General features: G+C 41.1%; 4 protein-coding genes across 8 annotated transcripts in view; 2 read left to right on the top strand and 2 right to left on the bottom strand.

Moving 5' to 3' along the window:
* OTOF (otoferlin) overlaps positions 1–107,007 on the top strand; it is a 182,055-nt gene extending 75,048 nt beyond the window's left edge. Inside the window, exons 4-47 of one of the 5 annotated variants that reach the window (XM_087717421.1) lie at positions 9,367–9,466; positions 12,423–12,604; positions 35,733–35,809; positions 37,076–37,202; positions 37,637–37,691; positions 39,200–39,331; positions 41,750–41,812; positions 42,973–43,057; positions 43,598–43,757; positions 44,558–44,744; positions 45,727–45,913; positions 47,698–47,921; positions 48,598–48,706; positions 51,670–51,853; positions 53,330–53,450; positions 54,205–54,305; positions 55,710–55,800; positions 56,992–57,108; positions 58,404–58,556; positions 59,790–59,979; positions 60,923–61,047; positions 63,961–64,095; positions 64,904–65,065; positions 67,294–67,413; positions 69,880–70,041; positions 73,946–74,108; positions 75,265–75,335; positions 80,531–80,560; positions 82,217–82,345; positions 83,361–83,424; positions 85,725–85,882; positions 87,972–88,106; positions 88,972–89,109; positions 91,125–91,252; positions 91,621–91,791; positions 93,076–93,236; positions 93,902–94,044; positions 95,438–95,526; positions 96,902–97,000; positions 100,418–100,659; positions 101,075–101,253; positions 102,537–102,637; positions 102,887–103,090; positions 104,202–104,323. In XM_087717421.1, coding sequence (XP_087573547.1) covers positions 9,367–9,466; positions 12,423–12,604; positions 35,733–35,809; positions 37,076–37,202; positions 37,637–37,691; positions 39,200–39,331; positions 41,750–41,812; positions 42,973–43,057; positions 43,598–43,757; positions 44,558–44,744; positions 45,727–45,913; positions 47,698–47,921; positions 48,598–48,706; positions 51,670–51,853; positions 53,330–53,450; positions 54,205–54,305; positions 55,710–55,800; positions 56,992–57,108; positions 58,404–58,556; positions 59,790–59,979; positions 60,923–61,047; positions 63,961–64,095; positions 64,904–65,065; positions 67,294–67,413; positions 69,880–70,041; positions 73,946–74,108; positions 75,265–75,335; positions 80,531–80,560; positions 82,217–82,345; positions 83,361–83,424; positions 85,725–85,882; positions 87,972–88,106; positions 88,972–89,109; positions 91,125–91,252; positions 91,621–91,791; positions 93,076–93,236; positions 93,902–94,044; positions 95,438–95,526; positions 96,902–97,000; positions 100,418–100,659; positions 101,075–101,253; positions 102,537–102,637; positions 102,887–103,067 — 5,731 coding nt within the window. In that variant the 3' untranslated portion in view covers positions 103,068–103,090; positions 104,202–104,323. Of the gene's footprint in view, positions 1–9,366; positions 9,467–12,422; positions 12,605–35,732; positions 35,810–37,075; positions 37,203–37,636; positions 37,692–39,199; positions 39,332–41,749; positions 41,813–42,972; positions 43,058–43,597; positions 43,758–44,557; positions 44,745–45,726; positions 45,914–47,697; positions 47,922–48,597; positions 48,707–51,669; positions 51,854–53,329; positions 53,451–54,204; positions 54,306–55,709; positions 55,801–56,991; positions 57,109–58,403; positions 58,557–59,789; positions 59,980–60,922; positions 61,048–63,960; positions 64,096–64,903; positions 65,066–67,293; positions 67,414–69,879; positions 70,042–73,945; positions 74,109–75,204; positions 75,336–80,530; positions 80,561–82,216; positions 82,346–83,360; positions 83,425–85,724; positions 85,883–87,971; positions 88,107–88,971; positions 89,110–91,124; positions 91,253–91,620; positions 91,792–93,075; positions 93,237–93,901; positions 94,045–95,437; positions 95,527–96,901; positions 97,001–100,417; positions 100,660–101,074; positions 101,254–102,536; positions 102,638–102,886; positions 103,091–104,201 lie in introns of those variants that run through there. The other 4 variants (XM_087717419.1, XM_087717423.1, XM_087717420.1 and 1 more) reach the window with 4 other exon arrangements.
* Positions 107,008–107,746: 739 nt separating this feature from the next.
* Positions 107,747–129,170, bottom strand: DRC1 (dynein regulatory complex subunit 1). The gene is made up of 17 exons (XM_087717418.1): positions 128,953–129,170; positions 128,006–128,093; positions 127,297–127,409; positions 126,365–126,548; positions 124,267–124,404; positions 124,081–124,167; positions 122,540–122,662; positions 121,560–121,699; positions 119,122–119,256; positions 116,503–116,738; positions 115,223–115,401; positions 114,951–115,040; positions 114,031–114,117; positions 113,356–113,570; positions 112,235–112,378; positions 111,328–111,430; positions 107,747–108,337 (listed from the first exon to the last, which is right to left on the bottom strand). The coding sequence occupies exons 1-17, from the start codon at positions 129,147–129,149 to the stop codon at positions 108,275–108,277; spliced, it is 2,322 nt and encodes a 773-aa protein (XP_087573544.1). The 5' UTR covers positions 129,150–129,170; the 3' UTR covers positions 107,747–108,274.
* A 5,047-nt stretch (positions 129,171–134,217) lies between these two features.
* Positions 134,218–146,437, top strand: LOC106551855 (uncharacterized). Its single transcript, XM_087719098.1, has 8 exons — positions 134,218–134,407; positions 138,064–138,149; positions 139,143–139,170; positions 140,556–140,597; positions 141,721–141,748; positions 143,194–143,221; positions 143,320–143,398; positions 145,866–146,437. The coding sequence occupies exons 1-8, from the start codon at positions 134,243–134,245 to the stop codon at positions 146,358–146,360; spliced, it is 951 nt and encodes a 316-aa protein (XP_087575224.1). The 5' UTR covers positions 134,218–134,242; the 3' UTR covers positions 146,361–146,437.
* Positions 146,438–150,600: 4,163 nt separating this feature from the next.
* SCARA5 (scavenger receptor class A member 5) lies at positions 150,601–275,002 on the bottom strand. The gene is made up of 9 exons (XM_087717417.1): positions 274,615–275,002; positions 262,279–262,391; positions 241,194–241,322; positions 203,539–204,216; positions 197,417–197,497; positions 193,467–193,556; positions 176,788–176,844; positions 164,606–164,803; positions 150,601–151,832 (listed from the first exon to the last, which is right to left on the bottom strand). Exons 2-9 carry the CDS (start codon positions 262,388–262,390, stop codon positions 151,696–151,698), a joined length of 1,482 nt encoding a protein of 493 aa, XP_087573543.1. The 5' UTR covers position 262,391; positions 274,615–275,002; the 3' UTR covers positions 150,601–151,695.
* Positions 275,003–275,219: the final 217 nt, after the last annotated feature.

The raw sequence follows: 275,219 nt of genomic DNA, 5'->3' as shown, positions 1-275,219 counted from the left end.
TCTGGTGGCACTGATAATGTTTCCTAGATTGGTAATGAAATGTCTGCAAGAGAACCACCAAGCTCACAGACCACCAAGGACCCTACATATCTAGCATGGTCAAGAGTCAGCAGGGCAGAGCAACAAGGGTTTGACTGAGATCCAGAAACCAGATTTGTGGCTTCCAATGTGATCTTGGAGCTTCCTAGAGAACCTTTCTCCACTCATGATTTCTTAGCCTAACCTACTTTACAGGGTTGTTGTTGCAAGGATAAAATGGGAAGAGCCCTGCCTGTACATTCCCTAAACTCCTAGAGAAAAAGTAGGTTATACATATTAACAATACACTTTTAAAGAATTAAAATTATTTCCAAAATCAAAGGCAGAATGCCACTGAGTACCATTTACCACGGAACATGAATAGGAGGCAATTATTGTAATTATGTTGTGCTTGGAGGCTTCCCAGGGGCATTGTTAAACAAAGAGACACTGGACTAGATGGCCTTTTGGTCTGTTCTATCCTTCCATATAAATGTTCTTCTTTACGGTTTATGGGCAAGTTAAATCGCTATCTGTTTTCAACTTGAGTACCTCTGCTAATAAAGTATGCTTTGTTTTTCCTTTTTCAGCTAAGGACAGAAATTGCAAGTTGGCCATTTCTGTAAATTTAATTTTCTAATTTGCAAAGTGGGATAGCAATTCAAGGAATCCAAATTACTTGATTGTTGGTTTGTTTTTTAAACGGGGGAAGTGGGGCCTGGGGTGACTGTTGTTCTGCTATGTGTAGGGAAACTTTGTGCCCTCACCTCGGTCCATTGTGCCTAGTTTGCAGAGCAAGTACAATACAATAGCAGGGTTGGAAGGGACCTTGGAAGTCTTCTAGTCCAACCCCCTGCCTAGGCAGGAAACCAGGGGTGGGTTTCAACCGGTTCGCGGCGGTCCCCGCGAACCAGTTGGTCGGCGAACCTGGAAGTAAGTAACTTTCGGGAACGGCAAAGGGCCCACCCGCTCGCTCGCGCTCCTTACCGGTCTTTAAAGGCTTCTGCGCTTCCACGCAGGCGCATGGCACATACAGCGCCTGCGCGATTCTCCACAAGCAGCTGGATGGCACATACAGCACCTGCGTGAGTCTCCGCGAGCATCGCGCAGGCTCTAAGACGCATGCGTGAACTGCATGCGTGCACGAGGACGCCGCTGGCCCCGTTCCAACCGAACCGGTTGGAACGGGATTAGCAACCCACCCCTGCAGGAAACCCTATACCGTTTCAGACAAATGGCTACCCAACATCTTCTTAAGGACTTCCAGTGTTGGGGCATTCACAACTTCTGGAGGCAAGCTGTTCCACTGATTAATTGTTCTAACTGTCAGGAAATTTCTCTTCAGTTCTAAGTTGCTTCTCTCCTTGATTAGTTTCCACCCATCACTTCTTTTTCTACCCTCAGGTGCCTTGGAGAATAGTTTGACTCCTTCTTCTTCTGAGATATTGGAACACTGCTATCATGCCTTCCCTAGTCCTTCTTTCTATTAAACTAGACATACCCAGTAGCAATCCTACATCTCCTATCATTTTTTTTAATGAGTTAACACAATGTTATATAAAAAACTGAAAACAAATAAGTGTTCGTATGCAAAGATCAGCAACCAAGAAAGAATACAAACAGGTGGAAAGCCAGCATTTAGGATGAACTTTGATGAAAGTCACTGATAGGAATAAAAGGGTTTCTTGAAGTATGTTCAGAACAAAACAAAAAAAAAAGAATCAGTGTAGCACCTGCTCAGTGAAGTTTGAAAAAACGCTAACAAAAAAAGCAGGGAGAGTTACATTATTCAGTTCTTTTTTTCTTTCAGAATTCCCCAGGACAAAAAGATGTGCTTCACCATGAAATTGTGATGAGGAAGGTGAACAAGTAGAATAAAGCTTGCAATTGATAGAAACATAGCGAGGAAATACCTCTTTACTTTGAATAAGTTTAAAGGCTTATATGGGCTGCATCCTAGGGGACAGAAGGATAATCTCGGGGAATCCATATGCATCATCTTTGATAAAACCCAGATAATTGCAAGATGACTGGAAAATGGCAAATAGACTCTTGTCTTCAAGAAGAGGAAAAAGAAAGTTCCAGTCTGACTTTGCTAAGCATCTGAATAAATCATAAAGAGTTTGATTTGTAAGCATGCTGAAAATAATATGGTAGCTATTAGATATTATCTCCAATTTGTCAAGAACAAATCTTGACAAATCTCATTTGTCCCGAGGTGGCGCAGTGGTTAAATGCAGCACTGCAGGCTACTTCAGCTGACTGCAGTTCTGCAGTTCGGCTGTTCAAATCTCACCGGCTCAGGGTTGACTCAGCCTTCCATCCTTCCGAGGTGGGTAAAATGAGGACCTGGATTGTTGTTGGGGGCAATATGCTGACTCTGTAAATCGCTTAGAGAGGGCTGAAAACCCTATGAAGTGGTATATAAGTCTAACTGCTATTGCTATTGCTATTGCTATCTCATTTATCTCATTTTTTTAAAAATCAGAAAATTCCTTAATAGATTGGCATAATATATTTTCACTTCAGCAAAGTCTTCTCTCAGGTAACCCTGACTACACAGATAAACCTCCAGGGGGCCTCAACTACTCTATAAAAGAATGGAAATGACCAGCTGTCTGCAAGGAGTATAAATCCTTTCATTCCCTACCATCCAATCAGAGCTGAGGAAGCTTCTTGGATGAGAAGTGAAATGTCTTCAAAGAAAAACAAGGAAGTCCAGTTGCCTCTTGAAAAAGCAGTTTTGGGACAACCATGACCTGGATGACTGAGAATCTCCATAGACATTTGTCCAATAAAGTAATGGTTAAGTTTAACTATGTGAAACATGATTTAGGGGAAAGATGATAGCCTTCTTCAAATACCTAAAAGAATGTCACACAGGAAGTCAAGGCTTATTCTTTCTTTTTATTTTGGAGTGAGGTCTCATCAAAGTACTAATAGTTATGTATCTTTGCCTCAATGATGATTGCACTGGCATGCTGGAGAGACTTTGACTTAATGTTTAGGCTCTGTTGGGGTCTGAGTCAACAGCAGTAACTTTAAGAGAGATCTAGGAGTCCTGATGGACAATCACTTAAGTATGAGTCAGCAGTGTGCAATGCAATCTTAGGTTTCATTAACAGAGGAAAAGAATAAAGATAACATGAAATGTTATTACTGCTATATACTGCCTTGGTAAGACCACACTTGGAATACTGCACTCAGTTCACAATATAAAAATATGTCGAGACTCTAGAAATAGCAATAGCAATAGCAATAGCAGTAGACTTATATACCGCTTCATAGGCCTTTCAGGCCTCTCTAAGCGGTTTACAGAGAGTCAGCATATTGCCCCCAACAATCTGGGTCCTCATTTTACCCACCTCGGAAGGATGGAAGGCTGAGTCAACCCTGAGCCGGTGAGATTTGAACCGCTGACCTGCTGATCTAGCAGTAGCCTGCAGTGCTGCATTTAACCACTGCGCCACCTTGGCTCTTAATTGTTAAGAAAGAGAGCAGAGTAGAGCAACAAGGATTATAAGGTGCCTGAAGGCTAAAATATACGATGAACAGATGCAGGAGCTGGGCGTATCTAGTCTAGTGAAGAGAAGGACGTGACATGATAGCTGTCTTCCAATATTTGAGAGGCTGTCAGAAAAAGGGAATCAACCTAATTCTCCAAAGCCTCTGAGGGTAGGACAAGAAGCAATGGATGGACTCTTAGCAAAGAGTGGTCCAACGTAGAACTAAGGAGAAATTGTCTGACAGCAACAACAATTAATCAGTGGAATGCTTTGCCTTCAGAAGTTGTGGATGTTCCATCACTGGAGGTTTTTAAAGAAGAGATTGGACAGCAATTTGTCAGGAATGGAACAGGTCTCCTGCTTGGCAGGTGATTGGACTAGAAGACCCCAAAGTCCCTTCCAATCTGTTATTCTGTATTCTGTTATTATTAAAATATAGCAGTTCACTTATTGGCTGGTGAAAAGCAACCAGAGGTACAAACATCTGCACTATGGGCATTGGATTGGCTTCCAATAGTTTTTCAGATGCAATCCAAAGTGCTGATTTTAAGCCATAAAGTTCTTTATAGCTCTACTAATTGTGCTGTCTGTTGTGTTCTTAACAGCCAAGAGTCTTCTTGATTACTGAGGTTACAAAAGGGAGAAATAAATAAAGCACTTTAGTTTCAGAAAAGCAGAATCCAATTAAAAACCTTCCTAACAGTAAGAATATTTGACAGCAGATCCAATCATTCAGGTTGCTAATATGCTGTTGTTCACTGAATAGGTTCGAGCAGGAGCTACATAGTAATATTACTGGAGGCTTTCATTTAAATTCTTGGTCTTGGTCTAAATTGGTTCCGTCTCTGGGACCAACTACTTTGTGAGCTGCTGAAGCCCCTCCGTTGGCTGCATTCAAGCAGAGGCAGAACGATGATTAGTCAGGGATGCTTCAGTTTAGATTTCTGTACTAAACAGAGTGTTGGATTTGATGGTCAGATACGTCCTTCTAACATCTTGTTTCTGTAATTCTCCAGTAAGCTTAGAATGCTTCTTTTTGATCTTGTCACTCTGGTGGCCTTAAGTAACCATCAAATTTCAGCTGCAGGAAACAGTGAAAAAGAAAGACAGGTGTTTATCAAAATTTAGTATAAGCTGATATAGGCAGTACCTTAAAACCCAGAAACAGGCCAGTCTACTTGCAAGACAATAGGGACCACAATGTATGCATTATTCATAGTACTGCTGGTGAAATGAAACTAGCAAACATGAGCTGTTCATTTTTTAATAGGCTACATGTTACTTTATCTGTCTACAAGCAGAACAAATGCTGTCACCTGTCAGTTTCCCCAATACAAATGATAGATGAATGAACTTCTGCAGAGGACATGATGATGATGATGATGATGATGATGATGATGATGATGATGATGACGACAATGATAGTTTTTTCCCCATTTCTTGAAAGTAGTAGCAACTGCATATCCTCCCCTATTGTTTCATCAAAAATTTTAAGCTGTTATTTTTTTTTAATTCCCCACTCTTCTACTCCCCATCCCTGGAATTCTGCTCCAGAATATTGCTATCCCTCCTGCTTTCTATCCAATTCTTAAAACCAGGTTCCCCCCCTTCTTTTTAATCTTTTTACCCTCTTATCCCTGTTTCTCAAGAGAATATGAAACTTGAGTATCCTTACCTGTCAATCGTTCCTTTCTTGACTTTTATTTTCATTGCCCTTCCTATTTTCTGTTGGTTTCCCCGCATAATTTTTGACTATGTGCTTTTTAAGGCTACAGAATGGCCTGATTTGGCATTTTAAAGCAATATCTAATGTGGAGTGGTAGAAGGGTGGATAAGATGGAATCATTGCACTTAACTGATTTTTAAATAAGCCCATCAAATATAGATAGATTCAGGGGACCTCACTGAAACTCTATGCTCAATGGCAATGCACGTATAGTTTTCAGCACTAGACTTTGGAATACAAATGGGAGTCAGATTGATAGATGCTTTGAAGATCATTATGTAATCTGACTAACCATTTTTCAGACCTGGAAGCCATCTTTTACATTTGGGCCTTCATACCCCAGAAGGAACCATTAAATCAGATTGGTTGGGTTCACCCAATAGGCTGAATGGGCTTGAACAGCCTGTGGTTCAACAAGTCTTCACATCTTGCATAACGTGTCATTGTGTTAAAGTGTAATATCATTTATTTGCTTGCAGATAGAATACTTTGGAAACATAACAATGGGTGTTTATTTAACCTAGTTCAATTTTAAACAATTGACTGAAGCTACCAACTGTGGGGATCAAGCAGTGCATCAAAACAAATACCTAGACATCTTCAGTTGTGCTGCAATTCATAGCATCAAATGTAGTAGCTTGATCATCAACCAATTTCGTTGTATTTAAGTACAATGACAATAAAGATTATACTTATACTTATTTCTCAGTTGGGCTTGGTAGTGCTTTAAGAACAATGGTGGGTTCTGGATCCCGTTCCATCTGGTACGGTTGGAATGGGCCTGGCGTCGCCCACATGGACACACATGCTACACGCATTATTGTACCTGCATGCGATGCCTCCGCAAGCCTCCGCAATACTCCAGCTACTTGGCGGAGCATAGTGCAGGCACCTTAGGCACCATGCACATGTGTGGAAGCACCAAAGGCTTAAAGGACAGATAAGGAGCTCGGGAGGGCTCCTCTGGAGCACCAAACAGGAACGGTACCCGGTGCTTCGGGCAGGCTCTAGTACGCCCGTACCGGAGCGTACCTCCTGCAACCTACCACTGTTTAAGAACTACTCTGCAGCGCCACTCAATGACTTCCCTTACAAATGGCTGTCCCTTACACTCTCCAATAGACAGGGGTGGGCTTCAAAATTTTTAGCAAGTGGTTCTCTGCCCAGTTGCTGGGTGGATGTGGCCATGGTGGGCCTGACCTATTTGGCATCTTGAACCACTGGGGGAGGCGTTTTGGCCCCCTGGAGGCCAGAAACACCTATTTCCCGTTTCTGACCCTCCCAAACTTTCAGTAGGCCCATTTTTAACCCCCCCCCCCGAGCCTCTGTGCATGCCCTGCACCTACCTGCATCCAAAACAGACCACATGAAGACTCCTGGGAGGGGCAGGGTGGGTGGGGCCAGCCAGAAGTGGGTTTTGGGGGTTCTCCAAACTGCACAGAATCTTAGCTAGAGGTTCTTCTGAACTCCTGCGAACTCCCAGCCGTCTACCCCTGCAACAGAGTGACTCAAGAAGGTGTCACCAGGTGATCTGGATGGGCTCCAAGGCTGGTGCAGCAGGATGGAGAAAGAGAGACACAGATGTTTAATTAGGGTATGTCATTATAATTAATGGTATAATTTCTTCTGACTTTAGCTTTGGTGGAAAGGGCAAAATCATATCTGGCACCATGTCCAAATATTGATATTGCAGTCAGAAGCTGGCAAGATAGCAACATGGTACTATTAGTCACAGGGAAGTCTGGAGAAGTGGGACATGTTTTGTAAATGCAATCTGTAGCTTCCCTGAGGCAGACTGCACTTAAGCACTTTTGCACAACAGCTAGCTGAGGGTTCCCGAATGTGCATATGGGATAAAAGGAAGGATTGCTATTGTATTGTAGCTGGTGAATCTCTCTCTGCTGCTGGAATTGCTTATATGAATAATCCCTCATTTCACCTTCTGTGACTATCCCAGATAACTTTCTGTAAGAACAACCAAAAGGGACGCGGTGGCTCAGTGGCTAAGATGCTGAGCTTGTTGATTAGAAAGGTCGGCAGTTCGGTGGTTCTAATCCTTAGTGCAGCGTAACGGAGTGAGCTCCCATTACTCTTCCCAGCTTCTGCCAACCTAGCAGTTCAGAAGCATGTAAAAATGCAAGTAGAAAAATAGGAACCACCTTTGGTGGGAAGGTAACAGCGTTCCGTGCCCCTGCAGCATTTAGTCATGCCGATCACATGGCCACGGAGACGTCTTTGGACAGCGCTGGTTCTTTAGCTTTGAAACAGAGATGAGCCCGCCCCCTAGAGTCAGGAACAACTAGCACACATGTGCGAGGGGAAACTTTACCTTTAGGAACAACCACATGAGAGGATTTATTTAAAAAGAGGCAGGATCAAGTAAAGCTTCCTCCCAAAACCCTTCCCCCTGAGCTGTTTTTCACTTCAAATATTATTTGAGGGATCATTTATCTGTATTTGCATATTATATACCATTAGTTTCTCTCTCTCTATTTTTGTGCTGTTCTGATCTTGTCACTGTTCTCCTCTAATGCTTGCTTCCTGCTGTGTTTAAGTTTCTAGTCCTTAAAGGCATAAGGGCGATATGTCAGTGGAAAGAGGATCCACTATGCACACTGTTGTTATCATTCCAGCAATTCACACAGGGAAATAATTCCTGCCTGCAACCTTTAGAAACTGCTGGCAACAAGAATAGAAAATTAATCATTCTTTGGATATATGGACAGGGCAAAGCTCATTGGGAGAGTATCTGTATCATTTTCAAAAGGTCCTGCTTTCAATCTTCAGTATTTCCAATTAAAGGGGAGCTGGGGATGGGAAATAACTTTCTTTGCCAGAAATCCTGGAGCGTAACTGTCTGTCAAAGCTGACAATGTAGGCTAGCGGAATCAAAGTCTTTCCTGAGTGAAGTCAGCTACCTGTGTCCCTAATCACTTACAGTTATGTACCAGTCTATCTTCAAAATGCTTGCCCTTCAACTGGATTTGCACAATACACCAGACTAGGCTAAAATGAGCTTTGATAGCAATAGCAATAGCAGTAGACTTATATACCACTTCATAGGCCTTTCAGCCCTCTCTAAGCGGTTTACAGAGAGTCAGCATATTGCCCCCAACAATCTGGGTCCTCATTTTACCCACCTCGGAAGGATGGAAGGCTGAGTCAACCCTGAGCCGGTGAGATTTGAACCGCTGAACTGCTGATCTAGCAGTAGCCTGCAGTGCTGCATTTAACCACTGCGCCACCTTGGCTCTTGATAATTTGGTTTAGTGTGTGGTGTGAACCTGATGGTTGTGTAAAGTCATAATCTAGTTTATTTGCATATGTCACCTTCTCTGAACAAAGCAATTGTACTTTGGTAATCCAACTTTATTATTTTCCTGCGCTCCAAGATCACTGCAGAATGGGATTGTAGCCAAGAAATTAAAACACGCTTGCTCCTGGGGAGGAAAGCTATGGCAATTCTAGACAGCATACAAAAAAGCAGAGACATCACCCTGCCAACAAAAGTGTGTATAGTCAGGGTTATGGTTTTCCCAGTTGCAGTGTATGGCTGTGAAAGTTGGACCATAAGACAGGCTGAGCACTAAAGAATTGAGGCCTTTGAACTATGGTGCTGGGGAAGATTCCTGTGAGTCCCTTGGACTGCAAGGTGATCAAACTGATCAATCCTAGAGGAGATCACCCCTAACTGCTCTTTAGAAGGCCAAACCCTGAAGATGAAACTCAAATACTTTGGCCACCTAATGAGAAGGAAAGACTCACTGGAGAAGAGCCTAATGCTGGGAACAATTAAGGGCAAAAGAAGAAGGGGACAACAGAGAATGAGGTAGCTGTGTGGAGTCCCTGAAGCAGTCGGCGTGAGCTTAAATCGACTCCAGAGGATGATAGAGGACAGGAAGGCTTGGAGGAATGTTGTCCATGGGATGGCGATGGATCAAATACAATGTTGCAACTAACAACAATAACAAATCCAACTTTAGAGTTTAAGAAATCACACAAATGCAAGTTTATGCTGTCTCTCCCCTTCTTGCTATTTTTTTTCCCTACAGGAACCTAATAATGCAGAAGATTTGTTTTCTAAGAATCTCACTATCTTTTCTGCTTGCTTTCTAGACTCATTGGTATATTCCAGATGGTCCTGCAGAAAGTGGTGGAAGAAGGACAATTGAATGTGACGGACACCTTGATCGATGACAACAATGTGTCAATTCAAGTAAATATTGTAGCTTTGCCCAAGAGGAGGTGGCACCATTTGTATTCTGTCCATGGTCTTCTGAGATGATTGATTGGGTTTTTTTCTTTTACTCCAACGATGGTGTTTCCATAATACTTAGATAAGCAGTTGTGCATCCAGATCAAAATCCAACCTTTTGCATAGCTTTTTTCACTGCCTATGGATGGAGATGATAGACACTTGTCCTGAGATTGCATTGTTCATGGGAAAGGGGTAAGGAACAATTTAATAGCAATAGAAATAGCTTTAGATTTATATACCACCCCATAACTCGGGTTACTTTTTTAAGCATTATTTCCATATTGCCCTCAACAATCTTAGTCCTCATTTTATTGACCACGTAAGGATTGAAGGCTCAGTCAACCTTAAGCCCCATCAGGATCAAACTCCAGGCTGTGGGCAGAGTGAACCTGAAATATTGAATTCTACCACAGCACCTCTGTTGATTTGAAAATCAGGTGCTACAATATAAACCTACCTTTGTTGCTTATTTCTCAGTTTGATCTGGTCTTTATGCATTCATGTTATATTGAACCTATAGTAGAGTCACCGTTTGCTGACACAAACCTTTCCCCAATGAAATCAAGTCACAGGTTGCATACAGTTGACTTTAGGCAACTATGAAAATAATTGGGGATTTCAAATCAGTCCTTGTGGATATTTGTAAGCCCCTTGCTAAAGTCTTTGCCCAACTCCAGTTCATATGAATGTCAAGTTCATGTTTAAACCTCCTCCTTACATCATGAAGAAATGTTTAAAAAGGTCATAGATCTTTTTTTTAAAAAAACAACTATAGAATCATGTTCTGACTGTATAGTCCAGGGGTCAGCAATCTGCAGCTCTGGAGCCACATGTGGCTTTTTCATCCCTTTGCTGCAGTTCCCTGTTGTTGGTTAGCTCCACAATTGATAGGGCTTTTAGTTAGGACAGATAGAGGAAAAAGAATGCCGTGCTAAGAGATGACTCTATGGTGGGGGAATTGGACTTCCGGTTGGCTCCAGAATTGAACAGGGGGCTTCTGGTTAGGGCCTTTGTGGCTCTTTGAGTGTTTAAAGTTGCCTACCCCTGGTATAGTCCATAGAGTTCCATTACACAAACGTCCCAGCTGTTCAAGGGTGCAACTTAATGGGTTTATTGAAGAACATGAAGGACCAGCATTTGAAAATAGTTGGATTTTTTAAAAACAGTGCAAGGTTCTCTCTCTCCCCCCTCTCTCTTTTTCTCTCTCTCTCTCTCAAATCAATATTTAATTTCTTTTTCAGTAAGTATACACAACAGGATGTATAGTAATATAAAAATCTGCTACTTTCTAAATTGTGTTTTAAAGTTTGCTTCTGCCTCCAAGTTTTTTTGTTTTCGTTTTGGTCACACTTTGTTTTCAAACATTGCTTTTACCATGACCTTACATTCACCCAATTTTAGCAATCAGAGCTCTTTAACCCCTGGCTAAAATCACCCAATGTTCTATGTCAGTATAGAAATGTTTGGGTAAGGCATGTAATTTACTACCTTATTCAGTAACCATGGGAGCCACACATAGAAAAGGAAAGCAAGTTAGGAACCTCCCTTCTATTCTCCCCCCCCCCCATTTCTGTTGTAGTTCAGCAGACCTGTGTGTGGATTAGCCGGACAAAGAGTCTGGAAAGTCATTTTGCAAAAATAGTTAATCAGTTTTACTGATTTGAAAGAGACTAGGGAGAGGTTGCAAAGCTGTGGATTTTGCTTTACTTTGTTTTCCATTGGAAAAGGATTTTTAATAAACGTTAAAAATTAAAATTAGACATAATCTGTTTGCAAGAAATTCACAAAAAAACCATATGAAAGTACTGGAATATCCCAAAATTGGGAAGTTATATACTTTACCACAACAAAAGAAGAGGGGAATAGCCCTATATGTAAAAGAGACAATAAATGCTAAACAAATTTTTAGGGATGCAGAAGGGACACTTTTGATGGTGGAGCTAACAATGAATAATAAACCGATAGCAATCTATGTACCAAATTCTACTCAAGAGGACTTTTATGGAAAACTCCATAAAAAAAAATAACAGAATTGGAATGTGAAAATATATGTATTTTGGGAGACTTCAATGCAATTACAGATGTGGAAATGGACTATAAAACTAGAAAGGTAAATAAAAAACAAGGAAGACACTCCCTAAGGTCTTTTTTAGAATGGCAGAAGAACTAGTTATCCAAGCCCATGGCAAGAGATACACCCCAAAGAAAATCAATATTCATTTTATTCAAATAGACACATGTCTTGGTCAAGAATAGATGTGATATGGATGACAGCGGAACTAAAAGCTAATGTACAAAACATAAGTATAGAAATAAGTAATTGGGTGGATTATAATCCATTTTCCATTGCTTTCTGTCACTGAACATATCACCCCCGTCATTGGTGTATCTCTGGGGAGGAATTGCAATGGAGGTTGCAATTTTAAGCTTTTATCTTGACGGCAGCGGAAGCTTTTGGCGCTTTTGCTGACATGACCCCAGAGCAACTAAGAGATCATGATCCCAAATCACCCATTAAAATACTGCTTGCTCCATAGAGAGTAAAGCTTGTGAATAAGAAATATATGACACCAATGAACCTCTATTTAGATTAACCCATTCTGCAATAGGCAGGCTGACATCAGTGATGATCGTCAGTGCAAAGCATAGATGAGGACCAATTTGACTTCCATTCAGAAGTGCTGCCATCACTTGGTAAATTTAAATTTGACATAGGGTACTCTGTTTGTCAAGGAAAATATCCACTTAGTAATACTTTCTGAGTTTCAGTCCATGAAATTCTGCAGGACAGCGATGTTTTACCTGCTTTTTTGGAATACTATAGGGATGGGACTATCCTTGCCCCAGGGGAAAATATGTTTGCAAAGGACAAGGAGGTTCATAACTGTGTGCCTGTGATTTGTTTTTCTTTCAGACCAGTGTTTCCATTGAGATTCGGTACCAGGCCATGGACGGCAGTGTTGGGGCTTGGAATGATGATGAATTCTTGGAGAGTCCCAGGGTCCATCCAGATGGTGATCCCTATGAAACCGATATCCTGCTTCCCAGCCACAGGCAGTCAAGCAAGACCAGCACTGCAGAGAAAGCCTTCCGGAGGTAAGGCTGTCTAACCATTTTCATGGTGGCGCAGTGGTTAGAGTGCAGTACTACAGGCTATTTCTGCTGACTGCAGGCTGCCTACAATTTGGCAGATCGAATCTCATCAGGCTCAAGGTTGACTCAGCCTTCCATCCTTCCAAGATGGGTAAAATGAGGGCCCAGATTATTGGGCGCAATAGGCTGACTCTGTAAACCGCTTAGAGAGGGCTGTAAAACACTTTGAAGTGGTATATGAGTCTAAGTGCTATTGCTATTTGCTAATGTCAAACGTACAATAGAAATGCTCTTGTGGAGTCCTTGGTGCTCTCTGAGCTTGGTAGTTTGCTTGAAGACATTTTGTTACCTACTTGGGTAATGAAATGTCTGCAAGCCAACAGCCAAACTCAGAGAACACCCAGGACTCCACAGTACAACCCTGAGCTACAGTTATTCTGTTCCGTTGAAAGATGCACATCCCAGAACTGTGTCCTGTATCTGCTAATCCTGCCAATGGATTTACTAACTTACCTGATTTCAGATTGTCTGTTGAAAAAAAAGTCAGACTAACTGCTCTCCAAAACTGAATCACTGGGGATATAGCATGAAAATATATTGCTTCAGCAAAGACTCGCCTGCATCTGAACAGCTTAGATGTTGATGTTCCTGGTGATGGTCCCAAGGAAATAATTGATCTTGGAATCTTAGTACAAATTCAGGGTGAAATTAATTCCCCTTCCCTACTGGTTCGTAAATGTGAGCGCAGATTTAGAAAGCATGAGAATGTTTCCAAAGAAACTTCTAGCAAAATGAGCTGCAGTGGCGCAGTACTTTTAATGCAGTATTGCAGACTACCTCTGCTGCCTGCAATTTGGCAGTTCAAATCCCACTAGGCTCAAGGTTGACTCAGCCATCCATCCTTCTGAGGTGGGTAAAATGAGGGCACAAATTGTAGGGGGCAATAGGCTGACTGTAAACTGCTTAGAGAGGGCTGTGCACGCACTGTGAAGTGGTATAGAAGTCTAAGTGCTATTGTTATTGCTATAATCTTTGTGTCTTAGAGCATCTAACCTAAATGTTGTAACTGCATTCATGAAAGAGGCCTAAAATTTGAGATTCAGCATCATTGCATTTTGGATTCACCCTTTTGCAGTTTCCCCAGGATATCTGTTGCCAGTATGTTTCAATCTGTCCCAAGTTCAATACAACTGTGTCCAACCCGAAATATCCTTCTTAGCTATTTATCCGTTCGATGTACCTTTGGTGTATAGCCGTGCTGGCTCATATGACCCTGGAAATTATCTTTCAGATAATGCTGTCTCCCTCAACCAAGAAACAGAGATAAACGCTGTGCCCTAGAGTCGGGCACGACTAATAGGGAAACCTGGTATAAGTGTTGCCAGTTTTCAATTCTTTTAGGTGTATTCTCTCCATCTGTTTTGCAAATAGGAGCAGCTTACACAGTACAGCAAAGATCTCTCTTGGGCCAGGCAAAATATAGAAAAAGCCAATTTGCTGTATGAAATGGCTTTGAACTGTCTAATTGGAGCTGTAGATCAACTACCTAGATCAATATGTAAGCGTTTTGTTGCTGGGCAGAAACACGATGCTTAGTGTTAACAAGCATAATGCGCCCCTGTGTGTGTGTTAACAGCCTCATTTAGGAGATCCAAATATATGTTTGATTCCTTCCAAAGCCTGACAAGAAAAAACTGGGAGTATGAAGAAAAAGCAGCATTCATCATGTTCAAACTTTACTAAGCTACTTAAAGAGAAACTACAGAGTAACTGAGCAATTTTAAATGCAAGAGAAGGCATACGATAAATAGCTCAGAAGGTAATTGCACATTGCTTGGAAACCATTTCTCAGAATGGTCTGTCACAGGGGTGGGTTTCAACCGGTTCGCGGCGGTCCCCGCGAACCGGTTGGTTGGCGAACCCGGAATTAAGTAACTTCTGGGAACGGCGAAGGGCCCACCCACCCGCCCGCGTTCCTTACCCGGTTTTGATGAGTTCTGCGCTTCCACGCATGCGCAGGACGCATACAGCACCTGCGCGATCCTCCAGGAGCAGCTGGAGCATCGCACAGATGCTAGTATGCATGCGTGCGCTGCGCGCGTGCACGAGGACGCCGCCGCCCCGTTCCAACCGAACCGGTTGGAACGGGGCGAGAAACCCACCCCTGGTCTGTCAGATAATGGGCATCAGTATGAATTTGCTCCATCTATGTCTGTTTTGTAGTTATATGGGTGACATTTACCACGTGCCAGCTGAATACAAATTTTGAGCTTTTCATTAGCTGCCAAGAAGTGACGGGTCAGGCAGCATAAGAAATCAGGAGTTGTTCCTGCAGCCAAAATAGCTCACTAAAATCGTAGAGACTGTCAGAAGTAACAAGCCCAGGGAGAAGAATAATCAAATATGTGGTTTTAGGCCCCCAACTCAATTGGTAGAAAATACTTCTTATTTCTTTGTTATCGCAATATGCATTTTTTTGTTACCATTTATTTTAAAAATCCTTTCGATTGTAGAGAAATGAAGTTTTATGTAATTATAAAGCATTTCACTGTTAGAAATGATAGAAATTGAGTTGACCTTGTGCAGGCGTCCCCAACCCCTGGACTGCGACCACTGCTGGGCCATGGCCTATTTGCAACCAGGCCATGGGAGCGGTGGGCCAGTGTGCATGCGCTGTGCAGGTGTGCACACACATGCCAGCTTGCTGGTTGCGCAAGTTGAGCTGCACACGGCCGTGCATGCCAGCCTGTCACTCTCGTGATCTAGTTCTCCTCTCCCCATACTCTCTTCTGCTGGGCCATCAAGTTGCAAGGTTGGTGACTGCTGACCTAGGGGTTACATTTGACTAGTAAAAACATAAAATATCCAAATGAAATTTCAGGATTGGACATGATTCAAAGGAACAAGTTTATTGGGTTTTTTTTGTTTTTTTTAAATGATGTTCCAAATTCCAAAATGTAGGATTTGAACATCATAACATTTCTAACAATCTGAGTGAAAAATGTTTTCTTTAAAAAATAAATAAGGGAAAAGAGTCTACTAATGTAATATTGTTTGTTTTTCAAGAAATGACCAGTTAGTGAGAAGTTGAACTTTCGAAGCTCAGATCTTCCCTCTTGTTCTTGATGTTTCTGAATCTTTGAAGCAAAACACACAGAACCTCCTACAGACCATGAAAAGTGTCATGAAAAGCTCTATTATTTTAGACAATAAATGAAACAACTATTTAGCCATTCTCCAAATAATCTCTCACGTTTATAGCAAACATATGCATTTCTTGACAAACCAATATTGGAAGATTTTCTCCTCATCCCCTCACCCCCAGGGTGCGTGCGCACACACATTTTAATTTTTTTATTTCTTATTCATTGATTGAAAATATATTTGTCAATTTTGGCTAGCTGCATTAAGGGTTTCTCCAGATGTTAGCTATTGATTGTGCAGCTAGAGTGAATCTATAACGAAGTTGATGCCCTCTAGTGTCCATGTGACATAAAACAAGGGACCGATCTGTTTAAGAAAGAGCTGTAAACTGCATTCCTGTAAGAAAAGTAGTAAGAAGATAAAATCACTGGATAGAAAAGTCTTAAGCATCTCGTTCATCTGTGTAGGTGAGTTTACACATGCGTACAATAACACACATGCAGTATTCTGCAGCATACACTGGAAATGCATCTGAGTGCTCTATTGATGAGACATTAATTATAGTTTGTTCAGAGGGGGCACTCAATGTATCAGTGATGCATCATTAACTTACACTATGCCTTCTCACCCTTAACCCATTCATGGGGAATTTGCCAAGCCGTGCTATTCATCTATCCAATTCATTTATCATTTATCCTAGAATTGCTATTCCTGCTCTCAGCATCAATCCTTGGTGCCTTTAAAAAAATCCATAATATAGAAACAGTTCTTGTATTGACCCTCATTATTCTAGGCAAGAAGATGATGAATTGTATTACCATAGTGATGATGAACTGCTGCGTGAGGGAGATACCATCAGCCAAGGGTCTTTGAATGCCAGGTAGGAAGCTCAGCTATGCCTGGGAGTGACTCAAGTGTGGAGTGTTGTGCTGAAGAAAGATTTCTTAGGGGCAAGGTGCCCCCCCCCCCAAGAAAACTCCAGTAATCTTATATCCTTTGCAATTTGCATTAAGTATTCGTTTAAGCCATTCTCTGGATTTTTATTGTGTAAACCTACGGTAGCCAGGGAATTCTCATAAATTCCCCTACTGGTTGAAACAACCCCAACTTGCTTTGTTCTGTATTGTATTTTGGTTGCTTATTATATTGTGAGATGCTCAAGAGTTAATTTGGAGTGGGGCCACGCCTGAACTGAAATCAATCGATCTCAGAAACAAACAAACCAAAAAGCAACTGGCAGTGTGGCACCAGTTTTCTTTCCTAAATGCATCTCTTTGTTTGTTTATTTATGAGTTTGTCAAACATGTACAAGATAGCAGGTATACATATGAACATGGACATGAATGAAGGAAATGAATACAAATAAACGGGGACAGTAGGACAGGGACAGTAGGCAGGCTGGTGCGCTTATGCACTCCCGTGAATGGCTGACTATTTAGGAGAACATGGAATAATTGCAGAAATTTTCAGGTGTGCTTTTGCTGAGCTTTATGTAAACCTTTCCCAAGAGCATGCACGGTGCAATATGATGTCATGGTAAGTAGATGTGGTATAATTTAATCTGAATTCCCAGCAGGGAGGGATTGCATTCCAGAAGAGCAAAAAAACCAGAGAGGTTTAGAAAGTTTGGGGAGAAAAGAGTCAGACCAGCTCCTCTTTAGGAATTCTCAGACTATGTGTTGAATAGTGTAAGTATTTGCTTTAGTTTGACAAGATTAGATTAGATTAGATTTAATAAATTCATAGGCCGCCCAATCCTGAAGGACTCCGGGCGGCTTACAACAATACATTTAAAAAATAGAAAGTTAAAAACACAGAAACATGGATTTAAAAAGCCACAGCATACACCCAGTCTAATCGGGGCTAGACCTCAGTCATGAGGTCAACAGCCCGGGGCCTGCCGGAATAGCCAGGTTTTAATAGCCTTTCGGAAGGCCATGAGAGTGGGTAGGGTCCGGATCTCTGGGGGCAGTTTATTCCAAAGGGTCAGAGCGGCTACAGAGAAGGCCCTCCCCCGGGTGGTTGCCAGCCGACATTGTCTGGCTGACAGCACCCGGAGAAGGCCCACCCTGTGCGATCTTATCGGTCGTTGGGAGGTATGTGGCAGAAGACGGTCTCGCAGATATCCGGGTCCTAGGCCATGTAGGGCTTTAAAGATAATGACCAGCACCTTGAATTGTGCTCAGAGACCAATAGGAAGCCAGTGCAGCTCGCGGAGGATAGGTGTGATGTGGGTGTACCTTGGTACACCCAATATCGCTCGTGCGGCTGCATTCTGGACTAGTTGTAGTCTCCGAACACTTTTCAGGGGCAGCCCCATGTAGGCAGAGATTTCTGCCTATGGAGAAGAAATAATATAGGAAAATCCTTAGAAAAACCTCAGTGTGTCTTTTCTTGGCTTTTGGAGCCTGACAGTAGGCGAGGCTTGCTCTGGTACCTCTTGATGATAGAGATTAGGTAAGAAACTAGTAGGTAGTAATCCACTAGGAAAGAATGATGACAGATTTTATGTGGTTCCATCAAAGAGCACTAGGTTTTGGTGGGGTGAGTTACAGGCAAACCAGAACAATATTCGTGCAAGAAGTGAACTGTTCAGTTTAGGTCCAGGCTCAAGAGAAGTACTACCAGGCACATAACGGAAAGCCTAAGGGCAACAAAGCCTAAACTGGGAAATCAGAGAAGGTTTTCAGTTCATTCATTGGAGATAACACAGGAAATAAACTTACAGAAGCTAAACAAAAATATAAAGAAAAACACTATTATGTCCCTTCCAAACAAAACATTACATTCCCAGCTTTTGTTTAACCTTTTGCAGATGATGTTTATTTGTTTCTGGAGTCGAAGGCAAATGTCTATACAATTCTGATTTAAGAACAGACAACCTCACCCTTAGGGTCTCTTTCCCATCATTTTCCCATGATGAAACTGTTGTTTGTGTACTTAGAGAGATGGTTCAGAAAGGGCAGACTGAACCAACTTCTATTCCCCTTGTGGATGGCTGCGGACAGAGTTCCTTGAAACTATGTAAATTCTTAAGGATTCCTTCTCCCATCCCATTCCAGTCTTTCCCACCAAATAAACAAGGCTAAAAAGAATTCTGATAGGGTTTTTTTTTTAAAGGAAGTTTGCCATCTTAAGGTCAGGGATGGAACGAATAGAAGGGAGAAACAATAAGAGAGCAAAATTGCACAGACGCCAGGCTTCACTCAAAGGCGGCTGGATACAATGCTTCCTAGCTATGAGAATTGTTTTAGAATTCATCTATGTTCCAAATGGGAACTAAGCACATGCCAGGCATGTCCTCCTGCAGAATGACTGCATTCCCATAACGTACTTAATAAGGCCCGTTTTAATCTGGTGGCTTCACTTGTGCAACTTCTGACCAGCAAAATCAACTGCAGTGATTCACGTAACAACCTTGGCCCAAAACAACAACAACAACCACAACCCCTCGCAAAATCTCATGCAACTCACTTAACCACCTTGCTGAAATCCTACTCTCTCCCTCCCTCCCCATCTTTTAATTGTAATTTGTATTTTTATTTGTAACAGAAATATTTATTTTGATAGTTTTATTACCTTTAATGTTTTAAGACACCACGAGTCACCTTGTACTGGGAGGGGATGGGTGGGCAATCAGATCAAATCAAATCAATAAATAGCAATCATAAGTCAATGGCTTCCTTTTATTTAGCTTTTTAGGACCTTTTTTCTAGATAAAAATCCTTTGATAATAGATTGCAGTACAAGAATCCACCCCCCAACTCTAAAGCCTCACAACAAAATAAGAAACACCAACCCATGAATTCAGAATAACGTAACATAAGTAATGGTTGAAAGGTAAATGGGTAGCAGGTAACATATATAATTATAGCTTAGCTAAAAGTTTAAAGAAATCTCAAATCCAGCAGCCTCACAAACTCACAGAAAAGTTGGTTTTGATTAGGGTGGGAACCATCTATGACCAGGTCCCATATTAAATTGGATTGTCTTGGACTTGAGCTTGTTTAACTTGCTTACTGAGATTGGTAACTGGGGTTCACATAAGACATTAAACAACAAGTAAGTGAGATTTGTACCACATTCAGAGCCACAAAAATCTAACTAAGTTATTATTAACTCATTATTATTAAGTACGTTGTGTGAATGCATCTTCTAATTCTTTAACTGATCTGATAATTGTGTTAATCGTGTTTGCAGCTTAACAAGACAAAACTCAACAAAATAACCTGGGCTGAACTAGCACCCACAATAAGGTTTCTATATGCAAAGAATGGGTGAAAAATGCTTGCTTTCAAACGCCTAAGCTTAAGTCTACACAATAATTGCCATTTTACAAGATTGGTACTCTGCCATTTTCTCCAAGGAATCCTAGAAGCAATATATTCTTGGGCTAAATTATTTCATAAATGTGAAAAGTTATTATTCAGAGGAATACTCCCCCATCTTGAATGCTTCCTACCTATGGAAAAATAACATATCAAGGGAAGGATTTTATCATGGAATATAGAAATTCATTCAAATCTTCCAATTACGTTCTGTTCTTGTTTGGTGTACATAATTATTTTTCTGTTGTGCACTATTCAGACAACATCTGTTACAAAAATCTTCTTTCTACTTGCTTAGCCTTATTTTGCCATTGTAATGAGGCCAGTGACAAATGCTGTTCCTAGTATTTTAATGTGGGACAAGTTAAGAAAAGCTACTGATGGATTCCCCCAGCTTCGTTTCTCCTTCTGTCTCCTTCCATCATGGCCTGTAGATGAGACCAAAGCAACCTCATTAGGATACAGCATACAGACATTGTTACTGGATTGTGGTCATGATCATGGCTATGATGTGAATAGGGAAACATGAGAATCAGCCCTTGGTGAATGGTGTAAACTCATCCCTTTGGGCTAACCTATTGTTCAAGAGACTGTGTGAACCCATATCATAATTCAGTAATCAAGTTGAGCATATTGCATGGATGCAGCTAAAATAAGGTGGGCCTTTTTCATGGGTAATGACAGCATGTTGGTGTGATGATCCATCTGTCTCAGTGTGGCTCTTTTTCGTATGTAAGCAATTAAATATTTTCTTTTTTTTTAACCAAATGAGCAATTTGTTTTAATTGCATGTATTCTGTATAGCTTGGATGAAGATGCAGATGATTGTGAAGGGTAAATATGACGTGTGCAGCAATGCATGGAATTTGAGAAAAAGACAACTAGATATGTTTTCTTGACTGTTGATGAAGCAGCTCTCTTTAGCAGAAGTCCAGCACTGTACATTTTTCTAATCTTTATCTTCTTGAAAGAACACCCTCAGAAATAAAACAAACAAATCTGTTTTACAGATAATTATAACATGCAAAATAAAAACATTGGGCTGCATGTTGTACAATCACTTGTTTCATCTCCCATTCCTGTTTTGGAGATGAGATATAGTTATCATCACTACCATCCAATAATAACCTAATTTTAATACATTTCTCTTTTAAAGTTGTTCAAGCTGATGGTCATTAGCATTTTAATTATGGAGCTGATGAAGAATAAATTTCCTTTTTCATCTGTTCAAAAAAAAATCTCACACCATTTGGCTATTTTGAGTGATCCTTGGTAATAATTTTATGATGAAAGAATATCTACCAGGCAGTAATAGGGAAAATGAGCCCAAATTCTAGTAAGAAGAAAATGAATAAACTCTATTTGTGAGAGCTCATAGAGAAAATTATTGGAATTTAGAATTCATACATTTACTGGCTTGGGGCAAGAGGGTTATAATATGAATAATATATTTAATAAATTTTATATTGAAACTTAGGTGGAATCAGACATTATGAAGAATCTTTGAATGTCTGTTTCCCTGAGTATAAATGCCATCGTCTCAGACTTGGATTTTCAGCTTGTTAAAATATTGTGGTTCTGTATAATAGTTTATTTAATAAAGAATAAAGACATAATGAAGAAATTTAATAAATATCCTTTCACATTTTAATATTTTGTGACATTTTATTATTTTGTAATAATTTGTGACTTTACAGGGAGGACTGTATTTAAGCGTGATGTGATGGCTCAGTGGCTAAGACGCCGAGCTTAGCGATCAGAAAGATCGGCAGTTTGAATCCCTAGTGCTGCGTAACAGAGTGAGCTCCCCTTACTTGTCCCTCCTTCTGCCAACCTAGCAGTTCAAAAGCAGGTAAAAATGCAAGTAGAAAAATAGGGACCACCTTTGGTGGGAAGGTAACAGCGTTCCGTGTACCTTCAGCATTTAGTCATGCCAGCCACATAACCACGGAGAGGTCTTCGGACACCGCTGGCTCTTTGGCTTTGAAACAGAGATGAGCACCATCCCCTAGAGTCAGGAACAACTAGAACATATGTATGAGAGGAATCTTTACTTTAAATATTATCTTTCAGTGGCCCAAATCACCCATTATCTTCTTTGATGATATATCTGGGTAGAACTTTATACTTAAAGCTAAAGAAAATATGAGTCTCTTTCTGAGAAGATGCACATTTTATCCATAAACCCCAAAGGAGGTAGAATTTACTGAACTTTCCTTCGATTAATCTTTTTTCAATAGAAACCTGGGTTGTCGTGGGCAGGGAAATCCCCTAGCAGCCAATTTGTGTTCAAATTGGCCTCCTTGTGTTTAAGCCTACTTGACATGGGGCTAGGCTTGCAATGGGGCCAGCATGTCTTCTATATTAATATTTTGAGATCAACTTTGCTGCCTGACCGCCAATATTCCACTATTTGCTTACCATGTCTGGCCTCTTTTATGTTTTAGGACAGTAAAATGTCAGCAGCAGGGCATGATACCTGATCTATGTTTATTTTTAAAAATTAATAGGTAGGATGTAGCTCTGGAGCATAAAACAATCTGGCCCAATTGAATAATTCATGTTTCCTTTCCTTGGGCAAGTTTATAATGCAGCCGTCACTTGGTGCGCATTTGGTGCTTGCCCATCTCTTATCTTCTGAAGCTCTGTCCATGGTGCTGAATTTAATCAAAGATGCCCCATAGGAGGCAAACAAGAGGATAAGCAGAAGACACACAAAATAGCCCCTGACTTAAAATATTTCTTTTTCCAAGGCTTGGGAATCATACCTTGGTTGTTATTATTCATGGCTTCTGTGTTCGAGATGGCTGCTTTCAGTTTAATACTGATTTTAATATATTTCCTTTTTTGTGTACTTCTATTTCTCCGTGCATGGTGTTTACGCCATGAAGTGGTTTGATAAAAAAATAAAATTATATGTGAAAACCTTCCTTTATTAGCACAGAAACAATCATGAATGGTGAAATTAGCTTATTTCACTCCCACCATTTTCCTAGTTAAAATCAGGAATCTGCCCTCTTTCTCCTATAACTCAAAATAAAGGCAAAAACAAAACAAAAAAATCAGAGCACATAAAGTGATCTGCACAGTTCTCTCCTCCAATTGATCATTCTTGACCCTCTCAGAACTATCTCTGGAAGACATGCTGGTTTATTTTTTGTAATTCAGGGTGCAATTAATCAGTGAAGAGGATTCTGAGCATTTTTTAAAATCAATTTACTTTGTTTTCATGCATTGGCAAAAGATTGAAGAACCTCACATTGTCCTTCTAGGCTAAACCTACTTGTAATAAGCCTTATAGAAATAATGAGTAAATGAAAGGGAAGGGGAAAGTTTAATCCTTCCTTCCTTGTGATTTACATATTTTTTATACCACATCCCATGGCACATAGCAAAGATTTTCGCTTTCACTAATTAGGACCCAAAAGGCAAAATTTGAATGGAGGAAAACATCCAGGGAAAATATATTTGCCAGGGATAATCAAGAATTTTCCAGGGATAGTAGTAATATAAAGAAAAAGTTAAAGACATCTCCACTCCATTGATTCTCTCCTATACAGCCTCTTATCTTAGCAATTATTAATTTGGGAGGTAAGTGAATGACTACCAAGGCAATGTATAGGCCTGTCCCTTTGTTCTTTTCATTTGGCTTTTTAATTTGCTTAAGCTACCAGAAATAATGAGGAAATTATACACAGATACAATTGTTTATTCTAAGGGTGATAAACATCCTCCTTACTCTTTTAAGTCCTGGGGTGTGATGGATTTGCATCATTGTGTGCATGGTTGTGATAAGAAAAACATCAATTCAAATCATTAACTTAGGTTGTTATAACTGATCTCGATCAGTTTTCATAAAATCGAATGTATTTTCAACTGTAATAATTATACTATCCAAGTAATATTCTGTGTCTTATATTTATATGGAATTTTCTAGAAGTGCCCATCAGGAAAGGCATTCTTCCAGTGGGAGGTTCTGAGTGGCCATGAAAAGCTCTTTTTCTGCTATTTGTTTTTTCTTATCAATTTGAACAGAATATGTGGGTTTTCTGTGAGTTTTCTATGATCATGGAAGTTGGTATGTTCCCAAATGAATCTTGGCTGAAAGTTATAGCCGTGATAGCAAACATATGGCACACGTGCCACAGATGGTACACAGAGCCATCTGTGAGGGCACGCGAGCAGTTGCAGCTATCAGCACACCAGCCAGCTGATTCTTGGCCTTCAAAGGGCCTCTGGAGGGCTGGGGGAGGCCATTTTCACCCTTCCCAGGCTTCAATAAAGCCTCCAAAGCTTGGGGAGGGTGAAAAACATGCCTACTGGAAGTTTGGAAATGGGCTGTTTCCTGCTTCTGGAGGGCCTCTGGAGGGCCGGGGGAGGTTGTTTTCGCCCACCCCAGGCTTCAGGAAGGTGGCGGTGTGTGTGTGTCGTGCACGCATGCGTGGGGGGGGGTACACAGGGGGGAATGAATTATGGGTGTGGTCACGGGCTTGCATGCTATCGTACTTATGCACACTTTTGGCGCCCGAGCCAAAAAAGGTTACCCATCACTGAGTTATAGCAAGCAAAAGTGTTTGCCCATTTTGCATGCAAAATGGTCTCGTGATTATTGTTGCCAATTTCATTTATCCTAATTGTTTTTTCCCCCCTTTTTCTTCCGTGCCCTGTTCCAGCAAACTGTCAGGATTCCAGAAAAAGAGCCATAATGGGTACAAATCTGTAGCCAGGTATATTAAGAATCAATATGATGCTTTGGAAAGAGGTTTTATTCAGGCCAGTCTCAATTCCAGAATTGATCAAAAATGTTGCAGGTTTGTTCCTGTATTCCTAAAACCACAGCAGAGATTAGGGCTTTTCTGAACATATCAATACAGGAATAACCAGAAAATTATAAGTAACTCCATATGGGTAACCATACAAGAGCAATAAAAGACTCTGTGATTCTGAAAAGCCTCTTATGTGTACAGAAAGTGATGATTGCACTTCAAGGTCTTATTTTAGAGGCCAGCTTTAGAGCTTTTGAGGATTGCCACCTGGGTCCTGTCCATTGGGCAAGAGGGTGACTGGATTTCCCCCCCCCCTGCCCTTAGTTCACACTGTTGAAGTGTCTATCAAGTGTTCCTGCTATAAGACGTACGCAGGAAGATGTACCTTTGAATCACCAAGGAAGTGGTTCCTGGTAGATAGAAAATAGCCTGTTGCAAATTAACACTTAACTCTCTTGACTTTGATGTCTCCCCACCCACTCCCCCGGCTTTCTTCTCTGATGCAACAGGGATGACCACAAAAACTCCAGGTACATGTTGGCCCTTCAACTTGTAATTCCTTTCTTTCTTTTTTTTTAGTATGTGCGTTCTCTGTGTGTGTGCATGCGTCTGTGCTCCTCCTCTGCTCCTCCTCCAATGAGATCTAAAATCAAACAGGCTCTGGAGACAGTAAATTCAATTCAATGCAAACCTTTATTGTCAGAGTGCAACATGTGTCCAATGAGATTGGCTGAGCTCCCCATCCTGCAAACACACCCCCAACACAATACAACTCACAGTGAAAGACAAAATAATCCCTAGTTCAGTGAATCCTACTAACAAACACCCAAGTCCTAATGCACCATGTGAACTTATTACACGTTGCGCCGGCCCCACAAGTCATTCATACTATGTTGTTGTAGAGTTACTTTTCATTCAGGAGTTTGATGGATAAAAACTGTTCTTCAACCTGTTGGTGGGCTGCCTATACTTCTATATCTCCTTCCAGATGATAAGAGAATAAAGAAAGGCTGACCAGGGTGTGAGTCGTCCCTGAGGATTTTCCTCACTCTTCTAAGGCAGCGAGCCCTAGCGATGTCATCTAATGATATCAGGGGACAGCCCACGATGTTTCGTGCTGTACTCACCACTCTCTGTAGTGTCTTTCTATTCGCGGCTGTCCAACCAGCATACCACACCATAATGCAATGAATGCATTTGGAAATTTTCCTGTTTTTCCTTCCCCGCTGAAGGTGTGTTGAGATCTACTCTCATTCACAGGGGTAAATTGGAATATATTTCAACGACCCCATTAGTTGCTATCTGAATTTCAGTTCTATCATGAATTTCTGACTATCTTAAGGGGCAGCAAGAGCCATTTCTCTGCTTTCTTGAAACCTTGGGTATCCAAAAGCGGAAGACAGTATATTTTGTATGATTTGCATGTTAGATAGAGCTGAAACAAGCTGTGAATAGAGCTGGAGCAAAAGTGAATTGGGATATACCTTCTTTCTGTGACACACCAATTTTCTATCCAGAAACCTTCTTTTTCATTCTCATATAATTTCTGATATCCAAGGTTGCAGGGAAGGAGAGAAATTGCTCTTGTCAAAGGCCTGAGTTAATGTTTTGTAATGGATGTTGAAAATAGATGGCCATAGAATTATAAGTGACTGTCCCAGATGAAATGTTTCTAATCCTAACCTTAACCTTATCCTAACCTAACCTTAACCCTTTTTGATATCAAAAAGGGTTAAGGTTAGGATTAGTCAGATGTAAATAATTCTCCACATTTTCATTGTTTTAACTAATACCTATCCTTGCATGTTTGTTTTTCTCTTTCTATCTCCCATGTGTGCATTTGCTGTGGTTTTCCAAGAAAAATGTTTTTTTTTTTTTGGCAAGCAATAGAAAGAAGCTGGATTATAAAGCTTTGTTTTCAAAAGTTTCATACAGGAAGGTTTTTTTCCCTTGTTGCATTCAAGCAAATTGCTTCTTAATCACTTGATTGTTTCTGAATCGTATTTGTACTTTCAGAGATAAAATTAAAGGAAAAGAGAAAAAACATCACCATTTGCCATTCAGGTAGCTTAATACTTTCTATTCTTTTCTTCTAATAATTCCTAGTTTAAATACCTAATCCTCAGCCACAATGCTATAGTTTCATAGTGAACTCCATAGACAGAGGATTTCATTTTTCAGGTTGATTAATGTCAGTGAGTGATTTGATAAAAGAAAAGCCAAGCCTTTCAAATCAATCACGTCAGGAAATATGTATGTATGGATATTATTGGCTTCTAGGCTTTGCAGTTAGTTCAAGGCCCATCCCTATTTGGGACACTTTGTTTACTATGGGACAACGTGAAAGTTCTGTTAATGCTCATCAAGGTGGTGGTGACAGTTGTGGTGTACATCTTGAGTTGGGTTGTGCAAAATGTTTCTAATTTGGAACATCTCAGTCACAAGGTGGTCCTTTTTAAATTTGAAACAGATTGTTCTGATCTTAGTGGAAGCATTCTGACTCTGTTCCCACCATTCTGGATGTATTCTGAGTTTGTGAGATAGCTCTGTTGTGAGTTCAAAACAAATCCTTGGCACACTGTCATTAGAGTTGGTAGTTTTTGAAAGTTTTGTTGTGGTTTCAGATTACAATTGGGTGACAATTTTAGAGATACTCAGAAACGTCATAACCAATTGGTGATGAAATGCATGTCCTTGTCTCTAGTGTTGAACACCCTTGTTTACAGTTCCTGTACAATATTTGAAAAAAATGATTACTCTGGCATAGTTAATATTATTACTAAATTCTTAGAACCTCCATAGGATTTGCACTCTCCCAGTTAATGGATCAATGAGCTTTCCTCCAAATTTTCAAAAAGTTGTCTCTGCAACTCCATTTGATGGATAATGAGCTGCCTCAATTTTTCTTCCCCAACCTTCACATTCTCTAAAGTAGATTCTATACTTGGACAACATAATAAGGAATGCATACTTCATGTGTTATACTCATCAAATTCAAAAATCATATTTTTAAAACAAAAAGAAATAAAAACTTCAAAGGTAGCCCACTGTAGAAGTCATTATGTGGTTAGAATCCCTCTCCAGAATTCATTATTATGGCTTCTAGACCAGAATTCATCTTTCATTATCATTTTTAGTATGGAGGTTTCTGTGCTTTTGTAATATCACAGATTATTCAAGCAAGGTACTATGGGTTCACTGAGATTTACAGTATTTCTAGGGAAGTAGATTAAAAACAAAACTACAACGTCGTATCATTTTCAGGAGTGTAGCAAGAAAATGTATATTGCCATTCTCACCTCAGCATAACTCTCTGGAAAGAGGACTATGGCTTTCAGAGCTGAGCTGCAGAAATAGACATGGTCAAAAACTGGAGGCAACGAGACACCCCCAAACTTTCCCATGATCTACAGCCATCAGGATTTTCATAATTCATATCCTGTAGGCTTAGATAGGGATGCAGTGGCTCAGTGGCTAAGACGCTGAGCTTGTTGATCAGAAAGGTCGGCAGTTCAGTGGTTCAAATCCCTAGCGACGCGTAACAGAGTGAGCTCCCATTACTTGTCCCAGTTTCTGCCAACCTAGCAGTTCGAAAGCATGTAAAAATGCAAGTAGAAAAATAGGGACCACCTTTGGTGGGAAGGTAACAGTGTTCTTTGTGCCTTTGGTGTTTAGTTATGCTGGCCACATGACCACGGAGTTGTCTTCGGATAGCGTTGGCTCTTCGGCTTAGAAATGGAGATGAGCACCGCCTCCTAGAATTGGGAACAACTAGCACATATGTGCCAGGAGAACCTTTACCTTTAGGCTTAGATAAGATGTTGGGGTTACAATATATAATCATTCTTTTTCCTCAACTTTATCTCCTTTGCTTATTGGGAGAATAATGTGTACATTCCTGAAGAAAGAATGGGATTTAAATGTATATAGCTTGTGGCTGTTCTATTGATATTATCTTATGAAAAATCCTCCTAGCTTTTTATTAACTTTTTCATTTAATTTTTGGCTTTTTGCTTCCTGACTGGCTCTGCTCACCCATTTCAGCAAGAACAAGGACAAAAAGTAGGTTTCTTTTGTCATAATCTCTGCCTATCTTTCATCTAAACTCTGATCTGCAGCTTCTTCTGTCATTAATTAATGGTCAGAAATGGGGACAGCATCTTACAATAGAATTCTGTGACCTTCGTCACTATCAACACAAAAGAAGATGAGACCTCACTTCCCATATTTTTAAGGACAAAGAGGCAGAGCCTAGGTCAGTGTTGGCGAACCTTTTCGACACTGAGTGCCAAAATGGGAGCACGCTCATGGGGGATCACCGGAAATCAGAAGAGCAGCTCCTTGGTGTGCATGCACGGGAGTGCCAGAAACAGGAAGAACAGTTCTCTGATGTGCAGGTGTGTGCCAGGGAGCTGTTCTTCTAGTTTCCTGTGCTCCCACATATGTGAAGACCAGCTTGCCATCGCACATGTGTGCACCGGAACCCAGAAGAGCAACGGGCGACGTCTGGCATGCCTGGAGAGATGGCTCTGCATGTCACTTTCAGCACGCGTGCCATAGGTTCACCTTCACGTGCCGAGGTGTAAGGCTGGTATATGTCCAGTATGTTTCATTTCACTTATTCTTTATTTATTAATCAAATTTATATAGTTGCCGATCTCACCAAAGGCAACAAACTCTTGGCAGTGACCAAAAATCAATAAGAACAATAAATAGAAAACCAAAAATGTGCAATATAAAAAAACCTTATTAATAAATAACATAAAAGCAAAAACATAAATGTCAGGAGATGGAGGGTAAAAATGCCCATCTCAACAATGAAGCTGTTAAACCAGGTCCTTGATCACCTGGGAGCCCCAGATCTGACAACATAGTTAAGATATGAGGGCTTTTTGGAATACCAACACCATATTTCATTTGGATAACAAACTTTCATATTTATAATGCACAATAAAAAGACAAGGCATGATTTGATGATCATATACGTCCTCTCAATCGAAAGGCCGGCAGTTTGGTGTTCGAATCTCTAGCACTACGTAACGGAGTGAGCTCCCGTTAGATCCCGTTACTTGTCCCAGCTTCTGACAACCTAGCAGTTCGAAAGCATGTAAAAATGCAAGTAGAAAAATAGGAACCATCTCTGGTAGGAAAGTAACAGCCTTCTGTGCACCTTCGGCATTTAGTCATGCCAGCCACAACACCACCGAGACGTCTTCGGACAGCGCTGGCTCTTCAGCTTTGAAACGGAGTTGAGCACTGCCCCCTAGAGTTGGGAAAGACTAGCACATATGTGCAAGAGGAACATTTACCTTTACCTATAGGTCCTTTTTTTTTAACACAATGAATGTGTGAGCTCTAAATTGAAATTATTCAAGTGTGATTGAGCCTGCTAACTGACCATGTCACGAAAAGTACCGCTTTGTTTTCAAAATCCGCTCTCTGAAATTCTGATGTTTGCTTTAATTTGTTCCAATTGTCAAAATTTTCTTTATCTGATTCTCTATTCAACTTGTCAATTGCCCGAATTACTGTCTGCCTGTCTACATTTCTACCTATCTACTTACCTATCTAATTTATATATGGACACATTGCATAACAAATGGATGCTGTTGTTTTTTCCCCAAAATTTGCATAATACAGTAGCAGAGTCACTTTCCGTTGATGGACTGGTTGAATACCCGATCCTTCTAAATGCCTTTCTATTCCCAGTAATATCACACTAGATCAAATAACTCTTTTTTCTAAAATTTGACCTAGGTGGTCAAGATAGGACAACGTGATTATAGCAATAACAAAGAACCTAGACTTATATACTGACCCATAGTACTTTACAACACTCTCTGAGTATTTGACTAATGTCGGCATATTGCCCCCAACAATTTGGCTTCTCATTTTATTAACCTTAGAAAGATGTAAGGCTGAGTCAACCTTGAGCCAGTCAGAAATGAACTCCAGGCTTTGGGCAGAATTTGCCTGCAATGCTGAAATTTTAACCACTGCGCCACCAGGACTCCTTTTTGACTGGTCCCTTCTACATCTTGGCAAGAGATGATCTGGTATTTCCCAAGCATTTTTCCCAGAGAAAACCCCCATGTATACAAGGGAATGGCCCTCTGTGTCTTTAAGTTTAATATGGATAGACTACAGTGGGTAAACATTTTCTATTCCCAAGGTTACCATAAGACAAGCATTTTACATCCAAAGAAGGTTCAAGATAAAATATATTTCCATCTAATCGTACACTGTTTATTCTAACTGGCAATGGCTTTCCAAGAACAATTTCTTTCCAACCACCTTAATCTTCACTGAATTTGAGCATTTCTTCCACCCCAAGTAGTGGCTGATTCACAAACTATCCAGAAGCGAATGAGTTATTTAGCTTAGAAACCTATGAACCAACCCTAAATTTTAATCTCTCCTTCATCTCTGACCACAAGATAGATGATCTTTGTAGGATAATTTCTTCACTTCAAAACATTTCTTGATGTTAGAAAGGCTGATTTAACTGTGAATAATTCATTTCCAAGCCATAATCAGACCCATGCTTAGAATTTATATGGAATTAGGGAAGAAGCCATAGTTGGCAGCCTTACGGCTCTTTTTTCACCAAGCATGAATCCTCAGCTCAGATTAAATTTTTTACAAAAATGTAGCCTGTACATTCCCGAACATCTATTTAGGAATAATGGAGCAAACTGATAACAGCCCAGAGACCTAAAAAGCAATGGCTCCCAAACAGTGGTGGGATTCAAATAATTTAACAACCAATTCTCTGCCCTAATGACCAGCTGGGTAGGTGAGGCTCGGTGGTCTTGTGACTGGGTGGGCGTTGACACTAAACATCATTCACATCGATGGGCACTTTGCCTTAGCAGTTACAATGGTATAAGGGTTAACTGGAGAGGTAGTTTATGTAAGCAGGACAATAAAGATTAGGCTAGAAACAACACCAGAATGTTTCCTTCTGCCTTGCTTACAGGATTAGCCCTGTAACGTGGAGAAAAAAAATAAGATTTCTTCCAACAACCAGTTCTCTGAACTGCCTAGAAAGGTTCTCCCGAATAGGTGCGAACTGGCTGAATCCCACCACTGCTCTCAAACTAAGGTACTAAATCATGGAAACCTCTTCTAAGGACATGATTTTGGGCCCTGTGAGGAGAAAAAAAACGTTGCTGGGAATCTGGAATGGCTGCTATTCAGCCTTTGCCAAGCTGTCTCAGGTGTTGTCATCCAATATTCATGAAGGGGATGGTATCAATTCTCTGCTAACACAGCTGGCTTCCTAACTACGCCATTCCTTCCCCTCCGTGCTGTTATTTTTTGGTGGTGTCCGAAAATGGAGGGCAACTGGGCCTGAGTTTAATGACGCAATTGTCCCAAAATGGTGTAGGAGCAGGAAATGGACCAGGAACTCTTTTCACCATCTCAGTAACTTCCTGTTCCTTTCAAACTACCCCCCTCTTTTTGTGATTGTAATTGTGAGATACAAGTAAAGAAGTCTGATTCTACCTTACCTGGAACAGGTAAGTAGTTGCTTTGATTTCTTAATCTGTGAAAGGTTTGTAGGAGTGTTTTTTGCTATGAATGGGTTGGAGAGTATCTATTGACATATTTGAGATGTCATCCTAGAACAAGATCATAAGCAAGCATACTTGCATGGGGGGAAATGTATATTTTACATTTTTAAAAACAGGGGGGATACAAAGAGTATGTCCAAGGCACTAATTAAAGAGAATGATTTCCTTGGCAATGCTTAGATATCCTGCTGTTCCAAAGAATGTTGCATGCTATTCCGAGATATATGATGCTAGATATATATTTTATCTTCAGTAAAGCCCATCACTCTGGGGAAAAAATGACTCTGATGGCCACTTGGCTGGTACACTCTCTGATGCACAAAGTGGTTGTTTTGCCCTCCTTTTTTTCATGCTCCCTCTGCGTAGAAGATAACGTCTTTGTCAAACAATGTCGAACCATCAGATAATGCCAAACAAATCTTAGAACATGGTCTTAATAAGGACCAGTGTAATACAGGAGTTTTCCAAGTTTAGTTCATATCTGTGTAACGATTCCAGGAGCAGACTGTAACTATAGTCTGTCAGTTAGCTATCACTGTCTCCATTTAGCTCGTGGGAATTGAATAAGACATCCCCAGTGTGTGTATATGTAAGAGAGGAGTTTCGCTATTGCTTTTAATAGATGTTGTCCGATAACCTGAGATTCAATCTACCTGACTCAGGTGACAATCTGCCTTCCACCAATTGCTTTGCCTCTGGAATCCCCTTGTATCTTCCCATCCTTCCATTTCTTTGCTGCTCACCCAGCAATGTCCCCCACCCATCACTTCCATTGCATTCAGGCAGATGGTCCCCTTCCGTGTTCTCATGTTTCAAAGGAATGTCAATAATTAATTAATTAATTAATTGGCTAGCGTTTCATTGTGCACCAGCTGGCTGCCTTAGGAAAGATCTTGAAAATTGCTAAATATACTACAGTAATAGGATCCCTGAAAACCAGTTCATTTCTTCCTGGTTATCCCTTATGTTAAGTTTTAGAAGACATACAGTACTTGATGTCATTTTTTATCCTACGAAACCTTTGGTTTAATTCCAGATGGCACATTTCCTTATGAAAGGCCCATCAGGTTTACTAGGTTTTCCAGAGCTGGGGAGGCCATTTCCACCCTCCCGGAGGCTCGTCCAATGCCCCCGGAGTCCAGGGAAGGCAAAAACATCCCCCTCCCCGGTGATGCAGGAGACTGACTAGGCCACACCCACCATGGTCAGACCCAGCCAGCAACCAGACAGAGAATCCCTTGCTAAAATTTTGGAAGCCCACCCCTGGTTACAAGCACGTGTAGCCTGCCAATCCTTGGTATAAACAGGCGTTTCTTTTCATAGAATCCTACAAGTAAGGAAAGGAAGAGCCTAGGAAATCAATTAGTCAAATCCGTTACATAATGCCATAGTCTACTATTATAGCATCCTCAACAGATTCAGCTTCTGTCTGAACACTCTAGAGAAGGGGAGTATATTTCTTTCCAAAGCAGTCTGTTCCACTGTTGAATCCATTCGGTTAAGATTTTTTTTCCCAATTGTGCAACCAAAATCTACATCCTTGTAATTTAAAACTGTTGTTCATGTCCACTTTCTTTCTCAGCAAAATTGCCATGCATTATGTATGCTATGGCCAACATAGAAGGCAGCAGACTGAAGAAACTTGATTTAAAATAATACTGCCTCCCTCCCTCCCTCCCTCCTCTCTTTCCAGCCAATTGCACAGCTTTCCTAATTAGTTTGTCTGTTTTCCAAAAGCATTAGCCCTGTTAATTAATTAATAAGGCTAAAAAAGTCTACTCTTTTTTTTTTTTTGCATTTTTGGAGTTGGAAGAGTTTAAAGAATAAATCAAGTAGCTCTAGCCTTAATTCATCCTCAAATAAGTTTGAATCCCAGCTTCTTCCCACCTTTGGACTATGGTTAGAGGGAGGATAATGGGTGATAGCTTTATAGCTTTTGTGGATCCCTATATATTTCAAGAGGTCAAGATGCAGATGATGCGGAACTGGAAAATAATGTCTAAAGGTCCAGTAGAAGATAATATAAATAACTTAAGACTGAACTTAAGTCCTTGGTGCTCTTGGAACTTGGTTGTTTTGTTTGTAGACATTTAGGAAACACCATCAATGCCATTTTAAATAGGGTTTGCTTCTTGTTTATGTAGTTAACTAACAAGGAGAAAACTGGTTCACCCACAAAACTGCGCTCGACTAAACCGCGCCCGACTAAACCGCGTCACTGATGTCATCAACAGGGCAACAACAGCACGGAGACAGAAGCACACTGTAAACCCTAAACCTAAAATTAACCCCTAAACCTAAACCTAACCCCCCTAAACCTAATCCTAAACCTAACCCTAAACCTAACCCTTAACCTAACCCTAAACCTAACCCTAAACCTAACCCTTAACCTAACCCTAAACCTAATCCTAACCCTTAACCTAACCCTAAACCTAACCCTAACCCTAACCCTTAACCTAACCCTAAACCTAATCCTAACCCTTAACCTAACCCTAACCCTAACCCTAAACCTAACCCTAACCCTTAACCTAACCCTAAACCTAAACCTAACCCTAACCCTTAACCTAACCCTAAACCTAACCCTAAACCTAACCCTTACCTTAAGTTGAATCGGCTTGCTTTCAAAGCGCTATTTAAAGCGCCCTTCTTTCTCCGCGCTGGCTGTTGTCGCCCTGTTGATGACGTCAGCGATGCGGTTTAATCGGGCGCGATTTAGTTGAGCACGGTTTTGATGGGTCACGGAGAAAACTACACCCCCACCAACGCAGACAGGGCAAATTACTGTATATAAACAGAGAACAAACCCCACACTCACTATCATGGAAGATATTACCTATTTGTGTAACATCTGCACACAAAAAACTAATTCAGAGAACACCAAGGATTCCACAAGGGCTAAAGGGCAGGGAAATTCATGCGAATACAATATGAATAATGGCAATCCATTTGAAGCTCTGGGTATGGACATAGCATATGCATGAAATACCTACTAGTTCCAATAAATATATTTCATCCTTGGAAAACAGCTGTTGTGTGTCTTGTAAAATTGGTTGGATGAAAACTTCTCAATCAGAATCAAATATGTTTATATTTTCTTGAGACAACTTTTCAGGCGTTTATTCCAAACTACAACAAGTTCTAAGAAAGAGTAATGCATTTACTCATATTTTTCTCTTGTTTCCTTTCCCTCACTATTTCCTTTATTTGTCTTTCTCTTCGTTTCTCTCTCAAATGCTTCTCGGAGAAGGGATCTCCCTTTTTGCCTTATGTTCTGAGATGACATAATGGTGTTCATGATGTATTACTTTGCTTACAGAGCTGGAAGAGGAGTCTTTTCAGCCATGAAGTTGGGCAAAACACGTCCCTCAAAAGATGACCATCATCGAAAGCAAGGTGTGCATGTGCTTACCAATCAAACCAGTGGACTACTACAATCTTGTTATACCCTGAGACTGCAAATTTGCAGTTTCAGACTAGGTGCAAGAGATGGGTACTCCTTTGGATTCAAATAACTCTTTGCTCATTTCATTTTAGGAAAGCCTATTTCCCATATTTACTTATTTACAAATTGATTGGTTGGTTGGTTGGTTGATTGATTGATTTACAACATGTATGCAGCCTGTTCCAACCAAAAGGGACTTTGGATAGGGGACAATGGAGTCCTATATAAACAAGAAAAAAAATGCAACATTTGATTATCAAACTCCCCAGTAAACAATCAAAAACTTTATAGGTGCTCAATATTTTAACCTGTCCTAAGAGTCAAAACACTGCTTTGGTTAGTTCAAAGAATACCAATAGGATAGAGACCATTTGTTCTTCCAGCAAAGAGTGTTCGGTAGAATTGGATTTTTACTGAGAAGGTCAGTTGCCTGGCCGAGACGCATGTACCTTTTGACTATTCCATGTATGTATCAAAACTGTCATTCATGATTGCATATCATGCTGCCTCTACACTTCTCGGAGAATACGGTGCAAATAGCTTTTAAACAAAGCAATCTAGATCAATTCACCCTAACTTTGAATCCTCTAGAACAGTGATGGTTGTACAGAAACATTGAGCCCACGCTCATCGGTGCCACACTATGGAAAGCTGAACTTCCGGGTTCTAGCATCCATGCGCGTCTGATGATCAGATGGCCAGCGCGCAAGCACAGGCCACTTTTTGGAAATGTCGTGTGTGCAAAGAGATCAAGTTCTGGAAAAGCCAAACTTCTGGGTTCTGGTGCACAGGTGCACCCAACAATCAGCTGGACGGCGCGCATGCACACACCAGTTTTCAGCACTGCTGCAAGCGTAAAGGACAGCTGATCATCGCATTCACATGCATGCCAGAAACCTGGAAGACAAACAGGCAAGGCTGCGCGTGCAAGGCAACATGGCTTCATATGCCGCTTTAGGCATGCTTGCCATAGGTTCGCCATCACGGCTCTAGAAACATGAATTTTCACCTGTTGTCTTGCTAGCTTGTGCATTCTGAGAGTTGAGATTCATCTACCTGGAAGTTTGGAGAATGCTCATCCTAGATTATATCATGACTGGATCACAGCTCACCATACTTTCTCAGGTTTCTCTCACCCTTCTTGAAAGGATGCTCATTGTTAAAGTTTTGTGGTAGCCAATCAAATGTTTTAACTATGACTTGTCTTTCCTGGGCAGATCAACCAGCTATCTTGGAAACAGAAGATCTGGACCGTAAAGCAATACGGCTCGGAGGTGGCCTGGATCCAGATACCATCTCCCTGGCATCTGTCACAGCTGTGACCACCAATGTGTCTAATAAGAGGTGAGTACAAGACAACTCAGAAAGTGGAGATCAGAACTACACGTCAGAATGTAAAAAGGGTATGAGAAAAAAATGAGAAATGTGGCACTTAACATTAGAGGCAAAATATTAACCTATCAAAACATTTTATTTATTTCTATTCCGCCTTTATTAACGAATAACTACATTTTATAACCTTTTGCTAAAGTTCAAAGGGTCTCGTCAAATTTATTAGTCCTTCTGTATGGTGTTAGGAGTTTTGCCTGGTTTATTCATAAGGCTAAACTATAAGCCACCATTTGCATGTCACGGATAGATAGATTTATATGCTGTGCTAACCCACAATGAAGCCAACCACACATTGTATCAAATATACACAAAGGGCTAAATATTATATTGTTATTTATTATGTCATTGTTATTATTATCTTTCACTATTATCATGGTCTTTTAAAGATCCAAGCCAGATATTAAAATGGAGCCCAGTGCAGGAAGACCAATGGACTACCAGGTAAGATGGTTCCAGTCTCTCATTTGGGTTATGGGAGTAATATGGGAGTCCAAAATCTCCACTACCACAATCCTTCTTCAATTAAACATCAGCATGAATAATCTATTCATCCTTATTGCTATCTTTTACAAATTGGTACGTTTCATGGCATCTTCCATGTCCCAAAGAAGGAATTGTTGAAGGCACATCAGGTGGGGGAAAGTGATAGTAGTGCAATTAGTACAACTCAGAAGCATGCTTAAGCCATGCTTAGTAGATCTGTGCTTGATTGAATCAATGCAATAGCTTTGGTTCACACAAGGTATAGAATCAACATCACGTGAAGTGTTAATACCACTTTATAATGCCTTGGTAAGGCCACACTTGGAATACTGCATCCAGTTCTGGTTGCCATAATGTAAAAAAGATATGGAGATTCTAGAAAGAGAGCAGAGAAGAGCAACAAAGAAGATTAGGGGACTGGAGACTAAAACATATGAAGAACGGTTGCAGTAACTGGGTACATCTAGTTTAATGAAAAGAAGGACTAGGGATGACATGATAGCAGCGTTCCGATATCTCAGAGGCTGCCCCAAAGAAGAGGGAGTCAAGCTATTCTCCAAAGCACCTGAGGACAGGACATGAAGCAATGGGTGGAAACTAATCAAGGAGAGAAGCAACTTAGAACTAATGAGAAATTTCCTGACAATTAGAACAATTAATCAATGAAACAACTTGCCTTCAGAGGTTGTGAATGCTCCAACACTGGATGATTTTAAGAAGATGTTGGATATCCATTTGTCTGAAGGGGTATTCCTGCCTAAGCAGGGGGTTGGACTAGAAGATCTTCAAGGTCCCTTCCAACTCTATTCTATTCTATAAGAATATTCTGAATCATAAACTTGTCACCACAAATTAACATAGTATGAGGGTGTAATAAATAGTATTTAGTATTTAGGTTAACATAGTATATGGCAATAGCATATATACTGCTTCATAGTGTTTTACAAAAGTTTACAGAGTCAGCATATTGCCCCCAACAATCTTGGTCCTCATTTTTCTTACCTTGGAAGGATGGAAGGCTGAGTCAACCTTGAGCTGGTAAGATTCAAACTGTCAAACTGCAGGCAGCCAGTGATCAGCAGAAGTAGCTTGCAGTACTCTAACCACTGTGCTTCCACGGCTCTTATTATATTATGTGAAGCAGCTATATTCCCCATTCTGCTGCTAGATAACCTTTAATAACAGAATAGAGCTGAAAGGGACTTTAGAGGTCTTCTAGTCCAACTCCTGCTCAAGCAGGAGACCCTTTACCATTTCAGACCGATGGGTGTCCAGTCTTTTCTTAAAAACCTCCAGTGGTGAAGCACCTACAACCTCTGAAAGCTTTCAAGATGCTGCAGATTGACAGGCCTTTCTGGTTTTAGGAACTCCTTTTAGGAAAAAAATGAGTAGAGAGAAATTAGAAGGAAGATGATGGATCCTTGGGAATGAATCTAACAATATGTTTCTTTTTCTTTTCTCCCCAGGTCAGCATCACAGTAATTGAAGCACGGCAGCTGGTGGGGCTCAACATGGATCCTGTAGTGTGTGTGGAGGTGGGAGATGAGAAGAAATACACCTCCATGAAGGAATCAACTAATTGTCCCTACTATAATGAGGTTAGCTCACTACCTGTAACAACTGACCTGTCATTTCCTTCTTCATGGATATTTAAGTTAGAGGATGGGCTTCAAAAATTTCAGCAATGGGTTCTCTGCTCAGTGGCTGGGTGGGCGGGGCCGTGGTGGACAGGGCCTAGTCAGCCTCCTGCATGAGGGCCGGGGGTGAGGGGGGTTTCACCTTCCCCAGGTTCCGAAGGCTTTCCTTGAGCCACTGGAAGGGCAAAAACTGCCCCCAGGCTCTGGAGGTCTTCCAGAAGGCCCGTTTTTTGCCCCTTCCCCAAGCCTCTGCACTTACCTCACATCCAAAATGGGCCACGTGGAGACTCCTGGCAGGGACATAGTGGGGTGGCAGGAATGGGGCGTGGTGGGCCGGGCCAGCCAGGCGTGGGATTTGGAGGTTCTCCAAACCAGCCATAACATTAGCTACAGGTTCTCCTGAACTTGGGCAAATGCGTAGCAGCTCGCCCCTGGGAAAAACCCAACAAATACAGAAAAAGAGGTTCCTCTTAGCAATCAGTGAGGCTTGGAAACTGATTTTTGAAGGAGGGCTGAAAGGTTGCCTATCTTTATAGGCAGTGGTAATACTAAACACCAAGACCACAAAATACTGGAAAGAAGTGAACTGAAGCATCTTAGTCAGTACTTGGGGGGGGAAATCCAGATATAAGTCTGTTTATGACTTTAGGTCAACAAGCTGATTGGTGGAAAGGGAGATCAGGGTCACTGGGTATGATAATAGCTAAATGTGTACATCATTTGAGCAATGCAAAAGCTTCTGCTCTTCCTACTTATTACAAGTGGCAGATTAGGCCAGTGCTGGATTTTTGTCTTCATCCACCCCTCAGGGATGCTACCTTTGTACTTACATTAGCAATTTTCGGTTCAAAATGTAAGAACTATATGGCACTAGGCAGGAGTGAAATCCTCCCAGTTTGGCCCAGTTTGGCTAAACTGGTAGGGACGATTGCCACTGGTTCTGCGAACCAGTAGTAAAAAAAAAGCTTCAAAAGATTTTGATGAGCCACACGATTGTCAGAAGCTTCCCCCCCCCCACTCCTACTTTTTAAAGCCAAAGGCACCTCTCTCTAAGCATTCTTAGAGAATAAAAATATGGGGAGGACGGAGGGGGATTGGACTGCAACCATTTGGAAATATGCTCATCTGCCTAGAGAAAATGTTGAGATAGCAAATTTGAGAGAAACTCATTAGTTTTCCCTCTGGTGAGTTATTATATTCCCTTAAACCAATCATTTATGCCCATGACATGCTTACAAAATTTTGAACGGACCCACTGGTTGAGAAATGCTTGGATTTGTAGTATAATAATAATTTTAGGGGTTACAATTCACAAAATAAAGTATTACAATTCCATTAACCAAAATTGTCTTCCTTTAATTTTGATTCTCGGGTTATGATTACATGAACATGCTTTTTCATTGCTTAGAAGTACCACAAACATTTATTTAGCCGTATCATTTTTTCCCCAGCCTCAAAGGCGGTTTTTCAAAAGGCAATTGGATTGTTGTTGTTTTTTGTTTTTTGAGGAAAAAGTAGTAAACATTTCGCCTCTCCAAAAGGCTTCATCAGTTCTGATGGCGGGGGATGGAAGGATAGGTACTAACTATTGAGACTGGATGGTGGGGGATGGAAGGATAGGTTCTGTTAGGAATATAATCTAACAGTTGGGTTGGCAATATATAAATCATATAACAATGCTGTACCTGTTTCTTTAAATCATGCTGTAAATGTGATTGGTTGCTGTTTCCTCAAGCGGCCATAAGATGGAGCCAGAATCACAGATGCTGATCTGATCTGAGTATTTGGAAGCTGGCTGTTAGAAGTGCCGAAACTGAAAGACGTTGATGACTGACTGTCTTAACCGTGTATGACTTGGACTATTTGATGGACCCTGATACCTCTATTTCCACGAAAGTAAAAGCCTATTTAAACTGCAGTGTCTCTGTATGCTGGTTTGTGTGTTCTCCAACACAACTCTCACAATGCTTCTCTGAACGCACTCACTCTCCCAACGGGGAGCTTACCTTACAGGTTCTGTTGAAAAAGGAGAAAAACAGTCCAGTTGCCTTTTGAAAAACCATCTTTGAGGCAACTATGACCTGGAGGACTGAGAATCATCACTGACATTTTGTGAGAAAAACTCTGAGGCTGCCTTAACAGGGAATATTTATGTCTGTCTCAAATTAGCATCCTTAGATTTGTTCTACCACTGCTTCTAGTCTGCGTAAATGCCAAACTAAATATCCAATGGTCATATATTTTTTAAACAATGAAATATATCTGGAGAGAACAAAATGACTTATTATTTTCATTTGATTCTTTATTACTGATCTTTTTACTACCAAGGATCTTGGTGACCCTTTTAACTCTCTCTCTCTCTTTCTTTTTCTATTTCAGTATTTTGTCTTTGACTTTCATGTTCCCCCGGATGTCATGTTTGATAAAATCATCAAATTATCGGTGAGCAATGTTTACCTCTCAAGTTGGAATAGTTTCTGAAGCATGACTGAAAGTATTCCTACTTTGAAAGATGGCATCCAGAGATGCAGCTAGAGTAGATATGGATAAATAATGGGGAAGGTACCTCTCCTTTGAACTGAGGTTGTAACCTAATGACTTCATATTGAGCCCTGGAAGTGCAGTGGTGAGAATGCAATTGTCAGGGTTCTAAGTAACACCCCCAATGAAAGAAGACTCTGAGGCTTGAGGTTCCTCAAAGTTCCATTTTATTAGAGATGTCATATTGACGCACCTGGGAAAACCCGAATCTGAATGTTTCCAGGTTTCCCCCACCCAAATGAAAGTTCAAGTCCCTGCCCAGCATCCTCATGTCTATTACATGGTCCAACCAGGCACCGTCCCAACTGGAGATGCCTCCCAGTCACACCACTTCAGGTGCAGGGCGAGACGTCCTTGACTTTCTGAGAAAGGAATGTTATTTTGACTATATCTATCCCACTCCATATAATCCCCCCTCACAATTTCCCACAGCATTAAATGTGGCAGGTCTGAAGGCCCAATGCAAAAGATGGCTTCCAGGCCCGACAGCAGTATTGCAGGCTAACTCTGCCGACTGCCAGGAATTCAATCCTCGGTTGACCCAGCTTTTCATCTTTCCCAAGTCAGTAAAAATGAGGACTCGGATTCTTGGGGGCAATATGCTGACTGTAAACCACTCAGAAAATGCTGTAAAGCACTATGGAGCAGTATATGAGTCTAAATGCTATTGCTATTCATCCCACTTTGTGGGCATCAATACAATATAGTTTGCCATTGCCTTTTATTGGTATTGCCTTTCAATTTACATTAATGTTCAACTATCAGAAGAAGCCGGGCTTCAGTTGTATGGTTGTGGCTGCCATCTTGACTTTTTTGGGGGCACAGATAGTCTGTAGACACTCCTGGGAGAATGGCTGAAGGTGTTATTTATTCCATTGAAGAAATACTCAGAAAAATAAGAAAGGTCTTTACTTTACACTGATGGGGGCCTGGGGGTGGAGGTAGAGAAATCTCCCTGTGGAGAACATTCCACAGGAGGTGGTTTCTAACTCCAAGGCAGGTTTTTGGGCAATCCTGTGGTCCTCTGTGCCTGAGATTACCTCTGTTTTGTGAACCTGCAGGTGATTCACTCCAAGAACATCCTGCGCAGCGGAACCTTGGTGGGTTCTTTCAAAATGGACGTTGGAACTGTCTACACCCAGCCAGGTGTGTAATGCAATATATATAGAAAGAGTTGTGTAAGAGAAATCCTCTTGCTTTTTCTGGTCTTGGAAATTTTGCTTGGGAGGCACTTCATGTCAAGAACTCATTTCTATGCAGTTGCCCAGGCCGGTACTCCCAGGAGATATTAAACATCCCAGTGTCTGCTGACAGTATTACTAGATCCATCTGCTGCTAATGTAGCCTTTCATCAATGCCCCATCTGGCTATGTGACCACAGCAAAAGTGCAATTCTCGTGGCCTCCCTTCTCTTCCATCATGGCCATGGGACTCTCAGAAGCATTGCTTTCCACCTGTTAAATGTTTATTCTAGTTTATTCATCCAAACACAATAGACTACATTGAACTAGTCAATAGTTTTGGAGGAAATCACATTCATATGATGGAATATAAAACTAGATTTTTTTAAAAAATTGTTATTCTGCAAATGATGCTGTCCTCTGTAGTTCCATTCAGACATGGGGCGTTAGTCTTGTCAAGAGAGCTCTAACTCATTCATGGTTCTTTCTTCTCCTTTCCTTGCAGAGCATCAGTTCTACCACAAGTGGGCCATCATGTCTGACCCAGAGGACATCACAGCTGGGCTAAAAGGCTACGTAAAGGTTGACATTGCAGTGGTGGGCAAAGGAGATAATATAAAGACACCACACAAAGCTAATGAGACAGATGAGGATGATATTGAAGGGTGAGAAGTAGGAGATGCTGGGCAGGGTTGGTTTCACCTCCATGTTATCAAATAGCCATAAATTCTTCCAGGGCAACTTTGGATTGGTCCTGCATCTAGGCTACATAAACAGAGGGGTAGAATCAAGATCACATGAAGTGTTATAATGTCTTGGTAGGGCCACACTTGGAATACTGCATTCAGTTTTGGTCGCCACAATGTAAAAAAGATGTGGAGACTCTAGAAAGAGTGCAGAGAAGAGCAACAAAGATGATTAAGAGACTGGAGGCTAAAACATATGAAGAACGGTTGCAGGAACTGGGTATGTCTAGTTTAATGAAAAGAAGGACTAGGGGAGACATGATAGCTCTGTTCCAATATCTCAGGGGTTGCCAGAAAGAAGAGGGAGTCAAGCTATTCTCTAAAGCACCTGAGGGTAGAACAAGAAGCAATGGGTGGAAACTAATCAAGGAGAGAAGCAACTTAGAACTGAGGAGAAATTTCCTGACAGAACAATTAATCAATGGAACAGCTTGCCTCCAGAAGTTGTGAATTCCCCAACACTGCAAGTCTTTAAGAAGATGTTGGATACCCATCTGTCTGAAATGGTATAGGGTTTCCTGCCTAGGCAGGAGGTTGGACTAGAAGACCTCCAAGGTCCCTTCCAACTCTGCTATTATATTGTATCTGTTTGCTATTTGAGAACTTAAGGAAAAATGTTCACCTTGTCTCTCCTCAAAATCATCCCCTACTGATTTATTGCCATCATCTTTTATTAAATTAGTAGTCTTCATTCATCCCTGGTTTACTGGTTTTTGCAGGAACCTACTGCTTCCAGATGGAGTTCCTTCAGAAAGGCAATGGGCTCGCTTCTACATTAAGATTTATCGGGCAGAGGGCCTTCCACGCATGAACACTAGCATCATGGCCAACGTGAAGAAAGCCCTCATTGGGGAAAACAAAGACCTGGTGGATCCTTACGTCCAGGTGTTTTTTGCAGGACAGAAGGTGTGTGATATCCAGTGAGATCTTGATGGATCAGGTCTGACATCCATTCATGTTTATTTTGTATAAATTTGATAAATAAATAAAAATAGATAAATTTGATAGATAAATAAGTAAATAAATAAATACGTTTATGTTATCCTAGCATAGGAACTGGCATTTTTAGTAAGAACCAGAATGTAACTGATAATTAGTCAGGAGTTTCATTCAGTCCGAGTGTCAACTCCCAAAGCATCCCTGGCCTGCTCTTGAGTTGCCATAGGAAAGGGGCATGGGAAACTGATGAAACGGCACGGCAGCAAAAGACAGATACACATTCCAGATTTATCTCTCTCAAGGCTGTATCCCAGGGTTACTTACAGTAGTGGGAGGGGAGTGGTCTCTATAACACACAAAATTGCCCCTTTAGCGAATGTGATTGACGACACACCCTGGGGGAGAGAGGGGAAACAGGGTCATCGATTGGGGCCATAAATTACTTGGGGTCAGAGCTGGCTTCACTTGGGTACGTGCCAACATGAAGCTCCTAATAAATGGCTGGATTTTTTTTTTGAAGCTTGGCTCAAGGCTCATGATTTAGTTAGGGCATCCGTCAGAACCTTGACACCGAGGACCTTAGAGCAGCCTTTCCCAACCTGATGCTCTCCAGATATATTTAACAGAGATCATGCTGGCTGGGGTATTATGCGAATTGACCTGAAACAATGACACCATTGTGGAAAGCAGATATAAATTTTGTCAGCATTTGAATATGTGAAATAATTTGCCTCTAAGCTATTAGCAGAATACAAGGGTATCTACATGTGGAAATCTGTTTCATTTGCCCAAGGAATAGCAATGATAATCATATAGAGCCTTCTTGTTCAGAGACATCATAATCTCTTCATACCAATCTTGAAAGAGCAGCAGTAGGAGAAGGTTAAGAATATGGACACCTTAACCCATCAAGTTCCTAAATTCTTTCAATCTTATATCCATCGCCCAGGGGAAAACGTCTGTTCAGAAGAGCAGCTATGAACCTGTTTGGAATGAACAGATAGTTTTTGCAGAGATGTTTCCCCCTCTCTGCAAAAGGATCAAGGTCCAGATCCGTGATTCTGACAAGGTCAACGATGTGGCTATTGGAACCCATTTCATTGATCTGAGAAAGATCTCCAATGAAGGAGACAAAGGTAAGGAGGATGCAGAAATTCAGGCACCTCTATTTTTTGCCTACTTAATGTTTTTGTTCCTGTTCTTCATTTTCTGGTGAGTTGTCTCTAAATCTTGTTATATTTTTCTATTTACAACAAAGGTTCATAAATGTCTTATAATAGAATGCATTTTAAAAAGATTTAAAACGTCAGTGGGTTTGGCCACCATGGCTTACTTACCTGTCAATGCAACATGTCTCTTCTGACAACTTCTTTCCTTGTCCAGCTGCACTGCCTTCAACAAGATCACATGAAGTGTTAATATGACTTTATAATACCTTGGCAGCAGTGTGGATTACGACCAGTACGCCCCGGTACGGGTGTACTGGTGCCTGCCAGGAGCACCGGGTACCGTTCTGGTACAGTGCTCTGGTGGGCCCACCCACCTGCATGCCTTACCGGTATTTGAGGTTTTGGGGGCTTCCGCACATGGAGCATACGGCGCCTGCGCGACACTCCACCTAGCAGCTGGAGCGTCGTAGAGGCGTCGCAGAGCATCACGGAGTGTTCGCGGGCAGTAAGTACGATGCAAGTGCGCTGTGCACGTTCATGTGGTGGATGCCCAGCCCCGTTGCACTGTACCGGTTGGACTATTGCATTCGGTTTTGGTTGCCACAATCTAAAAAGATGTGGAGACTGCAGCCTCATCTCAAACCTATTGGCATCCTCCGCAATCAGCAGTGAAAAAGAAATGAAACTACTAGACTTAAAACCTTTGGATGTAAATAGTAAATGATAGCTGTGAGCCAGGGGTGGGTTCCGGCTGGCTTTAGATCCGGTATGCTCGGGCCGTTTTTTGCTCATGTACGCACGCAGGATGTGCACTGCGTGCGTGTACACGGTTCAATTAAAATTGCTTTGCGCATGTGTAGAACTTAAAAACAAGATGGTGCTGCCGACCGGAGAACCAGTTCGGGGGCGTAGCAGGCCTGGGTTGCAGTGGTGGGTTTCAAAAATTGTTCGAACCTACTCTGTGGGTGTGGCCTCCTTTGTGGGAGTGGCTTGCCACCCATGTGACCGGATGGGAGTGGTTTGTCGCCCATGTGACCAGATATGAAGATGCTGACGACACTTGTCAGAACCACCTTAAATTACCTCAGACACAGCACTGGCATGCATAAGAATATGATGTAAACTTGTTTTTTAAAAGGCATCTTTGGTTTGCGTTAAAACAACTTCAACACACGCAATGTTCTGATTGCACCACAAACGCAGTAGTCATCCTTACCTTTCACGGAGGCACTGAGTTTTATAAATTTGAGCATGATAGCGTAGAATAATCATATCCAAGAACCAGTGGTGGGTTTCAAAAAATTTTGGAACCTCTTCTGTAGGTGTGACCTGCTTTGTGGGTCCACTGGTGGAACCTCTTCTAACCAGTTTGATAGATTTGACGAACCGGTTCTACCAAATAGGTGCGAACTGGTAGGGTTGCTTCTGGTTCCAGCAACCCACACTGCCATACCACTACCGGCTTGGCCAAACTGGGCTGAACCAGTAGGAACCCACCTTTGGTGTGAGCACACAGCAACAGAAATTACTAGATCAACTCCTTTCTTGAAACCCAAAAGAAGAAAAGATAGCAAAGGCTAGAGGAAGCAATAGTGGTGGAGGATAGCTTGCTTGAAGATCTACTAGACATTACTGTCTTCTTTTAATGCCAGTACTAGAACATTTATGGCCATATGTGTTGCAAATGAAGCAACTGAATTGTTAAAAGCTCTTTCGGTAGGAACATTTATCCAATTTTGCTTCTCTTCCAGGTTTCTTGCCCACCTTTGGCCCTGCCTGGGTAAACATGTATGGGTCCACCCGCAACTATACCCTGATGGATGAGCACCAGGACTTGAATGAAGGGCTGGGTGAAGGGGTCTCCTTCCGAGCCCGCCTGCTTCTTGGCCTAGCAGTAGAGATCTTGGATACCAGCAACCCTGAAATCACCAGTTCCACAGAAGTTCAAGTTGAATTAGCAACTCCTGTCACTGATGTATGTTTCCCATGTTGTAATAACTAAAATATCTTATGTTCTCAGGATATCACACCATCCCATTTAGTGGGGAAGCCTCCCTTCAATGGACTTCAGTCCATTCTTTATTGCAAATAGCTCTGTTTTCCAATGTGAACCAAGACCTATCTTGATGAAGATCTAAGAAAATAACAGAGCTACGTTTCAGCAATATCACCAAGAGATGCCGTATGTCTGGGGTTCCAGGTTTGATTCCTCTGAATGTACAAACCTAAACTCAATTTCCAGTTAGTCATAGTTTATTGGTTTTTTTAAAAAAAAAAACCAAAATAATTCACTGTTAAAGTGCATGTTTTGTGTATACAAACTCTCTGGTACGTTCCTATGCCACCAAATAAGAAAAGAGCTTACTAGGTATGGTAATCTTTTGGAGTTGGTGAACTCCTTTAAAATGCTGAGAATTGTTATGGATACTCTTATAAAATCCCTGCTTAGGAGGAACTTGTTTCTGCATAATATGTCTCCTATGGTGGACTGCCTGTTTCAATTAGTGGGCATCAAAGGGATTATTTGCAGACATATTGCTGCCCCTGATTCCATGTTTCCTACCTATGATATTGACCAATGATCTAAATAAATACATTTCATGGGTTGAAGTCCTTAAACTGCTGTGTTTATATCCCACCCTGCCCCACAGAGCTGCACAGGCAAGATGGAGGAATTTTTTCTCTTTGGATCCTTCCTGGAGGCTACCATGGTTGACAGAAAGAATGGAGACAAACCAATTAATTTTGAGGTTACAATAGGTATGTGAAGGAATTTGGTTAAGCATTGGGTATGGGTTGTTTTAAGCAGAAGTGAAAGTATCAATTGGCTTTTCCGGATGTCTGAACAAAAAGAATGAACTTCCATAATTGCTCTCGTCTGGGAAATGCTATTTCACTATTATTGATGAATGATTACTCATTATTGTAGATGTTCTGTTCTAGCACATAATGTTTATCAAAATACAAAGCATGTAACACCTATGGTTGCATTTGTTATTATCAAATGGGTTTAGTGGATTAATAATGAATCCTAGAAAGCATTCTATTGACATTTCTAAAAATGATACTTAGAAGAATTAAATCGAAATGATCATAGGAAAATTCCTGAATCCCTAAACCCCTTAAAAAGATTGCTGGTTTATTCTTAGATTTCATTTTGTAGATATTCTAAAATTCTGAAAATAGAATTGACTAAAGATGTCTAAGTTCAGTATATTGAACAACACAAAATTGTATCTTTCTATTTAACCTTCATTAGACAAAACTAGGTACACATACTTCTACTGTATGTGTACTTTTTTCCCAACAGGTAAAGGTAAAGGTTCCCTTCACACATACATAGTAGTCATTCCCAACTCTAGGGGGCAGTGCTCATCTTCGTTTCAAAGCTGAAGAGCCAGCGCTGTCTGAAGATGTCTCCATGGTCATGTGGCCAGCATGACCAAATGCCAGAGGCGCACGGAACGCTGTTACCTTCCCACCAAGGTGGCCCTATTTTTCTACTTGCATTTTTACATGCTTTCAAACTGTTAGGTTTGGCAGAAGCTGGGACAAGTAACGGGAGCTCACTCTGAAAAACAGTACTAGGGATTCAAACCTCTGAACTGCCAACTTTCTGATCGACAAGCTCAGCGTCTTAGCCACTGAGCCACCATGTCCCCCTTTTTCCCCCAATAGTAATGCCTTAATAAGAATTGCTATCTACCTGGAGTCCCAAAGGTGCTTTTTCAAGAGGCAACTGGAAGGTTCTTGGATGGGAAATGAAACGTCTTCAATGCCCCCCACCCCCCTCCAGGAAGTCCAGTTTTTTCTGAAAAACACCTTTGGGACAATCATGACCTGGATGACTGAGAATCTCCATAGAATTTATCTATAAAGAAGGATGCTTAGGACAGATATTGTATTCCTTTTACATTTTAAACTTTACATTCATTATATTTCTAGTATGTTGAATATCCATAACTATGTTTAATTTGCTATACTATTTTTATTTTTTTCAATATTGTTTCAATGTTTATGTTTTCTGCCCACAAATATATTTCTGGATGAAACTGTGTTTTATAACATATGTAAAATGATAAATTCTCACTGATCCCCTTATTTGTCAAGCTTTACTTCAACTTTAGTTAGTCATTTTTTCAAACATTAAAGCCGGAGAATGAATAGTAGGGAGATATATTTGACTGAAATATGCATATTGGCATAAATGATTTTAAAATGACATACTAAGATGCCAGTGTTTCAGATAAGAATTTGTGACACATGATTTGAGTAATATTGCTTCAGGATGGCTTGTGGTGGTGATGAAGATGGTTCTTGATATAGGATACAAACAAGCTAATTCTGATGTGTGATGAATTATGTAGGTGATTTTGAAACTTGTCATCACCGTGATTGTTCACATTACTTTTAGCCTTAATTTTTGTGATTTATATTTCAATCCTTTTGATGCAGCTTGATATAAAAGCTCCCCAGATGTGGAGCATAATAAAATACGGATCACTTTCAGGATTGAATAATGTCAGGGGAGCATGATCATGAAAATTTCATATTCTTGAGAATGATTTATGTAATATCAGTCTTATTCAAATTTTAGATTCTATGTTTCTTTCATTTCCAATCTGCAGGCACTATACATAACACTAATCCATTAAAGTATAACTATGAAATCTCACTCGACAATGTTATCCCAGATTCCCATTCCTTGGGTTTGGTTATGGTTATTCTCATCATGCCTAAAAGTTTAATTCAGCCTCTGGGTAGATCCAAGATACTATGGTATGATTAGGCAAGGCTCAGTAGCTCTTGTTGTTGTTGTTGTTGTTGTTGTTAGTTGCGAAGTCGTGTCTGACCCCTTGCAATCCCATGGACAACATTCCTCCGAGCCTTTCTGTCCTCTTCCATCCTCTGGAGCCCATTTAAACTCACGCCAACTGCTTCAGTGACTCCATCCAGCCACTTCATTCTCTGTTGTCCCCTTCTTCTTTTGCCATCAAACTTTCCCAGCATTAGGCTCTTCTCCAGTGAGTTCTTCCTTCTCATTAGGTGGCTAAAGCATTTGAGTTTCATCTTCAGGATCTGGCCTTCTAAAGAGCAGTCAGGGTTGATCTCCTCTAGGACTGACCAGTTTGATCTTGCAGTCCAAGGGACTCACAGGGATCTTCTCCAGCACCATAATTCAAAGGCCTCAATTGTTTGGCGCTCAGCCTTTCTTGTGGTCTAACTTCCACAGCCATTCATTGCAACTGGGAAAACCATAGCCTTGACTATACGTACATTTGTTGGCAGGGTGATGTCTCTGCTTTTTAGTATGCTGTCTAGATTTGCCATAGCTTTCCTCCCCAGGAGCAAGCGTCTTTCAATTTCTTGGCTGCAGTCCCCGTCTGCAGTGATTTTGGAGCCCAGGAAAATAAAATCTGTCACTACCTCCATTTATTCCCCATCTATTTGCCATGAATTGAGAGGGCCGGAAGCCGTGATCTTAGTTTTCTTAATGTTGAGTTTCAAGCCAACTTTTGCACTCTCCTCCTTCACCCGCATCAAGAGGCTCTTTAGTTCCTCTTCCATTTCTGCCATTAGAGTGGTATCATCTGCATATCAGGTGGTTGATATTTCTCCCGGCAATGTTAATTCCAACTTAATTCCAACAGTAGCTCTAATAAATGGTATAATCTTTCCATTCTTCATCCTACAGAGTCTGATTCCTTTTTCTTTTTCCCAAGGCAATTATGGCAATGAAATTGATGGCATGTCCAGGCCCACCATCAAGAAGAAGAGAGATGGTGGGGATGGCAATGAGGAGGAATCTGAGCTGCTACAGAATGACAGTGATGAGGAGGCCAATATTGACGGGGAATTTATCTCAGTCTCTACTTCTCCAGCCTTGAAACCATTGATTACTGACAGGCAAGTGATATTGGACAGTCTTGTTAATATGAGAGGATGTTTACTGGAAAAGAGGAAGATTGTAGGATCTTTGGTTGGGTGTTAAGCTGTACACTCATGGGTTTTCTTTTCTTTGATTTGGAGATGGGGCAAAATGATACTGCTTTTCCACATCTTCAGTTCCATGTAGGAGGGACAGCAAAACCCAAAAGACTTTTGTGCTAAGTCTTTGTCACTATTGCATTTCCATTTCCATCAGTAAAAGACCAGATCTGGAAATTTTTTGTCCCAGTTTCATATCGCTCAAGAGCCACAGTGACGCAGTGGTTAGAGTACAGTACTGCAGGTTACTTCTGCTGACTGCCGGCTGCCTGCAATTTGGCAGTTCAAATCTCACCAGGTTCAAGGTTGACTCAGCCTTCCATCCTTCGGGAGGTCGGTAAAATGAAGACCCAGATTATTTGGGGCAATATGATTGTTGGGGGTAAACTGCTTAGAGAGGGCTGAAAAGCACTGTGAAGCGGTAAATAAGTCTAAGTGCTATTGCTATAATAAGTCTTTGTCTGTGACTTACAACCACAACTGAGCCCCAAATTTTTGTGGCTAAGTGAGACATTTGTTAAGTGAGTTTTGCCCCTTTTTACGACCTTTCTTGCTAGAGGTGTTTAGTGAATCAGAGCAGTTGTTAAGTTGGCAGCACGGTTGTTAAGTGAATCTGGCTTCCCCATTCACTTTGCTTGTCAGAAGGTCACAAAGGTTTTATCACGTGACCTTGGGGCACTGCAACCATCATAAATATGAGTTCAGGGGCAAGCATCTGAATTTTGGCCATGTGGCCATCAGGATGCTACAAGTGTGAAAAATAGTCATAAGGCACTTTTTTTTAGTAGTGTAACTCTGAACAGTCTCTAAATGAAAGTTGAGGACTACCAGTATTAGAGAAAAATACTAACAAAGGGGGTGGGTGGGTGGGAAGCAGGGGTGGGTTCCTGCCAGTTCTAACCTCTTCTATAGAAGAGGTTCCAGGAATCTACAGTGCCATTTAGAACTGGTTCCAGCTTCCTCCCCCCGCCCATCCGCACATCATCAAGATGAAGAGCAAGAGGAGGAATTCTGGGAGTTGAAATCCACAAGTCTTGAAGCTGTCAAGATTGAACACCCCTGGGGTTTTTTTCTAAAGGGTTAGGGGTGCAAGGGTCTTGAAACTTGACAGCTTTAAGACTTGCGTGCTTCAAATGCCAGAGTTTCTGAGCCAACATTTTGGTTGCTAAACAAGAGCGTTGTTAAGTGAGTTTCACCACATTTTACAAGTAGGCCATGCCCACCCAGTCACATGACTGCCAAGCCACTCCCACTCAGTCACATGGCTGGCAAGCCACTCCCACAAAGGAGGCCACACCTACAGAAGAAGTTCTAAAAAACTTTGAAACCCACCACCGGTGGGAAGCTATTCTTTTACTGAATGAAAGTATGTCACTCTTTCTCCTGCTATTATAGGAACTATTTTCACTTACCATATTTTGACAAGAAGCCTTGTATTTATATCAAGAGTTGGTGGCAGGACCAGAGGCGACGTCTGTACAATTCAAATATCATTGATAAGATTGCAGACAAGCTGGTGAGTTACTGCAATGGAAATAGGAGGATGAGAGGAAGAGGGGGTTACGTTGGAATGTAAAGTCTCTGGAATCGTCATCATCATCTCCTTTTAATGATCCCATAATCTCGTGATGGCGAACCTATGGCATGAGTGCCCGAAGTGGCACATGGAGCCATGTTGCCTGGCATGGGCGGCATCAGCCATTCCTCTTCTGGGTTTCTGGCATGCCTGTGCACACACTGATCAGCTGGCCTTTGTGCATGCAGCAGTACAGGACACTGGAAGAAGCTGGTCTTCTGTTTTCCAGCGTGAGCATGTGCTTCCAGCTAGCTAACTGGAAGACTTGCCAGCTGGAAATCAGAAGTACATTTTTGGGGGGCCCTTGCATGCCCCTTGGGCAACTCCTCTTCCTAGTCGTGGTCTAGAGCGCACAAAGTACTCCCTTTTCGGCATTTGGTGCCACAACCCACGCGTTCGCCATCACTGCCATAATCCCTTCTGGGGTGGAGTCTGGCCAAATGAATGGAGCTGAATGTTTACTGGGCGGATGCCCTTCCTGTCATCAATGCGGAATTTTGTTCAGCAGATATATTCCCATTGTGCCCAGAGAGAGAAATATCTGCCTCTACCTAGGATCAAACTCACAGTCTCCTTATGGTGAGGCAAAAGCTCCACCTCTAGGCCACCGCACCACTCAAAATGCCTCTGGAATGACGGGTGCAAATCTCCCATTGTAGCTCTGCCTACTGAGAAATCACTTCTGCTCCTTTAGGAAGAAGGCCTCAATGATGTGCATGAGATGATCAAGACTGAAAAAACGTACCCAGAGCGCCGTCTCCGAGGAGTGCTGGAAGAGCTGAGTAGTGGATGTCTGTAAGTAGGAAAGGGGTTTAGGGATGCTGATGAAGCTACCTTTCTTTCCAAGGGATTAGGCCTCTTGAGGCTCTTGATTCGAATAATTGGTGAGGTTTATCTCCAAGATGGCTCAGCGGTTAAAGACATTGAGCCTGTCAGCTGGCAGCCCGGGTTCAAGACCCAAGCGCCACACAACAGCGTGAGCTCCCATTACTTATCTCAGCTCCTGCCCACCCAGCAGTTTGAAAGCCTGCAAATGCAAGTAGATAAATAGGTACCACTTTGGTAGGAAGGTAACAGCATTCGGCGTATAATCGTGCTGGTCACATAACCATGGAAATTGCCTTTGGACAATGCTGGCTTCCTCAGCTAAGAAATGGAGATGATAAATGCTGCTTAGAATCAGATATGACTGGACAAGGGATTTTTTTTCCTTGACATAAAAAAATGCCGTAAAATCCTTGTGTATTGTCTAGATTGGTCTTGTTTTGATGGATTCAAACAATGAACTGACTTTGAATTTTAGTTCATCTTCTCCAAATCATTCCTTCTTATGAAGGTCTGAGTAAAGTAAGGGAGGTCAGCCACTTTGCAGAGGCTGTTTTTGCAGAGACTGATCAATTTCCATCCATCTATCCATGCATCTACCCATCTATACATTAATGTTAAAATAGTCAAAAGGCTTTTGGCAAATACATAGAATTGTTAGTCAATTAGCCGTATTGGCTTCTAAAACAAAAAAAAACCTGCCAATACTCTGTACATTGTTGCTTTTCATCTGGAAATTCTAGAATATTAATTAATTGTGCACAGATCTAAAATTTATTTGCAAAGTCTCTAAGAAGGAAAGATACTTAGTACATCTTTCACGTGTTTCTTGTAACAGTGGCTTGTCATTTTGGTTCTTTAGAGAAATTTAATCTCTCCTTTCTCTTTTTTCTCTCTCCAGTTTTAGCTTTTAGTACCAAACTCTGAAATTTTGAAAGTATTGTACCATTTCAGAATTAATTTTATTTGAAATACCCTCTTTTATAAAATACAAAAACTGTTGTCTAATTAAACCCTAATTAAGTATGTTTATCTTATGGGATATAAAATATTGTCAATGGTTTCTCAGAAATTGATGCTATCTTGGTACATAATAGCTACAGCCTGGCATTTGGGAAAACAGGGAAATTTCAAGGAAGAAAAAAGAGCATAAAGGAAGATATATGTGTCCCATTTCACAACTGTTTTTTTTTTTTGTTTGTTTCTATCTACTAGTCATGCACTCCCTTACTTCGCCCCCTCATTTTCTATCACCAGTAAATTTGGTGAGAGTCCCCTTTTCTATTCAGTAATCAAATATTAAAGGATAAAAGTTAGAGGACTGAATTTTGTGGTCAGAATTCTCTCTTTTTTCACAATATCCTCTTTCCACAGGAGATTTGTGTCTCTCTCCAACAAAGATCACAACCATTCCTCCCGCACACGTCTGGACCGAGAAAGGCTGAAATCCTGCATGCGGGAACTGGTGAGCTAGCTTGCTTGCTTGCTTGCTTGCTTGCTTGCTTGCTTGCTTGCTTGCTTGCTTGCTTGCTTGCTGCTTCCTTCCTTCCTTCCTTCCTTCTTTCCTCTCTCCCTTTCTTTCTTTCTTTCTTTCTTTCTTCTTTCTTTCTGTCTATCTGTCTTTATTTTGTTTTTCTTTCTTTGTAATGCACAAAACATTTCATAGTGCATTGTCAAGACACTGGGTTTGAGATTCTACTAAATGATTCATTTGAATCATGGTGTTTTATAACAACTGGGCATCATCCACATAGTGTATATATGGTACCTTACCTATAATCATTGGATAGTTGAATAAAATAGGCCAGAAGGTCAAGCATTCTACATTGTAGGGCCTGAGAATTACTCTCTCCTCCCTCATAATAGAGCCTTTATTGTCATTGTACATGATGTACACAACGAAATTGGTTTTAGTCTCACTGGTGCAATCCATGACAAAAAATACAAACAACATAAATAGCATAAAGAATAATCCCTATGCAAGTAATTAGAAAAAAAGAAAAACTAGTAGTACATTTCCATGTGTCCGTGGAGTGATTATGATTGTGTTTAAGAGTCTAATGGTGACTCAAAGTTGCTTACAGAAATATAAAAATCTCATATATAAAATAATAAAACTAATAAAAGAGAATAATCTTATCATAAATTAATAAATAAAATAACGCCTTACCTTGGTGAGAACACATCGCACAAGCCATTTAATGAGCTCCATCCCGCTCTGTGTTTCCCAGACCCGCTGGCAGAACCAGGTCTTCAGCACCTTCTGGAAGAGTGTTATGAGTGGGGGGCATTGTAATCTCTTGGGGAATGATGTTCCAGAGAGAGGGAGCCACCATGGAGAAGGCCCTTCTTCTGGGTCCCACCGGGTGTATCTCCCTAGGGGATGGGACCCACAACATTCCTTGTCTCCCCACTCTGGTGGGTTCGGTAGATGTGACTGGCAAGGGACATCTCTCAGATAATCTGGTCCCAAGCCATGAAGGGTTTTAAAGGTGACAACCAGCACCTTGGATTGCACCTGGAAGCAGATCGGCAACCAGTGCAGCTCCCGCAGGAGAGGTGTGCACAAAACCATGTGGACCACTGCCTTTTGCAGCCTTTTTTTCTTGTCTTTCAATCTCCTTTCTTTTTCTCTGCTTCTTCTTTCACTGTACAGGAAACGATGGGCCAGCAAGCTAAGACCATGAGATCTCAGGTGAAGAAGACCACTATCAGGGACAAGTTGAAGCAATCCCAAAACTTCCTACAAAAGCTGCGGTTCCTTGCAGATGAGGTGAGATGAAATTTCATTCATTCATAACTTTATCTCCCTTTATATGTACACCTTAACTTAACCCTGGGTGTCAAGAATGACTTAAGTCCACAGTGCATAGAGAGGCCTGTTCCTTGCAGTATTATTTTCATTTCAAGGAAGGAAGGAAGGAAATAGCTGCAGATTTGATGGTGCAACATCTGTGTTATGGGGACAGCTGCACCAACACTTTTAACCATCTGTCCTGAATAGGAAGGATGATCTGAGTGTCTATGGAGATTCTTGGGCATCCAGGTCATGGTTATCCTGAAAGTGCTTTTCCAAAGTCAGTTGGATTTTGTTTGTTTTTTTCCTTGAAGGCATTTTACTTCTCCTCCAAGCAATTTCTTCAGTTCTGACCTAATGTTTTGTTGTATAAGAAGAAGCAGCTGGTAGAGTGACCATTTGGGGCATTTTAGGTTGTGAGCTGAGGCAAAGCAATGACTCCATTTACACATGAAAGAAGCCCAACGGATGATTTGGGTGACTGAGTGGGAAATCCACCTTAGAACAAGGAAAGTAGCAATTCCCAAATGTTTTTGATCTCTAGCAGAGTCCCATATTCACAGTTGAAATAAAGAAATGGATTCGATCAGAGATGGGTTGCTAATTCTTTTACTTGTCAGCCTCTGCTTTGCTGCTGCTTTGGCTGCCATTGAAATGGGGAGGGGGGGCATGGTATTTGGTGGGGGGGTTACTAATTGTGCTGGAGGAAGGTTCTGGAGTTCTGCTGCCTGTCGGACTGCACATGCGGAGGAGGTTCCCGCCAAGGCCAACGGCACCGACATTGCATCTCGGTGATGCCTTTCGAAGTTATCTCACAACTGACACTTGGGAGAATTATGATTGGACTGCAACTGGGATGCCAAGGGGTGGGGAATGGGTTATTTTATATATCACTCGCTTTCATGCCTAAATAATCAGTCTTCACTTTGCTACGCTTCTAATCATTTATAATTAGTAAAAGTACACTTGATTTCTATCAATGGAGTCTTGTGGTCTTCTTTCCTAATTACTCAATGAAGAGGTGCTGACATTACTACTGGTTCGAGGGCGCTCCTGTGCTCGTTCCCCCCCCCACGCGACACTTATGTGCATGCACAGAAGCTTCTGTGCATGCACAGAAGCATCTGGGTTGGTGGGCGGAGCCTCCCACCGCTGCTACTACCAGTTCAGCGAACTGGCAGCAACCCACCTCTGAATTCAGTGAAGGGTAGGTTCTTGGTTCATCATGCCCAACAATCCCTGTCTTTCTCCTCTCTGCTTATCATTTTCAGCCTCAGCACAGCATTCCTGAGATCTTCATCTGGATGATGAGCAACGGCAAGCGCATAGCCTATGCCCGCATCCCCTCCAAGGACATCCTCTACTCCATTGTTGATGAGGAAACAGGCAAAGACTGTGGAAAACTGAAGACGGTTTTCCTCAAGGTGACTTAGCGTGTCTTTCTCTAGCTGACTAACATTTTTCTGCGGTAGCTGGGGAAAGAAGAAGCATGATATGAGAAGCATGTGTGGAAAAAAAAAGAATGGGGGGAATATAAATTTTCCAGGATATCATGATCCTCCTTATCTACAGATCCCCCTTGTCTGTAGTCTGAAGACAACAAGGGCGGAAGTGGCCCTGTGCTTTCAACGCAGTTGTATGAAACAGAATTTCAGCTGAAGCTTTTCACAACCCAGAATTGTTTTAGAGCTTCATCGTGTAATATGTTAGGAACATGAGAAAAACATCAAAGAAAGAAAAAAAGAAGAAAGAAAGAAAGAAAGAAAGAAAGAAAGAAAGAAAGAAAGAAAGAAAGAAAACTGGCAATTTTCCATAGACCAGGGGCGTCAAACTCAAGGCCCAGGAGCCACCTTGGAAACAGCAAAGGACCGGCCCTGTGGTACCTCTGCCAGCAAAAACAGAGCACAGGAGGGTCGCCCGTGGCTCTCACAAGCTCCGTTTTCACTGGAACAGGGGTCCAAGTGGCCGTCGCAGCCGAAATGGAGCTCAGCAGCCCATTTTCACTGGCAGAGCATTTGGGCCTCCACAGGCACCCCTGACATGACTGACATTGAACTGGCCCTGTCCCCCCTGGCCGCACTCACACACACACACAAAGTCATACACAACTCTGATGTGGCCCTCAATGAAATTGAGTTTGACACCTCTGCCATAGACTTCACAGTTTGTTTCTGCAATTCAGAAGAAAGGATCCAAGTTATTTCTGCTACAACAGGCTGGCATTCAGCATTCAGCAGGGAAGGCAAAGCCTGATCCATATATTGAAAAAAGGAATGTTTTGAAATTGGATATTTGTGTTTTTCCAAATCCAGAACATTTTAACCATTGAAACAATATATAAATTTGATAAACCCAAAATGTTAAACCCTGTTTAATTGTGTAGTTTACTTTTGAGCATTTAAACATATAAGAAGGCTTTTTTTTTGAAAGAAAAAAGAAATCAACCCAGTGTTCTTGGATTACAGCTCCAATCATTTCCAGCCAGTTGCAGATTTAATGGTTTGCTAGTATATTTTTTTTTAGTTTTGGATTAAATAATAGTGTTTTTGATAACTTCATGAGTTTTAGAACTCAAAAATAGGAATAAATGGGAATGATTCTAATAGAATGATGGAAACACCAACCTGTTTCTCTTCTTTGACTCATCTTTTCTTCAGTTACCTGGGAAACGGGGATTTGGACCAGCTGGCTGGACTGTACAAGCCAAAATGGAAGTTTATTTATGGCTAGGACTCAACAAACAGAGAAAGGATTTCCTCAGTGGTCTACCTTGTGGTTTTGAGGAGAAGAAACTTCCTGCAGGACAAAATCTCCTAACTTTCCCACCCATCACCCTCCTCTATACTAGTAAGAAAATATCCCCTTTGTTTTTGGTGGGACGGGGAGTACAGACACAAGGCACAGGATTTCTTCTCTCACACCATGGGGAAGAAGATCTGTCAGAAGACATTGTCTGAGATAAAATGATGTCTGTCCCCCCAACAGTTCCAGACTCAGAGGTCCCTGGGATGGATCTTATTTTGGCATTAGCTGCTTCAATGTTACTTGAATGGCAGGCTAGATTAAGTGAATGTGGGACGGTGTTTTTGGCCACTTCACAGCTCCCTCTTCCAATGTTCTGCTGCATTTCTTCCATAATTTGTACTCTGTTTAATATTGTAATGAGGTTACATCTGAGAATAGATAATCATAGCCTGATTTTTCTAGGTGTTAATTTTGAAAATGGGACCCAGGTTCAAAGCAAAGGCCTATTGAAAAATTTGATTTGATTTGATTTGATTATATTTATATGCTGCCCTTTCCCCCCGAAGGGGACTCAGGGCGGCTCACAATTCAAATCAGGGAAGGGGGGGGGGGTACAGACAGAAAATGAAAGACGAACCATAACAATACATAATTTAAAAACACACAACAGTCATACCATTCAAGACAGGGGCAACAGTTCTTTAGCCCCAGGCCTGTCAGAACAGCCAGGTTTTAAGGGCTTTGTGGAAGGCCTGGAGGGTGGTGAGGGTTCGAATCTCCACGGGGAGTTCATTCCAGAGGGTTGGAGCAGCCACAGAGAAGGCTCTCCTCCGGGTAGTCACCAGTTGGCACTGGCCGGCGGATGGAATTCGGAGGAGGCCTAATCTGTGGGATCTAATCGGTCTAGTGCAGGTGATTGGCAGCAGGCGGTCTCTCAAGTACCCAGGTCCAATACCATGAAGGGAAAATTATTTCATTCTTTCTCCCCCCCCCCCAAATCTAATTCTGCATCTGTCTTCCTTAATCTTCATTCTTTCCATCACAGAGAAACAAGTCTTCCAGCTCCGAGCCCACATGTACCAGGCCAGGAGTTTGTTTGCCGCAGACAGCAGTGGCCTTTCTGACCCTTTTGCCCGGGTTTTCTTTATCACTCAGAGTCAATGCACCGAGGTAAGATGGCAGCTGCCTGACTCGAGAAGTGTTGTTGCAGGTCAGCCTTTTCCACTCCTTGTCCTCCGGGTATGCTGGGTTACAATTCCTATATACCATATGTTTTGCTCCATAAGACGCACCTTGGTTTTGAGGAGGAAAAGACAAAAAAAAAAATGAATACGGAGCACCGTCTCACTGTGAATATGGAGCGTCAAATGTGAAGCAGCAGCGTAGTGAGGGCAGGAGGCGGAGCCTAAAGGGACCACCATGGATAGGTGTCCTCTCATGTGCCAGCTCTGCCTATTGACTCCTGCACTGTAGAAAAGAGACAGAAGAAGCGGGGTTCAGCACTGTAAAAGGACCCCACCTCCATGGCCCAGCTGCTATTCACCACATTCGCTCCATAATACGCACAGACATTTCTACCCACTTTTTTTGGGGGGGGGGAGTGTGTCTTATGGAGCAAAAAATATGGTACTCCATTTGAGACACATGATAGCTCTGTTATCCTAGGGTAATGGAGGTTATAGTCTACCACATCTGGGAGGTGCAGGGTGTAGAAATTCTGTTTTAAGTAATTTTTCAGGGGTGTCTGAAAGGTAAAAAAGTTGAGGCGATACCTTCATGATCAAAACATTGCCTACTTTTTACGTATCAACTGTGCAACACTATAGGTTATGCCAGAATTTCAGAATGTCTTTGCTTGGTAGTTGCCTGACGGTGTGCAGAACATGTGTGTCAGATGCTGTTCCATGTTATTGGCTACATAGTCAATGGGGGGGGAGTTCATCCATCCATTCATTCATCCATCCATCCATCCATCCATCCATTCATTCATTCAATTTACATAGCTGCCCATTTCAGTCAGTGAATCTGAGCGGCTTACCATTCAAAAAATATATTCCAATTAAAACACTAACAACATTTTCAAACAATAAAAACAATGTACTCATTCATCCTTCTAAATCCATAAATAACTTAGGACTAATTATTTATCTTTGTACATAATTTCTCTTATGTATTCTTTCTTCTGCTCTATGATGAAAATCAGAAGTCCTGTTTCATGGTGCTCCAGCATTGCCAACTCTGGTGTAGCACTGCATGCCATTCCCATGTCATCATAAAATCCCTGGTGGTTTTTGACTGATCTACTAGATCCAACACAGTGGGCATGCAGTGTGTCATTTTTATAAAGCAATATCATCTGGTTTGGTGAAGGAAATAGCACCTCCTTCATGGAATACCCTCCTCAAAGAGATTCAGACAACCACCCAATCCTACTGAGCTTTCATGAAGGTCCAATAGACCTGGCTTTCCCCCAACCCCCAGTTGTGAATGTAATCTCCTGTGGGGTGTGTGGGTGTAATATATGGATCAGGCATTTATTATAGTGACTCAGAGTTCTTCTTTTAACTTACGTATGTTGCTGCTATTGTTATTATGGTAAGTGAAGAGTCATATAAGTTTGCTCAATCCATATACATACATACATACATACATACATACATACATACATACATACATACATACATACATATATATATATATATATATATATATATATATATATATATATATATATATTTCAAGCTATTTAGGTCTCATCCGCAGTAAAAATATTGGGTGTCTGTCTGGATGGTCTCTTGTGACGAACCGAAGGACAGAGAATGGAAGTAGTGATCTTCCTCCCATATTTGGGCATACCGGTGGTTGTAAATAAATAAATAAATAAATAATAAATAAATAAATAAATAAATGAATGAATGAATGAATGAATGAATGAATGAATGAATGAATGAATGAATGAATAAATAAATAAATAAATAAATAAATAAATAAATAAATAAAGCCTTTGTTATATTTGAGTTTTTTTATTTGTGCTGATTTATTTATTTATCAGCACAAATAAAAAAACACAAATATAACAAAGGCAACAGTAAAAAATATTGGGTTTCTGTCGTGATGGACTCTTGTGACGAGCCGATAGACAGATAATGGAAGCAGTTACCTTCCTCCCATAATTGGGGCATACCAGGGGTTGTGACACTATATATATATAGATTTTACAAATACAACAATATATATATATACATACATACATACATACATACATATATGCTGGTCTTGTTGTATTCAGGTCTTTTCCCCTGTAAGATTGAGATTGTCGTGGCAACGTTTCAGCGAGATCTCACTCACCATCTTAAGGCTGGGTTTTGGGCTTAAAGTGTGATCAGAGCTGCCGTCTTTCTATAAATCTTGGGGGGGGGGTGTGGAGTGCTGGCTTTGTTTCAGTAAGTGGAATGATTGGTTGTGTGGTTGTATCATGACTGGTAGATTGGTGCTGATTGGTGCTGGCTGTGTGTCCATTGTTTTTTTGTCTTGTAATGGCCTGGGTGGTAGGTGGGGCTCATTTGTTGATTAGGGCTGGTTTCCAGATGTCTGGTAGGCGGAGGTATTGTCACGTTTATTCATGTTGTGGGGGTGTTTCTCTATTTTGATAGCTTCCATAATTATTCTCTTGTTGGAGTGTTCTGTTTTGAAGATTAACCTGGTTCCTTCAAAATTAATTTCATATTCCTGTAGCTTTAAGGTGTTGGAAAGGCAGGAAGTTTTTTCTTTTTTTCTGACTGTGTTCTTGTGTTCTGCGATGCGTGCATTTATTCTCCTGTTTGTTTTCTCTATGTATGTTGCAGGGCAGATTTTGCATGGTATTTGGTCTAGGAACCAAAAAAAAAACCCTGATTGAAAAGGGAATCAGAATGCTGAGCTTGGTATAATAACCTTACATTTCAAATTCAAAACAAAGTGAATGATTTCTGTTTTATATTAACAAACAAAAACCCATCCTGTAGAATGGGAGCCAAAAGAAGGTTTGTTGAGATGAAGAAGAGGTATTGGACCTCTTTAATTCTTTGCTACCTCCACCCACAGGTCTTGAATGAAACACTCTGTCCTACCTGGGACCAACTGCTGGTGTTTGACAATGTTGAGCTATATGGGGAAGTACATGAGATGCGGGATGACCCTCCCATTATTGTCATTGAAATCTATGACCAGGATACAGTGGTAAGAGAAGGCTGAGGCCCAGTGAGGCAATTGGTCCACAATGTCCATAAAATGAGACAGAGGTGTTTTTTTTACGTGTCTTATATAAATTCAGAAGCCTCCAGTAAGAATGTCTCCTCATATCCCTCAAGATTATCATTATATATTTATAATTAGTATATATTATCATTATATATTTCTTAATATAATGTAATATACTGCTCTTAGACAACTAAACTAGATAGTTAGCAGCAGGCTCGGGTCCAGGAACTTGCTTCTTTTAACAGCCCCATAATCCCTTGCGAGGTGGAATCTGGGCAACTGAATGGAGCTAGCAGCGTGTTTACTGGCTGGATGCCCTTCCTGTCGCCAATGTGGAGATTTGTTCAGCAGATATATTCCCATTGTGCCCAGAGAGAGAAATATCTGGCCTCTACCTAGGAGCGAACTCACGGCCTCCTGATTGTGAGGCGAGAGCTTTGCCTCTAGGCCACCACACCACTCCAGGTCCAGGATCTTGCTGTTTGTCTAAAAATGTTCATCAGTGAGAAACAGCATCACTCCTGCACTGCTGTCCCCATATGCATTTTTCCTAGGTAAATAGTAAGCATTTATTTTTGAGGCTGAGTCAAAAAGAGTAGTTTGCCTGGCTATTTTAATCCTGAACTTTTCATCTACTATTTTTTCCCCCCTGAGGGAGGACTGGAGAACAGGATGTCATAGTCTTTGCCTTGATGTTTTGAACAAAATTTTCAACTGGTGGGTACTCAGCAGTGGCTCTTTGGAGACCCTGGGAAGGATTAAGATGGTGATTTCTGTATATTTTCAGGGGAAGGCTGACTTCATGGGACGGACATTTGCCAAACCTGTGGTAAAGATGTCAGATGAGGAATACTGCCCTCCACGTTTCCCGCCTCAGTTGGAATATTACCAGATCTACCGGGGTAACTCAACTGCAGGAGACCTGCTGGCTGCCTTTGAACTCCTTCAGGTAATGGAATGAACGGCGGTGTTTTAGAGTACAAATGGATAGTATCGAGCTTGAAACCTCATTAGGCAAATTAAAAGATTAACAGAGTTGGAAAGGTCCTTGTAGGTCATCTAGTCAAACCCCGTGCTCAAGCAGGAGACCCTACACCATTTCTGACAGATGGCAGTCCATTCTCTTCTTGAAAGCTTCCAGTGATGGAGCTCCCATAACTTCTGAAGGCAAGTCTTCCATTGGTTGATTGCGCTCACTGTCAGAAAATGTCTCATTTCCAGACTGAATCTCTCCTTCTTCAGATTCCATCCATTATTCCTTATCTGGCCTTCAGGGGCTTTGGAAAATAGCTTGATCCCTTCCTCCACCCCCTCAAATATTGAAATATGTCTCACCTAGTCCTTCTTCTCACTAGACTAGCCATGCCCAGTTCCTGCAACCGTTCATTATACGTTTTAGTCTCCAGTCCCCTAATCATCTTGGTTGCTTTTCTCTGCACTTTTTCTAGAGTCTCAACAACTTTATATAGTGTGGTGACCAAAGCTGGATGCACTTTTCTAGATGTGGCCTTACTAAAGCTTTATAGAATGATATTAGTACCTCACTTGAACTTGATTATATCCCTCTGTTAATGCAATTTAGGAGTGCATTGGCTTTTTTGGCTGCGGCAGCACACTGGTGGCTCATATTTAACTGGTTGTCCACCAAAACTCCAAGATCCCTCTCACAGTTACTGTCATTAAGGCTGGTTTCACCCAGTCTATATGTGTACTTTGGGGGTTTCTTGCCTAAGCGTTCATTTGCGTAAGTGTTCAAAATGCATTTGTTTCAGAGTTAATTTGGGTGTAAAACATTCTGGGTGAGGGAAGTGGATGGGACCCAAATTGGGATGGGAGTTGTCCCCTGCCCTGTCTATTTAGGTTTAGGTTTAGGTTTCGTTTTATTTATATGCCGCCCTATTCCCAGCGGGACTCAGGGCGGCTCACAAACCCAAGAGGGGAAGGGAAACACAAGAACTACAAATACAAGCATTTAAAATAATCAACAGACACACAATCGAGAGGGGAAGGGAACTCATCAACCCCAGGCCTGCCGACACAGCCAGGTTTTAACGGCTTTACGGAAGGCCTGAAGAGAGGTGAGGGTCCGAATCTCTGCGGGGAGCTCGTTCCAAAGGGCCGGCACTGCCACAGAGAAGGCCCTCCCCCGGGTAGTAGCCAGATGGCATTGGCTGGTAGACGGAACCCGGAGGAGGCCAACCCTGTGTGATCTAATGGGTCTTTGGGAGGTAATTGGCAGCAGGCGGTCTCTCAAGTACCCAGGTCCAATACCATGAAGGGCATTTATTGGTAGCGTTTCATATTCTCTCCTAGCCCCCTCATCTCAGTTAAAAATATGATGGATTTGGACAACAAAAGCTGCTTACTTGTCTCACTGGATAAAATAGGGCATTTGTGAAAGAACAAAAAACAAAATAACTAAGTAATACTTGTTATCAAGATAACTCAAACTTTTCTGAAGATGGATTGCACAGAGTAAGACCTACAAATGGAACCCTCATAGGACAGGATCTTATAAATATGAAATGTTGTTTTATTTCTGAAAATGGACATTTGCTTTTCCATCTTTTTTTATTTGAGAATAGGGTTTGTTTCATGGATCTCCCTATTTCTCTCTTCCCCTGTCCCTCTATCATATCTATTTTCTTAGCTTCACTATAATTAAAAAGGCAGATCTTGCTGGCAGTCACCAATCATTTGTGCTACAAATTAAGATGCTTCTCAAATTGTCTAAGATTGAACAAAATACTTGTTATTATGCCTTTCTGTCTTTTAGCTCAAGGATCTATTTTGCATCACGCATTGTTTATGACTTGTTCCTTTTCTTTTGCATCATTTGTTCTTTCCCCCATAACAACTATGCCATTGCTTGTTACCAGCTTTTTTCATCCTTCAATTAACTTCTTTGAGTCCCAGATAAAATGTTGTAATTGGATTTTCTAAATTAGCTAGAAATGAAGCAAGAAGCACTAATGTAATTTCCCTAAAACAGAACACTCCCTCCCTCCCTCCCACCCTCTGTGTGTGTGTGTGTGTGTGTGTAAGAGATAATCTAGACCCCCAAATCATAGGAAACATATAAATGAAAAAGTACCTTCTTCACAGACGATGCATCATGCTTGCAAAGATTAAGCTAAAAAAATAGAATCTCTCTTATATCAGCCTTCTATCTTCCAGATTGGACCCGCTGGGAAATCAGATCTGCCTCCCATCGATGGACCCACAGATATGGATCGGGGTCCCATCTTGCCTGTCCCTCTGGGGATTCGCCCTGTTCTGAGCAAATATCGAGTAGAGGTAATATGAATTCTTTTGACAATTATTGGAATTTGTAGGTATCTCTTTAGCACAAAATCCACATAGTGGACCATACTATAGGCACCCTCAGTAAACTGGTGGTTCCCTTTGGAAAACTGTTTTATTTATTAATATATTTATTTGACATTTATTTATTAAATTTTTATGCTGCACATCTCCCCTATAAGGCGATTCTGAGTGGCTTTGTGAACTGTCAGAGATATTACCATGTTTCCATGAAAATATGACATATCCTGATACAAAGCCCAATTGGAATTTTCAGCACATGGGCTAAAATAAGCCTCCTCCCCCAAATTAGCCCCCCCCCAAAAAAAACTACTTAAACACATATGCAGCCGGTCCCTGCCATTTCCTCCAGTTGCTTCTGGAGGGAGGGCGGGGGGACATGCCCCATGCACCCATACCTAACGGTAATTGTGATGGCTGCGCAAAAAGAGAGGCCATGCCAAAAAGAGAAGCCGCAGAAAAAAGAGCGGCTGCGGGAAAAAGAGCATGCACCATGCCTTGCGCCCCACCTGCCACCCCCCAAATTGTGCCCCAGCACAAGAAGCATCTTATCAGACACTGTCAGCTCTGTTGTGTCTCTCGGCCAGTCTGTGCAGGGAAACACCTTGAACGGTAAAGAAAAACTTCTCGCGAGTGCGAGCAATTAACAACTTCTCGAAATCGTGAGAAGTTTTTTTTCTTTACCACGCAAGGTGTTTCCCTGAACAAACCGGCCGAGAGACACGATGGAGCTGACAACGTCTGGTAAGACGCACGTCTTGAGGCCCGCTCTGCCCCACCTGCCACGCCCCAAATTGCGCCCCAGCACAAGACGTGCATCTTACCGGACACTGGCAGCTCCATTGTGTTCCTTGCCATTGTGTCCAGGGAAACACATTGTGAAAAAACCTTCTCGCAAGTTTAAGAAGTTTGAACTCGCGAGAAGGGTTTTTTTTACAACGTGTTTCCCTGAACACAATGGCAAGGAATACGATGGAGCTGGAAAGATAAGACCCGTGTCTCGCTTCTCGCTGGCCCCACCTGCCAGAAAATAATAACACACACATGCACACACGCACACACCAATAACAAGGAGAAGCCCTTAATATTGAGGTCAAAAGAAAATAAGACCTTGTCTTTTTTGGGGGGGGGGGGAAACATGGTATGTGGAATGAAGACATCTCTTGCCTTTATCTTCAAAAGCAAAGTTAATTACTGGGCACAGATTCACAATCTTTTGTATGTTTGTGTTTGCCTAGATTTTTGTATATGTACTGTATATCCCCACATGAAGCCTTTTGTTTTCTTTTACAAGAAATAAAACCAAACAAGAGCTTGGAAGATATAATTACATACAGTATATACAATCATGAACAAAACCATCATGGGAAACCTATGAATAGTAATTTAGCTGTGAGTGAAATAAATATCAGAGCAAGAATTTCAACAATTCAGAATATATTTTTTTGAAACCGTTAACATTTCAGCCCTTGTTTTATAACTAAAGTAAATGGAGGCTTTCCTTTCAATGCATGCAGGAGTTTTAGGCCAACAGTGTTAATTATGATGAAATTGGTCCATTATTTTTTAAGTTTCTTAAGCTTCTTGGTAACATTTCTTACATTGTCTCCTTATATAATTGGATTCGTGTTGTTTGCATCCTTGATTTCTTTATCTTTTTGGTGCTTCCAATCGTCTAACTCAAGGGTGTCAAACTCAAGGCCCATAGGCCAGATCCGACCAATGGGTGCTTAAATCTGGCCTGTGGGGCTGGCCTGGAAATATCAAAGTACCAGCCCACAGTGCCTCTGCCAGCCAAAACAGAGCTTGGTAGGGTGACTCGTTTTTGGCCTCCCTGGCCTCCAGCAGCACTATGATGACCAAAAATGGGCTGTACAGATGCCCACTGAGGCTCCCGTGCGACCTGTTTTTGGCCTCCCCAGCTTCCAGCACCACTCTGCTGGCCAAAAACAGGTTGCATGGAGACCTCATGGGGCCTCCACACAGCCTGTTTTTGACCAGATTCCAGCAGGTTCTAACAGGCTCTGGAGAACCGGTAGCAGAAATTTTGAGTAGTTCGGAGAACCAGAAAATGCCACCTCTGGCTGACCCCAGAGTGGGGTGGGAATGGAGATTTTGCAATATCCTTCTCCTGCCATGCCCACCAAGCCACATCATGCCTACCAAGCCACACCCATAGAACCGGTAGTTAAAAAATTTGAATTTCACCACTGTGCTGGAGACCATGCAGGCTGAAAAGAGGCCACACAGGGGCCACCTGTGCCCTATTTTTGCCAGCAGGGTTCTGCAGAGGGCATCCATCCTGTTTCTCTCTCCCTCCCCTGGGCCGGCCCACAGAGAACTACAATGCTGATCTGACCCTCAAAGAAATCCAGTTTGACACCCTTGGTCTAACTATAACAGACTCCTCTTTTAATCTCTGATTCAACTTCCTTCTAGATTTTGTTCTGGGGATTGAGAGATCTGAAGCGAGTGAATTTGTCCCAGGTGGATAGACCTCGAGTGGACATTGAATGTGCTGGAAGAGGGGTCCAGTCATCTCTCATCCAGAATTATAAGAAAAATCCCAATTTCAGCACTTTGGTCAAATGGTTTGAAGTGGTGAGTTTTTCCTCTCCTCGTGGAAGCAACATAAGGAAGAAGGGAATTGAAAGGACAGGTCCGATGGATCGCAACAAAATAATCTAATCCGCTATTCTGTATATATCATTTTGGATTCTCACTATGCTCACCTACTACTTCCACTGTTGCGTTCCAATAACTGATATCCATGGAAAGATAGAAATCCCCTGTCCTGTCCATCTCCTTATCATTTCCCAGGCCTTCCTTCCCACCATATACAGGCCTGGAAGCCATCTTTTGCATTGGGCCTCCAGACCTGCCATATTTAGTGTTGTGGGAAATTGGGAGGGGGAATTGTATGAAGTGGGATAGATGCAGTCAAAATAATATTGCTTTCTCAGAGAGTCAAGGACGTCTCACCCTGCACCTGGAGTTGTGTGACTGGGAGGCATCGCCAGTTGGGATGGTGCCTGATTGGACCATGTGATAGACATATGGGTGTTGGGCAGGGACTTGAACTTTCATCCAGGTGGGGAAAACCTGGAAACTTTCAGATTTGGGTTTTCCCAGACACCTCTAATAAAATGGAACTTTGAGGAACCTCAAGTCTTGGAGTCTTCTTTCGTTGGGGGTGTTACTTGGAACCCTGACACTAGTCCTCTTCTCCATTCTAACTACTGCAGTGGTGCAGTGGTTGAATGCAGTACTGCAGGCTACTTTTGCTGATTACTGGCTGCCTGCAATTTGGCAGACCAAATCTCACCAGGTTGAAGCTTGACTCAGCCTTCCATCCTTCTGAGGTGGGTAAAATGAGGACCCAGATTGTTGGAGGCAATATGCTGACTCTGTAAACCACTTAGAGAGGGCTGTAAAGCACTGTGAAGTGAGCCTAAGTGCTATTGCTATAAAGTGAGCATAGTAAATGGCATGAGGCTGAAATGTTAGACTATGAGGAATCCATATACTCCTGCAATCTTTCCTAAGATTTTCCCATAGTGAAATGAAATTGAAAAAGCATAACATTTGTGTAACTCTCACTCTCACTCCCTGGACGGTAGAATACTTCCAATTCAAGGACATCACATATTTATTTGACTACAATACTGAAACAATGTAGGGGGGAAATCAGATTAGAAATATGAGTACATTTCTCATAAGACGTTGGTGGCCTAACCATGCCCAAGGCAATAACAATGTTAAGACTAACCAGATATCGGTCTGACCCATATCTATTTACTAAAGACTAGTTAAGTGGTCTTGGAAGCAAACAATGTTTTGATGAGTTGCAGATTCAGCTGTGCTCACACTGATCATCCAACAGACGTCTTTGGCACAGAATCCGATCCTCCTTGGCTGCAGTCTTACTTTTACATACCTGGCAAAGGCCCCTTAGAAATAAGTGGGTTTTACATTTACTTAAGTCATGCATAGGATTGTGCTCTTAATGCAAAAACTGCTTATAATTTTACTGCCAGAGGTGGTATGCAAATATTTATACTTAAAAATAGCAGTTTTATATATAAAAGGAAAGATTCATAAATGCATTTTATGTCTTGGAGCATTAATCTTACAGTAATAGTTTTCACATCCTTCAGCAATAAATAGTTCCCCATCCAACCCCAAATTTAGATGTCATAATTAAATCATATTTAATCTAAGTCAGTGTAGTCATATTCTAAATGTCAAATTCTTATGAAAATTTGGCAAACTTCATATTTGGCATCAATCGTATCATTCAGCACAGGGCAACCATGGGTTAGCTATGACAAGATGACCTCTCTTGATAGCTGTTTGAATATCCCTAAAATTATGTTTGAAAGTATTTTAGCTCACTCTGACAGAGATTCTTGTACATAAAGAAGAGGAGAGCTGGTTAATCATCGTCAACTTCTTTTTAATGACCCCATAATACCTTGTGGGGTGGAGTCTGGGCAGCTGAATGGAGCTGAGTGTTTACTGGCCAGATGTCTTTCCTGTCGCCAATGCAGAGTTTTATTCAGCAGAATATGTTAAGTAAGCTCCCCGTTGGGAGAGTGAGTACGTTCAGCAAAGCGTTGTGAGAGTTGTGTTGGAGAACACACAAACCAGCATACAGAGATACTGCACTTTAAATAGGCTTCTACTTTCATGGAAATAGAGGCATCAGAGTCCATCAAACAGTCCAAGTCATACACGGATAAGACAGTCAGTTATCAATGTCTTTCAGTTAAGGGATAATCCAAATAACATAGTCCAGTAACATATAATCAGTCCAGTAATCAAAGTTTGCTAACAGTTGCAAAACTTACAATAGCTCACGGCACTCAGATCAGATCATCCCAGCATCTAACGAAGAGAGAGAGAGCTAACAGACATTCTGGCTCTTATGGCCGATTGAGGAAATAGCACCCAATCATATTTTACAGTATGATTTAAAGAAACAGTTACAGCATTGTTACATGATTTATATATTGCCAACTCAACCGTTAGAATTATATTCCTAACAAGATATATTCTCATTGTGCCTAGAGAGAGAAATATTTGCCTCTACCTAGCATTGAACTCACAACCCCCTGACTGTGAGGCAAGAGCTCCACCTCTAGGCCACCACACCACTCAAGAGAAGAGTGGTATGGTGAGAACCAGAAAACAAACAATGGACTCTCCAAAGGTGTAGTGGATCTATTGAAGTTTATTCTTCCCAGTCCCTTAAGCATTCAGGAACTGAGTTTGGAAATCAGAACAGACTGTTAAGAGTTTTTCAGCAATCCAAACTAAGAACTCAACATTCAAAATAATGTACTTAACCAAAGAGGTAAACTCTTCAGAAGTAGCAGTTTCAAGCTTTCTCTTCTGCTTTCTCAACAATAGTCACATATAGTCATAATGACTGTTTTAATGCCTCTGAGGAATATTTTGCAGTTTAAGGAACCAGGGTCTCAATAGCGTGTTGAATCAAAGTCAGGTAGTGTAAAAGGGTGATGGGATTTGTTTCTACAGACCTGATAAGGTTAATTCAGCAGGTATTTCTATCTGTTAACCTCTGGTATCCACCATCTTCCTCAACCTTCTTCTCTCACACCTACTCCCTTGTCAGAGCAGCTTCAATGCTCCATAGCATGAGTCTACAGATAGTCATATTCTGCTGCTGTGGTTTACCTCCCCAAAAATCTGGTGTTTTTCCTTCACTATTCTCATTAGAAAGTCCAACTATGTTGTGAATTCGGAGTATTCCAAATTTTATCAGTTTTGTTAGAAATACTATGTGTATATACATATATCAGGGGAAAAAACTATGTGAAAATTCTAAGAGCTATTGTAAGTGGGCATTAGCCAAGATTAGCAGGCTGAAGTTCTCCAGATGTTTAGACAACTCACTCATCATGCTGGCATTGACCATGCTAGCTAGAACTAATGGGAGTTGAAATCCTAAACTTCTGAAGAGCATTCAGGATGCCTATTTTGGTGACACAGACAATATATTACGTTTGATAAATCCATGGCCTTTATTTATAACACACTTGTTTCCTCTAGAGGGATGCAGTGGCTCAGTGGCTAAGACACTGAACTTGTCAATCAGAAAGATCTGCAGTTCAGGGGTTTGAATCCCTAGCACTGCCTAATGGAGTGAACTCCCGTTATTTGTCCCAGCTTCTGCCAAACTAGCAGTTTGAAAGTATGTAAAATGCAAGTAGAAAAATAGGGACCACTTTTGTTGGGAAGGTAACAGGGTTCCATACGCCTTTGGCATTTAGTCATGCCTGTCACATGACCATGGAGATGTCTTCAAAATGTGCTGCTCTTCGGCTTTGAAATGGAGATGAGCACCACCCCCTAGAGTCAGGAACAACTAGCACTTATGCACGAGGGAAACCGTTACCTTTACCTATGTTTCCTCTCTGCCACTTTCTTAAATACCAGAACCTGATCAAAATTCATGACTTGTATTTCTTTTTCTTTTCAGGATCTGCCTGAAAATGAACTCCTGCATCCACCCCTCAATATTCGTGTGGTGGATTGCCGTGCCTTTGGGCGTTACACCCTTGTGGGAAGCCATGCTGTCAATTCCTTACGGAAGTTCATCTATAGACCTCCAGATAAGAAGACTCCACATTGGAGCACAGCAGGTAGGGAATGAAGAGGAATTCATGCTATGGGAATAGATGGCAGGAGAAGATCAATTGTTGGGCTGGTTGTCCTCATTGGCCAAGAGCGTGAACTATTAGTGTATTCCAAGTATCCAGATGATACCGATAGAAGCTCAGGTACCTTAGGTTTCACCTGTGGAGTCCTTGGTGCTCTCCGAGCATGGTTGTTTTCATGCAGATGTTTCCTTACCAAACTAGATAACCTCATCAACACACTGTACCGGTAATGATGAGGTTACCTAGTTTGGTAATGAAATGTCTGCAAGAACACATCCAAGCTCAGAGAGCACCAAGGAATCCAGATGATAGTTTGCTGGCACAGAAGAAAATGGGAAATGTGAGAGTGAATGGCAAAATAAGAAGATAGCAAGATAATAAAGAGATTATGTTCAAATCTCACAACAGATAAGGTTTCTAGATGAGTTCAGTCAACAGTCTAAACTTAGTTGAAATAGCAAATTCAGAGTGTTAGGAGATATTTTCTTAAGCACATTATGCGAATGGGTCTCTAACAGCAAAACATAATATAATTTATTTGTTCAGTCATAGCAGATTATGGGAACATTTAATTATATTTTGTTATTTAAAGTTTTAAGTATTAATATATTAGGAAAGTCATCATTATGTTGTCTTTAAGAAATGAAGATGCTGTGTATCTGTGACTTTGCTTCCTCCATCTCATGTTTGGCAATATTGATAATGGCTATGCTTAATTTATTTCAATATTTAGCCAGGTGATATACTCAGCAGACTTAGAAAATCAGTTGTATAATACAAAACAATTGTGGTGATAGATGAGTCCATCATAGTGACCCCATATATTCAATATTTGTGTGTTCTTCTTACTATTGTGAGGTGTGTTTTTTTCTTTTACACCCCAAGTTCCTCCACAATTTCTTCTACATTTTTTCAACCAGGTTTTCATTTTTCAATGTTATGAACTTTATTCCTTCAGACAACTTCCATGCTAAAATATTTCCTATATCTGTACTCTCTTTCTCTCTTTCTCTCTCTTTCCTGTATGTGCCTATTATGCACTCTCTGTTTTTTCCCTATTTATTTATTTTCTGTCCAGCTAAACTTATGAACGCCTATATGACTCTTGCAAATGGGGGGCCCTACTCTCACCCCACAGGTGAAATTGTGGTTAACATGGAGCCAGAGGTTCCCATCAAGAAGATGGAGACCATGGTGAAGTTGGAAGCGGTAAGAGGGATCAAGGATGAGCTACAGAAGTCCTAAAGGGTTTGATGCATGGCACCCAAAAGTTTGAATCTCTGATCAGTCTTTCATTCACATAATGAATTCTGGGTTTGCTCCTTTCCATCTGTATTTTGCCTTTCTCCCTTCTGCTCATGTCCTCGTTGGAAAATTACTGTGGGTAATTTACAGCTCAGTTTACACTCAGCAAACTCCCAGAAACTATGGCTGGGTCTGTCCATGTGTTGTGAGAGTAAGGAGTTTTTATAATGTCTCCTAACTATTACTGGTAGTTGATATTCATGGATGTGCTCTGCCTTCTGCTTATCTATTCTACATGGAACTGTTACAGTCCTTACACTGCATGTTGTAGATCAGGGGTCTCAAGACTTGTAGACTTCAACACCAGAATTCCTCAGCCAGCCATGCTACATGTCTTAAAGTTGCCAAGTTTGGAGAGCCCTGTCGTAGACCACTTCTGTATTTTTCTTCATGGGCTACTGGGTCTGGTCTTTTGGTTTACTTAAAATGATTTAGAGCCGTGGTTCCCAATGTGGGGCCCACACCCCACAGGGGGAGGGGGGCAATTTGAACCTTGTTTAAACCAAGTTAATAGGCTTCCTCCAGGTGAGTAGAGTTCACTTTTTGTGTAAAGTAAGAATTGTATGTCATGGGGGATGGGGGGGATGGCATCAGGATCTTAAAAATGCTTAGGTGGGACATGGCCAAAAAAAGATGGGGAACCACTAATTTAGAGGCTTTAGTTGATTTGTGTGTCACAGGGATGTGTCTGCTATAGTGATGTCTTGTGGTTATGATAATCTGTTGATAGTTTCTGAGATAGTTTTGATGTATGTAGGTTATCCCTTTTGTTGCTTGCATTGATTGTGTAGTGGTTTGAGGGTCAAGCACTTTTTGATAAAGAGATGTGGATATCCATTTAGTTGGGAGATGTTTTATAGTTGGTCTGTTGTTGTTGTTTTTTTCCTGGTGTTCTGGGTTACTATGACATCTTTGTACTTATCCGAATAATGTCTTCTCCAGCTCCTGTTCCAGAGAGCTGGATTGTTATTTTGGTAATGGAGTACCTAGTTAGTATGGATTGTTTTTCAATAGATTCACATTTGTAATCTGCCATCATTTCCTCTGCTGATAAGAATATCCAGGAAGTGTAGTAGTTTGTTTTCTTCTCACCTTGTGAATTTTATTCCCTTGAAAATGTTGGGTATTTTCTACAATTCTTCCTTTTTATTATGAGGGTGTTGTCCGCATACTGGATCCATCTTGCTGTGGTTTCTGAGTCCCAAGAGTGGTGATCTCATGAGTTTTCCTCTGATTTGTTGATATATTGATTTATCAGTTGTGTTTTGTTTGCTTATACTCTTAAGCAAGGGTACCTTTTTGATATGGAGAGCAGCTCTGGCCCTTATGAAGTCTTGGGGGGGGGGTTACAGAAATGGGAAAGATACTGCATACAAACCAACCCTTTCTTTCACATAGATGGCACACTATATACTTAGACTTCCTGGGGAACAATACATGATTGAAGTCTGCCTCCCCCACCCCTCCGGCCGCCCCTCCAAACCACATTCTTAAATGATCCTTAAGTTTTTCTTGCCTGTTTTTTTTAAAATGGAAGAAAACAATGTCCTTATGAAAAACTGTTGGGTAGCAGAGGTTTTAACCTGTTCCTTTTCAATTTCTCTTGGTTTTTTTTTTAACCTGTGAGTAGTTCATTCCCCCTATTAGAATATGCCATGTGCATTTTCTGCATTTGACAATCTGCCCAAACTCAATGAAGCATGATGCTTTTTGCATGTGACAATTGGAAAAAAATGAAAAATAAGAATTCTGTCATACTCAAATGCACAGGGCACACTTTCCATATGATAAGGTATCTGAGAAAGAAACCAAAGTACCTCTCCTCATAGCAACAATTTTAGAAAAGGCAGTAAATGCAACTTCCAGGCAAGCAATGGTCTTCTTTTTTTTTTAAATGTCAAAGTGATATTTCTGTACATGTACTTAACCACATCTCCACATCTGCCCTTCGCTCCATCCCTCACTTATTGGGAAGTGGGGGTTAATTAAAAAACACAGTTCAATCGGGGAACATTACAACGCTCAAAACAACATGGAACAAAATGTTCAGACCAAATTTCAAAACACAAAGATTTTTATTTAGAGTTTTGAACACTTGAACCCGCTATTTTGAACTCAGAACTGTTACCAGATGTGCTCCAGAAACTTGACTCAAGAATATCTCTAAATATACTGTATATCCACCACAGACCAAAAGGTGTATCCAGTAATGACACATAAAATGTTCCAATTCCACTAAAATATGTTTAATAATAAACCCCATTTATATTTAGTATGTACAATTTGGGATTGGGGGGGTGGTGTTTTTGTTTTAGCTTTAATACGAATCACAAAAGGAAATATATAATTAATATTAATTATCTTAGTTGGGAAAATTAGCAATCAGTTTCCAAATATATCAATGCATCCACAGAAGGATAGTATCAAGACCATGTGAAGAATTAGTACCTCTTTGTAATGCTTTGGTAAGACCACACTAGGAATAATGCATCCAGTTTTGGTTGCCACGATATAAAAAAGATGTTGTGCTCTTGAAAGAGTGTATAAAATATCAACAAAGATGTTTAGGTGACTGGAGACCCAAACATATAAAGAATGGTTGCAGGAATTGGGTATATCTAGATCAGGGCTGTCAAACTCGCATCCCCCGGGCTCACACACTGGCCACACCCATGCTCATTTTAGCAAAGGCAGAAAAAGTTCCTATACATTATGTGACACCGCCATGACGACACGGCTTTGACAGCCCTGATCTAGGGATGACATGATAGCAGTGTTCCAATATTTAAGGCGCTGCGACAAAGAAGAGAGTGTCACGCTATTCAAAGCATCTGATGGCAAGACAAGAAGTAATGGATGGAAGCTTAGCAAAGAGAGATCCAACCTAGAACTAAGGAGAAATTTCCTGACAGTTAGAACTGTCAGTGGAACAGCTTGCTTCCAGAAGTTGTAGATGCTCCATCATTTGAGGTTTTCAAGAAGAGTTTGGACAACCATTTCCCTGAAATGGTATAAGGTCTCCTGCTTAGGCAGAGGGTTGGCCTAGAAGATTTCCAGAGTCCCTTTCAACTCTGTTATTCTATAATTCTGCAAAAGCCGTGCTGGGAATAAAAGGATTTGTGGAGATTCCAGGTAGTCTTGTTTACCTGGTGGCTGAAAATGGGGCAAAAATAGGGGGTTAAAACTATCACTCTAGTCAGGGGAATATATGGGGGGAAAAACTAGTTGGTTTGTTGCATTCAGTTAAAGGGCAGAATACAAATGCCTAATCATGTCTGGGTACTGGGGTGAAAGTGTGGGAAGCTCCATTTCAGAGAAGAAATCTAGAAAGACAGGTAAAGCATTCAGAAGATTGCTTTTCTACAACTCCATTAATCTATCTCAAGATTAATTGAAGAAAGGAGGACTAGGTATGATCCACAAGACAAAAAGCATTTTAAGTATAGCTGTCAACAAAACTTTGAGGCCCAATTCCTGCGCCACTCGGTCTGAAAAAAATTAGATTGTTCTGAATGTGCTTTGAAGCATAACAAATTCTTTTTAATTGATGGGAGCAAATGATTTCCTCTCTGAGTTTTTCTCCTTTTTGCTGTTCAAGTCAGGGACTCAAACCCATCGACTTTCTGAGCAAGTAGTAACTGATGTGCCAGCCATCAAAGGAGCTTCCTAGCCAGGCTAAATCTATATGGTATAGATATATAAATATAGAAATATAGAATTTCTATAAAATGCATAATGAATGGCTGTGTATGGAACATCTACCTGTCTAAGGGGGGGGGGAACCAGGACCAGCAAGCATGATTGAGCATCCTGGTTTTGGAGTGCAGGTTGGATAAGCCCATCATCTCAGCAGCCTCTTTGCAACCATTCTCACAATATGTTCTCAAAATGATAAATGTGTCTATCGGGCCAAAAAAATTGGGCTTCTTCCCCTTCATTGATTTATGACACTTTGGCTTCTCCAAAGGTATTTTTAAAAAATCAGTTAAAAAAATCAGGCATGAATTATATTTAAAGAACATTTATCACCCTTGGAAATGCCTGATCTTCCTGGTTACCTATCAGTAAAGAGGCTTATATATTTTTAAACAAATGTAGTGCATGAAATGGGTGGGAGGTGGGGAATGGACAGACATTGACAAGCCAATTTTATTCTGGTATTTAGGGAAGGGTGTGTATTCTGTTAGTCCTGACATATTTAGTATGACATACAGATGATCGCCACCTGCTTTCCTAGTTTATGATTTCCTTTACCAGGGGAACTTTTTTTTTCTTTTTCACTTTCATGAATATTAAATCCCCTGGCAAGGCTTTTGTGTGATACAGATCTTCCCAGAATGACCTTTGACTTCTATATTACCCCTTGGGAGCCTTCTCCTAAGTCATACTGGGAAGAGTGCTTGCTTCGTGCTTTTCAAATCGAACATTTTGGCAAGCATTGGAACAGTACATACTTTTAAAACGAGTGTCTTCCTGAAAGAGTGTTTTGGAGTTTGGCATGTTTTGCCCAGTGGATGGTGAACAGCTGGATGACAAGAAAAATGGAGGGGTGGGAGAGAGGCAGGATACCTTTCCCCAACCAGGAGCCCTGCAGATGTCTTGAAGCCAGAACTCAAGAGAATTCCTACTCACTGTAAGAATAATTGCTGTTGTTCCACAAAACATCTGAAGGGCATCGGGTGGAGAAGACTATTCAAGGGACCCGAAGAGCAAGTGGTAAAAAGTTTCAGAGAATCTGTGGTCCAGTGTTTTCCTATGGGTGCTACAAAAGAATTGTGAATTGATGATCCTAGATAAAGCATAAAAATAAAATCAATTTGCCATTAGCTATTCTGCATGTATGAATTAGAGTCCTAGCAAAACAAATCTGGACAATAGAACACCCTAAGCTTCTTCATCCACCTGTAATATTCCTTCCATTGATTTGGGCTGTGTGTTACCTTCCTTTTTTGTTTGGTATCAGGTATGTGCGTGGCTTCCTCCATTGCTCAAAGATGCTGTGGGGTACATGTCCAAGTAGCTGCTCTGCAGACAGGAAGAACTCTCCTTCATAGTATTAACTCTCCCTTGTTTTTCCCCATTCCTTTTTCTGATGACAGAATTCTGATGCTGTTGTGAAGGTGGACGTGGTAAGTGACAGCTGTGCTTCTATGGGTTCTACTAAAATATCTTCTCTGGCATCTGGAAACAAGTTATAGTAACATTAGCTTCTTAAATTCAGGGAGTAAGCTGAAATTGCTCCCTTTTTGGAAGGCCTATACATAATGAGAAAAGACTGGTGAATATTTGAGACTGATAGATACTCACTATTTTTCCTAAAGATTTGGGAAAAGTTTCTGCCCAAGGTCCTGTGTTCTTAGACACACACGCACACACACACACACACACACCTTAAATTGATAGCTATTGTGCAGTGCAAATACACACACACACACACACACACACACAGAGAGAGATTTGGAATTCTCAACTTGTGTCATAAACTGCAGCTTTAGTGTAATGAAAAATTTTTGAGGAGATATGCATACATATAGAAAAAAACACAAATATAAAAATGAATTTGGGTCATGGCAGTAGGTACTACAATAAATCAGTCAAAAATAAACTGATTTATTGCAGTGTCTGCTGCCATGGCCCATATTCCTTTTTATGTGTAGTTTTGTATCTATATGTATACTACTGTATATGTGTGTGTGTGTGTGTGTGTGTGTATGTACACATATATGATTATGCATATATGTGCTTGTGTATAATTTTTAATTAAATATTTTTGCAAAGTTACATGATGAACATGAACAAATTGAAAGGAAAGAAAAAGATAAAGCTAAAAATGATGAAAACAGTAGAAATTGAGAAAGAAAAAAAGAAATACTTAAAGAAATAACTTCCAATCTTCCTTACCAATATACTTAATGCCCTTTTTCCTCTTCAAAATTACATAATATAATTCCTTTCTCCCCATATACAGATCTTTTCAATCAGTACATTTACCATTTATCCATTTTCTGAAAAAATCTACCCCAGATTTATTGACTGAGTCACACAAATTGCCTAACCTAGTTAATCAATTAATCAATTTTCTGGATTTGCAGAATACATTGATCCACTCAAAAAATAAATTAGTCCTTAGCATATTCTGAGGCCAGAGAGGCTGTAATTTCTGTTTGGAGAAAGTACAGAACTTCCATAAAATACATATGTTGGGTGAATTACAGCTAGCAATAGCACACAGACTTATATACCGCTTCATAGCACTTTACAGCCCTCTCTTACCAGGTAAAGACTCTGCATATTGCCCCCAACAATCTGGGTCCTTATTTTACCCACCTCAAAAGAATGGAAGTATGAGTCAACCTTGAGCCTGGTGAGATTCGATCTGCCAAATTTCAGGCAGCTGACAGTCAACAGAAGTAGCCTGTAGTACTGCATTCTAACCACTGTGACTCCTACAGTATAATCTTCTTATTTTACAAAAATAAAATTAAGGATGCACAAAACGCTGCTGCTGGGGACTTCCAAAAAGGCACCAGAAATGCTACTTGTGACCGACAGACCAAAGTTTTTCAGCTATTATATAGAGCACTGTTTCTCACCTCAGCCATTTAAGATGTATGGACTTCAAGTCCCAGAATTCCTCAGCTAGCGTTGAGAAACACAGGTATACATGTATAAAAATTAAACTGTCAGGATTTTTCTGCATTGATTTAACGTGTCTCACTAGAGTCTTTGGCAGTAATTTATTTTCCATTTCATAACTATGTCACTTCTTTTCCACGATCCTACAGACAGAAGAAGAGAAGGAGAAAAAGAAGAAGAAGAAGAAAGGAAATGCAGAAGAAGTTGAGGATGAGGAGCCTGATGAGAGCATGCTGGACTGGTGGTCCAAGTATTTTGCTTCCATTGAAACTATGAAGGTGGGCAACTCTCTGGCAAGCAGGACAGATGCACAGAAGGGTCTCATTTAGTTTATGGCCTGCGGGCCCCGAACTCTTTTAGATATCAGAGAAAGAAGAAGATCTCAGAAGTATCTAGTAATTCACCTGGCAATATTATCCTACTGAGAGGAAAGACTATGTGAGATCCAGTCTCACATTTCATTCTCCATGGACAAAACACACAAATAATGTTTTATTTATTTTGTTTATATAACATATAAAAAATCAATTCCCATCAAATGTGTGATCTGGGTACAGTTGTTTTTAAGCGGTCATAATCCACATATTTGCTATAGTATTCATCACAATAATTTTGATAATAATAATAACAATAACACTTAACATTATCTTCTTCCAACAACTCTACACTTAACATTTCCTCTTTTTGTTTCTCCTGCTTTCTAACTTCTGTTTCTTTAAATTTATAGTTTTTATTGAGCTTTTAATAAAACAAAACATAAAAACCACATTCTATATCCATTCTTCCCATTCCTAAGACATCAATATATCCCATTTTGTTTATCGTCATACATACTTTCCATTCATTTTACTTTTGCTATTTCCTTTTTACATTTATAATTCCTATAACCTAATATTACATGTATATAAATTCTACTTTCATTCAATATTCCTGTTCTCTAACCAATAATACCATACTGTATGGTATTCTTTACCGTCTTTATCTTGCAGTTTGAAAGTTTATTTGACCATTTCCGCGCAGTCCATTACTTTTTAAATTATCATGTGACAAAACATACAAATTAATCCAACTCTGTATTCCTGAATATGAGATATAGTTGACCTTTCAAAATTTCTCAACATGTGTGTCTCCAGGACTGGAGATGGCATGATTTTTGTTATGCCACAGGAAGTATTGCCTTTGAATTCACCTTTCTCTGTATTTCTGTAGTCTGATAAATGATTACCGTCCATGTGTTGAAAGAGAAATTGTGCTATATTTAACCACCCCATTGGCTAACCTTCGTTTTTCTAGATACTTCGGCAGCAAGAGGCAGCTGCAGCAGAAGCTGAGGAGAAAGAAGAGATGGACACCAGTGGTGGGTTTCAAAATTTTTTAGAACTTCTTCTGTAGGTGTGGGCTGCTTTGTGGGAGAGGTTTGCTGGCCATGTGAGGTGGGTGGGAGTGGCTTGCCAGCCATGAGACTGGGTGGGCATGGCTAATTTGTAAAATGTGGTGAAACTCACTTAACAACGCTCTTGTTTAGCAACCAAAATGTTGGCTCAGAAACTCTGGCATTTGAAGTACGCAACTCTTAAAGCTGTCAGATTACAAGACCCTTGCACCCCTAACCCTTTAGAAAAAAAACCCCAGGGGTGTTCAAACTTGACAGCTTTAAGACTTGTGGACTTCAACTCCCAGAATTCCTCCTCTCGTTCTTCATCTTGATGATGTGTAGATGGATGGGGAGAGGGAGCTGGAACCGGTTCTAAACGGCACTGTAGATTTGTGGAACCTCTTCTATAGAAGAGGTCAGAACTGGCAGGAGCGCACCTCTGATGGACACCACTGAAGGTAAATCTTTGAAAAGTAGGAAGAAAAAAGAAACAGGAGAAGAGAGCTTGTGATTCTTCCCTTACAAATAAAACTTTAACAATAAGCAGGAAAAACATTCTTTTTCCTGCAGCTTTTTAATAAGGAAGAATTTCGCCTGTTGATTGATTGTCTGTTACAGAACAATTAAACACATAGCAATATCCCTATATTGAGAAGGGTATATGATGCTAAAGTAAGTACACAAGAAACTGTACTGAAGGACAATATCCTTATGGGGATATATAAAATTTATTCTCAGGAGTATATGGGAGCTCATGGGAGTTTATAGAATAAGGCAAAGGTAAAGGTTCCCCTCGCACATATGTGCTAGTTGTTCCTGACTCTAGGGAGTGGTGCTCATCTCTGTTTGAAAGCCAAAGTGCCAGCACTGTCCGAAGACGTCTCCGTGGTCATGTGGCCAGCATGACTAAATGCTGAAGGTGCACAGAACACTGTACCTTCCCACCAAAGGTGGTTCCTATTTTTCTACTTGCATTTTGCATACTTTCGAACTGCTAGGTTGGCAGAAGCTGGGACAAGTAATGGGAGCTCACTCTGCTATGCGGTACTAGGGATTCGAACCACTGAACCTGCTGACCTTTCTAATCGACAAGCTCAGCGTCTTAGCCACTGAGCCATTGCGTCCCTGTTTATAGAATAATACTACTTAAATTAGTAGGAAATATGAAAAAGTATCCTCCCCCCGCTTTTAACAGCCATACTTTTTTTTCATAGCAGTCATTTGCCATTCGAAATCTCCCTCTTAATCTGTTGTTGTGGCCAAAACCTGGCTTTCTAAAGTAACCAGATCACTTTGAAGATTGTGCTTATCACTATCAATAGCACTTAGACATATACCATTTCATAGTGCTTTCCAGCCCCCTCTAAGAAGTTTACAAAGTCAGCCTGTTGCCCACCAACAATCTGGCTCCTCATTTTACCCATCTTGGAAGGGTGGAAGGCCAAAGTTCTCTGAACCAGCCATAACATTAGCTAAGGGCATTTAACCCCTGCGCCGAGGTGGTTAAATGCAGCACTGCAGGCTACTTCAGCTGACTGCAGTTCGGCAGTTCGGCTGTTCAAATCTCACTGGCTCAGGGTTGACTCAGCCTTCCATCCTTCCGAGGTGGGTAAAATGAGGACCTGGATTGTTGTTGGGGGGCAATATGCTGACTCTGTAAACCGCTTAGAGAGGGCTGAAAGCCCTATGAAGCAGTATATAAGTCTAACTGCTATTGCTATTGCTATTCTCCCAAACCTGGACGAACCCGTAGCAGCCCACCCCTGTTTTGAGGTATGGTCAGTAAAGAGAAGCAATCTAGTTTACTAGGCCACAGGTTTCTCATTATTCTTCCCCCCCCCCCCCCCGTTGTCACTTGTTACAGAGTGCCATGGGGTAATCGTGTTGAGTGTAAGTAGAGCAACAGCTGATGATGCCAACACCTTGATCTCTTTTCTTGATTTCGTTCTAATTCTTGCATTTTCTACCTCTGAAACCTATTCACTTCAACTCAATTATTTATGATACATATCAGTTCAGGTAATGAAATGTCTGTCCAATAAGAAACCACAGGGCCCCAAGAATACACTGAATATTCATAACCAGCACAAGGTGATTGCTTGCATGATTATTTCAGGGCTGGAAGCTAGATCAGTATTGCAAACTTTACTTTTTACTAGCTAACCTTTCTGTCAGCTTTCATGCATGCCATTGTCTGATTTTTGTTTTTTATCTCGTGCCTTCCCTACCACAAACTTCTTATTCTTGCCATCCGTATCTGCTGCTCTTCTCTGGGAGCTCAGAAATGAGACTTGAGGACTCTCCTATGAAAGGCTCAAAAGCCCAAGGAAAGACCAAAGACAAAGTCAAATTATCCAAAGAGGACAAGAAGAAAAAACAGCAGCAGCCGCAGCCTGATGCCCCTGAAAAGAAGAGCAAGCAGAAGATTGATGAGATGAAGGTGAGCTGTTCCCATTCCTAATCCCAATTAAATGGAAAGCATTTTATCCAATTGTAATGTTTTAGCTTTTTATTTTTAGTCCTTTTTTCCTGGTCAAGTCCCTTTGAAATGAAGGGGAACTCTACAAGAATCGAAAATGAAGCACCGTTCAGAATTTAGCTCTAGGAGAGGCCAGTTTCCCAAATGAAATCCGGTGTCTATTACTGCCAGTCCAAATAATTAACAATTAGCAGGCAAACTTCCCATTATTCTAAGTGTGCCGAAATGTAGTACTGCATGCACAATGGATAGGCAGCTCTTATCATGGACTTTATCAGTGGTCCTTTGATAGCCCCTTTGCTCTATAAAGAGCACGCCTGTGATGCTACACCATCACCAAAGGGAACAGAGTCAGAATTTACGTCATGTGGTTTGCAGAATGTTATTAAGTATAAAGTGGAGTGCTTTAAGATGTCCATAATATTCCACTTGTAGGGCTGGCCAGCCCTCATGTGCATTCTGAAGGATTGAAAATCTTATCTCTTTTCATCTCCAGAGAGTTGAGAAAGAGAGGTCCTTGGTGCTCTCTGTGCTTGGTTGTTTACTTGCAGATGTTTCATTATCCAAAATTGGTAACATCATCAGTGCTAGTGACATACATGACTAGTCACTAGCACTGATGATGTTACTAATTTTGAGTAATGAAACATCTGCAAGAAAACAACCAAACTCAGAGAGCATCAAGAACCCTTCATTTCATCCCCGAGCTACAAATACTCTCCTTTATTAGTTGAGAAAGACCCTCTTCTGAAATCCTATAGACTTGCTATGAGTCAGTGCAGCCAGCACTGAGCTAAATGGCTCTGGAGAAGGAATTTTCCATAAACTTTCTTCATGCATCATTCAGTGATTCAACATTGGGAACCTCTGGACCACTCTTTGCTGTTTATATCTCTGCCTGCCTTTTTGAATTCCAGATTACATGGCCATGTTCTTAAAATGAAAACAGTACATGACTTGGTGTTATTAGAATTACTGCATTCAAAAGTACCATCAACAGCATTTACAAGGATAAAAATATAATCAAACCATGCAAGTTAATTGTTGTCCTAAAATGGCAAAGTAAAGGAAAATAGTATGTAATATTTCCTTGGGATACTTAGTTTTGACAGGCTAAGAGACAACATATTTATTTTTCTTTGAATCTCCTCTTGGAACAAGATATTTTAAGAGAGATAAAACTGCCATTAAGTAGAGAGAGGAGTCTTCTAGTAAATATACCATTCCACAGACAGAAATTCTGAAGAAAAAGAATGTCAACCTAACCTCCCAGCTATCTCAGTTCTGGGGAGATTTCAATCATATACAAAATTTGTTGCAGTTCCTTTTGTTCATCCATTTCTTCACTTCCTTTCAGGCTTCTTTTCCAGATGTTCTGACAGGTCATGCTGGTTGAAGATGACAACAATTATAATCAATTCATCTAAAGGCTACCAAATTGAATATTGATTGTCAATGTACCTCTACTGCAATGATTAAATATGCTGACCTCATTTTAAAAGCTTTTCACATTCTTTGCTTCATTCTTCTTTTATTTTGTTTACGAGGACATGTGTTTCTACAAAATAACACACACACACACACACACAAATAAAAACAACACACACACATACACATCCCTGCAGTATCACAGTGGAATTCTGTATTGTGTAGGTGCTGTTCATCAATGATGAGAACGTGGGGAGGGGAGAAATGAAACGAAATAAAACTTGTGGCAACAATTATATTTTGCAATGTCGTAAATGATGATAAAAATAGTTATGATTTTCAATCCGGCGAGAAAACTAGAAAAAAAATGGGGAAAAGAGATCTCATCAATTGGGTGGTTCCGTTCTTGCATATTATTGTATGCTTACAGATGTTTTACATTTTTTTAGTAAAAAGGATCAAGGACCACATTTTGAAGCTGACATGATACATACCTGTGCATCATGCCTCCTGCATCAGCAAAATATCTTCATTTTGACGAATAAGTACTGTTGCTTCTGAATAAGTCAAAATATATGATCATATAGGCCCAAATTATGTTATTTGCTCCATACTATCTTAGGTGTATCCCAAAGAACTGGAGACAGAGTTTGATAATTTTGAGGACTGGCTGCATACTTTTAACCTCCTTCGTGGGAAGATTGGAGATGATGATGACAATTCTGCAGATGAAGATCGCATTGTGGGAAGATTCAAAGTGAGTGTGAAATTCCACTTACTTAATTCCAATTCTGCTCATCCGGGTAGACTAAATGGCTAGCCAGAGAGGCAAAGGAAGGATCTGATTTCACTCCTCTTTTGACTTGGACAGAGAATGTGTTCAGTTAAAGTGGTCTTGTTTTAAAAGAAAAATAAATGGGGATTTAGCAAGATTAATGGAATGGATGAAAAGACAGATAAATCAGGAATGTTAATCCAAATTAAAGAAGAAAACAAGTCTTTCAAATGTTATTTCTTCTCTGATACATACACGGTGCATCCCTTCTGGTATTTGCTTTGGGTGGAGAAAATTGTGGTTTCTCTTGTCTACACTAGGGGAAAAAGGGCCAATGAAAGAATTGCTTGGAATTGTTCTAATCATTCTCAGCACCCCCATCAGTCACACATGCATCAGAGCATTTGTAGTTTGCAAGAACAAAATATGCTCCATGTACTCATTGTCATGATGCCAGTTCAGCACTAAGAAATAATTTTTTTCACTAACTTTGCTGAGTAGGTAAATATTTTGTCATCATTCCAACAGCTGAAAAAATAATATCTACTTAAATATAGCTCTCTTGTGGAAATTGTTAAGTTTTTGTAAATTACTTATTTATTACATTTTATCTTTTTTTAGTTTAAAATATTCCCAAGTGGGGTGTAATTCCATTAGAGCCACAAAAAAAATTGATTCCACTATATTGTTTAAGCTTTAAAGTGTCAGAACACACTGGTGCTGTTGTGTTACAGGCCTGGTGCTGTTGCCAGAAGATGGGGAAAGAGAACTTAGTAACTTCTTGCCTTCTTTGCCAAAACCTAGATGGACTTTTAATTGGGCTAAAATTATGTCTTCTCATTCCCAGGGATCCCTGTGTGTTTATAAAGTGCCTCTTCCTGATGATATCACCAAGGAGGCTGGATATGACCCTACTTTTGGCATGTTCCAAGGAATTCCAAACAATGATCCCATCAACGTGTTGGTCCGGGTCTACATTGTGAGGGTGAGAACAAGTGAGATACATCTTTCAAGGCCATTTTGTTCTCATATCAATTCCAGCTCTGAGCACTGAACTTTTCCTCTTCTGGAGATTTGGACTTCCATGTTTTATCTAGAAAGTCTCAGGCTTGGTTTGCTCTTTGCTATTGACTCCCCAGATTTTAGGAATAATGATTTGTTGCTATGCCCTCCCCTGAATAATTAGAAACAGATTTTATAAGCTAGGGGTGGGTGTGGAGCTGGTAAGCAGAAGAAGGAAATTAAGAAAAAGAGCCCCAGGTAGTGCTATTCACCTTAGGAGTAGTAAATGTATGCTATTAGGAGTAATAATTCAGTGGTGGGTTCCAGATCCCGTCGTAACTGGTATGCTGCAACAGGGCCGTACCACCCAGAACCCACCACTGTAATAATTGTATGCTATTTTGCTGGCCCCTATACACATGTTTGTTCTCTCAGTGGAGTTCACATGCTAGCTGGTTATTGGGTCAGCTAAAGAGAGGAACATTCTGAGTTTGTGGCAAAATTTTGAAGTTTCAGTTCTAGAGCAGATGTGCCTAAAATCTGGTATGTTTGACTGCTAAGGATTTTCCTTTCCCAGCACCAGGGCTGGGTTTCGACCGGTTCGCACCGGTCCCTGCGATCTGGTTGGTCGCCGAACCCGGAAGTAAGTAACTTCCGGGAATGGCGAAGCCCCCCCCCGCGCCCACGCGCGCCCGCACACCCGCGCCCGCCCGCACACCCGCACCCGCTCCTTACCCGGTTTTTTCGAATTCCGCGCTTTCCACGCATGCGCAGAACGCCTGCACGATCCTCCAGGAGCAGCTGGAGCATCGCGCAGACACTAGTATGCGCAAGGACGCCGCATGCGTGCACGCGCGTGCCGCGTGCGTGCGTGAGGACGCCGCCGGCCTCGTTCCAACCGATCCGGTTGGAACGGGGAGAGAAACCCACCCCTGCCCAGCACTCACTTTTTCTAGGCCTCTGACTCCTAACTTCTATACTTTTTGAGAAACTCAAAATACTCCCTCAAACTGGCTAGCCAAAGAGGTAGAAGAACTCCCTATCAGAACTGCTTTGTCCACTTAACACTTGATTTAATTTCTAGATCACCCCAAAACCAAACTGATGTGTAGGGAGTGAAAATGTATTATTAAAGTAGTAACATGAAAAGCAGGAGCAGCAATTATCATGAATAATGAAAACAGCATAACATCACAATAAAAAATAGCAGTAAAACAATTAGGTTTTGAAAACGCTAAATTTAATATGTTTGAGAGACTAAAAATGGTATTTTCATAACACTAAAAGTACTATGTCAGCATCCCAAATACCATGTAGAATCAAATCAGAATCGAAGGCAAAACTATGCTTAAAGTTTCAATTTAATAAAGCAGGCATGTTGGCACATAGCTGTGAGGTCCCAACTCTGGAAGTTACATCAGAATGCCACCCAGTTAAAAGTTCATGATCTTGTCCCCAGACCCACAATCCACCACATGGTCCAATCTCCTTCTTCCACGCTGGCGTCCATGCCCAGCTTCTTCCAGTCAGGCGTGAAAGTGCGGAGACAAAGGATGACCTTGACTTCTAGCAAAGAATGAAAAACAATACATTCCAAAATCCTACTCCTTCTAATCCCTCCTCCCATTGACTATACTTAAAGAAACAGCATAATGAAATAAGGGAAAGTGTGGCAGGCCAAAATTCTAAAAGGAATATAAATGCAGGCCTGACATACTAGGTGAAACTTTCTGGGAAAAGTTCCCTTAGACTCTAAAGGAACTTTTCCCAGAAAGTTTCACCTAGGTTCCTCACATTTTTCCGCTCATCGATCCACAAACATTTATTGTATGAATATAATTAAGTACTTATTTAATAAATACTACAAATAATAACAACAGTAATGGATAGTACCATCAACCCTTGAGGGGTGACATTGTTCACTTTGGGGAGTTCTGCCTTACAGGACCACCACTGAAAAGTCTTTTTATCTTGATTGTTGATTGACTTCCCTTCCAGGCTACTGATTTGCATCCTGCTGACATCAATGGCAAAGCTGACCCTTACGTTGCCATCAAACTGGGAAAGACAGATATCAAAGACAAGGAGAATTACATCTCTAAACAGCTGAACCCAGTCTTTGGAAAGTAAGAGTGAACCTGGTGAACCAGAATGAGTGTTAAATACTACAGGGTTACATGGAAGCCAGTTAAGGCATTTAGATGTTATTTGTGCACTCACAAAAAACAGCAACCAAGATGCTACCACGAAAACCAGGATCACATATGCAATGGCATGGGTTTAATGAATTAACTTTAGTGCAGCCCTGAATTCTCCAAGTTTTAGTTTTCAGTTTTTAGTTCTACTTTTTTTGCTCATTTTAGCCATAAACATAACTCAGGAACAAATTTTCTTCAAAATAGCCAAAGGGTGTCTTTTAGGTTTCTGCATAAGACTCTCCATTTCATGGAAAAGTTGATCCCAATTGCTGTTGTTCCTGTTTCCTCCCATATAGATCCTTTGATATTGAGGCTACATTCCCTATGGAATCCATGTTGACGGTGGCTATTTATGATTGGGATTTGGTGGGCTCAGATGATCTGATTGGTGAGACAAAGATAGATCTGGAGAACCGATATTACAGCAAGCACAGAGCAACATGTGGCATTTCTTGGAACTATGCTCTGTAAGAATTGTTAACCTTCTCATTATTTTAAAATGTTAATAATGTTAAAATAATGTTCTAATGATGCTCCCAAAAGCCAGCCCTTTCTCACTCAAATTATAGATTTATCTTTTAATAAGAAAATACCTAACTCTTTGGAAAGATATAAATCACATCTCTGACTTTCAAACCCGCCTGAGTCTTAGGAAATCTTATCGATCCGACTGCCATGTGAGTTTGAGTATTTTAAGAAACAAACATATAACATTTTTAGGAATAAAGGGAGTTCTTTTCATCAAGTCATACTGTTAGCCATATTAATCCAACACTGACTGCTCATGATAGATAGAAGGGACAGAAAAAAAAATTGTCTAAAATCTAATAGGATTTTGATGCATATAGCCTAATTTAACAGATAAAGCACTTGTTTTCCATGTTGGAGGCATTAGGTCAGTGGTGGGTTGCAAATATTTTTACTATCGGTTCAGGCGCACTCATGTTCAATTCTTCTTCTGCCACCACTACTATCGGTTTAGCCAAACTGGGAGCAACCCACCACTGCATTAGCTGTATCCCCTCTGTCTATCATGTGTAGTCAGCTGAGGTAAGTAGTGTTCAGATGCAAGCGAGAATATCCAGATATAGCACACCTGTTTAAGATGAGGTCTTGGCAGGGGTGAAATCCAGCAGGTTCTGACAGGTTCTTGAGAACCAGTAGCGAAAATTTTGAGTAGTTCGGAGAGCCAGAAAATGCCACCTATGGCTGCCCTCAGAGTGGAGTGGGAATGGTAAGATTTTGCAGTATCATTCCCTTGCCACGCCCACCAAACCACGTCCACCAAGCCACACCCACAGAACCAGTGGTTAAAAAAAAATAATTTCACCACTGGGTCTTGGTCTCATTTGTATAAGAGCTGAGGTGGCACAGTGGTTAAATGCAGCACTGCAGGCTACTTCAGCTGACTGCTAGTTCGGCAGTTCGGCGGTTCAAATCTCACCAGGCTCAGGGTTGAGTCAGCCTTTCATCCTTCCGAGGTGGGTGAAATGAGGACCCAGACTGTGGGGGCGATATGCTGACTCTGTAAACCGCTTAGAGAGGGCTGAAAGCCCTATGAAGTGGTATATAAGTCTAACTGCTATTGCTATTGCTATATCAAAAAATACTTCTAGGGTCATAAATAACACTTCCACTTATTAATACAATCTTATTAAAATAGCATCCTGATTTCAAAAGAGCGTCTGTTAAAGGTGGGATTACAAATTTACAGACCTGAGGACTTGATCTGACAACCTTTCTCCCCACAGACATGGATATAATATGTGGAGAGACCCCCAAAAGCCTACCCAAATCTTATCCAAGCTTTGCAAAGAAGGAAAAATTGATGGTCCCCACTATGGCCCTGGAGGCAGAGTAAAGGTGACCAATCGAGTCTTCACCGGCACCACTGAAGTAGAGGATGAAAATGGTAAGTGCTGAAAATCAAGGCACTTCCATGATGTATGAGTTTACGAAGCATAACCTTGTATTATTTTATAACCAACTTGTGGTATTATACTCTAAAAATATTAACTTTAGAAGTAGAAATAGAATTCAGAATCCTGAGAATCAAAGGTTTATCTTCCAAAAATCAAAAACCTCCCTCTCGTGGCTGTAAAGATGGATTTGGAAATGTCCACAATTATTGGAGAAATGATAAATTGAGAGCGAGACCATGCAGTAGTTTCAGGTATGAAGGAAAGAGATATCCAGGCAACTGTCTGTTACTCACTTTATCTTCTTTCTCCTCTGGGGATTAATAAATAAAATTAAGTTATTCAATATACCAGCAGCATTACACTAATTTATTTAATTTTCAGAAGATGCATGTGAAAACTTTCCATTAATCTTAACCCAAAATTTGGATTAATTTCATTCTACTTGAACCCCATTATTCAAATACAGTTTTGCTAATATAATCCTTTATTGTGGTATATTTAATTGTGTTTGGCTTTCATGGGGTGGTTTGGTTTTTGAACTTGTACCTTGCCCAGCATCTATATGGATGAGGGAGGCATAAATAAATAACAAGACCAACCTTGGTTACATTCTTTCATTGCCTCCGAGTCTTTGCTGTCTTCTCCATGCTTGCAGGTCAGAAAAAGCAGACAGATGAGCATCTGGCACTGACTGTGTTGCACCACTGGGAGGAAATCCCCCGTGTGGGCTGCAAATTAGTGCCTGAGCATGTGGAAACAAGGCCATTGCTGAACCCAGACAAGCCAGGCATTGAGCAGGTACTTTAGCAATATTATTGTCCCCACATACACTGTTCTGTTGGCCCTAGCACATCAATTGTATCTGCATTCTGCTATAACTTCTGTTTGTGCCTTATACTCTTTCTTGTAAAGGCTAAGCATTGCACTGAAGAAGACCCTCTTGGCATAAACTTATGACATTTCTTAATGCCTGTGAGTCTGATCACTTCACTGTTGACACAAGCCTAAGATGTTGTGATGCTCATCATTTAAAGGGAGTTTCTAAAAACTCTTTGGAAAGAGTTTTACCATTATAATCTTTTCTGAGTAGAAGTCCACACTGGTTGTAGAGGAGTCCTTTCTTTCTTTCTTTTTCATTTGTAAATGAAATGTATTGAGTCAATATTAGGAACAGATCCATTAAAACTGTCTCCTTTCATGGGTTTTGGAATTGATCCCAACATAGGACTTGTAAACCTGAACCTAGGAGGAGGGGTACAGTCCTTTTAGATTTAAAGGGGAGCAGTTCTTCATCCTGCATAGCTAACACATTAGAGAAGCTTTATACAAAGCTTGGATAGGAGTTGAAGTTACTCACTTCAGAGCTGTCTTAAAGTGCACTACTATCACCTTTTGGATGGCATAGTTCTTAGTAGCTTTTTCCTTAGAGATACAAAGGACATCATTCTATAGGCTGGAAATGTCTTCAGTCCTTCTTGACACAGTTACTATACCTTCCTGTTCTTTTCATTTTGATGCTGAGAAGTAAAGGAGCTTAGTAACCCTTTAGAATATGGGAGTTGTGGTGTCACATAGCTGTCATGTGACATTTCACAATGTTTTCCCCATTTGTGGAGCTGGGGTGGGCGTGGCCTGCGTGTGTTGCATCCAGCCTTTGGGCTGCCAATTTGACACCCCTGGTTTAAAGAAACAGTTTTCTCAGTGTTAATCAGTTGGGTAGAAGGAGTGTCCACTGTTTAGCTCATTAGTGTACTAATATGTCAACTGTTCAGTGGCAAGAAGGTGGGAATTAGGAGTGTGAACTTGGTTACTGGTAACAAGTTTCTCCGAAAGAACACATGTGTTCCATGAGCCACCAGTTGATTGAATAGATTGGTAGAATATGAGTGAATTACTTATTAGAGCCTCTATGTTCTGAAACAATGTATCTCTGAATGCTAATTGCTGGACCTAGAAAGCAATAAAGGAGGGATGTTCCCTTTGAATTCAGCTTATGTACTTCAAAGAACTGCCCCACTGTTCTTAATTCAAAATGAATCACCTGGCTAATCGCATGTTTATAAAATATTGGGATGAATAGAGGTTTATAATAGATAAGATAAACAAAGAAGCACTGAAAATGGAATCCAGTGGTATGAAGTTAAACCTGGGGGCATCAGGAACCAATAACTGGGTCTTTCCAATGTTGCAGGGACGGCTGGAGTTATGGGTGGACATGTTCCCGATGGACATGCCGGCACCAGGCCCTGCCATTGACATCTCACCAAGGAAACCAAAGAAGTAATGCCTTGCCCTAGTTTGGGTGAGGGGGGGTGGGATTCTACTTGGGAAGCCCTAAGTTTGATGGGGTCAGTGCATGCTGGAAAAACAAGACATCTTCCAATGTGGAAAAGGATGAGTAATGTATGACTGGAACTGAGAAATAGGAGAGAGAGGAGAGATAATTAATCATCAATGTTTTTGTATATAATTGAATGGATGGGGAAAATATGTTTATAGCATTTTTAAAAACTGATTCTGCAGGAATCATTTGGATGCATCTGGGAAGAGATGCATTTCCGAGGAAAAGATGAATTTGGTTTAAGGAATTGCCGCAAGAATCCCTGCCTATAACTCAAAGCACTGCTTTGAATTCAGCTGTGAGGTTCTGCACAGTCTTTGGAGATGACTTTTCTGATGGAACAAGACAGATTAATTGTCATGCTTCACATGTATGATTTCAGCCTTTTCTACTATCCATTAAAGTGGCTCCAATGTTTGCTCAAACTTCCTCCTGAGCCAGAAAAAAAAAGAATTTAATGCTTTTAAGGCGACTCTTAAGTAGCCACAATTTTATTTCACTTGGTGCAGAAAGCTAAACATGGTCACTGATTCATGAATTGCATTTGATTCATGAATTGCAAATGAATAAACAATTTATTCTAAATGTTTTAGAATATGTGTGTTTACACACACACACGCGCACACACACACACACACACACAGAACATTGTTATTACTAAAATATGAGAAAGGTAAGATGATCATGTACTCCTATATCTTTCTGACAGTCTCATCTTAGATTGTTACATGAAAGTTACCTCTGTACAGATTAATAAGGAACCAGTGTAAGTAAGAAGGACTTTTTTTCCCAGATGCCCACCTTAAACTTCGATGGGAAATTACACTGTTTTGGAACAACATCTCAAAAACAAAATGGATTGGGTCAAGGCATGGGGACTTTGAACCTTACCATGTTAGAGCCTGGTTTATGGACAAAATCAATAGGATGTTATTTAGTCCCCACCCTATTCTGACTAACGCAAGCTTATTTAATAGCAAACACTCTATGTTGCCAAACATATACTGGCCTGTTCTTAGTCACTAAAAGCAAAGGAATTCTGCTGTCTCTTTGGAGAAGCAGGGGGCGAACATCACTTTGAATTTGAAGAGTCCCATGGATACTTTTCAACTCCAGTTACAAGTCTAAAACAACTGAAGAGGAAACTAATCAAGCCCAAGAGATAATGTTTTTGTTCAAGCAACTCAAATCTTCCTGGGTGGGGGTGGATGTCGTAAACGTATATGCACGTTATTTTTATTGGCAACTTTATACCCTCAAGATCCACCTCCATCCTTCCTCTCACCCCTCTCTCCCTTCCTTCCTTCTTGTCAGATATGAACTTAGAGTAATAATCTGGAACACTGATGAGGTAGTCCTGGAGGATGATGATTACTTCACTGGCGAGAAATCCAGTGACATTTTTGTCCGGGGGTATGTACATGCGGCCCCTCAAGGCCAGCTGGGTATTCTGTGTGTGAGCTTTCTGTGATTTTGGTGCCGCTTGGCTCTCAGGTCTCTGCAGAAAATGGCTGATTGTTTCCTAGGCAAAGCATCTGCTCTGTGCAGGCAGTAGTAATGGATACTTTGCTTCCTGCCCCTTTCTTCTGTTCTGTGTTGTTTTTGTTCTTGTGTGCCACTGTCTGCTGTGCGTGATAGCTAGGTGTGAGCTTTTGGCAATTCCTGAGAACATCAGTGAGGTTCTCCTGAAGGTGATGAAGTCAGTCATGGTAAGGAGTCATTGACCAAGACTTACTGCTCAGCCCATCCAAGAGGCAGAACTATTCGAGCAAGAAAAAGCACAGAGGTGTTTACTTTTGATCTTTTGTAACTCCTGTGGTAGACGTACTACCATTTACATCTGCCTAGTGTACCTTCCTAGTTTTCCATAAAGAATTCCATAAAGCTCCATCAGCTCTACCAATACTTTCCCATAAAGTAGGGAAGTACAAATATTGGTAGAGCCAAAGAACTGCTTTCAATGCAATTTCCCCTAGCAAAATAAAGTCTGTGGTGAACTAAGAGCATTCTGGACCATCTAAAGGTATTTTTGCTGTTTTGATTTATTTTGTTTCCCATCTATTAATAGTCTCTTTACAAAGTATTATTTCATATGTCCAACTACATTATGTGCACACTTAAAAATGTGAACAAGTGTTGGAAAATCTGTGCATCACAGAGTAAAAAATGAAACCGTCTGGTGGTCTCTAAGTAAGGAACCCTTGAGTTATTTTATTAGGTGCATGCCAATCCATCTTATGTGACATAGGAGCTGTAATATAGTTTCACTGGTTTGACCAGAATACTGTTGAACACATGATATATTGAGTAGAAGGAAAACAATGAATCTCATAATGATAAAGCAACCAGTGACTTATACAGAAAAGAAAACAATTGGACATCATTTTGATATATAGCCCCCGTCTTCTCTTTATGGATCATCAAGAGGGACATTTTCATTCATATATGTGTGGAACTGTCAGTGCTCCAGTGCACATGCACATTCACTCATATTTAAGCCAGCATGGAAGTCTGGAAGCAGAATTCCTTGCAAGCCAGGATCTACAATAAGGAATCTAATCAAAGAGATGTCAAAGAGGAGGAAGGGAGAAGCCTAGAAGAAGTATGAGATCTGTCTGATAAGCTAATGTCAGTGAGACAAACAATCCTGGAATAGATTGATCATTAGTTTCAACTGCGATGAGACATCTTCATAGGAAAAGACAAGTGATCAGAAACATCTAAAACAAAAGTAAAAAAATGAAGTGGGCATATCTAGATGTTTCTGTTAGCTAAGCAAATGGCTTAGTATAAACTGTTCTGCAGAAGAATATCTAAGTAACTCAGAAGCAACTCATGGGCTGATCCTAGAGGGAGAAGATCCTGGTCTCTTTTTCCTTGACCTTTCTTATGGTAGAGGCACCAGAATGAGAAGATTTTGACTCTTAGTCTTAGGTGGTTCTAAAAAGGACAAATAAAAAAAACAAAACAGGAATGGGTTATGTACTCAATCCTATTTAGAGTGTTTTTTCTACTTAAAAAATAGTCCGCTTAGTAATTTTGGATTTTCTCTTCCATATTTGCACAGTCCAATGAACTGTGGTCTCCAGACATTGGAATAATAAAAAAAAGCCCAGTCACCTGTTGTACAACAGAACAGTTTGAAGATTTCTGCTGCTGGGATTCATGATGGTGCAGTGATTTGATTGTTAGAGGGCAGGGGCACCACATGCCTTCCATTCAAGATACAGCCTAACATTTCACAGATATAGTTTTACACCTTCCCAGTTAGATGAGCTTCTGCCAAACAACCCAGTCTAAGATAAATAACACACACACACACACACACACACACACACACACACACACACGTAAAGGGTGATTTTCTTCTTTCAGACTGAATGTGGAGTGTTCCTGCCTTTCTGCATGCTTTGGGAAATCGAAGTGGTAGTGTGGGTGTTCTGCTTTTTGTGAACCACAATTCTCAGTCAAGAGGCAGAAGCCTGGCTTGGCAAGGAGATTGTGTGGATGGGAGCATTGAACAAGGATGGCTTGCTTCTCTATTGCATGCTCTGGAGGATGGGAAGCGCATTTTGGACAATCATTTGGGGACATGTCAGGCAAAGCGTTTCATTTGAGCAGAAATAATCTCATCCCAATGGAACAATCAACCTCACAGAGCACATGGTCTGTTTTCAGCTGTATCAAGCAGAATCATGCAAATGCTCAGCATGAAACTCCTGGGGAAATCTATGAAATAATTTGACAGAATTTCCTGATATTTGACTGTCATTTCTGAAAACCATCATAAACTCAACATTGGTTATAAAGGCAATATTTCAAGGCTAAAGCTGAAAAATGACTATTTTTAGTGTCCAAGAATTTATTAGGAGGTTCAGAGGGTTGTTTGTATTGGAAGGCAAGGTTGTTTCATAATTAAAATATAACACTTCTGGAATCCCCAAATGAATGTTGTTCCTTGAATTCCAATGAGAAATGTTCTTGACATGTGCCATGACAGGCAACTCGAGAGAAAGAAAAATTATAGAAAATACAGTACTTCCTTTCTATCTCCATTCTCTGCTTAAGAAAACAATTCCAAATTCTGTAGAATAGGTATGAATTCTACTTAAAATATAAAAGTTCACTTTAACATTAAGCAATGGAGTGATGTTGTGAAATAACAATTTTACTGCCTTCATTCAGAGTTATCTCTGGGTCACTTGGACTTCTGAAGTTCATGACTGATGCATTTTGAGGTCTTTGCCTCTACTTTTTGTCACTTGCAACACAGAGTGACACTCAGGGAGAAGACTTTTAAATCCAATATTCCTCAGTCTGTTTCGTCTCTGTGAGATAGGTGAAATCAGGAAACAGATACTTCAGAGATTACAGGAATGCCACTCTATTGTTGAAGGGTATAACAACAGAATCTTAGAATCTTCCGTATTTCTTACTTACACTTTCCATTTAATCATGGTTATGATTTTTTTCTCCCTTTGTGGCTCACCTGTTCTTTCACTAAAGTTACATCTATATTCCACTGGTTCCTTTTAAAAGTATTTGGTTTGCATTAGTCATTGACCATTATCATTCTGGCTGTGGATGATGGGACTTGAAGTCCAACCCATAGAGAAGGTACTAAATTGGAGATAGATTCACTCCACATCCTCATGCTCTCCTCCGTCTCCCTGCAAGCAAAGCTCTCCATCTTCCCAAACTATATATTGCCATCCCTCTACACTGCTGATTGAGTTGACCCAGAATGAACTCAATCATTCAATGGGTTCCCTTCCCCCCCCCCAATCTCATCCTTTCTTCTGATCAACTTCCTTGCTTTTGTTCATGCAGGTGGTTGAAGGGCCAGCAAGAAGACAAACAGGATACTGATGTCCACTACCACTCACTGACAGGAGAGGGCAATTTCAACTGGCGCTACATCTTTCCTTTCGACTACCTTGCAGCTGAAGAAAAGATTGTTATTTCTAAGAAAGAGTCTATGTTCTCCTGGGATGAAACTGAATACAAGATTCCAGCCCGACTCACATTACAAGTGTGGGATGCTGATCATTTTTCTGCTGATGACTTCCTTGGTATGTCGGAGGCCTTGATTGCTGATCAGATTTAACTTCTGGAAGGCAGATGTTCCCTGGATCAGAAATACAACTGGAACTGAAGATGGGCTGGCATAGGGGTTGATGGATAATCCTCTCAGGAATAAGTAATAAGCAGAATTTTAGACTGTGGGGCTGTCATCAGTAGTTTATTTTATCAAACTTGCACCAATTAAAATGAAGATGACATACGTTAATCTGAAACTCATTAATTTTAGCATTTTGGAATGTTCCTTTAAAAGTAGAAGTTGGTCTTATAAATCATGCTCCTTTTCAACTTAAAAGTTGAGCCAAAGAAACAGAAAATTATAATATTCTGATTTATCTCCAGCAGTCCTTGTCTCACAGCTAAGGGAATCTTCAATATTCTTCCCTTCTCTTCATACTCCCATAGGAGGCATTGAGGTTGACTTGAACCGCTTCCCGCGTGGTGCTAAGACAGCCAAGCAGTGCAGCATGGAGATGGGAACTGGTGAAATAGAGGTGCCCATGATCTCGATCTTCAAGCAGAAGAGGGTGAAGGGCTGGTGGCCCTTTTTGGCTCGAAATGAGAATGATGAAATGGAGATGACGGTAATGTTGATGTGGGAGACCTGGCATTGCTGTTTAAAGGAGAGAGAGAGAGACGGGAAAACCTAGAGCCAAGACAATTGGGAAAAGATTATTCTAGATTGTAGGAGTGAAAGGGAAAGTCCCTAGAGAGGCCCAGAGAAACGATAAGAAATTATGAGATGAGCAATAGCTCACAAGTAAGGACAACTCACACAAGATAAGATGAAGGAATAGGTTGTGTGACTTTATAAGAATAGCTCAGTGCTTCCTTCCAATTCTTCATGTTAATGGGTAGGTGTTAGGGATGAATATGGTAGAGAGATGAGCTTGCTGGAGACATACATACTCTATTACCAAATCAACATAGGGTAAAATATCTTAAGTCCACAATAGGCAGATAGCATTTGTAAGTAGCTCAGACATTCAGAGAAATATAAGAAAGGGGAGGAGGTGCATAGTAAGACTTGCAAGATTTGATGTCAGTGCTACCAGGTAGACTAAATCAAGACATAATCTCCACAGGAAGGATAAAAATAATTTTATTGAGATGGGCTACATTACGTCATTGTGCTGTACCTCTTCCCCTTTCTGTTATTGTATTTCTGTGATTATATATGATATATTATATTATATTTCTGTAAATTAGGAAGGTGTCTGAGCCATTTATGAAGGCTATCATAACAACCATGGTGGAGTAGTGGTTAAATGTAATACCTCAGGCTACTCCTGCTGACTGCCAGCTGCCAACGGTTCAGTAGTTCGATTCTCACTGGCTCATGGTTGATTCAGCCTTCCATCCTAAACTGAAGATGCAGATTGATGGGGAAAACATGCTGACACTGTAAACCACTTAAGAGAGGGCTGTAAAGCACTGTGAAACAGTATTTAAGTCTAAGTGATATTGCTATCTTTTGGTTGTGGATTTAAGAGATGTTGCTTTAGTAATAGAGCTAGGATATTTTAACAACGTGGGGTGTGCCCCAACTCTCCTATCATTTTGTAAGGGCCTAAAGACAGCTTGGGAACAGAGCAATGGAGGTGGTTGATTAATAACAGATCTCACCTTCCCTCCCACTCTACATGTATCCCACCGCATGTATCTTTGATTTTAATGCTTGCTTTTATAAAAGTAACAATAAATAAATATTTCCATCAAGATCATTTCCATACTCTCTACAAAGGTCTATACAATGTCCTTCTTTATCACACACAAAAAATTCACCTGTATCTTTATCTTATCAAAAAAATGTAGCCTTGTTCATTCTGAAGGTAACCCTCTCTGTGATCTTTTGATCCTTCTGCAGGGTAAAGTGGAAGCTGAGCTTCATTTATTGACAGCTGAGGAAGCTGAGAAATGTCCAGCTGGATTGGCTCGTAATGAGCCAGACCCATTGGAAAAACCCAAGTGAGTGCATGGGAAAGGATGATGGGAGCAAGGATATCCAAGCAGGCTGATACCCTGTATCCTGTGTGGATACTGAATTGGGGAGGCCATGGGAAAGTTTATAAACACACGGTACTATGGCAGAAAGCAAAATTAGACTGCCTCTACTGTCATCACCCGTCCTTCCCCATGACTCCATTCAGTTGTTCTGTCTTTCTCTTACTTGTGTGTTTTTGGCCTCTCTCTTCTCGTTGCCCCACCCTGCCCTAGCCGCCCAGATACCAGCTTCATCTGGTTCCTGAACCCTCTCAAGTCCATCCGCTACTTTATCTGGCATACCTATCGTTGGCTTCTGCTGAAAATCCTTCTCCTCGTTCTCTTGCTCCTTATGATTGGCCTCTTCCTTTACTCTATGCCTGGCTATCTGGTCAAGAAACTTCTCGGGGCCTGAGTAGGCTTCCTTCTTTGCCCAGGGTATTTCTGTTTTTCCACCTATTCGTGCTTACAGTATCATTTTAATGCCACAATAAGTCCATTGTAAATGTAGGCTAGCTGAAGTGAGGATAGTAGATAGCTTGCAAATTATAATACTGCCATTCCCCAAGGTAGAATGAGCCTCGGTAGCGCAGTGGTTAGAGGGCAGTACTGCAGGCTACTTCTGCTGCTTGCTGGCTGCCTGCAATTTGGTAGTTCAAATCCCACCAGGCTCAAGGTTAACTCAGCCTTCTATCCTTCCGAGGTGAGTAAAATGAGGACCCAGATTGTTGGGGGCAATATACTGACTCTGTAAACTGCTTAGAGAGGGCTGTAAAGCACTGTAAAGTAGTATATAAGTCTAAGTGCTTTTGCTATTACTAGAATGCATGTTCTTCTATCCAAAAGTGTAAGGGTTTGCTAATGTTATTGATTGAGTGGTTTGACACGTTCAGAGATAGTTTTCTTGATGATTGTATCAGATTCTTGCAGAATGGAATTAGGCTTGAACACAAGCCATGCAATTAAACATTCAAGTCCTAAACATCGAAGAAAAAAAATTCTTGGTGAGGAGAAAATTCAGAAAACCTCTAGCTCACAAAAATCCCTCCAAAACCTGAGGAGTAGCCCATTACACTCTTCCAAATGGCTGACCCTTGTGTTATGAAAATTGCATCCCAACAGCCTGTCAAGGATTTATGGATGACAAGCTGCTTTACTGGGGCTTCTGAAGCAAGATTGCAAAAGATAAAACCTTTTTTGTTAGCTTGGCATTAATGACTAGTAGCCACCAAGGTCTGGATAGCTTTAAAACCCTTGTATCTTACCTTTACTGAGACAAAGGGATTTGTCAAGTATCTGGTGGGTGATGTTGTTGTTGTGTTTGATTTAGCATCTCATCAAGAATTTTTTGTGTCATCAGGCCAACAATAGGATAAACGAGAAGGTGCCAAATCTTGCTTATTTTGGTAGCTTTGATATATTTAAAGAAACAATTTGCTATTGAACAGTGGGTATTCTTGGGATGGTAAGTTGTAGACAAAAGTTGAATGAATCATCTCAAAGAACAATTATCCCCATTAATCTTAGATATTTTCTTTTTCCTTTTCAGCCGTCCAGACACATCCTTCATCTGGTTCCTGAACCCACTCAAGTCTATCAGATACCTCATTTGTACCCGTTACAAATGGCTCATTATCAAGATTGTCCTGGCTCTTCTACTTCTCATCATGGTGGCCCTTTTCCTTTACTCCATGCCTGGTTATATGGTCAAGAAGCTTCTGGGAGCATGAGACAGCTGCCCTATTCTCCCATTTCTGACCTGATTGTCAGAAATAGCCTTTCATTTCTGTTTCGTAGTTTCCTTGTGTATTTTTGGATCTTTTCCTTTTTTTAAAAATTGAGAATTGCTTTATTGTTGCTTTATGACTTCAAAAAGGAAGAGTGTCCTCCCTCCCAAGGTTCACTGTAAGTTCTTTTCAGAACTGTCCTTCAGTCTCTTCAACAACCTAATGCCTCCCCTCTCACATTTATTTGTTGTTACCTCAATTTCAGTGTCCTCCACGTACGAATTAATCTTAAATGGAATTACCTTGACAACCAGGATTCCATTTTGTGTGGATTGCATTTATCCCACTCCTTCTGGGTTTTTTTTAAATTGTTTTCTTCCTTTGCTGATATCACAAAGTGTATCTCCCCCAAAAGCTGAAATTTCAACGCATTTCTGTTCATATTATATTTGGAGTGATCAGCTACTTAAGAAATCTTGGCATATTTTCTTGGAATCTGATGCTGCAGTTTTCCCTGACTAAGAAAAGAGTCTGTCCCCTGCTTCCCTGACAGTGTAACAGTTTATTGCAGTGGAAAATATGAAGGCTTGCCCTTCCAAGGTTTTGCACGAACATAACTGGCAACTTCTTAGCTTCAGACAACAAAAGAAGATAAGCCGTCATTTTGTTTTGTTGGAGTGTGTAATGTAGTGTCAAAAATGTGAACTGCAACTGCCCCAAGATATGAGTTCAGTTCATAGGCAAATTATTATTTTCCTCATTTTAGTTCCTTCTTTGCAATTTGTTGTGAGGTGCACATTATACTGAAATAAACTAAAATTGACACACTTCAAAACCTAATTATTAAATAAAAAGAGCAGGCAATTCTTGCTCAATCTTGAAACATTCAATGCTTTAAAAACATCCTGGAATCATTACAGAAATATTGCTTGGATATGCACCTGTGAACACAATTATACTCCATTAATGCAACTGGGAAATAAAAGAATTTTCATTTTTTTAAGATGACCACTATAATGGGATTGGTTGTGTTCCTTGGACAGGTTTTTTTTTATATTTTCCAATTGGAAGAACTGACAAATTCAGCTTTGTAGAACATTGTGGAAAGGCAATGTTTCATAGAAGGCCAAGAAGTTCTTTTGAACTTTTAATTATCACGTAGAAAGCTGGTAAACAGCTGCTTTTTATGGTATGTGATTCAACAGGAAGTAGGATCAGCTGCTGAAACAAGTAACCATCAGAATAAGAAGTGTGGTAGGGTTGGGGAACACATTATAATGCTGTTTCCTTTTTAATGGAAAATTATATCATAAGTATGGGTCTGATGGTAAAGCCCTCTACACTGGATGAGAGCAGGAAAGATGGAATGAAATATCCAGCTTGACCTATTAAACTCAGATTATGCTGTGGGAATGTAGGCAATGCCAAGTGATACTGAAGGAAATCTAACATGGCCAGTTGATGCTATTATCATTTCCCAAAACTGGGTATCTCTTCAAAGCCCATACATATTTAGTTCAATCTATCCTCCCATGCACATTCAGTCCTCTCCAACAGAGAGGACCATTTAAAAGCATCTTTCTTAATTCAACGGTCCAGTGCTCTTAAACATCATCTCTTTAACATGAACACATTAAGATGCTGTTCATCTTATTCTCATTCTACCTGTTTCTTAACCTACTGTCCCTGCTAAGAGTTGGTACCCAAATGTTGGTACCATTATGGCACCAAAAAGCTGAATGGTGTGTTGTGAGTGATGGTACAAATTTTGTCACTTTGTACTTGCATCATGCACTGGAGGGTGCAGGCTGTGATGTCACGACACATATTTTATCACATGCTACCCTGCCTCCCTCACCCATGCCTGGTACCTAGGAGACATAATGTGTATGTCAAGTGTGGATGTGGACTTTACATCACTAACACATTTTCTTGCAAGCCAGTTGCAGAAGCATGCAAGGAGGGAGGGAGGGTAGCTACAACTCCTTCTAGTTTTAAATGATAATAATTGTTTCTGTTAGACTTACGTTATGAATCAGATACCTCTCCCAAACATCTGCTCGATAAGCAAGTCTACCATGCTATAGTATCATAAGGCAAAGGTCCCCAACCTTTTTGGCACCATGGACTGATTTTGTGGAAGACAATTTTCCCACAGACCGGAGGGAGAAGGGATGGTTTCGGTTTCACTCACCGCTCACCTCCAGCTGTGCAGCCTGGTTCCTAACAGGACACAGACCGGTACTCACCCATGGCCCGAAGCTTTGGGACCCCTGACATAAGGGACCTGCAATAGTTAAAACAAGCAAAAAATCTGCCTCGCCAGGAGGCAAAGATAACTTACAAGTTGGAAGGAGATGTGATATCCTAAGCGTTAACTGACCAGATTTCTAGGAAAAAAGAAACATAGCACAATTGCACTGCCTTTTTGCTGTTCTCCTTCACAGCGTAGCACAAAGTGAAGTTTCTGTATTTCATGCTTATTATTTCCTGGGTTGTGTGAAAACTATTGCTTTTATTTCCTTACAGTTGTGGGGTGGGGTCTGATATTGGTAGGGGTATTTTTCTGTGCGCTGTTAATATAGTATCTCTGGATCAAGAGAAAATCTGTACATTCTTTAATAAAAATGGATCCCTGAAAGCAACAGACTCCTGTGTGTAATAACTGCATAGGGGAGACGCCGGGGAAAGCCGCCATGTTCCTCAAAATAGAAAACTATATCTACAGTCTACATCAGAAAAGCAGTTCTCAATTAAGGATCCCACTTTTCCTTTACAATATCTTGTGATCCTGGTCATGATAGTCTTAAAATGTACCTGCAAGCTTCTAAAGATGGCAGACCATCTTTAGGAAAGCAATGACACTCTTCCTTCTTTTATGTGAACTAGAATGTTCTGGAAATGCTCAGTTGAGTTTCTTCCCAAGAACATCTTTGCCTTGTAAGCACATTCTGTGCTCTCTTACAATATGATTTCCAGACACTTGGTCTTCCTCTTAGTGTTTTAATAGTCTATCTTGAAATCTGCCACATGTCTGCACATTGCTATTATTTATAGGCTGTAAAGCACTGGGTTGTGACAACACATTTTCCACACACTAATAATCATGGTGGAACGAAGGATCTCAAACCGCATGGCTTAGTGCAAGAGAAATCCAGTCTCAGTCCTACAATACAGTGTACCTTTGTGACTTCTTTTTTCCCCTCAAATTCATATTCATATTCAGTGTTTCTTTGGGATTATATTTCAAATATTTGAGAATGATAAAAGCTGCAATTGCAAGTCTTCATGATGCCATCCAATTACAGACCCTCCACCCCAGCCTCATCACATGTCTCCTTGGGTAACAAGGATGAGTCAGAAGAAATGGTGGTGTAATTAAATATTTATTTGTCATTTGACTTTTAATTCTTTTCAAATGTTCCCCCCCCCCTCAAAAAATAAATAAATGTTTGGAGTCAAAAAGACATCTTGTTTATATAGTCTTAAAATTTTATGAAGGATAAAGTTTTCCCCGTTTTCTGAAATATGTCAATATGGGCTTTGTCAAATCACATTGAGTTGTGGTTTGGGCATGTATCAGAGTATTTGCAAAGCGGATTTAATGTGCCTTAGTTTTAGTTTTAACTTAAGTTTTTATTACTCTCTATATACATCAGTGCTGCCATCATGCTAGAAAACAGCTGTGTGTCTCAGTTTAACTCAGGGACAACCAATCTATGAGTTTTCAAACAAGCACCTCAAAACAACTGAGGGGCTTACATGCTGAAATTGGTTATGCCCACTCTTGCCTCTTGGGGAGTTAAGTGGAGTTTATCGGACTACTTGTAATGATCCGGACAAGTAATGAGAATATTTCTCAATAACAAACCCACACCTCTTGCACGGAAGATTATCATGGGTTATTCATCTGCAGATGCAGTAGGTGGGTTGGTGGGATGAGCAACGCAGCATTGGCCTGTGACAAACAGAAGAAAAGAGATTACGGCTCCCTTGTATCCAGCTCAATTTCAAAATAAAAGTACCCCATGTCAAGGTACATAGGTTTTATTGAGAATTAGCACTGGCTCTCAAAATCTAGAGATTAGATTAAATAAAGTCTGTTCAGAATGATTCTAGAGCAGTGTTTCCCAACCTTGGCAACGTGAAGATGTCTGGACTTCAACTCCCAGAATTCCCCAGCCAGCATTCTGGGAGTTGAAATCCAGACATCTTCACGTTGCCAAGGTTGGGAAACACTGCTCTAGAGTCTATGGCTGTCTCTCTCTCTCTCTCTTTTCTCTCTCTTTTGTTTTTACTAAAGCCTATAAATGCATAGGAGTCTGTATGAAATAAGACAAAAATAGACTTAGTTCAGCATCCTTTCTCTGCTAGCTGTCTGTGGGAAAATCACAAGGAAGATAATGAGGACAACCATCTTCTTTTTCTAAATCCACTCCCTTAAAATTGTATTTGGCAACTTGTTATCTTTAAACGTGGTTCAAAATAGCTCAGGCCTCTGATAGACTGTTTCTCATGAGTTAGGAAACTACTTCAGCCAATAGTCATGTTGATATTGTGTGGCAAGAAATTCATGATACTGACCAAATAATTTCATGAAGACATAAGTGGTTGCCTGATCTTCTTCCAGTCAGCACTACTGACTGGTACCATGATCTTGCTCACATTAGGTAGGAGGAACAGGATGGGCCCTCAGTCTTTGGTACTGCTTTGTGTCTAGCAGTTGCTTCAATTTTACCTCCTTGGGATATATTCAATTATAACTCTCATGCATTCAACCATGGGTGTAAATCAGAGGTGGGTTCCTACCAGTTCGCACCAGTTCAGTAGAACTGGTTCATCAAATCTACCAAACCGGTTAGAAGAGGTTCCACCAGAAAGCAGGCCACACCTACAGAAGAGGTTCCAAAAAATTTTGAAACCCACCACTGACACACACAGACACACACACACACAGACTCACACAGAGAGAGAAAGAGAAAGAGAAAGAAAGGAAGAAAGAAAAAAAGAAAAAAAAGAAAAAGTGAGAGAGAGATGAAAGAAAAAAAGGAAAAAGGGACAGAGAGACAAAAGGAAGGAAAGAGAGAGAAAGAGAGAGAGAGAGAACACATGGCCAGCAAGCCACTCCCACCAGGTCACATGGCTGACAAGCCACTCCCACAAAAGAGGCCACACCCACAGAGTAGGTTCAAAACTTTTTTGAAACCCACCACTGGTGTAAATGCATTCCCATGAGACACTAAACGAAACAGTCCAGTGAAGAAACACAAACTTCTATCTTAATCTACATTACATTGATATATTTTTACTCTTATGCATATGCTTACTAGTTTTTACACTTATCACCATATAGTTGTCAGATCCCCTAACAGCTAGGCAACATAATGGAAGCAAGAATCCAAGATGTCAGTAAAGTGTCTTTAAGGATAACAAGCAAATAAGGAGTCTTGCAAACTCTAAAAGAAAATTATAACCTTCCTTCACTAGTGAATACCTTAAGGCAGAGTATCAAAACATTCCTTCCAGGTTTTTTACAATCTGGATTAGTTTAGAAAACTGTCTAAAGGAAAACTGTTAATAGACTCTCCTATCTTACAGCTAATAACTCTCTCAGCCTCCCCAATGCCTCTCACATCAGCTACAATTGGGGGTTTGGACAACATAGAACATGTAATACTTAAAGAGCGGTGCCTAATAGGAAGGATATAGTAAGATGATAACATACTGTGTATTATACTGATTTAATATGCTAAGCAAGTAAAAGTTAACATCACTTGAATCCAAGAAAATAAAGCATGAAGGACAACTGCTGATTCTATGAGGACTTGCAACTATATAAACTAGGGCAAAACTAGGACAGAAGTCATCCCAAATTTTATTTTGGGGAAAGATTTTTATACTGATTTGAATTTGATTTATTCCTAAGCATTTTCAGAAATTTTAGAAAATGCTGTCAAGGTTTTGCTGTTGATGCAGCTTGTATATTTTCAAAATATTGCTATATTTTAAAAAAATGCTTTGAAAATTATCCTAGAGAATGTTTTATGGCAGGGAAAATGACAAACATTATCAAATAAGCATAGCTCAGTGTAACTTAAATTCAGCGTGAGAAAGTTTTTGCAAACAGGATGCTGGATACGTCCTGCAGGGATTTTCTGGCCTAGCTACAGGTACCTAACTGACCTGGCCTATAACAAAGCAGGCCTTATGTAAGCACCTTGAAAACAATGCTATGGTTGCCAAGAGTCTATATGAGTTTATTATATAAATATTCAGAGACAAATCTTTTCTCCTACTTTAACAATATACCAGTGGAGAAGGGGATTTTAATTCACCAACTTTTCAACAAAATATATAGCTTTCTGACTGACAAGTTGTTAAATGTGATGTATATAAAAATGGTCAGTCTAACTATGAAGGCTGCAGGTTCTACATCTTTACAAAATCTTACATAGAGGCCAGATGGACAACTCATAAGGTAAAGGTAAAGGTAAAGGTTCCCCTTGCACATATGTGCTAGTCGCTTCCTGATCTAGGGGGCGGTGCTCATCTCCGTTTCAAGCTGAAGTGCCAGCACTGTTCGAAGACGTCTCCATGGTCATGTGGTCGGCATGACTAAATGCCGAAGGTGCACAGAATGCTGTTAACTTCCTACCAAAGGTGGTCCCTATTTTTCTACTTGCATTTTTACATGCTTTCGAACTGCTGGCCGAAGCCGGGACAAGTAACGGGAGCTCACTCCATTCCACGGCACTAGGGATTCGAACCACCAAACTGCCAACATTTCTGATCAACAAGCTCAGCATCTTATCCACTGAGCCACCATGTCACTGGACAATTCATATATAGGATTAAATTAGTTTTCCTGCATTTTTCAGAGAATTGAATTATGCGGTCCCCTTACACCTCTACAATTTTATGATTCTATGTTTCTACCCATTCACTTACCGGGGATTGTAAATATTGCTGTAGCAGTATCTGAAGTTCTTCATTCTGCTGAGTCAGCCCATCAGTCTCTTCAATCAACTTTGCCCTCAGAGTCAGAAAATGACTGGTGGAAAAGAGAGGAGTCCTTAACAGTATGGACAACAGTGTTTTTGACTGCAAACTTTTGAATGGGCAACTGTGAACCACATGGAACTCCTACATCCCTTCCTCAGCCCACAAATAATTTCCAGAGTTCCTCAGAGTAGATATGACCAAGCATTGCTAGTGAAGCACTGTGGCTAAATGGGTGCCTCAGGTGTTGAGGAAGGTTAAGGCTCCTATATATCATTTTAAGTCTATTTTTTTCCTCTTTGGGGGAGATGGGAAGGGTGAGAAACTCAAGATTACCTTGAGTCATGTTTTTCCAACCCTCCACACACAATGGATGTTTAGTTTGCACCATTACTCCAATATTATTAGAACATTATCAGTCAAACTCAATAGCTAGAGATGAGGTATGCAAGATGGGGAGAGTTATGTGTCCTCAATAAAAACATACAGCTTTTCCCTGTCATGGAGAGATGAACCCATTAAAACTGGGCAACAGAAGATCTACTTCCTGATAAACTAAACAAGTAAAGTAAAGAGGAGAAAGCCAGTATTTTCTGTCCATCTTTCTATAAATTTGCATTAAAAAAAACCCAGTGGTGAGACTGGCATTGAACTGGGATTTCATAAAGTTCATTGAAACTGAAGAAATAAGTTTTCTGCTATCTGACCTCAAGACATTACTCTCTCCACAAGTCTCTAGAATAAGTAACACATTAGCACACTTTGGCACAGATTGTTTAGATCAAAAGTGTCCAATCCACTCCTTGTATCTGCAGAGATTGCCCTACTATAGCTAAGGGCATTTTCCATCACTTACTAGTATTTTTGCAAGGCAACAATCAGAGCATCCCACAGCTTCAGTTTTCCATCTGGGATAACATGAGCCAATGCATCCCAATATTCTGAATCTTTAGAGTTGTCTCGCTCTTCATGTGCTTTCTTTATCTGTGGCCATTGGTCCCTAGAGGTGAAGAAAAGAGACACTGGCTGATAATTTGATCTGACATAAGCAGCTTCTTACTGCATTAGCCCTAATTTCATATCACAACCTAAGAGAAGGCTTCAACTTAATTCTTCTATGCTATTCTCACCAACACCAATATTTGCATGACCAGGGGCTGAGTCATTATACTAGAATGGAGAGCTCATAATGAGCTGCTATTTTGATACACTATGCATTTGGTCTCTTATCAGTGTTCAAATCTTGATGAAAACTTCATCAAATATAGCAATGATGGAATCCTTTCCAATCCAGACGGTTAAATTCATGGGACATATAATAGTTTACTCTTGCCCCCAACTTTCCCTGATTTTTATATAATTCCAGGCAGCTTATGACAGCACAAACACAAAAATATAAAACAAAACACATAGGAAATTACTAAACATTACTAAAGATATTTAAGACAATAAAATCTTCATTAGCTTTCAAAAGAAAGCCAATCAAGAATACAGCTAACATATTCCAATCCTGTTAACTGATCAGCTTTGGGGGGGCTTTTATCTGCCAAATCATGAAAAATGTTGAATCATCTGTATTGTTTCTCTATATCATGTAATATATGTGGTTATGTGAGCATATGCATAACTTTGTACTTATTTATTTAGTCATGTTTATGTAGTGTATAAAGCCTCCAGAGGGCGAAAAACGGCCCAAAATCAAGGCTGAAAATCAGGCGGGCTGGAGCTGACAGGGCAACTCCTCGCGTGCCCTTAGAAATGGCTCCACTCGCCACCTATGGCATGCGTGCCATAGGTTCACCATCACAGCCCCATAACTATAGCCTTTCTCTCAGTGGCACTGCTTATTTGACCTTGCACCTATTCCAGGTGGCTCATGAGCATCATATGCACTACTACCAAGCCAACATTTGGTTTTAAACCATTGGGCAAATCCAATACCCCTACCAGGCCCCATTTTTTTCAATCCAGACCTACCTTGACATCTGAAATTCTTGCACAAATGCCTTGAGAGCCTTCAAAATGTCATCAGGATGCATGTAAACTGCAGAAAGGGGCACTGTTGTAACCATGGCGACTTTGTCCTCCTCTTGTGATTCTACAGAAACCTCCTCCTTCTCCTCCTCTCCTAGACTCACTGCATCTCTAGATACTTCTTTGACAATTGTATCTGCCACTACAGCATCTAAGTCCTAAAGGAAAATGAAGAATTCTGGAAGAACAATAATCATACCGTACGTCCCAATGAAGTACAGAGAATGTTCAACAGTCTTGAGAGAGCGGAGATGTATGTGTAAGGGAGAGTATTAAAGAAAAACAAAGAGAAGTAAGACATGAATGAAAAGCTCAACATTTTGTGAAAAGCAACCATAACCCCACATTTGCTGGTATTGGTTAAAAGTGCAATCCACGACCGCAACTAAAACAATCCTGAGAGAAGAATGATTATTTTTGCCACTTCATGTTTCTCAGCCTCCATAGGGCAGAGGTGGGGGGGACGGGACTTTCAGCTTCAATGACATCACATAGAGAAAGTCCATGGGAGGGGGGAGTAAACAATTAAGCCAGAACTACCACTAGTTTGATGAAGCAAGTTTTGATGGTTGGATTGAAAGTCATTATGTTCATTAGTTGAAGCCCCATCTTTATTACCTGTGAACCAGCCATCTTCTGAGCCTTGAAATGCATGAAAAACTCTGCCATTTGATACACATCATCTTCACTGTCAATGGACAGGGCCTGTAGGAAAGTATAAAAACCTAAATGGGTGCTAACAGAGTAGCTAATTAGGTGGTATAAGGAGTCCTGTTAGAACTCAAAGCTAAACTTAAAAACAAAGGCTTGGACCTTATACTCCTAGCAGATTGTATAAATCTCTACTTTGGGGTAAATAGTAATAACTGCTGGAAGAAAATCAATTACTGTTGTGGCCCGCTGTCAGACAATGAGGAGGTTGGGGAGGAACATGGACCAGTCTGCGGGCTGAGGAAAGCTTAGACGAGAGCTCTGCGTCGGAGGCAGAGAGGGAGCTAGACAGCAGTGAGGCAGAGGAACAGCTGGAGCCTGTTCCCAGTGTGCGCATGCACAGAGCTGCCAGAAAACAAGAACAACTAAGAAAGCAGGGTCGACTTGGGAGTATAGCCACACCTTGGAGGTGATTGGCCCCTCCCAAAAGAGGAGTGAACTGGGAGTGAGCTTTTGCAGGAAACAATTCGTTCCCTCGGTCGTTTCAAGAGTGGAAAGTGCTGTTTGTGACTATAAGAGACTCCGCGCCAAGTGTTGCCTTGCCCTGCATTTGGAAACTAGTTATCTGGCAGCTCTCCAAACGAGATAAGGTTCGTGTTGATAAATATTCCTCTGAAAGACTGCTTGCCTGGCCTTTTTGACTGTGAATGAAAGGAATTCACAGTCATGTAAATAAAAGAGGTTTTGCCGGGACCAAGGCTCTGCTTCATGCTTTTTAAGGAAGCCTAGGTCAGAACAGTTTCCAAGGTAGCACATATAGGCCCCAATCCCAAAGGACCAAGTACATCCTTTCCCTATCACTTCTGTAAGAGAATTCAGGAACTTACGGTGAAGATGGAGTCCAGCTCCATGAGAACGCGATCAGGCCTCTCTAGAGGTTGCAGGAGACCCCGAAGCTTGCTCTCAATCAAAAAGCCCTGGCCAAGGAAACAGATACAGAAGACAAGAGGGGAAACATCAATTGCTGGCTGGACTAATTCCTAAAGGTGAACTTAGGACATGACTTCAAGAGGATATTGTGACATAGCAAGGCCCAGCCTCAGAAACAGACAACCGCAGCCAAAGATGAACCCAATGTTTTCTTATTTTCCCAGCTCACCGACTCATCACAAAGGAGCTCCAGAATGTGCTTGATGATCTTTCTTGAAATAGACCAACGTTTCTTTGATTCTGGTTCAGGTTCCTCACCCTCTTTATACTCCTCTTCTGGGACCGCTTCATTGTCTTCTGGTGGTCTGTCCTCAGATGGGGATAAGAGCTGCTGAAGTGATTGACTTGCTAGAGAAAAAAAACCAGAATCTGGGGCAGCAGCGTAGCAGAGAACTTTCCTAAATACATAAAGCAATTATATCGGCTGTTCTTTATCTAGTCTAACATATGCCATTTTAACAAGTCGGCATACAACATCCCTCATGCAAGATGACTGGGTCAGCAACAGTCCCTACATTTCTATAATTCCATAACCCCAGGCAAATTCCACATTTATTACTAGATGCCTAAGAAAGTTTCAGTCTTAATTAGTATTAAAAACAACTTTTTGCCTTTGCAATGTCACAAGTATTCATCAATTTGTAGCACTAACTGACCAAACCAAAAAACAGGATGTTTGAAGAGGGGAGATGTTACATGATCAGAAGTCACTTCTCTAATTATTTAGAAAAGGGCTGTAAAAACCAAGTCCCAAAGTTGCATGCGGTTCCCAAAACACTGGATGCAGCTTCCATAAATTCCTTCACAGGTTGCCATCATCTTGCAATTTTTTTTATACGGCCAGATTGCAGAAATTACAGAGAGGTTAACAGAGTTACCAAGCTTTCTGAACAAATGAAGGCGAAAAGTGCTTCAGAGCATGTCGTGGCATGAACATGGCACTTCTCTGAAACCCTTTAAAGCAGCTGTAGCTTTTTCTATGATCACCTAGCTGCTCTTAAAAGCTGCCATGTGATCCTGGGGGAAAATACAATTAATCTTTTGGTTTAAAGAGCTATAAAAAGGTGTCCATCTGTGTTCCCTTATTTTCAGGGAAACACAGTAGTGAAAGTAAAGTATGTAAAACTGGTGTATCCAGGTATGGCTTCATACTCTGCATTATGCATATGTCCGAAAATTAGTCTTTGCAGGAGAATTTAGCAGAATTTGTCAATTTCTGAGAGAAAAGAAAGCTCTCATCCTTCATTTCTGAGGAAACTATGCAATTGTCTTCATTTTTATCCCCCTTTCCTGATTTCCACGCCTCATCAACTTCTTACTTGCTAAATAAATCCCATTTTTATAATGGGAAACAGAATCATTTAAACAGGCATTAGCAATGTGTCTCAAATTGCATCAATCATGCTGCCTTCAGGCCGAATTCCACAAAAGTTTTGGAACTTTGCTTACTCTCAGGTGTGATCACTTCACGGGCCAGCTCATTGGCTGATTTTATCTTCTTAGTATGGATGATAGGTCCCACGTTGTGCAGGAACCAACCATCAGGTTCAGTCCAGGGCAACCCCAACTGCTGAGAATGGATGACACGGTCAGCATCAAAGGCTTTGCGAATCAGCGCTTTGGCCTCTTCTTCATTCATCAGCCACACATCCAGGAAATGTTCAGCATCCACAATGGCAAAATGTCTGAGATAAAAAAAGAGATGCATGACTCAACAAATTTGAATCTATACTCAGAAGTAGCTTTTGATTGGTATCAGCAAACAATGGTTTGGGTACAGATCAATAGTAAAATAGTTAGAAATCCCAAGATTCAGATCCCAATGATGATGATGATGATGATGATGATGATGTCATCCATTCAGTCTTGTCCAATTCTTGGCGATTCTATGGGCCAGGTCTCTCTATGTCTTCCAATCTTGCATTGCTTCTTTTTATTGTTCAGTGCTGTGTCTGGTGTCAGATTTGATAGTGCAAATTCTAATCTATGCAGCTAAATTGCTCAGATCATACAGTACATCATGCCAACCTCTACACCCAGGTTAACAAAGCATAATGGTGTCACCTAGCGTGCTATATCCAAATAGACCAAATGTAAGACTTAATATGATGGAGTGGTTCAGACAATATGCTAAGCAAATGGCAGGATCCATACAGCAAGCTGATTAAGCCAATAAATGTGAACTGCTCTCATTGCTAAGCTTTATTGTACCTCAGCAAGAACAGCAACAACTGCTCTCACTTGCTTAATGTAGAGCAACTTAAAGAAAACAACAGTTGGTTTTCCTGACATCACATCCCAGCAAAAAAAAAAGAATAATTTATTGCTTTTCCAACAGGAAGAGACATGTTTTGACAGATGGTTGCTCTACCTGCCTCAAGGATCAGCCACTGTTTTATAGACAGAATGCTACAATGACTGATCCAGAGGCGATAGTGAAGGAAGACTTCTGACTAATGTTAGAAAAGCTACAAGAAAAGTAGTGAAAGGAAGCAGCTCTCATACGTGAGTTTTTAAACACACCCTGCAGTTTTGAAGGCACAGTCGTGACTGACAAAGCACTTCTCCTGCTTCCATCCATGGGTGATGGCATGCATTGTGATTTGAAAGTTGGTTTTCTGAAAGCTAAATGACTGATCTCTACTGTTATACTAACTAAAATAATTAAAAAACAATGTAGTGTGACCAGAGATAGATATGCATCGGGGTGAAATGCTCTGAAGTCTGCTACTGGTTCGCCGTGCGTGCGCATGCATTCTTTTTACACATGCACACCAAACACGCACTTTGTGTGCATACGCACCACAGGCACTGATCATCGGAACTATCAGTTTGCCCAAACCGGTAGTAAAAAATGCTACCAGTTCAGGGGAACCGGTAGCTCCAACGATCAGCTGTGCAACAACTGATGCTGCGAGATTTCTAAATTTCTAAATATCTAAATCGCGCAGCACAGCTAATTGTCATACAACTGTTTGTTGAAACCAAACCGATAGTATTTTTTACTATCTATTCGGGCGAACCGATCCAAAATGGCAGCATTTCACCCGTGATATACTTGGAATACTTTAAAGTTGGCCAAGAGGAACTGGACAAATTCCACACTATCATTGCAAACATTGAGATGGAGGAATGTGTCAGGAAAAGAAGAAAAATACTACTATAAGCCCATGGATTTGTTTGTCCGAAGGCAGCGATAAAGATTGCAAATGGCTCTCACATAACTGCAAGGATGCTATGACATCTTGAACTTTCAAAGACCAGTCATACGTATCACTCGTTCAGCACCTGTCATAAATTGAGTCATTGAACAAGTGGTTGTTAAACTAGGACCACCTGCATGAGTATAACCTGCCTCCATGGAGGGCTGGTGATGAAATGAAAGCAACACTGTGATATTATGTCTTTTAATGATTAGGAAAATTTTGCACTGCAGTTAACAAGTCATGAGGAAGAGTCCTGTATAAAAAGAAATGTGTGTGGTTTGTGCTTCAGTATGTTGTAATACGTATGTGTGTGTGTGTGTTGGTACACAATTGTGACTTGTTCAATTAGTGTTAGGAATATAATCTAACGGTTGGGTTGGCAATATATAAATCATGTAACAATGCTATACCTGTTTCTTTAAATCATGCTGTAAATGTGATTTGTTGCTGTTTCCTCAAGCGGTCATAAGATGGAGCCAGAATCACTGTTAGATGCTGATCTGATCTGAGTGTTTGGAAGCTGGCTGTTAAAGGTGCTGTAAAGTGTTCAGTGTGAGCTATTGTAAGTTTTGCAACTGCTAGAAAACTTTGTGTACCGGACTGTTTGTATGATTATGGACTATGTTATTTGGATTATCTCTTAACTGAAAGACGTTTACAGTTTAATTGGTTGAAGGTAAACACAAAGAATAGTTCATTCTTCACCCCCTCCCCACAACATAGATTTACAGGATTCTTAGTGTAAAGAACACAATTCTTCATCTGTTCTGAGGGCAACGTAACTGACTGCAGAATTCTAGGCCAAGCAACAAACTATCTCAAATTGCCTTCATCTGCCCCTCATTCCAGGGTGCAGTCCCACCTCATTGTTCTCTGCAAGTCCTTGAACTGCTCCACAATCCGCTTATAGTCAGCTGTCAGTGTCAAGTTCTCCTCACGATACTGCTTGATCTGCTTGGCTAATTTTAGGCGCAGGTTATTGAGCACATCATGCAGTCTAAGAAGCAAAGAGACAGACACATCTATTACAAAGAAGGACAGGAATCAATGCCCAACACAAATTATACCCACTGCGGTCAGAGACAAAAAAATGGAGGACTTAAATCCTTTAAAACTCAGGGTTTAAAAAAACAAGGCTCTCCAGCCTTGGGAACTTTAAGTCTGGTGGACTTCAACTCCCAAAAAGCTGGCTGGGGAATCTGGGAGTTGAAGTCCACCAAGCTTAAAGTTGTCAAGGTTGGAGGCCCCTGCTTTAAAGTATTTCATCACTTTGTGGCAATAAGAGTTATTAGGCAGAGTTATTAATAATGGATTTCATTGTTCACATATCATGGATTTTAGACACTACAAATTTACATTACCCTCTGAGAATCTGAAAAGCTTCTTAGGATAGGCATACAGGTAGTCCTCGGCTTACGGCCATAATTGAATCCAAAATTTATGCTGATAAATGAAACATTCATTGTGTGAATTTTGCCCCTTTTTACAACCTTTCTTGCCACAGGTGTTAAGTGAAATCACTGCAATTCTTAAGTTAGTAACATGGTTGTTAAGTGAATCTGGCTTTCCCATTGACTTTGCTTGTCAGAGAGTCATAAAAGGAGATCAAATGACCCAGGGACACTGTAATGGTCATAAATATGAATCAATTGGCAAGCATCCAAATTTTATTCATGCAACCGTGGGGCTATTGCAATGGTCATAAATGTGAAAAATGGTCATAAGTCATTTTGTTCAGTTCCACTGTTCCATCCAATTTTGAATGGTCACTAAATGAACTGTTGTAAGTCAAGGACTAACTGTACTTAAGTGCATTCTAGCATAGTTCAGAATATAGGTAGTCCTTGATTAATGACAGGTCACCTTACAACTGTTTGAAGCTATAATGGACCTCCCTCCCCAAAAATACTTATGATCAAATTTCATAGTTTCAACAATCTCATACACACACACTTCAGTCATGTGTTCGCATTTGAGTGCTTGGCAAACAACTCACATTTACAGCTGTTTGCAGGGATCCATAGTCACATGACTGCATTTTCCAACCTTTTTTGCAGGCTTCTAACATTTTCTTCCTGTTTCCGGGGGTGTGTGTGTGCCCATAAAACAGATTCGCTTAATGACAGCTGTTTAATTCAACGATAGCAGCATTGGCTTAATGACAACCCACAAAAAAGATCATAAAATTGGGTGTGGTTACATGATGACTCATATAACAACCACAACAACTATGACTGTAATTCGAGGCTCAATTTCAGGCACAAGCTGAGGACTACCTGTATTTGCACTTCCTTTCCAAAACAAGAAAAAATGGTGGCTGCAGAAGAGTCAGGTGCAAAAGACCAGGGCCAAACATTAAGTTCCAATTAAACTGATTGGGACAAAATTGGGAAGATGGTTTTTCAAGAGACAGCTGGACTTTCTTGATTTTCTTTGAAGATGTTTCACTTCTCATCCAGGTTGAAGAAGCTTCTTGGATGAGAAGCAAAACTTCTTGAAAGAAAAACAAGAAAGTCCAGTTGCCTCTTGAAAAAGCACCTTTGGGACAACCATCACCTGGATGACTGAGAAGCCCCATAGACAATTAAACAGATTTATTGCTCATGCCTATACTCAGGAATCTAGTCAACTAACAGTTAGTACTATTTGTGCACTAGTTAAAGGGTTAATAGGACTCAAGAGGGTTGGACTTAGGCTGTTTGTGGCAACATAGAGACTCTAAGCTGATTACTCTTTTGACTCAACCCCCAAACTCTGCTACTCTTTCTCCTACAAATAGGAATCAATAAAAATATGAATTCCAATTTCCAATTTAATAAAAATTTGTATGCCGCCCACTCCCTAGGGACTCTGGGCGGCTTACAGACAGATAAAAAACATTTAAAAATTTAAGAATAAAGGTACATAATTAAAATTGCACATCATCCATTCAGTGTAGGTGGGGCTGGACATTGATCAACAGCCCCAGGCCTGCCAGAACAGCCAGATCGTGGTGGCTTTATGGAAGGCCGGGAGAGTGGTAAGGGTCCGGATCTCTATGGGTAGATCGTTCCACAGGGTCGGCGCAGCTACAGAGAAGGCTCTCCCCCGGGGAGTCGCCAGCCGGCATTGTCCGGTCGACGGCACCTGGAGGAGGCCCAACCTGTGAGATCTAGTTGGTCGTTGGGAGATATGTGGCAGGAGGCGGTCTCTCAGGTAGCCAGGTCCTAAACCATGTAGGGCTTTAAAAGTAACGACTAGCACCTTGAAGCGCGTTCGGAGACCAATAGGGAGCCAAGGAAGCTGTTCTCCTACTCTCACCTATTGAGCTTCCGCTTCTGTTGGGATTTGATTATGGTGTTCTCATCATCCCTCTTCTTCAGCACTTGGAAATTGTATTCCAGCTTCTCTTGATTTAGTTGGTAGATGGCTTTCATTTGCTGGAGCTGCTGCTCCAGGATCTGGTACCACAAAAGAAAATAATATACTAAGTCAACTTCGTAATAGCAGAGCTGTGCCTGTTTAGGGTGGCAAAAATCAAGAGTATAAGAGCACTTTTTCAATAACAAATTTTATTAAAAGGCATGCATGCCTTTGATAAAAGTGTTAGAAAAAGATGCTTCTAGACTTCTTTTTCTTTTTTACACTGAGCACAAGCCAGGATTGTGATATAAATTCCACTCATGATTTTGCTACAGGTGCATCAGGCTGAGCAGCAATAATGCTATCCCTTTAGTGTTTTCATCATATGTCAACAACATTGCCTACTGTATACTTTAAGGTGCCAAGATGGAGCTTCCCAAATAAACACACTGACTAAAAATTTTAGCACCCTCATCTGAAAACAGGTAACCAGCTTGGGAATCTGGAGAGGAAATAAAAAAAGCAGAGCTATTGAGAAGAAACCAGAGATGAAAGTTCTCTTACTGAAGACAAAACACTGCATGAAGTTGAATAGTTTCATCCTTGCATCAGAAGGGATATTAAAGAGCATAATTAGAACATCATGACCCTGATCTTGAGCTGAGGAAGTTGGAAGACTTCCAAATACAGCTATCTATATAATTTTTAGATATTTAAAAACTTTACTGAAATCTATGCATATTAATGGTTGTACTAAGGGGTATCCATTGTTGTGCGCCAGCGTGGCCAGCTTCTTGGTGTCCACCAGATGAAATAAGGAAACACACACTGAGGAATCTGTCAATGGCAACCTCACCTTCCCACCGCTCTTTGGGGCAAATTGTCCTGCTTTATTCAGCATCTCCCAAATGGGCGTATAAATAGTTCTTGATTCACACCTGCACATCATGCTCCAATTTGATCTTTATAACATTGTACTCCTCAGCATCTTGCACCCGCAGTTGGTTCAGCTCCTGTTCATACTCCTCCACCTTCTTCAAGCGAGCCATCATAAAATCCAACTTTAAAAGGGGGAAAATATGTTAGGTAGGGCTCTAATTAAAAATAGTCAAAGTTCTCCCCTAGACTGCACTTGATTATATGCCATGAAGTCTTGATCACATAGATTTTCTCCATGATGATCTGGTTCTGACCTACGGCTCTTCTAACATACCAACACCCCACACACAAAACACTTTTTGTGCTGCTTCATTGGGGAGGGGGTTATTTTCCCAGAAGGGTCACCCAAGGCATAAAGGTAGTTCCAGCTGCCCAGCTAAAGCAAGTAGGCACTTGCATTAAGCGGCAGCAATATCGGAAGATGCCAGAGGCACATAATCACTTTAGTGACAATGGCAAAGGCATCAATTCATACTACATGGGAGAAGACAATGGTAAACCACTCCTGTATTTTTCCCCAAGGAAATCACAACGATAGAAAATATAAAATTATTGGTTCCAGTCAGGAATTTGTGCTTTGGAAATTCATGTTGGCTCTTTGCAATATCAGAATTCTTTTCTAAGTTCTCACATCTATCTATCGATCTATCTATCTATCGATCTATCTATCTATCTATCCATCCATCCATCCATCCATCCATCCATCCATCCATCCATCCATCCATCCATCTCTAAGATGCCAGCCATCTTGCGGTTCAAGGCAACTCATGCTTAATGATTGGGTAATGCACTGTTGATATTTATGATAATGAAATGTCTGCAAGAAAACAATCATGAGAGCACCAGGGACCCCTCATCTCAATATGCAAATATTCTCTTCTACAGCTAATGATCTGTCCTAAAAATTTTCTGAATATTAGCATCATATTAGCATCAGCCTATTCCCACATTGCCAAAGATAAGGGCAAAATCTCCTTCTTTCAGTTTCATGCTATTTCAAAAAAAATTTAAAAAGTTTCCAAGATTATTTAAAAAAAATAAATACAGTGTAGTTAGAAGCAATAACATTTACTACACATACTTTTGGGGGAAAGCACTTTTTCTACCATTGTGTGCCTCTTCACATATGGACCTTGAGTCAAGTCTTCTATTTCCCATTATGAAAGACACAATGGCAGAGATTAACCAAGAAAAATCAAGAGAGCCTGTTATGTTCCAGATTTTAAAATATAAAGTCACCCTAAATTACACTCTGGAGATCACATCTAGGCTTCTTCTGCCTATACTCATTTATTCAACCTCAAGCATTGCCCATTAATCAAGCCATCAAAAATCTTGATATTGACAAGGACTTTTCCAGAAATATTTAAGCTTTACAAAAGATTGTTACTCAAGTTTCCTCTGCCTTTTCCTCTTATATTTCAGCTATTGCTATATACCTTTCTTTTCCATCAGCTTTTCCCCAAAGGACTCTCTTGGGTTATCATTGCTCCCTGAACAGCTCCCTAAACTGCTCCCAGAACAAAAATACCCAAATTACCTCTTGTCGGTTGAGAGCTTGCATGGCTTGCTCCCATTTCTTTTTGTTGCTTGTGAGAAGTTCACGACGCTCCAATTCAAAGGCTTTCTGGAGGGGAAAAACCCTAAGATTTAAACATCTATGGAGATTCTTTTTGTACATGCAGAACAAACAAGATACATGTTTCGCTTAAAAATAATCATATACCTCTATATGCAAAAGTTCTCGACGGTAGATTTTAACGAGATTTCGGATCTGTTCTTCCATTCGCTCAAGCAGCAAATTAATGTCTTCATTCTGTTTCCTAAGATCCTTCACATACTGATCATCTTTACTCTTCAATTCCTGGACAAGCAAAAACAATCGGGAAAGCAAAAACTTGTATTCAGAAAAATAATTAATTGTGAAAAATAATTAATTGTGGCATTGTTCCACTGTTTACCTCTGCAAACCTGAATGCTGTTCAGCAAGCTAGAGGATATGTTCAGTAGTAATACAAACAGTCAAGGCCTAGCAGCTGCATTATTAACACAGCATGCAAAGCTTAGTTAATAGTGATCTAACTTTTTATAGCTTAGCTGTTATAGCTTAGCTGTTATAGGATCCCACAGTGTATTTGATGAGTTTCATAGTTCAGTATGTAGTGGAAACCCAGTAAGCCAATTCAGAGACCAATTCAAGCTGATTGTACCAATCTCGTTAATCTGCCTTCATCCCCAAATGTTTGAGTAGAAATGCATAATTTTTTTAGGGCAGGAGACTACACTACCATGGATGATCTAAATCAGGGGTGTCAAACTCACATCATCACAATGGTGTCACATGATGTATTGGGACTCCCCCCCCCCTTCACTAAACTGGGTGTGGGTGTGACCAGCACGTGACGTGGCCGGCCCACGGGCTGTGAGTTTCACACCCTGATTTAAATAGACAGAGCAAGGATGAAATGGATGTGATTTATGATGACACTTATCCTGCACTGCAACACACATCCTAACCCTCACAGGCACATGTTTATTCAATATGCATACAAAACTATTTTTCCTCATACAGTGTAAATACACATGTGAACTGTAACTTCCCACCCTTCCATACACACACAAACACATTTTCTCCTTCCCCTCTCACTACTTCCCAATGCATTGATCAAAATCAGTGTTTTCCCATATGTTTTTCTCTCTCCAACAACTGTGATCCCTTTTTCCCCAGAAATGGGGCTCAAAATCACCATGTTTATGGCAGGAAAAAACAGTTATCATATTTCACAGAAAGTATCCTGTAGTTGGACAAACAGTTAAACATTAATAAACTACATGAAATCAAAGGGAGGGGGAGAAGAACACCATTTTTTTTCCAGTCGTCACAATGTGGTGGCAGATTCAATACCCTCAGCATTTATGGAAACTTTAAAATTTATTATCAGAACTCAGCAGCAAGTTTGAAAATGGCTCTGGGGATCATAATCTCACCACGGGGAGCCACATGTAACTTGTTGGTCATGGACTATACACCATTCTTTAAAGCACCAAATAAGGTGCTGTTAGCTGTTTAGTCCAATTGCTGCTGAGGATATTACTTTTAAAAATCTCATATTTCTTCCAAAGATCATAGGGCAAAAGAAATAGCTCTCATTCACATTGCTATGCTTACCACTTGCCATTTTTTCTAGTAATAGTACCCAGCTGTGAAAAGCCATTCCCAGAGAGTATCATCTGGAATTTATAGTTTATTGCAATGACAATCTATTTTACTTCCCAGGCTTTTCAACTTTTAAAAAATAGCAAATATATCAGATATGAAGAAAAGATTTATTTTACCTCAGATTTTGCCTGTGAATTACAAGGAAGTGGGCTGTTTTATATTTTATGGGAGAACATAAACACCACTTTTGATTTTTTTAAGGGGGTGGGAAATGCATATAGGCACACAAATGGGTCATTAACAAACAAAAATATAATGGAGGGGAACATATGAGTTTCAGCTAGAATTAGTTACTCCCTCTTAATAAGGGGAAATAGAGCTGAGAGTTGCTTGTATTCTTCCTTTCAGTGATGATGATTATTACACACACACACACACAAACACAAACACAAACACACACACACACGGTAAGGATTGCTTTTCCATCACAGTTTAATATATGTATCTAAAATGCCCTTCTATGTGAGATATTTTGAATTATAAAACTCTTTAAAATTTCTTTCTCTAAATTCAGTGTTCTTCTTAGCATGGACCTTTCAGCATGTCCCTGCAGCCATATTTGCTGAGAGCAATCTGATGCATATACACTAAGCATGAATCCTACCTGTTGCAACTCACTAATAACCTTGTTCTTCTCTTCAATCAGCAATGCACAGTGCTGCTGCTGTAGATTTAGAGCCTCCCAGAGATCCTGGGGGATGATCTTCTGCTTGGCCTTGGCCCACTTGGCAGTGATCTCATCAAACTTATCCAAGTTGGCCTTGGCTTCATTTTCCAGTTTCTCAACCCTGAGAATAACAATATCTAGGCAGTTTACTCAAAGCAAGCTAGATGAAATTCAATTCTGTTCTATATCAAGATTAAAAACGGATACATTTGTTGGGGATTACTATAGATCATGAATAATCTGAAATGATCCTTGGAACATTAGCTCTGTTCCTTCCTCAGTCTTTCTTTTTGGTGGAAATCCAAGCTTCAAATTTTTAAAAATTGTACAAAGCAGCCTTTTCTTTGTCTGCTGGGCCTTGTAGTTCATTCAAGTTCAAGCTAATGCATTAAAATGAACTACAGATGCCATATTTAATTTCTACTCAAAAGCAAGGATATCTGTGGGGGATGGGGTGGGCATTACAATTGTCAAGGAATATTTATTTGCAAACCAAGACAAATCATTAAAAATACATTAATTATACATATATGGACAAAACACGCAAACATATACATATATATCAGGTCTGAAAACAATAAGTAACATGAAGAGAGCATCAGATGGCTTTTATAAGCCATAGCCATTAATAAAAAGTTTACCATCTTCTTGAAGGCATCCTGCAATGTACACACAATGTATTTTAAAAGATGCAGGGTTCTGGTTGTGCAGTTACAGCTACCATCTTGACCTTTAAGCCCCCAGACACCCCAACTCAAGTGGAGTGTGCTTCATTAAGACAACCCTAACAATATTCAGCTTTATTTTTATCTTTCTTCCACATCCTCAACACTGCACAGTTCCAAGGGATGCCAATACAGAGGTCTTACCTTTGACGAGTCAGCTCTTCTTCCTCTGATCTCCTGTGTGCCTCCCGAGCATCAGCTGCCACCTGGATGTTTGTTACTAGCTGTGTGCCATCAAGCAACAATTTGGCCAATCTCTGAAAGAAAATATGCCAGAATCATATTATACATTCATACAATATATCAAATTCAGTTATAGAATTTGCAGAATATAAATAGTATTTGAAGAACTGCCTCTCCCAGGTTACATCTACCTGTCTACCTACATCTAGCCCCAGAATGCAGGCAGGGAGTGGTGGGGCATATTCAGGTCTCGTCTGCTGAGCAGCTTCATCTGACAGTACCACGGAGGCAAACATTCACTATCATGGCATCATCTCTGCAGAACATTTACCCATCCAGATTGAGATTGGTCCTGATCATACTGATTTTCTAGCAATCCCTTAAGCCTTGATTTTGTCTGCAGGCCTGAAGATCCCATGAGTGGGGTTCTTATGGTATGGCTACACTGTATGTAAGATCTTGAAGACATTCTCCTATGGTTTTAGTTATATTTAAATTTAATTGTTTAATTAAATATAATCCTTTTTCAAACTTTTATAATAGTTCTTAAACACAAACTATTGAGAAATCAAGTTTCTGTCTTATTCTGCCTTGTTGGATAGAGTGAATACCTTTTCTCCATATGTCATACGTTGTAATTCACACTGTGATTCCTCAATTCTCTACTAACCTGTCTACTGTCCTCTATTTGCTTGTAACTCCTGCTCTGTTCCTCTTCTACAAATTTTTTTGCATCCGGATCTTCCCCAAGGGCTTCCCTAAAACAGAGAAAACAAACACAAATATCTATTTAACCCAGTGGTTCCCAAAGTGGGGCTTATGCCCCACAGGGGGGCAATTTCATTTTTAATGGGGGCAATTTGTTGTTTAAACAAATTGCCCCCATTAACTTGTGTAAACCAAGTTCATGGCCTTTTAGGCTTCCTCCATGTGAGTAGGGTACACTTTTTGAGTAAAATAAGAATTATAAGGGGGGCAGAATCAGGATTTTAAAGATGCTTAGGTGGGGCATGGCCAAAAAAAGGTTGGGAACCTATGATTTAACCTATGAATGATTTATTATTACTGTAGGTGCTAATAAACAGCTAATCCGAAGCGGGTTCCCAAAAAGTGTATTTTTCCTGCTAAGGAAAAGGGCAAAAAATAAAGATGTTAAAACTTTGGAGGGTCACTTATGTAAGAGATATCTCACCATCCCAGTCCCTAAAATCCTGATACTGAGTGCATTCTAAAAGCCTTGTAGTATTCACAATCCATTATTTTTGTTCAATTTGAATTAGAGCGAGCTTTTAGACACAGGCAATGGAGGGGGCAATAGGGATGAGCCCCATTTAGTGGAAACCAAATAAACGAGGGTGGCTTTGGGGGATGAGTGGGGATCAATTGGGATGAAGTCCCAATGCCTGAGATGGTTGAAGATTGACAGGGCACGAGGGTTCACTTAAGTTGGCTAGCATTTTAGGACCGGTCACGGTTACCTCGTGGAGGAAGCATTTATTATATCTGCAGCTGGACTGTGGATTTGCAATTACGAAAAAGACTGGCAGATTTGCCTTTCAGGCTTCAATTCTTGCATGTGCGTCTATTCCCCCATCCCGCCCCCTCCATCAAACCGACCGTCGTTTCGCCTCCAGGCGGACGGCGATGCGAGCTCGGCGGGCGGCGATGCGTTCCAGGGGGTCATCTGAGTTTAAATTGACCTGCTTGGCACGCGGGACAGCGCCGCTGGCAATGTCCCGGCTGGCCCCGCCCGCCGCCTCCGCCTCCACGTCGACATCTGTCCCCGCTTCGCCTTCGGCTACAGCGGCGCTCATTTTGGCGGCGTTGGTACTCCGCCGGCCTCAGCAACCGCCTGTTTCCGTTACCATGGTAACAGCGTCCCTAGCAACCCAGGCGGAAGGCCTGCCGCCTTCTACGGAAGCCGATTGAACAGTTGCCTGCCTGTTATTCCTATAGAAATGTGATAACGAAGTCCCTGTTTTCCTCTTAAATTCCTATGCGGGTCTCTGTAGTTAGGTTGAATCCTGTAAATACTAATGCAGAAAGGCTCAGCGGAGGTGATAACACCGATGTGTTTCTCTTTGAGGAACATTTTAACGATCACATTTAATGTGATAAAAGCCTTCCTATTTAGCCGATGGTTTAACAAAAGGGGAAGGGATTCCCCTTCCAAGGGGAATCTAGGGATACCTGGAGATTTTGCTGACTGGCGACACATCAAGGCCTTTTTATTTTTTATTTTATTTATTTCGTCAAGCATGTATTAGATAACATATAGAAGTATAAACAGGATTTTGAAATGGATACGAATAAAAAGGATAACATCTTAAAATAAAATAAAAAGGATAAAATAAAATAAAAAATAAAATAAAATAAAATGGATAAAATAAAATCTTGCTGTGATGGTTATGCAGTTGGTTTTCTATGTTTTAATTTTGTGTTGTTAATGCAAGTCACTTGGATGCTTTGGATATAGAACGGCATATAGAACGGCATATAAGTCAAAGTGATACATGGGAATGGAAATAAATGGAATTTTCATTCAAGTCCTGGACAAGGGACTTGGGGAAATGAAATACTACTGCAGCAGAATTTGCTAGAGTAATGCTATCCATCCTTTATAGCAATAGCAATAGCAGTTAGACTTATATACCGCTTCATAGGGCTTTCTGCCCTCTCTAAGCGGTTTACAGAGTCAGCATATCGCCCCCAACAACAATCCGGGTCCTCATTTTACCCACCTCGGAAGGATGGAAGGCTGAGTCAACCCTGAGCCGGTGAGATTTGAACAGCCGAACTGCAGAACTTCAGTCAGCTGAAGTAGCCTGCAGTACAGCACTCTAACCACTGCGCCACCTCGGCTCTTTGTGTTATTTGTTCCTATAACAACTCCTCACTATACTGTGATGAAAAAACCAATATACCGTAATTACATTTATTTGTGATTTCTCATACATATATATCAGAGGTGGTATTCAGCAGGTTCTGACCAGTTCTGGAGAACCGGTAGTGGAAATTTTGAGTAGTTCGGAGAACCAGTAAATACCACCTCTGACTGGCCCCACTCTCCTCTATTCTCTGCCTCCCAAGTCCCAGCTGATCGGGAGGAAATGGGGATTTTGCAGTAACCTTCCCCTGGAGTGGGGAGGGAATTGAGATGTTACAGTATCCTTCCCCTGCCAAGCCCAGCAAGCCATGCCACGGCCACCAAGCCACGCCCACATAAGTAGTAAAAACTGGTAGTAAAAAAAATTGAATCCCACCACTGATATATTTGAAAATAATATATTACTTTAATTAATAGTACTATGAATTATTATTATAACAAACACAAATCCTTAATGGTTCCATCAATCCTTGGGGGTCTATATTGACCACTTTGAAGAACATTGATATAGACAGGCAAAAAAACCCTCTTTTTTTCAATTTCCAAGTCATAGAGAGCTTGGCACAATTATATCACTGGGAAATTTTAGAAGGTTGCAAACAACCTGAGATGACCACTTGTTCAGGGACCAGAGATTGCCCAGCCCTAGTGTGAAAGCTAGTAAGCTTTCCTTCCCTTTTGCTCTCCTTATGATGCTATGTGTGATGTCATTCATAGTTAGAACAGGTTGCCAAGCATCTCTTCAGATATCAGATTGGAGTACTAAATTGTTTGGATAAGAGACTGTTTTGTGAATCTATTCTGAACTGAAGATATCTCAACAAGCTATAAACCAAAAGCCACCTGTGGTAATAGATTCATTTTCATTTTTCTATTCCTTTTTCTGTTCTCCATGTCACAATATAATAATAACTGTCTCCAGAGTTAATGCAATTCTGACAATATGCAGTACATTATCTGCCCCTAGGGAAGGATGCTTCTTGCATCCTTCTACAACTTGGTAAACCTTCTCCAACTTGGTGTCCTTTTCTTATGTTGGAACTACAGGACTGGATTTGGGAGATATGGCTTAAAAGATCAAAATACAATATTTTGTCAGGTTTTTGAGAAGCAAGATGATTTGTGGAGGCAAAGTAACAGAAAATAGATATTGTAATGTGAACAACATAGCTGGAATCTGTAAACATATGTGTGTGTGCATATTTGGTTAACTGTGAAGGTTACTGATTTTTATCCTTACTCTACTAAAGGGATAATTTGTGTAATGTATCTTGAAATGGTTATACTTTTGGTAGTAATCTCAGAAGTAAGGCACAGCTTCATTTCTAATGCCTAGCATACATCGTTATTACAACCTTTTGCTAAGAGAGAGTCATAAAAGGGAAATAGAGATCTTCCATTCTCCCACCAGGGAAGCAATAAAGAAAGGATGTGAAGGAATGATTACATGAATGAAAAGAGGGGCAAAGGATTTAAACCAGTGGTGAATTTTTTTTTTTACTACCGGTTCTATGGGAGTGTCTTGATAGGCATGGTGTGGTTTGGTAGGCATGGCTTGGTGGGCATGGCAGGGGAAGGATACTGCAAGATCTCCATTCCCACCCCACTCTGGGGCCAGCCAGAAGTGGCATTTGCTGGTTCTCCGAACTACTCAAAATTTCCGCTACCGGTTCTCCAGAACCTGCTGGATTTCACTCATGATTTAAACTCTTTCTCTGTACTGGTGAAGAGAATATAAGATATTTTCAGATTATAGTACAAATGTTATATTTGGGCTTCTGAGCAACAACAGAAAAATTTTCAATACAGTAGTATCACAAATGCATACACTTGCCAATCCTAGCTTATCTGTACAATATGCAGGTCCTGATCTCAGAAAAACTGCAGAGGCTGATTTCATGTATTTGCTTTCGTTAACAAGATGTTCAATTAAGTCATAAAAATTAATCGTTTCATTAGCACATAATACATTTGATTTTGACTTTCATTATTGTTTGTTTTGCAAAAAATGGGCTATGCAAAGCCAGCCTGCTTGATTAGTTTAGGATTCAGCATGAAGGGGAAACTTAACGAATATATTTTAAAATTAAATTAAGTACATGATTAGTCATTCTTTCACTGGGAAAGATGTTCTTAGATTCTCTTCCAGATTTAAGTGTCTGACACATAACTATAGTCTGTTCCAGATTATTGAGCGGGGGGAAATTGTTAAGAATATTTTTTTAAAGGTTTGCTGGAGCAAATGAAGGATCATTTAGTTCAATAAATTGACAAAGAGATGATAGCTCTCTTCCACTGAATTTCTTAACAAATTGTATTTATATAGTGTGATCTCTGATTCCAGAAGAGAAGCCAAAATTTCTAGGATCCAACTCTAAAAAAAACACTGCTCTGAAGAAAATGCAAAATGAGATTACATAGACTTTAAGGAAAGGCTGCCAGTTTAAGCAAAAGGCAACCAAAGGAATACATTTATATAAGGGGACAAATGAAACAAAATGTTAAACAGTTATGTAGTATTTATGTAGTTACTTACCAAGCTTATGTAAGTTATATTAAAGTAACCAAAATATAATCCTCACATCACAACTTTTGAGCACCCCTAATGTTTGGAAATTGAAAGTTGAAAAATTTGACACACCCTAAAAGGGAGAAGTAAAGGTAACGTTTTCTTCAAGTTAACCTCAGCTTTTGAAAACTTCATAGACTTTCTTCGCAAAGGTATAGAAATAGTTGGCTATTGCATTGTTTCAGGATTCTCTCTACCCCTCCATCATCTCAATCTATCATACAGTCCTGGGATTTCCTGTAGATTCCTATAGACTCCCATCCAAGTTGTTTCCAGGCCTAACCCTGCTTGGTTTTTCAAGATCAGCCAAAATCAAATGTAAACAGATTCTTTTAATCCAAGGAAAAATAATTAATTGAAAAATGACTGCAGATTACACTTTACATTCCAGGTAATCTGAATCCAACTCCAAAATTTTGCAAGCCAACAAGGAGCAAGGGAGGTAGATGTCTTTCAGCTAACATTCTAACCATTTTACCTATGTAATAACTCCCCACCCAAAAGTGTGTTTAGGCAGAAATCATCAGTTAAAATTCAACATAATATTTTGGTGGATGATTCACCATCCTAGCAGCATAATATCTTCATCACAATTTTTTCTTGATTTATATTAACAGTAACTTGTGAGAAAATAATCAAATATTTTTCAAGCAGACACTCATTGTCGCCATCCACAGGTTTGCAGTATTTTTAAAGCGACAGAAAGATTAATAGCACTATTTGAAGCCAGCTATTAATATAATTTTCTATGTTGGTTTAAGTATAATCTTTATTGTCATTGTAGTTAAATACAATGAAATTGGTAGAGGGCTGAAGCTAAAGAAACCAAGAAAATGTATGTGAGGCACTTGAATCCTTTTACTGATTCATCATGGGAGAGAAACCAATGAACTCATATCCTCTTTTGATTGAGTTTCTCTCAAAACTTATGTTTCTAAACTTACTGTCAGTGGATTCATTTTCCTCTTGAAGAGAATGAAGCTGGGAATATTTGAAGACTGGTAAACAAATGCACCAAAACATTAGTATGAAATTTTGAATAATGGTACACTTGGTGAAATTGAAAATCCATTATAAAGACAGTCTTTTATTAATCTAACTCAAAGATCACCTGAAAAGGTGCAGGCTTTGGAACCAAATGAAACGTACAACTTAATCTCTGTGTTGAGCAACTTACAATAATTAAATTGGGAGAGATCCAGAGGTACTTCATGTATGCTCGGCCTAAAAGCTTTGAAGCTTTTTTGGCTACATTCCGGGTCTCCATTCTCCATCTTTGATTTTAGAATTAATCAAGGAGTCCATTTATATTTAGGATCTATCAAGTGATCCCTCCCTCTCCAGTAATAGAATGATAAGGGTCAGTCATCCCTGAGATGTTGCTACGGATACTAACTGCCGCCTAGAATCTTCAAAGAAAAATGACTTTGGAGTGAAGATGTCCCTTCCAAATGATCCCTTACAAGAGCTATGAAGACTTTTCCCGGTGTTCTTCAGCAACCCGCAACCGCCGCCCTCTTCGAAACAGCAACTCGCAACCATGTTTTGTCTCTTGCACATTCTTCACTCCAATTTGTTTGCCGCTTTCACAAGATGAACCCAAGTTAAGATTCAAGGTGAGTTGAAAGGGAAGGAAGGAAGGAAGGAAGGAAGGAAGGAAGGAAGGAAGGAAGGAAGGAAGGAAGGAAGATCGTACACTGCAAAGCAAAGACCTATCCTCTAACATATTTAGTTTTTACACTCTCTTAAATGGGTTTTCTTAACTGGCACCTATCATGGCATCAACTTTGACAGTAGTAGCCTTTCTGAGAGTGATATCAAAATTCCAAATAGGTGGCCTTTCCCCCCCAAAAAAACCTATCTGTATTTTTTTCATATTTCAAAGAGTTCTATTTCTTCATATAGTTAACTAAAATTAAATAACCCCACTGAACATAACAGGACAACTTCCTAAAGATATACTTAATATTTTAGAAGTAAATGTTTACAGTTGATTGAATTATTTCATATAATCTCAAGAGTATATTCCAATAGGTTTGGTTCTTGATGAAATCTTGCAAGAATCTAGTCACAAAAACCTGTTGGCATACCAATAGTTAAATCAATCAGCATTATTGTTATACTTAGTATTATATTAAATTGTGTTTTATAAGGTCATTCTTCCCTTCCACCTTAATCTTCTTAATGAAATTCCTAACAACTCTATGGGCACATCATCTAAATAGGTTGTGAACCTCTAAACTATCTTTCTAATAAGATTATCTGGAGCAATTCTTCCTATGTATAATTAGCTCATCCTTTATTATATATGTTACCACTACAAAACTCTTTGAAGGATATAATATAATCAGATTAGAATAAGGCTTTTAAAATAATCACCTGGTATGTCAATTGCTGAGAGCTAACTGTTGAGAATACAACAGGCCTTTCATTATATCTTACAGGAAACATGTATCCATGAAAAACAGGAATAGCTTATTTTCAATTCTGGACAGGAAACTTCATCAATTCTCACCCTGCATAGAATTTTCACAGAGGAAATGACTGACATTTTTTAATTAGTACAGCAAGAGCAGAAGATGTCTGTTGGCATCAATTAAAATTATTCTCCTCCCAATAGCATTGGCTTGTTCTTGAGTTGCTTTTTTACGGTTGAGAATTTAAGCCTTAAAAAGATTTAACATATGCCATGGTTGTTAAGAGAAGATTAAATTCATATTGAACTATTAGAACTGGGAATCTAAGTCTTAAAAACATTAGGCTTATGCCATGGTTGTAAGAGGAGATTTAATTCACAAACTAGAGCACTAAAGGGTAAGGAACACCCACATACACTTATAAAACATAATGCTAGGACTTTTGAGGATTATTCAACCCAAGTGACCAAGAATGTATATTATTTTTCCCATAATCAAAGAACCATGGAAATTGCTCTATTTTTGAAAGGTTTGTTTTTGTTTTTGTCTTATGTTCTCAGACTGAATCTAATCTGCCTCCACTTTTAGGCCCAAGTCCAATTCTGCTTGGTAACTTCACACTGTAAGATCCAGCTACATAATTTCCATGGAGATATAATATCTTCATCTTGAGAAAGGAAGCTCTCATCCAAGCTATGAAATGTTATATTGCTGAATTCTACAAAACAAACCAAATACAACTGAAAACATATCTTGGTCACTCCTTTGGGGAACAGTGAAAAATATTTAAAAGAAGTTACGCAGCATGTTGGGAGAAAGCTGAAGCAACAAAAAATTGGTCACCCTAGAAACCAAACGTAAACAAATCTCAGAATCCAGATAATTTACCAACATCTGTCAGTATTAATGTTACAGTCAAGACAAGATATGAAATACATAATAGACTGCAGATTTTTTTTGCTATACTGAATCAAGCAAGCAAACAGAGTCAGGGGGAAAAGCTTTCATGTACGGTATAATAAATCTCTGCAGTTGAGAACATTGGGCATCATTTTTGTAAAACCTAGTCTTCCTTGACACTGGGACTTTCCAGATGGGTGGACAACTCTCAAAATCTTCCATCTAGGATATACTTTATTGAGAATTCCAGGAATTGAAATATATAAATGTGAAGTAAGTATAATTTGAACAAAACTTAGTTGGATGGATGGATGAACAGGCAGGCAGCCAGATAGTAAGTAGCATTATACAAATTCAGTATCTTCTCTTTACAATTGACATGGCTTTCTCATATGAAAAAAAGACCATTGAGGTCCCAATGGTGCTTTTTCAAGAGGCAACTGGACTTTCTGATTTTTCTTTGAAGACATTTCACTTCTCCTTCAAGAAGCTTCTTCAGCTCTTTGAGGCTGCAGAGGCCATCATGGAGAGAGCCATAAGTAAAATAGCAAGTGGCAAAGTCCTGTTCCGAATATGTAGCTAAAGAAATAAACAAAATCTCATACCGTATTATAACATGTAGAAGGCAAAATAAAAAATACGTAGAGGGAAACCTGACAGTGAGAACGAAGCACCAATGATGGTACTTTTAAAGCAAAAATACAATTTCTTGGGAGCTTCTCTGAATGTTGCTGATGAATTGTAATTTTGAATATGATAAAACAAAACTGTGAAAGATAAGGATGTAAGCATATTGTATATATGTATGTATTGTATATACATTCCCTTAAAATTGGATAATCAAATTCATCTTAGTTTTTAATTGCCTTGTCCCCCTTTGAACTACTGTACCTGCTAAGACAATTTCCACTTTGGTGTCAGTGAAAGAATCCTCACTAAAACATTGGCTTTGCACCCTCTGTAAATACTACGAAAAAGTCAAACTCCCCTGAATCAAAGCAAATTCAGAATGTCTACATGTAGTACCCTTGGCAACAAAACAAACAATTTTCCAGGATTTTTTTTTTTAAAAAAACCTCTTCCTACTTAAGTCTTCAGTTCTAGGGTTTCTTGAAGCATTCTTTGCCAATTCCATGTAGCTTTTTTTCACCGCCTGGGAAGGTCATCTAGGTTCTAACAGCAAAGTCATATTGGCAACAATACACAGAATGACTGGGGCGGTTCCCATCTGCTTGTGTTCATGAAATATGGGGAAAGGGTGGAGGGGTTTAGCAGAGCTCCTAAGAAGGCTTGCCTGAATTTTCTCCAAGTTTTCTATGTCAGGAGAAAGAGCTGGGAAAAGGCTGAGATTGGACTGTACTAAAATTCAGTAAGTGCACTTAGCCCACCATCAAAAGAAAGCTAATGGGCTACATGTTGCCTCTGGACCATACCTTTTGCACCCCTCCAGTAGATAACTACCCAGGGATTCCTTGTCTACAGCTGATAGGTTCCTCGAGTGAGGGAGTGGGAAAGACTTACACTAATGCCCGAAATACGGCATCAATCTAAATGACTACGGTAATTCTTTTGTCTGTAACTAAACATAATCCAATAAATTTGATTCTACAAATTGCATGGATTGGTCTTTATTTAATGCTGGACTATCAAAGTAGGACAAAGTTCAATAGTTACAGGCTTGTGTTGTATGTAAGTAGAAGATGTGAGGTTTACACTTGCACAGAGGTTCAGCGGGGGAATGTACTTCAAACTGTTCTTTCTAAAGTAGCTGGGTTGATGGACACCATTTAACAACACAAAGATCTTCTAGGTTTACTGACAATGTTTCCTACATTCTTACTCTACTACGTTGTTTCACCAAACCATAAATGCAACCCAGTGTTTAAAAGAATCTCGAGGAAGTTAATTGAGAGACAATCTTCTTACATGGTTGATAACTATTTTTTTCTTAATAGAGGCTGGACAGGCGGTCAAAGACAGAGATGGACTATGCAAGCAAAGATCAAGAAAGCTGCAGTACTAGTGTTAAGAGCTCAGAGAGGTAAGGATGTGGTGCTAATTCAAGAAGATTCCTTTGAGTGTGTTTACTCAATGTATTTCACTAAAACAAAGACTGACTCTCACATTATGCAAGTCTGGTTGTAGTGTTAACCTTTGTGATATTATACACTGTTAAATGTGGAGTAAATCCATCTGGTTTTGTTATTTTATGATTCAGTGTATTTGACAAATCGGTAGATGGGGAATTGAGCAACCAGATTGTGTATAATATGATAACATAACCATTGAATCTGGGATATCTTCCACAGGTTAATTTGGAGCTCCACTCTTTTGTATGATATCATGTTTATCCAAGGATATCCAAAGGATATGGTTGATGTTCAACTTTTTTTTCCAAAAGGAATACCAATTTAATTATTATGGATGGGTGGGAAAAGCAAGAAATCAATTTCATACTAATTTGACTTGAAGTCAGCCAGTCTGTACCAGCAAGCTTACCCTGCTGGACAGCTGTTGTGGGAAGGCCTCCTGAACTTCCAAAGGCAAGATGGAATATAAATATAACACGCAAACAAGTCAATATTGTAATTTTTGATGTATCAAGAATAGAGGATTTTCCAGGATGAATCTTGACTTTGAAAACGTTGCAGGGAAATAGAGCACTACTAAACCTTTGCAAATTAAGTTATTGTGGTCTAGGGCAAATGAATCAATGAAAACATGCGAAACAAAGTGAAACCAAAGCCAATACTATAGTAAAAATGAGACACTGAAAGAAACTAGACTTATTTGACCATCCTTAGCCATTGCCATATATTGCTTTTTAACGGGTTTATTGGATGACCTTTTTTAATCTGCTATTGTGGAGTATACATTTTGCAGAAGGGCAGGATGAATGTGTATTAGCGGCAAAACTTTTAAAAACTCCTCTACATTCAAATCTTAGCAGAAGGGAAGAAGCTAAAAAGTTGGGAGAAACTTTATCCTGATGATTGATGTCCTTTTTTAATGACTTGAATATTTTATCCCCCAGAGAAAAAGCAATGAAAATGGAGTGTATGGTAAGTGCAGGCTTCATATTTTATTTTATTTTAAATTCAAGCATTTTAGGACACAGTTCTCTGGGTGCATCTGGCTGCTTTCTGTTAAATAAGACCACAGTTCCAACTCAGGGGTGGGATTCAATTTTTTTTTTTACTACCAGTTCTGTGGGCGTGGCATGGCATGGCTTGGTGGGCTTGGCAAAATCTCCATTCCCACCCGATTCCAGGGAAAGGTTACTGCAAAATCCCCATTTCTCCCGATCAGCTGGGACTCGGGAGGCAGAGAATAGATGAGGGCGGGGCCAGTCAGAAGTGGTATTAAGTGGGTCTCTGAATTACTCAAAATTTTCGCTACCGGTTCTCCAGAACTAGACAGAACCTGCTGAATACCACCTCTGTTCCAACTAAGCTCAGCCAAGCGTATATAGTATCCAGCATGGTTGTTCTTGAACAACATGTAATTTCACTGATATATTATTTGTGGTCTGCAGAGTCCTATTCCCCACAGGAATTTTTTTAAACTTCTGGAAGGGTCGGCATTTTAGAAGCTTGAGGCACTTATTTGACTTCTTTAAATGGGTCTTATCCCTACCATATAATGAGCTTGTTTCTTGACATTTCATGCAAAGCCTGAAGTGCCTTTAAAGCCAATGAAAGTTCTGAACTCCTGATTTATATTCACAGTAGCACTTAAAGTTAGATTAAGGCATCCCATGAAGTAAGGGCTTACCGTAGTTCTTTGGGAAAGATAGAACAGGTTGATTTCACTGTTGATCAGTGTTTCTTATAAACAGGAAGGGGAGACAAAGTGGGTGGGTCAAACCTGGCCTGCGCTTAGGGTACCAAGGAAAGTGGCACTTTCTCCCCTCATCCGTACCTCTTTCTCTACCAAACTCAACTTTAAATTTTTGTATTTGAATTTTTCCCTTATAACAATTGTATTAAAATGCATTAAAAGTGTGTTTAAAATTTGCATTTCCCTATCTACCTAATTATAGGCAAATAATTTTGCTGACATTTCTTACTGCTGTTTAGTATTCAATAATTCATTAAAACGTTAAATTTAGAAGTGATTTTTTTTAATCTCTTAATTCTCCTTCAGCATTTATTGAGTTTTAGCGCCTAGTCAGTTAAACAATGGAAAGGCACCATTGTGGGACTGTGTTTTGGGTACCAATCCAGCCCAGGTAAAAACAGGGCTAAGTTGTGTGGGTAAGTAAATCATCTGGAAAGCAGAGGTCATTTGCAGCTATGGTTGCACCTCTGGCAACAAGCTCTTTCTCCACAGTTCAGCTGATAGAGTTCTCACAGCTTTAAGAGAAGGCGACCAGGGGAAAGGGGAGGGGAAAAAGGTAAAAGCCTCCAGAAATGGCTCACATTGTATTTTCTCTGTTATCTTTCAGTTGAAGAAGGTACTGGTAGAAAACCAACAGTTGAAAAATGCTGTAAGTGTTGTTCTTCTGTAAACTAATGTAAGACATAGTGCTAATGTTCCCTTATTGAAACTAATCCTGTGTAATTGAACTGAAACAAACATACAGTCTTATCCCATCTTCTATGACTTCCATCCCCCTCCTTTTGTTGTTTTATTCTATAGATAATAAAATGAGCAGAGAGTATGGTGCTGCTGGTGGTGGGGAGGCATGTAACAATTTGCAAACATTATAGAAAACGCAGTAATCCAAGGAATAAATGAACATCTTCCTTCCTGAGTAAGGGCTCCTCCTTAAACTCTTCTTATACTGAAATTGGTTGGAAAATAAACTAACTTCCTTTCTGGAAAGAAGTTAGATTCTTTTGTGTGTCTCAAACTTTTCATCTACTCTGATTATGGTGATCACTTGGCTTTATGTTCAAACTATATTTACCATAACCGCTATTCCTTTACATTTGCCACCTAGCCTATGAAAATAAGAAGTAGTTGCTTTCATTTCTGTGGGTGAGTCTTTGAGGACATGTGTTATACCCTTCAGATTGACCCCTATTGATACTTCAGACTTGCCTATCTGATGTGACTACCGGTGGGCAAAAAGGGAAAGGAAGGGAGATTTATCATCATTGCTTTAACTTGGGTTGGAAGAGAAAGCTAGCAGAACTTTTGTCAATAGAGGAGGGGGAAGAGAAGGAGGAAGAACCTCTCATAGGTCAGAGAACTAAAGATAATGTTTAAAGATAATGAGGAGAAATCCTATGTACATCACTTTGAATCCCTACAGAAAATGCAGGATTGTAATATTGCATGCATGCATGCTTGCCTACATACATACATACATACATACATACATACATACATACATACATACATTACACACACACACACATACACACACACACACACACACACTACTGTTATACCTAAAAATATATATGTGAGAGACAATAAGGAAGTAGGATTAAGCAACCTATTGTTTTTGTTTATTTTATTCTGTCAGTTTGGCAAATCAAAATCTAAAGTGAGTCGAGTGGCTGGGTAGGTTGTATATTACTAGTTGGTCTATTGTCAGAGATGGCAATGTCCAGTGTAACAGGAAAAGCCATCTGGATGAAACTTTTGTGTCTCTTTCATAGGTTGTCTTCCTGAAGCAGCAGAATAAGGGTAAAGCTTTCCTCTATTTTGATTCCATAAAAAATGACATCTTCAGGCATAACTTGATATTTTCAAGTGTTCGTAAAACAGCCAACCCCATAATCAGCTAAATGTTTTACAACCAACTTTATTGTATTTCATGTAAATGACCATTGACTATTGGACAACTCAGAAATTAGTTCCAAGCATTAGTGGGCCAAGTACTTAAGTCTTCCATCTTCTTGGAAATTGGATATTGGGTGGACCCTTCATTATGCTATTATTTAGTAATTGTTCACTTCTTGTTTGGATCTTCAGTGTCGCAACTATTACCAACAATATTTCATGAACTCCCCACACACCCCACTTTGGCCTCCCACAGGTTTTTCCACACTCTGGTTTTTTTTATTATTATTATTTTAAAGTATCATTTTGCTTGCAAAGAAAAAATATTAGAAAAGAATCTGGCCTGCAGCAAAATACCACCCTCTCCACAACCAATTTTATTTCCACAATTTCAAATGAGAACTAAGAACCATTACTTTTTAGAAAATAAAAAAAAATAACAGGTTGATGCAATCCAATGCTGCTGGAAAGAAACAGATGCCTTCACCAAAAATAAGAGAGAGGTATGACAGGATTGATAGTGAATATCCCAGAGATCCCCAATAGGGTGACAAACTGCAGCCTGCTTCAGATAAACTGGTGCTTTGTGTTTGGTTTTACCCATTAGGACAGCCAATTTATGAAACAATAATTTCCATAAATGCAATACTAAATATCACATTTATGATATTTGTGATATTTGATACTAAATGATACCCTGTTTCCCCCAAAATAAGCCCTCCCCGGATAATAAGCCCAATCGGGCTTTTAGTGCATGCACTAAAATACCCCCCCCAAAAAATAAGCCCTCCCCTAAAATATTTAAATGCATGCATAGCCAATTCCTGCCATTTCCTGGGGGAAGGGGGGAACATGACCGTGTGCCCCACATGCACCTGCCATCCATATGGAACAGCCTTGTGGAGGCCGCTCCCACAAACCCTAGCTACTGCGCCCCTTCTCTTAGTGGTGCCTGCAAAAAGAGCAGCAGGCCCAGCAATGCTAAGGCTGGCAAGTGTTTGCCAGAAACAGAGACAGAACCTCCCCCCCCCATCTGGATCAGCTGATCCGTGGGCCATGGGCCGAGGTTAAGAGGCCTCCTGCACCTCAAAAATAATAAGACCTCCCTGAAAATAAGGCCAAGCGCTTATTTCGGGAGTCAAAAGAAAATAAGACCCTGTCTTATTTTTGGGAAAACATGGCACTAATTTAGATACTAAATCATAAATGCAGTGGGGAACCCCCACTGCACCCAATAAACACTGGAAAAAAATGATTTAGGGAAATCATATACCTTTGATGAAAACTCAGAAGCAATGCAGTTTAAACAAAGCTATGAGTTTTGACTGATGGAGACTTTTTCCTTCCAGAAAAAGACAACGTGGATGACTGCAAGAGGTCAGTGCCAGTAGCAAATCTACAACCCAAGGGGTGAATCTCTGAGAAACAGCAGACGTCAAGTCTTCTTTTTCCCTTCTCTCTCTGTTTTTTTTAAGGTCCAAGGATAAACTTGTCTCTGAAATTGGGACTCTGTTGACTGAAATTGCATTTCTCAAAGAAGCGCGAGAACAACTGGTGAGCTTTTTGAATCAAGATGCCCATATGTCTAGAAGAATTTTTTCTTCTTGTTCATTTATGCCTCGTGTTTGTAGAATATCTTGTTAGAATCCAGAGACAACACACTTATGCCCACTAACCAGTGGTGAAATTCAATTTTTTTACTACCAGTTCTGTGGGCGTGGCTTGGTAGGCATGGTGTGGCCTGGTGGGTGTGGCTTGGTGGGCGGGGCCGGGAAAGGATACTGCAAAACCTCCATTCCCACCCCACTCTGGGGCCAGCCAGAAGTGGTATTTGCTTCTTCTCCAAACTACTCAAAATGTCCGCTACCGGTTCTCCAGAACTTGTTAGAAGATGCTGGATTTCATCCCTGCCACTAACCCCCTCTTGAAATGATCTGATTTCAAGACATATGCTCTAAAACAGAGGTGACTTGTGGACTTCAACCCCCAGAATTCCCTCTGCTCAGGAATTTTGGCACTTGAACCCCACAAATCATAAAAGAGCAACAATCCCTCACCATTGCTTTAAACCAGGGGTGTCAAACTGGCAGCCCACGGGCCAAATGCATCACGTGCAGTCCACGCCCACCCCAGCTCCATGAAGGGGGGAAGTGTCATGATACGTCACGAGATGGCAATGTGACACCATGCATTTGACACATGTGCGCTAAACCATTAATTGCAGTTTTCTGCTTCAATAAGTGATGTGGCTCGCATAAATCAAACCACCTTTGTCTCCCACTCAACACAACTGCTCTAAAACTCTCTTTGTTTTAGAGCGCATTATGCAAACTCCCCAAAATGGAGCATAAACATTGAGAAGAAATGAAAAGAAATAATAGTTTTGCAGTCTGGCACACACATCAGCCTCCTTCCCTCCCCTTTTGCCAATGCAGGAATCTTTATTTGTTTGCTTGGATTTTTCATCTCTTCCTCAGGAGCCACACACAAACATATCTCTCTTGTCCTTTTCTTTTCGAGAGGGATAGGTGATTCCTTCAAATATCCCATCCTCGATCTCAGTGGATTTAGTATACTCTGGAGGAACAATGAGGGCTGTACTGGGGAATATGCTCTTAATGGAGGAGGGTCTGCATGCTCAGCAGAAGGAAGGATTTAGTACAGTGATGGGATTCAAATATTTTTACTACCTGTTCTATGAGCGTGGCTTGGTGGGCATGATATGGCTTGGTGGGCGTGGTTTGGTGGACATGGCAGGGAAGGATACTGTAAAATCTCCATTCCCTCCCCACTTCAGGGGAAGGTTACTGCGAAATCCCCATTTTCTCCTGATCAGTTGGGACTCAGGAGGCAGAGAATAGATGGGGGCGGGGCCAGACAGAGGTGGTATTTACTGGTTCTCCGAACTACTCAAAATTCCCACTACCGGTTCTCCAGAACTGGTCAGAACCTGCTGAATACCCCCTCTGATTTAGCAAGATTGAAAGATCCAGAGTCACATATAACAAACTCATGCGGATGTACATACTCTAGCCCAGGGAGAAAAGAAATTACAGAAAGTCCCACATTCCTCCAGCCCACCTTTCTTAGTTTTAGTTCTCAAATGACATTTATTACTGTGTTTTGAATCCCAGGATCCATTTTTCACCCATTATGTTCCATATTGTTTGGTGGTATTTGCAGCTACACCCCCAACTCCCTGATCTTGGTGCTCAATTTAAACACAGTTAATCTTATCCTCATTAACATCAAAGGAATTATATGAAACAAAATATAATAGACAAAAAAAATCAGTGCCTTCAGATATACCACTTTATATCAAGTTTGGGGAGGTGTAAAATGGACAATGCTACTTTTCACCAGGAAGTTCATAATTTAAAAAGAATCCACTCCCCCAATTCCTCTCCTCTCCAAAGCAATTATTAGATTAACCCCTAACCTAACAGTAACCTTGTTTTTGGAGGATTTGCTTTAATCCTTCATACATTTCAGTCATCAATTCAAATATTTAATCCAAACCTAGGTGAAATTCTGGGTAGTTGAATGGTGAATGTCAAGTGGATTCAGCATGGTTATGAGGACATAAATGTCTGCCATAAAGCTAAGTGTGTTGGTTTTTTATTTTGCCTGTGTTGAAGGTGTCCTGCATAAGCTCCTCACATTAGCAGTGTTGGCATAGTGGATAGAATGCACTCCTGCCCACTGCCAAGAGTTCGATCCTGACCAGCTCAAGATTGACTCAGCCTTTCATCCTCCCGAGGTGGATAAAATGAGGAGCCAGATTGTTGGGGGCAATATGATGCCTCTGTAAACCACTAAGAGAGTGTAGTAAAACACTATGACGTGGTGTATAAGTCTAAGTGCTATTGCTATTTGCTTAATACATTTGTTTTAGACTTGAAAGGGAAGAAAGCACCACCCTTAGTTGTGATAGGAGCTGTTTCTGCGTGAATAAGAGGGATGAAGAATTTGTGAACAAAGTATCTTCTCCTGAGTTGTTTGCTCTTGTGTTTCTTCTCAGAGGTTTAAGGACCCTGAATCCAGGAGAGAAACTACTAAGGCTCTTACTGAAACCATCCAGGCCAAGCTGGAAGTAGCCCATGCTAAAATAGAGGCTGCAGAGGCTAAGAAAGAAACCTTAGAAGCTCATAAGATAGCCGAAGAAGCTAAAGAATCGGCGGAAGCAGCTCAATCTCGGGAGGACAACTTATTGTCCTATGTCTCCAAAGTTGCTAGTTTGGCCTACCAGCAAGCTGCAGAGGCAGAATATGATTGTGCCCAAGCTCGGAAGGCCATGGCAGTAGCAGAGGCCATCCAAGTGGCTGCTTTCACCGATAACAAAATTCGCCGGAACAACAAGGAGAAGTATCATCGAAGCCATCGGAGTCATGGGGAATGCCGGTGTCATCATCATCACCACCACCACCATCATGGCCAACACGAGCGCCATAGTGAATATGAGACCCCAAGTGATCTCATCCACTCTGAACCAGAGACACTGAGTAGCACCCGATAAAGCAGGAAAGAAGGAAGCAGGGCTGGGTGGGGTGGCTTGATAGTTAATGTCATTTGAGGAAGCGTGCAGAATTAAAAAAAAAAATTTGTTTGAACCATGGGCAACTGATTCATTTCATAGGTATGTTTAGCCTAATGAAGACAAGGTTGAAGGGAGACATGATAGCAGCCTTCCAATACTTGAAGGGCTGTCACAGGACAGAGGGTGTTGATTTATTATCCAAAGCACCCGAGGACAGAAAAAGAAGCAGCGGGTGGAGCTTGTCAGAGGGAGATCCAACCTGGAAATAAGGAGGAATTTCCTGACATTGAGAACAATTAATTAGTGGGATAGCTTGGCTCCCAGAATTAGTGGGTGCTCCGTTGCTGGAGGTTTTCAACAAAAATTAACAACCATTTGTCCAGGATACTATAAGGCCATGATGGCGAACTTATGGCACGCATTCCACAGGTGGCACGTGAAGCCATTTGTCAGGGCACATGAGGTGATGCCCTGTCAGGTGGCCAGGACTGTGCGCTGGGCAGCTGACTTTGGCCTTCTTTTGAGGCCGTTTTCCGCCCTCTGGAGGCTTCCTTGAAGCTTCAAAAGCACGAAAAACCAGCCCTACGGGCAAACCGAAAGTTCGGGAGCGGACTTCCGGTTTGCTTGTAGGACCGTTTTTTGCCCTCCGGAGCCTTTAGGGAAGCCTCCTGAAGTCCCCTGAAGGCTCAGGAGGTTGAAAATTGGCCCTACGAACAAACCGGAAGTCACCATTCCCGAATGTCCGGGTTCCCAGTAGGTCCCCTTTTTTTGTCTTCCGGAGGCTTCAGGAACTTCCCTGAAGCCTCAGGAGGGCCTCCGGGGGGGTGGGGGAGGCATGGAGGCTGTTTTCATCCTCCCAAGGCTCTTAGAAAGTCTCTGGAGCCTGGGAAAGGCAAAAAAAAAACCATGACAAAAGTGGGGGGGGGTCACTGATTGCGTGCATGCACGCACACTGGGGGGTGTGCACATAGAAATATAGGTGTGACACGGTGGTGCATGACACCCCCCCCCCCTGTTCTCCCCCTGCTTTTGGCATGGCAGCCAAAAAAAGTTTGCCATCACTGCTGTTAGGACTCCTCCCTGGCCAGGGGACTGGACTGGAATACCTCCAAGGTCCTTTCCAGTCATGTGATTTCATGATTTTAGCCTATAGCCTTTCCCCACTTCCCACAATTCGCAGTAATGCTTCTATTTTTCAGTTGTTATAATCAGTGGTGGGTTCTTAGTGGTTCAGCCCGGTTCAGCCGAACAATTACTGTGTTGCTGGAATCAGCAGCGACCAGGGCCTGCCACGCCTCCAAACCGGTTCCCTGGTTGGCGCAGCATGTTTGTTTCATTTTAAAATGTTCTACGCTTGCACAGACCTATTTATGGGCAACTGTGCACGCGTGCAGAATGCATGTCAGGCATGTGCACCAGCGAAGCGAGTGCGTGAACGCAAAATTGCGGCTGCACCGAACCGGCAGTAATGCCGGCAGCAACCCATCCCTGGATATAATGAAGTTACAGACATTAAGTAGTCATGTTCCCTCCCCATTATCTGTATGTAATGGTTTTTATAAATAGGTATGTCTGTATTATTATTTATTTAAATATATTGGCCACCCAACTGGAATGGATTTCGGTAGCCTACATGGAATGACTCAATTCTTCATCAGCTCATGTAAAAAAAAAAAAAGTAAATTATGAGCCAAGGTGGCGCAGTGGTTAAATGCAGCACTGCAGGCTACTTCAGCTGACTGCAGTTCAGCAGTTCGGCTGCTATTGCTATTGCTATATTTAAAATAATTCAGGAGTGAAAGACACTTTTGAGAAAGCTATTTCAAACTATGCTATGGTCTAAAACAGGAGTCTTTAACCTTGGCAACTTTAAGCCTGGAGGACCTCAACTCTCAGAATTCTAGGAGTTGAAGTCCTCCAGGCTTAAAGTTGTCAAAGTTGAAGACCCCTGGTCTAAAACAAACACTGAGAGACAGTAAAAATCTACAATTCTGTGTTGTAGCGCAAAACATTTTTTTTTAAAAAAAATCCAAAACTCACCCTGTGCATCTTTCCAAACTTTTAGCCTCCCTGGGGGACAGAGGTTGCAAAAATGTTTATAAAACCCCAGGCCCTGTTTTGCTCTGCATTTCATAAAAGCATCAGTTGTTTATCTTAACAAAAGGCTACATCTTCCAGCCAAACAGCACTCCGTCCCCTTCTCTAATCAAGACCAGTTATCTTAAAAAACAAGCTCAATTCTTAGTTTGCGCTTCAGGGGATGGGTTGATGATGCAGTCTGTTTGTGCCAACACCTTCAACAATTGCTTCGCTTAAGCCTCCTGCCTCCAGATCTGAAGGAGCAGAGAATGAACAATTACATCTTCAAGCCTTTTTAATTTAGTGATTGTCCAGCAGGTGGCAACGTTCAGGATGAAAATATTTTGAAAGCCGAGCTAGGTCTTACAAGTTCAATCACTAGCAAACTACTACCAAGAAATGGAGGAGAAGGAACTGCACCAGTGCAGTTATGTCAGAGCAATGGTGTCTCTTCTCCTCCTGCTTCTTTTTCTATGCACACTCAATTTACTTTCCTTGCACTGGACATCTTGGTTGTTTTACAGAAAGGTTAGGGGAAAACTATAGATAGAGACATATTATAGGGCAGTGTTTCTCAATCTTGGCAACTTGAAGATGTCCGGACTTCAACTCCCAGAATTCCCCAGCCAGCATTCGCTGGCTGGGGAATTCTGGGAGTTGAAGTCCAGACATCTTCAAGTTGCTAAGGTTGAGAAACACTGTTATAGGGTATCTTCTCTGCATATCAGAGGTGGGTACATGCACAGAAGCATCCGGGTGGGTGGACAGAGCCTCCCACCGCTGCTACTACTGGTTTGCCCAATCTGGAACAAACCAGCAACAACCCACTTCTGCTGCATATCACTCCACTTTACTTAACCTATTTAAAGTCTTTACTTAACCCAGGGGTAGTCAGCCTTTTTATATCTACCACCCACTTTTGTATCTCTGTTAGTTGTAAAATTTTCTAACCGCCCACCAGTTCCGCAGTAATTGTGATTTTATGAAAACCTAATGAAAATGTTTTTAAATAATGCTATGACATTTTTTTTTAAGTCAATTAAATTTTTTAAAAAAGGAAAGTGCTTCAGTATCGGACAAAACCCCTACTGCCCACCATGAAAGCTGGAACGCCCACTAGTGGGCGGTAGGGACCAGGTTGACTACCACTGACTTAACCTATTGCAAGAAAGAGACTTGCACTTGAGAAAAACAGAAATAATTTGGGGGAAGATCGGAGCTGATGACCAAATGAAACACAGCTGATGGTTAAGGAAACCCCAAAACTTCCAGGTTACGGAACTCACCATTGGGAAAAATCTTGAAACCCAGAGCAGATGGCTGACAAAAACAGGTTTCTTTAAAGAGTCCACTGTTAGAAAGTTTGAAGCAATCTATGACTAGAAAGAACATAAGCAAACATTTAAACATTTGAAACATCCTGGAAACCAGAAACATTAGGAGACCCTTCAGGTAAAGCATAACTATTGTCCATTATTTGCTGTAAGGCAGGAGTGTCCAAACTTGGGAACTTTAAGACTTATGGACTTCAACTCCCAGAATTCCCCAGCCAGCAACTCCCAAAATTCCCCAGCATGGCTGGCTGGGGAATTCTGGGAATTGAAGTCCACAAGTCTTAAAGTTCCCAAATTTGGACATTCCTGCTGTAAGGGATTGCTGAAGTTAAAGTGAAAAGCCACAAAGAACTTCAATTATTTGTAGAAGTGCAACACACTCCAAACTTCTATTTTTAAAGCAATCTTCTTCGGTTTGAAAGAAATACTTTTATTCATTGACTTAACCAGTTTGTTTAATAAACTTCTTCCATTCATAATACTAGCCTGAGGCCTAAAGTCACCATGCTGCTGAGTTTCTATACAAGAGTGATTTTTAACCTTTGTGGCTTGAAGATTGATTTGAACTCCCAGAATTCTCTGCCAGCCATGCTTAATCTGCACATCACACCTATACATCTCCAAGGCACCAAGCTGTAGAGTGAACTGTTGGCAGCAGATACAGTTTTCATAGTATTACTAGGTCTTAAACAATACAACAGGGCGTTTAAAACATCTAAGCTTCAACATTTTAAGAAAGGAACAGTAGAAAAACTCTCTGTTCTGAAACAGTAGAATAGCTCTCTTAGCTATACATGTCTAAGGTTGACTTTTGCAAATATTTTGCAAGGGTTGAACAGGCTTTTCTGTTTCAAAATTTCAAATTGTCTATTACCACTTTCTGCTTTATAACCTATTCTGAAAGATTTGGGAAGAAGGGTTGCATGAAAATGTGTCTGAGGAGTCAGTGATAAATTGACTCTGAAATTAGTTGAATGCATGTAATTTTTCTTATTAAAAGAGAGTGTTCAAGGGCACGGGAGTTTGCTATTAAATGTGATAGATTGATTCCTATTCTAGGCTCTGTATAATTCTGCAATCTATGGAAAATGACTTCTGGGAGCCTGTTTCCACAGGCCACTGACACTGTTTTGAGCTCATGTATACTGCCCCTGTATCGCAAATATCACGCAATTCATGATACATGTTCTATCAGCATGATCTACCATTTTTTCCCTGACAAAAGAATTGTACATTTCAGCATATACACAAAACCCAAGGGCTCCATCTCTGTATTTTATAATTACAGTGCAGCTCTTACTGTTATGCTAAGTACCGCACTGTTTCATAGGTAGCCCCCCCATCAATCCTATATAGATTTGTAAAAGGAAGAACATTTTTTTTGTTGTGCAACACAGAGAAATACAGAACATCTCAAATATTTTTATTATTCAGAATGCAACAATCATCAGCTTGCTAAGCAAACAGGTTATTACATCAGTAGCTGCTCAGCTTCTTCCTGTATAACATATCTTCAGCCGGGGAGCTGTCTCCTGGTTTGATGGCTGCATCACATATAGCTTGCAATAATATGTTCAGCAACCTTTGCTATTCAAATTCTATGCAACGAATGGAAGGCTTAAATGGCTTCCTGCAACTTTGTTGTATACGTTAGGAAAGGTGGAAGATATAAGTTGGAAAAGGATGAAATGGCGCTTCCCCCGGTAGCGTTACAGGCTGGATAGAAAAATTACAGTAGTTTCTACTGTAGCTCCTGAGACATATAAAAGCAGAAGTTTGGCCGTTCCCTTTTGATAGCATTGGCAATAAGAAAGCACAGTATCTGCTAGCAACCTCTGAAGTCTCATGGTTTCTTCTCCAGTAAGTCCTTTGTTCACTCTTTGGTTGTCAAATTTGTCCTATCACTGCCTCAAGCACTTCACTCCAGCATCTTCAGCATGCCCACAGTTTGTTTTTCCCCAGCTGGAAAAGCTACATTGGAGAAGACTGTCCTCCGTTCCCTTGCAGGCCACATCATCCATCCAAATCCGTCCTTTCCCTGGAAGAAGAATTGAACTCAATAGGTTACAGCGCAACAGTTAATGAGCTTCCATTTTTGCATCATATTGAAATAGCTATGAGAACATTCACCCTTTTGAACACCTAGATCTGTGTTTCTCGCAACTTTAAGGCATGTGGCCTTCACTTTCAATAATTACTTTCAATTATTCACTCATACACACACACACACACACACACACACACAAACATTTGACTGGGCATTAAAAGTTAGAGCATTCTGGGGTGTTTCATGATTGGGCAGCTACTTTTATATTTAACTTGGATAGTTTATTTTATTCTGGTTTCAATTCAAAATCTTTTGTAAATTGCCTAGAGTTATACTGAGTGGTATAAAAATATTATTCTTTCTTTCATTTGTTATTTCATATATTTTATTCCTTTTAGAAATAATCTGCCAAATTCACATTTTATTTTTAACTAAGATAGGGAAGGATTAGACTAAATTACCAACCTTGATTATACCCATATGAAATACAGCGTTCTTTGCTAATGATTTGGACAATATCAGTCAATTTGGCATGTGTTGGTCAGCCTGTCATAAACACGACCAAGCCAAATTTGACCCCAGTCATTCTTACACCATTCTATGCAAGCTATGTAGACATTTACAAGTCAATGTACTATTCTATCTATCCCACCAGCTTGGGGATACAAGCAATGTAATGATCTATACTCAGGATGCACAAGTTTATGAATAAAATCAAGTAGACCAACCAAATAAACCCAATGACACTATTTGGAAGCATTTTTAAGGGTGTCATCATGTAAACAATAACAGCCTAAACAACTGTGAGTAGATAGATAGGTACCACTTTGGAGGCAACTTAATGGGAACATTAAATTAAACATTAAACCAATTAGGTATTCCCTGGCAATGGTGATGTCACCGTTCAATCCTTTCAATGCAGAAGCACTGAGGTGTTCCAAGCATGAATATAGATATAGTAGTAGTACTAGTAGTAGTACTAGTAGTAGTAGTATTAGCAGCAGCAGTAGGAGCAGTTAATAGTAGTAGTGTAGCACCAGTAGCAGAAAACAGACCAAAACCAAAAAGACCTTTATTACTTGATTATTTTCTTAGGAACAAATAACAAAGCCAAAGGGAAACAAAGCTTGAGATGGAATCCCACAGACAATATGGCCTTCTACATGCAAAGAACTACTTAACTTATTTTTGCAAACAAGCTTTTCCAATATATTGATATAAAATAATAGACCAGCCATGGCAGGACTGGATCTAAAAGCACAGTCCCAATCTGTATGCAGCACAGCAAGGTTGCATAGATAAATTATATATATATATATATATATATATATATATATATATATATATATATATATGTATGTATGTATGTATGTATGTATGTATGTATGTATGTATGTATGTATGTGTCAGCTCCTCTCCATTAATTAATTAGGAAAGAAAGACCACAAGACTCCATGTGTGGAAAATCAAGTGTACTTTTACTAATTAAGAACGGTTAAAAGGCAAAGCATAGCGAAGTCTGATTAATTAGGCACGAAAGCAATTGATATATAGAATAGCCCATTCCCCACCCCTTGGCATCATAGTCCCAGCCCAATCATAAGTCTTCCAAGTGTCAGGTGTGAGATAACTTCAAAAGGCATCACGAAGATGGAATGTCAATGCCATTAGTCCTGGCGGGAAACACCCACACATGCGTAGTCCGATCAGTCAGTGAACTCCAGAACCTTCCTCCAGCACAATGAGTAACCCCTCCCAAATACCATGCCTTCCCTCCCCGTTTCATGGCAGCTGAAGCGATAGCAAAGCAGAAGCTGACAGCATGTATGTATGTATGTATATACACATACATACACACACACACACACACACATACATACAATGCTCCTTTCTTTCGCCAACTAATTTCCAGCAGATCCTTCATGTCCAAAGTGCGATGACTTCAGGCCACATGTGGCTTGTGTCATTTTGCTGCAGTAATAGGACTGAGGCCAAACCACAGGAGATGTTCAGAGTTCTGTTACAGTGACGCTAAACGTCATCCCTGAATGTCCCTCATATGTTTTTAGGACAGGGCCGCCTCATAGCCCAACAGAAAGATCTTATCCCAGGCCAATGCCAGTCTCTCCAGTTCCCTGGAAGATGTGAGTCAGGATTCTCCCTTTTCCAGCCTCTGACTCACTCGCTCTAGAGGAGATTCTATGGACAGTTCAGGGCTCTGTGAAATGCCCTCTGGGGAAAGTGGATAACAGGAATCAAGTCCCAGCCAGAAAAAGCACAGTTTGGCTTTGGTGGGTCCAAAGGGAACACGTTTTCAAGCATCAAAGGAGAGCACAGCTGGAAAGATTGTATGGAACCACCACAGGACACTCAGAAAAGTTTGGAACTACAGCTGGACGAGGCACTATTATTTATCCAACACATATCATGCTAGATTTCAAAGGTTGCCTGATACGACAGATTGCCATTGGTAGAAAAGCCACGATTACCACGGAGAATTAATGGGGTTCTTTGATTTGAATGGCCAGTTCAGAGGTGGATTCCTAACAGTTCGGACCGGTTTGGCCAAACCAGTAGTAATTTGGCAGCCTGGGCTGCTGGAATCGACAGTGACCCAGGCCTGCCACACACCCGAACTGGTTCTCCTACAGTGCTCTCTTGATTTTCGCTTCTGCACATGCGCAGAACAATTTTCATTGCAAAAATGTAATTCCCCCCCCCTTTTTAATGTTTTTGTACCTGTGCAGACATTTTTAAGGTGCAAATGTGCATGTGTGCAGAGAACGCATTTGGCATGCACACAATTTAAGTGAGTCCGTGTGCACACAATTTTTGTGCGCCGAACCGACAGTAATGCCAGCAGCAGTCCACCCCTGGGCCAGTTGAGGCTATGTTTCAGGACTGCTAAGATAAAGCCAGTGTGCTTTCCAATGAGAGATGGGCAGAGTGAGGAGATTCAAGGGGGAAAGCAAATGAAGAGTTCCTTAATTCCCCCAATCAGGAGGAGTCTGGGAAAAGCTTTTCAAACCAACACATTTTGTTCAAAGGCATACATTTCATGAACTACAGTTCCCTTCATTAGAAGGAGAACAGTTACACCAGTGGTGGGTTTCAAAATTTTTTAGAACCTCTTCTGTAGGTGTGGCCTGCTTTGTGGGAGTGGCTTGCTGGCCATGTGACCAGGTGGGAGTGGCTTGCCAGCCATGTGACTGGGTGGTGTGGCCAACTTGTAAAATGTGGTGAAACTCACTTAACAATGCTCTTGCTTAACTACCAAAATGTTGGCTCAGAAACTCTGGCATTTGAAGCACGCAAGTCATAAAGCTGTAAAGTTACAAGACCCTTGCACCCCAAGCCCTTTAGGAAAAAAACTACAGGGGTGTTCAAACTTGACAGCTTTAAGACTTGTGGACTTCAACTCCCAAAATTTGTCCTCCAGTCATGTTGGCTCAGGAACTCTGGCACTGAAGTGTGCAGGTTTTAAAGCTGTCAAGTTACAAAACCCTTGCACCCCTAACCCTTTAGAAAAAAACCCCAGGGGTGTTCAAACTTGACAGCTTGAAGACTTGTGGACTTCAACTCCCAGAATTCCTCCGCTCACTCTTCATCTTGATGATATGCGGACGGACAGGGGGGAAGGAGCTGGAACCGGTTCTAAACGGCGCTATAGATTTGTGCAACCTCTTCTATAGAAGAGGTTAGAACTGAACTGGCAGGAACCCACCCCTGAGCTATACTGATATAGAATCTCAGCCAGGACAAAGTGTCAGTTTAACCACTCCATGTGTCCAATGAAGTGAAGTACACCTTATAAAAAAACTTATGCCTATTGATTAAATGTCTTACACTGCAAAGCTGCTCCGAGACTCCTCCTGATTTTGGGCAACCATAGAGCAACATGGCTCCCCTCTGGTGATGTCTTTGTTCCTGGTGAGTATTGGCTGGAAGCTCCTGCAGGAATCTAGAGCCGTGATGGTGGCAAGTGGCACGCAGAGCCCTCTCTGCAGGCACGCCAGCCGTTGCCCGAGTCCAGCTCCACCACGCGTGCCCGTGCGCTTCCCACCAGCCAGCTGGTCTTTAGGTCCCTGCCATGCATATGCGGGGTGTGTGCAGCGATGCACATGCACATGCGTGGGGCAGGGTGCATGCACAGAGGGCCCTTGATTTTGGGGTCTCACGTAGCACCCCCGTGCCCCACTTTGGCTTCCAGGTTGGTGCAGGAGGCCTTCCAGGCCCAAAACAGGGTGGACGGGCACAGCACAAGGCCCCCTCGCCTGTGCCCTATTTTAGGCCTGGAAGGCCTCCTGCACCAATCTGGAAGCTAAAAATGGGTGGGGGGAAAGGCGGGGCGCATGCCGGAGAGGGAGGGGGAGCATTGCACAGGCATTGCATTATGGATGTGGGCACACACACTTTTGGCACACAACGACAAAAAGGTTAGCCATCACTGACCTAGAGAAAACCAATATGCAACTGGAACATGCCTAAACCTACAATGCCATGGGAGTATTGGGGTGAGCAAGATAAAAGTTGGTAGAGATTATTAGTTAGTCATGGGGGTGATGCAGTGGTGGGATTCCAATAATTTAACATCCAGTTCTCTGCCCTAATGACCAGCTTGGGTGTGTGTGGCTCGGTGGTCATGTGACTGGGTGGGCTTGGCCAACTCAATGTCACTCCCATCAATGGGCACTTTGCCTTAGCTGTTACAATGTAATAAGGGTTAACTGGAGAGGCAGTTTCTGTAAGCAGGGCAATAAAGATTAGGCTAGAAACAACACCAGAATGTTTCCTTGCTGCCTTCCTTACAGGATTAGCCTTGTAAAGTGGAAAAAACACAAAATGAGATATCTTCCAACAACCGGTTCTCCGGACTGCTTAGAAAGTTAACAGCCGGTTCTCCCAGATAGGTGCGAACTGGCTGAATCCCACCCCTGGGGTGATGTTTTATTTCTTTGAAGCACTATTAGCTCAGCTTTGAGTAGTTTTATATCTTATCCTATTCCTTGTTTATTTCTTTTGCTCATATGGCCAACTCAGGCAAGCAGTTTTATGTAACTTTAACTCCAACTATCCTTTTAGTGAAATGAAAACCATTTCCTTGATTATTCCTGCTTTGGGTTCATAAGCTGTAACTGCAGATTTTAAAATTCTTTTGGACAGTTAACCCTGGGTATGAAGGTAAAAACTGGAGCCATTCAGTTAAAACGTTGTCCCTGGGAAAGAAGGGTTTCCTTCTCTGCCTGTCCAGATTCCAGGCATCTCCTCATCCAAGAACAGACTGTGGGTCAGGTTGCAAAAAGCAAGGAAGAGTCTTCTAAACAGGCATCTTTACTGTTCCTCACGTACAGACGGATATCTGGCCAAAACTAAAGCAGACTTCTTGCATCATAAAATATATACAAAATAACAGAGTTGGAAGGGACCTTGGAGGTCTTCTAGTCCAACCCCCTGCCTAGGCAGGAAACCCTATATCATTTCAGACAAATGGCTATCCAACATCTTCTTAAAGACTTCCAGTGTTGGGGCATTCACAACTTCTGGAGGCAAGCTGTTCCACTGATTAATTGTTCTAACTGTCAGTAAATTTCTCCTCACTTCTAAGTTGCTTCTCTCCTTGATTAGTTTCCACCCATTGCTTCTTGTTCTACCCTCAGGTGCCTTGGAGAATAGTTTGACTCCCTCTTCTTTGTGGCCGCCCCTGAGATATTGGAACACTGCTATCATGCCTCCCCTAGTCCTTCTTTTCATTAAACTAGACATACCCAGTTCCTGCAACCGTTCTTCATATGTTTTAGCCTCCAGTCCCTTAATCATCTTTGTTGCTCTTCTCTGCACTCTTTCTAGAGTCTCCACATCTTTTCTACATATACTCTGGTAACTATTGGGGAGGAGCCATTTCACCCTCTTTCTCTCACATAAACTAAACTGTGGTGTCTCTTGCTCCTCTGGAATGCACTACAATGCTGCTGGGAATCTGAACAACATTCCATTACACTGTCCCACTGTGCTTGGATGGGACCCTTTTATCTGGAGGAACTATACCCAGGCCTCCAGCACTCAGACAGAGGGGGAGTGAGAGGATTGGTAAGACTGTATGGTATCAATGCCACTTTGTCCCCTTGTTTCCTGCTACAGTTACAGATAGCGAAGCTCAACTTGAACAACACTCTCCTTGTCCTGCAAAATAAAAACCGCTGGCTGTTTTGAAATATACTCTGCAAATGGAGATTTTGGTAGGTTTATATAATAAAGTATGTTGGCATATAAAGCCTGACTGCTCTGAGAGTTACACCTTAAGCTTTACATGGATTCCTTATCTATATAAAGGCATTGGTGTTCTGGTACACCAGTCGGTGTTCAAACTGTCTGGTATTTTCAACAGCTGTGAGAAAGTAATGTGGCAGCTGCTTCCCCCTATTTCTCTTTGCCTGACATGCCATCGGAAGAGAAATATCCCATGTAAAAAGAGTGAAGCAGTGTCATTTGGTGTAACCCATGGCATTCTGATGCTGCCAGTTCAGAGGTGGTCTTCAGCAGGTTCTGATAAGTTCTGGAGAACTGGTGGTGGAAATTTTGAGGAGTTCAGAAAACCGGTAAATACCACCTCTGACTAGCCATCTATTCTCGGCCTCCTGAGTCCCAGCTGATCGGGAGGAAATGGGGATTTTACACCATCCTTCCACTGCCATACCCACCAAGCCATGCCCATAGAACTGGCAGTAAAAAAAATTGAATCCCACCACTGAGCCACTTGCAAAGTTTATGGACTGGGAAGTTCGGTAAAACAAGGAAACGTTTTGCCAGTTTCCTCTTCTAGTTCAAGTATCCAGAAAAATAGGAAATCTATCTACCAGAATTCTGTAAGTTTGGGAAACATTTCTTCAAAAATAGCTGGAGAACAGCCAATACTTCCCTCTGTAGCCCTTTCCTGTTCTAAGTTGCCTGAAAGATCAACTCTGCACCATGAGATGCTAAAATTAGCCTTTAGTTCAAGAAAGTTGTTGCTGTATGAGTGTTGGTAGTTTCTGTTATAGTAAATTAGCATTGGTATCTCTCAGGAAGGAATCAAGATGATATAAAACTACATTAATCGGGTTTACTAGCAACAGCTAAATAACAGCTTTCTTGTAATTTTAACAATCCATCCCTAATAGACAAAGGGAGAGTGCAGGTACCTCAATTATGTTTAGGCTTTACTTTTTAGGCTTCTTAAAAGTCTCTGTGTTGACATTTAGATTATCTATCTATCTATCTATCTATCTATCTATCTATCTATCTATCTATCTATCTATCTATCTATCTATCTATCTATCTATCATTTGCCCAGGTTCGTCTGGTGCGCCAGTTGCGGCCCTACCTGAACCGGAAGGCTCTCACAACAGTCACTCGAGCCCTTGTGATCTCTAGGCTGGAATACTGCAATGTGCTCTACATGGGGCTGCCCTTGAAGAGCATCCGGCGACTTCAGCTAGTCCAGAACGCGGCCGCGCGAGTAATCATGGGCGCACCACGGTTCGCCCATATAACACCAATCCTCCGTGAGCTGCGCTGGCTACCTGTTGATCGTCGGGTGCACTTCAAGGTTACCTACTCACCACCTTATCTTACTCACCACCTATCTTACTCACCACCTATAAAGCGCTCCATGGTAGTGGATCTGACTATTTGAGAGACCGCCTCCTGCCAATTACCTCCCTGCGTCCCATCAGATCGCACAGAGTAGGCCTCCTCCGAATTCCATCCGCCAGTCAGTGCCGACTGGCGACTACGCGGAGGAGAGCCTTCTCAGTTGCAGCTCCGACATTATGGAACAACCTCCCCGTGGAGATCCGTACCCTCACCACAGTCCAGGCCTTCCGCACAGCCCTTAAGAACTGGCTATCCCGTCAGGCCTGGGGATAGGATTACTCTCACCCCGCCCGAATGTTGAGTGAATGTTGTGTTTTTATGACCAATTTCCTTTCAATCACGTTTCCTTTCTTTTTAAGTCTTGTCTTGCACTCCCTTCCCTTTATTGTTGTAAGCCGCCCTGAGTCCCCTCAGGGAAAAGGGCGGCATATAAATTTGCAATAAAACTAAAAAAAAAACTAAAACTATCTATCCATCCATCCATCCATCCATCCATCCATCCATCTCTTTCCTGATTATCCAACAACCTATTTAATTTTTATGACTTGCATAATCCATTGAACTATAAACCAGTTAAAAAGGTTGAGTTTAAACAATAGGCTAAGCCACACAAAACCTAAGTAAAGTTAAAATGAACCAAACTTAGCAGGTCATGCAAATATATATACCAGCTCTTTCTCTGTCGTGATTAAGCATGTTCTGTGAATGCATCCATGGGGTGGGGTGGGGGTTGATTTGCTTTCCTATGCAAGTACATATTCTGGTTGAAAATTGTAAAATGGCTGGAGATAGATCACATCCCTAAACATATTTCTATAAGCTGGTCACGTGAATATTGAAAATGTGCGAATAAGAACGTTTTCCTCCTCTAAAAAAAAGAGAAAGAAATAAAAACTGGTGGGATGATGATAACATTGCTTTATGCTTTGGGTCCAACTGGAACATCTCCTTTTCCATCACAAGGGATAAGGTTGGTTTGGAACAATTTTCCTCCAACACCTCTTGTGCCCCCTTTCTTTCTGGAAAGAGTGCATGGGTAGCCTCTTGATCCCCACAAACACATGTGCAGTGCCAGGCCATCAGTTAGAAAGGCACCACAGGGAAAACCTCTGCATGCAGCTAAACATTTATGACAGACCTTCATCTAAATCTGGGAACTTGTAAAATTTTCCCCAGTTCCTGTTTCTCATAACCTGGAACATTTGGGGGGAGGAAAAACATGAGTAATATTGGAGCATCACTACAGTGACGTTTGGAGTTGTGCAATAGACTTACAATCTCAAGTGTCTTGTTTTCCTTAACTTACAAAAATAAAGTAATTTGTGAATGCCTTAAACATGCCAGGTTTGGAATGAAACTTTTATTAACAGGAAGTTTTTATAGCGGGGGAATAATTAAAGCTCTCTTCCAAAGCAAAACTGTCATCTGAACTGAGCTGAGCTGAGCACACCAAATGACAGCTAGAAGGCAGCAGAGTGAATTGTGTCCTGTGTTTCTTTGATCAGGAGATCTTTGCCGGCTGTATATGATACTGTAAGTCCCAAAGGTGCTTTTTTCAAGAGGCAACTGGAGTTTCTGGTTTTTCTTCAGCTCATCCAAGAGCTGAAGTCTTCAAAGAAAAACCAGGAAGTCCAGTGGCCTCTTGAAAAAAGCACCTTTGGGACAACCATGACCTGGATGACTGAGAATCTCCATAGACGTGATCTTCTTCATCATCATCATCTTTTTTTTTTTTTTTTTTTGCTTTTGCCTTTATTTGTATGCCGCCCTTTTCCCTAAGGGGACTCAGGGCGGCTCACAATTCAAAAGGGAAGGGGAAACAACAAACAATAGACAATACAGCATGTTAAAAAAAGAAAAACACAACAATCGCACAATTCGAGTGGGGCTATAATCTTAACCCCAGGCCAGCCGGGACAGCCAGATCTTTACAGCAGCGCGGAAGGATTGGAGGGTGGTGAGGGTCCGAATCTCCACGGGGAGTTCGTTCCAAAGGGACGGAGCAGCCACCGAGAAGGCTCTCCTCCGGGTAGTTGCCAGTTTGCACTGGCTGGAAGATGGAATTCGGAGGAGGCCTAATCGATGCGATCGAATCGGTCTGGTGGAGGTAATTGGCAGTAGGCGGTCTCTCAAGTACCCAGGCCCACTACCATGAAGGGCTTTATAGGTGATAAGTAGCACCTTGAAGCGCACCCGGAGATCAACAGGTAGCCAGCGCAGCTCGCGGAGGATAGGTGTTACGTGGGTGAACCGGGGTGCACCCACTATCGCTCGCGCAGCCGCATTCTGGACTAGCTGGAGTCACCGAATGCTCTTCAAGGGCAGCCCCATGTAGAGCACATTGCAATATTCCAGCCTAGAGGTCACAAGGGCACGAGTGACTGTTGTGAGGGCCTCCCGGTTCAGGTAGGGACGCAACTGGTGTACCAGGCGAACCTGGGCAAATGCCCCCCTGGTCACAGCTGACAAATGATGTTCAAAGGTCAGCTGTGGGTCCAGGAGGACTCCCAAGTTGCGAACCCTGTCTGAGGGGCGTATAATTTGACCCCCCAGGGGGGTCTTCTTCTTCTTCTTCTTCTTCTTCTTCTTCTTCTTCTTCTTCTTCTTCTTCTTCTTCTTCTTCTTCTTCTTCTTCTTCTTCTTCTTCTTCTGCCATATCCATCATCGGACGTCAGTGATCAAGAAAATCATGCTAATAGACATGATACTATAAGCTTATTCTCCTCCCCTCACATTTCTTCATTCAGGAAGGAGAAAAGTGAAAAAAAGTAGATAGCAATTAAGAGCAATCCATCAAAAAACCACAGAGACTCTAAGAGCTCCTCTTGTAAGTGTAGGGGTGCACAGATGTGATAGTAGCATGAGAATTTTCCCCGTCTTTGCTTCATCCTTCATTCTATTACTATTATCCTATTATTCTTTTGACCCTGCAATTGTGCTACAAAATTGTTGGGGCTGCAAAAATCTGGATGCCTACAAGACAACATAGCAAAGAGATACCAAAACTCTAACTCAAATTCTTAGCTGCCATGAAATATGGACTGGGGGGGGGGAAACCTCATCAGAACTTTTCTAGTCCAGATTTGGTAGCTGTAGGGGTGAGATTTTGTGAAGATCAGAGCAAGAAATGGGCAGCAGGGAAGTATAATAGCATCTGGAATAGAAGTTGGGAGACGGGGTGAAGAGATGGGGTGAAGAGGGAACGGTCAGATAACAGATCTCAAAGGTGCTTTTTCAAGAAGTAACTGGACTTTCTGGTCCAATTGCCTCTTGAAAAAGCATCTTTGGGACAACCATGACCTGGATGGTTGAGAATCTCCATAAACCAAGATTGTGAAACTCCCAGCCTGTGAGCTGGATGCATCTCATGCTGGCTACACCCATGCCCGATTTAGCGAAGGGAAAAAATCCTTGATACATCACGTGACACCACCATGATGACATGAGTTTGACACCTCTGCCACAGATGGTCAGATAAGAGTATAGTGAGCAGCTGGATAGTGTTAGGTAGGACAAGAGGTTCAGAAGGGGCTCTCTCTAGTTTCTTGGGCTGTAAAGAATATTGGGTGGGAGAATTATACTCTCAAACTTACAACATTCTGCTAATGTAGCTTTACAATAAAGCAGAATTAGCCTAACTTTTTCCTATTTGGTCTATCTGATAAAGCTGGCAGGAAGAGGCTGCCCTTGCGCCTGCTTTTTGTTAAGGTTGCAGATCTGGAATGGAAAAACTCAGGGATTCAGTTGACGTCAACCAAGGAACTGAATTATTTGCTTCTCTACTGTCTTCTGGTGGTCCTCCAGATTAGAGCAGTCTAGTTTTATTAGTCCAATAAGATTAATGTGTTGAATGGACTCAGTCATGGAGGTTCTTTCTAATCCTGATGAATTCCCTTTAATTGGAGATTGAATTGGCACTTCTTACACACTCTGAAATGTTCAAACTATTTCCCAGAGTTATGTTTTGGAGCCAACAACTAAACAATTCTGAGCTCAAAAGGCTAAGCAGAATTGGACCTAGTTAATACTTGGATAGGTCTTCTATGACCTCTTAGGGGCAGAGAAGTTGAAAAACATCCCAGAAGATAATAGAAAACTACTTCTGTATTGTTGCCAAACAATCCTACATGGATATTTCTATAAAATCACTATCTTTTTTTTATCTTTTTATGATCCTGGATTTATCCTAACAAACAACCTTATCTGGTAGGTCACAGGCATCATATTCATGGGAATTTTTTCTCCAAGAAAATGAATGGAAGTGTGGAACTCTTCAGGTTGCAAAACCTAAACATTAAGGAATAACAATTATAAATTTCCAGAACCCCTGAGCAAGCGGAATGGGGCTTCTGGGCATCAGATAACAAGCCCCACCCTTAGCACTGGATCTTGGAAAACCTGCTTCCAAAAAACAGCAATGAGGCAGGATTAGATGACTGAGTTCTTTAGATTTTTTGTTTCTTAGTCCCTTAGGAAAAGATTTTTCCCCCTCTGAGTCTAGTGAAATTCATCCAAGTTGTCACAGAATAGAATAGAATAGAATAGAATAGAATAGAATAGAATAGAATAGAATAGAATAGAATAGAATAGAATAGAATTCTTTATTGGCCAAGAAATTTGTCTTTGGTGCATATGCTCTCAGTGTACATAAAGAAAAATAAAATAGTATACATTCATCGAGAATCATATGATACAACACTTAGTGGTAGTCATAGGGTACAAATAAGCGATCGGGAAACAATCAATATCAATATAAATCATAAGGATACAAGCAACAAAGTTACAGTTCTGCAATCATAAGTGGGAGGAGATGGGTGATAGGAGCGATGAGAAGACTAATAGTGACAGTAATGCAGCCTTAGTAAATAGTTTGACAGTGTTGAGGGAATTATTTGTTTAGCAGAGTGATGGCGTTTGGGGGAAAAACTGTTCTTGTGTCTAGTTGTTTTGGTGTGCAGTGCTATGAGGGTAGGAGTTGAAACAACGCCTGAACCAAGTTTGATAAACATCCTACAATAAAGTCATCACAAACTATTTGTTTTATTTGCGTTAACACCTTTACACTAAATGGTTTAGATCGGTTTCCTGGAGTGAGTTCTTATTTAATCTCAGGGATGTATTTATTTTCTTACCTTGTCCAAATACAGCCATTCTGTAAATCTCTTCAACGCCTTGGAAACCCAGCATCCGACACACCACATCCCCATCTTTCTTGTCCCATCCATCGTCGCACACAGTTCCCCAGTGTCGATCGTGAAAGACTTCCACTCGTCCTTCATGAGGACCAGAGCCATTCATCAAGCGGATAATTCCCTCTTCCAAAGTAAGAGCTGTGCAGTCGTGAATCAGGGAAGTAAATAAAGATGTCATATATGGGATTCAAAATGATTTTTTGCTACAAGCTTTTCTGCCTATTCTTACCGATCCTGGTGTAATGTGTAAAGCCCCCATATCTGTTCTGGTGAAATATTGTAGAAACACCGTTAAGTATTTTAAGCACCACATTAAAGAAATAATCAAAACTGTCCTGTGGTTCAATGCAATCAATTGAAGTGATTCTTTGCACAATTCATAACCAATGTATCTGTTCTTACATGCATATCCATCTTTTCTTCACATCTGAAGGTGATGTGTTTGAGAATCTCCCCTTACCAGTAGTCCTCACTTACCACATATTGCTTAGAGACCATTAAAGGTTATGATGGACCTTCAAATAAGTATTTACAACCCTGCTCTGGAGTTCCAATGGCTGAAAACACCCCCTTCCCCATGGGTCACATGGATGTATTTTGGGCACTTGGCAACCAACTTGCATTTACAATTTGCAGCATCCTGCAGGAGATTGGGCAGGGTAAGCCAGGATGGGCAGCTAGGAGTGTGGCTGGACTGCAGAGGCTCTATTAGCAGGAAGCAGTCGGTGGGAGTGGTGGGATGTACCCAGGGGTGGGTTCTGGCAGGCACTACTGCTGGTTCGCTTGTGCGCAGGCTGCGTACGCATGTGTGTGCTTCATGCCTACTATGCATGCCCGCTGTGCATCCATGCACAGTGCAATAAAAATTTTCTCCGCAAGCACAGAAGCGAAAAACAAGATGCAGCACCTATGGCGCTGCCCAGAAAACCAATTGGGGGCGTGGCACGCCTGGGTCGCTGCCGGTTCCAGTGACCCAGGCCACCAAACCACTACTGGTTTAGCCAAACTGGTAGGAACCCACCACTGGATGTGCACCCAAGGGAGGTGCGGCACAATATAAGAGGTGGGTGAGCTAACCACAGTATCATAAACTTTTATTCCTTTTGGATGGTCGCTTCGTGCTGGTCCGCGTTTCTTGATAAACAGTGTAACATCAACTTGTGTTGCTGGCTTTTCTTATGCGGGACACTGGAGTGTGACACACCACCAATTACAACCATAATTCCTGGGTCAATTATGGTTTTAAATTGAGGACTACCTGTTACTCTGTCAAACAATAAATCTATGAGATTGTTCAACTGAACAGAAGTGACAAGACAATTCACCTTTTCCCAGCATCCTTTTCCAACTGAAGGGGCATGGGAAATAACCAAGCCTTTTCTACATTTCCTCCAGATTCGGCCCAATAAGCTGTCGCCATTGGCTGTTCCTGCCAGATGCTTTCTTCTAAATGATAGCAGTTGGAAACATACTATAACAATATCTTATGGTCTCGAGGAGTTGCTGCTTTGGCAACAGCTTTACTCCAGAGTCATATCCGCAGGCTTTAGCTGTGGGGTGTAGACAACTGTATTCCTAGTGGGATATTTCACTGGCCAGAACAGCAGTTTTATGCAGTTTTATCTCCAGACTGATATATACAGTGGAGACATCCCAGAATGGAATATTAACCAGGGCTACAAAATGTTCTGGGAGGAAATACACTTTGGCCTAATAACAAATGGATTTAATTCAGAGCAAAACCAGGGTTCGGATTTAGAAGTGTCCCACTTGGCCCCCCACCCTGACTATTCCTAGAAGCGCAGCTCAAGTGCTAGTTAAGTGGAGGCATGAACTGTGAATTGTTAACAGATGCCTGACAGTCTGTCTTTATTCATGGATGTGACTGTCTGTCAATGTTACTCCTAGAAGCCCATAAAACCCAATCCCATGAACCCTTGCAGTTACATCAAGCTTAGATGGGCTCCAAAGACCTAATGATCTATTGTTGAGTGTCTACACATTGCTTTAAAAAATGTTCAGTATGTACACAGTGTGGAGTATACAAATTTCCTAAGTGAAAACTATGCAATTGCAGGTGTTTTATGATGGCTGTGGGTCATATCAGGGGTGTCCATAGAGTGCAGTAAAAAAATAATAATCAGAATGGTGGCCATGGTAACTGAAGTTCTGCCTAGGCTTTTTTTTAAAAAAAAAACATTCGTCACATATGTTCATTGAGTGGTGCGGTGGTCTAGAGGTGGAGCTCTCGCCTCACAATCAGCAGGTTGTGAGTCTGAACATAAGTAGAGGTAGAAATTTCTTTCTCTGGGCATAATGGGAATATATCTACTGAAGAAAACTCTGCATTGGCTACTGGAAGGGCATCTAGCCAGTAAACACTTACCTTATTTTTCGGAGTATAAGATGCACCAGAGTATAAGACGCACCAAGGGTTTTAAAGGGGTAATTTTTAAAAAAAAAGTTTTTCCACTCTGAAAGCCTCCCCAAAACGGCCCGTTTTTCATGAAAACAGGCCACGTTTATTTTTTTTTCCAAAAAAAGGGATTGGATAGCCTTTAGGAGGCTTATAGACTGATCCTGGGGGCCGGGGGTGCAAAATTAAGCAAAAGAACGGGCCGTTTTTTGCTCATTTCTGCTCTCCCCAGCCCCCAGGGGTTCTCTGAAAGCCTCCTAAAGGCTATGCCATTTTGATGCAGGGGCAGGGTTTCGGGAGGCAAAGAAATGCTATATTCAGTGTATAAGACGCACCCAGATTTTCAGCCTCTTTTTTGAGGGAAAAAGGTCCGTCTTATACTCCAAAAATACAGTAGCTCCATTCAGTTGCCCAGACTCCACCCCGCAAGGGATTATGGGGGTCATTAAAAGAAGAAGAAGACGATGATGATCACATGTTCATTATATGCTTTAGCCTCTGCATCCCTTATCAACTTTGCTGCTTTTCTCTGCACTCTTTCTAGGGCCTTGGCATATTTTTTCTATCATGGCGACCAGAACTGGATGCAGTATTCCAAGGGTATCCTCGCTACTGGAGTATAGAGTGGTAAATTCAATCTGCACACAATGGAGTTTCTCCATTGACTTTTCTTGTTGGAAGTCGGCAGTGAAAGTTGCAAATGGCAATCACATGACTGCAAGATGCTGAGATTCCCAGCCAAGTACGGTGCACTTTTATGATCACATGACCACTGGGACTTCAAGGACCAGTTGTTAAGTACCCCCTCTTCAGTGTTGTTGTAAGTTTGAGCTCCCTCTGAACGAGTAATTGTTAAGTGAGGACTACTTATGTTTGCATCTCTCCTGGGTGTATGAGAAGGATGAAATGGGACACAAGGACGTGATGAGACCAAGTTTCCTTTCACACTCACTTAATATCTCCAACTTTTTAGTTCTTTTAAAAGTGAAAATAGGCTTTTTTCATACTCAGAAATGCATAGCAGTAACTGCTGTTCCTGACATTCTATCTTATTGCCCCCTGAAAGCAACCATTTTATTGCACAAGTGAGTGCACTAATCCACCCCTTTCCGTGTATCCCATTGGAATCCCCACGGATTCTGTTATTTTTATATATATATGTTTGTTTGCATAAAGCCTATTGCAAACCAGATTTTTCCCAGGGGAGAAATATAAGGAAAATACTTAAGCAGTGCTTAAAGAAACAATATCTCAAACTGCTGCAGCTGTACAAAGAGAGCCTTGGCTTGGATAATTGGGACCATGTGTTTGTGAGGGAAGTGGAAGATTTATCCCTGCACAGAAGTAGCACTGCTTTCCATTTTCACAGCCCCACCTCCACCCAGGAAAAAAAAATACATTTTTCATTCCAGTCAACTAGGCCCAGGAAATGGACTTAGTCTAGAATGCCAGAATTGAAATTCCTGAGGTATGTGTATGGGACTGTCTATGTTGTGTGTTTATTTGTCAATAAGGCTATTCTATATATAATATATATGTATTGTGTCACAACCCCTGATACGGCCAAATATGGGAGGGAGCATACTGTTTCCCTTTTCTGTCTATCGGCTCACTCTGGGAGCCATCCAGGCAGAAAGCCATTTTTTTATGTTGTCTTGTTACATTTGTGTTGCACTTGTGTTGCATAGCTGATAAAGGAGGAGAGCTGATAAAGGAGAAGAACCTGTGGCTTAGTGGCTAATATAACTGCCTAATATGTAATACAGCCCAGGTGCGATTCCCAGTAAGGATATGGCTAGATGATGAGAGCTAAATAGCTTGAAATATATCTATACTAGTCTCCCTTTATTTATTTATCAGCACAAATGCAACATATATATGGTGTGTGTGTGTGTGTGTGTGTGTGTGTGTAGTCTCCCTTTATTTATTTATCAGCACAAATGCAACACAAATGTAACAAAGGACGGCGGGTGGGTGGGTGGGCCCTCCGGAGCACCATACCGGAACGGTACCCAGTGCTCCCGGCAGGCACCAGTACGCCCGTACTGGGGCGTACCAGTCGTAACCCACCACTGGGCTACCTGTATATCGAGGAATATCTATCTATATAGAGCTCTGTTTTCACTGGCAGAGGGTTTCAGGAGGCTGTCACAGCCAAAACCGGAGCTTGGGAATCTGTTTTCGCTGGCGGAGCGCTTCAGGTTTCAGGTTTCAGGTTTATTGGGATTTATATGCCGCCCTTTTCCCTGAGGGGACTCAGGGCGGCTTACAACCACAGGGGAGGGGAAGTGCAAGGTCAAAACAAACACTTTGTGAACAAAAGAAAAATAATAAAACACAACTTTCATTCAGCAATCAAACACTCGGGCGGGTAATTGGAAGCCTATCCCCAGGCCTGCTGGGAGAGCCAGATCTTGAGGGCTGCGCGGAAGGTCTGGATCGTGGTGAGGGTGCGGATCTCCATGGGGAGCTCGTTCCATAGGGTCGGGGCAGCAACAGAAAAGGCTCTCCTCCGTGTGGTCGCCAGTCGACATTGACTGGCAGATGGAATTCGGAGGAGGCCCAGTCTGTGCGATCTGATTGGTCGATTTAGGGAGGTAATCGGCAGAAGGCGGTCTCTCAAGTACCCAGATCCACTACCATGGAGTGCTTTAAAGATGGTCATCATTATCCTGAAGCGCACCCGGAGACCAACAGGCAGCCAGTGCAGCTCGCGGAGGACAGGTGTAACGTGGGCGAACCGAGGTGCGCCCACTATCACTCGCGCGGCTGCATTTTGGACTAGCTGTAGTCGCCGGATGCACTTCAGGGGCAACCCCATGTAGAGCCCATTGCAGTATTCCAGTCTAGAGATCACAAGGGCTCGAGTGACTGTTGTGAGGGCCCCCCGATCTAGGTAGGGCCGCAACTGGCGGACCAGGCGAACCTGGGCAAATGCCCCCCTGGTCACAGCTGACAGCTGGTGATCAAAAGTCAGCTGTGGATCCAGGAGGACTCCTAAGTTGCGGACCCTATCTGAGGGGTGTAGAATTTGACCCCCCAGCCTAAGCGTTGGTGTATTAGCCAAATTATTGGGGGGGAAACACAACAGCCACTCGGTCTTATCCGGGTTGAGCACCAGTTTGCTAGCACTCATCCAGTCCTTAACGGCCTCCAGACCCCGGTTCATCACGTCCACCGCTTCATTGAGTTGGCACGGGGCGGACAGATACAATTGTGTATCGTCCGCATATTGATGGTATTTTATCCCGTGCCTCCGAATGATCTCGCCCAGCGGTTTCATGTATATGTTAAATAGTAGGGGGGATAGGACCGAACCCTGAGGTACTCCACATGTTAGGGGCCTCAGGGACGATCTCTGCCCCCCCACTAACACCGACTGCGACCTGTCCGAGAGGTAGGAGGAGAACCACCGCAAAACAGTGCCTCCCACTCCCACCTCCCGCAGTCGTCGCAGAAGGATACCATGGTCGATGGTATCGAAAGCCGCTGAGAGGTCAAGGAGAACCAGGATGGACGCATAGCCTCCATCTCTGGCCCTCCAGAGATCATCGGTCAATGCGACCAAAGCGGTTTCTGTGCTGTAACCGGGTCTGAAGCCGGACTGGAAGGGGTCAAGATAGCTAGCTTCCTCCAAGGCCCGTCGAAGCTGAAAGGCCACCACCTTCTCAACAACCTTCCCGATAAAGGGAAGGTTGGAGACAGGACGAAAGTTGTTTAAGATGGCTGGATCTAACGATGGTTTCTTTAGGAGGGGTCTCACCACCGCCGTTTTGAGTACGGCGGGGAAGTGCCCCTCCCGAAGGGAGGCGGTGACAACCGCCTGGATCCAGCCATGTGTCACCTCCCTGCTGTTAGCCACCAGCCAGGAGGGACACGGGTCCAGAATACAAGTGGAGGCACTTACAGCTCGGATGGCCTTGTCCACATCCCCAGAGGCAACTTCCTGGAACTCAACCCAGAACTGATGTGGCAAATGATCCTCCTGTGTCTCAGCTGGATCTACTGCGGTGGAGTCCAAGTCCGATCGAAACCGAGCTACTTTGTCCGCCAAGAATTGAGCATAATCCTCAGCCCTACCCTGCAAGGGGTCTCCCGCATCCCTCCTATTAAGGAGGGAGCGGGTTATCCTGAACAGGGCGGCTGGGCGTGACTCGGCGGACGCAACCAAGGAAGAAATATATGATCTTTTTGCAGTTCTTAATGCTCGGACATAGTCCTTGGTGCAGGTAGTTAAGAGTGCTCGGTTTGCCTCGGACCTATCGGACCTCCACTGGTGCTCTAGGCATCTCCTCCGGCGTTTCTTCTCCCGGAGTTCCTCGGTAAACCAGGGAGCTCTCCGGGATCCACTGACCCGGAGGGGCCGTAGTGGCGCAATCCGGTCGAGAGACTCCGACGCCGCCGAATGCCAGGCGGCAGCCAGAGTCTCCGCCGAACTGTGGGCGAGGGTATCAGGAATAACCCCAAGCTCCGTCTGGAACCTCAAAGGGTCCATAAGTCGCCTGAGGCGGAACCACCTGGTCGGTTCCTCCTCCCTACGGTGGGGGTTTGGCCTCCGGAAGTCAAGCCTCAGTAGGTAATGGTCTGACCACGACAGGGGTATGATCTCATTACCCCTCAGACCAAGATCACACATCCACTGCTCCGAGAGAAATACGAGCTTCGGCCACCATAAGCACTGATATGAGTGACGTTGAGCTCACCATGCCCTCCCTGGCCATGCTCCCCCCACTCCACCCCCAAGGTCAAACACAACCCTGTTGCGGCCCTCAATGAAATCGAGTTTGATACCCCTGATATAGAGTAACATAAAACTACAGAATCATCAAGTTGGAAGGGATTTCAGAGGTGACTTTTTCGAACCTCCGACTCAACTCAACCTCACCAGCCTCACCTGTCACCGGGGACAGTCCACCTGTCACTTATGGACTTCAAGCAAAGCAAAATTCCCCACTTAATGCAGAAGCTTGTTCCATCGTACATTCATGAAGTTCCTCCCGTCTTAAACCTCTCTCCTTCTAGTTTTAATTACTGGTTTTGTTCCTGCCGTCTGGACTATAGCAGACAAGTTACTAAAAACTTAATTCCAAGCCATTCAATCCCATTTTAGCCACACAAGAGCTGAGGTGGCGCAATGGTTAGGGTGCAGTACTGCAGCCACTTCAGCTGACTGCTAGGTCTGCAGTTCGGTGGTTCAAATCTCACCGGCTCAAAGGTTGACTCAGCCTTCCATCCTTCCGAGGTGGGTAAAATGAGGTCCCAGATTGTGGGGGCAATATGCCGACTCTGTAAACTGCTTAGAGAGGGCTGAAAGCCCTATGAAGCGGTATATAAGTCTAACTGCTATTGTTATTGCTATTGCTATTGTAAATCCCTTCAGTTTTGGACTGCTGCTCCACTCTGGTGGCTCAGCGGATCTGACTTGAAAAAAACAAAGTTCAAGGGAAGGGCCATGCTATTACTGTAGGTGGTTTTGGGATCCAACTGGATGGGCGGGGAGTAGAGAACAAGCAAAAATACATAATGAGAGCCTTTGACCCGCGAGAAGCAACGTCTGATATCTTGCTGCACCACAACACAACAGTAGCAATTGCAACCTGTCCAGGAAGAGCCTTGATCAGAAAATTTACTGGAGAAACAGTCTCCTCCTCCCTTATGAATATTCCTCCTCCCTTATGAATATTGGCTGAATTCAAAATTATTATTTAAATCCTAGGAGTTTAGGAGTGTTGGGGAAATTATTTTTATGTGTTGCTTTATTTTTAAATTGTTGATTTTTGTCTAGATTGTAATTATTATTATTGGATGTTAAATATTTATATTTCTGTACCACAATTCTAAAGAAAACCTACTCTATGTGATAGCTGGGCATCAAAAATTATTAAATCAATCAATCCTTTGCATAGCACTATGATTATGGCATTATATAATGTAGTGTGTATAAAATATACATTAGTGACGGGGTTCAATTCTTGGAGCTCTTCCTCCCTTTTTTAAAATCAGGCAGTGTTCTTTTATAGTCTTGAAAAAGTCTGCCATCTACTTATTTACACAAATTTATCTGCAAAGTGCTCCTGGTGGCCAGGGAGGGCAAAAGCTTTTTTAAAAAAAATTACCTCTTTAAAATCTTGGTGTGTCTTATACTCCAGTGCATCTTATAATCCAAAAAATATGGTATATATTTTTATTTATCACATTTATATAATCAACCATCTCACATACGTGAGTCTGGCTGGTGTACAAAAAATAATGTAACAAGGAGATTCCTACTGACGAGAAGGCGATTAGGAAAATATTAGAATGTGCAGAAATGAGTAGATTAACATTGGCAATTAAGGAGAAGGAACAAACTGATTATTATATGATATGGGAAGTGTTCTATCAATGGTTAGAGAATAAAAAAGGAAATTGGAAATAGAAGAAGGTTAAAAGAAGAATTGAAAATATATCAAAATAGAGATGTTAAATGACAATTGTTAGTACCAATATTATGAAAATAATAATGCTTAATGCTATTGTTGTATTTTTATTAGAATATATGTTAAGAAGGAAATATAGCGTTTTATAATGTTCCAAATATTCAATATATTATAATTTAGGGAAGAAAGTTGCATATAAATACTTGTACCCAGGAGACACACTGCTTATGGAAAGATGGAATGTTTATATTTTTAAAATTGAAAGCAAATAAACAATGTAACAGAGATGAACTTCAAGGGAAAATTGTTCTATGTTCAGAATGAATGTGAGGAAAAAATATTATGCTACGTGACATGAATGGAAGTGAGATCACAAAAGTCAGAAAAACTGATTGGGAACCTTTAGTGATCTAAGAATGAATGAGAATGGTGGCTGCTGTGTGTATGTACTTAGGAGAAGATAATTTGTTTCAAATACACAATGTATCCAGGAAAGAAAAAATAATTGCAAAGAACATAATCAAAGAGAACAACATTAAGGTTAAGAAGAAGAGAAAATTCAGAACAATTATAAAATAAAAATTGCTTTTTAAGTGGGTGAAAAAAGCTAAATAAGGAATATTCACCAGAAAGAATGGAATTCAAAATAAAAGTGATGAAATAATTTGGGATGAAATTGAAGCGAAACAGTCCTGGAAATAATATTTTAGAGATTAGTATGGTGATTGTAATGATGTTAAAGAGTACAATGGGGGAAAAATGCTATAAACAGTCAACAAATATGTTGAAAAGGATGGCATAAATGCTGTTAGAAATGGCAAAACTGCAGGAATAGGAATTATAAATGAAATAACATTAGAATAATGGATATAATTTTTAAAGAAGCCGCTATGTAATGTGTTTAATGAGGCCTGCATCTGTGCTGGACTACTGGAAGAAGGCCATTCCTGGCAATAGAGAAAAGTAATAAAAGTGTATGGAAGACTAGACAGGGATTACTTTGTTAAATGTAGCTGAGAAAGTATTAAGTAGAATTAGCTTTGAAAAGTACAACTTATAACAGCAATCAAATCTCAGAAGTGCAGTCCAGCTTTACACTGGGCAATGAGCATACAGATCAAATTTTGCCCTTTGGTTGCTCATTGAGAAATATATGAATGTAATAAAATGTATTTACTGGTTAATTTAGTGAAAGTGCATAATGAAATAAGTGGGCTTGACTTATGGACTGTTTTCCACAAATGAGGAGGTAAAAGTTGCCTGCTGAATAAGATTTAAAGTGGCATTGGACCACTTTATAAAATAAATAAAGAAAATTATAAAGAAAATAAAGCATGCATAAGATTACCTGGAATGCTTAGCAAATGGTTCAGAGTTGAAAGTGGTGGGATTCAATTTTTTTTTACTACTGGTTCTGTGGGCATGGCTTAGTGGGCGTGGCAGGGGAAGGATACTGCAAAATCTCCATTTCCTCCTGATCAGCTGGGACTTGGGAGGCAGAGAATAGATGAGGGCGGGGCCAGTCAGAGGTGGTATTTACCGGTTCCCCAAACTACTCAAAATTTCCACTACCGGTTCTCCAGAACTGGTCAGAACCTGCTGAATACCCACCTCTGAGTGTTGAGCAAGGAATAAGAAACAGATCTCTGGCACGTTCTTGCTTGTTTCATGGTTTTTGAATAAATGTATAAGGCAGTGTTTCTCAACCTTGGCGACTTTAAGTCCTGTGCACTTCAATTCTGGAAGTTAAAGTCCACAGGACTTAAAGTCGCCAAGGTTGAGAAACACTGGTATAAGGAATGCTTGTGGTGATGCTTGTGGTGTGTTCATTAGGAATATAAAAGTGTGTTGTTCAACTAGTAACACAGTTGTTAAGTGGATCTGGCTTCCCCATTGACTTTGCTTGTCAGAAGGTTGCAAAAGGAGATCACATGATCTTAGATCGCTGCAACCCTCATAAATGTGAGTCGGTTGCCAAGCATCCTAATATAAATCACGTGACCATGGGGATACTACCCCACTTGTGTGAAAAATGATCAGAATTCAGCCAGTTCGCATCAGTTCAGGAGAACCGTTTGTTAACTTTCTGAGCAGTTTGGCGAACCGGCTGTTAGAAGAATCTTCTTCCAACAGCCTTTTCTTTTTCCCACTTTACAGAGTTAATCCTGTCAGGAAGGCAGGAAGGAGACATTCTGGTGCACCTCTCTCTTTATGTGTGTGGCAACCAGGATATATTTATAATAATTGAAACATCCCAGGGTTACCGTATTTTACCGAGTATAAGACACACCTTTTTCCCTCAAAAAAGAGACTGAAAATCTGGCTGCATCTTGTACACCTGAATACAGCATTTTTTGCCTCCCAAAACTCCGCCCCTTCACCAAAATGGCCATGCGTAGCTTAATAGCAATAGCAATAGCAGTTAGACATATACCGCTTCATAGGGCTTTCAGCCCTCTCTAAGCGGTTTACAGAGTCAGCAAATCGCCCCCAACAACAATCCGGGTCCTCATTTTACCCACCTTGGAAGGATGGAAGGCTGAGTCAACCCTGAGCCAGTGAGATTTGAACAGCCGAACTGCAGAACTGCAGTCAGCTGAATTAGCCTGCAGTACTGCATTTAACCACTGCGCCACCTCGACTCTTTGCAGGAGGCTTTCAGAATGCTCCTGGAGGCTGGGGGAGGGCGGAAATGAGCTAATAACAAGCTGTTTTTTGCTCAATTTGCCCCATGAGCACTCTATAAGCCTCCTAAACGCTATCAATGCCCTCTTTTTGACAAAAAGCGTTTCCATGCGAAAATGGGCCATTTTTTGCTCATTTTTGGCCCCACCCCCACTCCTCCCAGGAGCACTCTACAAGCCTCCTAAGGGCTATGCATGCCCTTTTGGGGGGGGGGAAACGGGCCCGCTTTCATGAAAAACTGGCTGTTTTGGGGAGGTCTGCAGAGTGCAAAACCTTTTTTTTTAATTTTCTCTGCAAAACCTTGCTGGGTCTTATACTCTGGTGCATCTTATACACCAAAAAATATGGTACGTGATCGCTACTTGTGACCAACCCAGCCAATTTGCAACAAGCAAGTCAGTGGGGGAAGCCAGATTTGCTTAACAACCACACGATTAACATAACAACCACAGCATAAAAGTTGTAAAATTGGGTGCTGGTTAACAATCACCTTGCCTAGCCAATTCTGGCCTCAACTGCGGTTGTAAGTTGAGGACTAACTTACACCCATGAAAATCTAAGGCAAAAAAAGAAAGAAAGAAAGAAAGAAATTTAAGATATACCTGCTTCGCCAGCTTGGTCTCCCTTCTCGCCTTTCTCTCCCTTTGGGCCCCGCTCACCTGAAAATAGAAGAAAAAAGGTATCAGGACCACAAGGCTCTCAGGCATTGTGCAATTTTGATGCCCAACGATAACCACTTAAAAGACTGCAGTGTTCTTCACTGGACCCCATTCATTGGCAATGCGGCTTTCATGGAAGAACTGTGCTAGATTAATTAGACCTGTCAGTCTCCTAACCTGCTGTCCTTGTTGATATATTGAAAACAAAATTGCTAAGTTAATAACCCATTTGTGACCCTAATTGCATCCATTTATTTACGTTCGACATGCAAAGTTGGATTAAAAAAACTAAAAATAAATAAATCCTTGTCAAATTTTCTGTCCTGCAGGGACTCAGTTGCAGCTTATTTACTAGGGCCAACAAACAATAAACAATTTGGATGTGCCCCATAATGGCATTCCAAACTCATCAGTCCAGTTGCCTCTGACCCACGAATGAAATGTCACATCATTAATCGGGGCATAATTGCTTCATTCGAAAGCCGCCAACGCATGTGAGTGATCAAGAATGCCGCACACTTCCTTTGAAATGCTGTACCGGATCCATGCCCAATTCACAGAACGGATCTTGATCTTTAAAAGCGCTAAAGGTAGAGTTGCCTATTTGTTTCATTTATTATTGTTGGTTGCACAGGCAGCAGTATATCTAGACAGGAAGTGACACTTTTGCCCAGCTACTGAGTCCTTCCCAAGGATCTGGGATAGGCAGATGTTGTATGGTGGTGTTAAAGTATCATCACAGGATGTAAGCTGTTCCAAGGAAAGCTATCTTTTGCAATTGACTGAGGGTGATTTTATCAATGTCAATAAGGCTCAGGTGTTACTCCAGGTGTTTTGAGAGTGCGTCCAAGTGCCTATCACCATTCTAGTCTTCCTTATCAATTATTATGAGGGTGACTATGTTGAAACAGAAAAATGCTATGCACAACTGCCAAGGTTAATTCTCTCTCTGTCTCTCTGTCTCTCTGTCTCTCTGTCTTTCTGTGTGTGTCTCTCTCTCTCCCTCCCTCCCTCCCTCCCTCCCTGTAGCACTCTGTCAGTGCATAGCTTAAGCCTTCCGCATCATTGCATGTCAGGGAACGTATGAATCTGTCACTCAGAGACAGTTGCATAGCTGCTGCATTTACACTATATTGCCAAAAGTATTCGCTCACCCATCCAAATAATCAGAATCAGGTGTTCCAATCACTTACATGGCCACAGATGTATAAAATCAAGTACCTAGGCATGCAGACTGTTTTTACAAACATTTGTGAAAGAATGGGTCACTCTCAGGAGCTCAGTGAATTCCAGCATGGAATTCCACCTGTGGATGCCACCTGTGCAACAAATCCAGACGTGAAATTTCCTCGCTCCTAAATATTCCACAGTCAACTGTCAGCTGTATTATAAGAACATGGAAGTGTTTGGGAATGACAGCAACTCCGCCACGAAGTGGTAGGCCATGTAAACTCGTCCAACATCAGTGTGTGACCTCACAAATGCGCTTCTGGAAGAATGGTCAAAAATCCCCATAAACACACTCCTTAACCTTGTGGACAGCCTTCCCAGAAGAGTTGAAGCTGTTATAGCTGCAAAGGCTGGACCGATGTCATATTGAACCCTATAGATTAGGAATGGGATGTCACGTACAGTAAGTTCATATGCGAGTAAAGGCAGGTGAGCGAATACTTTTGGCAATATAGTATATATTTAAACTCTCTTGCTCAGTGATGGCGAACCTTTTCGGCACTGAGTGCCCAAACTGGAACACGTGTGCATGTGCACAGGCACTGCAGCTCTGGAAACTCAAAGACCAGCTGCCCAGTGCACATGCTCATGGCAGCCACTGGCCTTGTGGTTTCTGGCATGAGCATGCATGCCGGCCAGATGGTCGCGGATGTCAGAGCGCCAGAAAACCGAAGACCGGGAGTCCGGCACGTGCACGCACAACACCAGCCAGCTGGTCTTCGGGTTTCTAGGGATCCAGCACACATGAAGATCAGCTGGCCAGTGCACATACACACGCCAGAAACCAGAAGAGCAACTGGCAATGGCACATGTGCCCACAGAGAGGGCTCTGCATGCCACCTCTGGCACACATGCCATAGATTCACCATCACGGCTCTAGTTGCTCCTTTTTGTCATTGGAATGTGCTGGCCACCTCCCAACAGCTAGTCGGGTCAATTAATTAACATGCAGGATGCGAATCTCCACACAACTCAATAGTTGAGATTTGGGAGGTGTGCACATCGGCGCATCTACAGCCATCTGCAACCTGCATCAGTCCCTCATCAATCAACGTAGGTAGATGTCAACGCCTACATACAGTTGCAAGTCTAAATCAAGCTTCAGGAATGTGGACAATTACAGGTGGAAACAAAATAAAGTTTAAACTCCTTACAATTATCTGCAAACTGGCACAGCGGTTTTGAAATAAAGAAGACTAAAAGAAGCTAGAGCAGGTAATGAGGATGAATGGGTGGAGTGTCTTCTTCTAGGCTTGGTGTGAGATGCTGCTGGAGGGACAGGGCATGAAGCATAAGGGAGGCTGCCTGGGAGAGCCAAGAGTCAGACCATCTTTGGCCAAGGAGAAAAACTAGGAAGGAACCTGTGACAGCTGAAGCCAAAGAAGGAACCTGCAAGAATGAGCAGAAAGGAAAAATTGGCTCTTGGGAATATAGATAGGTGGCAAAGCAAGAGATTAAGGGCTGGATAACTTTTCAGGTGTGTGTTACAGAGAGAAGTTGTTAGCATTCTATACTGAAGATAAGTTTGGTAGGGGTTACAAACAAGCAGCTATCCATTTTGTATTATAAAGTAGAAATTTACATCTTTTAGTTAAGATCTGTTTGCAAATTGCATAGTTTGGTTTATTAGTGAACATATTTATGCCAGATCACAGATAGACAGACAGATAGATATGCACAAATGTTTGGCCCCAAAATTCTTGTAAATACACTATTCACTAAGCTTGTGAAGCAACAAACAGGTTTTATATACTTGTTAGCTGCCTATGTGAGTCTGGCCTCGTCATTATCCATTCCTACCCTCCAACATTATTTTTGTTGTCTTGTTATTAGAAGATTTAGAGGCCACCTGGTTTCAGAACAGATCTGGCTGACTTACATTAAGTATAGAACAGAAAACAATAAAAAGAAAAGCCTATGGATCCATATAAACATAATGCTGAATAAAATATATAAGAACCCTAAAACAGGCCCAGGGAAAACTGCCAAAATTTTAAGTACTTCCAGAAAACTATCAGGATGAAAGTGAAACAGATTGGGTGTGGGGGGGAGGGGGGTTTGAACCTTTATTTTAAACTAAGAGTTTCTGTGTAGAGTTGATGTCTTCCAAATGGGTTGACACTTCTCAAAATTCCTACATCCTAACACAGCTCTGTTTGAATGCCTCCAACAGAGGGGAGCCCAGCACTTTTCTAGCAATCGTTCCAATGTCAAACTTCTGTTACTCACTTGGCAAAAAACACATTTTAGTAGGCATGATCATAGCATGTGGGGAAAGGGTTGTTTTATGTTTAATTTTGAATATTTAGTACAACTAAAAGGCATAGTTCATTTCATCTCCAGTGATAAAAGGTCTTAGCTGATGTTGAATGTGACTGCTTGCTTCCATACAGGAAATCAGAAGATTACACTATCATTTAGGCATACATACACACACACAAACAAACAGATCCATACATACACGTACAAAGAATGAACTGAAACTCTAGAAATTGCATCAGCAGCAGCATCCTAGCACAGTACAATATCTCAAATCAACTAAAACAGCCCTTGTCAATGTAGGGCATACTAGATGCCCATGATGACAAACTATGGCACATGTGCCAGAGGTGGCACGCAAAACCCTCTCTGTGGGCACGGGGGCGTAGCCAGCTGCTCTTCTGGTTTCCCACATACATATGCATGGCCAGCAAACTGATCTTCACATGTGCCAGAGCCCCAGAAACCCGGAGACCAACTGGCCGTGCACTGGGATGTGCATCGGCTACCTGATCTTCAGGTTTCCAGAGCTCTGGTGCACACAAAGACCAGCTGGCCGGTGCGCATGTGCATGCTGGAAACCAGAAGACCAGGTGGCCGGCATGTGCATGCGCACTGCCCAACTGGTCTTCGGGTTTCCAGGGCCGAAAAGGATCGCCATCGCTGCTATATGCTATGCTGGACCCCTTTAGATGAGTATAGAAAAGGACTAGAGTAGGCACATGGGTTGCCTATATATGAGCCTACTTGAATGATTTGCATATCAGGGACAATCTCACAAAAGTCACGATCATTCAAAAAAGATCCTATTATTGGAAGGAAAATGTGTGAAAATTGCTCTCAGATTTTGTCTCCCACAATCCCAGTTCTCTATTTGGTTTACTGTTTTTCAACAGGTGGGCTGCATCTAAATTTGGGTTGCTGCCGGTTTGGCCCGGATCGGGTGAGCCTGTAGTAGCGGTGTCGGGAGGCTCCCCACACCCACCCGGATGCTTCTGCACATGCGCAGAAGCGTCGTATGTATGCACGAGCAAGTGCGGGAGCACACCCGAACCAGTTGTAAAAATATTGGCAACCCACCACTGGCTGCATCCCAGCATTATTTCTATTTTCTAAGAATGCCTATGGCATCCGTGGTTTAGAGACCAATCAGCATTTTTATAGCACAGCATATCAAATTTCCATCTTATTTTTTTAAGCAAAAAAATCCCCCTTTTAAAGCATTATTTTCCCTTCAAATGCTGGAGACCGTTGTTTTCACCAATCTGCTTTTAAGATAGATCATGGCTGGGCATAATGCAAATAACAGTTATATTATTTTATTCATGGGACGTTGAATAAGTGAAGATACACACTATTGATAGAAGCACAGAGGCTGAAACCTAGCCATTTTCTAGTGCCTGGGGGAACTAACTCAAGCATTATGAAATTGACCAGATGGGGTTTATGACAAGATCAGATTGTACAGTTTAATACAGAACTGGCAAAGAACCAAAAGGTTTGAAGGGAGGCAAAAAAAATCCACCCTTCAGTTTCTACATCTCCTAAAGCAATGATGGGCAACCTTTTTGTCGTCATGTGCTGAAAGCAAGGATGCGCGCCAGAACCAATAATACAATGCACGAGTGACCCCCCCCCTACACATGCCCCTCCCCCTGTGCATGTGTTTGTGCCCCCTGCGCTCCCCCTGCCCCTCTGTGCATGCACGCACAACCCCCTGTGCCCCATTTTACACCTAGTAGACCTCCCTGCAGCCTCCTGGGAGCAAAAAAGGTGCCGCAGGGGGGGCGCCCTCCCATCCTCATGCATGCATGTGCGCCACTCACACATGCACACATCCCCGCATGTGCACACAGACACCCGAAAATTATCTGGCCAGCGGGAGGCATGCACGCATGTACGGTGGAGCTGAGCTGCGGCGACGGCTCATGTGCCCGCAGAGAGGGCTCTGGGTGCCACCTGTGGCATGTGTGCCATAGGTTTGCCATCATAGTTCTAAAGTGTCTAGGAAAAAACTTAAAAAATAACTCTCTGTATTAAATATACAAAATCCAAGGCATGATAACTAGAAACCAAGCATGTTTGTATTGAAGACACCACTTTGAAGTGTCAATTCTTTACCATTTTTATTCTATTCTATTTTTTGTAGGGATAAAGTTAGCAAACAAGCAGCTCTCTGTTTTCTATCTTAATCTCGACCCTGAATTCCCTGGTTGGGAGATTTATGCACTTCAGTTTTTTCTTCCGGTCTGCTTCCTATAGATTGTAGAGATTATTTCTTTTCTTCTCCTTTTTTCTATCAAAAGACTAGACAGCTCAGAAATGCAGATCTCATATTGGAACATATAAAGTACTTATTATTTTGGACCTGAAGCGTTCATTCTAGATGCTATGAACAGGTTTATTTTTACTCTGTTGGCCCTTTGAGATTCAGTAATTCAGACATACAGTAGATGTACAACCATAAGTTCTAACACTAATTTTGTTGTAAGGTTCCATCAATTTTTCCCCCTCCTCTCCTTTTATTCTCCAGAAAACTAGAGAGGCTCCCTTTTGAAATGCTTCCAGTGCCCCTCCCCTTTTGTGTGCTGAGATATCTTTTACATCCCAGTTGTCCAGTCTGCAGCATTACACAGTCAATAAATATGCTTTGCTAAAGGTAAACAGAATGAACAGAATTCAATATGTATAGTGTGTACATGCTCTCGCTCTCTCTCTCTATCGCTGTATGTATGTATGTGTGTATGTATGTATGTATGTATGTATGTATGTATGTATGTATGTATGTATATATGTATGTATGTATGTATGTATACATCTATCTATCTATCATCTATCTATCTATTTATATTCGTAGATTTTCAAGGGTGTAGGTATGCTGGTCTTGTTGTATTCGGGTCTTTTCCCGTGTAAGATTGAGATTGTCTTGGCAACGTTTTGGCGAGGTCTCACTCGCCATCTTCAGGCTGGGTTTTGGGCTTAAAGCGTGGTCGGAGCTGCCATCTTAGGAATGTGAGGTCACATAAGATGGTGGTTCTTCTGACTTCAAGTTTCTCATAGGATCTGGAGAGCAGGAAGGTTTCCTCCCCGTAGGGATAAGATATTGGTTTTCGTAGATTTTCACGGGTGTAGGTATGCTGGTCTTCTTGTATTTGGGTCTTTTCCCATGTAAGATTGATGTTGTCTTGGCAACATTTCGGCGAGGTCTCACTCACCATCTTCAGGCTGGGTTTTGGGCTTAAAGCGTGGTCAGAGCTGTCGTCTTAGGAATGTGAGGTCACATAAGATGGTGGCTCTTCAAGTTTCTCATAGGATCTGGTGAGCAGATCTCATAGGATCTGGTGAGCCTGGGTAATGGGCTGTGTGATGACATCCTGAGCTCTATTGTAGTGACATTACATCACAGAACTCAGGAGGTTACAACACAAAGGCTCAGGATGTTACAACGCAGCCAACCCCCCAGGAGGTTGCAGCACAAGACTCAGGATATCACTACAATAGAGCTCAGGATGTCATCACACAGCCCATTACCCAGGTCGTTACAACACAAAAGAACAATAGGCACACAGCCAGTACCTCAGCCACACAGGATGTTACGTAACAGCTGACTAATCTGCAAACATCAACTCCATCAACTAATCAAGATGTTACAACACAGCCAACCAATCCGCTTACAGCAACAAAGCCAGCACTCCACACACCCCCACCAGTATTTATAGAAAGTCGGCAGCTCCGATCGCGTTTTGCTCACACAAACACGAAGCTGAAGGCACCAGCCTGAAGATCGCGAGTGGGACCTCGTCGAAACGTCACCAAGATACTCTCAATCTCACACGTGCACACACACACACACACACACACACATCTATGTATATATGTATATATGTGTGTGTGTGTGTGTGTATGTGTGTATGTGTGTATGTATGTAAGTATATATGTATATGTTGCATTTGTGCTGATAAATAAATAAAGGGAGACTAGTATAGATCTATTTCAAGCTATTTAGCTCTCATCAGCTAGCCACTAGTCTCCCTTTATTTATTTATCAGCACAAATGCAACACAAATGTAACAAGGCAACATCTGCCTGGATGGCTCCCAGAGTGAGCCGATAGACAGAAAAGGGAAGCAGTATGCTCCCTCCCATATTTGGGCATATATTATATGTGTGTGTGTGTGTGTGTGTGTGTGTTTGTGTGTGTGTTTGTGTGTGTGTGTGTTCGTAGATTTTCATGGGTGTAGGTATGCTGGTCTTGTTGTATTCGGGTCTTTTCCGAATGAGATTGTCTTGGCAATGTTTCAACGAGATCTCACTCTTCATCTTCAGGCTGGATTTTGGGCTTAAAGTGTGATCGGAGCTGCCATCTTTCTAAACAGATTTATAGAAATACGGCAGCTCCGATCACACTTTAAGCCCAAAACCCAGCCTGAAGATGGTGAGTGAGACCTCACTGAAACATTGCCAAGACAATCTCAATCTTACACGGGAAAAGACTCGAATACAAAAAGGCAGATAGATAGATAGATAGATAGATAGATAGATAGATAGATAGATAGATAGATAGATAGATAGATAGATGATAGATAGATAGATAGATAGATAGATAGATAGATAGATAGATAGATAGATAGATAGATAGACAGACAGACAGACAGACAGACAGACAGACAGACAGACGGGGAGAAAGGGAGGGAGGGAGGGAGGGAGGGAGAGAGAGAGAGAATAAAACCAGCAATCAGTGTACCATTGGCTCCAAAGCTGTCTTTTTATACATATGAAGTGGAATAATTTTGCCACAGAAAAGCCTTCCTCTCTCTCCAGCATTATTTCTTATTCTATACAAGCTTCACAGTTGCCCGCAGATATATTTTCTGCAAAAAAAAAGGTTTGCAGAGCAACCTACTGGTAGATTGCTCCTACTGTCGCTACCGGTACGCTGATGGTGATCTGTTCGTGCATGCGCCGGACGTGCACTGTGCACGCGACTGACATGCACTGCTCACTCATGTGAAATCCACTGCCCCTGCGACAACCAGATGCTTGTTGGGGCTCGTGCAGCTACCACACTCTGTGCACATGTGCGCACTTTGCTGGTTGCCATAAAAACAGCTATAGAGCGCGGGTGGGCCAAACGAGCCACTATACCGGTACACTCTCAGCTGCTCCCGGCCACTACCAGTATGGCCGTACTGGGCCATACCCACAGCAACCCACCTCTGGCCCAACTCCAGGAAACAGAGAGAAGCAACAGCAGCAGTGAAAATCCATTAACAGTCACATGCAGCAAAGCCAACATTTAGCTCTGTACTTCCATTAAAAAAAACATTTAAACAAGTTAAATAGCAACATGTGTGATTTAAAACACACACACACACACACACACACACACATACACACATCTAGTAAATACCATGAATCTGAAATCTGGGTTTAATAGCAAAAGATAAGATCTTCTTTGAACCCCTGTCTCCATTTGCCCAGCTTGACATTCCTGGGTCTGGGAAAAGTGTTACGAACAACCCAGCTGGATTCCCTTCTTACTATTAAAGTTTATCTTGGCCTTGGGGTATTACCCGTGTCTGTTTGCATTGGCAGAGGAGCCAGAAGTCTGCAGGGTCCTTTCATTTCCCAAAACTTTTATCTCTCTTTCTATCCCCTGAAGACAAATTGAGAACAATCAAAATGGCATTAAAAAAAAAGTCATTGGTTATATACTTAAAGTCACAACCCCTGGTATGCCCAAGTGTGGGAGGAAGGTCACACTTCCACTCTCTGTCATTAGGCTCGTCACAAGAGTCCATCCAGACAGAAATGACAGAGAGTGGAAGTGTGACCTTCCTCCCACACTTGGGCATACCAGGGGTTGTGACTTTAAGTATATACCTCCCACCCTGGCTGGCTGATAAAAGGAGTCGTTCTCTGTAGCTCAAATGGTTAACTCCCTGCCTGGGAGGCAATAGAGCACAGGTTCGAATCCCAGTAAGGATATGGCTAGCTGATGAGAGCTAAATAGCTTGAAATAGATCTATACTAGTCTTCCTTTATTTATTTATCAGCACAAATAAAAAAACACAAATATAACAAAGGCAACAGTAAAAATATTGGGTTTCTGTCTGGATGGACTCTTGTGACGAGCCTAATGACAGAGAGTGGAAGTGTGACCTTCCTCCCACACTTGGGCATACCAGGGGTTGTGACTTTAAGTATATATATATATATATATATATATATATATATATATATATATATATATATATATATATATATATATATATATATATATATATATATATATATATATATATATATATATATACTTTAAGTATATATATATATATATATATATATATATATATATATATATATATATATATATATATATATATATATATATATATATATATATATATATATATATATATATTCCCCTCCTGGAGTTCTCTAAAAACAAGCTACATAATGCTATAATGGGATTATAAAATCATGTCTGGGAGAAGGGAAATCTGGCTGCTGAGAAGCACTTATTCAATTTGCATTATCATCACCATCACCATCATCATCATCATCATCATCATTATCATCATCATCATCATCATCATCATCTTTTTCTTCTTCTTTTAAGAACCCCATAATCCCTTGCAGGGTGGAGTCTGGACAACTGAATGGAGCTAGCAGAGTGTTTAAGGGCCAGATGCCCTTCCTGTCGCCAATGTGGAGTTTTGTTCGGCAGATATATTCTCATTGTGCCCAGAGAGAGAAATATCTGCCTCTACCTAGGATTGAACTCACAACCTCCTGATTGTGAGAGCTCCACTTCTAGGCCACTGCACCACTCCACTTATTCAATTTACATGCCCCACTACAGTTGACTTTTGTACTTTATTTTTTAATTCAAAGAGCTTCCTTGCTTCACTTCCAAATATAGTAGGTGTCAGGCCTGCAGTTATATCCCTTTTAGGATCTTTGGCCTGCCACATTCTCTCTTATTTGATTATGCTGTTTCATTAGCGTAGTAGTTGGGAGGGGGGAATAGAAAGGAGTAGAATTGTGGAATGTGTTGTTGTCATTCTTTTCTAGAAACCCAAGGTCATCTTTTGTCTCTGCACCTCTGCATATGACCAGAACCAGCTGGGTGGAGATGCCAGTGTGGAAGAAGAAGATTGGACCATGTGATGGATTTGTGGGTGTGGGGACAAGATCATGAACTTTCAACTGGGCAGGAATCCAATGTAACTTCCAGAATTGGGTTTTTACAGATGCTAAGATGTCTGATTTATTAAATTGGAACTTTAAGGATCATTTTGCTTTGGACTCTGATTTAAGTCTACATGATACTTGGAACGCTGAAAGTAGCTTCTATAGATTGGAATAGAGAATTTTATTCTAAGACATGGAAGCTATAGGCATTTGCTCCAATGATGTTGCAGACTGGATAAAGTGATGGGTGAAATGCAGAACTGCTGATATGACAGGAACAATGCCAAGAACAAGATTTTTTTGCTTTTGTAGATATTTCTGACTTTGCCTTATGTTTTTGGTGCAAGTTAAGTACAATGAAACACATTTAGGGAACAGCAATGAGGATGCCCAGAGCATCAAAAATGTAGACTTATAGAGTGAGGCTGCAGGAATGTGAAATGTTTTGTCTTGAGAAAACTAGACAGAAGACCTGATGACATTCTCCAAGAATTTGAAAGGAAGTTACACAGAGTCACAGATTAATGAGCATCATCCCAGAAAATGGAATAACAGACCTGTGCTACTGCAAACATCCATCTGGAATGTTTTAATTGGGATTCCTATGCAGTTCAGAATTGGACTTGAACTCTAAATATCCCTATTCAGTTTTATGGCTTTTATGATTTATTCTCAGGGCATTATTCCGCAAAGAGGAATTATACTAGCAGATTCAGGTCCAGATGAAGTCAGTGCTCACAGGGATATTACGCATGGCAACTTCAACTTTTTAAGGGAAGCATTTGCTGTTCTTGCTTATTTCCAATAGATGTAAAATCATCTTATATATTTGAAGATTTTATTGATGGTGGCGTAGTGGTTAGAATGCAGTACTGCAGGCTACTTCTACTGACTGCTGGCTGACTGCTATTTTGCAGTTCAAATCTCACCAGGCTCAAGATTGACTCAGCCTTCCAACCTTCCAGCCTTCCCAGGTGGGTAAAATTGTTGGGGGCAATATGCTGACTCTATAAACTGCTTAGAGAGGACTGTAAAGCACTGTAAAGCGGTATATATGTCTAAGTGCTATTGCTATTGCTATTTATTAAACAGCTGTTTTTAAACAATGAAGTAGGGTATAAATAAGGGCCCAGCACTTGCATTTCTTTATTATACAAAAATTCAAAGCCAATCTTCAGCAACATAATAGATCTCCAAAGATCTCTAGGAACAGCTGCCAAGCAAATTTGATGATACTGGATTCAATGGACCATGTGGTTGGAAGCAGTAATTTTGAGGAATCCTATGCCAAGAAAGAACAGCTGTGCAATTTTTCTCCCTTGTTCTTGATGGTAAACAGTGAGCAGAGTTGCAAAAATATGTTTATTTCAGTAAAGGGGGGGTGGGGTGGAATCAACTCAAAATGATTACAGGGTTGATTAGTTTCTCTATGAGGAAAAAATATAGATTTTAGAAAAAAAATATTTAGAAAATAAGGAAGAACAATACATAACAGGATAACGTAACAAAGTAGGAAGGGACCTTGGCGGTCTTCTAGTCTAACCCCCTGCTTAGGCAGGAAGCCCTATACCATTTCAGACAAATAGTTGTCCAATGTTTTTGGAAAAGGTTCCAGTGTTGGAGCATTCACAATTTCTAGAGGCAAGTTATTGCACTTAATTGTTCTATCTGTCAGGAATTTTCTGCTTCTCTCCTTGATAAGTTTCCATCCATTGCTTCTGCCTTCAGGTGCTTTGGAGGATGGATTGACCACCTCTTCTTTGTGGCATCCCCTGACATATTGGAACACTGCTTTCATGTCTTCCCTAGTCCTTCTTTTCATTAAACTAGAACATATCCAATTCCACCAACCCTTCTTCATAAGTTTTAGTTTCCAGTCCCCTAATCATCTTTGTGGCTCTTTTATAACACTGCAGAAGATAATACTATAACAGGCAAAATGTTATTTGCACAGATGTGTGCAAATTGATGCAAGGTGTGAAGTACAGTAAGTGGATAGGATAATTTTTGTTTCTTTTTCTTGTAATGCTAGAATCAAGAGGTCATCCAAAGAGGCATTTGGAAATGCTAATTCATATAGCTCTGAACTCTGAAAGAGGATTATACAAATTCATAGAGGAAGAGGAGAGCACAATCAAATGCTACCCATCGTGATGATGGTGCTATTTCCATGCTTCAATATATTAATGGCCAGGGAGGAACAGCAGGAGAGAACCTTGCCCCCACCTCCCAAACCGGCCTAGGATCTTCGCACAGTCATTTGGTTGGCTATATGGGAAACAGAATACTTGATTAGGTGCACCTTTGGCCTAAACCAACTGTAGGATTCCTTTTAAGTTCTCTCTCTTTTTTTCCAAGTGAGGGCACTCCCAGCATTCTTGAGCCAACAAACACTTGGCTCAAGAATGCTGAAGCTTTCATTTTAGAAGTTTCAACAAAGTTGAATGTGTTAAATCCAGCACTTGCAAGTCCAGCTCGGACTACAAACAAATCTCCCTCGTTGGCTTTATCTTCCAACAAAACCAGCCCTTGAAATTCAATTTCTTATCAGCACAGAAAGAGATTGTGCAGATAAGGAGTTGAATTTTAACGGCCGGTTTTGTTTTTAAACATGTGGTTTGATTTGGCCCTATCCCCACATATATAATGAATGGGTTCAGCTGTTTTATGTACCTAATAGCCGTAATCGGGGCCTATCAGGAAATTTTTATGCAGGGAATTCAGACTTGCATCCTGGGAACCCAGCCAAGCCAGATGGTCTTTCTTTTCTCTAGCTTAGGAGTTCATTGCTAGCATGCCGTCTTAAAAATCTTTAAAAATGCCCTCTCGAACTGTTTTCCTTCTGCCCATTTGTTCATTCTTCCATCTCCCCCCCCCCGCCCCCATTTGTCAGCTTGCCGTACCCAGGTTACATTTTATGGGATTCCAGATGCTGTAAGCAAAAGAGGAGCAAGGAAGCTGTGTTGCCATCACCTTAATGAAGTGCTTAAAAGGTAGAGGAGGGGGTTAGAAAGATGATCGATCTTACCTTTTCTCCTCCTCCTGCTGTTTTAAAGTGCTACAAGAGAGCCATGATTTAGCTTAAAAGAGTAGGACTGGAAGCCTCCAAGTAAATCAGAGACTATAACTCTGCCCAGCCTGTGTTTCCCCCCCCCCCCCCCCCGAAGCTTCTGATAGGTTGATGTTGAAAGCAGAAAGTTGAACAGGGTTGAGCCATTTTGGTCTGATCCAGCAAGATGTTTCTTACATTTTTAAAGGATCTGGCCTTCAACACCACTGAAACCTCTAAAGTGCTTTGTGGCCCAAGCCACCCACTTGGGCTCAGGAAAAAAAGAGAGAAAGAAACCCCAAAATATGCATTTAATTGACTGTGAAAAGGGAATTGCTTGGCTCATATCAAAAGAAAATTGACTCTGATCTTATGTTTTTGCACAAGTCGCCTATCAAGTTGCTTGCTGGCAATCACCAATGGAGAGAGGAAAGGGGTAAGCAAGGGGGAGTGATCCCCGCCCCCAAAGAAGGATGTGAAAACCATGAACTTAACCAGAGCAACAAAAAACCACTTACTTGAAGAAAAAAGCACAACCCCTTGATTGCCAGTCAGAAATGTTAAGAAACGTTGCCTGTTTTCCCATTTGGCCTAGTGGTTAAGGCACCAGGCTAGAAAGTGGCTGATTGTGAGTTCAAGTTCCATCTTAGCAATGAAACTGATCTGAGGCCAGTCACTCTCTCTCAGCCCAACTCACCTCACAGGGTTGTTGTTGTGAGGAAAACAGAAAGAGGAAGGACGTTGGATATGTTCACCACCTTGAGTTATTTATAAAAAAATAATAAAGGTAGTATACCAATAGTTAAATAAATATTCTCCTAGTTTTATCTCCAAGGTTTTGCATCATGGCAACCAGAAAATGGACAGAATAGAATAGAATAGAATAGAATAGAATAGAATAGAATAGAATAGAATAGAATAGAATAGAATAGAATAGAATAGAATAGAATAGCAGAGTTGGAAGGGACCCTGGAGGTCTTCTAGTCCAACCCCCTGCTTAGGCAGAAAACCCTACACCACTTCAGACAAATAGTTATCCAACATCTTCTTAAAAACTTTCAGTGTTGGATCATTCACAACTTCTGGAGGCAAGCTGTTCCACTAATTAATTGTTCTAACTGTCAGGAAATTTCTCCTAAGTTGCTTCTCTCCTTGATTAGTTTCCACCCATTGCTTCTTGTCCTGCCTTCGGGTGATTTGGAGAATAGCTTGACTCCCACTTCTTCATTCCCTGAGATATTGGAACACTACTATCATGTCTTCCCCAGTCCTTCGTTTCATTAAACTAAACATTCACAGTTCCTGCAACCATTCTTCATATATTTTAGCCTCCAGTCCCCTAATCATCTTTGTTGCTCTTCTCTGCATTCTTTCTAGAGTCTCCATATCTTTTTACATTGTGGTGACCAAAGCTGGGTGCTGTATTCCAGTATGGCCTTACCAAGGCATTATAAAGTGGCATTAACACGTGACGTGTTCTTGATTCTATCCCTCTGTTTATGCAGTCAGATTAGACTTTGCTAGATCAAAATGAAGCCTAACTAGTAAGAAGGAAAGATTTCTGAGATGGTGGGGGATTTGTATGAAACTTCAGCAGGAATGGTAGAGAAGCTGTAATATTTGTGTCTATACATTATTATTTACAGAATACATCAATAGAATATCAGAAAAAAACCCTGAAATTTAATCCATAAGAAGGTGAAGGACAAATTCTTCTAGCAGTTGAGATATAAAATAGCTGAGCTTCAGGAAGATACTTTTATTCTGAATCTACATTCTAGCTGTAAGATATTTGTAAAGATGCAGTTCCTATGTACGTATATGTATGCACTATGAGATAAGAAGCAGCAATCACTTGTAAGCTTGTCAGTTTTGGTCACCACGGTGTAGAAAAGATGTGGAGACTCTAGAAAGAGTGCAGAGAAGATCAACAAAGATGATTAGGGGACTGGATACTAAAACATATGAAGAACAGTTGCAGGAACTGGGTGTGTCTAGTTTAAGAGAAAGAAGGACTAGTGGAGACATGATAGCAGTGTTCCAATATCTCAGGGGTTGCCACAAAGAAGTGGAAGTCAAACTATTCTCCAGGGCACCTGAGGGTAGAACAAGAAGCAATGGGTGGAAACTAATCAAGGAGAAAAGCAACTTAGAACTGAGGAGAAATTTCCTGACAGTTAGAACAATTAATCAGAGGAACAGCTTGCCTCCAGAAGTTGTGAATGAACACTGGAAGTCTTTAAGAAGATGTTGGATAGCCATTTGTCTGAAACGGTATAGGATTTCCTGCCTAGGCAGGGGGTTGGACTAGAAGACCTCCAAGGTCCCTTCCAACTCTGCTATTGTATTGTATTATTGTAAGCAGAGCTTGTCCGTCCCCACTTCTCTGTAGATTAAGGTCATGACACTGGGATATGCTTGCTGTATGTGAACATTTTTGTGTAGCATTTAATACTTAGCTTCCAATAATATAGCAAACTATGTTGTTCCTAATTTCTAACATGGAATCAAATGTAATATTTTTGGACAGGACACGCTAATTTAAGTAATCAAAGCCCTCACAAGATTACAGCTGGGAGTTCAATTCGCTGCCAGATTTGAACATCAAATTCCAAATGCAAATTGGAATTCAAATTCCAAATGTGAATGTTTTTATAATAGTCGTCCACTTCAGGATTTTCAACATAGGCAATAGTTTAGGCTACAAAAATAATAAAAGGACTGCAGGCATAGGTTTCATCTGAATCAGAAATCAACAGCTTTCTTCACCTAGAGTTTTGCAGGGAGGACCAGTTATGAAATTTGAACAAACGCTTATTTTGGTGGATTATGGTGGTTTTGTATCCAGTTTTGTTATCAGAACATCAATAAACAGCAAATACAATACCTGGTATTCCCCGGAAGCCAGGTAGCCCACGTTGGCCAATATCTCCTTTGTCCCCTTTTGGCCCTCGTTGTCCTCTTTCACCAGGATACCCTACATTCAAGATGAAAAACAAACAAACAAGCAGAGCAAGTCTCAGACATTCGTAGAGTTTGCTTTTTTAAAAAAATGCATGCATAATGCTTTACAAAGAATAATAAAAACTAGCAGACCAGCCTGCATGCCATGTAGCTCTCCTACCTTAATTGTGGAACTACTAATTGCAGTAAATAAGCTTGGTTAGGAATTATAGTTGGAGGTGGGAAATAATTCCAATGTAATCTACCGAATCCCCTGCATGGAGACCCAAACTCATTGGTAGCCTCACACTGCAATGAACAAGGCAAGGACAGACATTCCATTTTGCAGCTACTGAGATTGTTGGATGAGAAGGCACAAAAACAGCCAAGGAAATGATTGAAGCTGGGAAGACAAACCCTCATCAGTCAACAGGTGTGCTGATTTACCACCAGCCTATCAAGTACTTAGAAGGTGAGGGCTGGGCAGCACAAGCAAACCACAAGTTGGTAATATATCTTGAGGTTAGCAAACCACAAGTTGGTAATATTTATCCTGAGGTTGGATATATATATATATCAGATGCAACTCTGGTGGAAATGTCCTTATCTTTGCTAAGTGAACAGATCTTCCTCCCTTTTGTATGTGTCTATGTGTTAACTTTGGGGCACCACTTTTGTGTGTTCAGGAAAGTTCAGGTACCAAGTTTGTGTGTCCAGGAAAGATGTTTAAGCTGATAATTAAATTGGAATAATTAATCAATGGAATGGCTTGCCTTCAGAAGTTGTGGGTGCTTCATTATTGAAGATTTTTAAGAAGAGACAGGGCAACCATTCATCTGAATTGCTATAGGATCTTCTGCTTGAAGAGGAGGTTGGACTAGAAGACTTCCAATGTCCCTTCCAACTCTGTTATTCTGTTAAGCTATCACAATATTGAGTTGTCTTTTTTACAACATAGTTTCTTCTGGTTTTGGGCTGCTTCCAGATCATCCTGATCAGCGGTGGGATTCACTTACCCTTCCTACTTTTGGTATTGGTATTTTATTATTTGTATGCCGCCCTTCTCCGGGAGGACTCAGGGCGGCAAACAATTCAAAGGGGGAAAAAAAGGGGGAACATAAAAGACAAAATACACATAATAAAAGTAGGCAACAGTCGCACAACCATACATGTCGAGAGGGGAGGGAACTCATCACCCCCAGGCCTGCCGACAAAGCCAGGTTTTGACGGCTTTTTGGAAGGCCTGGAGGGAGGTGAGGGTCCGAATCCCTGCGGGGAGTTTATTCCAGAGGGCCGGAGCTGCCACAGAGAAGGCCCTCCCCCGGGTAATAGCCAGGTGGCATTGGCTGGTAGATGGCACCTGGAGGAGGCCAACCCTGTGAGATCTAATGGGTCTGTGGGAGGTAATTGGCAGCAGGCGGTCTACTCATCTGTGCATGTGCACCGCCTTCTGCACATGTGCGGAATGTTGTGCATTACATCAGGGCAGGGGGGGCGGAGCCTCCCTTAGCCGCCGCTACTAGTTCGCCCAAACCAGAGAGAACCGGCTGAATACCACCTCTGATCTTGATGATAAAAAGGAATTCTCAAGAAGTGCAGGAGTAAGTATTTCTGAATTTAATTTTCTTTCAACAAAGGGATTTACCAGAAGAACTGGATAAATCCTCCTTAGGACTCCCAGGTAAGAGGGATCCTGGACAGTCTCTGCTTTAAAACAGTGGCTGAACATGGTGAAAGCACTGCTCCCTTATATCTCGGCAACAGATTCTCCACAACCTTTCAGTTTTAATTCTGCTGGGGCAGAAATTTAAGCCAATTGTGAGCAGTTAATAATGGCCTGGTTCTTTGGCCAGAAGCTCTAACAACCTATATAACAAGCTTCTATTTAGCTTGCAAATCTCTTTCAGGGATTTGATTTAATTTCCCTTTACAAACATTGGTTTCGAAAGAGGGGAGAAGTGGTTCTTGAAACCTTCAGAGGCTGACTAAGAACCCACAAAATAAACCCTCCTAATTCCACTTCTCCTGCAAGCACTAAACATCTCTCTCACTTCCCTCTTACTGCAGTTGAAATGCATCTAAGAGCTAGTTGCTAATGATCCAGTGCCAATATAAACTGAGGATGGTCCATAAATGCCACAATAAACTTTGAAATGTCTATTGTTTGCTAAAATAAAAACATGAAGAGGAATTGCATGCAATCAAGAGGAATTGCATATAATCAAATTAAAGCAGGGAGCAGAGAGAAAAATTTGCTTCAAGAGCAAATGTGTATAATACATGATACATGCTATTACAATTCTATAACACCAGTTTTTTTTTAAACTCAAATTTTAATGCCATCTATTTTTTTTTATCAGAAAGGTAAGTTCCAATCCCTAGTGCTGTGTAACTGAATGAGCTCCCATTACTTGTCCCAGCTTCTGCCAACCTAGCAGTTCAAAAGCATGTAAAAATGCAAGTAGAAAAATAGGAACCACTTTGGTGGGAAGGTAACAGCATTCTGTGCACCTTCAGCGTTTGCCCCCTAGAGTCAGAAACAACTAGCACATACATGCGAGGCAGGGGTGGGTTCCTGCCAGTTCTAACCTCTTCTATAGAAGAGGTTCCACAAATCTACAGTGCCGTTTAGAATTGGTTCCAGGTCCCTCCCCCCGCCCATCCGCACATCATCAAGATGAAGAGTGAGAGGAGGGTTTTGGGGAGTTGAAGTCCACAAGTCTTAAAGCTGTCAAGTTTGAACACCCCTGGGGTTTTTTTCTAAAGGGCTAGGGGTGTGAGGGTCTTGTAACTTGACAGCTTTAAGACTTGCATGCTTCAATGCCAGAGTTCCTGAGACAACATGACTGGAGGAGGAATTCTGGGAGTTAAAGTCCACAAGTCTTAAAGTGTCAAGTTTGAACACCCCTGGGGTTTTTTTTTCTAAAGAGTTAGGGGTGCAAGGGTCTTGTAACTTGACAGCTTTAAGACTTGCATGCTTCAAATGGCCGAGTTTCTGAGCCAACATTTTGGTTGCTAAGCAAGAGCGTTGTTAAGTGAGTTTCACCACATTTTACAAGTTGGCCACGCCGATCCAGTCACATGACTGCCAAGCCACTCCCATTCGGACACATGGCTGTCAAGCCACTCTCATCCGGTCAAATGGCCAGCAAGCCACTCCCACCCAGTCACATGGCCGGCAAACCACTCCCACAAAGCAGGCCACACCTACAGAAGAGGTTCTAAAAAAATTTGAAACCCACTACTGATGCGAGGGAAACCTTTATCTGCACCTTTATTATTTTGCCCAGCTTTTTAATCAGACCAGACTCTCTGTCCATTGAACCCTATGAAGTCTACCTGGAATAACAGAAGGTCCCGGGATCTTTAGCAAAAAGGGATCTTTCCATTCATCTTATTATCCTCTTGTTGGATAATGTTATTCTTATTATCCTCTTTTAGCAGACAATGCTTAGGGAGGGTTTTTTTTTTTCCTTTTAGGGTGTCCTGGAGGCAATCACAAGGACTGAGACAGGTTGAGCTTTCTGGGTTGATGGATTCAGAGATCCGACATCGCAGGGTTCATTCCAAAATGCCTCCGTCCCTTTGGAGGCTTTTTCTTTTTATACAGTTTTTACAAGCAAAGCAATGATCATATAGCAACCGGATTGTAACAGGCACATTCTCCTTGTCAATCTCTAAGAACATCCCACCCAGGGTAGAATCTCACATCACTCAATAGTTCCTGGTAGTGCCTGGTGAAGCTCATAGATAGTTGAGGTAATTGGTTACTAAGGCGCATGGCAGTTTGCTGCCTGTACGTAACCTTTGTGTAACCTCTACACTGGGTCTCTGCTATAGTTGCTCAGTAACAGCATAGGATTCACACAAGCACTTTGAATAATAACACACTACCTTGCAGTCCAGGCAAACCAGGTCTGCCAGGTTCGCCTTCCATTCCTTCATTGCCTTGATCCCCTTTTTGTCCTGGTGGCCCTAGAATGTGAAAAAAAGCATTGGGGTATGTTATAACTGTCAAAGTTTAGCAAAGAAACCATCAACCGTATTTGGGATTCTCAGGAGCAATTAGGCTCATGAATGAACCTCAACTGAAGGTCCTACCAGCTGAGTATCAGAGCCTCTTATCATCTGCATTATCTTAATGGTTCGGCCATCTGGAGCAACTGCTTAGTTTCCTGTCCAATGTTAATCCATTTCTCCAATATTCTATCAAGCTTTAGCCCCAAAGCTCTCTTCTCATTTAATAACTAAGCTCCTGCTCTTTCTTTTTATAACTTGACCTCTCCCTGATGATTTGGTCTACATTCCCATCCCTAGCCCCTGTGATCCCTTTTTGGACCTCTGGAATTTTAGCCTGTGGAATAAATAAATATACACTGAAGAGGATGTCATATTTTAGGAGGCTAAAACAACACTTGGATTAAGGCAGAGTGGGGGACGATGGCCCCTTTATGACTTGTGGACATCAACTCTCAGAATTCCTGAGCCAGCACGGAATTGAAGTCCACAAGTCATAAAAGGGCCATCGTTCCCCACCCCTGGTTTAAGGGGGTCAGAATCATATATTTAGAATTATATATTTAGCAGCCTGGGGCAGGGGAGGGTTAAGGTGCAGGTTTTAGTCATTCAGGGAAACAAAAAGAGAGTAAGAAAATCCAAGAATAGCCGATCAAATCTGTCAGAGAGGTCTCTGTAGTCCAACAGGACCATGAAGCATGCAGTACTAGTCACTTGACTGACAAGGGCCAATCATTTTACTCCATGACTTGGAAAATCCTCAGCCTGAGAAAATTGTTTCTGGTGTCAAAAAACTGTCGAAGCTCCTGCTTATATTTAAGCATTCACTCTCTTTTGCTCTCTCTTTTTACAGCATTTGTTCTCTGCCACCATCTAGGTGGGTCAAAGTAATGAAAACATGAAAAGATAAACCAATATAAAACCATAACATCATTAATCTATAGAGCATAATCAGTGTAAAAGATTGACACCAGCCTTTTGAGACCATACAGTATATAGCACTATCACACTGGTCACCAGTGGAAAAGGAGAGGGATTTTGCATCCTCCTTAATTCCAAAGAGTTATGACAGCCACGGAAAAGTCTTATCTCTGTGTTCCTGCTTCCACACCATCTGGGAAGGTGAAATCAGAAGCACATTCTCCCAATCAGAGTGCACAAAATGGGAAAATTCCACTCAGAGCAATAGCAATAACACAGAGTTTGATTTACAGAATCAGCCTATGGCCCCCAACAATCTGGGTCCTCATTTTACCCACCTCAGAAGGATGGAAGGCTGAGTCAACCTTGAGCCTGGTGAGATTTGAACTACCAAATTGCAGTCAAGAGTCAGCAGAAGTGGCCTGCAATACTGCACTCTGACCACTGCACCACTGAGGCTCGAGCAGATTGCTACAAGAACTGTAAATGTGAACCCTAAAGGGCTGTAAAGGACTAGACCCTCTACTGCTAAGCAATGAGGTCCTTGGGTGAATTGCATCCATTTTATGACCTTTTTTTCTGTGTTAAGCAAGTCCATCTTAGACCATTGATTTTGCTTATTGGAAGCTGGGTGAGAAGGTTGCAAGTGGCAATCATGTGGCCCTGGGACACTACAACTGTCATAAATATATGCCAGTTGCCAAGCATTCAAACTTTGATCATGTGACCTCAGGGATGCTATGACAGCCATAAATGCAAGGATCAGTCATAAGTCACTTTTTTCAGACCTGTCATACTTTCAATCAGTCATTAAAAGAATGGTTGTAAGTTGAGAAGTACCTATATAGGTAATGTCTAGCACATTGATAGGTACCTAGAAACTTACTGGAAACCAATGCAGCTCTCAAAGAATAGGTGTCATTCTGTCAAATTGTCTGACCCACTATTTAATTGTAGTTTCTAAATCATATTCATAGGGAACTCCAAGAACAGTGCTTTACCATAATCCTGTAAAACAGGGGTGTCAAACTGAAGGTCTGCGGGTCAGATCCGGCCCACAGGGTGTTTAGATCTGGCCCTGGAAACAGCAAAGGACCAGCCCACAGTGCCTTTGCCAGCAGAAACAGCTCAGGAGGGCTGTGTGTGCCCCTTCCCCAAGCTCTGCAACCCTCTGCCAGCAAAAGTGGAGCTCAGGAGGGTCGAGCTCCATTTTCGCTGGCAAAGCTTTTGGGCCACCACAGGTGCCCCTGACACAAGTGATGTTGAGATGCCACGCCCACCCTGGCCACGCCCCATGCCCCCGAGGTCAAACACAACCCTGATGTAGCCCTTAATGAAATTGAGTTTGACATCCCTGCTGTAAACCATCTACAAGGTGAGAAGAAGTGAGCAACTATTGTGAGACATTATACATTTAGTGCATTTAAAATGATAGCCAGCTCTCTGCACCTCTATTGAATTCATCTTTCTGAAACCTACTCCTCTTTGAAATAGGAAGCTAGCAAATGGGGAAATGTTATGATGGGATTGTTTTCCACTAAAAATAGAGTCACAATCTAGGAGTGTTCCAAGGTTCAGAACAATCATTAGATAGCAATAACCAATAATACTTAGACATATATATCGCTCCATTGTGTTTTAAAGCCCTCTTTGAGTGGTTTACAGAGTCAGAATATTGCCCACAATAATCTGGCTCCTCATTTTACTGACCTCGGAAGGATAGAAGGCTGTATTAACCTTGGTCAGGATTGGTAACTCCTGGCTGTGGGCAGAGTTAGCTTGCAATATTGCACTCTAGCCACCTCGTCTTAACATCTAGATTGATCTATGGTAGCTTCATCCATTCTTTTTACAACACTGTTCATCATGCACCATAGTTTGGGGTTCTTTCCATATCAAAATAATGAAAAAAACCATGCCATTACTGTTTGGTAATTGCCTTGCCAGCCAAAGGCTGCTAAATTATAGGCACATAGAGCTCTAGGACTCCAGTTGGCCACTCTTGCTATAAACCAATTTATACACAGCCATCTGTTAAATGCTTGGGTTAAAAATAAAAACCCAAAAGCACAGGATGTGGAATTTGGATTAGAGTTTTGATGTGAGGGAAAAGGATTAACAGTTTTTGTCTTGTGCTATTTACATTATATAAATTCAATTTCCCAACTTGCTGCTTGTTTGATTGATTGATTGATTGATTGATTGATTGATTGATTGACAGAGACAGTCAGACAGGAAAAATTAAGGGTCTACCTTTGTGTTTTGAGGCACAGAAACTTTCTTGGGAAATATAAAAACTGTCAATTTCAATGAGATGGCTGAAAAGGTGACTTGCTCAAAAGCAAACAAAGCAAGAAAATAAACAGGACTCAACAGCTGTTTACTACCCATATGTGTGGTATCTTTAAAGTATCCATTATCTCCTGTATACATTCAATTAAAAAATATGAATGGGAATTGGTAAAATAGAATGGTTTTTCACAGTGTAGTATCCACCAGGAATCATAGGCAACAGCGAAGTTGGTTAGGGATTCTAAATATTTAAGCTAACATACATACTAAGAGAGTGAAAAATATATGGGAAGCTGCACAGGTGATTTTAAGAATGCTTGAAAATTTTAATTCTTTATAACTAATGATTAAAAGTTACTTGTTCCTTAGCTCTTGTACTAATGTGAAATTTGGAATGTAATTTTTCTTCCAATTCTGTGCTTCTCTAGGTGCAGTTCTCACCTTCAAAATTTTACCAAAAAGGTTTTTTAAGCCATATTTAAAGAAAAAATAATCCATATGTGAATGATTTGGGTGAAATACATTTATAAAAACAAGCTGTGACAGAAAAGCCATTTTGATGTATATTTGTGTATTTTTGTGCATTTAAAAATATTGCATAGTAGTCTGGATATTAAATTAAACGGATTTATGGGTAACATGTGTGAAATTGACACCATCTGGAAATAGCCCTACAAATATGAGAGAGACAGAATGAATGATCATGTGTGAAGCTGACAGAATGATCTATCCATCCCTAAGAAATTAATGCCAATTCAAACCCCAAAGTCAACTCCTTGGTCAAAATCCTATTATGCAACATTGGCCGCTGGGAAGAAAGTGAGGGGAAAATGTATTACAGATTCATAACAAACCGAGCTTTTGATTGCTTTAACTGTTCAATCAAATTGCTGGTATTTCAAGCATAGCTTAATTTAGAATTTGATCAGCATCTGAATCCATGGACCACAACAACAATACTAGAACTATTTTGTCAAATATCCATAATTACATTTTGTTCTAGAAGAAAAGGCCAAACACATGTGGTGTCACCACTAGGTGGCAAAGTCACCGTGAGCATGAAGCTAGTTGAAAAGGAAGCATTTCTCTCTTTAATTTTTCATGTAGACTGGAGCAGAATTTCTGTGTTCAGATCATATAGGCAATATGGAGGGGGGGGAGGGGGAATCTCTTTGTCACATAATAATGTCACAACCAGAAATGAGCGAGAACAATACATTTAATCTGAATGTATTTTCTTGAAGGCACCACATAGCTACTTGTTAGCTACCCAATGATGTCACAAATCCAAATAAGAATTAAAAGCAATGCTTGTTGTCCTCACACATTCAGTGTTCTCACCCTATTTCCCTTGTCCAAGATTTTAAGAAATTTTGCTTCCATAGTTACAAGATATTTATTGATTAATTTATATAATGTATAGGTAGCCCAACTACCAATAACACTAGAAGCCTTAAAATTAAAGGCATAAAAAAGAATCACAAATAGTCCCAGAAACTATATACAACCAAAGAAAATGCAAATAACAGGGGCTATATTTTAATTTCCCTCGCCAAACAGGGGAGAATGGCTAGAATGTAATCAGGGGAAAGCCATATGGATCTCGGGGGGGGGGGGATATGATTCCAGATTAAGTTAATTAATAGTGCATGTATCATGCAGGGAATGAGACTTCATTAGCTCTGGTAGGACAATATATTTAAACCTCTATAATACGGTCCATGATTAACTTGGAATGGTCAAAATGTATTTTATTATAAAAATGTATAATATTGCTGGAGCAATAGCAATTGTAATAGCACTTAGACTTATATACTTCTCCCTAGTGCTTTACAGCACTCTCTGAGCAGTTTACAGAGTCAGGATATTGCCCTCAACAATCTGGGTCCTCATTTTACTAGCCTCGGAATGATAGAAAGCTGAGTGAACCTTGAGCCAGTCAGAATCGAAATCCTGGCAATCGGCAGAGTTACCCTGCAATACTGCATTCTAATCAGTACGTCACCATGGCTCATGTATAATGTACAAAGATTAGCTCAATGCATTGCATGTAGCTTTATTGCTATGTTCTAAGCTACATATGTATATAGTTACCATGTTTTCCCCAAAATAAGACAGGGTCTTATTTTCTTTTGACCCCTGAAATAAGCACTTGGGCTTATTTTTGGGGAGGTCTTACTATTTTTGAGGTGCAGGAGGCGGCGAGCGTGGTTGCTGCTGTGTTGCAATATTTTTGGGGAGGGATTATTTTTTTGGGGGGGGGGGATTATGTTAACGCATGTGCTCAAAATCCCGATTGGGTTTATAATCCTGGGAGGTCTTATTTTTGGGGAAACAGGGTAATAAGTTCTCACAGGAGTCAAGTGAGCTGACAGAAGGCCACAATAGGGTTAAAAGACATCCAACACATAAACACCACCATTGTATCATGATAGCACCAATCAAAGGGAGCAGGCTAAACCGCCACATTTCCAAAGGCATTCCTAAAGAGCAAAGTTGTCATGGCCCTTCAGAAGCCCATTGAACTCAAAGAGGAAAAATAATGAGGAATAGCTGTTCCAAAGGAAGGAGCCATCACTGAGAAGACTCACCCTCATGATCCCTATAGATGACATCTCTTCAAATAAGAGGCCCTCAGGAAGCCCATTCTTCCTGATCTCACCGGGCAGGCAGATTCAATCCAGAGAAGATGGTCTCATAGGTATTTAGTCATGAAGTGCCTTCAATTTGATAACATTGAATTACACCTGAACCCAAGAGGCAATTACATTGGCTGCACTCCTTACCTCGTATCACTGAGATATCCCTCAAAGCAATGGAATGCTCCCAATCCTTGAGCCTCAGATCCTCAGTCACATTGTTCAGAATGGCCAGCTCATGCTTGAGCTGCTGTTCCATGGCGATGTGGACAAAGCGCATCTGCCGAGCATCTTCTGAGGCATTGCTGATAAGGACTTGCAGGTCCTGGATACGGGTGTGGTGGATTCCCACGTCATAAGACAGAGTCCGGTTCATGCTACCCACATGCCCACCTACCTCTGTCAGTTGGTCATTCAAGCTCTCCACTTGAGATGCCAGTTTAGAGAGTAAGTCCTCGTGGTGCCTCAGAAGCAAACTGCTACTATTTCCCTCTACAGCAAGCTTGTAGATTTCCATTTGTGCCAGGTCATTTTGCTGGCTCAGGCTATCCCGTAGGCCAGAAAGGACTTGATCTGCTTGAGTTGCCTGGGTCTGCAGGCTCCTGAGTGCCCCTTCCAACTTCTGAAGTGAGCGGCTCAATATTAGCAAAGAGTCAGAATGATTCTGGAGCATGTCCTGCAGGCTCCAAATTTGGTCCAGGAAGTCTCCTTTGAAGGGTAACTGCTTCCCTGTTTTCAACTGAAGATTCTGAAAACTTTCATTTAACTGGTTCACATTTCCCATTAGCATTTTCAGGTCTTCTGGAGATCTCTGAGGTCTAGAAACTAGAAAAGAGATAGCAGAAATTAGAGATAAGAACAGAGCCAAACATTTTAGAAATGACAGAAACAATAGAGCCAAGGTGGCGCAGTGGTTAAATGCAGCACTGCAGGCTACTGCTAGATCAGCAGGTCAGCGGTTCAAATCTCACCGGCTCAGGGTTGACTCAGCCTTCCATCCTTCCGAGGTGGGTAAAATGAGGACCCAGATTGTTGGGGGCAATATGCTGACTCTCTGTAAACCGCTTAGAGAGGCCTGAAAGGCCTATGAAGCAGTATATAAGTCTACTGCTATTGCTATATTGCTATTTGAGGTGTATTTTCACAATCATCAGATTCATTTCCAGGGCTTTTTAATAAAAATGGAAGAAGGTTCCTTCAAACTACCTTGATTTCTAAAATCACTTATTTAAGAGATTTTATGGTTCATACTTCACATACAATCAGTGATAGTTCTCTTTGGAGCACTTTCTTAGCTTTTGTAGTCTGAAGGACACAATCCAAGATCTGGGTAGCATGGACATTTGTAGTATGATAAAGCTAAGGTTAATGTAGATTTTAAAAATTATTATGCTAGAAATGCTGTGGGTATACTGTAATATACTTAGATTTAAATAGGACATTCAATGAAGTAGACCACAACCGAATTTTTGATAAGCTAGAAAAATATGGGATAGACATAATCACCATCAGGTGGATTTGTAACTGGTTGACAAATCATATTCAACAAGTATTCCTTAAGGGTACTATATATATGTACTATATGTAGCAGTGGAGTACTACCAGTTTCCATCTTAGGCCAACTATCTTAATAAATGACTTAGATAAAGGAACAGAAGGGGAACTCATCAAATTTGCAGCTGGAATAGACAACACCCCAGAAGACAAGCTCGGGATCCAGATGGATATTAGACTTGAACAATAGGCTCTATCCAACAAAATGATATTTAATGTGGAGAAAAGCAAGATTTTAAAGTTAGAGAAGGAAAACCAAAGATACAAATACAGATTAAGCAAAAACAGTAACTGAGAGGGACCTTGGATACCGTCGCAACTGGTACGCTGCTACGGGGCCATGCGTCCACCTCGGGCATGCATCTGCGCACGCATGTGCACCCACCACCCTACAACGCTCCAGCTGCTCAGCGGAAGTCACACAGGCGCCGTATGCTGCGCATGCATGCACAAATAGTCCAGTTGGCTTAAAAACAGGTAAGGAACATGGGTGGGCAGGCGGGTGGGCCCACCAAAACACCGTTCCGGTACAGTGGCCGCTGCTCCCAGCTGCCACCAGTATGCCCGTACCAGGGCATACTGGCCGAAACCCACCACTGGTCCTAGTGGATGATCACTTAAACATCAGCCAGCAGTATGCGGCAGCAGCCAAAAAAGCTAATACAATCCTTTCTTGCATAAGCAGAGGCATAGAATCAAAATCACATGAAGTATTAGTACTGTTTTATTAAACTTTAGCAAGAAGGTCTAGGGGTGACATGATAGCAGTATTTCGTTATTTGAGGGGCTGCCACAAAGAAGAGGGGGGGTCAACTTATTTTCCAAAGCACCAGAAAACAAGACAATAAGCAATGGATTGAAACTAATCAAGGAGAGAAGCAACCTGGAATTAAGGAGAAACATTCTAACAGTGAGGTCAATTAACCAGTGGAACAGCTTGCCATCAGAAGTTGTGGTTGCTTCATCACTGGAGGTTTTTAAGGATAGACTGGACAGTCACTTGTCTGAAATAGTATAGGGCAGCGATGGCAAACCTTTTTTGGCTCACGTGCAATAAGTGGGGGGAGCGCAGTGGGGGCATGTGCGGGTGTGCCGCACCCATAACGCAATGTGCAACCCTCCCAGTGTGCATTTGTGCACTACAGGTGCTCCCCCCCATTTTTTGCATGCTTTTTTTCGCCCTCACCAGGCTCCAGAGACTTTATAGGAGCCTGGGAGGGCGAAAACAGCCCCCCGGACATCCTCCAGAGGCTTCAGGGACCTTCAGGAGCAGGGGTGGGTTTCAACCGGTTCGCGGCAGTCCCCACGAACCGGTTGGTCGGCGAACCCGGAAGTAAGTAACTTCCGGGAACGGCGAAGGGCCCACCCGCCCGCCCGCGCTCCTTACCCGGTTTTGACGAGTTCTGCGCTTCCATGCATGCGCAGGACGCATACAGCGCCTGCGCGATCTTCCAGGAGCAGCTGGAGCATCGCACAGATGCTAGTACGCATGCGTGCACTGCGCGCGTGCACGAGGACGCTGCCGGCCCTGTTCCAACCGAACTGGTTGGAACGAGGCAAAAAACCCACCCCTGTTCAGGAGGCTTCTCTGAAGCCTCCAGAGCAGTCAAAATGACCCTCCGAGCAAAGCGGAAGTCACTTCCAGTTTGCTCAGAGGGTCGTTTTAAGCCCTCCGAAGGCTTCAGGGACCTTCAGAAGGCTTCCCTGAAGCCTCCGGAGCAGTCAAAACGACCCTCCAAGCAAATCGGAAGTCATGAAGCCTCTGGAGGGCCTCCAGGGGGGTGGGGGAGGTTCTTTTTGCCCTCCCCAGACTTCTATAAAGCCTCTGGAGCCTGGGGAGGGTGAAAAATGGCTTTAAAAAAGGATGAACGCATGCGCGCTGGCCAACTGTCAGGGCAGAGCCTCATGTGCCCTGACAAATGGCTCCGTGTGCCACCTGTGGCACGCGTGCCATAGGTTCGCCATCACTGATATAGCGTCTCCTGCTTGAGCAGGGGGTTGGACTAGAAGACCTCCAAGGTCATTTCCAGCTGTACTCTGAATGATTGATATGTCATATTGAGAATATGGAATAGATATAAAGCCAGGCTGAGTCTGAAAAATGCCTCTGTGGCGCTCAGTATGTGGCATTTTATAGGCCAAAAAATGATAAGTAAACAAAAATGCTTAACTTACTATAAAATTTCACTTACACTGGATCATGTAGTTACAGTGACTAATATCTTAGTAAGGAGAAGAAATTTCTATCCCTGATACAAATCTGTGCTATCTCATTATCTGGGAATTTAAAGACATTTTGTTTTTGCTGTTTACATAGTAAAGGAGTGTTAATATCTTCTAAGATGTGAGAATGCAGAGACTCTCACTTTTCTTTTGATGATTCATACTTTCATATAAAGAGCGGGTCAGAGTCTTTTAACTTCTTGTTGCAAGAAGTCTTTGATTAACACAGCTGTTAAATAGCTGTAGCAGCGGGAATCTTTTCTGAAGCTTGTAAACATTCGAGTTTGTACTGTATCACAGACTGAAAAAATGAGCTTTTCTTCTCTCTTTAATTGGAAAAAGCTGTGTTATTTTTCATTGATGTGACATGCTGTATTAAGGGCTCCTTTTTATAATAAATATGTCTGTTATCTTTTTTAAAATATTGTTTTTGACAAATGCTTTTTTTCCAGATATCTTGCACGTTTAACTATAATAAATATCACAGTACATTGTTCCTAAGGGGTTTTTTGGGTGGGAAATTGATAACATATCCCTGTTCCTAATAACACGTACAATAATCATAATATTTAATGGGGGTGTTTTTGTCTTCCTGAAGAAGAGCAATATGAAGTCTGAAGTGTGCCGGGCCATAAAAATAAAGATTGATCCCTAAAACAGATTGATTTTCCCCCCTTGAGCACTGTGTTCTCCTCCATATTCCTCTTTTACCCCATCCCATCTGTAAAGCTTTGGATGAAACATAAAAAGCCTATCTATAATATTTTCTTGAGCCAAAGTATGCAATTATTTAATGCATAGCTTAAATTCACACAACACATTAGATCAGTGATGGCTAACCTTTTTTGGCTAACTCCCCACACGTGTGCACATGCACACACGACCAGTGCCCTCCCCCCTGCTTTTGGCATGGTTTTTTTGCCCTCCCCAGGCTCCAGAGGCTTTTTAGGAGCTTGGGGAGGGCAAAAAGAGCCCCCCAAACCTCCCGGAGGCCCTCCAGAGGCTTCAGGAGCTTCTCTGAAGCCTCCGAAGGGTGAAAAATGGCCCTACGGATAAACCAGATGTCACTTCGGGTTTGCTCGTAGGACCGGTTTTCGCCCTCCGGAGCCTTCAGGAAAATGGCCCTACAGCCAAACCAGAAGTCTGTTCCTGAACTTCTGGTTTGCCCGTAGGGGCGGTTTTTCGTGCTCCAGAGGGCAAAAAATGGCCTCAAAAGAAGGCCGAAGTCAGCTGGCCAGTGCACCCATGCGCGCTGGAACTGACAGGGCAACACATTGTGTGCCCTAACAAATGGCAGGTGGCACGCATGCCATTGGTTCATCATCACGGAATTAGATCCTAGAGCAGGGCTAACAAATCACAATTACTTATTCACAGGGTATATTCATTTTCAAAGAAACTACATTATGGCTTAATATGATGACTCAATTCACAAGATTTCAAGAAAATGACTAGGTCCCATAAGATGCAAAACTACAACCTACCAAACCCCATTTCAGCATGGAATGGTGATAGGTAATAATGGAATTAATTGAGCCATGGTGGCCTAGTGGTTAGAGTGCAGTACTACAGGCTACTTCTGCTGACTGCCGGCTGCCTGCAATTTGGCAGTTCAAATCTCACCAGGCTCAAGTTTGAGTCATCCTTCCATCCTTCTGAGGTGGGTAAAATGAGGACCCAAATTGTTGGGGGCAATATCCTGACTCTATAAACTGTTCAGAGAGAGCTGTAAAGCATTAGCACCCCTACCCAATTTCTGGAACGTAATCTTAGTGATCTATGCAATTAAATCAAATTAAATCAAAGCTATGTTATGTAAACTAAGCATTGGTTTGAGGGTTCCTTGTTGCTGATGATGCTACCTAGTTTGGGTATTGAAACATCTGCAAGAAAACAACCAAGCTCAGAGAGCAACCAGGACTCTTCATTTCAACCCTGAGCTACAAATATTCTCCTTTATAAGTCTTTAGTTTAGTTGAATTAGCTTTCCCCAAACCCTCAGCTTCCCCATCAAGTTGGATTCCAGCAACAAAGAACAGCAGGAACTGAAGTCCAGCAAATCTGGATTGATAAATGCCAACCAAAATAGTTACTGATTATATTGACAGAGGAGCTGAAATCCAAGATATTTCGAGAGAAACTCTTAAATGGTGGGTGCTTCTCTTGTTGCATCTTATTAAATGTCTGATGGGGGAATCTCATACTTAGTATCATTTGTATACCTAACTGATTGATTCTAATTACTTGTTTATGATTATTACTGGGACATCTATGCTCTCTGATTGCAGCCCAAATGCACTGTAATCACTTAAGGAAATGAATGGAGGACAAGTGGGAAAATATTGCAGGAGAGAAAATATTAGGTTATGAGCAAGATCAAAAAGCTGAAGTTGGGGAGAAATTGGTTTCACATGGAAAGCTGAAACATTAGAAATTGTGGGCAGATTCTAGCCTGCCACGATGGAGATAACAAGAACACTGAAGCTGCTACACTAAAGAATTTGCTAATAAAAGACCTGTAATGTGAAAAACAGATGGCTGACCTCCAAACAAGAGCTAGAATGACAAAAAAAAACCTAACACTTTTGAAGCCTGCATGCCCTGACCTCCAAAGAAATTCATCATATCCTGAGAGAAGACCTCCTCCATTGTAGCATATGTGAGTATCAGTAAGGATCTTTGTTAACAAAAAATGATCTGTTTTTAAAAGAGTTGTGCTAAACTTTGGTATTAGATCTGATACTTGGATTATGCAATATCCCACTGTAACAGTCCTGGATACTCTGACTCGTATGAGAGTGGTGGTAGTGGTGGTAAATCACATAAACTGAATGCCTTGGTAAGACCACACTTGGAATGGTACATCCAGTTTTAATCACTGTGATATGAAAAAGAAGTTGAGACTCTAGAACAGGGGTGTCAAACTCACATCATCATGGCAGTATCATGTGACTTATTAGGACTTTTTCCCCCTTTGCTAAACTGGGTGTGGGCGTGGCCAGCTTGTAACATATCCAGCCTGCGGGCCGGGAGTTTGAAAGCCCTGCTCTAGAAAGAGTCCAGAGAAGAACAACACAGGTGATTAGGGGACTGGAGGCTAAAACATATGAAGAACTGTTGCAGGAATTGGGTATGTCTAGTTTAATGAAAAGAAGGACAAGGGGTGACATGATATTCATGATCCAGTGTCTAAGGGGCTGCCACAAAGAAGAGGGAGTCAAGCTATTATCCAAAGCACCTGAAGGCAGGACAAGAAGTAATGGATATTCTCCCAGGCTTTGGGATAGAGTAGAACTCTGTCTACTGTTGGATGGAGTTGTTTTGTTATTTTGCTTTAGATGTTTGCTTTTAGGCTGCAGAGTCCTTTTTTAACTGTAATATCAATGGGAATAGCACTTAGACTTATATACCACTTTGCAGTGCTTTGTAGCCCTCTCTAAGCAGTATACAAAGTGAGCAGATTGCCCCCAACAATCTGGTTCCTCATTTTACTGATGCTGGAAGGTAAGCCACCAAAGGAATTGGGAGGCCCTGAAATAAATAAATAAACAAACAAATATCTGTAAAATGGTGCCCTAGAGAAATAAAAGACAAGGGGTCTCTGCTGACTTTACTCCACTAGTGGTTGTTGACTAAAGGGGGCAGCACTCATCTCTGTTTCAAGGCCATTGATCCAGTGCTGTCCAAAGACTTTTCCATGGCCATGTGGCCAGGACGACATCGCGGAGAACTGTTTCCTCCCCACAAAAGTGGTACCTATTTATCTATTCACATTTGCATGCTTTCCAACTGGTAGGAGGGCAGAAGCTAGGTAAAGATGAGTGCTCACCCCATTATACGACGCTCGGGTCTCATACTCAGGCTGTCACTTTCCAGCCGACAAGCCCAGCATGTTTAGGGACGGTAGGGATGGCATGCTTGCCATGCCCCCGAACCGGTTCCCTGGTCACCGTGTCATCTTTTTTTGACCTTTTTAAATGTTCTGTGCATGTACAGACCTATTTACAGACAACTCCACATGCACGTGGAGCAAAATTGCACACGCACCAAACTGGCAGAAGCCCAGCCCTGCTGCATACTCCTTTTTTATCTGTAATAACAATAGCACTTATATACCACTTCACAGTGCTTTACAGCCCTCTCTAAGTGGTTTACAGAGTCAGCCTATTGCCCCACGAAATCTGGGTCCTCATTTCACCGACCTCGGCAGAAACCTGAAAAGTAGAGAAATATCAAGTATACCAGCCTAGGAAGTTAATGACTAACAGACTAGTGTCTGGATTCATTAAACTAGCTTTGTTTTAACTATATTCTGTTTGCTCATCCTAGTGACCTGTTTCATACATAATGCTAAGCCATAAACTTATTTACAAACTTCATAGTGGTTTGGTGTGGTGTCTGGCTTCTGTTTGAGTTAAAGCTTTGCCATTGGCATCACTACATAACATCTTTGGCAATGTCAGACTTAGCAACATCCCAAAATAAGCTGAAGACACCCTCAGATCTTACCCTTAGAAAACAGAATTTGCCAAGCAGAGTTGTGGACCTCTGAACCCTTTAAGAAACTTCAAATTCAATTCATCCCAAAAATGATATTTCGAGAGAAATGAACACAATTGTATGAGGACAGTAAGAGGAAGTGGAGTGTGTTTAGTCTAGAAGAAAGGGGATTAAGAGCCCTGCATGTGTACTTTTTCAAATATTTAAAAAGATGTCAAAATGAAATGAGAGGATTGGCTAAAGAAGCCACTTTTCAAAAACAGACTTTAAAAGGTCCTCCTTTTTTGGCCTGGCTTCTTCTTTAACATTTCTCCTCTTGCCCCTAACCATAGTGTGAAAGTACACCAGGCAATAGCTTTTTGACTACCATATCCTCATGGCATTGCCTTTTCCCTAGTCCATGGATGAAGAGGTCATTCTAGCTGCACTGGTGCTAAGGTAGTATTTCCCCCAATATGCTGACAGCATCCAGCAACAGATTGTTGATTTCTGATCAGGTGGCTACTTTAGAGTTGGGAATAGTGGGAGTTGATGTCTACAGACCTTAAAGCTGGCAAAGTTGAAAAACACCATTCTACAAAAAAGATAGAACCAATGGGCCACTGCTAAATGCAAATGGTGATCAATCAGAATTGTGCAATAGCATCAATCTGCTCAGCTGGCAGTACTGTACTGTATATAGTTTTATATAGTTTAGCACAATACAGAAACAACATAATAGCAGCATGACAAGCCCAACCCTGTTGCCTGCCAAGAAATTTGCCTGCCGTTTGCTGACTGTATAAAGGAAGGAAAGGAAGAGGAGAGAAACCCTAAACAAAAGCACTGCTTGGGACTTCATTTATTTCACAATCCTTTTCTGTTTGGCTTTGATTTGATATTTTATTCAACTGGAACTATAACAGAACTGGGTAAACGAAGGGGGTACAAAACAAACCTAGAAAGGTTGGACAGTTCCACAGTTAGGCCACAGTGTTGAGAGCTGGTTTCTCATTGTTGGTGACCTGCTGAAGAGGGATGGTAGCAAAACTGATTCAATCGATCTATCAATCACTTTGCTCAACACATGCCACACACACTCTTTAGAACAGACATAGCAGTGAGTCTGAATAGATGCAACAGAGCCAAGAGAGAGATTGGAATTTGTTGATTCCAATTGATCAACAATTGTTGATTGATTATGTGACTCTTAGTGACATATAGATTTTTTTCTATGATCCCTAACCTATTCCTTCATATCTTCCAACGATGCACCAATTACCACTGTTACCGAATTTCCGTCTGCTGCAATTATCCAAGTCCTGCCAAGAAAAGACCTGTCCTATGACAAATGATTCTTTCTATTTGGGCTTAGACAATTTAGAACTTCACCGTCTTTGATCTGACCTAAGCGTAGTACATAAAATTATCTGCTACGATGTCCTACCTGTCAATGAGTACTGCAGCTTCAACCACAACAACACATGAGCTCACAATAGATACAAACTTATGGTAAAGCACTCCAAACTTGATTGCAGAAAATACGACTTCAGTAACAGAGTTGTCAATGCCTGGAATGCTTTACCTGACTCAGTGGTTTCTTCCCCAAACCCCCAAAACTTTAACCTTAGACTTTCTATTGTCGACCTCACCCCATTCCTAAGAGGGCTGTAAGGGGCGTGCATAAGCGCACCGGGTTGCCTACCATCCCTGCCCTAATATTCCCTTGTATTCGTATTCATTTCATGTATTCATAATCATGTCTGTACTTATATCTGTTATCTAATTCATATTTGATAAAAATATACAAACAAATAAAATAAAAACACTAAAAAAACTCTGAGAGTCTTTTCTTACTGTTTGGTCTCGAGTGATGTTTTTAAGTTCTAATGAACAGATGACTGAGGAGCGTGGCTTCAACAATTATTTATTTAGCAAGTAACAGTAAGAGCGAACAGCGCTAACAAGAACAGAACGGAACCAGCAAAAGAGCCGCCTGACAGCTATTTATATGGGTAGCTGTCAGGCGGGGAACCAATAAGCGAACAGCATCTCTCCCGCCGGCCGACAACCACGCCAGAGCCAATCAGGGCCCTTCCCTGATCTAACTGTGGTTGCCGGCCGTATCTGGGAGGACGTAACAGATGTAAAATGTGTGATTTTCACTCAAGGCATAAATGACCAGGCTCAGATTTTTAGACTTTGGAGACAGTATGCAAAGATCTAACACTCTGGAGAAGGCTCTGTTGTTGGGAAAAGTGGGAGGGAAAGAGGAGAGGACAACTAGCAGCAGGTTATAGTGGTGATGGGTGGAGTTCTTAGAAGAAATGTCCTTCTTGGCTCAGTTCCAAGTGGGGACTAGAAACATGAAGGCTGCTTGGAAAGATGGTATAATGGTGGACAGGATCACATGGCTTGAGCTCCTGAGCAGAAAAGGGGGAATCACATGCTCCCAGATGTTGGGTGAAGAAAAAAGGCAGAGATACTGAAAGTTCCTGATTTTATGCCCTCTCTTGCCTTTGATCTTGAACTTGAATTCTGATTGGTTGTCAGACTCTCATGGGGTCGTGCAGGGGCAACTGTGTAGGCTGTCTTGAGTCCAGGTTTGGTTGAGCATTGCTTCTTCCCAGGTGCCCTGTGGTGAGATGGGTAAAGGGCTAATACTATCATGCCTTAATCCCATCACCCTGGATCTGAAGGGTGAGATCTTTGTTATGTAGAATAATTGGCCCAGGCTTTTTAAATAGCCCATTGACAAAGGTGGGGGCTATTAAGAGTGAGTCTGCTTCCTGCCTAAAAACATGTTTCTCCATTTCTGATCCAGGGAAATATTCAATATTTTCAATATTTCCCAGGATATTTCATTTTTCTAGGAGGGTGGGTTTAACTTCCTACAGACTGTTGGAAGATATGAAAGACCACAATAGCAACCAATTTTCATGGGAAAAATCTATTTATGTAGTCACTAAGAATCAAGGGACTTTATGTTATGTTTTGTCCTCTCCATTCACTACACAATTTCTTAATCCATCTAAATAATAAAAACTGCATCCTTAAAATATGCAGAAGCAGGTTTTCCTGTTGGAAAGTATCACTTTACATTTTGGAGCATTTATTATGAAGTCACCCATTCAGAAATATTTTAGAGTATATATTTAGATCTCACTTTCTCCACCCAGACATAAACAATATTTAAGTCAATGTAGGTTGCAAAGCATAAATGTGGATACAATTAAAAATAAAAGCATATAATAAAAACAAAGACAAAATTACATAGTTCGCCAGGCAAATTTAGTCAGTTAAAAAAAAGAAAAACAGCACAAACCTGTAACATGATAATATATTTATCCTGAACTGTAAAGGGTCCCTCAACACCCAACAGCAGCAGGAAAAATCTGAAACACTTGCAATTGTCAGTCCCAGAAAGGGACATCTTGGGCATCATAACACAGAATTTTGTCTCCATTAATGAAAAATAAAATTCCAAAGATGTAATATGAAACATATTTAATTCCTGCTTCCAAGAAAATATAGCAACTTAGAAAGCAGCCTTATGCCGACTCAGAAGATTGGTCCATCTAGTCAGCGTTTGCTGTGTTTATACAATTTGTGTGCCATGATTTGCTTAACTGTGACACAGACTAAAACCTCAATTGGCTGGGCTCACACAACATGCTAACCCATGAATTATAGTTTATAATGAATATTAGTCATCTTTATAAAGCCTACAAAATAAAAATAGGAAAAGTGAACGTTGGCCAAGTTCACACATTACTTCAAGTTAGGGTTTCTCAAATTGTGGGTCAGACCACATCTGTAGCTGTGTATTGTCCTCAAAATGCACTAAGTTTGATGAGTTTATTGCTGGTTATGGTCTGGGTGTTGCTTAATTTATGAGTAATCTATTGTGTGAGCTTTAAAAAGGGCAATTTGAATATATCAATTTATCAGTGCCCTAAAACTCTTCTTATTTCTAGACCCAAGCAAGAGTTTGAAAGCCCTTAAGCCAGGACCAAAAGCAACCCCACTTTGCCATTGTGCTTCCTAGCAACTGATAGTTACTGATATTTTACTTCTGCACAATGGACAGAGTAAGGAGGGAGATGGGGAACCTCCATAGATACATTCAAAATATGTTTTGATAGTCCTCACCACTGCCACAATTTTTTTAGTTCCCTCTTATAACCATCACTGACCAAATTCCACATAACATTAATCATGCCTATTAAAACGTGGACTTAGTTGCCAAGAGCTTGAGTTGGCACTGTCCTCCTACCCAAATTAGACAGAGAAAAATGCTTTGCTCTGTTCTTTCTATGAAGGGGGAGGGCAGCAGGTCTGTCCTGAATCTGTGGACAATCAATGTAATCAGATTAGCATTCAAATTTTAACTGTGAATTAAGTATTCCTCCTGTGGGACCTGTTCCAAACTGATGGTGATCTTGGTTGCAGTCCACATGTTTTCCAGATCTATTCCATCCCTTTGACTCAAGAAAGTCTTATTTGAAAACAGTCATATCATTTAATTTGAAATAAAGGTAAAGGGGTACCTGTGAATTTTACTCCGGTTGTCATTGCTGATTGTAGGGGGTGGCCATCTCCATTTCAAGGCCATTAAGCTAGCACTGTCTAAAGACATTTCCGGGGTCAAGTGGCCAGCATGACATCATGGAGTGCTGTTACCTTCCTACTGAAATGGTACCTATTTATCTATTCGCATTTGCACACTTTCAAACTGCTAGCTGGGCAGGAGCTGAGGCAACGACAGGAACTCATTCCATCACATTGCACTCGGTTCTCGAACTTGGGTTGCCAGCTTTTTCTGCCAAAGAACAAGCCCAACATTTCAACCACTGAGCCAGTGGAGGGATTCAAATATTTTAACAACCGGTTCTCTGCCCTAATGACTATCTGGGTAGGTGGGGCTCGGTGGTCATGTGACTGGGTGGGCTTGGCCAACTTAAGGTCACTCAGGTCAATGGGCGCTTCGTCTTAGCTGTTACAATGTAATAAGGGTTAACCGGAGAGGCAGTTTCTGTAGCAAGTCAATAAAGATTAGGCTAGAAACAACACCAGAATGTTTCCTTCCTGCCTTCCTTACAGGATTAGCCCTGCAAAGTGGGGAAAAAGCAAAAGAAGATTTCTTCCAACAATCGGTTCTCTGAACTACTTAGAAAGATACCAACCGGTTCTCCCGAATAGGTGCGAACTGGCTGAATCCCACCACTGCACTGAGCCCACCACACCGCTCTCATTTAATTCAAGGTGAAGGGGAATTTAGCAAAGTAACTAATTTATGCAAAAGGAATCACACACTGGGGAAAAAAGGCAGTCGAATTTCAAAATTAATGAAATGACATCTGGAAATCAATATGGCAATATTTTAAAGGCTCTCTTAATTTTTTTTAAAGTTGGGAGGAACTAACGCAGTTTCTAGGCAACTAGATTTTTGTGTGTTCAACAGCTGGCCAGAAGTAGAATATGAAATGCAGTGACTGATTTTCAAAACGAAGACTGGATGGAAAAAGAAAAGACCAAGGACATAGTTGGGGTCTTCAGCTTTCTCAGGAATATAGAAAGATCTAGACCCAAAACTGGCTTCATTTTAAACATAAATGGAAACTAAACTTTATTTTCTCCATGGATAGCTCACACTTTCCCCATAACTAAGCCATACGCAGAAATATTTTTTTATCATATCTGGTAAAGAGCCAAAGAAATGTAGTTGTTATCCCCCACCACCACCTTTGTTATTTCTAGGGAATTTTAAATTTATTGCACATTCCACAGTGCAAGTTGTAAATGGAAGCCAAACTCAACCAAATAATAATAAAGTCGCAATTACTTAAAATATTATTAGAATCTGCCTGGCTCTGTGCCACTGGTGATGCAATTGCTTGTTTATAGAAAAAGCAGGGGATATTAACACAACACATTTGGTTCAAATTAGGGGAGAGCAGGGCATATACACAGAGGATGTTCACCTACATATAAACAATGCATCAGCAGTATGCAAGCCTTTGGGCTGGGGTTGGCTTTTATGCTAAACAGACTGGGCAATGAGATTTGAACAACTGAGCTTGGTAACAGGCCATAAGGATTTAAGAAAAAGACTTAGAAACGGGTGCAGCAAGATTATGGCATGCAAAAAGATGGAAAAGTAAAAAAAAATACCTGCAGTGGAAGATTGGATTATAAAAATACTTGAATTTGAGGAAATGGTAAAGCTGATCAGTTTTGGAAGAGATAAATCAGTGAAGACTTTTTTGAAAGATTGGAAACTTTATATTGGCATTTTTTTGAAAGAAGAAAAAATCTGATGATTTCTGGATTTGATTATTCAAAAGAATGAAAGAGGAAAGGGTCAGAACTGAATATTCAATTATTCAATAGAAAGAAGGATAGAAGGCAAAATTATATGTTTTTATTCCTTTTTTAAAACTTTTTTTTTGTTTTCTTTACTTTTACCGCATCAAAAAGTATTTTACGCACATATACACACATAGAAATGAGATTATCTTCTCTGTGGAGACAGCAAAATGTCCACTTCATTGATTTAAGTCTAATTCAAACTGTCCACTGTCCAACTGTAGGATAAGTAGTACTAAAATAACCCAACAAAAAATAATCTATAAGAGAATGCTAGAAATTTACATTGTTATTTAAAGAATATCTAAGTAAATGAATATTGAGATTTGTTTTAATTCTGTCACTCCAATTCCCATTATATTTGCAAGAGAACTTTGAACCTGGTTCAGCAACCCACCATTTGTAAAATAGAATAATTATGTAAATAAACTAAAGTGGGTTAGGTTCAGTGGTGGGATTCAAAAATGTACCTTAACTTAAATCGCACTTCTGTCAGCGCGCTGTTGTTGGCATGCTGTTGTGGGCGCGTTGATGATGTCACGGTTTTGTTGCCGCGGTTTCGTCGGCAAGCTTTTGTCGTGCACGCATTTGTCGGGTCACGACAGAAGTAATATTCAGCAGGTTCTGACAGATTTGGGAGAACCAGTAATGGAAATTTTGAGTAGTTCGGAGAACCAGCAAATAAGCTGCCCCCCCCTTTGCCTCCCAGCCTCCCAGCCGATCTTCTTTTATTGCTCTGAATAGGAGAACAGAGCTGGAAAGCAGGTTAGCAGGATAAGGATGGAATTGGGATTTTGCAGTAATCTTTCCCTAGGAGTAGGGAGGGAATGTGGATTTTGCTGTATCCTTCTCCTGCCATGCCCACAAACCCATGCCCACAAAACCACACCACGCCCACAGAACCGGTATAAAAATTTCTGAATCCCACCACTGGTCACCTAGCTGGCTTTATGCTTAATGTGGGACTAGAATCACACTTTCCCACTTTCTAGCCTGAAGGCTTAAGTGTTGCACCAAACTGACTCTCTTGGATACTTATGTTGCTAAAATATCCGATTTCTTTTGAAATCATCTTCGGTTCCCCAGACTCAGAATCTTCGAAGAGATCTCAAATATGCATTGCAGGCAAGGAGATCTAAAAATATTTTTGAGCTCCAAGACGTCTACGAAAAGAACAGAAATAAATTCTAAAAGCAAAAAATAAACAGTTTTCTTTTAGCTGGCTACAGGAAATGCTTAGAAGCTTTTATTTCTGCCAAAGGAGATATTATAAATTATTGTCTAAAAGGCTAGCCAAATTTCTGCACCTGCCATGTTCAATAGTTTAATATCTCACATATGACTGCATTTTTGCACACAACTGTAACGTATCCCGATTTCATCAAAGCACTTGAGACAGTCCCTTATGACATGCTGATTAGAGGTTACTAAAATGTCAGTTAAATAGCAAGATGATCAAGAGGATATGAAACTACCTTGAAAATCATAATCAAAGAATCATGATAATGGCTCCCTAGGCCCCTATCCTTTAATAGTATTTGAATTGGATGAAAAGTAGGGGGGAATGCTGATTAAATCTACAGATAATACAAATTTCCCACAGTTAGAAAATATCTCCTTATTTTGAGTTTCGATATCTCTCTGTAAAACCTCTATCCATTTTTTCTTCCTACCTTCAGGTCCTAGGAGTAAATTCACATCCTCTTTCCTGTGACAATCCTTCAAGTATCAGGTAACTACTATCATGTCTCCTCTTAGCATTCTTTTTTTTAGGACAAACACACCTGGTTCTAAACACAACTGTTCTTCAAAGGATTATGTCCCCCAAGCCCCATATCAACTTTGTCACTCTTTTGTGTATTCTTTCCAATTCCTGTATCTGTTTTTTTTTTAAATTGGGTCACTAGAACTGAGCATACCAGTCCAAATGTAACCTGACGAATGCAGTATATTATTTCTCATTATCCTGACACTATCAATCTATTGATGCATCTGTTTGATCTTCCACTAGATGCAGAATTTGTCTCCCAATTGATGTCAGGGTAGTTAAAGTCTCCCCATTGCTATTGTAGTATGCTTCCTATACACTTTACTTATCTGATTAGTAAAAAGTTCATCTATTTTCTCTGGTTGGTTGGTTGGTTGGTTGGTTGGTTGTTTGGTCGGTCTATAAAATACACCTTTGGCAATGTTATTCCTTTTTCCTTTTAGATTGCTCCAAATGCATTTGAAGTTTTCATCCCTTTCTTCCCATTCCATAGAAGTATAATTGTTTCTTATATAGACTACAACTCTACTTCCTCTTTATTATATTTTATTAGGTCCTCTTCCATTAGGTCTATACACAAAGGATAAATGCCTATGGAGATTCTCAATCATCAGGTCATGATTGACCTGGTCATGATTGTTCCAAAGGTATTTTTTCCAAAATGCAACTGAAGAAGCTTCTTGGATCAGAAGCAACGTGTTTTTCAGGAAAACCCCAAGAAAGATCCACTTGCCTTTTGGAAAATTCACCCGATTAATCATTAATTCCATCTTCTTATCATTCACAACCACCTTGGTTTTTGAGACATTAATTTTCAGATTCATACGCCTTACAGCATTATGCCATGTCACTTTTCTGAATTCTCAGCCAATAAGAAATACACTTAGCAAACTAATCCTCCCATAGTATTTTATTTGTTCTTACTATCTTTCAGTTTGTGTAGCAGAATAGTAACAGCATTTTTACAGAGATTCAATCTTCACATTCCAGCCAAACAAGTTGCACAGCTACCTGAAAAGTAAATCATTTCCCCTATTAGCACATTTTTCAAATTATAAAATATTTTATAGTATTTTTCAACATTATTACATTACCTTTATGACTTCCTTCTTATTTTTATGTTGGACAGTAGTATTTAACATTTATTTCCTTTCTACTCTTCAACATATCACTATCATTCCTACACAATTCCCTAAAATCCTCTTTCCAACACCACTTCATCTCATTTTTATTGCAAACACACTTACATCGACATATTTAGGAAAATTTAATTTTCAAAGCCAACTACATTTTAATTCATACATTGACTCAAAAAATGTGAAAGTAGAACCAAATTGATCTCTTCTCCATCCCTATGAGGCAGAAGTATAAGAATGGAAACAGAAGTGAGAAAGCCAAAAGAACTGAATTCCGGGGGAAAAAAGACCAGAATGATTAATGATTAAATATGTGAAAAAAGGAGCTTGATGTTTGTGTGTGTGTGTGTGTGTATGTGTGTATGTGTATATGTGTATATATACATACACATACACATACACACACACACACACATAACAAGCTCCTTTTTCACAAATTTATATATATATATATATATATATATATATATATATATATATATATATACACATACACACACACACAAACACACAAACAAACACACACACACACACACACACACACACACACACACACACACACATATATATATATATATATATATATATATATATATATATATATACACATACACACAGACACACGGACATATATACATATATACGTACGTACATACACACACACACACACACACACACACATATGTCCAGCTACCAGGTCTTTATTTTTTATATATATATATATATATATTTTATAAAGACCTGGTAGCTGGATTTCATCTGAGCAAACTCTGATTAGGCTTGTGTGTTTGTGTGTGTGATTTAGAATTCTATGCAAATCCAACCCAATGGTTAGTATATAATTTGGTGTGAGAACTCAGAAAATCAATTGATTTATTACCTATGTTATCTATGTTGTCTGAATGCAATCATTAAATAAAGGACAGCTTTGTATGCACTAGCCACAGTGATGCAGTGGTTAGAATGCAGTACTACTTCTGCTGATCACTGGCTGACTGCAATTTGGCAGGTCAAATGTCACCAGGCTCACAGTTGACTCAGCCTTCCATCCTTCCGAGATGAGTAAAATGGGGACCTAGATTGTTGGGGGCAATAGGCTGACTCTGCAAACCACTTAGAGAGGACTGTAAAGCACTATAAAGTAGTATATAAGTCAAAGTGCTATTGCTATCAGCACACAAGGCAAACAGGCACCAAAGCTCATTATGCAGTGTCCCAGTTTCAGATATCACCACGTAAAATTGTAGCAATTAATAAAAAAGCAAGTCTTTGCTATTGCCAGTGCAAGTAGACATTGATAGATGTGGAGGTCTACAAAGATTGCATTCTTACAACATGCTCAGCTAAAAACAAACATTAAACCTAACCTAGATAATGGGCTTATTTTGTTGTGGGAACTAGTCCAGCGCAGAGCAGTTTTATATCTTCAAATGAAATCCCTATGCCTTTAAAAAATATAAACATTATATTTCTTCACAATTTGAATAAAAACATATAATTGCATTTATTTTGGATCTGAGCATGGCGGTTAGCCATCATTCTGCAAACAAACAAATAAATCCTTTAGCAAGCCAAATCCCATCCGTACTCCAGCTGCACACTTCATAAAGTTACTGTTTACACATCTATTCATCATATTTAATCTCTTCTGTGTTGTCACTTCTGCCCACATCAGACATAATAGTCTTTCTTTCTTTCTTTCTTTCTTTCTTTCTTTCTTTCTTTCTTTCTTTATCTATCTATCTATCTATCTATCTATCTATCTCTTGTGGCAAGCAAAGATAAAGGACAGGCAAGGAGAGGAAAGTTTGGAAGAACAACATCTCAACATCTTACATACAAGCATGTTTTTTGGAGCACTGCTTTATTTTGGCCCACAAACAGAGCCTCCCAACTGCCTCACACTTTCCACATTCCTTGGCCCAAAACTAGAGTCTTGGAATTACGGGTGGTTTAACTGAGAATCGTTACTGGAACAGGACTAGACAGAAGACAAAAAGAAAACAAACCTTTTTCTTTTTTTTCTTTTTAATTGGACATGAAGTTTATTTCCAAGGAAGAACATTAAAAAAAAAAAAAAGCTTTCTAGCTTTTGAGACCCTGCTGGGAAAAAAGGGGGTTCATTTTGAAGTTCTAACATTTGGCACTGTGGCATTGATATCCAGAATCAAGTAATCAAACAAGGGGCTAAAGAAGGAATGTAATTCTCCCTGCAGCTCAGTTTTCTATTGGTGACCTTCTGTAATTGAGATCTGAATCAGGGGTGAAATACCACCGGTTTGGACCAATTCGCCCAAACTAGTAGTAAAAAAATGCTACCGGTTCGGGCGAACCTCTATTTTCAATGATCAGCTGTGACGCGCCGTTTATATTAGCTAGAAAGCAGGATTTCCTGCTTTCTAGCTAATCTAAATCACGTAGAACAGTGGATTTCCCCTCCCCCTCGCTGTTCCATTTACCTTTCAGACACACTCAGTAGCAGGCTCCACCCACCCGCCCGGATGTCCTCATGTCCATTTTTGATGCTCTGCACATGCACGGAGATTGCATGTGCAAGTGGAGCGAGCGCACTCGCATTTGCGAACCATTAGCAAAGGTAAGGAGATTTCACCCCTGGTCTGAATGCATCTGAGAAGATAGAGAGAGACTTAGCAGGTCACCATCAGAAATAGTTGCCCTTTCAACAAAAAGCTACTACTAAGGTATCTCTGAATATGGTTCAGGTATTTCAACCCATTTAGCACCCTTAAGAATTATCAAGTTGCAACTCCCATTATTCCTTAACTGCCATAAAGGGTTTACAATCCAGCACATTTGCGCAACTCTGACTTGTTGGAAGATACTTTGAATTTGTGAAGGGATCTTTCCTCTTTTGTCAGAAGTGCCAGCACACTAATAGGTTGATATAGAGCTGTATGTAGATGGATTTCTTGGCAAGCCCAAGTAATTATTTATACAGAGTTTTGGTTTATTTATTTTTACAAATTCATTTCTGTGCCCAGTTTGGAAACATTTTACCACAAGTTCTAACTATCCTAGAATTTGTTTATTTTATTTATTAGATTTATTTGCTATCCATCTGTTCCACATATCTTAATACAATCATTTACATGGGTTAAAGAAAGAAATTCTTATTAATGCCTTCACAATGTTATGTGGCAGCTATGCTGGTTATGCCCACAAGTGTAAAAAACTGGCAACCTATTCAAATGCCATGATGATGTTGAACAAAAAGGCATTCAATGGTTTCCAGGATATTTTTTCATGGAAATGCAATTGTATTTTCTTTTAAAAGATTTGTCAAGGTGCATAAAGTTTACACATTGTCTTAAAGTCATTGGTAAAAAAATAATTTGGAAATTGTGTTCTTTTTAGTGCTTTGCTACTGAGTTTTAGGGATATAATTTCAAATATCAATGGAGATTCTCAGTCATCCAAGAATATGGATGTCCCAAAGGTGCTTTTTCAAAAGGTAGCTGGACTTTGTTTTTGCGTGAAGATGTTTTGCTTCTCATCCAAGAAGCCTCTTCAGTTCTGACAATGATGGAGGATAGAAGGATTTATATTCTTTGAAGTCATCAGGTTGTTAGCATCCTTTCTGAGAGTCATGGAGACCACTTGGAGGTTTATCTGTACCCTCAGGGTCACCTGAATAGTGCAAATGGGTGTGGAATCTTTTTGGAACTAAGTTCCAAGCTAACAACCAGATACCTGCAAGGAATATAAATCCTTCCATCCTCCACTATTCAGTCAGAGCTGAAGAAGCTTCTTGGGTGAGAAGTGAAACATCTTCAAGGAAAAACAAAGTCCAGTTGCCTTTTGAAAAAGCACTTTTGGGATATAGTTTCAAATAGTTTTGAAAGGCTGAAAAATGGATGGAAAGCCTGTATTTGAATTGTGGATGGTTAACCTCTCTCTTATAGGTTCTATTCTACCTGATGTGCTTAGCTATGATGTGCAGCTAAGACTAGCAGTGTCTGTCCATGTAGACATCAACTGTTGATGTAAAAAGTGTTCAAGACTGGCTAAACCAGCAGAGACTATTGACAGCTTAGAAGAAAAGCATCCAACACTCACAGCCAACTCCTGGCCAGGGAGAAGTGAGATGGAGACAATTATCTTGAAATGGCTGAGTGAAATTATGAAGCTTTCCCCTCGACACTGTGGTTTGGAATGTTTTCTTGGATTAACATGTTTATTTCGGAATTCTCCCCTTGTCCCTACTCCCCAAATTAGATGGAGGAACCAATTTCCCCTTTTTTTGATATTTTTTCCCAACTGGAAATTATACTTGGCTACCAGGTTGTTTTGAAAGGGTTCTGGATGGGGCTGGATGTACCATATGCCTGCATTGCCTTGTTAAAGCCCAACAATCATTAAATAGTCTTTAGAAGGTCGCACAAGTGGTTTTGCGGTCAACACATGAGAACCCACATGATTTCAAAAAGAATGCTGCAAATACAGAAAAAGAGCAAAGACGTAGATTTAATTATGAACAAAAAGATTAAATATATGTCACAGAGCAAGAAACTGAATTATCTAGATTGTTGCAGGTGTGTATGAAGCTAGCAATCAATAAATTGGTGATAGTTGCATATTATACTCCTTTGAATATTAATAATGGAAGTACTAGAATTGTAACATTCTAAATTATTGCTATGTTGTGGGGGGGGGACTCTTAGGAGGTATGAATGATGGATGGAAAAAAGAATAGAAGTAATAGACTTTCACAGATTCAAGAGTGAATGAAAATGGTGATGGTTTGATGAGTATTTGCTTACGTATAATTAAAATATTGTTGCACTCATGCACACGCATGGAAAGAGAATTAGTAAAAAAAAAAACCTGATTTATTTCATGGTTTATGATGAAAGATTGAGAAAATGAAGGATAAAAGGGTTTGAAAGAGAAAGTAGAAGCTGTTTGAAACAGAATAAAAAGAATTATCCTATAGAGAATCACAGAAATGCCTGGCATGGGTATCAAACCCAAGGCCCATGGGCTGGAACTGGCCCACAGAGTGCTTAGATCTGGCCTGTGGGGCTGCCCTGGAAACAGCAAAGGACTGACCCACGATGCCTCTGCCAGCGAAAATGGGCTCCCAAGTGCCATTTTCACTGGTAGAGGGTTGCAGGAGGCTGTTGCATCTGAAAACAGAGCTCACAAGAAATGTGGGCTGGCCATGCCCACCCCAGCCCCCCCCCCCCATGGTCAAGAACAACCCTGATGCAGCCCTCAATGAAATCGAGTTTGACACCTCTGCTTTAAGGGGAAGTATAAAAAAGACTGGTAAAATGATTACCTGAAACAGAGTGCAGAAGAGAAAAACCTTGCATGTAAATGTTTGTTGCAATATTGTAAAGAAACATGGGTTGCTTAGAACATAATCAACAGCTGAAATTGTAAGAGGCAGAGAAATGCAGGAAATGAATACTTGTTTTTGAAATTGTTAAAAAGAGCTGGACAAGGTCACCCAGCAGAGTGAATGGAATTGCAAATAAAAGCATTGAAATTATTTTAGACAAAAAGGCAAAGGAATGCTGAAAGGATAATTTTAAGACTTTTCGTTTCCAGGAATGGTAGCGATAATGTATGTTAACAAAAGAACTGAAACAATGCGATAAACATTATTGTAGAAGAACAAATTATGAAAAATAAAACACGAATGCTGTAAGAAAGTTGAAAAAGAGAGCAAGCATGGAGAAACGAGTATGCTTCGTTTTTGGAATAGATATGTGATTTGCTTAAAATGTGTGCAAAGACCAACATTTAGAAGAATGTATTTACTGTTCTTACATAAAGAGAAAGGTAGAAAGAGAAAATGCAAAAACTGGAGGGCAGAAAGTCTGTTAAAAACGTTAGAGAAGATGTTTGGCAGAATTCTGATTGGAATAATATAAGAGCTGACAATGAACAAAATGAATGTAGTGGTTAAAGCATTAGGCTAGAATCAGAAGACCATAAGTTCTAGTCCTGCCTTAGGCACAAAGCCAGCAGGGGACCTTAAGCCAGTCCCTCTCTCTTAGCCCTAGGAAGTAGGCAATGGAAGACCAATTGCCCCCAAAAACCCTTGCCAAAAATAACCCCTGTAGCATTGGTGAGCAACATTGACTCAAAAGCACTCAAATTCCCCTCAAAAGCACATTTGTGTTTGGTAAAGAGTGTGTAGCGTAGACCAGATCATTTATTTATTTAAAATATTTGTATAACCACCCATTTTAAACCAAACTCTGAGTGGCTTACAGCTAAGAATGAAAGATCCCAATAAAACAAGAAGTTTTAGCTGTCATCAGACCACTAAAAGATGCAGAGGTATGAGAGTAAAGTTCATGGTACACTTCTTGATTTGAGTATGATGAAATGTGGGATAATTTATATGATGGCAGCAATGAAGGTGCATTGAATAATGTGGTAAGAGTGGCAGATTGCAGAAATATATGTGAGAATAAATTAGATGATTAGCGGATGAACGACACGGATCAGGGAGTAGGACAAAAATGTTATAGCTTGGGTATTTAACATATTTATGGGTTAATGCGTTTATTTATACCCATGTTTTTCAAATTTGGCAATTTGAAGTGGACTTCAGCTGCCACAATTCCCTTGCCAGCATTGGCTAGAGAAGTCTATACTTCTTTAAGTTACCAGGTTTTGAGGCCAGGGAGGACTTGATTGTATTCTATTTTGTGTAGCAAGCCGTTTGTTCAAATCTCTGAGCAGCTGGCTGCAGAGATGAACCAGTCCTTTCTTCTTTAATTGCTTTCTACTCCAGAGTCAAAACAGAGCCCTCATTTCCCCTTTTTGCTGTAACATCTTACAGCCAAGCACCTTTGCTCTCACTTTTTCCATAGGGGTGAAAGATTAGATCACTGGAACAGGCAGCCTCCAATTTGGCTCTCTGTTTGGACTACAAAATTCAAATGACAACCTGGGAGCTCTTGTTTTAAGAGCAAAGTATTTATTGTTATTAAGCATAAGCTGGAGGGATATTTCTGATTCAGGCAGCAACCAGAGAGCCATAAGTACTTCCAATCAAGCCTTCACCCTGCATGAGGTACAGTAAACCTTCAGCATGCCTTCAGACAACTGAAAAAACTTTAACAATTTGTCAGTCTCCAGAACAAATATAGTAGAAATTTTTTAATTACTGATGAAAATCCTTCTGTCCTTCTAACTTACCCCTTGGAACTTACTTTAGAACATAGAACATTCTCCTTCAGGCCCTGGTACTACTCAAGTTTCCCATACTCCTTTTTACAGGACTATTAGGCTAAGACTTAGAATAATTTTGTTGTCACTTTGAATGTACAATGTACAACTTATCAACAATATCCATTAAAATGAAATTTTGTTGCATATAGCTCTCAAAGGGTCTCCACCTCTACTATACACTACATAAATATGACAAAATAAATAAATAAAAATTATGGAAATACCCACAAACATTATATGACACGGAGCAGTGGTGGGTTGCCAATTTTTTTACTACTAGTTCAGGTGTGCTCACACGTGCAGACGCTTCTGCACACGGACAGAAGCATCCGGGGTGGGTGGGTGGAGCCTCCTACTGCCACTACTACTGGTTCACCCTATCGGGGCCAAACTGGGAGCAACCCACCTCTGACACGGAGGTATATATGATATCTCATGTGGGGATATATATATAGTCCTGCATACTAATATTGTTCACTTTCTATGCAATGTCAAGTTTGATTAAAATTTTTGGGTTTAGCAGTTAGATACATATTTTGATAATTATGTCATTTTTTTAGTTAAGACAGGGATGAAATTATTCCACATACCCTACTGCCTTTATCATTAGCAGTGAAGAAAAATTACCTCATTAGGAAAGATGTACTGTTAATTACCCAATATAAATAGAAAACAGAAAAAATTTCAGACTAGCTGTTTTCCTACAATCAAGTTTGTGAGAGATCACAGTTTTTGCTTAGAAACTGTTCCTTTAAAATAAAACCAAATTTAAAAAGTTATCCAAATATACAGATGAAAATTTATGAAGTGGCAAAGAACTTATTTTTAAAAAATAATGAGAGTGAATTGTTTTTAATGGCTTGATCTACCCTTGGGATCCAATTGGCTTGACATTTATTAGAGGCCCCTTGGCTTAACTAACTTGTGGGATCAGGATCTAGGCCAAACATGTTGCACAAATAGCTGTCCTCTGAATTTATATAACAATCAACAAAAAAGTACATTTAACTAAAAGTCAGACCAAACAATGGATTATGACATGGCTGGATATTTAATATTAACTATTTAAGCTGTTCATATATATCTATATTTGGAGTCATGCATTATTTTATAATTTCTTAACAGTTTCCTAATACAGTAAAAAAAAAAACACCTTTCTTCCGTCCCTTAAATGTTAAACATTAAGTTTAAACTTGATTCTCTGTTACTGACAATAGTTATAATATGAACATACAATAAATTAAAATAGCATTAGTCCTAATAAAAATTAAATGCAATCTAATGTATTTGCAAAGCTATTTTTGAACATCCATATTTTGGCATAGTTAATGAAAATAAATATGAAATTTTGATTTCATACCAGTGATGTGTGAAACTGTTCTATGGTCACACATACAGAATAGTTCTTGAGAATAGCTGGACAGTATTCAACCCACATGTTTTGTAATATAGATTAGAATATCCATGTGCATACACCAAAGTGTGGTGACTCATGGTCTGTTGATGAATCTCTGCTGTAGAATTTTGAATTTCAAGCAAATTTCAGTGCTGACAAGACTCGGTATTTTTGGGTCTCAAAGGTTACTCAAGTGTTCATATGCTAGCCCTTCTTAAGGCTTCAGTCATTTTTACAGCTGCTTTTCTCAGAGCTGTTTCAAACTATAGGTAGGCTCATCCCAACTGCTGCAAAAATAATCTATTGGAAAGCAATATTATTCTTCAAATATTTTTTGTTATGATTGACAATGGGTGCCCCTTCTCTTTTCAATGTCAACTATTTTTGAAGTGCCTCTGTTTGTAGCTTTACTTTCTGTTTTACAAGTTATTGCTTCTAAAGCAAAGGATATGCCCCATTTCTTCAGCATTACAAATAGTGTTGAAGGATGGTCACCTAAATAATAAAACATTAGGAAATGAATTTAGATCTGATGAACATTGTGCAACATTGCTAGGGGGCTGATGCAAAGCTTTGTAATTCTATCTATTTTGCTTAGGACAAATATGAAAATGTTCTACAAAAAAAAGCTGAGACTATCAAAATATAGTCTGTCTCCCAATTCTGCTGACATGCATCTTTTTTGCGGGGGGAGGCAGGGACAAAAGGAAGGGGCGCTAGAACAATTTCATTTATTCTTCTCAATGTTGTGTTTCACACTGCATTTCATCAAGGATTATTTAAACACTGCTGTGTTTTGGAGGAAACAGAATTGCATCCCACTTCTTTGTGGATAATCCAAAATATATCAAATGACTACAACAGAAATATTCATAAAAGGGGCAGTGAAAGATCATGAAGAGTACAGATTTTATTATGTGGTATTCTCCTGTAACAACATACATTATTATTTGAAGTTGGAGTCCACAGGGCAGTTCCTGTGCTGTCAAGATTGTACCTTATTGTGATACAAAATAGATTTTCATGTTCAAATGATGTCACACTTTTTTCTATAGCTATGAAGAGTTGATTTCCATTATTATGCTTGCTTCTAAACAAATAGTGAAAATCAGCTTGGCGTAAGGGGTTAAGGCATTAAGCTAAGGACCAGGAGACTGTGAATTCTAGTCCCGCCTTAGACACAGAGCCAGCTAGGTGACTTTGGGCCAGTCGCTTTCTCTCAGCCTTAAGAAGGAGGCAATGGCAAACCTTGTCAAGAAAACTGCAGGGACTTCTTGTCTAGGCAGCTTCCAAAAATTAGAGAAAGGAGAGGAAAAAACAAATAGTGTCATTAGAATATATATATGTGTGTGTGTGTGTGTGTGTGTTTGTGTATGTATGTATGTATATATGTATTGTGTCACAACCCCTGGTATGCCCAAATATAGGAGGAAGCATACTGCTTCCTTTCTCTGTCTATCGTCTCATCACAAGAGACCATCCAGACAGAAAGCCATTATTTTTACTGTTGCCTTTGTTACATTTGTGTTGCATTTATTTATTTATCAGCACACACACGTGCACACACACACACACACACACACAGGCATACATACATACATACATACATACATACGGTTCCACCACAAAACCGCGGACGATAAAATCACGCTCGACGAAAGCGCGCATTTGACGTCATCACAGCACAACGAAAACATCGCGCTGTGATCGATAAATTTAAAATTAACGCGAAAACCTTACCCTAACCCCCCCAAACCTAACCCTAAACCTAACCCTAAGCCTAACCCTTAACCTAACCCTAAATCTAACCCTAAACCTAACCCTTAACCTAACGCTAAACCTAACGCTAACCCTTAACCTAACGCTAAACGTAACCCTAACGCTCTAAACCTAACCCTAACCCTTAACCTAACCCTAACCCTAACCCTAACCCTTACGTTTATGTGAATCGGCTTGCTTTAATTTTATTTTTATTTCAATTTTTAATTTTTCCCGTCGCGCTGTGATGATGTCAAATGTGCACTTTCGTCGAGCGCACTTTTGTGGACCGCGGTTTTGACGGGTCACGATACATACATACATACATACATACATACATACATACATACATACATACACACACACACACACACACATACACATACACATACACATACACATAAACACACACATATACACACACATATACACATACACATACACATACACATACACATACACATACACATACACATACACATACACATACACATACACATACACATACACATACACATACATATACATATACATATACATATACATATACATATACATATATATACACCAGGGATCAAAATGTATGGGTAGACAGAATTAAAAGCATCACTCTCAGCAATTTATGGATATATCATCTATACGAGTCTAGTATGGCCCAGTGGAGTAATATGGAGTCAACTGCAAAGCACATGCTTGGAGGATTCAGGTATATTGTTAATAGTTCTGGCTGAAGGGTCTTAGGTAGGGGGTCCACAACCCCCAGTCCACAGCCCAGTATCAGGCCATGGTCCATTGGGAACCAGACCATGCAAGAGGCAGGCAAGCACACAAGCATACAAACCTGCATTTGCACAAGCAGTGCACACGTAAAACCACCCGCACCCCCACTCACTGCTACTGGTCCACAGAGCCAGAAAGATTATGGGACCACTGGTCTTAGGGAAGAGATTTAGGAAAAACAATGCTGCTATCAAAAGTCTGATCTGCCGGACTCCATTCCAATTGATTACTCTGTTCCCAGTCCCAATCACTACCCTTCACAGTCATTTGGGGTAGTTTTGCAAGTTTGCCACAAAAGCTGTGTGGCTTTTTAATGTCATTAATGGAGTAATAATTAGAGAGTACTCCTTTTTTTTACAAGTTCATCAATAGAAAAACAGAACAATGGACAGGTGTTTAAAGCTTAAAATTTGTTTTGTTACTTGTGTTGGGGTATTTTTTTTTTAGTATATGGATATGTTTTGCTCAATTTTTCTTGTAATTTGTAAATACAATTGGGGGGGATAGATCTTATTGATTGATTGACCAATTGCAGTAAAATTAATCAGAGTGGCCCACTTTCCCCTTCTAGTCCAAGTGACAGGAAAAATGATGCAATTGTTTCTTTCTTTCCTCTTTTGTCCACAAGGGGCAAAGAAGAAGGAAATCCACAGCCAGAGCCCTTAATGAACCCACTGTGGTCAGAACTTCAGATAAATAATCAGTCCAAAGATAATCCATATGCTCAGTTCCAGGAAGAGTTTTTGCTCAAGAGTGACCTGCATGGAGACTGTCTAGAGTTAGTTCTTGGAAGTACCCTCCCTCATTGAGCTGGAAAGAGGCTAATTAAAATCACGGGGAGAGAAGACGCTGCTGCTATCTTGTGAAATTTGGCCTTTTAAAATGGGGAAGTGTTAGGGAGTGCTCATAAATGAAAGACTTAAACTTGTCAGGACTATAGGAGGAAGCTGAGGATTCTCCCCCCCTCTCCCACCAAGTTATTTAGCATAGTAACAACAGCTGCTTCCTATTCTCTGCTTTCTTGTCTGGGGATGAGAAAGAAATGAATTTAAGAAATTAGGTCAAATGAGGAGAACTGATGGTCATCATTTCCCTACTCCTAGTAAGATCCTCTGCCTTGGTCTTCCCATTTCCCAGCCTGTTGGTGGCCAAAGTGGATAAGAACTCTGGGAGACATAGTCCCAGTATAGCTGGAGTTTGGTTAAGGATAGCTCCAATCTTTTATTTGTTTCTTAATGCAGAGATTAGTTTTATTTCAGTGTATAATGTCAACAGCCTCCTTTGATTTCTTTGTTTGGGATCATGTATACCAGTTTATAAGGGACACGGTGGCTCAGTGGCTAAGACGCTGAGCTTGTTGATCAGAAAGGTTGGCAGTTCGGCAGTTCAAACACCTAGTGCCGTGTAACGGAGTGAGCTCCCGTTACTTGTCCCAGCTTCTGCCAACCCAGCCGTTTGAAAGCATGTAAAAAATGCAAGTAGAAAAATAGGAACCATCTTTGGTAGGAAGGTAACAGCATTCTGTGCACCTTCGACATTTAGTCATACTGGCCACATGACCACAGAGACAGGGCTGGCTCTTTGGCTTTGAAACAGAGATGACCACCACCCCCTAGAGTCGGGAACAACTAGCACATATGTGCGAGGGGAACCTTTACCATTTTATACTAATTTGTAAGCTGTTTACTGGGACTAGTGGCTCCTTTCTGGTTTGGCTAAAGGCTTCTTGAAACTTGAGCTATCTCAAATGAGGTCTTTGTCCAGCTGGGATAATTTTGACAACATGTATTTATTCTGAGGGTCAAACCACATGATTCTAATCAGTCCCAATTGACCCTATGTATCACTTTGGAACAGCCTTGAAATGCATATGATGTTTCCTGGATTTTGGTCATCTGGTTTTTCCCTTTCAGAATGGCCATAATACCACCAGGTCTTACATTTTGTTGGCTAGAGAGGCCAATTTACCAAATGCCTTTGAGAAACACATAAGCTAACTATCCAAGAACATTCCTCTGTTTTCTAATGCAATTCTTCACTGAAATGCTACTTTTGAATACAGAGTAGCTGTGGCTAGTTTTTGCTAATGGCCACACTGTCAACTTTTTCTCCCCCCAAAAAGTTGGATCTCCTCCATCCATCCTGTAAGGTTGATGCAGTGGGAAAGATCTCTGCAATCTTTAAAGTAGATATGCAGTGCTGAGATAAATGGACCAAACTATCTAGGGCAGTTTTTTTGCAACTTCAGCGGTCTGAGATTGCATGTAACGCCCATCCTTTCCAGCTGGTATGTCTACGATGACTGAGAAGAATGCTAGTATAGTCTAGCTGTTGCTATAAAAGAGCTCTTATTTCAATTCTACTTATTTCAATAGCAAATCTAAATAAATCCACTGGTGACTTATGTTGGTGATTCATGCTCATGTTTCTCCTCTTAGGAAAACGGGGTCTTCTATTCCAAGCCCATTGCAATTACATCCTCCGCCCTAGAAGAAGTATTTTTAGGGAGGTGGGTGGGCGGATGTTTTCATATTTAATTTCATTTACCTTCCTCAAGGGAGAAATCATAACGGGGTGGGAGAGAAGGGAAAAGCAAACACAAAAATAACAATTTGGCATCACAATAATCTCTCATAGGAGGGGGAAAGTTCCTGTCTTGATTCTGATTGCAATCAGATGTTGCAACAACAACAAAAAAGCCACCTTTGGCAGAACCAACAAGGTAGAGAACATTTTACCCTCATCCTCTCATTACGCCATTGGAGAAAAAGAAGCCATTAATCTGAGTGGCAGATTAGGGAGGTTTGGTAAATTCGCACCAAACCCCCATCCAGTGCCATTCTGACCAACAATCCTGAACAGCTGCTTCCTGGATCTTGAATGGACAGAGAACAACTTGCCAAATTAGCCAGCTGCTTCATAGGCTTTGCATGAAAAAAAAATCTTTAGGCAATGTACTACATAGTTTGTTGTTTTATTTCTTTCCCCACTATAATCTCACGATTGGCAATTTACAAAATCACCCAGCATTAAAAGATCTATAAGGTAAAGGTTCCCCCACACATGCATGGTCTAGAGGGTGATGCTCATCTCTGTTTCAAAGAAGAGTGCTGTCTGAAGACATCCCCATGGTCATGTAGCTGGCATGACTAGATGCCAAAGGCGTACAGAGCCCTGTTACCTTCCCACCAAGGTGGCCCCAATTTTTCTACTTGCATTTTTACGTGAGTTTGAACTGCTAAGTTGGCAGAAGCTGGGATACGTAATGGGAGTTCATTATGCGGCGCTTGGGATTTAACCACAAAACTGCCGACCTTCTGATCAACAAGCTCAGCATCCTAGCCACTGAGCCATCACGTTCCAAAACATCTATAATATGATTTTTTTAAAAACCAAGGAAATAAACAACTTTGGCCATGTCAATGGACTCTTTAGGGCAATGCTTACAATATAAGATTTCCAGCCCCCTACATGACTTCCAAGGAAGTGATGGAGTTCTGACTTTCAGAGAAGTAATATAGAAGTAGAAGATAGCAAATATTTCTCCCTCTTTAAACATAGGTCCATCTAAGTCAGCAGAGTCACTTTCTCCATGTCCCCAGAAAGAGTCACTAGATTAATATTTAAGAATGCTCATGTATTGAATTACAGTCGGTCCTACTGTTAGGCAGAGTGAGGAACCTGCCTGAGGTAGCAAATGGAGAAAAGAATGGTCCCCCCCCCCTCACTTAATCTGTCCTGACACCTTCAGATTTTATAGAAGAAAATTGCCAGGACTGAAATAAGGTTTGGTTGCCAGTCTGGCTGAAGAAGATGGTGCCATCTTCTTGTCTTTCAGCTCAGCATTGTTCCTCAGATACACCAAGAGTTTTCATGAAAAGGCAAATCAATGCAATGACATTTCAAATGAAGTTTCACAGTAGAGAATAATAAATAAAAGGAGAAATAAGTGGATAAAAGTGGCGGAATGTAGGAAGGCCAAGTGGGTTTGTATAAAAGAAAGCAAACACCTGAGAACAATCCTTCAAGTGAAAGGAAAGCCCAAGAAACCTGGACATAACCTGGCCATTCAATTATGCTTATCTGTCCTGCAAAGATGGGAAAGAAAAGAAACAGGGGGAACAGGGGTGGGTTTCTCACCCCGTTCCAACCGGTTCGGTTGGAACGGGGCTGGCGGCGTCCTCGTGCACGCGCGCAGTGCACGCATGCGACTAGCGTCTGTGCAATACTCCAGCTGCTCCTGGAGGATCGCGCAGGCGCTGTATACGTCCTGTGCATGCGTGGAAGCGCAGAACTCGTCAAAACCGGGTAAGAAACACGGGCGGGCAGGTGGACCCTTTGGCATTCCCGGAAGTTACTTCCGGGTTCGCTGACCAACCGGTTCGCGGGGACTGCCGCGAACCGCCTGAAACCCACCCTGAGGGGGAATGACCAACCAAGTCCTATCTTTTTCCAAGTCCTGTCTGAGCATTTCATTGCCAACCCATGGAGGAAATGACACCCAGGTATATTTATCACCTTCATTTCTGTTACCTAGGTTAAACGTTTTGGAGTCAAAACAGTCTGAATCAATTTGCCCTGGAACAAGAGCCATGATGGTGCAGTGGTTATTGCAGGTTAATTCTGTTGACTATTGATTGCCAGCAGTTCAGCAGTTCAATTCTCACTGATTCAAGGTTGACTCAGCCTTCCATCCATCCGGGATCAGTAAAATGAGGACCCAGATTGCTGGGGGGGGGGGGCAACATGCTGACTCTGTAAACTGCTAAGAGAGGGGTTTAAAACACTGAAATGCAGTAGTAGGTTCCGGATCCCGTCGCAACTGGTATGCTGCGATGGGGCCAGGCATCCTCGGCGGGATCGCACGCTGCACACGCATGCACATGCCACCACCCAGCGACACTCAGCTGCTCAGCAAAGGTATTGCAGGTGCCCCATGCTGTGTGCGCGTGCACAATTGGCATGTTTGTCTCATAAAGTAGTAAGGAACACGGGTGGGCGGGTGAGCCAAACGGCCCACTGTTCCGGTACGGTGGCCGCTGCTCCCAGCTACCACAGGTACGCCCGTACCGGGCCATACCGCCTGGAACCCACCACTGATGAAATGGTATATAAGCTTAACCGCTATTCCTACTGCTATTACCTGGCATCTTCTTCCCTGGCTGGGAATACTGTGAGCTGTAACCCCACCACAGCATGTGACAGGCCTGGACCTGACTTGAATGAAAGTCAAGAACCTTGAAACAAGAAATGAAAGGAACAGCGCTGTGAATAGATGGTTTATCTAGGCCAGAAAAGGGTGTCTTCAGCTGGTATGAAATAGGACTGCAAATCATTGCACTCTGGGGTGCACATCAATTCAGTTTTGTCCAAGAAACGTGATGGCATAGCGTACTGTATGGGCCTAGTATTTTCATTTGTGAACCATGAGGTGCGGCTTCGCATGATTTATTCAGCAAACAAACCATGATTTAGCATGGAGGAATTTATTCATAGATGGTTGCTCCTCCATCACACTCATGATCTGTTGGCTGTTGTCTCTCTGATCCTGTTTATTAATTTTATTCACATAACTGAGCAGATTCTGGAAAGGCAGAAGTTTTGTGGCCCATATTGGCAGGAAGGAAAGAACAGGATGGACCTGTTGGGAAGATCAGCAACCCACTATTGAGTATAAAAATGTCAAACTCTTCATTGTCAGATGCAATGTCAAATGTCAGCTGCAATGCTGCAATCATCCATAAATCCTGCTAGTATATTGGCCTCAGCATATACCTATTGATGCCAATTCTTGATCTAAGGGTCTGCTTTGGCATACAGCTTGGCCAGCAACACTTTCCCTTCACACTGTGTTGATGACTGTTCTTGATATGGTAGGGTTGAGGCAAGCTATTCTAAGATGAAGGAGGAAGCTTATATTGAATGTGCACAATGTGTACTCTGGATTCTGTTTGGGCTTTACCGTGATGTGCTTGTCAAAATGTTGACTGTTAATGCTCCAGTGCAACAGTGGCAACAACAGATGCCTCTGCGTCCTTAACAGCATTTTGGAATAAGATTTCAGGAAAGGGGAAATAAATGAAACTGCAAGTTGGTTTTTCCAATGGATCATCATACAATCGTTAGATTTCCAAAAGTTTTGGGGTCAGGGGCCATATTCTTAGCAGAAATAGAGAGATTTGACTTACATCTTCCCAGATACTTTGGAAATGTGTTATAGTGGCGGCTTCCCAATACACAAATCCAGAGATGCAGCGCCAAATCTCTTGGGGTTGGTTTGTGGTCACCCACAAATCTCACTCAGCTTCTTGCCTGAATATTGGAATTGAGACATCCTTGCCAGTCTGATGATAATCACTGAGCTATTTCTTTACGTCTTTATCTATCTGTACCTCAGCTCCAAATCCTCTTCAGTGACAAGAACAGAAAAAGAAGAGCAGAAAAGGTTTCACTGTATGAAGACAAGGATGTTGATTAAGTGGACCTGATCAAAACAAACTGAAATATTCAGAAACAACATGCCTTATTTTCTGTCCTTACCTCTTTGACTCAGTGTCTATTTGGTCCTATTTTTTTCTAATTATTGTAATGGAAAGCTTTTAAGCCAGTGATTCTTAAACTGAAGCTAATAGAATAATGTATACGTAATCGTTTCTGAGGATCCAGTGGGCCTGCCAATGCAAGTGCCAAAAAATAAAACTTTGAGGAAGGGTCGTAGGTGTAAGGATGAGTGAAGCTAATCGCCTCCTGTTTGGAAGGTTGAGAGTTCAATCCTAGGCAGCGGCAGATAGTTCTCTCCCCAAGTACAAAGAACAAAATATCTACTGCAAACTCCATGTGGCATCAGGAAGGGCATCCAGCCAGTAAATTCTCAGCTCCACCCAGTCACCCCAACTCTACACCGAATTAGTTATGAGTTGTAAAGGGGGAATTGTAGGTGTAATGATATCATCTGAGATCAGAAAAAGGGATAATTGGGTCAAAGAGCTTAAGAACCATTATTTAAAAATTCTGGACCAAACTATCTAGGCCAGTGGTTTGATTTTGTTATTTGTCAGATTGTAGCTTTCTTTCAAGGAATCTTTTCGAGATTCATCTTTTCATAAGAAGCCAAGATCAGGTCATAAGGAAATTTATTTCTTTTTGGCCCAGAGCAATGTGTGAACATTGTCCTTGTGATTCGGAAACTATCCTTTATGGTTTTAGCCATGATTGAGCAAACAATGGGTTATATAGTGTGTCACATGATCCGAGTCTATTTGCCCATTTTGTTCAGCAACCCTCCGAATTGCAAACAGAGAAGATCTTTCTCTTAATTTCTACTGCTGTAATTCTTTCAAATGCGGAAGGGAAATATATTTATTGATTGGACTTGAGTAAATATGGATTCCAAAATACAATTATGAAAATAAATATGGTTATTATGTTAAGGAGGAAGGGAAGAAACCAAAGAAAAGAGCCAATTATTGAGCACTTATGTCAGAGGCACCTGAGTGTGTTCTATGTAAAGAGCTATGTCCCCTCCCAATTGATAAGTTTATCTGTATACAGATTTTAAAGTACCATGCCTTGCATAACCACAGATTGTTTTATGTGCTGGTTATGAATTATTAGTATCAAACCAGAGCACAATGATTCCTTTGACATATATAATAAATATAAACACCAGGTATATTCTTGGCTTCTAAAATGAAGCATGGCAGCATAAAGAGAAAATATCAAACATGAGTACGGAATAGATCTGGAGATCTGGACAGTGATCCCTGGAATGCAGAGGTGGGTTCCTACCAATTTGGACCGATTCAGCCAAGTAGGTAGTAACCGCCCCCAAACCGGTTCTATCAGTGGTGCCATCTTGTTTTTTGCTTCTGGGCATGCACAGAAGCATTTTTTTTAGTACTGTGCATGCGTCCATGAAGCGCGCACATGCATGAAGCACATCTCTGAGCAAACCAACAATAACAGAAGCTACCCCTGCTGGGATGGGAACATGGGTATTATTTCATAATGAAATTGTTCCTGCGAAACGTTGAAGGATATGCTTTTCTCATTGAAGAAGCTCAGCGTGTGAACCCAACATCATATCCCCAAAGAAGATCTAAAAGTGCAGAGACTCACAAATTAAAGCTTATGTCCAATTTGCTTTTACTGATACAACACACATGTATATATCATTAAACATTATCCATTAACATGGGGGGGGAAAGGGGAGGGAATGCTTTGATATCCTACTAATTGACTTTGTCTTAGAATATTTTATAAAGGTGTAAAGTTATGGGAGATTAATTGAGATTGCGAATGTATGCCAGTAGATGGTTGTGTCTTCAAATACAAATGATTTTAGATAAAAGCACGTCTAACTAACTGTAATCAAATGAGAATTGTGGTACAGTGATAGCAAAATACATACATTTTAAAATGTACACCTTAATTCGAATGAAGTATATGTAATGATTGTGGAAGAAACGCACGAAATGTATTTGTAACCAATTGACACGCTTTCTACAAGATGTAACGAAAGATGGTTCTTTTTTGTGTGTTTTTGTTTAATTAAAACAATAAAATTTTTCAAAAAACAAATAAATAAAAGTGCAGAGACATTATAATAGAATAATTCAGCTGAATCTATGCGTGACACTCTACCAGCAGCAGTAATAACTGCTCCCTCCCTTCCAGCTTCTGGAAGGGTATTAAAACTGGCCCGGAGCTCCAAGGAGGTTGTTTGCCTCTGGAGCTGGCTGACAAGGTAGGACCCTCAATCCTCACCAATGATATCTGGTTTCTGGTTTCAATATAGCTTTAAAATCATAATGGGTGTACTTTTAATGTTTTACTTATATTTTTATAACTTGCAAACCTCCCAGATTTACCTTGTAGGGGAGAAGGGGCCGCATAAAAAAATTAAGAAATAATAAATACCCAATTTTTACCCAATTTATTTGAATCAGCAACCATTTCTCCAATTTCCTATACGCTTCAACCAAGTATAACTTAAATGCCTTCTTATTAGCCAATGCCAATCTCTTTGCTAGACAGGAATGAGAAGACAAATCACTCCTGCTCTGCAAAAAGTTTTGGAACTCTCTTTTTTGACAAGCAGCTGCTCCAATATAGGTCTGATTCTTACCTGCTAGGATAAAAAGGCCCACAAAAATCAGGAACACCAGCAAGTAGAGACCAACCACAGCATATTTGAGAGCAGTCAAAGATCCTAAATGGCCACAGGGTCCTGAAGCTTTCTTCTTGCTGCCTGGGCCTATAAGACAAAATTGGTGATAATGGATGTGATAAGTTTTCTATTTTGTAATATTCATTGTGAGTACAACTAGCATCCTGACAACTTCTTGGACCATAACTTCTTGGCAAGATGAGGACCAAGCAACTGCATAATTCCAGTTTTTGCTAAATCTATGGAAAGTTTTGCTCATCCTGCAGTACATCCACCTGAATAGAAAACTCTCCAACAGTAAAAGGTCTTTCCCTTTAGTTGCTACTGATCCTTTTCATCAGAACATGCCAAAAACTGAAGTTGGGTTTTCTACATACAGAGTAGATGTTCTGCCACCAAACACTGATTCCCCTATAAGCGGGGATGGGTTCCTGCCAGTTCTAACCTCTTCTATAGAAGAGGTTCCACAAATCTACAGTGCCATTTAGAACCAGTTCCAGCTCCCTCCCACCCCGCCCATCCACACCACGCTTGCTCCGCCTGCCGCTCACTGATTGGCTGGCTCACCAATTGCCCCGCCCACCTCGAAGAGTCTTATCTAAACCTTAAAGTCTTAAAGCTGTCAAGTTTGAACATCCCGGGGGGGGGGGGGTTCTAAAGGGTTACGGGTGCAAGGGTCTTGTAACTTGACAGCTTTAAGACTTGCACACTTCAGTGCCAGAGTTCCTCAGCCAACATGACTGGAGAAGGAATTCTGGGAGTTGAAGTCCACAAGTTTTAAAGCTGTCAAGTTTGAACACCCTAGGGGTTTTTTCCCTAAAGAATTAGAGGTGCAAGGGACTTGTAACTTGACAGCTTTAAGACTTGTGTGCTTCAAATGCCAGAGTTTCTGAGCCAACATTTTGCTTGCTAAGCAGAACATGGTTAAGTGAGTTTCACCACATTTTACAAGTTGGCCATGCCCACCCAGTCACATGACTGCCAAGCCACTCCCACTCGGTCACAGGGCTGGCAAGCCACTCCCACAAAGCAGGCCACACCTACAGAAGAGGTTCTAAAAAAATTTGAAACCCACCACTGCCTGTGGAACTACAACAGACTCTGGGATGGTATGGACTCAGATGGGACACAGGTCAATGCTAGTTTGACAACATGTGTCTTACAAAGATAAAATGTATGAAACAAATGGTTTTTAAAAGAACTATGATTTCACTGTAAGGGACGCAGAGACTCTTAACAGCTCTTTCTGAGGTTCTTCCCGTGACAGACAAATTCAATTTTTGGCAAGGCAGGATCCAATATAACCAGACCCTCTGCTATATAAGATTATATAGAACAGTGTTTCTCAACTCTTGGCTACTTTATGATGTCTGGACTTCAACTCCCAGAATTCCAGCATGCTGACTAGGGAATTCTGGGAGATTAAGTCCAGACATCTTAAAGCCTGTTGTTTGGGGAATTCTGGGAGTTGCATCCATCACCTTAAAGCAATGCTGGCTGGGGAATACTGGGAGTTGAAGTCCACCCCTCTTAAAGCTGCCAAGGTTGAGAAAGGCTGATATAGATCATTATCTGAAATGAGTCTAGTAGATTTGGTAGAGTGAATTCCAGAGAGGTGTTAGCTTGCAATGGTGGAACTGATCCCTTGTGAGATCCATGTCACCAGTTGTAATTTTTCCAAAGGCTGTTCCCTGTTGTGGACATTAACCCAATCAAATCATGATTAAAACATGATTTTAATGTTTTACCAATGCTGGATGATTCCAGTACAGGTAACATCATAAGTTTTCTTCCAGCCAAACATGAGCAAAGATTATGCTGACAACACTCTCTCCCTGTTGTTTAAACCCAGGAAGAGTGGTGCAGGAGCTTCTTCAAGGGAAGCATGATCTTGTCAAGAATCACTATCAGAACCAATATACAGCAGTTCAGTCTTGCAGCAAATTTGTGCTTTTTGTGCCCCATTAAGATACCAATCCAAGCTTTTCTTTCCCATATCCTTGGCTTGCCCCAGACTGGTAATGCATAACTGGCTGCATCTCATCCCAAAACAGTAGCTGACCTCCAGCTTTATGCAGATGTTAAATAGTGTGAGGGAAAGCACTGAGCCCTGAAGTCCTTCTCACTGGAGTAACCAAGGCCTCACATACTGTTCCTCTATAACTACAAGTTAAAACCACTCTGGTAGGAGAGGAATTATTGCAAAACAGTGCAAATCCTAGCCCTAGAAGCTGAATCAACAAGATACATGGTAAATGGTACTGAAAGCTGCTGAGATGTCTGACTAGAATCAGGCAATTGCATTCCTCTATCCATGTCCCAATCCATGCTGTTTCCATCCCATAATCAGCTCTGAATCCTGAATAGCAGGGTCCCAGATAATCTGCTTCCGCTGGGACTCTGATTTCTAACAGATTGTGTGAGAATACAGAATCCAATTTCTCACGCATTCCCGATATAGCCAAGAAACTGGTTCACTGAGAACAAGGTAGCACTTTTTCAAATTAATGATCAAACTAGATGCAATTGGCTTCTCATAAGTCAATAAAGAGGATGGGTGTTTGCAAGATCATGAAAACTCATAGCTACCTCCATAATGCAAAAAAAAAAAAGAATGGTTAGCAAGAGAATGTTTCAGCAGAATAAATTTCAAGCTAAAGTGGGTGCCAAGCAAAGCATACCAATTTACCAAGTTTTCTGTAGCCTAGTTCTCTTTTCACTTTCAGTTAATCTGGTTAAAGAAGACACTGTGAGCATCTTGCTTTTTTTGGTTGTAAACAGTTGCCAAAGACTTGACTCTGGTCATCTAGAATTGGTTATGGCAATTCTGAGGTGGGACAGACCTTTCTTCTAGCTCAAATTGCAGTCGGGTGGTTGAGGTAGGCATTACAAAACTTTCCTTGGCCTGAGAGAAAATAATCCATCAAACTCCAGAAGATTGCAAAGAAGCATGAAATCCAAATAGCATCCACATAAAATAGAATAGTCCCTGTGGGACACTGGAGGCATTCTTTTTCCTTGAAGTTATTTCCAAAGGGATCTGCCAATAGCCCTACATTAGATTCAGAGTTGACATGTACCCATCTCTCCTAGTTATCCAATGAGTGAGTCATCAATTCTTGGCACTGCGAAAACTGATTCAAATTTAGATCAACACAAAACATAGCCTCCCTTCGAGTCTTGGTCACAAGTACAACAGGCAAACATAATTTACTCTGGGGTGGTCCAGTCATGCTTAGACTGAACCTTCTTTAAAGTATCCTTTAAGGTATCCAGACAGAATATCCGGATAGGAAAATCTGGATAGAGATATTCTAAATGGAAACAAGGACATACATGCTCCATCAGGTTCGCCTTCCTTTGTGCCTTTGGCCACAATGCCAGAAAATCCAGTTGCCTCTCAAGAAAGCATCTTTGAGACAACCATAACCTGGATGACTGAGAATCTCCCTAGACATCATACATAAGGTAAATGTAAAGGTTTCCCTCACACATATGTGCTAGTCGTTCCCGACTCTAGGGAGTGGTTCTCATCTTCGTTTCAAAGCTAAAGAGCCAGTGATGTCCAAAGACATCTCTGTGGTCATGTGGCTGGCATGACTAAATGCCAAAGATGTGTGGAATGCTGTTACCTTCCCACCAAAGGTGGTTCCTATTTTTCTACTTGCATTGCTACGTGCTTTCCACCTGCTAGGTTGGCAAAAGCTGGGATAAGTAACAGGAGCTCACTCCGTTATGTGGTGTTAGGGATTTGAACCATCAAACTGCTGACTTTTCTGATCAACAAGCTCAGCATCTTAGCCACTGAGCCACCGTATCACATCATGCACACAGGTTACTTATTCCTGCTGCTTCTGCCTCAGGATTGTTGTGAAGCTAAGTTATTTTCTGAAATAGATTTCACAACCATTGAATTAATGAGGACCCAGACTGTGGGGGCAATATGCTGACTCTGTAAACCGCTTAGAGGGGGCTGAAAGCCCTATGAAGCGGTATATAAGTCTAACTGCTATTGCTATAATATAGAATAGAGAAAAGAAGAAGTAAGAAACTACTGTACTTTGATATGAGGAATTTCCAAAAATGGTTTCCTTCTAGGATCTCTGTTTGTTGTCTTTTTCTGTTAGGGAAGTACAGCTGTGTTCCACCAAAGGAAAAAAAGGTGAGATTACTTTGGCAGGTGATTCTCAGCAACTCATAAGCACAGCAACAAAGAGAATGTTCAGAACATTGGTATCTAGACTTTACAGCTGAGAAAGGAAAAAATTGCTCACAAAGTAGTATTTAATAAGAATGCTTGCAAAACATACTTCTTAAAAAAATGTATCTGGCATGACGATTTTTTTTACAAACCTATTGCCAATAGCAGGAATCTAACACAAAGGTTCTGGGCCAAGGTTGGCCATAGAATGCTGCAAAGAAGCAATATTTACTTTCAAAATGGGAAGAAAATAAAGATGAGAAAAATTTAAGGAAAGACTGGATTTGTGACAGTTTACAGAGGTATCCAAATCTACAAACAGTATGTTAATGCATCTGGTAAAAAAAATGCTTAATGCAGATGTTCTAAGCAATTTTTCACATTATAGCACAGAAGAAAACCCAGAAATAGAGATTTTCCCTTTATAAGCCACTGACCCTGATTTTAAAAAAGGCCAGTGCAAATTCAACTAACCATCCAAACAATTCATTCCAAATTGTTCCTATATAATAGGTGTTTTGTATATTAGTTATTGGAATTATTGATCGATTACAGGTAGTTCTTAACCTAAAACCATTTGTTCGGCAATAGTTTGAAGCTACAACAGAATTGGAAAAAAAATGACTTACAATCATCACGTGGTTGTGATCACCCCAATGGTCACATGATCAAAATGCAGGTGCTTGCCAATGGTTGAAATGTCCTAAGGCTGGGGTGTCAAACTCAAGGCCCGGAAGCCAGATCCGGCCTGCAGAGGGGCTTAGATCTGGCCCACTCTGGAAACAGTGAAGACTCAGCCCGCGGTGCCTCTGCCAGCAAAAACTGAGCTTGCAAGAGCCATATGTGGCCCACCCAAGCTCCGTTTTCACTGGCAGAGAGTTACAGGAGGCCATCGCAGCCAAAAACAGAGCTCGGGAGCCTGTTTTCACTGACAAAGTGTTCAGACTACCACAGACGCCCCCAACATGAGTGATGTCAAGCTGGCCACGCCTCCCTGGCCATGCCAGGTGGCCACGCCCACCGAGGTCAAACACGACCCTGAAATGAAATGAACTCAATGAAATAGAGTTTGATACCCCTGTTCTAAAGTCATGGGATTGCCATTTGAAACCTTCCCAGGCAGCTTCAGACAAGCAAAGTCAATGGAGGAAGCTAGTTAGCATGATTCGCTTAAAAACTGCAGTGTTAAAAACTGATTTGCTTAACAACAATTGCAAAAAGTTTGTAAAATCAGGCATAATTCACTTAACAACCACCTTGCTCAGCAATGGAAATTCTGATCCCAGTAGTGGTCGTAAGTCAAGGCCTATATGTGAATATGATGCCGGCAATCTTATATTGTTATTATGGTATTCTGGATCACCAACATATTGACAAATTCTTGTCAACTCTGTAAGATATTTCTTAGAGCTCTGGGGGCGCAGTGGGTAGAATACCGTATTGCAGGCTAACTTTGCTCACATTGCCAGGAGTTCAATTCCTTCAACCCTGCCCTGCTCAAGGTTGATTCCTTCCAATCTTCCAAGGTCGGTAAAATGAGGACCCAGATTGTTGGGAGCAATATGCTGACTCTGTAAAACGGCTGTTAAGCACTGTGAAGCAGTATATAATTCTAAGTGCTATTGCTATTGCTATATTTCTGTAAGGCAGACAATAGAAGCAACTACTCCAGAGGTGGTATTCAGCAGGTTCTGACCAGTTCTGGAGAACCCCCCCCCCATCTATTCTGTGCCTCCCAAGTTCCAGCTGATCGAGAGGGAATGGGGATTTTACAATATCCTTCCCTTGCCATACCCACAGAGCCACGCCCACAGAATCGGTAGTAAAAAAAATTGAATCTCACCACTGAACTACTCCTGACTTTAATAACGTTTGTTTGATCAATGGAAAAGACATAACAGAGACAATGAAGTGGGATTATTTTAAAAAAAGTTCTGAGGATGAATTTTGTCTCTGGACAGGAAGAAAAGGCTATAAAACAAAGAATAATGTTAAAGTGATTGCAGGGAAAAGATAAAAGGAAAACAGAAGATAATTAACCTTAGTGCACTGTATTTCAGATAGCAACTTTAAGATGTGTGTACTTCGATTCCCTGACTTCTCCAATCAGTGTTCTTTAGGTGAATCTGCATATGCTTAATTGTGGCATGGATGGCTGGACAGTAACTACCAATATGAACAATTTTTGAGGCAATTAAATTGTTACTGTATATTTATTCCTGTTGAGGATTAATAGATGCAAACAAGGCAGCTATTTGAAAAGCTTAGCCATATAAAGTCCCTTGCAATTAGAGTTTTGAAGTTCTAAAAAAAAATAATTCAGGAACATTTGCGATCATACTTAGCACGGATGAAAGAATTTCACAGTTTTCTAAGGGCAAAGAAAAGAGAGAGAGAAAGGTTTTTTTTGCAGCATATCAGCTAAATTTAAAACACTATCTCAGCACGGAGAATTTGGCTGTGATGTACTGAGAGATCAGCTTGTCTCTGGAATACTGAAGCTTTCAAAAACATTGCAAAAATTAAGGTTTTAGAAAGTATTTGAAATCTCCGTGGAAACTGCTGTTAGAGACACCATAGAACAGCAGTTGGCAGTAAAAGCAAATAGGAAGAAACTTTCCATAGCATACAAACAGTAAAATGCCAAAATGAAAAGGGTTACCATGTGGCAGGGATTCACAGACACCGATTCAATATTGATTTAAAGGAGAAATATATAGAAAATACAACAAGAGATCTTGTCATTGAGCAAAAAGCCAAGCATTTGTTAAAGATAAAGAGCTACTTTAAATGTTCTACAGTGGCGTGTGCCATTGATAAAAGAACTTTATAATGAAATGAAACAAGGACAGATAACCTGGAAACTTATAGCAAAAAATAATAATAATCAAATGAGACCAGCAATACAGCTCATACTATATGTTAAAGAGATTCCATATATAAATGGCACAACCACATCAATCCAATTGGACACTGGTTCTGCTTCGTGAGTTATTATTGTTGTTGTTAGTTGCGAAGTCATGTCTGACCCATCACAACCCCATGGACAACATTCCTCCAGGCCTTCCTGTCCTCTACCATCCTCGGGAGCCCATTTAAGCTCATGCCAACTGCTTCAGTGACTCCATTCAGCCACCTCATTCTCTGTAGTCCCTTTCTTCTTTTGCCCTCAATCTTTCCTGGCATTAGGCTCTTCTCCGATGAGTCCTTCCTTCTCATTAGGTGGCCAAAGTATTAGGGGTTTCATCTTCAGGATCTGGCCTTTTAAAGAGCAGACAGGGTTGATCTCCTCTAGAACTGACCGGTTTGATCGTCTTGCAGGCCAAGGGACTCTCAGAAATCTTCTTCAGCACCATAATTCAAAGGCCTCAATTCTTTGGCACTCAGGCTTTCTTATGGTCCAACTTTCACAGCCATACATTGCAACTGGGAAAAACATAGTCTTGACTATACACACTTTTATTGGCAGGGTGATGTCTCTGCTTTTTAGTATGCTGTTATATGAGTTATACCACATCATAAATCTGAGCAATATTTCACAGATGCTAAACTGAAGCAAACAGAAATGCAACTTGCAACTTAAACTAAAGCAACTTGTAGCAATAGCACTTAGGCTTATATACTGCTTCACAGTGCTTTGCAGCCCTCTCTAAGTGGTTTACAGAGTCAGCATTTTGCCCCCAACAATCTAGGTCCTCATTTTATCAATCTAAGAAGGATGGAAGGTTGAATCAACTTGAACCGGTGAGAATCGAACTGCTGGCAGTCAGCAGAACTAGTCTGCAATACTGCATCCTAACCGCCGTACTACCACGGTGCCTATGCTGGAATAAAAGATTATTACCATTTAAGTGATACCTGCAACTGTAATCTAAGATAACCCGCAAGATATAATGGACTCATGTGATGTGAAAACAGGTGGACCAGCATTTGGGGGCATCACTGACTAAGGAACCAATCAGTCGGTTGGATCTTCATTGGACACATTGACAGCTTATGAGCTACACTGTTCATCAATAATACTGCCAAGAGTAATTTGAAAAAAAGTCTTTATTTACTTTATTTGTCAAATTTATATATTGCCTGTGCTGTCCAGATTCTCAAGAGGGAGGGAATGTGTTCCAGAGGAACAGAAGACAGAGCAGTTTAGATAATTTGTGTTGGAGAAAGAGAGTTAAGATGGATCTTCTCTAATAGTTCCCAGAGTATGTTTTATGGTGCAGACATCCTGCATCCTGCTTTGGCAAGGTTTCTGTCTATAGGTGAGGAACAATGAAGGAAACTACTTAGAAGAATCTGATTGTATCTTTCTTGGCTTTTGGAGCCAGACATCGCCCATCTCACTCACAGTGTGATTCTGGATGTTGTACAATTAAAAACATAAAACCATATAAAAATATTATTATTCAGTAAAAGGTACCAGTTAAAACAAGCATAGTATGATTAAAGTTAAGAGGGTAGGAAAACGACCGTCAAGGCGTTAACCAACCGAGTGAAGTGAGCGAGTGAGCACACTCACATTTGCGCACTGGTAGGGAAGGTGGGTTGCCGCTGGTTAGGCCTGGTTCATCCGAACCAGTAGTGGAATTCAGGCCTGGGTCAAAGAACCGGCAGCGATCCAAGCCTAACATGCCCCAAATCAGTTCCCTCACTGCTGCTTGGGCACCGCCATTTTGAATTTCAGTGACTGCGCTTCTCTGTAAATTGTTCTGCGCATGTGCACAGAACAATTTACATTGAACAGCGCACGCACATTGCATGTGGGTTGCGAACTGGCAGTAATGCCAGAAGCAACCCACCCTTGGAAAGTAAGTGAATCCCTCCCCCCCCCCCCGCTGATGCAATCGCTTCAAGGACATCAATACTGTTGGATAACTGATGGATTTTCTTTTGGGAAACAGACTTTCTCTATCTTTCTAGCTCAATTTGAAGCCATAACCCATTTTAGGTGGCATAGTGGAATAATGTCAGAAAGAAAGGATAGCTTGCACGCCAAATCCACAGCAGATTTTAAAATGGATGAAAATAAACCAAGAGCAACCTTAACCAAATTTTGCAAATTACGCAAATTTGTCTGTTTGATTTATAACTTACCTGTTTCTTTGTGATGTGTGAACAAAAGCCCTAGAAATGAAACTATAGCATTTGTCTTTTGGATTGACATATTATTTTGGAATAGAAGTTTCTAGGCTGGAAGAAAGCCGAGTTAATAGGTTTTACTCTGTTGAAGATTTTCACAGACATTTGGATTTTCTTCCATGCCCTACTTTGAATTTAACATTGGTTTGAACAGATTGAAAATTAAGTGGGACTTGTTGGCCACATCCCAGAAGGGGTTTTTCCCTCACATAAATTCACCATTGCAGCTGCTGCTCTGGCTTTCCCAGAATAAATGGGAGAGTCTCCCAAAAGGCAAATTTTCACCTCATTTGGCAACTTTGAGGTCTCTTTTTGACCTAGATACTGCTGCCTGTTTCTAAAAACATATGGGATTGTGCTGTAATGGGGACTTCCTTATGCCTAGCATAAGACTGTATTTTTTAACTTTAGCAACTTTAAGATGCTGGCTGGGGAATTCTGGAAGATGAAGTCCACCCATCTTAAAGTTGCCAAGGCTGAGAAACCTGGCCTAAGAAAGAATTTAATACAACGGGGATTCTCCCCTCCAAAAGAGCTTTTTAGGAACAAAGCAGAAAGAAATATGCAATAGGCCTGATATGCTTAGTATAGATGGGAATCCAGTAGCTGTTTGGTGGTATTTTCCTGAAGGAAGCAACCTCCAGGCCTAAAATTTCTCAAATTCTTAAACAGAATAGAATTAAATCTCAACATGAGTGCAGCTGCGGGAAGCAAGATTATATTCACCAAACTCTAACGCCTAGATTTACTAAGTGCCACAAGGCTCAACATGTCACCCTTCCTGTTTAACATCTTCGGGAAACCACTGGTGAGATCATCCTTCAAGATGGGGTCTTATATCAGTAATATCCATCATCAGTTGAACTGTATCTCATCTCTATTCTGGACAAGTGATGCTGTCAAGATCTTGTTCCAGTGCCTGGGGTTTGTTGGGGGCCGGATGGGGAAGAATAGCCTTGACCCTAAGAAGCTAGGGATGTAAGTGCATGGATTTATAGTACAGGAACTCTCCATCTTTAGTTGTGAATAGGATTATACTTTCCCAGAAAAGACTGGTATGTAATTTGAAAGTCTTCTTGGATGCCAGTTCCTTCTTGAAGGGCAGGTAGTAGCTGTGGTCACAAAGGCCTTTGCATAAATACATCTGTTGTGTCAATTTTGCCTGTTCAGGAGATCACCTATGCCTTGGACAATTCATGTGTGGACTATGTCAATATTTCCAGATGCTAACCTTGAAGACCACTCAAAAGCTCAAAATGGACCCGAATGTGGTGGAGTGACTAGTGATGGGTGTGCCATAATACACCTATGCTACACTTTTGCTACATGAGCCATGTTGGTTGCCAGTAAGGTTCAATTAAATCTCAAAGAAAGACTATAATAAGGTTATCCTTTTTATAGTATCATTTTCAAATTGAAATGTGAGGAGACAACGAGGCAGGAAAGATGTATAAAGGACAACAGGGAGAACATACCCTTTGAGAAGATAGAATGATTGGCATAGCATAACAATAATTAGATATTCCAAATTTACAGATTCAGAAGCTGTGAGGTTTGATGTACTTGCTGATTGGCCAACGGTAATAATATTTATTCATTCACAAGCAGAATGGAGCCACTTGAGGATTCTTAATTTCATATACCAATTAAATTAAATTTGTATTTAATTAATTCATTCAATTCAATTGTAAATGTTAATCTGAAAATTCATAATGCTTTTTCTCAATAAGGAATACAGTAGAACCTCTGGTCACAACCATAATTTATTCCATAACTTTGGTCCCAACCCGATTCCTAACGTTGTCATAGTGAGAGAAGCGGGGGGAGCGCATTCCACGCTTACTGTCAGCTGAAGTCAGATCTCAGATTACTGCAGCAGGCTTGGGAGGGTGGACCTCATTGGGAAATGTGATTTATAACACAGACTGAGGGGAGGGAAGGAACAGGGTTAAAGTTCAGCTATAACTCAAACAAAGCTTAGACCTGGCTACGAAAAGATCTTGCCTGTGATGCTCCTAATAAATGACTAGTTTTATATTGAAACTTGACTCGATACTCATGAATCAATTAGGGCATTTTTAGGAAACCTGATACCAAGTTTGTGACAGGGCTAGATGCAAATGGAAACAGGCCCAAGTCACAATTGGTTTTAACAATATCTTAATAATCTGGAAGAAACACAGAACCAGTTTTGTAAATGAGCAAAGTCTGCATGGTTTGTTTGGCCATTGGCCCTCCCCCCCTCTTCCCCCATACTTAGTTACTCTTCCTGTTGTGGCCCAGCAGGAGCCATTGGAGCTGCAAACAGACTCCGACAGCGAGGGGCCTTATGAGTCGGCTCTGGAAGCTGTGGAGGACCCTGGACAGGGTTCCGACTCCGAGCAGGGCACAGAGAGGCTGATTGGCCACCAGGAGGCGCCTGAGGAATGGAGCAGTGGTGAAAGCCAAAGGGAGGGTGCTCCTGATGTCAGGCCTTGGAGCAGTGGCGAGGAGACAAGGGAAGTGGTCCTGGATGCCCAGCAACGGTGGGCAGATCAACGTAGAGAAAAGGTACGCAGATACAAAAGATAATTGGACCCAGGTGGTTGCAATTAGGCTCCTCTGGAGGGACTCTGGGAGGAGTCTGGTTGCAGGATTCCACTTATTTCTCAATGCTGGAGAAGCTGTTATCTGTATCTATCAGAGTCTAGGTTTCTGCCAGGGTTCTTATCTGTTTTTTGTGCTTGGGCTTTCAGCCACTGAGATTTATGTTTCTTGCGAATAAAGTGCTGTGGCATTCCAGCTAAGCTTGTCTCGGCATTTGTTACTGGATGGAGGATGGGGTCAGAACATCTTCCTATGTGTATCTGTGGTTTCATAGCAGTTTAGGAAGGACAACACTTTCCCCAAAACCACAATAAGTTAGGTAACTGCAAATGAAGTGCGTGCCCCATTCTCCTTCATCATGATGGCTGCAGTGTAGATCAAAAAGTGAAAATGGTGGCTGTGCCCACACCAGAGGTGGGTTCCTACCAGTTTGGACTGGTTCGGCCAAGTAGATAGTAACTCGGCCAGCCATGTCCCTGAACCGGTTCTATCGGCAGCAATATAGGTGCTGCCATCTTGTTTTTTGGCTTCTGCGTATGCACAGAAGCATTTTTTTACCTACTGCCCATGCACACGTAGGGTAAAACAAGTGTGCATGCCCAAAGCACATCCCTGAGCGAACCGACAGTAGAAGAAGCTGGAACCCAGCCCTGGCCCATACCATCAAAGCTCTATTCCTTTTTGGATAGTACCCATGTTTTAAAAGGCAAAGTGCTTCAACTATGCAGTTTCAGCCACTATCCTGACTTTTTTTAAAATGTCCCCAAGTTTCCCCTTTCTTCATGCTAAGCCATAATTACAGCTCATAAACTAATGGTAAATGACAGCTTCAAACTGACCTAGTACCCTGAACCAAGCTATGTTTCACATACTTGCATATCCCAGTAAATTAAAAACATGTTACTCATAGTTTATTCCGAAATACGATAATAAATCACTAAGATAATTCTTTTTAATATCCAAATTGTTTCTCTGGAGGAAAAAACAAGGGATTTCTTAAGGAGTGATTAAGCTATGATATAACATCCTTGCCTCTCTCCTCTCTGCTGCAATATGTCTTTAATTACTGGCATAGTTTTATTGTCAGCTTGTGGCCTTTGTCTTGTCACTGGCCAAACAGATGGAGCTAAGGTTTCATAATGAGGAAACTTACAATCTGTTTTTCTGATATTAATACTCATACCAGGCCCTTAGGGAGCATGATGGAAATTAGAACCTATTGTTCCTATTCTGAAACAGAAGAAAGTGTTAGGTGGTCTCTGATATAAATTTAAACATGCATATATGATCTCTGTGAGGAAGAAATCTCTTATTTGCCCAGTATCCTTTCAATTCCAAACCTGGATGTATAATCAGATATTGGTATAGTGGTGCTTTCAATCTACCCATCATCACCACCACCCCAATATAATGGCACATATCAGTGGTGGGATTCCAAAAATTTGTACTACAGGTTCTGTGGGTGTGGCTTGGTGGGCGTGGCTTGGTGGGCATGGCAGGGGAAGGATACTGCAAAATCCCCATTCCCTCCTAATCAGCTGGGACTCAGAAGGCAGAGAATAGATGGGGGAGGGGCCAGTCAGAGGTGGTATTTACCGGTTCTCCAAACTATTCAAAATTTCCGCTACTGGTTCTCCAGAACTGGTCAGAACCGGCTGAATACTCACCTCTGGCACATATGACTTGTTAAAAAACAAACTTATCCCTTTCTCTCTTTCCCACAGAGGCCCAGTGAAGAAATGAAGATCAAGAGAAAAATTACAGCACACCTAACGTCAGTTCAATTTTCCAGTGGAAAGTAAAGAGGAATTGGACTTCTTGTTTTTTTGTTAGGTAAATCTAGCAAACCATCAAAGCATACGGCAAAGCCTTTCATAGTTATTGTGTTGCGTGATCCAGGATCAGAAGCAACATGGCAATCTGTCTGGGTTTTTTCTGATCTAGGGAGATGATTAGATCTGGTTCATGGACATAATCGAGCATAATCTGTAACACATGAAGAATTAATACAAAAAGTCAGATAAATATTGTGGGTTTTTTAAAATATATATCATGTTGTTTCATCAAATGGTACTTAGATAGCAACAGTGATACCGACATAATCTAACACATAAAATGAAAGCTATCGAGTTCAGTTTAAAACAACCAGGAAAACCCAAGTGCCATTCCCCTGTCAGAGCCTGAATCTGTGGAGGAGGAGGAGCCAGAGTTGAAGCCTACTGAGATTGAGGGGGGGGGCTCTGTTAGCTTTAGAGGAATGTGGGGAGGAGCAGGACGAGGCAGTCCAGGGTATCTCAGGATTGGGGTGGCTTGTTAGCAGGAGGAACGGGGGTAGGATGACCGAGGGAGGGAAAGCAGTGTAAATGAGGAGCAACAGAGCTCAGGCAATCAGCAAGGACCACTCCCTTCTGATCCCTGAGCACAGAGAGTGGAGAGAAAGCGGGAACAGTGCAGGCCAACCCAATGACTCTGGAGAAGAGCGCCCAGCCCCTCTTTACAAGACACACCTGGAGACTGAAATTTAAGAGACACTGTGGGAAGGGGCATTCGTCAGTGCTTCTTCCTTGCTTCATGGACTTATTGTTCCTTCCTTGCTTCGTGGACTCATTTCCCTATTCCTTTGCTTTGCTGGACTACATGCAGCTAGAGGCCGCCGTGTGTGCTGATCCAAGGCACGGCACAGAGATAACACAAAAAGCTGGAAGTTCAAACTGCCCCTTTATTGCTCCAAATCTCTCCAAACGCCCCCATGTTTCTGGCAAGTCCCAGAACAGAGTGATAACAAACCCCCACACAAACCTCCAGCAGCCTCTGGTTGCAATTAGCCCAGCCCAGTGCTGTCTGCACGGCAATAAATCCCAAATGCATTTGGCAAAACAAGAGCAAATCAAGGAGCTCAGAGAGCAAAAGATCCAGGTAATTTGTTCAGAATGCCAAACGGAATGAAGGACTCTTGGCAAGTTCAAATGTCAGCACACAACACTAAAGGAACTCAGCATTTGTTTCCCGACAAATGCCCCTCCGCACAGCATCTCCTTAAGTCTCATTCCCCAGGTGTGCCTGGTGAAGATGGGCAGGGCACTCTCCTCATGAGTAGCCTGCTCCATCTGCGCTGATCACACCTTCACACCGCCAAGAGTCCTTCATTCCATTTGGCATTCTGAACAAATTACCTGGATCTTTTGCTCTCTGAGCTCCTTGATTTGCTCTTGTTTTGCCAAATGCATTGGGATTTATTGCCATGCAGACCTCCAATAGACCGATTAGATCCCACAGATTAGGCCTCCTCCGAATTCCATCCGCCGGCCAATGCCGACTGGCGACTACCCGGAGGAGGGCCTTCTCTGTGGCTGCTCCAGCCCTCTGGAACGAGCTCCCCGTGGAGATTCGGACCCTCACCACCCTCCAGGCCTTCCGCAAAGCCCTTAAAACCTGGCTGTTCCGACAGGCCTGGGGCTAAAGAGCTTTTGCCCCCCTCCTCGAATGGTATGACTGTTGTGTGCTTTTAAATTGTGTATTGTTATGTTCGTCTTTTTTATTCCCTGTCTGTACCCACTTCCCTGACTTGAATTGTGAGCCGCCCTGAGTCCCCTTCGGGGAAAAGGGCGGCATATAAATGTAATAAATCCAATCCAATCCAATCTTCTCTGCACTCTCCAAGCCCTTGCATCAAGAGGAGGTGGTTCTTGCTTCTCATCTGAGCTGTGCCTCTCCTGTTCATCCTCCCTGCCTGCAGGCTTTATTAATTCCAAGACTGACTTGCCTAGACTGACTCTGCCCTTCCCCAGTTTCCTCCAAGGCCAATGCAGCTGCGTTCTCACTCGCTGTCAGTCCTTATGCCAGCTCATCTTCCACCGCAGATTTAGACTCTGATGGGGCCATGACACCATGTGTGTGTGTGTCCCACTTTGCTCTGGGACTTGTCAAGAATGTGGAAGCATTTGGGGGAAATTTGGGGGATTAATGGGGAGTTTGAACTGGCTGTGCGGCCTTCGTGCCTTGTCCTAGGGTCATCACACAAATGCACATCACTCAATGTGGTTCATGTCTTTGTCTCTTATTGGAAAATCATCAGATCAGCATACTGGACAAGGAATTCCAGATTCTGGAAACTGCCCCTGAATTATGTAAGTCTTTGAACTTCACTCTGATAACCATCATTTTTAATTACTCAATATGTTCCAATAAAAGCACAATAAGAAAAAAGATGGTCTGCTGAAGGCTGAAGAAGGCTATTTACTCTTACAGCAGCCTATTTTCTCCTTGTTCCTAATTTACCCTGCCAAAGCCCTGGCTTTCCTTATAATTAAAGTTACCACATCACCAAATCTGGCAGACTACGTGGCGTAGGGATGCACTGTAGAGACTGTAGGATCCCTAATTGGATAGGATCACAGCAAAAATCCTCACTTTAAAAAAAAAAAGCATTTAAACGGCAGTGAAGAAAGTTGCACTTGTTAGAAGAGAGTAGGACCAAAGTGAATCATGTAAATTTTAGTGTTATGGTGTTACAAAAAAAGTTAAAACACTTCTCTATCTCAAAACATCCTCAATTAAAAGTTTGGAAGAGCTCTAATCAACATCAAAAGAGAACATCAAGTTTCTGGTTTTTTTATTTTTCAGAAAAACCACAATTACCCAAAAAAAAATGTTTTTATGAGTGCAATGTTATTAGCAAGGCAAACCTTAACATGTGTGGCGAATTTCGGCTGTGGTAAATTGCTCGTGTCAAAGTGGTACTTTCCAGAGTCCACACTGGAATATGCCAACAGACAGTACATCACTCATGTAAATCATAAAGTAGCTTAATTGTCTTGGTCTTAAGCTAAAGAAGTCCAGATGGTTTAGGTCAGAGCTACCAAATGCAAGACCTGCAGTTTGGACACTCCACACAATTTTCCACACACTTCGTTGCTGAGAAGTGATACCCTTTGAAGGTTAAAAGCTTCTCCCTACTTCATTTATTGCTCGAATTCTTGAGGAGTAGTGAAATTCAAAATTCCCTGCACTTGGAAATTAGTTTCACTTATTTTAGGAAGTAGCCCATGATCTTTGAGTGATGATGATTCCAGACATCTAATTTAGTAACCAGATTCACGCATGGGTCTTGTCAAGCCAGCCTCCCTCAACAACCAAGAAAGAAACCACTTGACTCCATTTTGCAGAATTAAGAGTACTTTTACTGGTTATGAAAAGATAGCAGCTAAGCAAAGCCGGATCTGAGGCAAAAGCGCGCGAAATCATACATATCAATATGTGACCCAACCCCCTTCCCCTGGTAACCCCATCCCATAGTCCAATCTGCAAATCCCTCAGGTGTCATGTGGGTTGCATCTCCAAGGAGCATCATCAGATTGGTATGCAGGACAGTTGGCCTTGGCGACCTCAATCACTATCTCCAGCATGTGCAGTAGATGGTGAGAACAAACACTCCCTTTTTACAATCTCTCCTGTACTTAAATCTTCCCTTCCCAAATACCAGACACGGCTCCCCCCCCGTTTCAATGGCAGCCGAAAGCAAATAACGAAACAGCGGCTGACAGAGTTAAATTATGATTTGTCTAAATCCATTATGGCTTAGATGCCAAGAAAACCCAGCAAGTCACCATCTTCATTTAATGACCCCATAATCCCTTGCAGTGTGAAGTGTAGGCAATTGAATGGAGCTAGCAGAGTGTTTTAATGGCCAGATGCCCTTCCTGTCGCTAATACCAAGTTTTCTTCAGTGGATATATTCTCAGTGTGCCCAGAGAGAGAAATATCTGCCTCTACCTAGGATCAAACTCACAGCCTCCTGATTGTGAGGCGAGAGCTCCACCTCTAGGCCACCACATCACTGCCAAAGAACCCCAAGTGACCTGAATATATTAAAGTTGGTTATAGGACTGGATGAAAGCTCCAATGACTGTAAAATTGGCTACACCTTGCTTGACTTCAGTTTGTTCTCAGTTTCTTGAAAAAGAGATGGCTTAGAAATTTTTAAAATGGAAGGGTCAAATCAATGCATATTCCCAATCTGCCAGCAGCACTAAAATGTTTTCATAAAAGGTTTAGCTTTTTTTCAGAGGGCTGAAGGAGAGAGAGAGGGGGGAGGGAGGGAGGGAGGGAGGGAGGGAGAGAGAGAGAGAGGGAAGGAAGGAAGGAAGGAAGGAAGGAAGGAAGGAAGGAAGGAAGGAAGGAAGGAAGGAAGGAAGGAAGGAAGGAAGGAAGGAAGATCCACTACCAGGGCAACAAAGAGATAAACATGGCTTAAATCCATACCAAGTTGGACATTTTTGAAAATGTCTTATGGCTTAATGACAGTTTAGATTGGCCACACTCCTAATTCACAGGAATTGAAACTTTAAGCTTTCTCTTTCTGTAGTCATTTTAGAGTCTAGAGTTTAGAGGTTTTATTTTTGCACAGTGTCTTGATATGGTCTACTGTCTAAGGCAACTAGGCATATTATATTACAATTTCTACCATGTATTTTTTACTCATTTTCTCTGTCTTTTATTGTCAACGTTTTTGTGACACTAATGTCCCACTACCCAAGATATTTTTCCCACCACTGTTTCAGAAATCCATTACTATCTTGGCAATGTGTGCTTGATTTCCCATTGTGCATCACTTAATGTTTTCCTTTTATTTCCCATTTATAAATTCAGTGAAATTCTTTTGCATTTTTTTGTTGTCCTGAATAAAGTGCCATCTATGAAAACATAGGAAAAACATAGAATAACAGAATTGGAAGGGGCCTTGGAGGTCATCCAGTCCAACTCCCAGCTCAAGCAGGAGACCCCATACCATTTCAGACAGGATAGAACAGAATGGAATGGGAATTGGAATAGAAATAGAATAGGACCTTGGAGGACTCTAGTCCAGCCCCCTGCTCAGGCAGGAGAACCTATACCATTTCAGATAAGTGACTGTCTAGTCTCTTCTTAAAAACCTCCAGTGATGGAGCACCCACAATTTCTGAAGGCAAACTCAGTCCAGTCTCATCTTCAAAGCTTCCAGTGATAGACCTAAACCTCAATTATGCTGATGGAAAAATGGGTACCACTCATTGATACAAGGATGCAAATCTGTGCTGCTTAACAAGAAGATTTTTTTTTAAAGAGCTCATTACACGGTGACTTACTGTGTCAAAGGCAAATTCATACAATGTCCATTTAAACCTCATTGTACATGGGCGAGTGTGTATACCTGTGGTGTAAGGAAGGGTTGTACTCCAGTATTAAATTCATTAGATTTGCATGCTAAGTGCCTTGCATTCCAGTCCCTGGCATTTCTTAATGTTTATTTACTGACATTTAGAAAGAGTATATCCTGGTATCCAAATTCATACATACCGTACTACAAAACTAGAAACAAATATAGAAACAAGAGACTGCAAGTAATGAAAACTGCAAACTAACTGAAACAATACAATTATGAAAATGCTTAGCCAAATAGAAATACCTCGATCCAGTGCCAAAATAATTAATTTTAGTGAATCAAGATTCAGACTTGGTATGGAAGAAGAAAAAATTAAACTACATGAACTAATGTCTGGTTCATAGTGACCTAGCACTTATGCTGGACTACATGCCATCTGCCTCAGCAGTTATGTGGAAAGACTGGTCTAGATTTAGTACTCAGATGATAGGATCCCATAATACATTCATCTACCACAGGAGTGTCAAACACAAGGCCCGTGGACCATATCTGGCCTGCAATGTGGTCAGATCCGGCCCACAGGGCTGGCCTAGAAAATATAAGGGGCCAGCCTGCATCACTTCAGCTTGATCTACCCAATGTGAAGAGGAAACATGGGGGGGGGGAGTGTGGCTTCAGCTCCCAATGTAAAGAAGAAATATGCCAGCAGTTTGGGGAGTGACGTCAAGCTGGCCATGCCCACCCAGTCAGCCACACCCACCCAGTCGGCAATGCCCAGTGAGTGGCATCAAGATGGCCAGGCCACACCCACCTAGTCAACCATGCCTCCCCCAGCCCCCCAATGCAATGCGCTACACATGGGGCAGCCCTTGAAGAGTGTTCGGAGACTTCAGCTGGTCCAGAACACAGCCGTGAGAGCGATTGTGCGTGTGCCTCGGTACACCCATGTTACACCTATCCTCCACGACCTGCACTGGTTACCTATTGGTCTCCGGATACGCTTCAAGGTGCTAGTCGTCACTTATAAAGCCCTACATGGTATTGGACCTGGGTACTTGAGAGACTGCCTCCTGCCGATTACCTCCCAAAGACCCATTAGATCCCACAGATTAGGCCTCCTCCGAATTCCATCGGCCGGCCAATGCCGGCTGTCGACCACCCTGAGGAGGGCCTTCTCTGTGGCTGCTCTGGCCCTTTAGAACAATCTCCCCATGGAGATTCGGACCCTCACCACCCTTCAGGCTTTCCGTAAAGCCATCAAGACCTGGCTGTTCCAGCAGGCCTGGGGCTGCTGAGTCCCATCCCCTACTCGAATGGGTATGTGTGTTGAGACCTTTTAGACTGTTTTGTACTGTTGTTTGTTTTTTTGTGGCTTTCCTTTTTGTATTGTCCTTCACCTCCCCCTCCCTTGGTTTTGTTAGCCGCCCTGAGTCCCTCCGGAATAGGGAGGCATACAAGTCGAATAAAACCTTCAAACCTTCAAACCTTCAAACCCAAGGTCAACCACAGCCCTGATGTGGCCTTCAATGAATTTGAGTTTGACACCCCTGATCTACCTGTTACTTCAAAGTAGCCCTCTACCAAGTTACACTTGGGGATGGAGCTCTGATGTGTCTGAACTTGTTCACACATTGCTCAGTCTGGTTTTGTATTATATCACAATGTGCCCATTCAGTTCATGAAGCCACTTTTCTGTCCTGTGTTTCCAATATGTCCCCAACTGCATTCTAAAATGTGATTTATCTCCCCAAATACACATTGCACGGCGAACAATATTTTTCTGAGCTGAAAACAGTGCTGGAAATTTGACAACACGGGGATTCTCAATCTTTAATCAGGAATTGGTTTAAGTGGTGTAATTCAAGAATGTTCATATAAGAATTTGCATAAATTAGCACTCCTGGTCTACACATCATCATGCTCCTTTGATTCTTGATGTAAGGCTCTTTGATCTCAGAACTCTTCCTAGGACTTACCATCATCACAGAGGTTCAGCTTTGAGAGGTTCTTTCCATCAAATGGCTCTTCAAGGATGGATCCATTCTCTCTTTCACCCAAAGTGTGCAGATACATGGCTTTATTCTCCATCCTATGCAAGGAATATAAAATAATTCATTGAGAAACTGGTGAAGATCGATGGATCTTTACATTATATATTTTGCATGCATGCACTGAACATTCTGAGATGTTACTGAAGCTTTATCAATTCAGACTTCAACATCCACTCCAACTTGTTTGGCTAATGTTGGAAGCAGTGCAGGGGTGGTTTCCTGCCAGTTCTAACCTTTTCTATAGAAGAGGTTCCACAAATCTACAGTGCCGTTTAGAACCGGTTCCAGCTCCCTCCCCCCGCCCGTCCGGACATCATCAAGATGAAGAGCGAGAGGAGGAATTCTTGGAGTTAAAGTCCACAAGTCTTAAAGCTGTCAAGTTTGAACACCCCTGGGGTTTTTTTCTAAAGGGCTAGGGGTGCAAGGGTCTTGTAACTTGACAGCTTTAAGACTTGCACACTTCAATGCCAGAATTTCTGAGCCAACATTTTGATTGCTAAGCAAGAGCGTTAAGTGAGTTTCACCACATTTTACAAGTTGGCCACACCCACCCGGTCACATGGCCACAAGCCACTCCCACCCAGTCACATGGCCAGCAAGCCACTCCCACAAAGCAGGCCACACCTACAGAAGAGGTTCTAAAAAATTTTGAAACCCACCACTGGGGCAGTGGCAGAAATTAATAGACATAAAAAGCATGAAGAGGGCAACCAAAACAATCTGAATCCAATCTGAAAGTGTTCTAATCCTTTTTATACAAGTCTTTTTATACAGACTAGAACATAGGGGGGGGGAATCTAGCAAGGGGAGTATATGATTGAGATGTATAAACTGAGACAAGGCATGATAAAGTAGACAGAAACAATTTTTTCTCCTCTCAAAACTTTACAATTAATTCGCATCAAGTGAAGATAATTGAAAATAGATTTAGAACAGATATAGGAAATAATTAACTCAAGGGATTCACTGTCAAAAGATATGATGGGATAAGAGTGACGGCAACAAATGTGGGTGATTTAAAAGGGGGTTGTATAAGTTCCTTGGAGAAGGGCTGTTTTAAAGACTCTGTGTGTCTTTAAACCCTTGGGTGGAAGGGTTACTTCCAAATCTTGGTATCTTCCAAATACCACTTGCTGTATGTATCCATCTGTTGAAATTTCTTCAGAAGTATCTGGCCACAATGGGAATCAACATATTGCACTAAGATGAGTTTTCATCTGATGCAGCTGTGCTTGTGTGTCTTACAGCTTTCAATGTAATGACATTTCCTTCTGTGGAGACTGCTGGATTTGATCTGGATCCCCCACTTGGGATCAGAAGATCAGTGAATATTTGCAGCGGCTCTGAAGCATAAAATTTTGGCATCCCTAAGAAGATCCATAATCAGTGATGATGGACATTTGGCACAGATAGCATACTACTGCATGACTGACTGATGTATAACTATGAATAGAAATCAAGCCATACCGAAGTACAGGTAGTTCTCAACTTACAACAGTTCATTTAGTGGCCATTTGAAGTTGCAAGGACACTGAAAAAAGTGACTTATGACTATTTTTCACATTTTACAACCATTACAGCATCCCCATGGTCACGTGATTCAGATGCTCGGCAATTGACTCATATTTATGACGGTTGCAGTGTCCCGGAATCATGTGATCACCTTTTGTGACCTTCTGACAAGCAAAGTGTCAGCGTTCCAAGCATCATGTAGAATTAAATCAGAGTCCAAGGCAAAACGATCCTTAAAGTTCCAATTTAATAAATCAGACATCTTAGCACATCTGTGAAATCCCAATTCTGGAAATTACATCAGAATCCCACCCAGTTAAAAGTTCATGATCGTGTCCCCACACCACAATCCATCACATGGTCCAATCTTCTTTTTCCACGCTAGCATCTACGCCCAGTTGCTTCTGGTCATGTGCAAAGGTGCGGAGACAAAAGATGACCTTGAGTTTCTAGAAAGGATTTTTTTTTATTTTGAAAACAACACATTCTACCTCTTGCTATCCCCCCCCCCTTAATGTGAGTGTGGCAGGCAAAGATTCTTAAAGGAACTGATGCAGGCCTGACACAAAGCCAATGAGGAAGCCAGATTCACTTAATAACCATGTTACTAACTTAATAACAACAGTGATTCACTTAACAATTGTGGTGAAAAAGGTCATTAAATGGAGCACTTAACAACTGTCTCGCTTAGCAACATAAATTTTGGGTTTAATTGTGATCGTAAGTCGAGGACTATCTGTACATTACAGAATAGACAAGGTCTCTGCATTCTACAATTTATACAGAGTGAAAACCTAGGGAAAAGAAAGAGATGAAGGCTGTGATGGGATTCAGCTGGTTTGCACCAGTTCAAGCAAACCAGTTGTTAAATTATCCACCCACCCATTCCTATCAAAGATGATCCTGGGCACTGCTCTGCAATGGAGAAATGGGCAACAGAGCAGCCAGCATGAGAGAAGGAGAAGACCGCTTTCCCTCTTTCTTCTCCCCGCTCCTCTTCCTTCACTCATGCCAGCCACTCCATTGCCTGTATCTCCATTGCAGCACAGCGCCCAGGATCCACTTTGATAGTGTGTGTGGGGGGAAGGGTAATTTAAAAACTAGTTCACCCAGGGTCAGGTTGTCCGTCACGGGAGGCTCATCCCACATGTGTGGTGGAGCTGGAGGGTGGGGATGGGCCATGTCTCCCACAACAGCCAACCTGGGTGAATGGGTTGTATTTGAATCCCACCACTGGATAAAGGCCAATATAGGAAGGAAAACACAAGAATAGGAGCATCAGCAGTTGAATAGATGTTCATCTAAAATGCTTGCTGGATTTGCAGGTTTGAAACACACAACCTTGTTTCCAAAACAAAACTGACAGATTAGGAAAACTCTGGGCCCCTTTACACGCAAAACACCCTACTCCTTCAATTTATCTGTGCTTTCCCTCTCCATCCTATTCTGCTTATGTTTATCTATGCATACAAAAAAAACTGTACGTGAGACAAATACATCTTACTTTCAACAGTAAAACTTTCAAAGGTTTTGGTGCTTCTCAGAGTTCATGTGAAGCGCTAAGGAAATCAGGAAATCCAGGCAGTGAATTAGGAGTCAATGGAATTCAAGGTGGGCTGGATTTAGATCTTAGATCTGGAATTAGAGCATTTGACCTCTCCCTTGGGATCAGCCTGGTCATGTCCTACAGTTCAGCTCTTTCTTCTTAAGAGGTAACTCAAGATTCATGAGTCTTTCAATGAATTATTTATGTATACATCAGTAATGGTATCCTATTATCTTCACTACCGGTTCGGTAGCGGGAGCGCACCTGTCCACGTGCTTGCTTCACTCGCACATGGCACGTTTGGGCATGTTCAGAACCTTCTGCGCATGCACAGAAGGTCCGTGATGACGTCTGGGTGGGTGGGTGGAGTCTTGCGCTACTGCCACTACCAGTTTGCCCTGGTACGAACTGGCAGAATACAACCTCTGGTATACATGTATAAAAGCTCAGTATAAGATGAAAGACTCCCATTTACACCAGTTCCCACAACCCTGTAAGATTTCCTACAGAATAAAAGACAGCTGTGTCTCCTTTCCTGATCCAATTCCTGCATATGTCTATTAAATGTGCAGATGTTCCTTTCTTCCATGCCCTTGACTAGAGCTGCCAAAAAAGCCAACACAGTTCTAGGCTTCATAAACAGAGGGATAGAATCAAGATCACGGGAAGCGTTAATACCACTTTATAAGGCCTTGGTAAGGCCCCACTTGGAATACTGCATTCAGTTTTGGTCACCACGATGTAGAAAAGATGTGGAGACTCTAGAAAGAATGCAAAGAAGAGCAACAAAGATGATTAGGGGACTGGAGACTAAAACATATGAAGAACGGTTGCAGGAACTGGGTATGTCTAGTTTAATGAAAAGAAGGACTAGGGGAGACATGATAGCAGTATTCCAATATCTCAGGGGCTGCCACAAAGAAGAGGGAGTCAAGCTATTCTCCAAGGCACCTGAGGGTAGAACAAGAAGCAATGGGTGGAAACTAATCAAGGAGAGAAGCAACTTAGAACAGAGGAGAAATTTCCTGACAGTTAGAACAATTAATTGGTGGAACAGCTTGCCTCCAGAAGTTGTGAATTCCCCAACACTGGAAGTCTTTAAGAAGATGTTGGATAGCCATTTGTCTGGAATGGTATAGGATTTCCTACCTAGGCAGGAGGTTGGACTAGAACACCTCCAAGGTCATTCCAACTCTGCTATTGTATTGTATAGAGAGAGAAAATGTAATTAATATTTTCATCCTTATCATTCTCCTTTCCCCATTTCTTTCTTTGATTAATGGCATTTCATACTTTAAGTTAGTTATAATACACTCTCACATCAGATTGCTCCCATCATCATATTATAGAAGACATTGCTGCAAGACAGCCAAACTGATAGGTCTGTTCAAATCAATATTTAATTCGGCTCATTTTTCAAAATCTCACATAAACCTCCCTAACTTTTATCTCTATCAGAAGTTCCATTATTCCCCATTATTACCATGCTGGATGAGAATCATGGGGCTTGAATTCTGGAAGGTACAAAATTAGAGAAATCCCTAAGAAGGCTCAAATTCAATTTACTACCAAAACAAAAAAAGCAACCTTGCTTTGCAGTTTGTTTATAAACAGTTGTATCAAAATTGTTTGTGTGTTCTGTTTTGCTAAATTGGGAGAGCACACTATGTACCATGGGTAACAAAACAGCACAAATGAAATCTTGACATAGTCAGCCCCAAACAGCCTTCTCTAAAGGACTTTATCAATGCATACTGACTCACCAAGTGGTTAACTCAGCTAAGCTGAGCTTCACCACTGATGAAATGTTTAGAGCAGTGGTATCAAACTCAAGGCCTGCAGGCCAGATCCGGCCTGCGGGATGCTTAGATCTGGACCACCGAGCCACTCTGGAAACAGTGAGGGACTGGCCTGTGGTGCCTCTGCCAGAGAAAATGAGCTCTTGAGCTCTGTTTTCAGCTGTGATAGCCTCGTGCAACCCTCTGCCAGTGAAAACGGAGTTTGAGAACTCCGTTTTTGCTGGCAGAGGGTTGCAGGAGGCCGTCACAGCCAAAAACAGAGCTCGGAAACCCATTTTCTCTGATGCTAACAGTTGTGACGTTGAGCTGACTGTACCCATCCTGGTCATGCCCCCATCTCCGCCTGCCAAGGTCAAACACAACCCTGATGCGGCCCTCAATGAAATCAAGTTTGACAGCCCTGGTTTAGAGATGTTGAGAACTGCCAAACCACGATCAAACCATCTGGCTAAGTCTGAAATCAACACAAAAAGGTCATCTTTTCCTAACCCTGGGGATGAGAATAGAGGGAGGAACTCCTTCTGCAAAACTAGAGTCAGAGTTATGAAAGGTCAGCCATTCCAGAATTTTAAAAGGAGGGAGGCTGTTATCTTCCCACAGAAGTGGTGTTTATTTATTTTCTCACACTTAACATGCTTTTGAACCCCTTTTGAACTTGGGTCTTCAACCTGGCTTGTTCAGCTTTTCAGCCAACAAGTCCAGTGTCTCAACTGTTGATCCACCACACTGGCCTCAACCCATCTATAATAGTTGAAAACTGATGGCCTAGATTCCCATTCTATGGAGGTAGAAGATCCATGAAAACTGTGATAAAGCCTGAAAGTTTTAATAAAAATAAGAACTTCAAAATTTAGAGGAAGTGAACAAAATCCTGATGCTTCCTATGGCTTTGCCAGAGTCCTGCTCTCTCTCTTTTTTCCCTGTTTGCCATGCCCATATGAGCTCTCGGTCCCATCCCCAACACCATGGACAAGACTAATCTCATAAGTGCAAAGAATGAATCCCACAAATGTTAAATGCTAGCCATGCCTAGTTTCTGAGATGTCTTTTCTTTTTCCCTGTTATTGTTGAAAAAAGAAAATGCAAGATCAGATGGACTTTTTAGTCTCACCCATTAACAAAATTCTTGAGTTTGGAGATTTAACATTTTGACATATGGGATTTGGCACAAGGAGTTAACGTTGATCAGTTTGTCAGCTGGCCCAGCTGGCAACATTTTATAAAGAGCTGCCAAATTTGTCTCTTGCACCTTTTCTCTTGTTTTATTCCATAGCCACTTTGCTACTTTTCTTTAATCCTAGCTTTCTTTTAATTTAAGGCCATATTCAGATCTGACAATCTGGAGGCTAATTGATGATAATTTACCTTTACTGTTCTGTTCTGTTGCCTCTTTACTTCTTGCTAAAAAGAGGGGTGGGGGAGACTCAGATTCTTTTCCTTTGCTACCCCAATTATGGAAAACCTGTGCCTAGCCCTGGGTGGTAATTGTGAACCTCTTTGGTTAATTTAGTTTAGTTTAGTTGGTAGTTCGGTGTACTATGCAAATCCAGAATGGTGAGTCAAATTAATTGTGCTGTGCAAATGCATCCAGAGCCTGTCACTTTGATTAAGGGGAAGAGAGCAGGCACTGCAAAAACCACACTTCAAATTTCAAATCATATGGAAGACTTCTGGGATGCTTATTATGCTTTGCCTGATGGATGTTTAATATGCTTATCCATATTACTTCGGAGATTTTATGCAGCATGGACTATACGTCCCTGCCACTTGCCTGCTAATGGGAACTCTGCCACATTCCCTGAAGATGTTGAAGGTGCTTTAATGTCATTCATGCCTATTATGTGCTCTACTACAATCTTGAAATTGCATGTAGTGTGACGTCCCGAAGGTGCTTTTTCAAAAAAGGCAACTGGACTTTGTTTTTCCTCAAAGACATTTCACTTCTTGGATGAGACTGGATGACTGAGAATCTCCACAGACATGCAGGGCAAAGATCTGCCTTTACAAGCAGGATTTGGTGACTTATGCTAAATATTCAGTCAAGGTTTTATATGCCACCAATAGCTTGACTCAGGGAGTCAAGCTATTCTAGAGAGTCAAGCTATTCTCCAAAGCACTGAAGGTAGGACAAGAAGCAATGGGTGGAAATTAACCCATTAACCCAACTTAGAACTAAGAAGAAATTTCCTGACAGTTAGAACAATTAATCAATGGAACAACTTGCCTCCAGAAGTTGTGAATGCCCCAACACTGGAAGTTTTTAAGAAGATGTTGGATAACCATTCGTCTGAAGTGGTACAGGGTTTCCTGCTTAAGCAGGGGGTTGGACTAGAAGACCTCCAAGGCCCCTTCCAACTCTGTTATTCTATTTTATTCCTCCTTAGTTTTGAAGGTAGGATCACCCAGGTTAAAGCTACCAATTAAGCCATTTAGCCCTTGGGTGAGTAAATTGCTATTCTTACAGGCACCAGTGGTCTGATGGTTTTTGTGATCCATGAAGTGAGATTACTGAAAATTGTCTAAAAGACTGCCAGACATGTTAAGGTGGAAATCCTAAAACAGACCTAATGAATAAGGTAAAATGCAACTGAAGTTAAACTGCAAAATTCCAGCTGAGCACTAGATAGTAAAGAAAGATCAAGAAACACTCAAACTCTTTGCTGACATTTTGTACACATCTGGATCTTTGTAGCCCTACAAAATCAAAAGAAAATAACAAAGGAGCACTATCTTATCTACCTACCTATCTACCTACCTATCTTCTATCTGCCATCTACCAACCTATCTATTTATATCTCAGCCATGTTCTATCTTTACTTGTCATGGCTATTCTCCCCACCCTCTAAAGATTAGAGGGTGATGATTAATTGTGGAGTTGTTCATGAATACATTCCGTTCCAGTTGTTTAGATCACGAGTCTCCAAACTTTAAGATTTATGAACTTCAACTCTCGGAGTTGCCCATGGTTGGCTAAGGGATTTTGGAAGTTGAAGAAATTTCCTGACAGTTAGAACAATTAATCAATGGAACAACTTGCCTCCAGAAGTTGTGAATGCCCCAACACTGGAAGTTTTTAAGAAGATGTTGGATAACCATTCGTCTGAAGTGGTGCAGGGTTTCCTGCTTAAGCAGGGGTTGGACTAGAAGACCTCCAAGGCCCCTTCCAACTCTGTTATTCTATTTTATTCCTCCTTAGTTTTGAAGGTAGGATCACCCAGGTTAAAGATATTATTTTTCCATAAGTCCATCAGTTTGGCCTCGTCACCATTTCTTTTTTTTTAAGCTTCTTATGAGGAATCTCAAAGAGACACCTTCATGGAAAACTGTGTTTTATATTTATATTTACTCCACCATTTCTTTCATCTGCAATACAATGAGTTCATTTCAATGTAGAAGACATAATGTTTTTCTTGTTAACCTTGCCATTTCTTCCCAAATTCAAAGAGAATATCAGCTGTGAGAATGCCAGGTGTGTCTCAGATAGCAGAGAGCTTCTATTAGCAGATAGCACTGAACCTGGGTATCTAATGCAGTGGTGAGTTCCGGATTCTGTTCCAACCGGTATGGTTGGAATGGCCCTGGAATCACCCATATGCACGCACGCAGCACTCCCATTCATTGTAAGGTCAAATTACGCTTCCATAAGCCTCCACAATGCTCCAGCTGCTCGACGGAGCATTGCCCGGACGCCATATATGCCATGCACATGTGCGGAAGCACCAAAAGCTTAAAAAACAGGTAAGGAGTACGGGCAGGCAGGTGGGCCCTCCAGAGCACCGTACCAGAATGGTACCCTGTGCTCTGGGCAGGATCCGGTATGCCCATACCAGGGCGTACCACCTGCAACCAACCACTAGTCCAATGGTTTGTCTCCATAGAGGTCAGTTCCATATAACTTGCCACTATGGTAAAAGGAACATCAAGCTTATTTAAATACAGTATACAGATAGTCCTTGAGTTATGACCGTTTGTTTAACGACCACTCAAACATATGATGGCGCTGAAGAAAAGTGTCTTACTACCAGTCCTCATACTTACAACTGTTCCGGTGTCTCTATGGACACATAATCAAATTTCTGGCTCCCAGTACCCGAAGGGATAGCAGCACTTTAAGTCACATGATCACTTGTGATCATTTGTGAGCTTCCCAGAGGGTGTCCAACAAAGCAAAGTCAATAGGAGAAGCCGTATTTGCTTGTGGTGATTTGCTTCACAACTGCAGCAAAAAAAAATTGCATAATCAGGTAGGACTCACTTAATAGCTGCATCGCTTAGATCAGTGGTCTCCAACCTTGGCCACTTAAGACCTGTGGACTTCAACTCCCAGAGTTCCTCAGTCAGCTTTGCTGGCTGAGGAACTCTGGGAGTTGAAGTCCACAAGTCTTAAAGTTGCCAAGGTTGGAGACCACTGGCTTAGATGACCAACCGAGATCATCAGTGGTGAAGCTACCAAGTAGGGGTGAAGCTACCAATTAAGCCATCTAGCCCTTGGGTGAGTAAATTGCTATTCTTACAGCCACCAGTGGTCTGATGGTTTTTGTGATCCATGAAGTGAGATTACTGAAAATTGTCTAAAACACTGCCAGACATGTTAAGGTGGAAATCCTAAAACAGACCTAACGAATAAGGTAAAATGCAACTGAAGTTAAACTGCAAAATTCCAGCTGAGCACTAGATAGTAAAGAAAGATCAAGAAACATTCAAACTCTTTGCTGACATTTTGTACACATCTGGATCTTTGTAGCCCTACAAAATCAAAAGAAAATAACAAAGGAGCACTATCTTATCTACCTACCTATCTACCTACCTATCTTCTACCTGCCATCTACCAACCTATCTATTTATATCTCAGCCATGTTCTATCTTTACTTGTCATGGCTATTCTCCCCACCCTCTAAAGATTAGAGGGTGATGATTAATTGTGGAGTTGTTCATGAATACATTCCTTTCCAGTTGTTTAGACCATGAGTCTCCAAACTTTAAGATTTATGAACTTCAACTCTCGGAGTTCCCCATGGTTGGCTAAGGGATTTTGGAAGTTGAAGTCCACAAGTCTTAAAGTTGTTAAGTTTGGAAAACCCTGATTTGGATCAATGTTAGCTGAGTAACCATTGTACATTAAGCCATAACTAAACGCACCACATTATGATTAAACATTATGTGGATTGTCAGCCAATGTCAGTTATTTTTTGCTTAACGTACTTATAAGGCCAATTCTTTTAGTTTGCAAAACATAGTGTGGTCTAGTATTCTGTATAAACATTACCCAGCATTGGTCGTACCCCTAACCCTAACACTTGATAGCCTTCTGGAAGAGCCTGAAGTCATGGCTTTGCCATCTAGCCTAGGGGTCAGAGAGTAATGCAGAGCCCATAAAACGGCTCTACTCTCCTTGAAGGGCTTTGCTCTCCCACTGATTATATTTTATGCCTTCGATTGTTTGTTTTTAATGTTTGTATTGTTTGTGCGGCTGTTTTATTTTTTGATATTTTTGAGGGGGGGGTACTATTTATATTTTAATTGTAAGCCACCCAAAGTCACAAATGTGAGATGGGCAGCTATATAAATCGAATAAACAGACAAACAAACAAATAAACATTTCTGCCCATCCAACCCAATTTGGCATGAAGAGCATGCTGTGGGTACCTCTGGCTAGGAAGTGCCAGCTGGTGGGCCAAGAAGATCCCACCTTTTCTTGCATGGCCTATTGGTATTGCTATTGATATGGCTCCCGTCCTTTAAAACATCGTTCCCCCTGAAAATTAGATTAGACCTGTCCTTAATGGCTTTCATAAGGTTTTGAAAACTTCAATTAATGGCAAACCTGGAACCCTGAGATTGGTTTAAAGCCCATTTCCTGGTTGTGTGGATGATAGGCTAGATTACTATATGACCAACTGCTGTGCACTTTATTTTTATTTTCTATTTTTCTATTGTGCATTTTATTTATTATACAGTGCTGCTAGCTGCCTAAAGTCACTTAAGTGAGATCAGCAGCTTTATAAATCAAATCAAATGAATAACATTAGGCCATTATAGTATATGTAACAAACTACAGTTAAACTATGGTTTCTTAACATAAGTGAAGATTCTTCTGTCTGATTTGATCCAGAATGACATCTTTCCATTTTTAGTCCATACCAGAAGGTGTGTTCCAAATACCGTAGGTGGATGACAGAAATAATCTCATAAATTATTGAAAGTCTAATTATTTAATATTTGCATTCTAAAAATATCACAATTGTTGTGAACATAGTCATATCCTTCTGAGCTTCTTGTCATGATGGAATCCAGATTCTCTAACAAATTGCTGGATGGATTTTACATTTTTTTCTTTAAAAAAGCAATATTAATATTTGAAACACCAGTCCATCCAAGTACGTTCTTAGACCTAGAATCCCTTTATATCTAATTTCTCCCCTCTCAGCTGGTCTCCAGTTCCAGTTGTCAGCATCTCCATCACAATCAGACACTGTCATTTAATCTTCTTTGCAGCCCTCTTTCTGCCCCATTGGAGATTTCTATAGATGGATTGATGTTGTTGTAGCTAAGCAGTGATATTTACTTGATTTATATTGGGCTATATTCAAATTCCATCTGTTTTGTTTTGCATTGAGGGGGGAAAATGTCATTTCAAGAGGCAGAATATTTTTCTTCTTTTTAAATTCACCATTCTCCAAGAATGAAGTTAAGCTCTGTTCATACGTTCCGCTTGTGAAGATTATTAAAACGGATCAGAGATTGATTGGAAAGGGGGGCCATAATTAAGGATAGTTAGACAGCGTACCTAGGTAGAGGACACACACTGTAATAATGTAGTAAAGTGCCTACTTTCTTCCTACTTCAGCCCTGTACATATGAAGTTAGGCACTGTTATTCCCACTTCACAGATAGGAAATAATAATGGGGGGGGGGCACTGGAGGAGAGACAATTCAGAGCGATGCTGGAAATAAGTGACTAAGGGCTTTTCTCCACAGCTGATCTGAAAGGCTCATATTTTTTCTTCAACTGACAGAAAAATACATTGGCACGATTTTTGCTGTTGTTCTGCCTACTGGTATCCTACTTTCACTGCCTCTGTTTTCAATCAACGCAAATCACCTGGTTTTGAAACGATGAAAAAAAGCCTTGCAAATTTTATATAATTTGGGGGTGGCATTAAGAAAAAATGGTAAGGATGCCTTAAGCATATCTCATTCAGAAATTGGGATGAGCTCAAGGTCAAGGTCCACCTCATGAGGACAACAGAGAAAAATATTACCTGGCCCAGAACATCTTCGTGGAATGATTATGCACAAGAAGGGAAAGACCTTAGTAAAACATCCTTCTGCCTCCCCAACCAAACCACAATATCATTACCACTTCAGTCCATTCCATAACAAGATGTAAGGTATGCTACTCACCTGGAGGAGGATTGTTTGGCAGCTCAGGCACTTGACTCCTTGATTCCTCTTAGTTTCTGCCACACGACATGGTGAAGGAGAGGAAAGAAAAACAGAGTGTTTCTCTTGTCAGGTTCTTCCAACCCAGAAGAAAGGAAGAAAGCCAGCTAGCCATATATAGCAGCCCCTTCCATAGTCAATTGGAGGTGAAGGGGAGGTGCTGTTGAGTTGTCTGCAGACCTCCCCACCCTTTGTGACAAAGGACTTCAGATGCTTTCTCAGAATCCAATCCTCAGCATCTCCAGCAAAGCTGGTGACTGGGACACCCACCGCACATGGAGAGGCAACAAGAATGGGAAACAGAGCAAAAATATGCACTGCTAAACCAGATGCAGGTCCAAAGGCTGAAGTGTTGTTGTGCTTTGCAAAAAGTTCCAGTTGTTTGGAGTTTTAAAAAGTTTTTGGAAAGGTGGAACAGTTTGTGGCTGCAACGCCTGTGGAAATATGCACTCTCTGGTGGCCAAACTAAGGAAGGCAGCTAGAATTGTTTTTTTTTTATTTTCAAAAGTTAGCTACAGATCCGTATTTGCAATCTGAAAGCTCCTGGGGAGCCATTGGCTTATCAA

Source organism: Thamnophis sirtalis, unplaced genomic scaffold (genome assembly GCF_051295495.1).
Source record: "Thamnophis sirtalis isolate CommonGarterSnake01/CBP01778 unplaced genomic scaffold, rThaSir2_p1.2 scaffold_6, whole genome shotgun sequence".
Taxonomy (NCBI): domain Eukaryota; kingdom Metazoa; phylum Chordata; class Lepidosauria; order Squamata; family Natricidae; genus Thamnophis; species Thamnophis sirtalis.
This window is presented reverse-complemented; position numbering and strand designations above follow the sequence as displayed.

Excerpts from the sequence above, each read along its gene's own strand:
- DRC1 (XM_087717418.1), bottom strand. The coding sequence starts at position 129,149 with ATGAGCGCCGCTGTAGCCGAAGGCGAAGCGGGGACAGATGTCGACGTG. Across the intron at positions 124,405-126,364 it reads TTATTAGTGAGTTGCAACAG|GAATTGAAGAGTAAAGATGA; the intron begins GTAGGATTCATG and ends TTGCTTGTCCAG. Across the intron at positions 112,379-113,355 it reads CAAGAATTTCAGATGTCAAG|GGACCAATGGCCACAGATAA; the intron begins GTAGGTCTGGAT and ends CTTCACCTCTAG.
- LOC106551855 (XM_087719098.1), top strand. The coding sequence starts at position 134,243 with ATGATCCCTTACAAGAGCTATGAAGACTTTTCCCGGTGTTCTTCAGCA. Across the intron at positions 138,150-139,142 it reads AGTGTTAAGAGCTCAGAGAG|AGAAAAAGCAATGAAAATGG; the intron begins GTAAGGATGTGG and ends TTTATCCCCCAG. Across the intron at positions 143,399-145,865 it reads AAGAAGCGCGAGAACAACTG|AGGTTTAAGGACCCTGAATC; the intron begins GTGAGCTTTTTG and ends GTTTCTTCTCAG.
- SCARA5 (XM_087717417.1), bottom strand. The coding sequence starts at position 262,390 with ATGGAGAATAAAGCCATGTATCTGCACACTTTGGGTGAAAGAGAGAAT. Across the intron at positions 204,217-241,193 it reads GGGCCTTTTTATCCTAGCAG|TTTCTAGACCTCAGAGATCT; the intron begins GTAAGAATCAGA and ends TCTCTTTTCTAG. Across the intron at positions 151,833-164,605 it reads AATGGCTGTATTTGGACAAG|GGAAAGGACGGATTTGGATG; the intron begins GTAAGAAAATAA and ends TTCTTCTTCCAG.